This window comes from Crinia signifera, chromosome 2 (genome assembly GCF_055691185.1).
Source record: "Crinia signifera chromosome 2, ASM5569118v1, whole genome shotgun sequence".
Taxonomy (NCBI): domain Eukaryota; kingdom Metazoa; phylum Chordata; class Amphibia; order Anura; family Myobatrachidae; genus Crinia; species Crinia signifera.
The window spans coordinates 54,428,492-54,684,903 of record NC_139218.1 but is presented as its reverse complement, the minus strand read 5'-3'; the positions used below and the strand labels follow the sequence as shown (position 1 = coordinate 54,684,903).

Below are 256,412 nucleotides of genomic sequence, written 5' to 3'. Positions count from 1 at the left end.
TGGTCACGGGGGGTGCCGCGAATCGCGGGAGGGGGGGTTGCGGGGGGGTGTGACGCGAATCGCCACAAGAAAAAATCAACACAGAAAGGTCAACACATGTAAATGTTGACATAAGTGTGCCACTTCATTGGTGTCCATGTCGACACATGACAATGAATATGAAAAAAAAAAAAAATTAAAAATAAATCTTCAAAAACTCATGTCAACCTTTTTCATTGTCGACCATAGCCATGTCAGTGTTTTGCATGTGCCATTTAATCCTGGGGCTGCTGCGAATTGCGGGGGGGGGGTGCCGTGAATCGCGGGAGGGGGGTGGCAGGGGGGGTGCCGCCAATCGTGCAAGGGGGGGTCGCGGGGGGTTCTTTTTGCCGCGAATCGCGGGAGGGAGGTCGCGGGGGGGGGGGTTTCCGCAAATCGGGGGGGGGGTCACGGGGGAGGGTTTGCCGCGATTCGTGGGAGGGGGGGTCGCGGTTATGCCGCGAATTGCGGGAGGGGTCGTGGGGGGGTTCTTTTTGCAGCGAATCGCGGGAGGGGGGGTCGCGGGGGGTGTTTTTGCTGCGAATCGCGGTAGGGGGGGGTGTCACGGGGGAGCGGGTGTTTTTGCCGCGAATCGCAGGAGGGGGGGGCTCGCGGGGGGGGAGGTTTTGCCGCAAATTGCTGGAGGGGGCGCTCACCTGGTGGCTGTGGAGTAGCAGTGCTGGGCAACATGGGAAGGCAGTGGGTGTCTGGCACTGTCTGTGGGCTCACTGGGCTGGTTCTCTGTCACATACCTCCCAACATGACCCTCTCCAGGAGGGACACAATGCTCTGTTTCTAGACTTCCCCTTAATGTATGATTGCCATCACCTGTTTTAAACAGGTTAATTTCTCAGAAAGGTGTTCAGCACAGATGAAGGCAATCACACATTAAGAGGAAAGTCCAGGAACAGAGCGTTATAGACACAGACACCCACTTTGAGTGACAGATGTAGCCAAATATATAGGAGACTAGGTGATTCATCGCGCCCTACGGGCGCTCTTCACACCGTCGTAAGGGGCTGCGCCCCCTTAATTTGTGAACGTTTGTATATGAGAAATATGGTTAGAATTGTATGAAAGATGCCCTGTATTGCAACTTAGGTGTCCGCGAATCGCGGGAGGGGGGGTCAAGGAGGGTGCCGCGAATTGCAGGAGGGGGGGTCGCGGGGGGTGCCGCGAATTGCAGGAGGGGGGGTTGTGGGGGGGTGGATGCTGCGAATCGCGGGAGGGGAGGGATTGCAGAGAATCGCGGGAGGGGGGTCGCGGAGGGGGGTTACGGGGGCGGGGGTTGCGGCGAATCATGGTAGGGGGGGTCGCGGGGGGTGTGCCGTGAATCACGGGAGGGGGGGTCACGGGGTGGGGTGCCGAGAATCGCGGGGGGGTGTGTGTGTGCCGCGAATCGCGGGAGTGTGGGTTCCGGGGGGGTGTGACGCGAATCGCCACAAGAAAAAATCAACACAGAAAGGTCAACACATGTAAATGTTGACATAAGTGTGGCACTTCATTGGTGTCCATGTCGACACATGAGAATGAATATGAAAACATTCAAAAAATGAAAAAAAAAACTTCAAAAACTCATGTCAACCTTTTTCATTGTCGACCATAGCCATGTCAGTGTTTTCCATGTGCAATTTAATTCTGGAGCTGCCGCGAATCACGGGGGGGGGGGGGGTGCCGCGAATTGCGGGAGGGGGGGTCGCGGGGGTGGGTGCCGCGAATCGCGGGAGGGGGGGTTACGGGTCGGGGGTTGCGGCGAATCATGGGAGGGGGGTCGCGGGGGTGTGCCGTGAATCACGGGAGGGGGGGTCACGGGGTGGGGTGCCGGGAATCGCGGGGGAGTGTGTGTGTGTGTGTTGTGTGCCGTGAATCGCGGGAGTGGGGGTTGTGGGGGGGGGGGTGTGACGCAAATCACCACAAGAAAAAATCAACACAGAAAGGTCAACACATGTAAATGTTGACATAAGTGTGGCACTTCATTGGTGTCCATGTCGACACATGAGAATGAATATGAAAAATATTCAAAAAATGAAAAAAAAAAAACTTCAAAAACTCATGTCAACCTTTTTCATTGTCGACCATAGCCATGTCAGTGTTTTCCATGTGCAATTTAATTCTGGAGCTGCCGCGAATCACGGGGGGTGCCGCGAATTGCGGAAGGGGGGGTCGCGGGGGTGGGTGCCGCGAATCGCGGGAGGGCGGGGTTCACAGGGGTTCCGGTGGGGGGTTGCCGCGAATTGCGGGAGGTGGGGGGTCACGGGGGGTGCCGCGAATCGCGGGAGGGGGGGTTGCGGGGGGGTGTGACGCGAATCGCCACAAGAAAAAATCAACACAGAAAGGTCAACACATGTAAATGTTGACATAAGTGTGCCACTTCATTGGTGTCCATGTCGACACATGACAATGAATATGAAAAAAAAAAAAATTAAAAATAAATCTTCAAAAACTCATGTCAACCTTTTTCATTGTCGACCATAGCCATGTCAGTGTTTTGCATGTGCCATTTAATCCTGGGGCTGCTGCGAATTGCGGGGGGGGGGGTGCCGTGAATCGCGGGAGGGGGGTGGCAGGGGGGGTGCCGCCAATCGTGCAAGGGGGGGTCGCGGGGGGTTCTTTTTGCCGCGAATCGCGGGAGGGAGGTCGCGGGGGGGGGGGTTCCGCAAATCGGGGGGGGGGGGGTCACGGGGGAGGGTTTGCCGCGATTCGTGGGAGGGGGGGTCGCGGTTATGCCGCGAATTGCGGGAGGGGTCGTGGGGGGGTTCTTTTTGCAGCGAATCGCGGGAGGGGGGGTCGCGGGGGGTGTTTTGCTGCGAATCGCGGTAGGGGGGGGGTGTCACGGGGGAGCGGGTGTTTTTGCCGCGAATCGCAGGAGGGGGGGGCTCGCGGGGGGGGAGGTTTTGCCGCAAATTGCTGGAGGGGGCGCTCACCTGGTGGCTGTGGAGTAGCAGTGCTGGGCAACATGGGAAGGCAGTGGGTGTCTGGCACTGTCTGTGGGCTCACTGGGCTGGTTCTCTGTCACATACCTCCCAACATGACCCTCTCCAGGAGGGACACAATGCTCTGTTTCTAGACTTCCCCTTAATGTATGATTGCCATCACCTGTTTTAAACAGGTTAATTTCTCAGAAAGGTGTTCAGCACAGATGAAGGCAATCACACATTAAGAGGAAAGTCCAGGAACAGAGCGTTATAGACACAGACACCCACTTTGAGTGACAGATGTAGCCAAATATATAGGAGATAAGTTGAAGAGTCTGTGTGCGTGTGTGTGTGTGTGCGTGTCCGTCGCATTGCGGACACACCGTGGCACTCAGAGACACCAAATTCAGCAACAAGATACCTCTGGACCCGGTGGTGTGCACCTCGAAGCCCTTTTTGGGAAATTTCACTTAGAAATTTAAAAAACACCAAGTTTTAATTTTCCTTCATTGATGTTCTGGGAAAAGATCGACGATCTGGGAAACTGTTGCAAAGGAACAACTCCACACCTGATTTCATTGCTGTCATTGAGTATGAATGACACATTCTAACATTATGGTGAAGGCTTTAAACAATCTCCTATATATTTGGCTACATCTGTCACTCAAAGTGGGTGTCTGTGTCTATAACGCTCTGTTCCTGGACTTTCCTCTTAATGTGTGATTGCCTTCATCTGTGCTGAACACCTTTCTGAGAAATTAACCTGTTTAAAACAGGTGATGGCAATCATACATTAAGGGAAGTCTAGAAACAGAGCATTGTGTCCCTCCTGGAGAGGGTCATGTTGGGAGGTATGTGACAGAGAACCAGCCCAGTGAGCCCACAGACAGTGCCAGACACCCACTGCCTTCCCATGTTGCCCAGCACTGCTACTCCACAGCCACCAGGTGAGCGCCCCCTCCAGCAATTTGCGGCAAAACCTCCCCCCCCGCGAGCCCCCCCCTCCTGCGATTCGCGGCAAAAACACCCGCTCCCCCGTGACACCCCCCCCCTACCGCGATTCGCAGCAAAAACACCCCCCGCGACCCCCCCTCCCGCGATTCGCTGCAAAAAGAACCCCCCACGACCCCTCCCGCAATTCGCGGCATAACCGCGACCCCCCCTCCCACGAATCGCGGCAAACCCTCCCCCGTGACCCCCCCCCCCGATTTGCGGAACCCCCCCCCCCGCGACCTCCCTCCCGCGATTCGCGGCAAAAAGAACCCCCCGCGACCCCCCTTGCACGATTGGCGGCACCCCCCCCTGCCACCCCCTCCCGCGATTCACGGCACCCCCCCCCCGCAATTCGCAGCAGCCCCAGGATTAAATGGCACATGCAAAACACTGACATGGCTATGGTCGACAATGAAAAAGGTTGACATGAGTTTTTGAAGATTTATTTTTAATTTTTTTTTTTTTTCATATTCATTGTCATGTGTCGACATGGACACCAATGAAGTGGCACACTTATGTCAACATTTACATGTGTTGACCTTTCTGTGTTGATTTTTTCTTGTGGCGATTCGCGTCACACCCCCCCGCAACCCCCCTCCCGCGATTCGCGGCACCCCCCGTGACCCCCCACCTCCCGCAATTCGCGGCAACCCCCCACCGGAACCCCTGTGAACCCCGCCTCCCGCGATTCGCGGCAACCCACCCCCGCGACCCCCCCCTTCCGCAATTCGCGGCACCCCCCGTGATTCGCGGCAGCTCCAGAATTAAATTGCACATGGAAAACACTGACATGGCTATGGTCGACAATGAAAAAGGTTGACATGAGTTTTTGAAGTTTTTTTTTTTCATTTTTGAATATTTTCATATTCATTCTCATGTGTCGACATGGACACCAATGAAGTGCCACACTTATGTCAACATTTACATGTGTTGACCTTTCTGTGTTGATTTTTTCTTGTGGTGATTTGCGTCACACCCCCCCCCCCCCCACAACCCCCACTCCCGCGATTCACGGCACACACACACACACACACACCTCCCCCCGCGATTCCCGGCACCCCACCCCGTAACCCCCCCCTCCCGTGATTCACGGCACACCCCCGCGACCCCCCTCCCATGATTCGCCGCAACCCCCGACCCGTAACCCCCCCTCCCGCGATTCGCGGCACCCACCCCCGCGACCCCCCCTCCCGCAATTCGCGGCACCCCCCCCCCCCGTGATTCGCGGCAGCTCCAGAATTAAATTGCACATGGAAAACACTGACATGGCTATGGTCGACAATGAAAAAGGTTGACATGAGTTTTTGAAGTTTTTTTTTTCATTTTTTGAATGTTTTCATATTCATTCTCATGTGTCGACATGGACACCAATGAAGTGCCACACTTATGTCAACATTTACATGTGTTGACCTTTCTGTGTTGATTTTTTCTTGTGGCGATTCGCGTCACACCCCCCCGGAACCCACACTCCCGCGATTCGCGGCACACACACACCCCCCCGCGATTCTCGGCACCCCACCCCGTGACCCCCCCTCCCGTGATTCACGGCACACCCCCCGCGACCCCCCCTACCATGATTCGCCGCAACCCCCGCCCCCGTAACCCCCTCCCGCGACCCCCCTCCCGCGATTCTCTGCAATCCCTCCCCTCCCGCGATTCGCAGCATCCACCCCCCACAACCCCCCCTCCTGCAATTCGCGGCACCCCCCGCGACCCCCCCTCCTGCAATTCGCGGCACCCTCCTTGACCCCCCCTCCCGCGATTCGCGGACACCTAAGTTGCAATACAGGGCATCTTTCATACAATTCTAACCATATTTCTCATATACAAACGTTCACAATTAAGGGGGCGCAGCCCCTTACGACGGTGTGAAGAGCGCCCGTAGGGCGCGATGAATCACCTAGTTAGGAAATAATTGAGGATATACATAGACCACACATAACACACACAAACATTGTACATGCACACACACACACACACACAGTACACCACATACACACACATAGCACACAACACACACATTTATACGTAGAGCACCTCACACACCTACACATTGGACAGATACACACACACACAACACACCACATGCAGTACAATACAAATCCATACACACTACAACACACACACAAAAACAGTACAACAAACACACAGAACACACACACTTAAACATTGCAGGATACGCACAGCACACTACACACACATATATACATAGCACACCTCACAAACTTACACATTCGGCAGATACACACAACACTCACAGTACAACACACACCCACATTCACTACAACACACACCCAAAAACAGGACAATACACAGAACACACCCACTTAAACATTGCACAGATACACACAGCACACACACACACACACACACAGATTTATACATAGCACACCTTACGCACTTACACATAGGGCAGATACACACAACACACACACATAACATACCTCTAACAGCACAACACACACCCACATTCACCACATACACCCAAAAAACAGTACAACACACACTTAAACATTGCACAGATACACAAAGACACAACACACACATACTGTATATACGTAGCACACCTCACACACTTAAGCATTGGACAGATACATACAATACAACACACACAACCACATACACTACAACACACACACAAAAACAGTACAACACACACAAACACACAGAACACATAAAAAATAATTTTCAGTTTATTTAACAGTCTGTACCGGCAAACAAAAACTGTACCTAATGTACCGTTTCTACTTTGTTCCCCATATCCGTCTCTCCAGTCCTCCAGCCTGTCACTGCGCTCCCCGGCCAGTTGCACTGAGAAATCTTTGTCCTGGCCATTGCACCCATTGATCAATACAAAGTGGGTACACTGCACTCACCCTGTTAGTCAGTTGGATATCAGGCACTGCCCTGCCTTAAGGGTTTCCAGACTCTTTTGGTTCATAGATAATGTTTGGTCGATGGGCATGAGCGCTGCATGCATTTGTTTGAATGTTATGAGTGTAAGAAGTTGAAGAATAAGACTTTAGATGAAGATTTGTCACGTTATAGTGTACAATTTACTCAATAAATCGTAAAAAAATATGTGTACATAGAAGTACAATCAAGAAATGAAAGTAGGATTCAAAAATCAATTCTGATTCAAACTGATAAATGTTTGGATGGCGGTGGGTTGCGAAACAAATATATAGGTGGAGGGGGTATGGATATTGTGGGCATAATTGGTGTTTGGTACACCTACACGGGGTCCCCAAGTTGATGAGAAATTTTCACTACAGTGTCACCGTAGGGGGATTTCCAATTGGGGTTCAGGGGGTCTTTTAGGGACCCCTTTACAATACCGTTGGTCTCTTCTCCTGGAGCCAACGGTCTCCCTCAGTGATTGACTATCATTAAGGGAGACCGTAAGCTCAAGGAGAAGAGACCTACAGGATTGTAAAGGGTCCCTAAAAGACCACCTGGACCCCAATTGGAAATCCCCCTGTGGTGACACTGTGACACTGTAGTGATAATCCCATCAATTGAGGGCCCCCTGTAGGTGTAACAAACACCAATTATGCCCACAATATCCATACCCCCACCTATAGATTTGTTTCACACCCCACCCCATCCAAACAATTATCAGTTTGAATCAGAAATTAATATTTAATCCTACTTTCATTTCTTGATTATACTTCTATGTACACTTACATTTTTTTTTCACGATTTATTGAGTAAATTGTACACTTTGTAACATGGCAATTCAACTTCTTACACTCCAAACCTTATCAATGCACCCATTGATGATTGTGATGGCTGGATCAGTGGATTGGCCCGGCAGGTGTAGGGAAGAATTTGGCCCATTGCACCCATTCCCAGTGGTGCATTACAGTGGTGCGGGTAGCATGCGTCACGTCATGACATCATGTGGCCAGGCCCGCGGACCTGTTCCCACACTCAGGGGCTGCCCCACTGTTTGGTAGAGATGCCCGGTGCATGTGTTTTACAGATCCCCACACCTCTGAGACTGCTGCAGGCAGGTTCGGTGAGGGGAGTGGCAGGGAGCAGTGAATTTTTAATTATGGCGCGGTAAGTAACGCCCACCCCGGACCCCACGCACTCAGCGCCTGTAATTACACACCCTAGAAACTGTAGCATTGAAAGTATAGAAATGGAGGTGTGGCCACGTCCCTTTCTGATTTTGTACCGATTTCTGACCCTCAGATGTTGGAGGATATGTCATACAGTAGGTGCTAAATCTCAGGAGTGGATGTGGAATTCATCAACACATACAAGTTATCAACTCAGGAGCGTTGTGTTTCAAACAACAACACCACACCTGATTTCATTGCCGTCATTGAGTATCAATGCAAACACATTCTAACATTATGGTGGAATCTATAACAAATTACAATCTTAGGTTTTTGGCACAGCATACTGTAAGACACAGGTCTTCAACCTGTGGCCCTCCAGATGTTGTGGAACTACATGTCCCAGCATGCCCTGACAGTTTTGGCATGCTGTTATAGGAAAAAATGTGGCAATGCATGTTGGAACATGTAGTTTCACAACATCTGGAGGGCCATAGATTGAAGACCCATGCTGTAAGATGACATTTTTCAGCAATTTTGGAAATAAAGAAACCCCAAGGTTTTCCCGGGCAACGCCGAGCGGGTCAGCTAGTAGACAATATAGCGGAAGTTTACTGTGTTTTATTGCTTAAATATAGTGGCATAGTAATAGTCCGTAGACTCTGCAAAGACCAAGTGGTGGCTTGGGGACACTGGCAGCTTTGTTATGCAGATTCCATGAAACCCCTGGCAACTAGCATGAAACCAGGAGCATGAAACCCCTGACAGCGAGCATGTAACCCCTGGCAACGAGCATAATACTCTTGGCAACTAGCCTGTATGTAAAAACTAGAATTTCTGTATGGGGGGGACAGAATCATTTTTTTTTTAGCAGGGGGGTGCAACATTTCTATTCACAGCACTGCTCAAATAGTTAATATTATATATTTTTGATGTGCAATTAGGGGTCTATTTATCATCCCTTAATTAATTATAATTTCCACCTACCTTTGTAGAAGTTCAGCTTTAGGGCCATTCAGTGTTGATCCCATATAGTAGTATAATAGTTGATTACTTAGACTACTCTCTTCTCTGCAGTCAACTTTGGGGGGGGGGGGGGGGGGGAGCCTGTTTGTCATGTTATTAGGCCCCACTCCCATAGTGGCACAATGCCTCAATCTGTGGGACGAATAGGAAGGGGTGGGGTTGAATTACATGAGTTAGCTCCACCTCCTCAAAATGAAGCCACAATTACCTGTGTTTTCTCACGTATTCTGCCCGTTTCACTAGAAAGCGGGGTCGGATGTGAGCAATCAGGCCACTTTTCTCTGGGACTGTCCTAAAAATTGTGAGTCTCCTGCAGCTTCCAGGAGTATAAGGAAGTATGACTATTATGGGAATCTAAATGCATTAAGCTCTTGCTCCTGTATTCAGGGCCGTCTTAACAGCAGTGTGGGCCCCTGGGCAAAGCAATGCACTGGGGCCCTTACCCATTATATGCAGGGGAGGGTTGGATAATGGAGTGGGCTTAATATTGGTAATTTTCCGGTGGAAGGGCAGCTTGTTTGACTGCAGATATCGTCATTATCTGGAAATAGATTTCTTAGCCTTCAATAGTATAAAAATCTAGAGTCCCAACTTTCAGGAGGTGCTGGGGACTTGGGAATCAGAGATCAGGAGCCAGAGCAATCCATTGACAAAAATATAAAATTGTACACCAGACATTTGGAGCTGGAGCAGGGACCAGCTGCTGGAAGGCTGATATCTCTGGTTCTGGGTATGATAGAGACAAGCTGCTAGTTTTGACAGAAAGGGCCTTATTCTAGTTCACTCTTTCTGACAAAATCTTTCTTAGATGGACAAAACCATTTGCACTGCAGATGGGGCAGATGTAACATGTGCAGAGAGAATTAGATTTGGGTAGGGATTTACGTCAAAGTGAGATCTATATTGCAGTGTAAAAATAAAGCAGTCAGTATTTACCCTGCACAGAAACAAAATAACTCACCCACATCTAATTCTCTCTGCACATGTTACATCTGCCCCCCCTGCAGTGCACATGGTTTTGTCCATTTAAGAAGGATTTTTTCAGAAAGAGTGAACTAGAATAAGGCCCTAAGTCAGAGAGAACCTGAGAAATATCACTGGGAAGTGCAATTAACAGATCGGATGTGGACTGCTGCTTTGAAGATGGATATCTCCAGTTCCCCAGGGCGGATTTTCAAAATTCTGGTATCCCTGGAAAAAGGGGATCCTCAGCTATCAATATAAGGCCCTTATACACCTGGGGCCCCTGGGCAAGTGCCCATTAAGCCCATACGAAAAGACGGCCCTGCCTGTATTGGAAGGACACCCAGGGTTGCAAATGGGATCTGATCAGATATCTCCACACCTGTTCAGCTCTAAGGATGGCCATTGACCATTCAATACTATCGATGGTAAATGACTTATGCAGAATACGAGTATCATCAATGGTTTCAACTGAATATTCCCCCCCCCCCCCCCTTTAAGGAACGGGTCATGGAGATTGAATCCATTCTTGACGCTACCACAAAACCCCACCCCACCTCCTGATTGGCCCCCACCATGTGTATAGGAAAGCAGGGTTGGTCAATACTGGGTAAAACCATTGATGGGTTCATGAGGATTGTTGTACGCCATCAATGTTATTGGTTAATGCTCATGTTGATGATCATCAATGGTAAACCCACCAATTGCCTTCCCTATTCATCACCTTTCGCCAGAAGTCGCACGTGCATGATCCCAAGTTTCCCCATGCACAGAAGCACTTCCGAATCATACTCGGCAGCGCTAAGTTCCCCACTACTAAAATAGCGGTGCTGGGAATCACAGAGACTGTTGATCTTGCTGTCTCCGCAATGAAACAATGTTGAATTACTCTAATCAAGCTCTGTTACTTGCAGTAGGTTTGATACTTAGTTTTCAGTGCGCCCTGATAATTAAAGTGATGAATAGACCCTAGTATTAGATATTATTAATTTATATGTAATATGCATGTATTATTAGCTGAATGTAGCAAAAGAAAAGCTTTGTATTAGTGCGCAATGGAACCAATTAGATTTTGAACATAGTAAAAGAGGACTAGTTGCGTCATATATGTTGTTTATGCTTATGGCAAATTTATTTTACAGCTGGGAAATTAAATTATCTCTAATAAATATGGCCCAGAGAGGGAAACACTGAGCTGAGCAGATTGCTGAACTGATCCAACTGCTGGAATTCCTGTACACAATACACAAGTTGTCTACAGACTATTTTAAATATAAATTGTATCAAGAGTAAACTTGAGTTTTGATTTGATCTGTGTATTCATTCTTATTATTTATTCATGCTTATTTAGCATCAGATTATTCTGTTTTGATTTATGATGTCATATCTTCAGTGTATTCTTAGAAAATTTCTGTATTACAGGTTACATCTCCCATATTCAAAAAGCTGGGGACAAATGAAATAGGGTGCGAGAATCATAAAGTGGCAACACTGGAAAACAAAAATAGGTTGATTTTGCCATTTAACCCTTTGAGTGTCAACTAAATTTGTCAAAATAGGTGTAAAAATTGTCGAACAAACATTTGTCTTTATCATAATGCTCTGTAATGTTTACCTTATAAAGGAAGGATCTTTTTTGCACAACATTTTTTTATTTGAATTTATATAACAAATGTGAGCGATGCTAGCATTTTTAGCGGAAATGCTGAACATCTTACAGAGATGGTGGTATCAAAGGGTTAAATGATTGGCGCTTTAAAAATATTGGGAAAACTCTCCCAAAAGCTCTCACTTTCTCACACCCTGTTACATTTGGGACCTTATTCTGGTCCATTTGCAAGCTCCCCTTTGTTCGCACGGGGCCTATGTTGGGCACCGGCCACAGCACCCAACATTGCAGGGGGGGGGGGGAGTGGGCAGGACCGGGGTATTCTCGCACGAAGCGCCCAGCGTTTCGCGGGCATTTCCATGAAAATGCTGGGCGTTCCCATGGAAATTGGCAGGTGATGTGGGTGCCGGGGACGGGCAGATGACATCACCGGATGTCCCGAGTGAGTGAACCAGAATAACCACCTTGGCCCCAAAAATCAAACATACTGTATCCTGAAGTCCAAACTTTTTCAAGCAAGACTGAGATAGTGGCACCTTTGCTTTCTGATGGTTCAGTGGTAACCAAACTTTGTTTAATGCGAAAAATTGGTATTGCATAAAATGACCTTCAGGCTGTGTGTATGTGTATATGAAACGTAAATGCATTTCGTTTGCAGATTTGGTTCCCATTCCCAAGATAGCTCATATTTCTACGCAAATATAACAATGTACGGAAAACGCAATTCCAACTACGTCTGATCCCAAGCAATCCGGATATGGGTGACCCAACCTGTTTTAGGAAGAATGACACCCCTATTGTAAATTGCTACAGATATTAGAGGTAACCTTGGATTTCTGTGACCTGTATAAAAGCAGTTTGCAGACAGCCTTGTGGTTTTATAAGGTCACGGAACTCCTCTGTGACTTCTGGTATCCACGTAGGAAGTGTAACCCATATATATATATATTAAATGAGGGTTACAGATATCTACAAAAAAAAAAAAACTCTTAAAATCTGCAGTCTTGCCCTTGTTTTACTATAATATGAGACTCCATTAACGATTCTGTCTTTTCTTGAAGCTGGTATGTTCTTCAAAGCAGTGGGAAAAAATAATAAATGTATTTTTAACAAGCTGCCACATAACTGAATTCAGGCAAAATACATACTAGCGATAGATTTATGCAACACAAATAGCTAGACCTTGGGGGCCTTCCTGGCGCCTAAGTGGGTGACCAGGTTAAATGTGTAACTTCCCGCATCACATACAGAGGTGATAGGCACGAAGCAGTGAGGCGGATGAGTTGAGACATATAGAAACACCAGGGAAGATATAGAAGGTGGTGGGGTGGTACTGGCCTTTTATCATTTTCTATCCTATTAAAGAGCATCAGGGAGACTGCTTGCTGTTTTGATCTCTCAGATCAGGGCTGGAGAAGTTAGTGCTGCTTCTGTGTGTGTGTGTGCATGTGAGAATACAGCCTGGGGCATCATGCAGGGAGACACATGGGTGCTTGGCACAGGCTGTCATGGCATGGGAAGGGCAGGTACCTGCATTCAGTTTGGCATCTTCCTTTCTCCAATAGGAGCAGACACAGATTCGCTTGACTGAAACTCAGTAACAAAGCGGCAGGGGAAGAGAGAGAGGGAGTGATAGAGAGAGAGAGAGAGGGTGAGAGAGAGAGAAACACCTTAAGAGGCAACAGCAACATCACATGGCAGCTGAGAGCAGCCTGCTCTGGGAATAAGATGGTATTTTTGAACTCTGCAAGCAAAAAGCGCTTTCATAAATTTTATATGGGAGGCGTTTTATGAGAGAGAAGAGAGGAAGACAGGAGGAAGAGAGAGGGGGAGAGAGAAAGAGAGAGAGATAGAGAGGACAGAGAAGGGAAAGAGACAGCTGTAGAGTGAAATAGTGGTACAGCAAGAGACAGGGCAGGAACAGATAGGTATAGGAAGAAATAGTGATAAAGGTAAAGAGGGAGGATAGGGAGAAGGGAGGGAGGAGAGAGGGAGGGAGAGAGAGAAACAGGGGAGTGAGGAAGGCTGGAGCAAAGAGATACATACAGATACAAGCTGGAGAGCAGCAAGGGAGCAACTGTGGGTCTGTCTCTTGTCATCTCTGACTGTCTCTGACAGTCTCCCAGCGCTGGCACAGCTTCTGGTGACAAAGGGCTCAATGACTCTCCTTAGACTCTGTTCCCCCAACACTAAGGGGGTGGAGAGGTGTGAACAGTTCTCAGCCAAGAAAGGGGGCGTCTTCCCCCCCTAAATACCCTGAGGAGAGAGAGAAGTGGGAGACAGCGGGAGAGGGAATAGAGTGCTGCCCCTGGGAGCCGGCAGAGAGACTTTCTTGTCCTATATCCCAAACAAGGCAGCAGAGGAGAAGAAGGAGCCAGAGGACGTACAGAGACCCCGGCAGGGAGAAGACACTTTCCCAGGACTGTGCCGGATTGCGGGACACAGAGGAACACTTGGGAGGGGAAGGGTCCGTCTCCCGGATTAAGCTGCTGTCTCTCAGGAGTGGGGATGCGCACAGGTGTCACCATGCAGCGCACAGGTAGGAGCCCTGGGTGGCACAGGGGCACCATACTGCACATTACATGCCTGCTGTCACTGCACCCACCATGCACACAGTACAGTGTGCCCTGTGGGTACTGGGGGGGCAGAAGCAGACGTTCCGATGGTAGTTTCCCTTCATGGTCTCTGACCATCCGCACTTATTATACTGTATATGGCTTAGCGGCACTTTGTAGGGACTGCTCTGCTAACTACTGTCATTAACCCGTTACCTGCCAGGGCAGCCTAAGCACCGCGCCTGCCAGGTAGGATGCTGGGCACCCGGGGTCAGTAACCCCCTTCCTGCTGTGCCGGGTCCTTATCATCACTACAGCCCGGGCTCTGTGTGACTTCTCATCGCCCATGCCCAGCAGCGGGGGGTGGCATTACCAGGGGCTGCCGTGCTCTGTCTGGGCTGTCTGCAGAGGCAAAGATAGATAGATAGATAGATAGATAGATTATATATAGGATATGTATATACCATATATGGAACAAATTTGATTAGACATCAGCCATTCTGCAGATACATTTGCACATTCCATATTCATTATTCTGTTAGTGCCAGATGATGTGATTTTGAGAAACAATAACAATCACGTACAGTAGGATAGTTGTCAGAGCATCTTCACAGGCACCTGCCACCTGTACATCATATTTGTATATGTCACCTTTACGGGTCACCTGTACATCTCACCTGTACATCCCATTTGTACATGTCATGTCACCTGTACATCTCACATGCACATCCCTAGTGTACATCCCATTTGTACATGTTACCTGTACATCCCTCCTGTATATCTCACCTGCATGTGTCACCTACACCGTACATGTCATCTGTACATCCCTCCTGTACATCTCACCTGCATATGTCACCTACACCGTACATGTCATCTCTACATCCCTTCTATATATCTCACCTGCATATGTCACCTACACCGTACATGTCATCTGTACATCCCTCCTGTACATCTCACCTGCATATGTCACCTACACCGTACATGTTACCTGTACATCCCTCCTGTATATCTCACCTGCATGTCACCTACACCGTACATCATATTTGTATATGTCACCTGTATGGGTCACCTGTACATCTCACATGCACATCCCTAGTGTACATCTCACCTGTACATCCCATTTCTACATCCTCCTGTACATCTCACCTGCATATGTCACCTACACCGTACACATGTTACATGTACATCCCTCCTGTATATCTCACCTGCATGTCACCTACTGTGCACCGTACATCATATTTGTATATGTCACCTGTATGGGTCACCTGTACATCTCACATGCACATCCCTAGTGTACATCTCACCTGTACATCCCATTTCTACATCCTCCTGTACATCTCACCTGCATATGTCACCTACACCGTACACATGTTACATGTACATCCCTCCTGTACAAATCACCTGTACATGTAACCTGAACATGTGACCCACACATCTCACTAGAATGTGTCACCTGCACATCTCACCTGTGTATATACTGTATATATAACCTGTACATGTAACCTGAATGGGACCCACACATCTCACTTGCATGTCACCTGCACATCTCACCTGTGTATATATATATCACCTGTGCATGTAACCTGAACATGTGACCCACACATCTCACTAGAATGTGTCACCTGCACATCTCACCTGTGTATATACTGTATATATAACCTGTACATGTAACCTGAATGGGACCCACACATCTCACTTGCATGTCACCTGCACATCTCACCTGTGTATATATATCACCTGTGCATGTAACCTGAACGTGTAACCACACATCTTACGTGTATGTGTCACCTGCACATTTATCCTGTATATATACTGTGTATATATATATATATATATATATATATCTCACACCTGAACATGTAACCCACACATCTCAGGTGTACAGTATGTGTCACCTGCACATCTCACCTTTATATATATCACACCTGTATATGTAACCTGTACAACAAATATTTTCCATGTTCCTGTCTTTGTCCAGATGATGTAACCCTACATTCTGTTCTTGTACTACTGTAGGTGCCACTTTCCTTTTGCCTCCCTGGGAGTCATTTGTCTTTGTCATAAGGTAGCTCTGTCTTTGCCAGACTGATCTGTGCCCCATCCTAGCTGTCTCTCTTCACCTACTGTACATCCAGTGTCAGGAGATAGGTGGCTGGGATGTGCAATCCCAGGAGTACTGTATCTTACATGTGTGTTCATGTGCACAGTGGTTATTCAAATTATTGTGGTATTATTGTACATGATGCTACTTAGTCGCATGTGTTACTCTGGGTAAACCCAAACTTCAACTATTTTTATTTATTGATAATAACAGCGTTTATATCGACGAGCTTATAGAGTGCCAGAACTATCCCCAGTGCTGCAATAACCCCGTGCTCCAATTCTTATGCGGAAATATACTTTGTGTATTATGCCCCCCTTGTCCACACAATACATATGTTTTGTTCCTGGCTTGTTATTGATCTGTTTCTGTGTGGCATACGGTATATAAGTCACATTTAAGTCTATATATCGTAGCAGGACAATGAATAATAAAGCCAGATCTTAGGGTTATAACACTTTAAAATACAGTAACTCTCTCTCTATAATATATGGTTGCAGGGACTTCTACCAGTACCCCCTCACATAATTCCAGGAGGTATAATAGCTGGCACTGTGTTTGTTGTTGTGGTGTTGGGGTAGTTGGTGATAAATGGTTGGCACAGGATTTGGATGAACTCATTATCCTTGTAAAGAAAAGTGAAATAGGAGAAAACAGATGGTGAAATCCCTAAGGGAGCAGGGACATTACAGATTAGCATGGATCACATCAGCAGGTTATTAAAGGTGTGGGGGAAACGCTGCTTCTGTGAAGGAAAGGTCTGGGAAGTGGGAATGAAGCAAGTGTCTGAAGCGATTTTTCCAAACCATCTCCTGGGGACAACAAAGTCAGACTTGGTTTGTGCAAAAAAACTATTAACCCTTATCAGCCTGAAGAGCCAGCAACACTTTGCAATAAAATAAAGTGTGTGCCTACAGGTAGTGATGGCATTACCTAACCTACATTCACCCTTACAGTATGACTGCTGTTAATGTGGCTGTTTTGGAAGGTACAAACTGTCTGCACACTGTAGGACACACAAACAAATCTTCATTGTAACTCTCCTAATGGCAGCAACATGCTACTACCTGCACAATGTGTCCTACCCCCCGGGGAACCTCATCTATACTGTGTATCTGCTGCTTAGTACCCAGCAGGTCATCCCCCACTGCTGAGGACCTTTGGTGTCAAGGTGACAGGCTAGGCAAAGAAGACTTTTTTAATGGCAAAAATGATGAACTAGATATTATGGAGGGTTTACTACACACAAACTGATAAAACCATCACGTACTTAGCATTATTATTAAACTATTATTTTAATTTGCAGAAAAATCACCCATGCTGTCTAACACCTCTGTTTCCTGGCTGTATACTGAGCCTATGCCATATCTTTACACAAAGATGATAAACCTAATGTACTAATCAACAGGAATCTCCTTACTCAGGTTGATGCTTTCTCTCTGCTTGTCCTTGAAGAGTGTTCAAGGTCATATAGAGCAGAGAGTGAACTCTTGGAGGCTTCCATTAATGGCGACATTGATCTTTTAAAGCCTTTTAGTCTAACCAAATGTTTAATATATACTGCCATGTCCTTATGCACAATATTAGCTAATGATTTGTAAACTATCCACTTAGACACTTATATATTGCACCAAATTCTATTACAGGATCCCCCCGCCATGCCTATTAGTCGCCATTTGGTTAACTGATTTTGGAAGTAGTCTATTAACTTCATTAACAATTATTTCCGTACATTTCTGTTGACTTTCCTGTATGAGCTTTAAGCTTCTGACAATAACACAGTGCCATTTAACACATTCTTATTTATGTTTATTTATTGTTATTTTTGACTACAGTGTGGATTTATATGAGATTGATCAAAGCTTGGAGATAGAAAAAGTGGAGAGCGATAAAGTTCCAACGAATCCGCTTCTGTCATTTTACAAGCTGTGTTTATAAAAAATGACGGAAGCTGATTGGTTATTATCAAATCTTGGAGAGAAATAAAGTCGATAGAGAGATAAAAATGCCAACCAATCAGCTTCTGTTGAAAAATGACAGGAGCATTTTATCTCTCTTCACGTTATCTCTCTTAAAGTTTTGATAAATCTATCCTTTTGTATTTGTGGTAACAATAGTTTCCTTAATTAAGGGGGATATTCAATCACTGGCGAGCATCTCCCGTCGGGGGAGATAGCCGCTGGGCCCTATTCAATGCTGTCTTTCCCAACAGCATTGAGCAGGGGATCTCGCAGAACGAGCCCGACTTCACAAGCAATTGACGAGCTCCTGGACGCAGCTCACCTCTTGCCGGCCGCAGCTCTCGGCCACGCCCCCTCCTCGCTCCCTGGCAGGCGGGACATTGAATCCTACCTGCTTGTTCTCGGTTGAGCTGACCGAGAACAGGACTGGGTCACGGCTGTCGAGCCAGCTTGACAGCCGTGACCCCCAAAGTGAATACCCCCTTAAGTATCATTTAAATTGGATTCTATGGTGGGATAAATTAGCCCAGCCCTAAAGCCCACATGTACTAGACGAGAAATGAACAGATATCTTTTAAAAAACCTATAGTGTGTACACTCAATATCATTAACGAGGCATGCTCCCGCGCATCATTAATGACACCCTCCATCTGCTGAATGTGTAGGTCAATATTGGCTATATCGCCAACGACTCGCATGTTAGGCTGGTCCTGGTGAGCTCATTGAATGATATCATTTACACTTGATTCATCTACCTGTGACTGATATTGTATACTATATAGGCTGCGGGTCATCTAGTGTGCACGGGGCTTAACTAAAGTCTAAGTGTACAGTGTATCTGCTTCTTTCCTTAGCTGTTGTAAAATGTTTAGAAGTATCCTCAGAGGCGGGTCCAGTAAATTGAGTTCATATACCAAATAAATGAAGTGCTCGCTGCACTTACTGCCTGCCCATACTGTATGTATATGTGTGTATACTGTATATGTTTGTATGTACAGTATGTGTACAGTATATGTATATACAGTATATATATATATATATATATATATATATATATATATATATATACAATTGCAGAGGGGAGGCACTCCGATGTACGCCTTTCTGTCGACTGTGTTTGACAGCACTATACTGCTGATGATTCCGGTGCCCTCCAATCTGCAGGAAATGCTGCTGTATGTAGACGGCTTGGGGGGATGGCGGCACTCGGCAATGAAACAGACTCCACACGGGTTTAAACCAACGTTTCTGGGCTTTATTAGCCCCTTTGTCAAGGTGCAGGAGGAACCTTGACAAAGGGGCTAATAAAGCCCAGAAACGTTGGTTTAAACCCGTGTGGAGTCTGTTTCATTGCCGAGTGCCGCCATCCCCCCAAGCCGTCTATATATATATATATATATATATATATATATATATATATATATATATATAGATAGATAGATAGATAGATATAGAACAAATGGGATGAAGGCACTCCAATAGTAATGCTGATGTAAATTGCCGGGGTGCTGCACGCAGGGAGGTATGTAGAGAGGAAATATATATATATATATATATATATATTATATATATATATATATTGACAATCGTTGTGTACATCACCACCAGATAAGCCCAATTTGCTTTTATACATTGTACGGATTTTAATTGTTTTTTGCGGTGTGAATAAATTGTGTTGAACATACTACACTAGTCCGTTTTTCCCTGCACTCTCTCCCTACATGTGTGTGCCGCAAATTACATGGTGGAGTGGATTGAGGAGGGTTTTTCCTTGAGACCTGTTGTACAGTCACCGGGACTTTCTTGCCAAAGACGCTCATAGAACAGTGGTGGAAAACCACCCTACACGGTACACCTTTAAAATTGGGGGTGTGTCTGTCTTCATGTGGTGAAGGGAGACAAAATTGGTTTAAAAATTACTGCACTATAGGCGCCCATCTCACCCTTTTTCATATATATATATATATATATATATATATATATATATATATATATATATATAGTATCCTATTAGCCCAGATAAAACAACAGGAGCGAAAATCTTCCAGTTTTTTCAATTTTCCCCAATATTTTATATTTTATTAGGCTAATTTTGATCGCCTGATAAAAATGTTTTTGCCCACCGCAGACCCATTTTCGCTGCCTCAGTGCCAGCTTATTGGGCTGGCATGCCTTCATAGCCCTTGGCAAGCCTACATGTATATAGTATATTGTGGTCTATAAGATACAGCCCCGTACAGTATATGGGAAAGCTATTCTTTACTCTACATTAGTAATGTAACACTTAGCTACGGATACATTTTTACATACAATTTCTGTGAATCCGTTATCACAAAAGGAAAATCCAGAATGAATAATGAATCCATCATTTTGTTAGAAGCCCTATATTTTATCCTAAAAAAATTATTGTCAGAATTGTTCAGTGTCTTTGTATTCGTCCAAATATGTCATAGTGATATGGGATGACGAATATAGTCTAGCACTCCAAACTAGTATGTATAATTGATGCATTGTATGACATTTAGCATATCAGTACCAGTAAAATAGTCTGAGCACCATGCTCCTTCTAACCACATTTTCGCATTAGAGAACTCAGAAATGGGTAAGTGTTTGCTATTAACGACTAAATTGCCTAATTGTATAATACAACTTACATGCACAATATATATTTTTTTTCTTTGAAATCCCATGTGCATTTAGTAATTAAATGTAGAGTTAGACGTTGCTAGGAACAAGGCAGGATAAACAGGTTAACTCTTTACTAAAGCTTTTCGTTTTCAAATCTATCAGCACTGGAACATTAACTGACACCTGTGACTGTATGCAAAGCATGGAGTAGCCTTTGTTTTTCTTTGTCAACTGACTATATTATTTGGAAAGGTCATTGGCCTTAGAAGTATGTTATATTATAATAGTATTATGATTATTCCTTAGCTGAATCACTTGCATATGGCATAACATGTTTTACCATAGTGTGTGTGTATGTGTGTATGTAGATGTGATAAGGAATATAGCGGATGATTCGGGTTGGTTTGCAAAGCACATTTGGTTTGCGAATGGACTAAAACCATGTGCACTGCAGGTGGGGTAGATGTTATGCAGAGAATTAGATTTGGATGAGTTATTTTGTTTCTGTGCAGGGTAAATACTGGCTGCTTTATTTTTACACTGCTATAAAGATATCAGTTTGAAGTACAAACCCCACCCAAATCTAACTCTCTCTGCACATGTTATATCAGCCCCACCTGCAGTGCACATGGTTTTGTCCATTAGCAAACCAAAAGTGCTTTGTAAACCAACCTGAATCACCCACATAGAGTGTAAGCTCCACTGGGACGGGGGCCATTGTGAATAACTTAATTTTCTGTGTAAATGCTACAGCATATAAGGTACTATAGATGTTTTAAATCTTGGAGCGAGGTAAAGTGGAAAAAGTACCAATCAGTCATCTTCTAACTGTCATTCTATTGGCTGTGTTTGAAAAATGGCAGAAGTTGATTGGATAGCACTTTATTTTTCTCCAAGGTTCGATACATCTTCCCATATTTGTGCGATATCTACAGTAAGGGGGGTATTAAATCCAAGTTGATTTTTCCACCTGGCGGAAATATCAGGTGTCAGTATTCAATCCCAGCTAAAAACAGCCAAGACTCGCCTATGCAGATTCGACTTTGCTGAAAGTCGAATCCGATTGTCTAAAAACTGCCACTGGATTGTCGAATCTGCTGTGGGCGGCCATTTTTGCTGATGCACCAACTGTTGGAATCTACTCAGACAGTCGGAAAAACGGAGCTAAAGTTGACAAGGCCGAATGTAAATTCGAAATATTCTTGTAAAAAACAGCCGATATATCTGCCTGGCAGAAATATCAGCCAAGATGAAATAATAGCCCCCTAAATAATTAATTTTTTTTTTATAAATAAAAGAATAAATATATCTTTCTCTGTTTATAGATGTCACTAAAAAAGTAACATGTATAATACTTAATGTAACTAATGTTAAGAAAATAACTTTTTAATTTGCATTGGGTGAGGTAGTTTCAAAACTTCATGCCGACTCACTTATAAGCACACAAAAAAACAACTGGAAGCCGCTGGGCAAATTGTGAGTCTTAAAGTTGTGTGTTGTTAAGCAGCGAGTGCCAGCTGAGCTTTGTTAAGTGGCAGTGTAATTAATTATTTAAAATCTTGTAGCTGTCTTTCATTAGAATTTATCTGTACATCAACCACAAAATCAGTCAAACACACTCATTTATAAGTTAATGCAAGCTCTGAATAATTTAGTGAGAGTTAGATCAGGGCTAGGCTGCACTCTCTCTCGCCACACTGTCTCTCCTCTGGGTTTAATGGTTCCCAGTAAATGGTGTGGGCGGAAGGGAGGGCTGGTGAGTCTAAAGAGGATTATGGTTAAGGAGTGGCGAGGAGTCCCTATATTGTCAGACCAGTGGTCTAGTTACAAGAAATGCGTTGAAAAGAAATGAGAAGACTTGAAACAGAAATGCGTGTCAAGGATTATAAGAGTACACACAATTAAAAAGCCCAAAATATGATATTAACAGTATACAGAGAATAAGAATGTACTTATTATACAAATGTGATGATAGCATGTGTTATGCAACTGATATCTGTGTGACCAATGATGTCATCTTTGTGGTAGCTGAGTTATGATGTCATCACTACAGTTCTCATCAGAAGAATGCGTTCTTTATAAGGAATAACACACAAATTTCTCTAAATTATAATGGACATCAGATATCATTTTAGATTTTGGTGTCAAAGCGCTCTACCTGTAGCACTCTACACAAAGCGCTCTGTAGCACTCTACACACAGAGCACAAAGCGCTCTACCTGTTAAATCATGAAACTATGAAACTACTTTGTGATTTCAAATTCTTTCTTATTTACAGTAGAAGATTCATTACCCTATACATAAACTAAACAATGTGGGGGGGGGGGGGGGGGTAAAGGTATGTACAAATATAGATGGGAAATTGCAAATATCACAATGGAGAACTGAGGGATAGATGTATGTAGCAGTGATAAGGGAGGAGTAGTGATAAAGTGCCTGGTACTTTATCACCGGCCAATCAGATCCTAACTGTCCCTTTTTAAACCCAGTCTGTAACTTCACAGTCAGGAGCTGATTGGCCGGTGATAAAGTACCAGGCACTTTATAACTTCTCCTCCCTTATCACTGCTTCACACATCTACCTCTGAATGTCTTCAATCCCCTTGTTAGGTTATGTCGACTTAATACTGAAAGAACATTTACAACTAAGAATTGACTACATAGGTTGATATATAGATATAAACTATGAAGAGCTATATAGAAACCAACACTTCTTAGTGTTAGTAAATACTGTATGTATAGAAGAGTGAGAAATACAGACAAAAGAAGCCTTTGAGAATTATGAGGGATATGCAGTGTAGGCTGAACACTTAACGGAAGCGATTGGGCATTCATTGAAAACTTCCTACTTAAAAGACAATAGGGAACATTTATTAAAATCTAAATTCTGCCAGCAAATTGACCTGTGTTCCTGCACACTTATAAAATGTTCCACCACGTCAATAAATCATGTTGCACCTGTCTAATGCATAGGCCCGCCTGGTATTTATTCAACTAAACTGTTGCCCTTTTACAGTCAGTAACGATGAAAACAATGTGTTTCAGTTATAATCAGTGTATGTTGGACCTTATATGCTAAGCTGCGTATATGCTCGCAGCCTTGCAAACAGGTAAGCGCCGCCCTGCCAAACACCTGCCCCCTCACCATCCGAATCCCCTCACTAGCATGCGAGGGGATGTGTATGAGAACACATCCCCTTGCCCATAAAACACTGTTCCTTTGCTCCCGCCCCCTGCCTGCCCCGGACCTCCCTGCACAGAGCAAACGGCTAGGCGATGTGAAACTCCTGGGGTTTGTGTATGCGCAAACCCCAACCATCGGCCGGGGTAGCGAATTTGGACCTGAGCGATCAGGTCTGAATCAGGCCCATCATTTACTTTCACCAGTATTCATGAATTACAGTACTTACATTTCTAGGTCTTTCCATTCTTGCTAGTGTCTATATGTTACCCTCTTCAAAAATATTAGACTTGTTTATGGCACTACTTTGTCTACAAACTTTTTGATGTTGAAGCTATGTAGTTTATCGACAAAATCCTTGTTTCTTGGGGCCTAATATGTACACAATGGGGGGGATTCAATCCCAAGTCAGGTCTGTCGGGCCGGCCCGTCAGTCATGCCCCTCCCATCCTGTTCTCGGCCCGCTTGACTGCATCTCGGCAGACGGATTCAATTTCCTGCCTGTCGAATGCCGAAAAGGGGGTGCGGGCACGAGAAATGGCCGTGGATTGCCGAGATCCGTCTGTGAGCTCAACAATCCACGGCCATTCTCGGCAAAAGGAGCCTGACTGCTTTTAAAGTCGGGCTTGTTTTGCCGAGATGCCTGTTCAATGCTGTTGGGAAAGACAGCATTGAATAGGCTGCCACCTCTATTTCCCCCTGTTGGAAATAGCAGCAGGGGATTGAATACCCTCCAATGACTGATTTTCACACAATAGAGCGATTATTGGTAAACCACGCATGTGCTGCAATCACGCCGCGCATGTGCCAAGGTACCGCTGACATCCTGTTCGCAACCAAGATTTCATGGAAAAGTGATTGACAGGAAGTGAGTGTTTGGAAGTGTTAACAGGGAATGCAAAAAGAGTTGTAGAAAAATGCTGGTACGTCATTGTTGTTCTTGGAGTATCAGTCAGCTGCGATCATGTACTCAGAGAAACATAGTGCCTACTGCGGCGTCCAGTCTGTGTAGCCATAAGGCTAACCTAGTAGTCAATGATCTCCTTTTTTGCGTATAGACTGCGAATGTATACACAATTTCCAAATAATGCTTCAATAGCCATCTCTTTTATGCTTGATGGGCAGATTCACTTGCTAACATTAGCTGTTCCATAGCCTAAAAACATGGATGACGCCCTTGGAGCGGCACAGACTCCTTATTGATAGATTTTTTTTTTTAAATCCATTAGTTTGTATGGCTCATTGTTGTACACTGAGTCCCAGAGATAAGTAAGAAGATACAGATATATAAGATAAAGCACTGTATAGAGAACAAAATAACATAGATGAATGGAATAAGAACAGGCTAAGCAAGAAGTTTACAGGCACAATAGGTACAAAATGTAACACCAAATGGATATAGGAATATAATGGAAGGAAAACGCTGCAAAGCAAACAAGAAGAAAGGGCCTGATTCTGGTTAGCTCAATAAGCTGCAAAGATAGCAGTTTACCGAATGCCAGAGAGACCATCCCGCTGAATACCCCCCTGCCGTTTCCCCTAGCAACCATGCAAGGGGATGCGTTACAAAGACACTTCTTCTTTTCTCGTGCCTTTGCAAATAAAAGTCAACTGACTGGCCAAAGACCTGTGATGCCAGCCGCCCTCCCCCGGCAGGCATCGATCCGCCTGTATAGCCATGGAAACACCCAGCATTTTCATGGGAACGCCTATAAAACACCGGCCCTCCCTCCCCGCTGCGATCGGCCCGGCCGTTCGCTGTCAGGGTTGCACATGCGCAGAAACTCATGACTATCTGCGTGTGATCCAAAACCGCCTCCAAAATGTGTAATTGCAAACAGTCCTTTTTGGTGTTTCCGTCTGCTGATGTTGACAACCACAGCATACAGCGTGTGGCAGATAAGGTCTTTACTAGAGGTGGTGCAGGTTCCCGATGCCTCCTGAACGAGCCCATGCCTGGGTCACAGTAAATGACACAAACAAGAGATTGAGGACTCAATAATGAGAACAGTAGGGAATCGTGATAATAAACAGAATGCAGTAGAACAATAATGAACTGGTTTTGACAGAAAAACATTAAGCGTGTTAAATGAAAGAGACAGAGCAGGACCTTTCCAAATGAGGTGGCCGGATTTAAACAGTTGAGAAATAAAAGATTTGGAGAATTAGATAGCGGGAAGCAAAAAGAGTAAGTGGTTTAGTAGTAAACATGCAAAGGATTGTTTATAATTCTTGTGGTCTAATGAAAGATCACTTTATCTTGTCTAAATTGCTGCTCGTCTGATGATATCTTGAATTAAAATGTCCTTTCCAATTAGGAAAACAAGGTACTCGCACACCAGAGGTCGGATTCGCTTTGTAGTCTAGACGTTGTCAAGAGAAGTTCTGGTTCTAGACTAGAAAGACCACTTAGCGCCTTAATGCCATGAATAGTCTCAAACAGTCAATCTATTACCGGTTCAAGCTGATTTTCTGTGAGTACAATTCAGAGACATTGTTATTTGCTACTAAGGCTGATTGCACCATTGCCCAAAAATTGTCTTATTTACCAGCATCATTGGGATATCAGGGACTGCTGCTTATCATGTCCTGGACCAGAACAGGCATTACTATCACAGCTGCCAACACTACAGGCCAGGAATGACCCCTAGGAGGAATGGAGTCAGTTTCCTGCAGCTGATGCTTTTGGATGTGGTTGCCTGGCTTTCAGTTTGGATATTCAGCTACATACTTATTGATTTTAAATAAATATATATTTCAGGGACTCATCCGTTCTTTTATAGTAACCTTGAAATGAAAACTACTGTAACTTTCAATTCATCATTGTTTCACTTAAATTGTTTCCTGGGCTCTTCCAGGTTCACAAGATATTGTGTACATTGTTCTCTGTTTTTGTTTTGTGTGTTACACACTGGGTGTTTTATATACAGAGGTTTTGTATACCAGAATTTAAGAACGTAAATAAAACCGAAAAGCACATAATATATATAAAGGCTAACGACTCCACACCTCTGTGAGGTGACGTACTGCCACTGACCAAAAAAAGGCGCTCACCAGACCAAACTCTCCTTTGTCTGCTAAAAGATGTCATACCAGAAAGTGAAAGCAATTTTTGCAGGGACACTTCTCTTTTTTTTTCATACTTGCTGGATATGGAGACAGGGAGCTTTGAAGAGATTGGAGGTAGGTGCAGCTAAGGACTGGGGTGGGGGTGAAGAGTCTGTGGTCAAAAAACTGTCACAGCTCAAACTCAAAACTTTCACAGCTCAAAGTGAAAGTACAACGGAGAGGCCGTCATGGTAATGAGCTGTTAACTAGTTCTTTAATAAACATTTAGCAGCTGATTCTCGAACACAGAGCATTCTAAATATGATAACACCGTCATTTTAAAGATGACCATGATTGCAGCTTATCGGTTCCTTAGAAACCAGTGAGGCCACTGAGGCATGGGGTTTGCACTCATACAGATGAAGCCATCTGTAACGCTGGCACGCTGAGACAACCCGTCAGATGTGTATTATAGCTGTTACCGATATATCCTGCAGATATATTGGTGCATCTGTGGGTCGGCTCACCGACCAACCTATATGCCCGGCACAGGAACTGCTGACATTAAAGTCACTAGTGGCTCCTGTGGCTAGACATGCCGGGCAGAAGATTGGTAAGTGTGTGTATACACAGGATTGTTTGTGCACAAACCTTACAAATCGTTAGATTGGTTGGCGTATCGGCCTGGTGTGTACCCAGCTTTAGGCACTATGCAATTTGTAGTTCCTGTGTAAATTGTCTATAGATGTATGACCTTAGCCACATTCACCAAAAGGGCAATCTTCCCTAGTGGTCAGTACAATGTTGATTGTTGATCGTTGACTGGAGCCTAAAGGTGCATACACACGGATAGATTTGGCAAAAGATCTGGGCGTTCCCGACCGACTGAAATGACCAATCGCTCAAATCGTTCCGTGTGAACAATCTATCGGACGATGCGCGTACCCGACGGTCGTTGGTAGAGGTTACTGATCTTTCCTGCATGCAGAAAGATCAGCAACCAATCGTTAACGATTGCACGGTGAACGATTTGGTACGGCTAATTTACTGGCTCCCTCTCCCTCCACCATCATTAAAGAACAATCGTTCATGTGTAATCGTTTGCTCAATCGTTCATCATTTGTCACCAAATTGTTTGTGCAGGAGGTTCAGAGGAAATTGTTAACGAGATTGAATCATTGGCCAAATCTATCCGTGTGTACGCACCTATAGACAGTACTGTACAGAACTGCCCCCTTCTGTTAGCATGATGTCTTTCTGGAAAACTGTTACCTTACTGCAGCAGCCTGGCACACCTCTGCTTGGGCTAGCGAATCACAGTGCTGTGCTCACATATAGCTGGGGGTTCTGGGTCAGTGGCAGCCTTGTAGTGTTCTGCTTGAATGTAGAAATCTTGTTTTTTTGATGTGAAACTAAAGAGTCACAAATTGAAGCGAAGGACTGAGTCTGAGTCAGGAATTTTTCGGCAGAGTACAAAGGATTGGGAGAACACAGGCTGAAGCTGTTTTGGAGCTGTTTCAGTTCTCATTAATAAAAGTGATCTTGTTGTTCGACCAAATCCTTGTTGTTTGCCCGGACACCCACACCACATGCGTCCTGCAAGCATAACAAATGTGTGATAGAAAACTGGGAATGCAGCAGGAATGTGGAATGGTTGCTGTATGTTCTAGATCTTGGATTTGAATAGAAAATAAGTATAATTATTCAAAATCTATGCGTCTGTTAGAAGTATTGTTATTTTTGTTTCACTTGTTTTCAAAGATAAAAATGACTACTACCGGCATTTATCAAAAAAGTTGAGCGAGACATCGTAACCCCAGTGATACCGGGGAAGTAAGAATTATATTATCGCTTTGCCCACCAGTTTGCCCAGTCACGAGTGTGAGCGTCCGAGATCCAAAGCATTTGTCCTTTGAGTTCCACTTAGTAAAAAAAATCTTAAAATGGAAATTAGATTATAATTATTCAAAAACAATAAATCGCTGTGTAAAGCATTTCATGATTTTATTGTTCTATCATCATTCTGAGACGGTTTAATAGCCTTCCGTTAAACTTACTGGCGGCAAGGTTTTTGCCAGTGCTAAAAAGGGTTTTGAAGACATTAAGCCATTTTTTGTATTGGTGACGAGAAAACAAGCCCTACCGTTGATGACAATGCCTCTTTATTTTATTTTTTTAACAATAGAGCTCTTTGTCCTTTGATAAATGTACCTCTAAGTGGGTCTACTACTGGTTGCCAAGTTACTGCTATACCTGATGTTTCAATTTAAAAAATATGCAAATGTTGCAGCCACCAGTTTGTTTACTGAGACACCAACAACCGGCGACTCAGTTCTGCGTCTTGCATGCAAAGATGCAACATCAGTATCATTGGTTGCACATTAGACCTCAGTGGTGATAGCCACTGGCTGGCAGTACAATGCTCTGTATTACTTAACCCCTACCATGCTAGTGACGTACTGCTTGGGTAGAATTCAGTATCGCTTAGCTTCCTCAGATGTAATCAAATCATAATCAAATTAAAGAGTGTGTCCAGATTTAGAGTTGGAAGGGTTGGCACCAATGTTCCCTCTAATTTTACGAAGGCTGTGTGCGGCAAAAGATTTTGGCTGTGCAACTTTGGAAGGAAATTTAAATTTTTGTGTGTCACATATATAACTGGAAAATGACGTTCAGCATTTGTGTTAACTTTACTTCAAAATGATATTAAACATTTAAACATTCAAAACACAACACACAATGTAGTTAATGGGTGAAACACACATTAATTGAGTCCACAACTGCAAAAAGGACCACTGCTGCTTTGTGCGCTCTGTTGTAATGTCTGTGCGCACGCTCGTCGAGTTGTGCGCGTGCGCACATGCGCACATCTTAGAGGGAACACTAGTTGGCACTATATGCATCCCTTGCAACACAATATTCATTAGCCAGGAGCAAATGTGCCCTATTAGCTGCGGTGCAATGGTGAGTGTGGTTACATCTGTTCATTTGTAGCTGCAATCACACTTGCTACTGGAGTGGCCTGTGCCTCCCAGGAGATCAGCTCAGCCTGTGCATCTACAGAGGCACTCATATTCTACATGGCGACCATGCACTCATTATCTATATGGTGACCAGGCACTCATACATGGTGACCAGGCACTCATAATCTACATGGTGACCATGCACTCATACATGGTGACCAGGCACTCATAATCTACATGGTGACCATGCACTCATACATGGTGACCAGGCACTCATAATCTACATGGTGACCAGGCACTCATACATAGTGACCAGGCAGTCATAATCTACATGGTGACCAGGCAGTCATAATCTACATGGTGACCAGGCACTCTTAATCTACATGGCGACCAGGCACTCATAATCTACATGGCGACCAGGCACTCATATTCTACATGGTGACCAGGCCCCTCATAATCTACATGGTGACCAGGTACTCATAATCTACATGGTGACCAGGCAGTCATAATCTACTTGGTGACCAGGCACTCATAATCTACTTGGTGACCAGGCGCTCATAATCTACTTGGTGACCATGCACTCATAATGTACATGGTGACCAGGCACTCATAATCTACATGGTGACCAGGCACTCATAATCTACATGGTGACCAAGCACTCATAATCTACATGGTGACCAGGCATCCATAATCTACATGGTGACCAGGCACTCATAATCTACTTGGTGACCAGGCACTCATAATCTACATGGTGACCTGGCACTCATAATCTACATGGTGACCAGGCACTCATATTCTACATGGTGACCAGGCACTCATATTCTACATGGTGACCAGGCACTCAGAATCTACATGGTGACCAGGCACTCATAATCTACATGGTGACCAGGCACTCATAATCTACATGGTGACCAGGCACTCATATTCTACATGGTGACCAGGCACTCATATTCTACATGGTGACCAGGCACTCACAATCTACATGGTGACCAGGCACTCATAATCTACATGGTGACCAGGCACTCATATTCTACATGGTGACCAGGCACTCATAATCTACATGGTGACCAGGCACTCATAACCTACATGGTGACCAGGCACTCATAACCTACATGGTGACCAGGCACTCAGAATCTACATGGTGACCAGGCACTCATATTCTACATGGTGACCAGGCTCTCATAATCTACATGGTGACCAGGCACTCATAATCTACATGGTGACCAGGCACTCATAATCTACATGGTGACCAGGCACTCAGAATCCACATGGCGACCAGGTACTCATAATCTACATGGTGACCAGACACTCAGAATCTACATGGTGACCAGGCACTCAGAATATACATGGTGACCAGGCACATATAATCTACATGGTGACCAGGCACTCATAATCTACATGGTGACCAGGCACTCATAATCTACATGGCGACCAGGCACTCATAATCTACATGGCGACCAGGCACTCATAATCTACATGGTGACCAGGCACTCATAATCTACATGGTGACCAGGCACTCATAATCTACATGGTGACCAGGCACTCATATTCTACATGGTGATCAGGCACTCATAATCTACATGGTGACCAGGCACTCATAATCTACATGGTGACCTGGCACTCATAATCTACATGGTGACCAGGCCCTCATAATCTACATGGTGACCAGGCACTCATAATCTACATGGTGACCAGGCACTCATATTCTACATGGTGACCAGGCACTCACAATCTACATGGTGAACAGGCACTCACAATCTACATGGTGACCAGGCACTCATATTCTACATGGTGACCAGGCACTCATAATCTACATGGTGACCAGGCACTCATAACCTACATGGTGACCAGGCACTCATAACCTACATGGTGACCAGGCACTCAGAATCTACATGGTGACCAGGCCCTCATAATCTACATGGTGACCAGGCACTCATAGCCTACATGGTGACCAGGCACTCATAATCTACATGGTGACCAGGCACTCATAACCTACATGGTGACCAGGCACTCATAATCTACATGGTGACTAGGCACTCAGAATCTACATGGTGACCAGGCCCTCATAACCTACATGGTGACCAGGCACTCATAACCTACATGGTGACCAGGCACTCATATTCTACATGGTGACCAGGCACTCATATTCTACATGGTAACCAGGCACTCACAATCTACATGGTGACCAGGCACTCACAATCTACATGGTGACCAGGCCCTCATAATCTACATGGTGACCAGGCACTCATAACCTACATGGTGACCAGGCACTCATAATCTACATGGTGACCAGGCACTCATAACCTACATGGTGACCAGGCACTCATAATCTACATGGTGACCAGGCACTCATAATCTACATGGTGACCAGGCACTCAGAATCTACATGGTGACCAGGCCCTCATAACCTACATGGTGACCAGGCACTCATAACCTACATGGTGACCAGGCACTCATAACCTACATGGTGACCAGGCACTCATATTCTACATGGTGACCAGGCACTCACAATCTACATGGTGACCAGGCACTCATAATCTACATGGTGACCAGGCACTCATATTCTACATGGTGACCAGGCACTCATAATCTACATGGTGACCAGGCACTCATAACCTACATGGTGACCAGGCACTCATAACCTACATGGTGACCAGGCACTCATAATCTACATGGTGACCAGGCACTCAGAATCTACATGGTGACCAGTCCCTCATAACCTACATGGTGACCAGGCACTCATAACCTACATTGTGACCAGGCACTCATAATCTACATGGTGACCAGGCACTCAGAATCTACATGGTGACCAGGCCCTCATAACCTACATGGTGACCAGGCACTCACAATCTACATGGTGACCAGGCACTCATAATCTACATGGTGACCAGGCACTCATATTCTACATGGCGACCAGGCACTCATAATCTACATGGTGACCAGGCACTCATAATCTACATGGCGACCAGGCACTCATAATCTACATGGTGACCAGGCACTCATAATCTACATGGTGACCAGGCACTCGTAATCTACATGGTGACCAGGCACTCATAATCTACATGGTGACCAGGCACTCATAATCTACATGGCAACCAGGCACTCATAAACTACATGGCGACCAGGCACTCATAATCTCCATGGCGACTCGATGTGCAATGATGATAGCAACGTTTCTGCAATAATGCGCAAATGAAGCATTCACATCATTATATTAGCATATCATCGCAATTGCATTCGGTAAATCATTGTAACCCGAGCAGGAAGAACAACCGCACCTGAATGACCCTCAGTAAATCCTATGCGTGCCATTAAAATTTTGCATGTTTATGAAGAATAATAACCAACAAAACTCCTTTCCTTCTATAACGTTGATCATAAGTTTGTGTTATCTGTTTGCTGGGTATTAACTGAAAAAAAATAACGTAACAAAATGCCATTGATTTTAATTGTATCCTTTCTGCAGCATTATGAGGACATTCCAACTAGTTTTATTGACTTGTTATTTTGGGCCTCATATACAGTACACAAGAATAGTGTTGCCAGTTTTAACATTATTGCTCCTACTTACTGTATACTTTTCGCACCTTGATGACATTTATGAGCAACATTATTGGCCTTGTGTGCCTATATTTGGAAGTGTGTCGCCATTGGTTGTGTGCCATGTTTGTTTGTGTGTCTAAGGGGTAGATGTATAAAGCAGTGATAAGGGAGGAGAAGTGATAAAGTGCCTGGTACATTATCACCGGCCAATCATCTCCTAACTGTTCCTTTTTAAACCCAGCCTGTAACTTAACAGTCAGGAGCTGATTGGCCTGTGATAAAATACCAGGCACTTTATCACTTCTCCTCCCGTATCACTGCTTCATACATCTACCTCTTAATGAGCAGTTGTAGCTTAGGACTTTGCGATACATGAAATATTTATGCAGTACCCTTGGACCGTGAATTTGAGTTTGCAATGCCTTTCCCAACTATTGAGTACTCACTAATACTGCCAGGAAGGTACAGGTAAATGTACTGAATAGGGTAGAATGATGTACTGTATAATGCACAGAAAGCACCTAAATCAATGACTCTCATTGTTGATACTGAGAAATGCAAAGCAATGTGGTTGATCATATTTAATTTAGAATGATAAAATGATCCATATTCCAATACGAGCTCTTCACTTCCAAAGACTGGTAGGGCTTAGAGGCTGCACAAATGCATTGGGGGGGCTCCTCTCATACACAGATAATGATTTAACGTCAGAAATGTCAGAGAAACTAATGATAGGAAAAACGTTCCCAGACTCAGCACCCATCCAGCTCTGCGGTGTGAAAGCTGTCAATACCAGCACAAATATTCGCAGTGAAGTTATTTTTGTGGAGTTGACAGTGGACGTGATGATGCTGTGTCGGGAGACAAGAGACGCGCACTGACTGCGGACCTTTAATACGGCACATGGCCATCAAAGGCTTGAGTGAAACGTGCCTGGGTAGACGTCAGTTCCCTTGGTAAAGCAGAGCTGAGGGCTGCTGTACCAAAATACGTCTCGTCTGTGATGCACGCAGGAGATGCTATTTTAAACATTTCACATGAACAGAGTGTCAATTGGTTTTGGAGCATGGCTATTATGCTGGAACAACATGGTTAAGCCTAGAGAATTGCCATTACATGGTTGGAGCTAGAATTGGAATCTGTCGGGAATAGTCATTCACAAAGAACATGTTTAAAATGATGATGTATGTTCAGTAGGAACGCTGCTGGATGGGTGATTAAAGACCAGTAACATACAAGAGAACACTTGATTGGGAAAAAAATTTAAATTTGCGCTGTATAAAAATGACAGTGTCCTGTAAAGCCTTTATCCTCTGTACATGTTGCATTATATGGCAGCAATAAGCTATATATTCCCCTGTATAATGTGTCCCTTGCAACAAAGGAAAGGCATCGGTCTGCCACCTGCAATGAATGCGTGATGATCACACAGATGACAGCCTGTTAATGTTCTTTCTAGTAAACCTAGTTATAAAAAGACTCGGGGAAATAGTAAAATGAAGGATGCCTGGATCTTCCTGGAGCTCTTAAATATTTTTAGATGACCTGTGACAGGCAGCGCTAATGTAAAGAAATAGGAAGTATATTCAGAATACAAAGTGTTTTGTTTTATCCAGTTCAGCGATTGGCTGTATCCAAGGCATGAGAGCAGTGGTTCTCAAGCTCGGTCCCCAGGACCCCCACACAGTGCACCAGCAGCTGCCCTCTGTATCGCCAACTGTCACATTGTAAAAATGCACAGGTGACCTGGAAAACATGAACTGTGTGGGGGTCCTGAGGACCAGAGTTGAGAACCAGTGCATTAGAGCAGTGATGGCTAACCTTTACACGCCAGCTGTTGTTGAACTACACATCCCAGCATGCCCTGCTACAGTTTTACTATTTGGCCATGTGAAAACTGATGCAGGGCATGCTGGGATGTGTAGTTCAACAACAGCTGGAGTGTCAAGGTTAGTCACTGAATTAGAAGATGGTGGGAAACGTTGAAAAAAAGGACTTACTGTATATATAAACACATATAAATGTACACAATATACATAAAATACACATACAATGGAATTTTACCTCAGTGATTACAAATGATGGGAAATATACAGTTTTCAAATTTGTCTTCTGTTATCGCAGAGCACGTTTTTACTTTTAGCATTAAACCAGGGCTATAATCACTGACCTAAAGGGCTACATTTGTGATTCTGCACTTTGCAAAGCCGTCGTGTTTTCATCTGTTTTGGCAGCTTGATTAAAAGGGCCAAAACTTCTGAAGAGACGGCGGCTTTGAAAAGTTCTGCATAGTATATTTAGCCATACCGCTGCATTTTTTGAAAAATAATTATTACAGTTACACTCACTATGTAATTTATAAACATCCTTGTCAATTACTAAGATATTACATACTGTATGTCTGAACTATTTATTGAAAAATAAATATATACAATAAATACAATAGATGTAGTACCAGTGTTTACCAGCAAATTCCTGCTACTGAATTTTCATTGGAGCCCAGTCTACATTATATAGCCAAATCTAGTTTGAATATTTTTAATGTATATATTGAGCTACCGTTTGTTTTGCAAGTATTGTAAAACAAACGGTAGGCTATCGTTGTTGTGGCGTATTGTGTATACTTTCACATGGTGCATACTGGAAATGTGGATGCATAGAATTGCAGTTTGTCCTGGTCTAAATTTTCTTACCAATTCTAGCTCAACTCTGTGTTCATTGTATAAATAGTGTCGAATATGAAATAGAAATTGTGCACATACAGTACTGTATACAGGAATTTTGCATATACTGTACATTCAGTAACTGTTTTCAGGGGAAAACCTGAAAATATATACAACGATGTCTAGAATAAGAACCAGACAGGATTTAAAGGTCCATTCCCAATGGGCATTTTTGCCCAGCGTGTATGGATAACAATGATGGGAAAAGTCGACGGGCTGAAAAGCGCTCAGTGCATACACGCTTGTTTTAGCGTTTTACCCCGGGGTTAATGACTTTCAATAGCAGGATGCTATGGAAAGCCGTCCACTCCGCCACTCATCAGCTGGCAATACCAGCAGATGAGTGGCCGGGCCATCAATCATGCGGGAGTGCGCATCAGCGGTCACCACTGCCCTGTACTCACTGGGCGGTTCTCGAGCCGAAAGTAGCTCAGACGAATAAACTGAGTGGCTATCAGCTCAAGGTCGCCCAGGGTGTATGAAATGCATCCTATGGTTATTAGGCTGGATTAAGGTCTGTGGGGTCCCTGGACAACAAAAATTGTGGGGGCGCCCCCTCCAGCACTCACCGGAGTAGATATTCTCGCTGCCTACCGGAGTCAGAGCTGCTGCACGGGCACGGCCTCTTCATGGCACCTGAGACACGGGGTGATCAGTCAGGGAGAGCAGGGAACATCCACCTGGAGACAGTGTGACAAGAGAGCAGGGCAGCGGGGCAATGCGGGGCTGGCAGGTGAGTGGGAGAACACAGCATCTATCCCCCAGAAACTAGTTCCCATTCGCCGCAGGGAACCCGCCACTGACTGTCCAGCCACCACAGGGACAGCCTGCCCGCCCCACGCTGCCCGGACCCCAGGGATGCGCTGCTCGGACCCTGCTGCCTGCCACCCACCCACCTGGAGTGTGTGGGCCTCTGATGTGTGACCGCCCCTAGTCGCCCCTATGTTGATCAATTAATAGTATAATACAGTAACTCAACAGTATTTGGGTGGCCCAGCAGGCAGAACCCTTATAACTATACAGTAGCCCATTATATAACCGCAACAAAGCCCCATCATTTATCAGTCCGTGGTTTTGTCATTCCAGGACGAAAAATGGAATTGAGAGACAATGATTGTCCCTTTCTTCCCAGGTTATTGGTATTTGGTCACTTTAAATTGTTCATTCTATTCTACTTCATCCTTTTATTTGCCACACTCCAATGCCTTAATATATATTATAGTCACATCATGGTCAGCAAGCATGTGATGATCAAAGGATCGCTTGATCATGTTCACATAAGGCCAGGCATCACCTAACATCATGTGACAAGTAATTGAACCAGCTCTGTCACATGACCACGGCTGAATTCTTTTTCTTTTGTGCTTTTTAATCCTCACACTTTGAATGTCCTGCAATGAAGAATTCAGTTCACTTTGGCTTGCAAATGAATCGTCAGCTATGAATAATAGCAACAAGAGCCAGGGCTCATAATGTAGGAGCCGGACTTGAGGCAAAGCCTAGGGGTAGGCTCCCCTGACAGGGTTTGTAGGGAGCTGATTAGCAGGATAGTCATAGAAGGGGTGTCAAAGGAGAGGGTCATAGGGGGAGGGGCTTAACGGGGTGTTGGAAGGGTTTATAAGCAGGGTTCAGGCGGGAAATAGGGGTCACTGGGAGAATTTTTCAACAGCTAAGCAGCCCTGGCATCTCCCATGGCTTCCCCAGGCGATGCTGATGCTGAGGACGCTGGATCTGCGGCTGCTGGGTTCACAGCCCCCAGGCAGCCTGGTGAGTCTGTCTCTATGTCTGTTAATGCTTTAGCGCAGAGTCAGGGGGGGGGAGGGTTAGCCCTCCAAGGGGAGATGAGCAGGGGTTTTGCTGAATTGTTGAGTGGTTTTGCAGATTGGTTGGCTGGTTTGCGGCAGGGGGCGGGGCCGTCCCCGGCGGCGGCGTGGGTGCCGCAGAATGCGGGCACACCAGCTAGCAGTAGCGTGCCAGTCAGCAGTAGTGTGCCGGTTAGCAGTGGGGTGCCGTCTAGCAGCGGGGTGCCGGTGGCCGGCAGTGGGCAAAGCAGCAGTAGTGCAGGGGCACAAGGGAGCAGTGGGGAGACGCAGGAAGAGAGTGGGAGGCTCAGTGACACTGCAAAAGGGTTTGGATAGAGAGGAGGCATTGGTCCGCTGGCTGGGGAAGCGCGGTATGGTATGGAGTGGAGTGTTGCAGGAATTTCACCGTTTTGTTCGGCTCGATAGGGCTCCCGATATATTAGTGTTGCATGTGGGTGGGAACGACCTTGGGGGCAGACCATTCAGGGAGTTGATACAGGATGTCAAGTTTGATCTCCTGCGTTTATGGGCAATGTTTCCGGAAGTGATCACGGTTTGGTCGGACATTGTGCCACGCCAATATTGGAGGGATGCAAGGTCGGCTGACAAGCTCAATAAGGCACGGATTAAAGTTAACAGGGCGATTGGGCGTTTTATGGCCAGAAACGGGGCTGTGGTGGTGAGGCACAGGGAACTGGAGTCTGGTGCCGGGGCATTTTGGAGAGGGGACGGTGTGCACCTGAATGCTGTAGGGATAGATATTTGGTCTTTGGGACTACAAGAGGGAGTTGAAACAGCGTTCCGGATGTGGGGGGGGGGGCGCACGGGGTTAAGGGTTTAATCCCGTGCTTGGTGGCGGAGGGGGGTCCTCGAGGTTAGTGGCATTGAGGCTTAATTATGCGGCGGGGAGGGCCCCATGAGGGGGCTGGACTCCCCTGGGTGAGGTTAAGTAATGAGCACTGGGTGTTGACAATTGGTGCCCTCGAGCCAATCGCTATCGGCTGGGGGTAAGAACTCCTGGAAGTGCTTGAACGTGTGGATAGATTTATTGGGGGCCTCGGGGACCACCTCCGTGGGGAATGTTTTGGTTATTGTTAAACTTGTATTGTTTCAATAAAGATGGCCGCTGTGGCCAATTTTATCCAACAGGAGAGTTGTGTCATTTTTGGGTGGATATATGGGCACAGCGATTAGACAATACCCTGTCATGTAGGAGCCGGACTTGAGGCAAAGCCTAGGGGTAGGCTCCCCTGACAGGGTTTGTAGGGAGCTGATTAGCAGGATAGTCATAGAAGGGGTGTCAAAGGAGAGGGTCATAGGGGGAGGGGCTTAACGGGGTGTTGGAAGGGTTTATAAGCAGGGTTCAGGCGGGAAATAGGGGTCACTGGGAGAATTTTTCAACAGCTCCCACCCACCCTCCCTATTTTTAGAAGGTTTTAGGTAAAATAATTGATAGAATGTCTTTTTGTCACAGTGGCCTGTGCGGAGGGGGGTCCTCGAGGTTAGTGGCATTGAGGCTTAATTATGCGGCGGGGAGGGCCCCATGAGGGGGCTGGACTCCCCTGGGTGAGGTTAAGTAATGAGCACTGGGTGTTGACAATTGGTGCCCTCGAGCCAATCGCTATCGGCTGGGGGTAAGAACTCCTGGAAGTGCTTGAACGTGTGGATAGATTTATTGGGGGCCTCGGGGACCACCTCCGTGGGGAATGTTTTGGTTATTGTTAAACTTGTATTGTTTCAATAAAGATGGCCGCTGTGGCCAATTTTATCCAACAGGAGAGTTGTGTCATTTTTGGGTGGATATATGGGCACAGCGATTAGACAATACCCTGTCATGATGTTTTGTATTTAACACATACATTTCATTTTTTTTGCCTTGAAATATATTAATACAGCCACCTCTGGGGTTGAGTTTAACTTGTTTCCACTGCTTTCGGAGCGCATAGCAGTCTGTAAAAGACAAAGGAAAGAGTTGTGACCTTATTATAAACCAATTACAGGCAGATAACATGACATACAGGGAGATAAAGTGATTTCCCAATACCAATCACAGAGTGTAAATGAGGACTGTAATAGGGAAGTAGTGAGTGAACTGTAGCACATTTGTGTTAATGCAAGAGCTTAAAGAGTACACAAAAACATGGAGAAGTGGGCGAACTACTGTACATCTCCCATAGGTAGGGGTTGATGCTGAGTTGAACAATTAATAATAATAATAATAATATATTTTTTTTACATAGAGCTCTTTTTCCAATACTACTCAAGGAGCTTAACTGAATTAACATAATACTTTACAGAAACAATGAAGTACAGAAAAGCTTTTCAGAAAATAAATATATAAGGGAGATATAAAAGGGCCAATTGCTTTAATAAACAGTAAAGTCTCGAGTCTGTTTTTGAAGGATTCTAGAACGGGAGAATTTCAAACTGTACAAGGAGGCAAGGGCCCGATTCTGGGTCTCTCGCAAAAGCAAACTCTCTCTAATGGATAGAACCATGTGCACTGCAGGTGGGGCAGATGTAACATGTGCAGAGAGAATTAGATTTTGGTGGTATTTTGTTTCTGTGCAGAGTAAATACTGACTGCTTTATTTTTACACAGCAATATAGATGTCAGTTTGAAGTACAAACCCCACTCAAATCTAATTCTCTCTGCACATGTTACATCTGCCCCACCTGCAGTGTACATGGTTTTGTCCATTAGAGAGAGAATTTGCTTTTGCGAGTGAACCGGAATCAGGCCCAAAGTTCCACAAAGTTGGTGCTAATTGGCTAAAAACTTGACCACTAGATGAATTAAGAGAGGGGGTAATCAATGCTGTTGGAACTGCAGCATTGAATAGGCGAGTACCGATATTTCCCTCTGTGGGAAATATCAGCACAGATTGATTACCGCCCTAAGGGCCTGATTCAAACTTGTTTACTAGGCTGCGTATAGTCACTGCCTAGTGCGCAGATAAACACCACCTCGATGAACGTCCACCCCCCCCCGCGCGCTACCCGAATCCGCTCACTAGCATGCAAGGGGATGCGTTCGCTTACACTTCCGCTCACATGCGGATGCAAGGAGGAGAATCATTTGATATTCATTCACCATCAGTTTCCTGTGTTCGTAAAGAAAAGTCAGCCATTAAGCGCTCGCTTACCGAAGAATTCCGGGCACTGACGTCATGTGACACGCCTGCGTTCGCAGGGGTAGGCTCAGCATTTCTATGGATGCCCCATAAAATTCTGGATATCCCCCTGCTTCCGCCCTGTGCCCGCCCCCTTTCCTCCCACTATTGAGCAAATTTTTGCTACAGGGGTTTGCACATATGCATATTTGCGCATGCACAAACCTCAAACATCGGCTGGGGCAGCGAATTCTGACCTGACCAAGGGTTTGAATCACCCCCTAAGGCCCGTTTCACACACTCCGACTTCTGCCGGACGGTGAAATCCCGCACGGCCAGGGAGCCGTGCCGCACACAGTAGTTTATCATGGAGGGGATGGCCACAGCCCGGCAGCCGTCCCTTCCAGAGGCGGGATCCGGCTGCAGCCGTGCAGCCGTGCAGTGGCCGTCCCGTGTGAATGGACACAAAAGTGTGTATTCACAACTAATGTGTGCGGCACGGCTCCCTGGCCGTGCGGGATTTCACCGTCCGGCAGGAGCCGGAGTGTGTGAAACCGGCCTAAGGGCTATTTCACACGCTGCGGCTCCTGCCAGACGGCGAAATCCCGCACAGCCAGAAAGCCATACCACACACAGTAGTTTACGATGGAGGGGATGGCCACAGCCCGGCAGGCAGCCATCCCTTCCAATGGTGGGATCCGGCTGCAACCGGGCGGCCGGGCCGTGGCGGTCCTGTGTGAATGGACACAATTGTGTGCATGATTAACTACAGTGTGCGGCACGGCTTTTCGCCATGCGGGATTTCGCTGTCCGGCAGGAGCCGGAGCGTGTGAAATAGCCCTTAGTGTGCAATTAACAGTATTATACTTGTGCTGCTGTCCATGGTGCTGATTCTGTGTCGCATGGATAGCGGCTGTAGTTGCAGATTCACTAACTCATGCTAGTGTGAGGTTAATGGGTGGGGTTGTGTGCCTGCAAGTGGAAAGTTGTGCTGCCCATTGATTTTACACAAGCTGCCTGCAAGCATTATATTTAATAATGGCACTTGCACCAGTCCAATTCTAATAGCAAGATATCCATCAGAAACAGTTTCCCCATCATTATATGCACCAATCAGAATTGCACAAAGCTTTTACTTCATTACCGACACTCCCATGACACTTCTACAACCCAGGGAGGTTCTGTGTAATCACATTGTTGCTGGACAGTTCCTGCCCCAAAACACCCATATGCGCTCATTCACAATCAACCTGCTAGCACCTATGGAAGGTGTTATCAAGGAATAATGGGAAACTCAGTTGACTAGAATGCTTCTACAATAGGGACAGATTTGAGCATTTCTGTGTATCACAAGTTCCCATTTGTTTGCATACAAAAGAAACTTGAAACTGATGATAAGATGTGAATAACTGCACAAATGGATGAAGGAATCAGCAATTACTGTAGCTATAATGTGTTAGTGCAATCTTGCCAATGAAAGCAAACATATCATTGGCTGCTGTGATTTTAGTGTAGCTTTGCACCACTAAGCAATGTGAGTGAATAAATATTATGTCATGTTTATTAAGAGCCAAAATTTGGCATGGTGCTCTGTAACTTGCCCTGCCCCAAAAATACATTGCTGTAAAGTATTAATCTGGCTTCACCTTTTCCAGTGTGATGAGCGATATATGGTATTTGTGCAAATCACCGCGGGTGTGCTGGAAAAGTCACACACACACACACACACACACACATATGCACACACGCACCAGTTAGTGGTGTGAATAAACACCTTGGAGTGCTCTAACAGATCTTAAACAGAATATTGAACGCTCTAGTTATCATATACACTGTGACCTCTGCACTGTCGTACTCAGGGGACTGTAGCAATACGGATCTGTTCTCTCTCATTTGTTTCCTACAACAGTGGTTTTTTCCCCCCTAGCTGAGCAGCCAGCACATTAGAATTTCAAAGGCCCTTGCAAAAGCAGAGCTGGGACAGAAGCCGCGCAGCTGCCTCACATCTCCTGCGATCTGCTTTCAATAATTGAGGATAATATATATGTGTGTGTTTCTAGCTCTTATTTTTTTCTTGGCCTGTGCTGCTTGTCAACTCCTAGTGTCTAAACTCTGCTCAATCTGCACCCAGCCTCCTAAACACCTACCTACAGCCCACTGTAACCTACGACTGCTACAGCTTTGGAACTGGGGAATCTATGTATTAAGCCTAAAGTCAAATGGTTAGGTAATTTTTAACTATTGCTGCTCACTATAGTCCCCGTTACTCTCAGTGGTGACATTAGTCTAGGTCAGTGTTAGAAGAACTGGATTGCTATCACTTTTCCCGTAGATTCTTTTGGAGTAGGTTTATCAAATCTAAGGAGGACAAGTGGAAGTGGTACCATAGCAACCAATCAGATTCCAGCTCTCATTTGTCTTTTTCATTGTATAAGAAGGTAACTAGAATTGGATTTGCAGCTATGGTCAACACCTCCACTCAGAGGTGGAAGTACTATTGGTGCAGCAGGTGCATTGCACACCGGGGCCCCTGATGACTAAGGGGCCCATTGCTGCCCCTGTCACCCTCTTCCTATTACCCATGGTTTTTCCCTTTCACACTCTGCCGCCCCCTGTCACCCTCTGCCTCTCCCTGTCACTCACTGCCATGCTGTATATTGTGAATTTTGGTTGAGGTGGAGGAGGGGGCCTAACAACCAGTGCCGGATTAAGCACGGGGCGATGGCCCTAGGGCCCCCACACATCAGGGCCCCCCACATCGGCACTCCTGCGGCGGTGGCGGGTGGGTGGCAGGCAGTGCGGAGCGGGCGGGGGTTCCTGCGGTAGCTGGGCATGCAGTCAGCAGCCAGTGGGATCACTGCAGCAGATGGGAAGTCAGCGGCGGGTTCCCTGTGGCCGATGGGAAGTCAGCGGCGTGTTCCCTGCGGTGGATGGGAACTAGTAATGCTACTATTTCCCAACCACCGCAGGGACCCCACCGCTGACTGCCCATCCGCCGCAGGGACCACGCCGCTGACCTCCCATCTGCTCCTGGGACCCTGCTGCCCGCATCCCCGCTGCACAGATCCCTGAACCATGTGCCTCTGTAGGGGGTGCCCAGGTACCACTTGCCTCCATCGGGGGGGGGGGGGGGGGCTTCACTATTTTGTTGTCCAGGGCCCCCGCAGACCTTGATCCAGCCCTGTCCACAACCCACATGTTCTGCCGCTGCCTCCAATTATCCTATTTATAAGGTTTGATAAATCACCCATTTCATCAACTCATTCTCTTATCTAAACCACTGACATTGCAACAGGTTTTCTATTTTGTTAAATCAGTTCTTATTGCTGCAATGTGCAGCGATATGAAATTACAGTGCACAGAGCCCTGCTGCCACCACTGATAGCATCCTATTGTAGGTCTATTTCCCATACAGTTGCTCAGGTAATAAAAAAGATGTTATGCGAAAGTTAATACTATAAAAAAACATATACAGTATGTTCCCTGAAACTGTATCACTCACATAATTGTGGAACTACCCCTTGTTCCTTTTCATTTATGAGATCCCAATCTGATATTATGATGTGCTTGGCAAAATAAATATCTTCCTGGACGATTACGAATGGCCAAGGTTCTCCCTAAGCATAAATAGTGCATTTATGAGCTGGCTGGCGGAAGGATATGTTAAAACGTTAATCTCTGCATTCCTGAGGGGTTGAGGAGTGTTAATGGTGTTTGGGTGGCAGGGTGTCTTGTGCTTGTGTATGACTATTTGTCCAATGGCATTCTGCCTGTAGATAGGACACAGTGAACAGTATGTAATTAGAGGAGCTTTTGCCAGCTCTCCATGAATTGCAGAGAAACTACTGAGAAACCTGGCACTCTCCTGGCTTCTACAAACAAGGAGAAGTATGAATATTCACCGCTCCAGGCTAAGCAGTAATCACAGTTTCAAAACCGGTACACAATCGGTGTTGAGCCTGCCAGCTTTTCCTCTTTTAATTCTGTCTATGGCAGGAGAGAGACAGAAAGGTAGAAGCTTAACAAAAGGAAGGGACAGTCTCTGGGTTAATCAGAAGATGGGAGATAGTGTTAAGCAGTGGACCATGTTCTGATTTTAAATGTGGCAACCGAAGGGAAAGGTTTTTTTTTTGTACCCTCGGCTCTGTCATTGCAAGCTGTACTGGATTTATTCCTGCAAATTCAATTTCCACTGCTTCTGAATATTCCACAACTTGCACCAAGTGGAATGCTAGCTATTATTAAATTAGTCATGTCACAGCGGTAATTTATTTTTTCAGACTTTCAACATTTTTCGATCCCCACCTGTCAAATAAAAAGGGAACTGCCCAAATGACTGTGCCGCTAGGGAAAAATGGAATATTTTATAAGACGCATTATATCCTGGTTTTATACGTGCTATACTGCACAGTGTACACTAAATCGATAAGGATCAGCACTGGGAATGTATGGACCCACGTAGATTATCTACTGTAGCTGCTGCATACACAATTCCGGGAGTATGCTTATAGGGTTATAGAATCAAAAGAAATAACATGAATTAAATATACAGATCGAAAAATATATACGGATGTAGGCACTGTAGCCTATGGCCTATGTCAGTCATATTTCGCTGTAGCAGCTTACGGAGTTACTGTAACCAGCTCACACCAGCAGATGAGACGCACAGAAGTCTATTAATAGCACAGTTGAGGTTTATCTTATTTTCTGGTTTTCCTTGCTGCTGGAGTCCTGAGTAAAATGGAGACGCGTCCTTCCCCCATCAGAGCTGCTGCCCAATGTGACCTCTCTAACTTATTTGACTCTCTTGGGACCACTCGGACTTTCTTTTTATTAATATGGTAGTTTAAAAAAATTCAAAACATGGTTTATATTCATTGAGACTCATGAGTCATTTGACACATCGCTAGTATACTATTCTCCCCCTTGTATTGCCTGAGAGAATGATTAATGATTATTTCACAATTCGGAATGTGGCGCCATAATTGGAGGGTGTATAGAATATTACACCTACTGTATAGCAATAAATAATTGCTGTGAGATGTTTGTGTGTGTGTGTGTGTGTGTGTGTGAGGGGGGGGGGGTGTTTGTGTGAAAAGTGAGATATTGCATAAAAAACTATTGCAAAATAAATAATTAGTGTTACCCATAACAAAGCAATTAGATGTTTTATTAGGTGTCAAAAAAGATTGATATGAGCTGTCATATTCTTTTTATTTTAATCTTCATTATATGCTAAATATTTCATGGTCAGCAAAGCATTTACTGTATAGCTGAGTTTCCTCGTGTGTGCAAAATACTGGGCGGGATGCGCTAACTTCCCGCCGGTGCATCCCGCCACACCGCATTGTTAATAATTGCATTGTTAATAATTGCATATGTATAATTGTATAATTGCATATGTAATTATTAACGCAAAGGACATCTCTACCTATAAGAGCTTTCCATTGCAAATCGCCACAGTCGCTGGACTTCCTGGTCTGATGGTGGAGGTCGCGGGGCATGCTGGGAGGGATCTGTGACTGACCCCTTAAACAAGGCTGTGGAGTGAAGCCCATAAGCTTCTATACGGTAATGTCAGCTTTTCCCTCCACAGCAAATCCCCTACGTGTGGAGTTTAGTGCATCATGAAATTATATTTATAAACAAAACAGCATACAACAACAACAAAAACAACAAAATCCTAGCCCCCGTTTAGGTCACTAACTCACTTCTTGAACCGTAGCTATAGTAGGCCGCTAGTCTGCACAGTCCTCCCTGCCTCTTGCAGGTCTGCACACAGCTTTATGCAAATAAAGTCTCACATTCTTATCGTCCTCCCTGCCTGCTGCAAGCTCGCTGGCCCACAGTCTTACTGGGCCCTATGGCTGTCACAGTCCCCATTTGGACTTTCCCCACAGGATAGCTTGACTTGATTGGCAGAACCCCACATGGGCTGCATACACAGAGCACCATAAGGTGTGTCTTGGTGGATCAGTCTATGCCCATGCTGAAACCGTGGTTCAGTATCGCCACCTAGCATGACAATATGTGTAAATAAGTAAATACAGTGTTTAATACTGCAATCAGCCTTTCCCAGTGACAAAGCTGTCTGGAGCTTTGAGCACTGCAGTGAGTAGCTACTGACCCTGCACAGCCCATGAGCAGCGCACCCCCCCCCCCCATGTCCGCTCTTTGAAAAGTGGGAGTGGCCTTGCAACTTTATTACACATACTGCATGCCCCTTATGGTGCCAGTTGCAGATATGCCCCCACAGTAATGCCAATTACACATACTGTATGCCCCCACAGTAATGCCAGTTAAACATACTGTATGCAGGTGCTAGGGTGTTTAACGCCTCCCTGACAACTTTAAATTTGCACCCTGTCATACTCAATAAAGGGACAGTGTACACCAAAGGCATGCACCGCAAATAAAGGGTGTGATGTCAAAAGGAAGGGGCATGGCTGCACAATAATACCGCCAATTAAATTAAACCATATAGTAACATATTCATATTACAACACACATAGTAGTATCCCTTATTCACAAAGCCCAATTTAGTGCCCCTTATACACAAAGCTCACAGTAGTGTCCCAGTCATTATGTGTATAAGGGGCTCTACTTCTGTGGTCATTATATGTATAATATAATGACCACAGAAGTAGAGCCCCTTATACACATAATGACCAGAGAAGTAGTGCCCCTTAAACATAATATCCACTGTGGTGCCACTGTGGGGGGTTGGCAGCAAGACACTGGGCAGACAAAGGGTGGAACAGCCATATGCTGGGCAGTGAGAGGGGAAACATTCTGGGCAGACAGTGGATGGAAAATGATAAATACTGGGCAGAGAGGTTGGGACAGATGTGGGTAGAGAGGGGCAGATGCTGGGGAAGAGAAGGGGCAGATGTTGGGTACGAAGAAGGGGGCAGATGCTGGTAAGTATACTTACCGAACCCATCAGAATTCCCTCCTGTGAGATAGCCATCAGTCCTCTTCCTCTCACATATCAAGTAATTTAATTAATATAATTTAATAAATCACTTCCTCCCTCACTATAATAAAAACATTAACTCCCATAAAAGCAATTATCTCTTCCACATCATTCCCCCTCTATAACTTTCCCCCTTATACTTCTATTTAACCCCTCCTCTTTTAACTTGCCTGTTATTGTTGGCTCTGTTTTGTACCCCAGATGGATCCCTCCCACAGGCAGGCTTTGGGGTGGAGTCACTGGGGAAGAGGCGTTACCAGAGCAAGGAGGAGGTAGCACCATTGGAGGAGTAGGCCAAGAGTCCCAGGGACAGCCTTGTTTGGGGGGTGGTGGGGATGGGGGTCTGAGCTGCCCCTGTTCTGAAGCCTTTACATGTACTGTACTCCTCCACTGCCGGTGCTGTTGCCAATCAAACACTGTGACAGGTGCAGAGGCAGCCAGCACACCACTGTCATCAGCAGAGCCACAGAGCAGGGAGAGCACCTATCCAGCCCAGCACCTCCCTGATTTGCAGGCTCTGCTGAGCAGGTAGGGCCAGCCCCAGAGCCGGCCTTAGGCATAGACAAACTAGGCAATTGCCTAGGACACTTGGAATGCCCAGGGGCATCAGCAGCTTCTGCTGATTAAAATGATATGCAGCATGCCTATATTCTGTGTGTGAGTAAGGCTGTATCTGCATATGAAATAGTGTATTCATGGAAATCACTGTAACATAGCATTCCGTATGCAGGTACAGCCACAGTCGTACACAGAATATAGGCATGCTGCATATCATTTTAATCATCGGAAGCTCCTTGTGTGTGCTGGTCATAACAATGCAAATAAGACGAATTTTCAGCAACAAAGGCACCCAACGTTAGCAGAACTGGCCAGGAGCTGCATGGACTATTGAGGCAAGATGTATGAGGAAACATCTGTATCCAAGCAGAGGCAGAGGTCACAGTGTTAGCCGCTGTGCGAGTGCTGTCGGGTGGGTTTGTTGTGCAATAGTGTTCGGCATTTGTGTAAGGGGCATTATGTGTGTCATGTATAAATGCATTAATAATGTGCGACATATGTGTAACAGGCATTATGTGTGTTATGTGTATAAGGGCATTAATAACGTGCAACATATGTGTAATGGGCATTATGTGTGTCATGTGCATAAGGGCATTAATAATGTGCAACATATGTGTAAGGGGCATTATGTGTGTCATTATGTGTATGAAGGGCATTAATAAAGGTTGGCATGATGTGTAAGGGGCATTATGTTTATAAGGACATTAATAATGTGTGTCATGTGTAAGGGGCATTACTGTGTGGTATTATCAGCGGTGCCGAGAGAAAGGGGTAGGGGGTACAAATTACCCAGGCCAAAGTCTGATGGAAGGGCCCTGGGCCCCCTCCCCTTAAGTGACAGCAGCAGCTGCAGCTCTTCTCCTCTGCCCAGCACACACTGCTTTGTGCTGGCTTGCAGTGTGGCCATGGAGGTGCTTAAAATACAATATTTTCTCAGGATTTTTTTCTAGGGGTATAATGTGAATAATGTGAGGTGTAATGTAATAAGGGACACCATTGCATGATCTAATGTGAATAAAGTTGCACTACTGTATGGCATAATTTGAATTGGGGGTACTATTGTGTGGCCATGCCCCTTCCCAGCAAGAACACACCCCTGTTTGGGCTATTTAAAATATTGCGGGTATGAGCACCAAAATGATGACTGCTATGATGAGGGTGGATGGTGCTGGGAAAAGGGAGCAGGGTCAGAGGCGGAACTAGTGGCGGTGCTAAGGGACACCAGCCAAAATCTTGCCTAGGGCATCATTTAGGCTAGGAACGGCTCTGGCCAGCCCTGACTGTATGTCCCCACAGTTCTGCCAGTTACACATACTGTATACCCCCACAGTGCTGCCAGTTACACATACTGTATACCCGCACAGTGCTGCCAGTTACACATACTGTATACCCACAGTGCTGCCAGTTACAATGTCATTGTGCCTGACGTCGAGCATTTCTCGTGGAGCGGAGTGGTTATCGATCAGTGTGAAGTGGTTTCTAGGTAAGAAAAGCGAGCTAATGTATTTGAATAAAATGCTTACTATCTGTATCCAGAGCTATACTATATTTCTCCTACTCTTAGATGCCATTTTATCAGAGCCCCAACCAGATGGAAGCTCTTGATGATGAATACCAGGCTCATGCTGGGTACTGTTCGCAACTTCCCGCTGTAGCTCAGCTCTAGGGAGATTTCTGAGACTTTCCCATGAGCTTCAGGGATCAATGACTGTTTTGCAAACACCTGTATGTTTAATAGTCTGGTATAAGCTTCTGGGTTTGCACGCCAGGGACACATAATAGCCATCATGTACCCAAAACTTAATGGCTAATGGGTTTCGTTGCTGGAGGTTACGGCAAGAGACCTGGTTAAAGTAGACGGCTTGGGGATGGGATCTAAGAGGAGACTTTTAAATCTTCTACTGGGCTGTGGGGCTTCCAATATCTATTGAAGTGTCAAGAGTTCAGCAGGAGGTATAATTCCACCTCAAGCAACATGCAGGAAATTAAAAAAGATTTAGTGGTTGTGGTAGATTAAATGTGTTTCTAGCAATTAATTATGAACCAAGACGTTCATTTTGGTTGGTAGGAGAGCTTTTATTTACAAAAAGAAAGATAAAGAAACTCGGATGGGGTGCACTCTAGATCCCAAAAATTGAAACTATCCTGTTAGTTCATTTATGGTTTTTTTTTTTTTTTTATAATTTTTAATTTTTTTTTATCTGCTGTGCTCGAATAATCATAGTTTTTTGTGTAAATTTGTATTTCATTTTTGTGTTTTTATATATGTTTTTTATTTTTATTATTGATATTTTAAATTAATTAATTTAAATTTAAGAAAAAATTTTTTTTGAAAAGATGTTTTCCCCAAAATTTTTTTGACAGTGAATTTGTATCTTGTTCCAGTAGATCTATGGATCTACATGACTGTGTGAAAAGAATTTTATACAAGAACCCTGCGATTTTATGGGTTGATTTAAACAGATACTGGTATATTGGATTGGAGAAACATCGTTTGATATTATTCGATGTTCTATCAATAATTAGTAATTCATATAGGATTGACCATCATATACCCCCCAAAAAATCACCATCGATGTTATGGGTGTTTTCACTCAATTTTAAGTGATCAGGGTCTAATCATTGGTCAAAAATAAAATTGCATAATATATCAAACAAAGTATTTACACCACTTCTATATACATATATACAATTGCGCGGCTCTCATCCACACTATTGTAATTCCCTCTTTTAAGATTGCTACGTCCAGCAATCAGATAATTTTGCCCTATGTAGTAAGAAATAGGATGGTAATGTCCCATATGTCATATACTGGTTCTTGGTAGGAGTCTACTGGGAAATTATCAACAAAACACACTACTGCGTAGACAAAAGATAACATTGTGATAGTGATGATGTCCGTTGTAGTGAAGTGATCATTTTATGGCCAACATTTTTAATAGGCACAATTGGTTCTAGGATAAGACAATGGGCGGTATTCAATGTGAATACCTGCGAGGTGCAGCGAATCCTTTTTTGGATTCGCTGCACATTCGCCACGTTCCGGAGCCGGCGGGCTCCGGTATTCAACGAGTCAGGGGCAGCGAGCCCCTGACTGGCGAATATGAGCTCCTGCGGCGATTGCCGCAGGGAGCCTCAGGACGGTGCCAGGCAGAGAGATGGTAGTCTCTCTGCCTAGCCCAGACCTTTGTGGGGGGTTAGGTGTGCTCCCCGGGTGCCAGGCAGCACAGGCTGCCCCCCCGGGGGTGCCAGCAGGCGGGCGTATATTCACTACACACGATCAAAATGATCGTGCAGTGAATATATGAATATGTAATGAGCGGCTCCGCTCTGGCGCCACCTGCTGGATGCTGTGTAAAAAATAAATAAAAAAAAATAATATTATTTTTGAAATTAAATATATATTCATGTGCTTACAGCACATGAATAAAAATAGCATGCCCCTCCTCAGAATAAAATTCCTGATTTTTTGACACCAAATGTAAAAAACAAAACACTTTATTTTAAAAGTTCACATTCCACTTCACCATAAAAAGATAGCGATTGCTACTCGGTGAATCATGGTGAAAAAAACCTAGAAATGTATTCGCCATGTGGTCATTGAATAGGGTGATTCACCGTTTTTGACAGAAATTCGCCAAACAGCACAAAATTCGCCATAAAAACCTGGCGAATCAGGCTCATTGAATACCGCCCAATGTATATAACTGCATTATAGTTTTATAGTCTTCTAGTTTTAACTACTGTAATAAGGCACTGGTCCAAAATTATGTTGGCTTTTAGCTTTTAAAATACCCTTTATTTTTCCTATAACAAAATTAATATCTGATATACAGATTTTGCAACCTACAGAGGGCTGGGGGAATACGGTTACCAGTGAATTGAAAATAAAAAAAATATTTGTCTAATGCAAATACAGTATATAGGAATGACAATGTTAAAAATAGTATTGTGACAGGTCTATACCACCCCTGTAAAGCAGATTACAATATTCACTGTGCTAATATTACCTTTGTCTTTCTTCCTGTGATGCACAATCCTGTTATTGTCTCCTAGAACTCGCCTTCCAATCTTATCGATGTGTGATGCTTAAGGTCCAGATGTATTAAGCTTCAAAAAGTGATAAACTGGAGAGTGATAAGCAACCAGCCAATCAGCTGCTACCTGTCATTTTTCAAACCGAGCCTGTGACATGGCAGGTAGGGGCTGATTGGCTGGCTAGTTATCACTCTCCATTTGATCACTTTGTAAAGCGTGATACATCTAGCCCTGAAGATCTTGTGGGTGTGGCTTAGTGAAGAGGATGTATGGGTGACATCATTGGGGGGGGGGGGGGGGTTATTTCATTGGGCCGTGGGCTGTAGTAAAATCTGGAATGGACCAAAAATAAGAGCATGGTCAATCAAACAGGTAGTAGGTAATTAAGATACAGCTACTCTAGGTACAGTTAAGAAAAGTATATTTGGAGGCTTCTTTTAATAAATGTATTTCCTAGCGATATTTGTATGCATGAATTAAGCCCTCTCTGCAATCACAGTAGCCTTCTCTTCCATTCCTGAAAGATGCTTTGGTATTTTTTTTAACATGTCACATTTAATTAACCTAACTTGTAAAAGCATGATCATTTCTCTCACAGCAAGGTTTCAATAGATTAAAGAGTAGAAAGCTGCAAGGTAAACAGACCTGAACAAAACTGCAGGAGTTGGTATAGCATAGAATATGATTGCACATTTTTATTTCAGTATTATTGATGCAGAAAATCAGATTTTTTTTTTCAAAAGTGCAAACATAATAAAAGTTCGGTGTTAAGAATTTTTGAGATGAAACGGAGTTAATGGTGTTATACAGTAGGCGGAGGAAAATTACATTGCCATGTACCACTGCAAAGTGTGGTCATGGGCCAGAAGGGTATACATTCGGTGACCATCGGTAAGGATGTCATTGGTCAAAATACCAACGCCGGCATCCTGAAGGAAGGAATCCTGACAGTGGGTATACTAACCCCCCCTCAACCCTCCTTTGTAGCAGCCTAACATTAACCATCCTTCAGGTTCGGACTGGCCAACGGGGTACAGGGGAAATCTACTGTGGGTCCCTCTGGGCCCCTTAAAATATGTCAATTTATTAAGGGGCCCAGACAGTGCACTTTCTAATGGTTAGCCAATTGGCAATTGGCCACACCCCCCTTTGGAGACTGGTCACAACCCTAAACAAGGGCCCTTAGCACAGCTTTGCCCAATGGGTCCTTCATGGTCCAGTCCAACACTGCAAGTTTAGGCGGCGTGGTATAGGGGTTAAATTCAGGCACTAGTGGGGAGGGTTAAGGACAGTCTGCAGGGGAGGGGGGTGGGGCAGGGTTAGGCTCCTGCTAGGAAGGGTTATTGGGGAAGGGGGAGAGGGTTGTTTTTTCCATACAGAGCCCCTGTTGGGATTCTCTTTTGACTGCCTGACCTGCTGAAGATCGGCTTTCCCCTAGTATGGGATAACACAACTTCTCTCTTATATCCTGCACAAGGAGAGGAAACATAGTTATGCGGCTTAAGCCATAGTGAACAGAATCCCCCATGTGTGCCAGCTTCAACCATATAAACCAATCAGATGCTGTATTGACCTTGGTCTGACTAGACAGTACAGAGCTGTCTAGTTGCTATAATACATCTGTGTCATCTGCATCTAAGCCTTTTAACTTGAAATCTATTAAAACAAATGTTATTTTTTTGTATTCCCTTCCCGTCTCTCCTTATTTTGGCCTCTCGGTGTCCTTCTCCTTGTGCTCTGTCCTGTTCCTGCGCTTTCATTCACTTTCCCATCCCAATCCCTTCTTAGCTATTCTCACTTACACTCGGAGAGTCACGGCTGTTATAGCCTTTGGCGTGTCACTAAGGCTCTGTAAGATTCAGCCTGTGGCAAGATAGCCCGCGACCCTCAGTCTGACAGGTGGGAGAAGGTTTCACCTGCAGAGATGAAACAGGAACACATATACGGCTCATATTTTTTGATGACTGTTCATTTTGCTTCAATTTTTTTTTCTCCCTTTTAATAAATCTGCCTTTGTTAACTTCAAAGAACTCCATTCTATACGCAGCTTTGTAAGCTTCTTCTCGTGGCATTGTATGTAATGAGCTGATGAGCAGTGGGGCTTTAAATGAATGTTGTGAGGACCTGCATTTGCAGAGCTATTTTTAGGAATACCCTAGTGAGTAAGAGTCCCAGGGAATTGCAATTTATCTCTGTAAACCCTGTCCAACTTAACTCAGATGTGCTGGCAATGCAGAAATTCTATAAATGCAAGCAGAGCTAGTATCCCTGTGGTTTAGGGCTGTTACCGCTGGCGCCTGATGCAAAAGACATGAGTGAATGATTTTTTATGTTGGAGCGGAGCATACTGATTTACTGTCATGCATCTAATAATAGTTTTATGTTAATGCTACAGAACATCATCATTAATTATATGTCAATGTTTGTATAGATTTGATCAGTCAGGGGTCTATTTATTAACAACAAAACTACGCAGAAATGATGGTTTCCGCATTGGTTAGTGTATCAATGCAATATATCAGAGATACCTCCTGCGCTAGGCTACATAATGCTGCAGGCCAGAGTTCCCCGTGGAGACTGGGGTATGTTCACATTTACAGGTTGGGTACAAAATCCTGGCGGTCACAATTGGGACGGTAGGTGTTTTAGGCCTGTCATTTAGCGCCAGCTCTCGCCAGGTCCCATCTGCTGACGAGAGCCGGCGGACAGGTACTCCATTTGACAGGGACGCGCTAGCATGATCATCTCAGACACATGGGCGTCCCCGTCTCTCAGCAGTGGGTGGCGGAGATGGGCAGGGTTAGGGGGGGGTGTGGGGAGTCCGCGTGGACCAGCAGGGTCTGTCAGGAAGCGACAGGGAGGTGGCGGAGAGCTCCGTCGTGTCTCGTGCGTGCGCGCTCCCTTCCGGCAGATAGCAGGGGCTGGCGGGGGCCTCCGGCTGAATGAGCTGCATGCCATCTGTACCTCTAACCCAAACCATAATTCTAGCTCTAACTCACCCAAAGCCTAACTCTAACCATTACCTCCCACATAACCTAATTCCCTTGTGTAAAGTGTTTTACAAGTAGAGCTATTGTATGTATCCTGGAAACTGTAGAGAGAGCACGCAGAAATGGTGAATTGCATTGGGAGTATGGCAGTAACAGATACTACATTGAATTGTAGTGCCAAATATAGAATAACAAGGCTCAAGAAATTAGATAGCAGACTACAGCAGAAGTTGTTCTGCTAGGAGCAATGGACATGGAGTGACTTATATTGTGTGCCTTATCTTCTGATAGGTCACTACAGTCGTGTACAAGAATCAGTTAATGGTTCTGCTGGGAAGTGATCAGCTGACTGTGGGCAAGATGTCTCGGTATTAGTGGGCTCCACATGTGAATACAAACAGTCTGATAGCCGGATAGCATGGGTCATGTTTAAGCAGCTTTGGAGAGAGATGTGATGTCATAAAGTGACATCATTGGGTACAATAGCTGGGTCATAGTTCAGCACGTGACAACTGCATAATACAGAACAGTGATCCATAAGCCAACCCCTTGCCCAGCTTTCTTAAGCTTCCGATGCACTAGGCACGACACACAATGTTGTGCCTTTCATAAGTAACCACCAGTCAGTTTCAAGGGAAGACTTCCTGGTAACATTGCATAAAGCTTCCATTTTTGCCTTTTATTTGGCCCACTCCTATTGGCTGAATACTTGGACAGTTTGCAGTACAACACACTTATATTGAAAGTACTTGCACTGCTGGATTTAAAGGGAATGCGGTTAGCATCCCGGTTCTGGCATCCCAACTTGAGGTCACAAGATCAGCTCCAGCATCCTGACATCGATAAGGATGTCGACACTGGAATCCCCACTGCCATGATCCTGAAAGTAAGCATGCAGGGAGGGTAAGCATTAGCCTGGGAGATGGTGATTTAGGATTAGACTGAGCGTGTGTGTGGGGGGGGGTTATGCGCGGGGGAGGGTAATGGTTAGGCTCGGGGGGGGGGGGTTAAATTGAAGGAAGGGAGGGTCAGGGGGACAGGGGGAAGGTAAGTATACTCAGGACCCTTGATGGGATACCCTTTATCAGGTTGCAGGTATTGGTATTCTTACTCACAGCATTCCGTCCACTGGTCATCCATTTGTATTGCAAATAAAGATGAGAATTAAAAGCTAATGTGGTACCTAATACAGCTTATATTATATTATTCCGTCTGAGATGGGAAGGGAGATGACACCATTGTCATCATTTACAGATGCTGACATGACCATTAGTATTTGTGTTGTATACACAATTAGTGACACATATTGTAATCGTAATCATTAGCTCTTGCATCCATATAACAATCACTGATTTATTATATGACAGTAAGAAAAATGATATGTTACAAACTGATTTTCAACCTTTTAGAGACCCCTAGTCCTGCTGAATGAGACAGTTATATAACTGCGCCTCATTATACACCAACTGCACCTCATTATGGGGCCAACCCACAGTTTTGTGTCTTCTATTAGACATCCCTGCCAGTATAGTTTGTCTGAGATGTAGATCATCCCCAGTGACAGGATTCTAATACACAGTAGACAGGAATAAAGCAGGGCTGACTTTAAGACAAATCATTTTTTAAATATGTATCTTAATTATTAATTGTGTTGTGTTTTTTTTTATTGCTTTGTTTGAAAACTGATATAAACAAATTCCTTTTAGCTATTAATATTAATGTTGATAATGTCTGGAATTCACGGATGGATGATTCTTACTCTAGGGCTTTGAGGTTGCTCAAAGGTCATTGTGTAAATGGATAATGTATTTAATTGATGCTACTATGCTTTTTTAAGAATGTATATAATATATTTTTAATAGTTTGAGTAAGGCTTACATGTACATTATGCTAGTCCTTATTTGCTACTTTCTAGGCACATATCATTGAAGTGTGATCGCTAATTTGTGTTTTTTTTCACACAAATTACTTGTCTATACACAGCTTTGAAGTGTACAAACCATAGTTACCTACCCTCCTGCATTCTGAAGGAGACTCCCTGAAATAGCAGCAATCTCCCTCTCTCCCTCATTAGTCTACCAATCTCCCTCATTTCACAGTTACATTTTTGGGAAAAAAAGAATTGAAAGACAGATACATTTACATTGAATCATCAGCACCATTTCCCAGCACTTTACCAAGTATAGTAGCTCTTACTAACTGCTTTGGGGCTCATCTACATTTGGATAGAAGTAATTTTAAAAGATTCCTCTCAGATGTAGCAGTACACACCCACGCTTCTAGGTGCCACATTCACAATCTCTCCATATATGGATCTAGACACACCCTTTGGGTGGAGCATGACACGCCCCCTCAATGGAGCACTTTGCAAAATTCTACTCCCAACTATAATCTCCCTGGAAATAGTTTTCAAAAGTAGGCAAGTATGGTACAAACAAGATATAAACTGTAAACATAGGGATCATTTATAAAGTGCAAAAGACGTGGGAGCTTTCCAGGTGCACTAATATACCTGTTAGCACTGAGCATATCTTGGAACTAGGGATGCCAATCCAGGGGCATTTATTCAATCCTGGGATTTGCGATTGAAAAGTGCTCCATCCCAAGATTCCCTAGATCCCGGGATTGGCCTCCCTAATTAAAAATACCTCATCCCCCCCCAAACCGGCCACCCCGCGCATTTACTTACATGGGAGCGGGGCAGATAGTAGTGGTGCAGGGGTGCCGCCGGGAGTGGGCGGCAGCGGTGTGGGGGAGCGGGAGTGCTGGCTGCGCAGCATGACCTAAGACTACATCACACCAAGAAGAGCTGTGCGCCAGGGTTAGGAACAGCTGGTCAGCATCTGAGTTGGTGCTCAGATGCTGAAAGACATCCCAAAATCCTGGCAATTTATTTCTTTACAGTTTCTTATTTATTTACAGTTTCTTATATAGCGCAGCAGATTCCGTTGCACTTTACAATAGTAAATAGTTATATCCCGGGATCCCGTGGTTCCTGAACCTGGGATTGGCCACCCTACTTGATGCTCATCCACAATCTTGAAATATAGAGCTCCAATGGCACAATCGGTTAGCACGCGGTACTTATACACAATCCCGATATGTGAATAACCCAATACAGAAAAGGAATCAATACCCCTGGCGCTCTCCAATCATATAGCACTTACAATATATATAATAAATCACGAAATAAATGTCCTCAATGTTGGACGAAGGAAGTCCTTAGGTATTTTTCCACACAGACAACCAGATATACAACGAGGTAACAAGTCCTCCAATGCACAGTATGGTGTAACCTTTCTCCCTTCTAGGTTTTCTAGGGAAGAAAAAAGTGATAGTGCAAAACCTTTTGCTTAAGGATAACACAATTTATTGATGCACTCACAATTTTCCAGAATAAACAAGCATATAGTCACCAGCCGGTGACACACGTTGTGGGAGGTTACACCCAGTAGGACCCAAAGGTCCGAAATGCATTAAGCTGGTGTTCCCGTGGCTGGTAGAATCACCCGACTTTGTCTTCAAGTACGACCTGTATTTTATGGATCACCCTGTTACCTTCAGCGACGGAGAGTTTCCGGAGCCTAATCTTCGTGGAAGCTACTGGGTGTAACCTCCCACAACGTGTGTCACCGGCTGGTGACTATATGCTTGTTTATTCTGGAAAATTGTGAGTGCATCAATAAATTGTGTTATCCTTAAGCAAAAGGTTTTGCACTATCACTTTTTTCTTCCCTAGAAAACCTAGAAGGGAGAAAGGTTACCGCATACTGTGCATTGGAGGACTTGTTACCTCGTTGTATATCTGGTTGTCTGTGTGGAAAAATACCCAAGGACTTCCTTCTTCCAACATTGAGGACATTTATTTCGTGATTTATTATATATATTGTAAGTGCTATATGATTGGAGAGCGCCAGGGGTATTGATTCCTTTTCTGTATTGCCATTTGTACCGAAGGTTGGTGAACCTTCACAATCATATACCTAGGCAGCCTTCCATACATCAGCGCAGATTTAGTACCAACATCTCCAATGTGTTATGTGAATAACCCAGGAAATATCAATCTACTTCTGGGCCATACTGTCATAGTGCTAAGTTCCCACTCTAGGCTCATTTATACCCCTTTCACAGCACTATGCTGGGTTGCACCTGGGAGTTTATACACAGGTACATCCTGGGTGTGATCTGGCTTAGACTCCTTTCAGACTGGCTTATTGCAGGGTTGATGACATCACCACCAATGCTAACCAAGCATGCAATTGGAGATGAGATTGTCTCTAAACGCCGGTTCTTCCTATGGCATTAAAGGGTAAAACTTGCCCAATACCCAGGTTGAAATGCCAGGTTGCTCGACCCAGCTTACTTCATCTGGTATTATTCGCCACTATATAGACCAAAATCTGGTTTCCATCAGATCTTTCAGGACATTCAGGTAATTAACAAAGAACATTCCAAACATAACAGGAAATGTCCCGTTCCCCTGCCTATCCTACAGGTGTGGCTGCTTACCTAGATACATGCATGCCTTCTGCCAATACTTTAAATGGAATATCCCAATCCATCCATAAATTTAAGCGGCAGTTCTTTACTGTCATTAGACACTCATTTATTACGCCTGAACAACGTACCTTGTGTCTAGACAGGAATGTTTGATTTTATAAACCTTGTATTGTATGTAATAAAGCTTAGCCTCCTACACACAAAAGCTACCCATTTGTTAGTGTTTTGCTAAATGTTTCATACAGTAGATATGGTAAAGCTAAAAAGGAAATCTAATTCATTCTAATCATGAAAACCCCCCAAAAATGTTAAATTGTAGATTTTGAGCCTGGGTCAGAGTTGTACGCAGTCCCAATATAGTGCGCAGTGGAGCCATTTGCTGTCACTACACGTGTATCTAACTCACATTTCCATGATGGTCTTACGACAGTGGTCAAGGACAGCGGTGGCAGAAACGCAGGGGGCCATTGTAGGAGACAGTGGTGGCAGAAATGATGGGGGCGTGTTTGAGGTACTGGGGGCGTGTTTGAGGCTGCATCTACGGTACAGTACACAGTGGCAGTGTCTCCAGCACCTTACTTCCTGCGCCCATGCTGTGCCTTGATAGGGCTACTCATAACTTCAAATCCACTGATCTGTGACCGATGCTCCTTCTTTTATGAAGCTTCTGGGATTAGCAAAGCCACCAGTCAGCATCTTAATGTAAAAACAACTGCTGCAGCATTAGCATGTATTTTGCACAGCTGCTGCATACACACTTGCACATAACCCTGAATCAGGACAGTTACTATAGTTAGTGCAATATGCATACAAATACAGTATGGTAGAAATCATCAGCTCACCTTGTGTTGGACACATCAAGAGCACCTGTCAGAGAGATGATCCAAAGAGTAGGTCACAACCTCTCAGTATAGCGAAATTCTCTCTACCCCTTCCTGCAGCCTATCTCTAATCACCCCCTGCTGTAGCCTTACCCCTTAGTGCCTAACCATCATCCCACCAGCAGCCTAACCCTACCATGCCCCCTCTGTGCCTAACCCTCCCTTCTTAATGCCAAACGCTAAACCCCACCAAACCTTAAACCCCCCCCCCCCATGCAGCTTATCCCTAACCCTCCCCTTAGTGCCTAATCCTCACCCTAATACTCACGTTGGGCATCTGTCAGTATTGTGAATGTCAGGATACTGGGATTGAGAACTGCTGCCATCCTGACTTGATCCAGACTAAATGACCAGATCCTGGGATTGTTCTGCATAGAAGGGACAGAGATCAGGTAGCAATGCGGCAAGGAAGACCGAGCTGCAAGTCCAGTCCTATGTGCTTTTGCCAGGTGGATTGCATTACTATGTTAAACAGGATGCCACCTGCCTGGCGTTGCAGTGTGGCTGTACCATTCAGCATGGCATAAAACTAAATGCATTAATATATACGTAAAGTGCCTCAATATGTTGTGGCTGTCTGTACATCAGATCTGCTCACCCATTCTTTCCATGCAAAGTTTAGAGAGCAGACAACTGATTTAAGATTAACAGATCATTTTGGTTTGAAGGGGATCTTAAAGTTTCTGGTGCAATTAGTTCTGGATTTAATAATAAATATGTTGAAAAAAGTTTAGCTTTATACGAATATACAGCAACTGGTGAGTCACAGAGTAATACCAAAAAATAAATGTAAAAAAATAAAAGACAAAAATAAAAAAACAAGTTGCAGCTGAAATGATTTAGAACAAGTACAGAAAGCAAAGGACCAAAAAGGACAGTGCAGTTGTGGCGTCTATTTATCATGTAGACTGTATTAAATCCATACAGCATGTGAGTGATTAACTATCACCTCCACTAGTGCAAGAGTCCAATATTAGAAAATATAAAACACCATATTGAGTTAGACTTGGTGCAGACTGACGTCAGCAGAGATCACAAGGTTTAATAGATGCAAAGTAGGGAAGAGTAAAATAACAACAGCTGTGACAGCTGAAAGTATTCCTTACAGCCCCCATATAACCACTCCCCGCAAGGCTTGCAGACAATAGAGATAACATCATGTATAATGCAATTCCATTATTACACCGACATTATGTCATGCACAGCACTATCTATAGAGGAAAGTCATGGAGCTTGATACATAATAGTAATATAAATGCCATGCAGAGTTCAGTAATAGTTGGCTTGTTTCCTGGAATATATTTAATTTAAATAATCAGATACCATTATCATTTCTTACTGTATCTGTATGTATATTTCGGTACTTGTATATTATCAGGGCGCCCAATTTGCCTACGTACGCCGGCGTAGAGATCGCATCGCATGCAATCACATGCGTTGCGATGCGATGGCACTTGTTAAGTTTCACGGCCCCCTTGGCCGTGGAGCGCATTGGAAGCAAATCGCATGCGATTTTATCACGTGCGATGTCATGCAATGCGATTTAGCACACCCCCACTATCCACGTCACCCCAAAGCGTGGCGAGCGGACGTGGAACGTGTCCTCCCGACCTTTTCATACCCCCACTATCCACATTGGCGAGCCACCGAGCCCAAAGCCTGGCGAGCGCAGCGAGTCCCGCAAGGGTACGTGGAATACATGTAAAGTAATCTGCGTGCACTCGCCACGCTTCGGGCTCGCCACACTTTATAAAATCAACTCCATGCCGACGTGGATAGTGGGGTATGAAAAGGTCAGGAGGATGCGTTCCGCTTCCGCTCGCCATGCTTCAGGGTAATGTGGATAGTGGGGGTGTGTTAAATCACATTGCATGGCATCGACGTGGATAGTGGGGGTGTTCTAAATCGCATTGCACGCAATAAAATCGCATGCGTTTTGCATGCGATGCGATCCATGGCCAGGAGTGCAGTGAAAATTAACTAGTACCATCGCATTGCACGTGAAATTGCATGCAATGTGATGCGATCTCACTACGCAGAATAGGACACTAAGGGTTTTTTTTTTGTTCACTCTTTCTTACAAATTCCTTCTTAGAGGGACAAAACCATGTGCACTGCAGGTGGGGCAGATGTTACTTGTGCAGAGAGAGTTAGATTTGGGTGGGGTTTTACTTCAAAGTGAGATCTATATTGCAGTGCAGAAATAAAGCAGCCAGTATTTACACTGCACAGAAACAAAATAAATCACCCAAATCTAATTCTCTCTGCACATTTTACATCTGCCCCCCCTGCAGTGCACATGGTTTTGTCCATCTAAGAAGGATTTTGTCAGAAAGAGTGAACTTTACTATACTGATAATATACAAGTACCTATATTTCTGTAAAGGTTTTAGAGATTCAATTAATAATTGTCTATTTTGATTATTGTTAAGTTAAAAAATCTGTTTAGAGCAGTGGTTCTAATTCATGTTTTCCCAGTCACCCGACAGGTACACTCATTATTCACTGACACATTTTGAAAGATCCACAGTTGGAGTTAATTATTTCTCTTGCAATTCTATGTGGAGACCTGGAAAACGTGAACTGTTGGGGGTCCTTTTCCATTTTGACCATCTTGACATTTTGACCATGTTGATGTTAGTGGATGTTGATATTTTATACATTGACCTAATGTCCATGTCAATATTTTTGCCGGAACCCTCAGTATCACCTGAAAATAATTTAGGGTACTCTTTACCTAGCACGGCGCCCACGATTTTGATCGTGGGCATCACAGGTAAAAAAAATCGCGGGCATCGCGGGCATTGAATGCACTAAAAATCGGGTGCGACGCGACCGACGCGATGCCCGGGATTTCCCATAGGGAACAATGTTAAATGTCTCAATTGACCCGATTTTCATGTTCAATGCCTCAATTGACCCGATTTTTCCAGGGAAACAATGTTAAATGGTCCACAGAGGCCAAATAGCCACCCTGAAGTGTGAAATGGCCCCCACAATTGTTAACGCCACCCCACGATCAACGTAAACCCGAAGTGTGGCGAGCGCAGCGAGCCCGCGAGGGGCGGCGGTACGCGTCCTATGACCTTTTCATACCCCCACTATCCACGTCGGCGTGGAGTTGAGAATAGAATAGTGTGGCGAGCGCAGCGAGCCACCGAGCCCGAAGCGTGGCGAGCGCAGCGAGCCCCGCGAGGGGACGCGGATACCTTCACAGGTAAACGCGTCCCTTCGCGGGCTTCACAGGTATCCGCTGCACTCGCCACACTATTCTATTCTCAACTCCACGCCGACGTGGATAGTGGGGGTATGAAAAGGTCGTAGGACGCGTACCGCCGCCCCTCGCGGGCTCGCTGTGCTCGCCACGCTTCGGGTTGACGTTGATCGTGGGGTGGCGTTAACAATTGTGGGGGCCATTTCACACTTCAGGGTGCCTATTTGGCCTCTGTGGGCCATTTAACATTGTTTCCTATGGAAAAATCGGGTCAATTGAGGCATTGAACAGGAAAATCGGGTCAATTGAGACATTTAACATTGTTCCCTATGGGAAATCGCGGGCATCGCGTTGGTCGCGTCGCAGCAGATTTTTTAGTGCATTCAATGCTCGCGATGGCCGCGATGGGCACCGTGATAAGTAAAGAGTACCTAATTTAGTACTAATTAAGGTGGAATGTAGTAGGGTATTGGTATGAAATACTCTTTTCCCACCTGGTTGAGGCTGCAGTGTAAAGTGTCATCATCACCACCTGTGATGAAACACCTTTCTTATCAATTACCTAACTCCCCACAGGTGATGGCAATCATACATTACCAGGGAAGTCCAGGAACAGAGCATTTTCTCCCTGAAGGAGACGGTCAGGTAGGCAACCATGGTGTAAATGGGCACCCTGAAGTATTCAATCCGGTTCCCGTTAAAAAAAACATATGGAGAGCCAGTTTACCGATGCTTGGAGATGATGTCATCTCCAAACACTGGCAGAGGGAAGATCCGCCACAAACCTTTGTTCAGCCTATGGTGTGAATTTGATTTCAAGCTATTGAGACACCTGTTAAACCTGTGTTCAGGTTTCAGTGGAAAAGGGCCTATAAGACTACAGATTTGTGAGCTATATTTTTTGCTGGATTTAAATCTAGCAATATTTCTCAGCAATACCAGTTTGGTTTTTCATAAATAAATAAAATAATAATAATCGTAAAATGTTGTCACTTTTACAAATTGATACCCTATTATAATCCCCCTTTACTTGAAATTAAATTTAAGCCACAGTGATCAAAAGATGTGTCTTTCATGGCCTGATGTGCAGTCTTATCTGGTTTCTCTTAATGAAACGATATTAGGGCAGACAAATATAGATGACTCAAACAGTGTTTGTACACTAATAAAGCACAGTTTTGAAGACTTTCCCGATGCCTGCTACATTTACCCATTGCTATAGCTTTGTTTAAATAAACAATAACACACACCGGCAAAAGCAAGAACAATACAGTGACAGCTACCAAGCTGGTTTAAAGCAAGTGACACAAGAAGATAGATGGAAACAGTAGGAGAGCGGAGAGCTCGCTCGGGGACTGGCAATGCAGAGATGCTCGGGGAAGGAACACCCAGCTAGTTAGGGCTGGTACAGAGCTGGCACTTTGAGTGAATCAGACTGTGTTTGTATTTCAGTGTTGTGATGAGATGCAGCCTTTAATGAAGCAGAGAATGTAAGAGTCTTTAAATAACCCAGTTATGTCATAGACAGCAACTTTTGCTGGAGTGAGATAAATAATTACAAAGGTCTTCTGGGGTTGGGAAGAGAGGGGGTAGGTCCAGGAACACACATTTGTACGGTAATTTATCTGCTGCACACAAAACATTGCAGCACCCTCACACATCACTGTGAAGCCTATTCTTTATGTCGATGTCACATCCTTAGATAGCTCTGTCAGCAAATAGAGAAGCAGTTGAATGTTATTTTAATCAGATGTAGACCTACAGTATACAAATCAGGTCATTCTCCGTTGTTTGCAAGCATCTGCAGTCAGTCAATGATAAAGGCTTGCCGTCTTATTAGTGACTCCAGTGTTCTCTTCTCTACAGCACAGTAGTCCCCAAATGATGGGGCAATGCTTGTTCTTCGTCTGCCTAACAGGGAACATTGTCACCCATCTCGCTGGTATAACACTATCTGCAATCATTTTAACACTTGTTCTAAAATGTAAAAGATGCTTTTGCATAAAATGTCAACTTTGGGGCTCATTTACACTGACACATTGGGGTTTATTCTAGTTCATTCTCTCTGACAAAATCCTTCTTAGATGGACTAAACCATGTGCACTGCAGGGGGGGGGGCAGATGTAACATGTGCAGATAGAATTAGATTTGGGTGAGTTATTTTGTTTCTGTGCAGGGAAAATACTGACTGCATGATTTTACACTTCAATATAGATCTCACTTTGAAGAAAAACCCCACCCAAATCTAATTCTCTCTGCACAAGTTACATCTGCCCCACCCGCAGTGCACAAGGTTTTGTCCATCTAAGAAGGATTTTGTCAGAAAGAGTGAACTAGAATAACCCCCATTGTGTGCTCCGAACATTCTGTAACAAGACGGTGGGCCTGATTCAGACCAGCTCATTAGAATACATATAGTCGCTGCTTGTCCCCCCCCCCCGTGCCGGCCGAATCCCCGCAGCGTGATGCTTACACATCCGCTCACATGCGGACGCACGGGAAAATCATAAGTTGGACGCTCACCAAAATCTATACTTACTTTTATCCTGGACGAAAATGGGCGCTGCAGTCTTGTGATTTCAGCTGTCCGCCCACCTACCTGCCTGTCATTTGGCAAATGCCCAGGCGAGTGTTAAACTTGTGCAAGGCATTCGCTCGGGGGGCATGCGTATTCCCCCACCATTGAAGATAGTGTGTGTGTGTTCATTTGCACAACTGCATTATTTCTGTGCCATACTGCAGATGTGTACAATGGTGTGTGTGTGTGTATACATAACACTGTCTAACCAAGTCTAAGGCAGGGTTGCCGACCCTCCCGGAATTCCCGGCCCCCCGGAAGGGTGGGCAACCCTCCCGGAATCTGGGGAACCCCCCTGAGCCCCCCAAATCGCGGCATATACATGCCGCAATCCGTGGGTCTCAGAGGAGGGGGCGGAGCTAAAATGGCACAATCATGTCATTTTAGCCCAGCCCCCTCCATGGAGATCAGTCATTTCGCCTATTTCCCGTAATGCGGGCGGGGCTTAATGACGTCACAGTCAAGCCCCGCCCCCCGATCGGGTAAGGAAAGTCTCCTCTCCGGGCTTCTCCCAGAGAGGGGCATTTAAAAGTCGGCAACCCTGGTCTAAGGTGTCTAGTTATTGACATTATTTCACAAAAATAATGTGAAAAAGGATGTTTTAACATCCTTTTTGCATTATTTTAGTAGTGAAAAACTGCTCCAAACTTTGATTTGCCGGCCCGCAAGCTCTGATTGATTGGCGGACGGGCGGACAGTCACAGGGAAGCACACTGAGGGGTAGGAGAGATGTGCAATGCACTCTCCTCCCCTCCAGCAACCTGTCTGACTGCCGCGGCCGCCATTACAGGCCGGGCCGCTGCGTACCTCCGAGCGGGTGGACGCGTACCCCCAGGGGTACGCGTACCACAGGTTGGGAACCACTGTGATAAATGATCGCATTGCGAGTTGGGTCTATATTAACACAGCACATCAGATGTGGATAGTGATAAATCTGCCCCTAAATGTGCAAGTTACAATACCCTATTTGTACACAATATAATGATGTCAAAATATGTAACATTCACAAGTTAGCGTCTTCCTAGTGCTATTATTAGATAGGAAATCTGCATTTTTCATAGAAAATGCCATTGAATACAAATATATCCACATCCGATGTTTACAGCTTTTACAACTACAGTGCATAGGAGTCCCTTCTCTCGGGTCCAAATGGAAAGGGCAAACTAGTAATCAGAATAGACTGCTGTGAATTGCTGTCATTCACCTGCCATGCCAATAAATTAAGTACCACCAGCCTGTGGCAGGGCAGTTGCTAGAAATGTATGAACCCCATAGCAAAATTTTGAAGGGGGTCCCCAAAGTTTCTAGAGACATATCTCTGCAGCGTGCCCCAGATTGGGCTTATGTAACGATGCCCAGGGAACGTGCTAACTGATGCCAGTCATTTTAAACACAAATATGTCACATGTCACATTGTGCAGGGGAGCAAAGCGGCAGTATAGTTAGAGCGGCTGGAGAGCAGGCACAGCCCCCACATGTCACTGCACAGGGGGGACGTGCGGTGAGGTAAATGACTCATGAGTCCCTGTCAAGTACCATAGCCAGATTTGCACACAATATATGAGCCCTGGGGTACATGCCGGCATTATACACATGTGCAACAGTATAAACTGCTGGAGATTCGCTGAGTTTTGATAAGAGATGTGCAGAAAAGGTAGCCAGGTGAGGCACTGCCTCACCTGCCATAGACTTTTTACTCCAGCGTTTTGACTATAAAAATAATTAGAATAATAAAACTAAGATTTTTTTTTATTAATTATTTGTATTTTTGACATAATTTATCAATTCAAAACGCCGGTATATATGCTAGTATGACAGGAAAGGCTGTGCCTCACCTGCCTCACCCCACCGCACGCCAGACCTGCTTGAAACCACAACATTAGTTGATGCATAAAGCTTATTACAACCAAAGGGACCAGCTAACTCATTGATTCCCTTCTAGCATCTACTGCCCCCCTCCAATCACTAACTGTCCCCTCCCAGCATACACTGCCCCTCCCCCACCTACACTTGACCCCCTTCAAGTTTGCACTGTCCTCCTCCCAGTAAAAACACCTGCAAAATCAGTAACGTTGTGAGCTGAAAATACTCCCCCCCCCGCATCACCCCTCCTGCTATGTGTCCCCTCCACAGTCCCAGCAGGCAGCTGTGTTCTATTTGGCTGTGTGCCTGGGTACAGGGGTAGCGGGAGGCCAATCAGAAGCAGATACTGTAGGTAGTGATATCAATGATCAGCAGCAATGCATAGCATCCAGTTCTCTCAAGAGATACATGCCAACTAATATGTGTGAGTAATCATATCATAAGGCTCATCCTCCATTCCCTCCTCTCCAGGTATAATGGGCTACAAATCTAACAGTAATATGGATGCATGTTGGTCATAGTTGCCTACCCTCCTGCCTTCTGCAGGAGACTCCCTGAAATATCAGCAATCTCCCTCTCTCCCTCATTAGTCTAGCAATCTCCCTCATGTCACCTAGCCCACATTACACTGTTACATTTTGGGGAAAAGGAATGAGAGACAGATACATTTACATTGAATCATCAGCGCCATTTCCCAGCACTTTACCAAGTATAGTAGCTCTTACTAACTGCTTTGGGGCTCATCTACATTTGGAAATAAGTCATTTTAAAAGATTCCTCTCAGATGTAGCAGTACACAGCCACGCTTCTAGGTGCCACGTGCACAATCTCTTCATATATGGAACTAGACACGCCCTTTGGGTGGAGCATGATACGCCCCCTCAGTGGGGCGCTGTGTAAAATTCTACTACCAACAATAATCTCCCTGAGACTAGTTTTCAAAAGTAGGCAAGTATAATGTTGGTATGCATGGGCACCATGAGAAAGCGTATATTCATGCCAGCACAATGAATATGCCGCAAGATCTGAATAAGAACTACAAAAGGTGATAAAAATATGGCCACACGTAAGTCTGCTCAGCAGCACTAGCATGACTAATGATGGCTGGGTTTCATAAGACACAAACGCATCTCAGTCTACCTCAGATTTTACCCATTACAATGTGCGTGACTGGGCTGATGTCCGTTTGTTTTTCTTCTGAAAGTGTATGCATATTTGGAAGCCTGCATGCATAAGTAAATTGTAGGAGTATATTTGTAAGCACACATATGCAGGGACATGCAAGCACTTATTCATTTATGAATGCTGGTCTCTTTATATGCATGAGCTGAAAGTAGGCCCTTAGAAAAAGCTGCGTTCCATAAACCATTCTGGCTGTGAATAGTAAAGAGAAGCTAATTTGATGGATTATCTATATCTATATCTATCTATCTATCTATCTATCTATCTATCTATCTATCTGTCTGTCTGTCTGTCTGTCTGTCTGTCTGTCTGTCTGTCTGTCTGTCTGTCTGTCCTTGTGTTAATACCTTTAGTAAATGTACCCCTTGGACTGCAGTATACACTAGTAAGATGGACTGATCAGTGTACAGCAGAGAAGAATCCTGCTACATACCAGAGTGCTAGGTACTGTATGTGGAACATGAGACCAATACTCATCACGTTTTCTGAGTCAAAAACACGTGTTGATTACCAGTGGTTACCGTGTATTGTGATCGCTGGGAATCGCTGCGGCCCCAGGGAATCACACCTTGTGCTTTCTTTTTCTTATTTATCAACACAGGTCATCTATGGAAAATGCTGTAGTTATGGGCAAGCTGAAGATTAATAAGAGCCGCGTGGATCACATATTTCTTTAAATGTGGCTTCTACAGATTCTGAATCCTCCTTAATGTATTTGTATGCCTGTATCTAACATTCAGTGCATTATTAAGAAAGAAAAAAACAAGATAACGAATATTGTGACATACTGTAATATATATATATATATATATATATATATATATATATATATACATATACATATATAACTGTTCACCTCTTATTAATGTGACACCTTTTCACATTTCTGCAATTTGTCACTAATGTGATGCCTTGGCACGGATGGGTTGTGCTAGCTTGGTGGATCCTGTGCTTTGGACCCATCTGATAAAGTTACTTGGCTCTGCTAAGTGCCTCAATTTTGCTCCATGATAAATGACAGAATTTATTATATATGTTCTGCTTACCAGTGATTAGAGCGTGTACCTACATTTTCTTTTGTTTGTTTCTCTGTGTGGCACTACAAGTCTCAGCTTGTTAGCACCTCTTAATTACGGTGTACAGTCCAGCCCTGCCCTCCCTGCCTCCACCATAAATCTGGCTAAACAACTGTACAGTTATATTTCAGGTGACACAATATCGGTAATCGGAACAATTAACACATAGGGGTTTATTCTAGTTCATTCTTTCTGACAAAATCCTTCTTAGATGGACAAAACCATGTGCACTGCAGGGGGGCAGATGTAACATGTGCAGAGAGAATTAGATTTGGGTGAGTTATTTTGTTTCTGTGCAGGGAAAATACTGACTGCATGATTTTACACTTCAATATAGATCTCACTTTGAAGAAAAACCCCACCCAAATCTAATTCTCTCTGCACAAGTTACATTTGCCCCACCCGCAGTGCACATGGTTTTGTCCATCTAAGAAGGATTTTGTCAGAAAGAATGGACTAGAATAACCCCCATAGTTATGTATGCAAGAGCTATAGACGATAAACAGATTTAAAACACAGAAGTGTACTCCTACATCTAGCCTGAATACACTAAGCACCGCAAGATGCGTGGAGGGAGTGGTTGTCTTATTTTCCAGAAAATGCATCTAATTCGCATCGCTTTGTGACTATTACGCACACAGACTCTGCTGATTAAAATGATGTGTGGCATGCTTACAGTATATTATATTATATGTAGGCATGCTGCATAGCATTTCAATCAGCGCAGTCTATTTGTGCATCTTATTTGCATAGTGAGACAACTTAGAAACATTTTTAGTGAAAATGCAAAGAAAGACACCTCAGCACCTGACATAACTAAACGTGCTCACGACGAGGTGTAACTTGAAGGGCTGTTTAACATGACTGCAGCAAGGATGTAGGCGGAACATATGTGCATCCTGCTTAAAAAATTCTTACCTCACATACCCTGCACAAATTGCATGCCTCTCTGTAGTCAAGCGTCTGCAGATCTGCACTAATCATCAGGAAAATGTCACAGTGGCCATTTCACAGTGTTTTGTGCATGTGCAGTAGAAAAATCACCAAGAAAATGGCTGCTGAACCATTTCCCTGGAGAAGTGCACATGTGAAGTAGACTCTTGAACAGGACTCACAAATGGTTAGAGATGAGGGCCCCCAAAGGGAGAGAGCACATGGGCCCAATCCTTTGTTGATACACCCTTGAAATTGGGCTTGTAAATGTGGCCGATCTGCTCGGTGATCATTTTTATTTCCAATCCCTCTTGCATGATGGCGTAATACTGTCAGCATTACAATTCTCTTACCACCTCCTAGAAAGAACCTGTGAGCGAGGAACCAGACCGTAGACAGATCCCTACAACATAACCAACCACAACTGCTGTCTGGCTTGTGAGTCAGCATATTAATGCTATTACTGCCAGAGGGGCATTTTGTACAATTCCTCTCAGAGCTTCTGTTAGGCTGAGGAGAGTAGACAGAACTGCACTCCTGTGTTTGCATTTTTACTTTCGTCATCCAGAATTTGCCAAGCAGGTGCGATAACTTTAATCAGAAACATATGTTTGTTAACGTGAAGCTGGACTGATAAATGTTTGACATTGATGTGAAAAGCTCAGTGAAAATTTTCTGAACATGCCCCTAAGGCAAAATTAAAAATAAAATACACTGGAAAACTTCCAAAACACAGACCTCTAATCTGCAAAACCGTGTACCTTGAAACACCCTTTATCACCTTGCCAATTTCCTGCTAGCGCCATTCCAATCCTTTTTTTCTCAGTTCAAACAATATAACACATAGAAAGCATGAAAGCGCTTCTGCCAATACAGTGATATAAATGGATGGGGAACTTATGGTATACGCAAACTCGCACACATCAATTTAAGCGCTCAGATTTTTTTCCAAACTTGCCCAACCCAACCGTAACTGGGCTCTGACGTACATCATGTAAAAACTGAAATGTAAAGCTTCACAATGTTAGATAAGATGATACATAGAAATGGATTCTGGGGATGAGATGTACTGAGCTTTGAAAAGTGATACAATGGAGAGTGATAAACCACCAACCAATCAGCTCCTACCTGTCGTTTTTCAAACACAGCCTGTATCATGACAGGTTGGAGCTGATTGGCTGGCTGTTTATCACTCTCCATTTTATCACTTTTAAAGCTTAGTACACCTATATCCTGCATCATATTTCCAACTTCCTGGCTGGCTGCCTCTCGATAGGTTCAGCAGGAGTGGGGTGGTGTTGTGGTAATTGTGCCCTGCCCCCACTACATAATGCTGAACTTATCATCGTGTCACCAGGCAGCTCAGAGAGATTTGAACACACTTCTGGGCGGCTGTAATCGCCACTTAAGGTTTGGAAGCCGGGCCACCATAACTTTCCTCATTGACACATTTTAAAAGATCCACAGGTGGAGCTAATTACTTCACTTGTGATTCTGTGAGGAATCCTGAGGACCGAGTTTGAAAACCTATGAATTAGAGGGCACATGTTCCAATGTTTAATGCATATGTGCAGGTCTCCGGGAAAATGGCGCCAACGATATGTTCCCAGAGCCATTTCTACTGCACATGCACAAGTTTCTGGTGAAACGGGCTTCACTCCATTTTCCTAGTGATTTCTGTCTGCAGCCAGATGCATGACTTCAAATGAAGACACACTATAGATACGCATGTGGGTTGCGAGGTGATTTCTATGCTTGGTTACAGAAAGTCTGTTTTGATGGACGTTTTTCTAACCTGTGCTAAGTGGGTGTAATGTACTAATGATAACATTTGTGCCTGTGGACAGAAAAACATGGGTCTTCTACTTGGAGTCAGATGGATACTTTCATTAGCATACGTTTCTAACTCTAGCTACTGTGGCCCCTTTATGTCCGTCTCAGAATTAGCATATTAAAGAAAACAGCTAGAAGTCATGATCTATGGGACTACAAATATCACTGACGTCTCCTACAGCCACTTGTAGATGCTATTTGTTGTCTCCTCGCGCCTTTTCTATCTGCTCTTTGTTTTTCTGCTGCCAGGGTTACGCTAGATTTGAGTTCCTCTTGCTGTTGTTCATGCCTCTTGGGAAATATCTAGTGCATACGTAAACACGGATCATGATGCCGGAGCAACGTTTCAGAGGATACAACGTATAATTCCAGAGAAGTGGAGTCCTTCTGACTGTATGCCATGGCAGGGTTACATGTTAAGCAAAATGACTGCCTCCTGCTGTTTCATTTCAGTACATTTGCTATTAAATATCAGACAATTGCAGCTGTACACTTCAAACCAAATGAAAGCGAGAGAAATCATGTTATTTAAAGTCAATTAAGCTTCATTTACTGGTTTGAGTGTCTTTCCAGTCAAATGGGTGCTACCTAAGTTATCTTGTTAATATAGGTTTCTTTTAAGTATAGTTCACAGATCAGGTCACTCAAGCTTTTATATTATCAGACAGTTTTGTTTATGGGTAATTGCAGTCATTAAACTCAATCCAAGCACTGGCGCTTCTTTATTTGCTCTGGAAAATGTGTTTTTTTGCCCCTGCACGTTGGATCCATTGAGACTAAGGTTAACTGTTTGTTTGATTAATTCTACCATCGTAGTGTCTTTACAGAGGGTAAAGTAACAATAGGTCTGATAAAAAGTAAAAACAATAATAAACAAAAGACAATATTTTAAAATGACGTGTTTTTTTTTTATTAACCCTTTGAGTGCCGGCATCTCTGTGAGAGATGCACAAAATATCCGTTAAAAATGCCAGCGTCGCTCACATTTGTTATATAAATTCAAATAAAAAAATATTGTGTAAAAAAGATTATATTTCCTATATAAGGTAAACATTACAGGTCATTATGACGGATAAAAATGTTTGATTGGTGATTTTTACACCTATTTTGACAAATTCACATGGCACCCAAAGGATTAAACTCACAACACTCTCAAGTGTTACTGCAGTCTGGATCGTTTTGGTCTATATGAATCTATCATTGTGGGGTAAATCTTATGGGTGTACACACGGTGCAATTTTGGCAGGTGATTTTGATTAGATAGTCAAAATCGTCTAGAAGGTTAACCAAAATTAATATCGCCTAGCATAGATAGACTGATTAGGCAAGGCAATTTTGACTAGAACACAGACTAAAATCGCTTAGTCAAAATCTCCAGTGCATCTAGTCAAAATCTCCAGTGCATCTAGTCGAAATCTCCAGTGCATCTATTCAAAATCTCCAGTGCATCTGGTCAAAATCTCCAGTGCATCTAGTCAAATTCTTCAGTGCATCTAGCCAAAATCTCCAGTGCATCTAGCCAAAATCTCCAGTGCATCAATCTAAAATCTCCAGTGCATCTAGTCAAAATCTCCAGTGCATCTAGCCAAAATCTCCAGTGCATCTAGTCAAAATTTCCAGTGCATCTAGCCAAAATCTCCAGTGCATCTAGTCAAAATTGATCAAAAATTTTGCCAAAATCAGCCATTAGCCAAAACCACGCCTTAATAGTGTGTATCTATCTTTAGAATGACTGTTTAGATTGTTCTGTTAAGTTTGAGGCTTTCTCCTGCAAGTGGCCGGATGCCAGGCGATGTGGTGTTAGCGAAGGGTATGGCAGGGAGCGGTTGGAGCAGCTGTTCGGCAGGGCAGTGATAAGGTGTTCACTAAGGCTCATCTTTTTCTTGGGGCCTATTTACAAAGCCTCCGCATCCCAATAATCAAATCAAAACAGCAGTTTCCAAATGACTACCTCAAAATATTAACTACTGATGGTATTTGTTAAGCAATGCAGGAGATATCGCAGATATCGTGTAGTTGTGGTTGTGCTATATATATCATAATCTGAATACTAAAAGTTTTCTAATTGGATCCATCTCAGGGGGCTATGTGATTAAAAGGTCATAGGCTCCAAGCTTGGCACATACAAGATTATTACCTATAGGCTCCATGGCACATAAACGATAAGCTGCCAAACCTACAAAAACTGGAGATTTTACCACAAAATATGTTTTTATGAATCCCACTCAATGTATGATGACCTTCTACCTGTAAAACAATGTGTAAATGAATACTGCCACTACCGTACCATCACAGTTCATACTTCATATACTGAGCTCTTGATCCCCCGCTTGTGTCTGTAGGTATTCTTCAGCACTAATATAGCATCTGGAAGATAAATCCGGTGCCTGGCAGGTGTTAGGAGGTTTACGCAGAATCGGTGGCTTAGCGCACCCTAACCCCTGCTTTACTGCACATGGGAAAAGCCAGTTTTAATCTTTTTTTTTTTGTATTTTAACTATGTACATTATAGCAAATTTCCAGCTGACACAAATAGTTAAGGAATCTCTTTATTCAGTGGTGGATTTCACCTAGGAACTGCAGGACCCTGTTTATGTGACTCTTGGGGACATGTCCATCATCCACCGGAAATGCAGTCTGCCCCCCTCCAGAGATGGGACTGTCTGCACTCTGCAGTGCCAACTCTTTATATGTGATGGGTTCTGAGTGCTGCAGGAAAGCATCAAACTGCAGCACGGCAGCAATTGGCTCCTGTTACTGCAGAAGAGCCGGCACTTTGATGTCATTGAGGATGATATTGGGGTGTAGGGCGGACCCCACGCACCCATCTATACTCGTTATTTTGTACGTGGCCCTGAAATAACTGCTTTATGCCATTTATAAACGTGGATGAGCGTTTTATGCTTCCCTTACCCCCAGCAGTAGAAATAATTCAAGTAGAGAAGTAAACAAGTATAAAAGTTTCCCATAGCATCCAATTAGCTTCTGCAGTACCTCTCATTCTTTAGAAGAGTATAGTTTGCTATGGGAAACCTCTCTGTGGATTCACAAATGCACAAATATCAAACTGTAACATTGTCCATCCATATTAAAGAATGAGACCTCAGCCAACATCTTTATGGAAACCTTTACACAAAGCGAAGGAAGACAGCAGAGCGAAGGCGAGCTATCTAGATAGGAGAATTAACTTATAAATAAAAACTGCATACCGTGTGGATTAAAGAATTCCTGCAATTCAGCAACGCATTGAAGCTTAGCCTGATAGACATTATTAGACTGGCATACACCATTAAACAAAAAAATAAAATATCATTGCATTCTTTTATAGCGTAAGTCGCGTCTAAGAATACCTCTGCTATCTGCTGTATTTAAGACCCTGTTTTCCAGCATTTAAGCTCATCCGCTGCAATTTTCATTGCACAGTAGCCATTGCTGTCCGCACCAGCTACATTTTATTACACACTATTTCCAGCTCTTAGTATTTCATTGAATGTCCACCTGGGACAGTTCCTGGGGTGGGCGTATGTCTTCATTGCCAGCTCGTGGCAGATTAATGGCTCCCAAGACAGCAATGCCATTAAAGGAACAGTGTCTCTATCCCCATGGACCCACTGACTGTTTAACTTGACATCATTACTGCTAAATCCATTGTCAGAAACCTCCCACGGGCTGGCCTGAACAATGCCTTATGATAACGCACATATAGCTGGCCATCTATGTAGATAGTAATCTTTACAAGCAGTGCTACATGGGTACAGGGACTGCAGTGTGTGAACCACGGCATTCATAAATTGTCACTTTCACAAGGTCAGATGCATATAAGAATCTTATCTATCTCGATAACCCTGTTCATAAAGGCTTCCACTCAGTATCCGGCATTTGATTACAGGTATGAGTATAGCACCTGTCCTTTACCAAGCCCTTTCCCTTACGTTCTTTATCTATATATAACACAAGGGCACTCTGTCTTCCCTGCAGGATCTCCAGCTCACAATGGGGCTCCCCCTGAAGCTGGTTATGTCCCCTATGCAAGGACAATCATATATACAAAGAAGATGGCATTATCTTCTTTATACAAAGCTGCCTGCTTGCTTCTCATTTACAGATGGACTCAAGTGGATAAATATAACTTGCTAAAGGAAACATTTCCCTGTTATCAGTCTGCTTCGCACATGTACAGTTGGTACTGTGGCCTAGTTTGTGATTGTTTATTAGGCAGCTGCCTTTCAGCTGCTGAGGTCACCTACCACAAGAATGAACAACTACATGATGGTGGCTGTGGCCTATCGAGGTAAATTTACTGAGAATGGAGGTCTGTTGAAGATGGGATGTTACCCACAGCAACCAAGTAGATTCCACTTCTTATTTAATTAGCACCTTTTAGAAGATAATAGTGTGGCAGGGACAGAATACTTCCACCTTGAGGTGAATGTGGAAGATACAGTCCAGAATTTAGAGCAGCAGCAACAGCAGGGATAGTGAGATCCAGTCCGGGTTTTCCTAAGATGTACTGTGTTGTGAATCACTGTCGGCTAATTAGTAACATCTCTTACTTCCTGTTATATGTTTGTCCAGAGCAGAGGGACAGTATTCCCAACAACTGGGCCATAGGCTGGGGGGGAATGTGGGGATTACGTTAGGATTCTCTGGCGTGTACCCTTATTGATAAGCCTGTGTTGCCTGATGGGAAACCTGCCATTGCTGTAACCTGAGAACTGCCATGCTGTAAACTACGAATTGCCAAGCTGTTATCCTGGTATGCTGTCTACCTGCTAAAATAAAGTTCCAGACTTTATTCCAATCCAGTCTATGTGATTCCTTGTCACAATAGATAGAATCTGATTGGTTGCTATGGGCAACAACTTATCTTCAATAGAACTCTCCTCTTAGTAAATTTACCCCAATAGGCGAGTTTATATTAAGCACTGCACAAATCACTAGAATTTGTGCAGACTTTAAGATATTAAAAAGTTTTACAAGTAGTGACGTTAAAAAAATGGCATCGTGTCCTGATCTCGACTGATCAACTCATGACTGGAATCTCTAGGCAGGTGGGGGAGTTCCCAAAAAAGGGTTCTGCTTTTCCAAGGACAATCTTCTCTTCACCCACGGGGTTCTGTACCAGTGTATAAAGTGGTTAAGTAATATTGGGGCAGATGTATTAAGCCTGGAGTAGAGATAAACTGGAGATAACATGGAAGAGATAACGCACCAGCCAATCAGCTGTGTTTGAAATATGACAGTTGGGATCTGATTGGCTGGTGCGTTATCTCCTTCCACTTTATCTCCAGTTTATCTCTTCACCAGGCGTAATACATCTGCCCCATTGTTCTTTATAGGTAGACTACAGGTACCAGTAAGACTGCATGGGTATGATGGCATGCCTGGGCATTGTATATGTACTACTCATGTAAAAAAAAAAATTAAACAAAAGATAGGAGACATACACCGGATATAGTATTATTTAAAAAAATAAAACACCCTAACAAAGCCCTCAATGACCCATTTCTTACTTACTAAATGTAGTGGTGCCTGTCCTCTTCTGTCCATGTAGCATCCCATGAATCTGGCAAAACACAAAACTAGGTACTTTTGTATTATCACGGCGCCCACGATGTTCATCGTACTGCATCTCATCGCATCGCATGCAATATAGCTGCATGCAATGCGATTTTTAATTGCACAAGCACCCTAATGTGTGCTTACAATGTGAAATGCACCCCCATTGTCAACGCCACCGCCAATATCAACGCCAACCCGAAGCATGGCGAGCGCAGCGAACTTGCGAGGGGCGGCGGTATGCATCCTCCGATCTTTTTATAACCCCACTATCCACGTCAGTGTGGAGTTGATTTTAGATTGTGTGGCAAGCGCAGCGAGTCACCGAGCCCGAAGCGTGGCGAGCGTGGCGAGGGGACGCGGAAGCCCCTTGCCACGCTTCGGGCTCGGTGGCTCGCTGCGCTTGCCACACTATCTAAAACCAGCTCCACGCCGACGTGGATAGTGGGGGTATGAAAATGCTTGACATTTTTAAAAGTGATTCTTTATCCGTTTCTAAAGTTCATAAACTCTGAATAAATGTTCAAACCTTCGATATTGTAGACTAAAAGATTTCAGCTAAGTTTGAGATTGTTTGTGTCGATAGGAATGAGTTTGGGTTTATTTGAGCTTGGATGGTTACTCGGGGGTAAATGTTAGAGTTTCCAGACATGCGGTACTTCAGGTGAGAATGCCTTTATTTTTAAAGCGGCGATCAGTTACTAGACAAAACAACATAGTTGTGTACAGTGGCGTAGCTAGAAATTTTTCTCCCCCCTGCCCCCAAAAATTCTGACGCCTTCCCCCCCCCCCCCAAGAAGGGGCGAGGCGATGGACTACGGGCGCCGATAGCTGAGCTGACAGGCTACCCAGGCAGCAGTGAGCGCTGAGCTAGTCCTGGTCCATGCATATCTAATGAGCAGGGACCCAGCGCAGTTCATATTTAATGAGTGGGACCCGCTCATTACAGATGCATGGGGCGGGGACCCGCTCATTCAATATGCACTGCACTGGGTCCCCGCTCATTAGATATGTACAGGGAAGGGCCAACTCAGCTCTCACTGCTGCCTGGTTCACCTGTCAGTTCAGCCAGCGGCGCCCATCACAGACCCTGTTGGCGCCACTCCCCCAAGTTACAATGTCTTGTAATTTTCAATTTCAGTTAAAAGCTCAACAATTGTAAAAATCAACATGTTAACTGAGGCAGAAACTAATATTGATATTTTTGAGATTGGTTCTAACAGATATTTAAGTTCATCAAGTTGCCTGGATTGCTTGGATTTAGAATTTCCTTGAATAGTTGTCTCAATCAAATGTACCAATAATAACCCAAAGAAAAGCAATGATATACTGTATACACCATGGACTATTGAGAGATAATGATATATATACCATAATACAATTAAAATCATTGCTCTGTATGTTGGTTTATTGCCATATTGCTCTGCATACTCTGCATTAATATAGCTGAACTCAAGGATGGAATGGGGCTCTAAAAGAATAATGGCATTCAAGTGGTTGTGGTTATGGCTCCCTGGGGGTGTGGTCTTGTGGCACGCCTTCTTGTCAGTGTATTTTGGGTGGCTGAGCAGAGTGTCAGGAGTCAGAGTTGACCGGCCAACCAAAGGCTGTCTGTGCTGGGCAGCTAGGCAGAGATACTCAACTAGGATTTTAGGCAGGACCGGCCTATATGGCCATTGGCCCTTCTGGCATTTGACAGATGACCAATCCAGCAGTGCAAAAAGGCTCTGCGCTTACACTGCACTGCAATTTACAACGCTCTGCACAGCCTAAACGGAGAAGCACAACCGCTCTGCACCGTTTGTGTACTGCATAATTCCCCTATTCTAGTATCAGCAAGAAAAAAACGAATAGCGCTATTAAATGGAGAGAAGGTTAATTGGAAAAGTGAACCATAGCCAACACCCTTCACGCTACTTAGACAGGACTCCATAGCCACTGTGCATGTGCTGGAATACTTATGGATAGTTACGCCACCATGCTGATATTTTACCTGCAGGCTGATAAGAAACACTTGGAAATAATATCAACTCTATACATGAACCATTAATGTAAAGGCACATATTTTGTTTCAGTAATGGGAAAAGAACATTTTCATTAAGTTTTTGTTTGAAAGATAGGAACCAGAAAATGATCTAGTGGTTATGCTGTCATAAACTACATTTATAGTGATCATTTATCCTAATAGTAAACACATTTTCTTAATGTGCAGGAGAACCAGCGCACAGCCTTGCGAGCACATGAAAAAGTGGTAGTATGTACTGAGGACATGATTAATATTGAGACCAGTAATACATATGTGCCAACTTCTCTCTCTGGGAGAACTCCAGAGAGGAGATGCTGCAAACACTTCAGGGGGCTGGGCCAGGCTTTCATGACATTAGATCCGGCCCCCACCTTGGGAAAAATGCTGCTTGACTAAGATTCTGGTGGAATGCAGGAGATCTGTCTTCACTTCCAGGGGTGCGGGAGACTATCTGAAAAATGTAAAGCTTCGAGGTGTGTAGGCAAGTATGCAGTAATCCCTATCATTATTATAATTTATGCATAAGAGTGACAGAAGTAGCAGATGGGGGTAACGTGCCTAGTGCCCCCATGCCCTTGCATTGGAACTGCTCAGGCTTTATCCATTTAGCAGTAGCTGTAGATGGTAGTATCGTAGCATATATGTTTAAATACCATGTGGCTGATAGATAGTCACCATAAACCGTATCAATTTAATCTATCAGAAGCCTAGAAACAAAGGGCATAACTACCATAAAAGCAGGGGGTGCAGCTGCTGTGGGGCCCAGAGCTGAGTGGGGTCCATCATCCCTGTGTAAGGGCCACCTATGTTTGGTACATAGGGGGCCCTTACAAATTTTTGCTATGGGGCCTATTGATGTAAAGTTACGCCCCTGCTAGAAACCTTACTGATTCTAATACACCACAAGCACAATGCAATGACAGGGGCCTATGTCTGTGGCTCCTATGTACTATGTTAATTAAGCAGCTGAGTCCAAAGTCCAACATCATGTCATGCAGACATCTGTATTATAAAGGGCTCTGTTTAACAAAGAACATGGGGGATCTAACTTTTTATTTTCATATTACCACAGAACCCCATGTTCAGTTTAGAATGAGCTGTCCCAACTCATACTTCATTTAATTAGGGGAGAGATGTATCAAACTTCCAAAATACATAAAGTAGGAAAGTTGTCCAGTGCTATGTATTAGCACAACTTCTGTGCTAGATAAATAATAGAAAGTACAGAGGTTGCTATGGGTAAATTCCCTACTTTATCTCACTTCTATATCAGGGTTGCCTACCCTGCTGGAATGGCCAGGAGGCTCCCGAAAATCTGGGAAGGTGGGCAACCCTCCCGGATACTGGCGGCACCCCCTGAATCTCCCTGGCAGCAGCTGTAAATTACAGCATTTCACAGATTTTCGGGGAGGGAGTGGGGCTAAAGATGCAAATTGCATCATTTGGCCCCGCCTCCTCCTCGAAAACCCACCAATTGCTGGATTTGCCATACTGGGGGCAGGGCTTGATGACGTCTACACCAGACCCGGCCCCCCAGAGTGCTACTGACAGTCTCCTCTCCAGGCTTCTCCCAGACAGAACACTTTAAAAATAGGCAGCCCAGTTGTCTATGTAAGAACCTTTCGGTAATTGTCAGATTCTGTTCTTATGCTGTCCCTACACACGATGGTTCCATCATAGTTATGTTGTTACAAAAATGCAGCTGCCCTGACCTAATACAGGATGCAGTTTATAAGAGATTACAAGCTGCGAAAACAACAAGCCAAGGATGGAAAGCATCACTCATAATAAGCAGGTAGTGAGTAGAGGCTACTGACAGCCAGACACAGGTCGGGGTCCCCAGGTGAATCCCCTCTGAGTTTATAAGGAAAATGTCTGGTTTGTCACGTTGTCAGAGGTTGGTGTTTGTCAAGTAAGAGCTCTCTGAGGGCAGCTGAGCCCTGTGCTCTGCATTTATCTGATCACAGTGTAATGTTTCATAGCCAACAATTCTATTACCATTGATTGTCTGTGAGAGAAGCATTAGACTAGCGTGAGGTCATCTAAAGCGCAGAGACATTGTTGTGCTGGGACCAGAGCTGAGGAACAGGCAGCTATGGCTTATTGTGTAGAGTTTCCCTTGACCTACCGTGCAGTCTACTGTTTATAGCTCTGCTCTGTTTATAGCTTGTTTATTGCATTATGTGTCTTCTCAGTCGGTGCCTTTTTTGCCACATCAATTGCATTTTGCCTTCTGTACTATTTCTCGGCCAGATGCACTAAGCTTGAAAAGTGATAAAATGGAGAGTGATAAACAACCAACCAATCAGCTCCTGCCTGACATTTTTCAAACACAGTCTGTGACATGGCAGGTAGGAGCTGATTGGCTGGCTGTTTATCAATCTCCATTTTATCACTTTTCAAGCTTAGTGCATCTGGTCCTCTGTAACAACCAGAGAGTATTCCAATACTATAGAACTACAAGTTGCTTACATTCCCTTCCTGTCCTGCCTTTCCACTACAGGTGAGCAGCCAGAGGTTCCCTGCATCCACCTCATATTATTGCGCGAGTTCAAAAAGATGCATCTTTATTTAGATCTTGACACCTCTTGCAATAACAAGTTACTTGGTTTGTAGGTAACCCACCTTTCTCACTGTGACTGCTCCATCCCTCTCTCTCTCGCTGTGGGGATGCGGTCATTTGGTCTACTGCATTATGGTCGACAGTCATTAGGTCGAATCCATTAGGTCGACATGCTAAAAGGTCGACATGACTCTAGGTCGACATGGGAAAAGGTCGACATGATTCTAGTTCGAAAGGTCATTAGTTCGACAGGTCATAAACGTACCATCGGCAATCTTTATGCCATAACACTTTAATAACTTATCTAAACTTATCTAACTTAACACTACAAATAAAGAGACAGACACAAGTGCTGGCGTTTCAAATAATGAATGTCAAATTTATTAATTGACAACTATATATATTAATCTATAGAAGAGGGTGGCGGCCCTAAAGAACGGTCATAGAGAAAAGGAGGGGTAAGATGACATCACACCATTCATACATCATTGGTGTTCAACTCTCCCACGCTACCCACTCGGGCAAGTGGTGCATCCCACCCCTGTCCAAGGGGCATGGGCTACAAGCGTATCATTGACGGGAGAGCGCACCCCACTATCCTCATAACACTTCATTTGAACAAGGACCGTTCTTTACCGCCACAAGCCAAGCCTTAGGCTGCAGCACCGCCACCCTAAACGCTCAGCACTTACTAAACAACAACACATCAACTAAAACCTCTAAACAAATCGTCCAGGAATATGGCCATTCCCTCAGGACTCAGATGGACACCGTCCGGCCTATACAGGGAACCCCGCTTCTAGGTGATGGAGTCATGCCTGATGACTCCACCCCTATTAGCCAACAGGTATCGCTGCACCGCAGCATTAACCTTCCTCCGTGCGCTATCCAAGCGGGGCCCTGACCTAGCATTCCTCCAGACTCGCCTAGGAATCATTGAGGACCAAATCAGTTGGCAGCAAGGGAGCGCTTGAGCCACAATATGCAGGTCCCTGATAATAATCGACCTAAGTTCTAAGGCGGTGCATTGGCCTAGATCGTTTCCGCCCAGGTGCAAAATTAGCACCTCAGGGACTCCGAAGTCCCGCACCGACCTCAGCAAAAGGCCCCTTAGCGCTCCCCAACGCATGCCTCGCACACCCAACCATCGCACTTTCTGAGCTTTCACTCGCATACTCTCATTCAAACTGCCACACGCCATCGATGCCCAGTGGACAAAAGAGTGTCCCATCACCCACACCGTCTTGGAGTCCCTGCGACCTGAAAGATGTAAACAGGTTAGGACACATGCCATCCAAATCACACCTCACTTAACAAACCAACCACACCGGAGAAGGCAAAGATAAAGAAACCGTAACCGACCAGACCTTGAGGCACACTGCACAGAAAACCCCCGGAGTAAACTAACCAGGACGCCATGTCAGATTGGAATTAAGCCGAATTGTGCCCCCGGGGGAAAGTGGACCACCTCAAGACTCCCGCTAAAGTGAGACGAGTACTTATGCGTCCAGTCGGTTACAGTCTTGCAGATGGAGAGACAGGCCAGGCCGAATGTATCTGCGGAACGCTGCCGAGCGCCATCGACCCAGAGACTGTATCTCTGCGTCGGATTGACCCCCAGCAGCAGCAGATGTGGCCGCCCCGATCCGGAAGGAGTGTGTACCAAACTCCCGCGGATCCAGGCCAAGAGATCCCAGGGCACGCTGCAAAACATGGCAGAACTGGTATTTTGTCAATGAAGAGCCGTCTTCATGCATTAACCATGCCCCAGGACGGTCAGGACGCAGCAGGGCGTAGGCGCTTGCCATCACCACTGGGCAAATCCCTTCCACCAGGCACGGTTGCAGTGACAGCCATTGGCCTCTCCCAGTCTGATCCGTCTTGGAACGTCTTACCCGGCACCAAACCAAATCGCCCTGTATCAATACATCCTCTAACAACAGAGGAGAAGGTCGATGCCTCGACGGGGCTACCAGCTCGCCGACCCTGAAAGCTCCATGGAATGCCATGGCATATGCCAAGCGAAACAGTCGGACCTCATATTCAGAGTGACATACATCCCAAACCGCCCCCAATAAGGGAGGCAGCAGGGACACGTCAATGGGCCTTCTGCTATCTGGAGCCACAGGGGAAGCGCGCCGCCAGCCCCTCAGGGCCCGAGACACAAGAAAAGACCGGCCGGGGTCCGATCTCCCATACAGCGATGAGAAGAACGACACGCCGGCCAACAGCCGTCTCACGGCTGACACAGTCCGCCCTCCGGAGTACAAACTCCACACAAACGCAAGCATGGCTTCGCCCGGGGCCTTACCTTGCTGTGACGCGGACATTCTGAATTGTTCCCATTCCAGCCAGCCAGCTTGGTAACAACGCAGCGTCCTGGGAGCAATAGCCCGCATGGCTAGTTCCTCCATGCCGGCCTGATGACCTGCCAAACATAAGGAGGACACGGCTCACCAACCAAATCCGCTCCCGGAGCTAGGGACCGGAACCTAGCCCAGTCACGCCTGGACAGGGCGTCGGCCACCGAGTTGTCCACCCCGGGAACGTGCCTGGCCACAAAATGCAGGTTAAGCCGCAGACATACCAATACAAGGCGAGAGAGCAGGCGCACCACAGGGAGAGAAGAAGAGCTCTGTCTGTTGATGGCCTGCACCACCCCCAGGTTATCACACCAGAAGGTGATGCAGGCATCACGTAGGCGGTCGCCCCACAGTTCCAGGGCCACCACAATAGGGAACAGCTCCAGGAGAAGCATGTTCCTGGTGAGCCCCTCTTGTGCCCATTCCTCCGGCCAGGTCTCCGCGCACCAAGAGCCGTGCAGGAAGGCTCCAAAGCCTATTCCCCCGGCCGCATCGGTGTATAGCTGCAATTCCTCGCTGTACCGCGGAGGGCTAGGCCACAGCAACACACCGTTGAAGTCGCGGAGGAAAACATCCCAAACTCTAAGATCCCTTTTGAGCTCAGCATTCAGGCGGACAAAGAATTGGGGCCTATTTGGACCCGCCATGGCCAGTTCCAGTTTTCGGCAGAAAACCCTCCCCATGGGGATAACCCGGCAGGCGAAGTGAAACAGGCCCAGTAGGGACTGTAGCTGGCGTACCCGGAGTTTGCCGAAGGCCAGGGACTGGGAGATCGCCCCTTGTAGCCGTGCAAGCTTATCAAGGGGCAACCTGCAGCACCCGGCCTGCGTGTCAATCTCAATGCCCAAGAATGAAAGGCATTCAGTAGGCCCCTCCGTCTTGTCCTCCGCGACAGGGACTCCGAAATGTAAGAACAGCTGCTGCATTGCGCTCAGGAGAGCCCCGCAACGCGGGGAATCAGCCGGGCCTACGCACAGGAAGTCGTCCAAATAATGGGCGACCCCCGGCTCGCCCGTATACTCCGTGACACACCAATGCAGGAAGCTGCTAAAACACTCGAAGTAGGCGCAGGACACCGAGCAGCCCATAGGCAGGCAACGGTCTACATAATAACCTGAAGGCAGCTTAAAACCCATGAACCTAAAGGAGTCCGGGTGCAGGGGCAGCAGTCGGAATGCCAACTCGATGTCAACCTTGCCTAGCAGGGCCCGCCCCCCGAAGCCGCGCACAATAGCTAAAGCCTCCTCGAAGGATTGGTACCGTACATGACACAACTCCATAGGAATTGCATCATTCACAGACAATCCCGGTGGGTGGGACAGATGCTGTATCAGGCGAAACTTGCCTGTCTCTTTCTTGGGGACTACTCCAATAGGTGACAGTACCAAACCCTGAACCGGAGGTTCAGGAAATGGGCCCACCATCCTACCCAATTTTACCTCCTTCTCGACCTTCTCCAGGACGACTTGGGGCATGTCGATTGCTGACTTCAGGTTTCTCGGGGACCCGGACGCCACCTCCCCTTGAATGGGGAGGAGGAATCCTTGCGAGAAACCCGCGGCCAGAAACTGCGCTTCATCCCGGAGGGGGTAACGCCCCAGCCAACTGGCTAGGCGGTCGCCCCTCACGGGGGACGGGGCCTTACTGTGGAGGAGCAGGGGCTGGGTTGGCCCCGGCATTTTGCCTGGGAGCCCCCCCAGCCTGCTTGCCACGCGTGCACTCCTTAACCGGGTGTCCACCCCAGCACTTTGAGCATTGGTGGCGAAACTTACAGCGGGAACCCGCTGCGCATCCTGCCCCGTTGTAAGCAAAGCATCTGCCCGCTGACTGCCCCCCTCCAGAGCCCCCGCGAAAGGACGAGGGGGCCCTGCGTGGGGCAGACGCGGGTGTTGAAACCACCGGAGCCGGGGCGGCGGAGGTCGAAACCGACGGTTTCTTACCCATCCACACCTCGACATCCTTAGCGCCAAGAGCCATGATCTCACAACCCGACTGCTTCCGCCGGAATTGCTCGTCATAAGCCCGCCAGACGTTCTCACCGTCGTCCATATACATGGCGTGCATCATATGGATGTATCTAATAACATTCATATGCTCCTGGGGTCTGGTCTCCAAGTAGCATGCAGCAAACATAAACAGCCCCACTTGCCACCTCTGATACGTGCAGTAGGCTGCCTCGCCAATCCCCCCTTTACGCTTTGCCTCGCGGTAATCTTTTTCATCCTGCGCAGTCATAGTAAAGAAGCTGACGTATCTGCCCTCCCTTATCCTATCCCTTACGCTGCGCCTGAGGCCTCTTAGTACTGCCGTATTCTCGCAGTGGACCACCTGCCCCCTAGGAAACAACGGGGAGCCCGAGTCGCCACTGGAGGACTGCGAGCGCCTCCGGTGTCTCCTAGAGCGTCTGTGCCTGTGCCTGGATCTGCGTCCCCCCTCCTCGCCGGAGGTCACGGACTCTGACCCCGAGGAGGAGGATGTACGGGAATACCTGCGCCTGCGCTTCTTGCGTGCTCTGGCTGACCCACCTGACACAGCTCCCGCTGTAGCCGCACCTGCTGTCCCGGAGGGACCAGCCACCTCTGACGGCCCGGCAATGGCCTCCTCTGCCTGGTGCTGCGATGGTGTCGGCACGACTGCGTCCCTTGGCGGTGTGGAAGCCATATTCGCGAAAGGCGTGCCCAGAGCTGCCAGCACGTGTGTCGCAGGGTCCCGGATAGAAGGAACAGAAGGGAGGACAGTAGTAGCTAGATACCCAGGCCCTGTCTGTACCGGTTGCTGACCCGCCCGCGGCGTCAGCATCGCTACCAGCTGCCGCACCACCGCCATATCCACCTCTGTGGAGGGTGCCTGCGCAACTCCAGGGGACACTGTCTCCGCAGCCGTGGCTGAAATAGCCTGCGCTGCCTGGGAGAGCCTGACGCGCTGGGATAGCAAGCGCGCCCTAGAGAGCCACCCGCTCCTTGCCCTCCTTAAGGGAGTCATGGGGGACCCCGTGGAGGGGTGGCCCTGCGTGGGCAAAGTAGGCTGGGCAGGCTGGGCAGCAGAATCCCTGGGCTGTGTCCCAGAACCCGCAGCTCGCGTCCGGCGGCCATCTTGGACAGGCGCGGATGCACCTGTGCCTGCTGCTGCGGGACCCTGGGACCGCGTGCGCCTGCCCCGCTGACTACCTCCGCCGGGGGTGCCTCCGCTACCCCGGGCGGGAGCGCTACTCGCTCTGTTAGCTTGCGGCCTGGCGCCGCGCGCCACCGCGTCATCAGCCGATGACGCGGACCTCGCGCCCCGCCGCAGTGTACCCGCTCTCGCCGCCGCTCTGTCTCCCCGCCCGGCCTGCGTGACGCTGGCCGTTGGGGGAGCAGAGGGGGAGCCGGGCTGTGCAAAACGGGAGGGAGGGTGGATGGTTCTCCGCGGGCGCGGCATGGCTAGGCCGGGCAGCAGCAGCGCTACACTATCTGGCCCAAATCCCCCAAGGAGCAGCTGGAATGAAAGAGAGAGAGCGGTAGGTGTAAAAGGAAATGGTAGAGAAGTATGCTTGACAGCAGAGGAATAAGTAGCGAAGAAAGAAGAATATGTACAGGAGAGAGTCTGAAACCAACCTGCTCCTTGGAAAACCGGACCAGAGTGCAGATCACCTGACCTCTGGCTATTCCTACAACAGGAAACTCCTCCCTACTCCCTAATTGGCTATAGCTGCAGCATCATAGCCTAAACATAAACCACAAACAAAGTGCAGGCATCTCAGACTCCTTCGGTAGTTTATGTCACCTCCAGCTTATTCAGCCATCGGTTTTCTTTAGTTCGACAAGGTCATTAGTTCGACATTGTCTATGTCGACATTCACAAGGTCGACATGGAGTTTTTCACTGTTTTTTGAGCCAACATGTGCCGACAGGCGGTATTTCATGCCCTACCATCCACTAGGGCGTGGTGGGAGAATAAAATAGTGTGCCGAGCCTAGCGAGGCACCGTGCCCGACGCATTGCGAGCGCAGCGAGCGATGCGAGGGGATGCAGTGCACTTTAAACTGTGTCCATGTCGACTGTGTTGACATTCAGGTAAAAAAACAGTGAAAACCCCCATGTCGACCTTGTGAATGTCGACATAGACAATGTCGAACTAATGACCTTGTCGAACTAATGACCTGTCGAACTAATGACCTTTCGACCTAGAATCATGTCGACCTTTTCCCATGTCGACCTAGAGTCATGTCGACCTTTTAGCATGTCGACCTAATGGATTCGACCTAATGACTTTCGACCATAATGCAATAGACCAAATGATCCCAACCCCCGCTGTGTTATGCCATCGAGTAGTAATGAGGAGATGTGAGACAGAAGGCCTGCATTCGTGCATACGTTCCTTAATACAGACCGAACTGATAAGACAGAATTGCTGATCGGAATTGCTGGAAGACAAAACACAACTAATAATGTTACAGAGAAGGAACATGATGCTCCCAATTGTAATTGTCAGTGACATTAGCGATAGCATCTACTGTAAGCTCTAAAGAGAAATGGCAAACAAATTAGTTTATTAGGAAGGATACTGTTTGCTGCTTAAAAATAACGAACAGTTATTATTTGATGGCCTAGATCTGGAGTAAGGCCAAGCAAGCTCCTTCACAGGACAGTGGGAATAAGGCATCGCACTAGTAACACAGCCAAGTAAATAAAGCCTGCTACTGTAATTAGCAAACCACAGCTTAGGGGGCTCATTCACAGAACTCTCTAATGGTAGCAAATATTGTGTTCTTTGCATATTCCTGCTCTATTCTAGTCTTACTCAACTTGGCAGGATTTGTGAAATTCTGAATTTTGGGTGGAAACTTGGCATTGGCAAATCAAACCTTCCTGACTTGTAGGATGGTTGTGGGAATGATAAGATCTGTGCGGTCATGTCTAGGGGAGGGGAAGTTTGTTTTGTTCATATTTCCTGAACCTAGCAGGTACAAGCAGGGGCACAGTGAGGACATAGCACAATGGATTCCAAACAATGCGCCATGGCACCATGGGGTGCTTTGGAACCCTTGCAGGGGTGTCTGAGGTCCGGGTCCAAATTAATTATGGTCGGTGTTATAGACAAAACCAGTGTTGGTGACTGCCAATCATAAAATATGTGGACAAACAGAAGTAAATCCTGTCCCTTGCCACGTAAATAGAATTAAAGTTTACATATAAACACAATCTGGGACTTGTGTAGTTTCACGGCGACAGGCTACTCTACATTTTCAGTGTAGGTTAAGCTACGTTGTCAGCGCAGCCCAACGGCTGCCTAGCGTAGTCAGTGTAGTGTCCCCGTCAGGCAGCCCTGCGTAGTCAGCGTATTGTCCCCGTCAGGCAGTGAGTCACAGTACTGTCCCCGGGAGCTGCAGCTCTGTCCCCGGTGTCCCTGGCAAGCCTAGTGAGCACCTCACCGCACAGTGCCGGTAACCACCAGATCCCCTGCGCTGGCGGAGAGGGGATCATGCGGGCGCCGGCAGAGAGGCGCTCCATCTGTCTGAGATGCAGGAGCGTCTCAGACGCTTATGCGTCTCAGTGATGATTGCCTGCGGACAGGGTTAGGGGTTCAGTAGGGGGGGGGGGTGCGTTGCGCAAGTGCGTGTCATGCACAATAAAGGACGCATTTGCCAGTTACATACTGGCAAATGCCTCCATTTCAAACCCCCCAATATCCAAGCCAGCCCGAAGCATGGCGAGCGTAGCGTGCCCCGCGCGGAGACGCGGTACGCATCCTCCAGACTTGTTCATACCCCCACTCTCCATGTCAGCGTGGAGTTGATTTTATAAAATGAACCCAGAGGCCCAGGTCACCTGCTGGGCGATCTGACGTCACGTCACTGTGCCCTGTCCCATGCAGTGACAATAATTTATGATAATAAAGAGTGGACACATAGTCCTACAGATACAACCGGCCCTTTGAGGGTGACCAAACTGCTGATGCGGCCCCCGATGAATTTGAGTTTGACACCCCTGCTATAGGGTGTCATGATATAAAAAAGTTTGTGAACCACTGGCATAAGGAATAGAACAGGAAGGTGCCACAAAGTAATAGTAGTAGTTTGTTTATTTATAAGGCGCCACAAAGTGTCCGCAGCACCGTATATAGCAAACATAAAAATAAATGACAAGGTAACGTACAGGGTGTGTTGATAAAATACAGCATAAATAGGGGTATAGCTGGTAGAACTAAAATCAGCATCAGTTCTGAAGTAGGTGTCGAAATTGTTGAGGAGACTGAAGATGAAGTAGAGGAAGGGAAGAACAGGACAGAAGCACAGGTGAGGTAAAGAGGTAGGGTGAGTACGTGAGGAAAGAGGGCCCTACTCATGAGAGTCTAAGACTAAAAGGAGGTGGGTGGATGAAGGAAAAATGATAGGATAAGTAGGAACGGATGAAGGGGTAGGGTAGGCAGGATAGGAGGAGCACAAAGGGGTAGCTTCTGCAAAGGGTCAGCCCCACTGGATATGCTGGGTACGATACTTGAACATGCAAGCAATGGGATGGCTACCCTTTTCCTAACCTCATGTCCTCTTCCCCTGCGCCCGTTATCCGTGTACGTGGATGTTAGAAGCCTACGATTGCATCAAAAGGGTTTGATGTATAAAAAACATGTGCAAAAAGTTCTAGGTACCCATGGCAGTTTCCAATATTAAACTGTTAAACTTATCTGTATCTTCATATCAGGTGGCCATCGGTTCCGCACAGTGGCGGTTTTTACCTACAGATAGGGCCGGGCTCATCTTTTCAGGGGATGGCGATGGCGACGCCATTCGCCATTCCCTGCTCCGGCGCCATCTGTGTGTCGGAAGGGGACGCGCGCGCACGAGGTGCGCGCGCGTCCCCTTCCGACGGTGCTGCCGTCCCCTTCCGACGGGCGCCCGGTGCCCACACCGGGCGCCCGCACCCCCCCACAGCCTCCTCGGGTCCCCCCAGCCCCCCTCGAGCGGGAGGCGGACAGTATTGCGTCCGCCTCGCCCGCCGGCCGCCCGGATACTGAGACGCACGTGCGTGGGGGACGCACGCGCGTCTCAGTCAGATGGCGCGCCGTGTTGCTGGCGGATCGCCAGCGGCATGCTGCTGGCGATTCGCCAGCAAGCATAAGGCCTGCCCCATCTGTAGGGGCTGCAGGGCTGCAAAGGCAGCCCATGTAGGCTGGGGCCAGCGGATGCACAGTATGTAAGAAGTTACTGCCATGCGCTGGCAGCTTGGTCCGGCAGTCATTTGTGATGGCAGTGGTAGCAGCGGGGAGCACAGCAGGGGCGGCAGCGGAGGGAGGTGGGTCGCTTCGTGGCAGCCCTCCTCCACAAAGGTAAGAGCCGCTACTGGTTCCACACCACAGGTAAATGCATTGGGAACAATTATCTCTACAGGGCTAAACTTGACAGCTCTTCTCCACTTGCACACATTTGAGACCTGTCTGGTGGGGAAAAGTTGATTACGATGATTTGTGTGTTAGCTGTGAAAGGAAGGTATTTTACACCTAAGGATAAAGAAAGGAGAAAACACTGATCTTTTTAAACTCAGAGAAGGCACAGAAAATATGAACCTGACAAAGCGACGGTTTCCGTATGATGAGAAACAATAGAATAAAGTCTATCAGACATGAGTTATTATCAGCAGAGATAATTAGGCTGATATAGAGTTAAGGCATAAGTGTATTCATTTAGTGCACATAAAATTCTTACGCATCCATAAATATGTAAATTCTCACCCTTTTGATCTTGCTTCTCCCAAGGCTTAAAGAGAGGCAAAGCAGGAGGAGGGTGACACAGGCACTGGAATGTACAGTAATTGTGTGCACGCAATAAAGGCCCATATTCACATACAGTATTGTGTGTTGTGGGTTCTCAGCATCTGGACATCATTTGATTGGCTGAGGGTCTGGTATACTGTTATTAGTGACTCCTATGAGCTATTTGAATTATTTGATGTTTGAATTTCAATCCTTGGCCTGATAGCAAATTCCAATTTAATTTTTGAAAGAGAAATCAACAGATGTTTGTATTTCATTTAATTTTTTACCTTCATTTTGCTTTTGCATCTGTATTTAATGATTCTGTAAAATGCTGGGCGTTCCCATGCAAATGGCGACGTGACACGGGTGCCGAAGGGAGGCAACTGATGTCACCGCATATCAGCTGCCTTGCCTTCTTCCCGCACAAGGAACACGCAAAGCTAAGAAACCAGAGCCTTAGTTTTGCGTGCACCTTCGAAATCATCAAATGATTTGGTCCCCGCACCCAAGGCTGCAAATGGATGTTTATGCAAAGCATCCATTCGTAGCCGTACGCGGAACGCGGCGAGTGAGGGGGGGCAGGCAGCCATGTGGGCGGCTTAACATCCACACGCAACGCTGCAAATTTCACAGAACCAGACCTTCAGACAGCCGAACTGTCCCATAAGGCCATCAGGCTGTTGTGCCATTCACCAGATGGCCAGTCCAGCTGTGGCCCCACTGCAGTCATACATACTAACGTGGCATATTCGTGTTCCTAATTATTATATTATTTTGATTTTTTAAAATCTTGTTTTATGATAGGAGAAACACAAAGCAAAATAATGCTTCCTATATCTGCATTATCTCAGCCCTGGTATTATATGCTGCAATTTATTACAGTATTTGTTTTATATATTTTGTTTGATTTCAGATTCATAGTGCATCAATATTAATAGAATTCATGAGAATTGTTTCTCTTACCTTTTTTACATTCTTTGGCAATCAGTGGGAAGCTCACAGTGGCTTTTATTGACTTACAAAACATTAGTTCGCTTGGTTTATTGTTCCAAAATTACAGGATTCCTATAGTCATATAATAGAAAAATATACCTTATAAAATCAGTGTTATTCATCATTCACATTTACCATTTGCCAAGTTTGGAGTTTGAACTTCGCTATTTATGACTCACAATTTGTTTTAAGAGTTTTGAAGTGTCTATTAAATGTTGCTTGTTTAGGCTTAAGGGCATTTATCTTTTTTTTAAATTTAAACAGTAAAAGCAAGAGTTTGGTGGTAGATCTTTATGTTTAATTCTTACAGTTCACATTAGAAATATCATAAATGTAGTTATTTCATTTAAAATATGTTCGGCCCAGGTTTCTCTTGTGTGAACTGGCGAATTTAGAACTGGTCAACCTTGTTTGGCTTTCACCATTCACCTGAACTTTATGTCTGGTGATGTTGCCCATAGCAACCAATCAAATAATGTCTATCATTTTTGAAGAAATGATAGACAGAACCTTACTGGTTGCTATGGCAACATCACCTCTTTTCATTTTTAGAAGCTTTAGTAAATGTACAACACTGTGTCCAGTGTTCAGTGGTACTGGTGAGTCTTTTCCACTTTGAATGCAGGCCGTGCACTACAGAAGGGGGTGTTTGGCACCAAAATAGTTTTAATTTGCCATTGACCAGCTGATTTATTGTTGCTTTGAGCATAAATCTGTATCATAGTACTGTACTAGGTGCAAGTTGCAAGTGCTCCAGCATTCCTGGTTTCATGTATCCTCATCTAAATATTGGACCAGGCCTGTTCATATATCACAATTCTGTTTTGACGTATTAACAGTCTGCTAGTGTAATGCTGCGTACACAGATTTAGCAATATATTGGCCATCGGCGAGCGTATGCAAATGGTACTATATGTCTGTGCCAGTGCCAAACCAGGTTGACATAAATTCCAAAATCAGCATTTTATAATTGACCTATAGTTCTAGAATTTACAAGCTTTATGAATTTTACAAACCAATTTTAACACAAAAACATAAGCATCTCTACTGGCCAGGTATGGTTCTAGTCTTGTTGAGCTGCAAGATTAGAGCGAGTGAACAATAGTGACATGAAAGGAAGGTTCAGCTTGTCATATAAAACCATGGTTGTTTCTGAAATGTCAAGAGTTCTCTAACTGTGCTAGATGTGAAGGCGCTGTAGTGATAGAAGATTGGATTAACGCTGGAAATGAAAGATGTTTACTAGCAAAGTAGTCTATGTAGCTGTGTAGGTCGATGACAAAGCTACATCAGGATTTTTTTTTTGATAAGATAGACCTAGTCACGGTGCAGGCGTAGGAGAAATGTGAGGGCTGAAATAGGAGAAGGTTTCAAAGTATCATGTTGGATAATATTTGTTCTAAAACATCAAGCTATTTAATGGATTATCTTTTGTGTACAGTTACGGATGCATTGTAGACAACACTATTATTGTCAATACAAAGAATGACATTTCCGTGTCTGGTATTGCATAATGCTTGTTGCGGGTTATAACATTTTTGCTGCCACTTTGGAACAAATACACTTTACAGTCCTGGAAAAAAAGGGTCTACTAAAACAAATAAGGCCTGTTGCCTTAAGATGGCCATGCAATACTGCGATATATTGCAGTAGTGTATGGCCAGTGGATCCCCTGCAAGTAGTGTGATAAATCACATGGGATCCCTGTTCCCTGCCGCTGTGAGGGGGGGACCGAGGTTGGAGCTGCATGCACCAGACCGTGCATCGGAACCGAGGGGACATCAAAGGCATCCGAGTTGAGCTGATTTCTAGGCCCGAACCGTCGGGATGGGGCGAAATCGGACAAGTGTATGGGGCCTTAACTCTAATGCATAGTAATTATGTAATCCATTAGATTATATTTATTGCAATGATTGAGGACCAGATGCACTAAGCTTGAAAAGTGATAAAATGGAGATTGATAAACAGCCAGCCAATCAGCTCCTACCTGCCATGTCACAGACTGTGTTTGAAAAATGTCAGGCAGGAGCTGATTGGTTGGTTGTTTATCACTCTCCATTTTATCACTTTTCAAGCTTAGTGCATCTGGCCGTGAGTGATTCACCTAATAAGGTGCCCACTCAACACAGAACAAATTATATCTGCAGCGATCCTTCAACAGATGTGTTAGGGCCATATGCTTGCCATGTTATATTTTGAAGGGTTCAGTATGATAAACTTACAGTCAAAATACAAACGGTCAAAATTCCCAACCACCACTGACTGACAGTCAAAATACTGACACGTTCAAAATGCCTATATGGTCAAAACAGCAACAAGGTCAAAATGCTGACATTTAAATTGTTGACAGCACAAAACAGTCAAACACTGTATTGAGCAGTTTATTTTATATTCACATAAAATGTCATGTCATAATTTTCTGATGGAAATCTCTTTTTTGTGAGCCATCTAGTTTATTTGAACAAACCAGAGAACATTCTATTACATCCCCAGTTAAGTTTGCTCTGCAGCTCACATTATTTACATATTAGACGTGTAGCCGGGTCAGTAATTGACAGTTGACCTGAAAGAAACAGTGCACACGGCAGGGAGACATCAACTTTAATTCAGAGTGGATGCTTAGGAAAAATGTGTACTGCCCAAATACACATGAGTTGGTGCTCATTATAGGACCCATGCATGGAAATTCTCCAGCAAGGAACCAAAGCTGTCAAATAAAGATCTTTGATGGATCGTGCCACACATGGGCATGCTTCAAACTTTCAACCCTCTCAGCTGGAAACAGAGTCTGGCCATGAAAAATCAACTGTGAAATAAAAGGTACCAAATTTAGAAAAAGGTTGTTGTTATTATTATGTATTTTCTAATCAAGCAAAAAACAAAAAAAAAAACACATTTATTATAATTAACATTACTTTTCGGAGAGGATTATGCATTTTCTTCATGACTACAAATTGTGACTGTACGTACTGTATGTACCTAGGACCTTATTAATGACTGTAAGGAATTGCACAGCTGCAAGGGCCCGTGCAATTCTATGTCATTAAAATTCCTATATACAGTACAGTAGCAGGAGGCGTCTGTAGAAGATTGATGCCTCCTGCATGCATTTGTGAGCTCCAAGTGCTGCGACTTGGGATGAGGCTTCGGACCACCATCAAGACCATTGGTAGCAAGTCACAATATTTCAGTCACCAGTCAGAGGTCGGGATGTACTAATGTAAAAATGCGGTTAAACTCTGCATTTTCAAATGTACTAACCACCCTTGGGTTGCGATACCCTATAAAAGTCTATGGTCTTCTTATTGCCGCCAGCAGCAACCCGCCGCAGGCGCTGACCCAATTCGGCGAGTCCCCGGCATACAGCACCTCCGTTCAAACTCCTCTTCCCTCCTTCCGGCTGTAGGGGGAAGGAGGAGGCGGCCAGGACACCATGACCTGATGGTCATGATGGGGACGGAGACCCCCCGCACACCACATCACAGGGGGCCTTCGTCACTGCATTGCGATGCTAGTTGCATATGTTAGTACATATGCGCTAGCATCGCTGCGAGGGGCGGCAATGTTTTTTAATACATCCCACCCAGACTTCAGATACCCGAGTCCAGGACCTGTCATGCCTTTAAAAATGCTGCAATTTACAAGGGAATGGGCATCATAAAATTAATTCTGGACATGCAGAAAACAGGATTTGAACCTTTGCTGATCCAGAAATATTGTATTTGTACGTTGACCATCAGATTTAAATACAAATATGAATTAGTCACATATAGCCCCTTTTAAACCAAACCAACCCCAATAAGCACAATAACTTCAAAAACTAAATGTGACCATCAGCTAAAAGGTTTTAATCCTTTGAGTGCCAATGTCTCTGTGAGAGATGTGCAAATGCCAACGTCGCTCACATTTGTTATATAAATTCAAATAAAAAATGTTGTGTAAAAAAATATAAAATTTCCTGTATAAGGTAACCATTACCGGTCATTATGATGAATACTGATGTTTGCTTGGCAATTTTTACACCTATTTTGTGTCAAAGGGTTAATCAATGTGTTGTGAAATAATTTTTCTCTGCGAAAGTTTACTTTCCGAAAGTTTTCACTCAGTGTTGAGAGTCTTATGCAGACGTATAGATTCCCTCATAGATTCCATTCTAGAAGCACCCTACCATCAAGGAAAGATCACCAAACTAACAGACTTAGGGCCCCTGGGGACCTTCTGCAAGTCTCCCTAAGCATTTGCTTTACAGCTGATTCCCAGCTGACAAGCGGGCCACCGGGAATCTTCTTGAAATAACTCCCAGAACCAGCATCTCCTCCTCCAGAAGTATCGATTTTTGTATTTTTACATTATGACACTGAAAATGTATGCGAGCGCAGGAAATTACAGCTTTCAACAAAGAATCCTCGTGCCGGCTCTCAGACACAGATGTGGATACTCTGAGAGATTGCAAAAGTGGGAGGGAAAATTGTCAGGTGAAATATTCCCTTTGTTGGCCTATGATGTATGGAAATGATGGTTTTCATGGCTATTGAGACTCGTACTTCGACAATGTCCGTCACCTCCTAAAAGCATTGTGTGTTTTGTTGTTGTTGGGATTTTTTTTCTTTACTTTTTGGCCAAAAACATTAAGATAGCAACAAAAATATAATTTGACTTAACAATCCATTTAGTATTATTTTAAAACAAAAAAAAACAAACAAAAATATGTTTGTACCTGATTTCTGCAGTTATACAGTTCACACATTTCAGATGCTCGGATCATTAATCAATGTAATATTTATTGATGGTCAATTGGTTAATATATATATCAATTGATCATCAATGGGCTTTTATTAGATTCATTGCAGTTATCCAGCCTGGATGACTTGTGACTAATCATGTGACTAATCATGTGACTAATCATGTGACTAATCAACTAGAGCAACTGTGGAGAACCATCTTTTCAAGGCAAGGTGGTAGTTAATTTGCTGGCAGTCTGGGAATCTAAGATATAAAATGACTGTTTGGGGGAATTTATGTTGATAGCCAATGGCAGGAACTTGGGAGTAGATGTCTGTTAGATAGTGACATATTAACACAGTAACATAGTAGCTAAGGTTGAATGAAGACGTTCGTCCATCAAGATTAACCTGTTTGAACTAACTAGTGACAGAGCCATGAACATTTGACTGTGCAATTGTTGCTGGTGTGTGGTGTCCCCACAAAATACAACCATAGAAGGGAAGACCAGAGACAGTGCATGTGTCTACATAGCTTCTTTATCACAATATGTACAGTATACTGGGGTTGCGGTCATTTGGTCTACAACATGATGGTCGACAGTCGTTAAGTCGACATCATTAGGTCGACTGGGAAAAGGTTGACATGGGTCTAGGTCGACATAGGAAAAGGTCAACATGGTTCTAGGTCGAAAGGTCATTAGTTCAACAGGTCATAAGTTCGACAGGTCATTCGTTCGACAGTGTCTAGGTCGACAGTCAAAAGGTCGACATGGGGTTTTTCACTGTTTTTTTGAGCCGACATGTGCCAACAGGTGGTATTTCATGACCTACCATCCACTAGGGCGTGGTGGGAGAAGCATTGCGAGTGAAGCGAGCGATGCAAGGGTATGCGGTGCATTTTAAACTGTGTCCATGTCGACTGTGTTGACATTTGGGTAAAAAAAGTGAAAAACCCCATGTCGACCTTTTGACTGTCGAACTAATGACCTGTCGAATTAATGACCTTTTGACCCAGAACCATGTCAACCTTTTCCCATGCCGACCTAATGGTGTCGACCTAATGACTGTCGACCATCATGCTGTAGACCAAATGATCCCCACCCGTATACTGTATAAGCAGGAAAGACTGACAGCACTCACAGGACGTATACAGCATTGGTAGTCAAGAGTCCCAAGTAGCAATTAACATTTTAGTTTTTCAACTTTTGTCAGAAATGGAATCAAACATATATAAACACAATGCTTACCTATATATAAAACAGGCATGTGCACTGGATGCTTCACCAGGCGATAAGTCGGGGTCCAATGACGTCACTGCTACCAGCATCCCCTGATTGCCCAGCTGATAACCTAGCAACATAACCGTGAACCCAGCACCAAAACAAATAAGCAGCTTATTGAACATTGATGGGGCTATCAGTATTGAACACGATGAATACACAAGTGGGAAGGGAATCAGAGCAATCAGTGTCAGGAGGACGACCCCAAACATACAGCCAATGTCATAAGAACTATCTTCAGTGTACAGAAGAACAAGAGTCCTGGAAGTAATGATATGGCCTCCACAGAGCCCTGATCTCAACATCATCGAGTCTGGGATTACATGAAGAGACGGGAAGATTTGAGCAAGTCTAGAGCCATAGAAGATTTGTGATTTGTTCTCCCAGATCATTTGACCAATCTCTCTGCAGAGTTCCTTCAAAAACTGTGACCAAGTGTACCTAGAGGAATGATGCTGGTTTGAAGGCAAAGGGAGGTCACACCAAACACTGGTTTGATTTAGATTTCTCTTCTGTTTTTTCACATTGCATTTTGTTAATTGATAAATAGAAACAAACTACAGTATTAACACTTCTATTTATGGAAGCATAGATGGGCCAAGTGGTTCTTATCTGCAGTCAAATTCTATGTTTCTAGGTTACACTAGAACAACATTGGACCCAACCGTCCAATCTGCCCTGGTTGCGTGACGGATTGTGTGCGCATCATGTACACGATCGTTTGATGCGCACTCCCGCGGGATCTCAGCTCGGCCCTCAGAGGAGACGTGCTGCACGTGTCATCCACCGGCTCTCATTAAAGTCAAACGAGCAATTGTATGTGCATTTAAGCACATACAATCGCTAGTTCGACTGCTCCACGGCCTGCATACAACCTTGTCGTATGCAGATAGTCCCATGTATGGCCAGCTTTACTTTGCAGCATTTTATCCATACCTGCTTAATACTTTTACGCAGTACTATATTTAATATAAATTCGGTATAGAATGTTCAACACACATCTATACAATCCGACACCAACAGTTGGGGTTTCTCCCACTGTCACCTCTTTCAAGATACAGATTTATAAATAAAATTAAGGGACCGGAATTCATCTAAGACAGCAAAAATGTATTCTTTTGATATCATCGATGTTTCTATCTGCATGTGACCTTTTATCAAGAAGCTCAAAGTTTCAAATAGCAGCATGCGCTCTTTTTTTAAGTCATGCTTGTTCAGAAATTGTCACTAAACCTACTGTTGCTATAAAGTCACAGTTAACTTGTTTGGAACAATGGCATCAGAATCTGAAAGTCACAGATGGCTTGGCTACCAATGTCTAAATGTGCAAAGAGCGTTACTGCTTTGAGCCTACAGTTGAACAATATTTTCAAAACTGTTCCATATAACATTCGCCTCAATACGAGGGTGGATCAATAAGTACCTGTGTTTGAGGACAGGTGGTGTTGCTGAGGACAGTTGGTATTACTATCGTGTACTACCACACCATACCAAATTTCAGATTGATTCATAGGTTAGTTTTATTTTCCACAACGACAATGCACCAGCTCCCTCATCCGGAATTGATGTGGCCAAATTGCATGAATTGCGCTATGAACTGTGTTTTTCCCCCCCCCCGCAAGCCACGTTAGGGAAGAAGTTGCAAGGAGCCAAGTCGGGCAAGTACGGTGGATGCGGCACCAATTCATAGCGCAATTCATGCAATTTGGCCGCAACAATTCTGGATGAGGGAGCTGGTGCATTGTCATGGTGGGGAAAAAACGAACCTATTAATCAATCTGAAATTTGGTATGGTGCCACCTGTCTTCAAACACAGGTACTTATTAATCCACCCTCGTACATGTTTAGTTGAAGTATTTTGCAGGCACATCGAATTTTCTTGCCCTTTTATAGGATTAAGTGAGTAATAGGATTACTCTGCTAATCCCCTACTGTATTGTTCTATGTATTGTATTGCTGCCAGTGGCGTAGCTACGTTTTGGGCGCCCCCCCGCCGTTAGGGGGGGCGCCCCCCCCCCCGTCGCCGCCCCGCCGAGCACCCCTACCCCGCCGCCCCGCCGCCCATGCAAACCCCCCCTCAATCCCCCGCAGATTTACCAATAGCGCTGGTCCCGGCGGCTCCGTTTTTCTGCTGAGGACCACCAGAAAATGGCCGCCCCCATACAGCAGACAGTTTCAGAGAACTGTGTGCTATATGGGGGCGGCCATTTTCTGGTGGTCCTCAGCAGAAGAACGGAGCCGCCGGGACCAGCGCTATAGGTAAGTCTGCGGGGGATTGAGGGGGGGTTTAACTATAGCACCGCAGCCCCCGGCGCCACCACATGCACAGCCCCCCCCCCCCGCGGTGGCGGGGGCTGCGGTGCTATAGTTACGCCGCTGATTGCTGCTGAGAACAATAGGATAGCCATGGTGAGCCACGACATAAGGAAGATAGTTGAGAGGGGCTCCATCTGAATGTATTAGTGCTGGCAATCCCACTGTGCTGGCAGCTCTGGCCTCTGCGGAATAGCAGGTGACACAAGAAGAACATGGGGGAATGCTCTCTACTCTCTTCACCATTTCATATAGATATTTATACTAAGTAGAAATGGGCTTTTAGAGTATAATATCTGTGTATATAATGCATATTTCTCCCAATTCTACTAATGATTTATATATGGAATTGTATGTAGACCTTTATGCTGACATAAGTACTAAACTAACCAAATATATATCACACAAGTAAATTACTGAAAATTCAATAAAACTGGATGCAAACTTCAATTAAACTGTACAATTTGTTATAGAGATCTTTGAACTATATTCAATAAATAAAATATGCAAATAATTGTTATTCTTGTTATTCTGATAAATACTCTGATGAGTGACAATAGGCAATATAGACAATTGGACTACAGTATTTGGGAGGCTACTTAATAAATAAACTCCTTGGTCCATTGCCTGGATCTGAGACATTTACAACATATTATAATTCTCTGAGAGAACAGAGCTTTATTTATTTATTTATTTACAGTGTCTTATATAGGGCAGCAGATTCCATTGCGTTTTACAATAGTAGACAGTGATAAAACAAACTGGGTAACGACAGACAGACTTGGAGGTAGGAGGGCCCTGCTGCAAGCTTACACTCTATAGGGATATAGGGAAACACAAGGACAGGCACCAGTAATAGCATAGCAGTCCCACTAAGTTACAAGTCCAGAAGGGAAGCTATATGATACATAAGTGCCTCAGAGGGTTATGCGTGTAGAACTTAAATATGATAGGCTTGCCTGAAGAGGTGAGTTTTCAGGGAACGCTTGAAAGTTTGGAGGCTAGTGGAGAGTGTTATTGTGCGTGGAAGGGCGTTCCATAGGATGGGAGCAGCCCGATGAAAGCCCTGTAATAGTGAATGGGAGCTAGTGATCCATGCAGAAGAGAGACGCAGATCTTGTGCAGAGCAGTGTGGTCGAGATGGGAGATATTTTGTGATAAGTAAAGAGATATAAGCTGGTGCAGTATGGTTAATAGCTTTATATGCAAGCTTTCACATAAGGCTGCAAGCATCGACCTTTTGCATTTCATGTTTGCAATGATGAATAGACTATATGGATAATAATATAAGGCTACACAAGGAAATATTTGTTCTGTAATATTGTCTGATGTTGCTTTGTGTGAGCTCTTTATCAACAAAAGGACTGTAGTGCCGTGGTTGGAACACGTGCAATTATCTAGGACAATAAGCAGCCTGCTTTACACACAAATATGAACGACAGACATTCACGTCCATTCTAGCAAATCATACAGCTATTTGCTGGAGTGCCATTAAAACGTAGTGCCCCAGCTCTCCGTAGCGGATGAGGCCACCTGTGTTAACCAAAGCAACAATATTCTCAAGGCTTCATCTTCAAAGGTTTACGGTTTCACATTGACGACGATATGTGGACAGTGCAAACAAAAAAATAAATGAATAAATAGAAATAACACAGAGACGGTTGATTGTTATCTCTGCTGTGGAGTATATAGCATTGGTTCTGAAATGGGGCTGCATGTAAATATATTACTGAATCCTTTTATGTGCAGTACAAAGAGTGCCGCAGACACACGTATAAACTGTGATGCCTGCTTCTGTTACAAAATAAATCACACCAAACCTGCATACCCTTCAACTGGCAGGTGCTCCTTATATCACACCCTCCATACAGATCAAAGCACAACCTGCAGTTCCATCTCAGGCTTTCTAGTGCTCATGACAAAAGCTGGCTGTAATATATCTCAAAGCCCATCACTAGAGAGGTGCAAAAGGTTCCACTAAATATGTCCTGCCGCCCCCTGATTGTGATCAGTGATGGTTTTGACCTATGGGCTGCAGGGCTGCAGCCCCCCCAGGTAAAATCCGCCACTGTCTCTGCCTAAAGTGAAGCCAGATGTAGTCCGTGAGTTCATTGAAGCCGACCTGCTAGTCACTCATTGCAGTTCCATTGGGAGGTGTTCCCTTCTACAGGGATGCCGCTCCGCAAATGCGCGGCAGCCCCCAAAACGGGTTCTGCACATGCGCAGTACCGCGGACCATACTGCGCATGAACCGGACCCGGGAACCGGATTAAGCCTCCGGGGGCTGCTGCAAAGGCAGCCCATTGAGGCTTAAGCCAGCACCTGTGCCTTATGCTGGCCCCATGCAGGGGACCGTCAGCTGGAACCTGAAGGCCCCGGCTGCAGCAGCGGAGGGGGCCACATTGTGGCAGTCCCCCTCCAAAACAGTAAGAGCTACCAATGGTCCCAATATGAAGCAAGTTGGGAGCTATGCTGTGCTCCACTTGGAGGCTAATTTGTCTACAGCTTTCAGAATAAAAAAACAACAATATTTATAAATAGAAAGTTGACAGGAGATATGACTACATACCCCAGATTGCCACAGCCAAAACCTGACGTGACTTCCCAATCATGGGCAAATCACATAATGAGTGCATTGCACCCGGGCCGCTTGGTCCACCCCGCACACCCTGAACCTATTCATAACTCTCTTTTGGCACATGATATATCATTGGGCACATGACACGCTACACCATAGGTGACATGTCATAGGGTGAGAGAATCAGAAAGTTTCTTAAAGCCGCAATCATTTACACTGCAAAACCAGTTTGATTTTGCAGTGTAAATGATTACCGCTTTAAGAAAAACTGGAGATTTCTTACCAAACCTCTCACTTTCTGATTCTCTTACCCTATAACATGTCACCCCCTGTTTCTGAGGATCTGCACATGCACACTACAGAAATCACTGGAAAAATGGTGCCTGTCAGCGGCATCTGGTACCTGGGTGTAGCAGGGGTCTCTTCCCGCCTTGGCCCCACTCTGTGCTGACAGGTCCCAGCACCTGTATAATGTAATTTAAATAAGTCAGGCTGGATGTTGGACCCACCCGCTCTTGTCCATTTATATGCGCTTGATTGATTTGTCATTTTGACCAACATTTTATTTTTGAATGTTGGGCGAAATGTACGTTCAATGCCCCTTTCAGGGCCGAAACTAGGGTTTCCGGCGCCCGGGGCAAGGCAGTCATTTGGTGCCCCCCCACCCAGTGATGCTGCTGCGTGCCGGAGGCGCGGCGAAATTTGGGGCGTGGCCTATAATCGCTGCTCTCCCGCGAGGCCACGCCCCCATTTTGCCGCTATGGGGGCATGACCCAGAGGCTCTGTGAGCCTCTAGCCATGCCCCCAGCCCCCTGGCTGCGGGAATAGACGCTGTGCGCATGCGCACAGCGTTTATTCCCCGCTGCTTAGTTAGCAGCTGACAGGGGGGACCGGACCAAATGACGCCTTGTCCCTGGCGCCGGAGACCCCCCCCTCCCCGCACAGTCCTCTCACCGCCACGGCTGCTGCCCTTCTCCTCCTCATCCCATGCTGCTGATGGTGTAGCCGCATCTTACTTTGACTTCGTCCGTCTCCTACTAGCGCTGCGGCGGGAAGCGCTGATGACTTCAAAAAGACTTGCCGGACGCTGATTGGCTGAATTCAGCCAATCAGCGTCCGGCAAGTCTTTTCGAAGTCATCAGCGCTTCCTGCAGCCGCGCTAGTAGGAGATGGACGGAGTCAAAGTAACATGCCGCTACAGCGTCCACACACCTGTCACCGGACCTCACAGCGCCCCTCACCTCCAGCGCCCGGTGCGCGTGACCCCCCAGCCCCCCCCTAGTTACGGCCCTGCCCCTTTACTTCACTTCAACAAGATAAGCAGCATAAAAAACCCTCAAACATCCTGATTAATCTGCGTCAGTCCAGATTTCAACGTTTGCCCCGGAAAGCTGGACTGTGCCACGCCACTGCCTGTTTCTTTCTCCTCCAGCACTCCTGGCCCCAACTACGGCCATTTTCCATAATCTTTGTATATTATAGAAATAGATGCTTTTTGCCAGTTATCAACTGGAACTAATGTGGGCATTCCAAAATCCAGGCTTGTCCAATTCAGTTTGAAAAATGCAGAAAGCTTGGATTTATTAGGATTGTTTTCTGCTATTTGTTTTGTATTGAGATAGGTACAGAAACAGCTGCCACTCTGTCGCAGCAGCTGGTCATGTCAGCTGATGTCGCTCAGAGCAATAGAGGAGCTGCTGGCATCATGCCATGTAATAGGTGATGTGATGCCACCCTCCAGGAACATTCATTTTATTTTACACCTTCCAAAGAAAGCCTGTTATTAGAATTTACACTCCCAGGTTATGTGCAGTAGGTTCTTCTCTATCTTCAGGAATCTGTTATTGTTTTCTGCATTAGGAGAATAATATACAGTATATTATTGTTTTTCTCGGGTGCTGAAACATTGCTACGGCTTATAGATACATTAAAGGAAACATTTGCACTTTCCTTGGGTGACATTAAAATGATCAGCGTCATTGCTATTTACAGCATTTTGTATCGTACCCACACCCACATTTCAGCATCATCTGTGATATATAAATATATTGGTGAGTATGTTTAGTGTAAATGATTGCACAAATATAGCAATAAGCACACTGTGATTATTCTTTTCCTTCACCTACGCCGTATAGTTCACCAACAGCTAATAGTCGTGATTATTTAAGCACATAAAGCTATATATATATAGAGAGAGAGAGAGAGAGAGAGAGAGAGAGAATAGATAGATAGATCTATATACAGTTGTTCTCATAAGTTTACATACCCTAGCAGAATTAGTGATTTTCTGGCCATTTGTCAGAGAATATGAATGAGAACTCACAAAATTTTCTTTCACTCACGGTTAATGGTTGGGTGAAGCCATTTATTGTCAAACAACTGTGTTTACTCTTTTTAAATCATAATGACAACATAAACTACTCAAATGAGCCTGATCAAAAGTTTACATACCCTGGAGATTTTGGCCTGATATCATGAACACAAGTTGACACAAATGGGTTTGAATGACAACTAAAGGTAACCATCCTCACCTCTGATCCGTTTGATTGTAATCAGTGTGTGTGTGTGTGGGGGGGGGGGTAAAAGGTCAGTGAGTTTCTGGACTCCTGAAAGACCCTTGCATCTTTCATCCAGTGCTTCACTGACCACTGAAATTATCGGTACTTGTGTATTTTGGCGGCGCCCATCGCATCGCATACCATAACACATACGATGGTATGCGATGCGACGCGATATCGTACGATAGTGCACGATGGCATACAATTTTGAAATTGTATGCCATTGTACATGGCATACGATGCCATACGATGCGATGCGATTAAACATTGTATAAGCACCCTAATGGGTGCTTATACAATGTTAAGCACCCAAATGGGTGCTTACAATGTTAAATGCACCCCCACGCCACCCCCCACTATAAACGTGAACCCGAAGCGTGGCGAGCGCAGCGAGCCCGCGAGGGGCGGCGGTACGCGTCCTACGACCTTTTCATACCCCCACTATCCACGTCGGCGTGGAGTTGAGAATAGAATAGTGTGGCGAGCGCAGCGAGCCACCGAGCCCGAAGCGTGGCGAGCGCAGCGAGCCCCGCGAGGGGACGCGGATACCTTCACAGGTAAACGCGTCCCCTCGCGGGCTTCACAGGTGTCCGCGTCGCCACGGACACCTGTGAAGCCCGCGAGGGGACGCGTATAACTGTGAAGGTATCCGCGTCCCCTCGCGGGGCTCGCTGCGCTCTCCACGCTTCGGGCTCGGTGGCTCGCTGCGCTCGCCACACTATTCTATTCTCAACTCCACGCCGACGTGGATAGTGGGGGTATGAAAAGGTCGTAGGACGCGTACCGCCGCCCCTCGCGGGCTCGCTGCGCTCGCCACGCTTCGGGTTCACGTTTATAGTGGGGGGTGGCGTGGGGGTGCATTTAACATTGTAAGCACCCATTTGGGTGCTCAAAAGCACCCTTTAGGGTGCTTATACGATTTTTGGTCGTATAGGGGGTCAAAATCGCGTCGCATCGCATCGCATGCCATCGGGTGCATGGCATGCGATGCGATGCGATCTGTTCGTCGTACGACGGACATCGGGGGCGCCGCCAAAATACACAAGTACCAAATTATCACTTAAAGTAATTTATTAAAAAGTCCATAAATGAATGTTTAATTCCAAAAGTTGTTGACATTCAGTGGAACGAATTTACGGTTGTACAGGTACCCGATGCGTTTCATCTCACAGAGACTTCATCAGGGGTAGAACTTAACAGAGAACATGATGAAATATAACTCATTTGTATAAAAAGGAACTCTGTGTCACATACAAGGTAAATTAAATGGTCCAGGGACAATGACTTAAATTTATATGTTGAAAATTAGTTTTTCGGGGGGTATTCAATACTTGATATAAAGGTGACTTTATTGCACTTTATGATAATTAAAAATCAGACAAATCCTATCCTAATGCTCACATACATAAAAAGGTATAAAAACCTCCAATAGTAATGTCTGCTTTGCAGTCTCCACAATTTTGAATACCCCAAAAACCCTAATATGTGTTATATATATCTGTTAAGCACCCTGAAGAAAAAGCAAGTAAAGTGCTTTGAAACGTTGGTTTAAAAGACCTTTGTGGGACTGATTATTCCTGGTTGAGTGCCGCCGTCCGAATCGTACATACAGCTTGGGAATCCCCCTTTGCTTTGGAAGGCACCGCCGCATGTTTATACCACTAGTTGGTTGTGGAGTGGAGTCGAGTGCCGCACAACACTGTTCCTATATACAGATGGGTCAGGTCCCATCCTTGCTGGCGGGTCGCCATGGCGTCTGCGCTGGCGACCCGCCAGCAGCCACGCCAGCGAATGCACTGAGACGCGCGTGCGTCTCACGCGCACGCGCGTCTCAGTCTCCGTCGCCAGCGCGACGGAAACCCTGTCCGTCTCCGCCTCAGGGAGACGGACAGGGTTAGGGGGGGTTAGGGGGGGATGCGGGCAGGCGGCGGGGACCCCGGGTTACCGCCGGCAAGCCGGCGGGGACCCGGGGGAACGGATGGAAGCACCGTCGGAAGGGGACGCGCGTGCCTCTCGTGCGCGCGTGTCCCCTTCTCACCATCGCCATGGCGCTGGCGGGGGATGGCGGCTGGCGACGCCAGCGCCATCCCCTGCCAAGATGGGACAAGACCCATCTGTATATATATGTATATATATATATATATATATATATATATAGAGAGAGAGAGAGAGACCAGAGGACCGGCACTCTGCAGTACTGATGAAGGCTTCAGCCGGGGTGCAGACACGTACATAAATAGGATAGAGGGGGTAGAATCGCGGCACTCACACGGGCTTCCAAATAAACACACGACACAGCCGGTTCGGATGTTAATCCTTTTTCAAATCACAGAACCAAATGCATACAATACATTGCTTACCTATATACCGTGCATGATCTGGCTCCTCCTCCAAACACCTTGCTCACCTGGTGTGCTCTGGTCTCCCGTCGCTTCCGGGTATAGCACGTTGTTCATCTAGTGACCTCACATCACTGCGTCAGCGTGCGTCCTGGATAGTGTCCGGTTGCCAAGCACCCAAGACGTGAGAGGACGCTGGAGAGTTGCACAGACCTAATACAAATACAAACACAAGACATTACAATGAATACAAAATTTGACACAAGAACCCCAAAACAGACAATCCCAGCTAGACTCCTGCCATTACAGAAACATATTATACGAAATATATTTGTTCAGCCCTTTAGGTCTGACTGTCTCCAATTTGTGGATCCCATATGTCTCAAGCTGCAGCAGTCTCTTGGCCCGATTCCCACCCCTTTTATCTGCTGGGACATGATCAATTATGGTGTATTTTAAATTTGCCAGGCTATGCTTTGCCTCAGCAAAATGCCTGGCAACAGGCTGGTCATTATCTTTTTTATTAAGGGCAGATTTAATGGCATGCCTATGTATGGCTATGCGTTCTCTGAACGTGCGTATAGTTTTACCCACGTAGCATAAACCACAAGGACAGTGGATCATATATACTATGAGGGTCGTAGTACAGGTAACAGCGTGCTTGATCAAAATTTTGTAACCCAAGTGTGGGTGACAGAAGAATTTCGTACTGGACATCCCATTGCAGGTAGTGCAGCCCACACAACTGTAGCAACCCCCAGATTTTAACCGTGTATTGGGGGGTAATCTCTTGGAAATGTCAGTGTTGACAACCCAATCTCTCACATTGCGTCCTCGTTTATAACAAGGCATCAACGTGACATTTCTCAATTTCTTCAGATCCTTATCTTGCTGGGCCACCGGCCATAGTTGTTTGGAATGCCTCGCAATCTGACTGTCGGCCTGGTTCTGTGATTTGAAAAAGGATTAACATCCGAAACGCTATACGCACCGGCTGTGTCGTGTGTTTAGTTGGAAGCCCGTGTGAGTGCCGCGATTCTACCCCCTCTATATGTATATATATATATATATATATATATATATATCTACACAATATACACTAAACATCGGCACTAACCTTTCCTAGTGTTGGGGTGCCCTATGGCTTGTGACCACATTGTTTAAACAGACATTGTAGGGGCTCTGCACACACTAAATTAACTGATAATAAGCAGTGGAGATTTAGTTCATGAATTGATCAATGCATTTAAGCCTGCAGCCCCCTTCACGGGACCCCACTTTTCTGCAGGTCCTAACACTATCGCTGAAAATGGCTACAATACACATAGCTTTCACATCAATGTATGATTCCAGGCATGCTATCTGGTCTAAAGCTCACAGCAGACTATGCTTTTAAAGGTGATTGTCCCTCACTAGCAGGAGGGATATATTGGAGGTGTCACTCATGTTCTACTAGCGTAAATACTGAGACTTTTCCTGTGTTTACTGCATATTGTTCTTTAATTATTGTGTTTTAGCTACGGTTATATTTCTATATATAAGTAGTTCAGAACAATTACATTTGTAATGGGTGTAGAAGTGGAAACACATTCCTCAGCAGAATGGGGGGGCCTTCAGAGGGGCCTTCAGCGCTATTGTTCTTATTGTTAAAGCGTGAGTGACAAACAATAGTTTTCCATTGTGCATTCATTCTCTTTTTTATATGTCCAAGGATTTTATTTACACATGAAGACATTGCCTGCACTGCGTGCCGCTGCTACACGGCTTCCTGTGAACTAGTATCCTAAATCCTTTTCCATTGCCGTTTTCCACAATAGCATTGTTATTATTACCACAACCTACATACTGTATGGTTATTTCTCTTTGTTACAGTATTGCATCTCAGTTCCGGGATAAGGCTCTAAATACAGTAAATACATTTATTGTCCATAGAAAATTCAGGGGTCTATTTCAAATTGCCCTTAATAACTAACATCACTTTATTCCAATTTGCCATATGCCCATATAATCTGAAAAACTACGTTTGTTAACTTGGACAAGACTGCAGTTCTCATGTAGGACTATGTAGGGTATTCAATCCGCGATTCCGACTGTTTGAACATCGCGACAGTCGGAATCCTGGCAGTTTTCACCTGTTTCAATTCTAACTCGACAATCAGAATTCAATGTTCCGACTGTCGAGTGTTGGAAAGTCAGTGGATCGTCAAAAGACGTCCAAGGATTGTCGGAAAACAGAGCCGAAACTGAAGAAACCTTTAATGCTTTTGGAAATGGCAGCATTGAATAGTGCCGGTATTTCCCTCTGCGGAAAATACCGGCACAGACTGAATACCACCCTACGGCTGGTGACAGCAGTATTCAGCATTACATTGGTTTAATCTGCAAAGTCTCCCATGTTACATTTCTACGATAATTAAAATGTAAGATATTCCTGCAGTAACATATTCTTCCTGCTGGCAAGGTCCGGTAGTGATGATCACATAAATGGGGAGATGGGAGGGGGGGCTCCCCTCCGTCTGAATGAAATACATTGGTAGATAAACATGGCTATAAAGATAAATTAAGCAAACTTTCATGTCTGTTTAAGTAATTCCACTCATCCATCTCTTGACCTTGTAAGCGCACATATCATCTGACTGAAAATCAAGAAAGTTCTATTTGTTACTTATTAATAATATTGGAGTCTGGGGGCTATCCATCACAGGCGACAGAGCAGGGCTACAGCTCCTACACATTCCTGAATAACTCACATTCCACTGTTCGGGGACACTGCAAATATGGCTGCCATCAAGGACCATTTCAGAGGCAGAAAGTACACAGAGAAAAATGAGGACCAGAGACACGTAGAGGACAGCTTAACCTTACACCATAGATCTTTCACTAATTTATCAGAACTACAGATATTTTAAAATAAAATGTGGTGGCAGACATTATGCTACATTAGCCCAGATTTTCATTGTAATCCCACTGAAGCAATCTGATTAGTGTCTCCTCATCCTGACGCGCATGACCATCACATAGAATGATGTCTTGTAATAAACTGCTTAGCAATTACCAGTTCTAGTAATAAACTTCTTAGTATTGCAGTAGTCCCCAAACTTTCTTGAATCATGGCGCCCTAGAGGATCAGCACTTTATCCACTGCACCCCTAGGCCAAAAGTTTCTCATTGAGATATTCAGCAAAGATTATTAAATTAAGTAAATTGTGGTTCATCGTATCACACAGTTCTATAGTGGCAGACAGGGATAAGCTTCGGTTATTTTTGTTTAATGATAGGAAAACTGGGTTGAAACTGAGATTTTTGGCACCTGGGGCAAGGTAGTAATTTAGCACAATCCTTTGTCTCACCTATATTTCTGCAACCGCATTCTATGTTTGTGTTGCACCTTTCCCAATACCACTTACAGTACCTGAATATTCTCCTTACCAGTTACGGTTTTTACCTATGGGCTACAGGGCTGCAGCCCCCCAGGTAAAATCCGCCACTGTCTCTGCCTAAAGTGAAGCCAGATGCAGTCTGTGAGACTGCACTGGCTTCACTGTGACTGGCAGTGACTTCCTATTGGAAGTCTGACCTGCCAATCACTCAAGGCATCCCATCGGGAGGTGTTCCCTCCCTCCGGGATGCCTCTCTCTGTGCAAATGCGTGGCAGCCCCCAAAACAGGTTCTGCGCATGCGCAGTACAGCGGACCATACTGCGCATGCGCCGGACCTGGGAACCCGATCAGGCTTGGGCCAGCGTATGCGCAGTATGTATGAAGTTACTACGCATGCGCTGGCCCCATACAGGGGACAGGGGTGCGTGGAGTCAGGGGATGGCGGCAGTGGAGGGGGGCCCACATTGCGGCAGCCCCCTCCTCCATAATGGTAAGAGCCGCCACGGCTCCTTACTCCTCTTAAAGCAGAGGCAGGCTTCTCGCACATTGTTCATCAGCGTGAGCAGTGCCGGATTAAGCCTTTGAGGGGCCCGGGTCACTTTATACAGGGGGGCCCCCTCCCACTTGTCACTACTGACCGCAATCTGCATGGGCGACTATTACACTGTCAAAACACAGAGTAAAGGCAGTATAAACCTGGTCAATGGTAACTGCGGGGGAGGGGGTTATATATATACCACATGAAAAGCCTGTGTTTGTTCATCTGTGCCTTACTCTGTAGGAGACCTCACAGGTTCAGCGCCGATTCTGATTAAAAACCCTCCCATGGTGACGCCGCCGCTGCTGTCCTCCATGGGCTTCTCAGCCTCTGACCTCTTGTGCAAAGTCTCATGGTAATGTACTGCACGCTTGTGCAGTCAGTGTGCCTTGGCTCCCAATGCTCAGCACCATTAACCATTGTCACATTGGCAGATAGGTGAAGCTGCAGCACCACCCCACTCCGTTGCACAAAACCTTTAGCTAAAAAAAAAAAATAATACATGCTGACCACAGGGGGACCATAGATAGTGGGGAGCCCTGGGGTACTGACCCCCTTAATTCAGCCCTGAGCGTAAGTAATATCATGATGTAACAGGCGCATCAAAGATAGGGGAAATTGAAGTTTATTTTGCTGTATGATTCCATTCCTCCAGGCCGGTACATTGCAGCTTGCTCAAATACAAATGAAAATCACAGTAGAAGACATGTACTGTATGAATCAATACACCGTTGGCCAAACTTGGCAGGAATTCCATAGGCACCACTAGAACACAAACGTTTTGAGGTGCTTCTTTGTGTAAAGTGTAAAGGCCCATACATACTTGACCCTGCTCCCACCCTTGGAATTCAAACCCCACCCATTATGTAAATAGCCTTTTGTATGATAGATTTTCTGCAAAGTCTTTCGCCTCCTGAAAATCTCTCGTTCTTTGGGGAAGATAGCTCAGTGTGTACGCACTACTTTGGTGACAGATATATCTATCAAAGATTTTTGCAAAGTCTTTTGAAATGAAAATCTTCTAGTGTGTATGGGCCTTAAGAAAGGGTTACAAAATGTAAAAAAAAAAAAATCTCAGCAATATATTGACAAGAGCTGCCACGGGCCAAGGTACTTGAGGGGCGTGGCCAAATTTTGTGAGCCATGGCCATGTCTCCTCTCAAATAAAAATTTGGAGAAAAAAAAGTAAGTGCGTGCTGTGCAGAGGGTGCAACAGCTGCACAGGGGACAATGTGGCAAAGGGGAACAATGTCCCACTTAGCAGCTGACCCAGGCATCTGCCAGGCCAGCCCATGTAGCTAGTACCTTCTCTTCTTTCACTTCTGAAGGAGTCCACTGCATCCTGTTGCTAAGCAACCAAATTTAATTTACTGAGGAATACCTATTATGCAGCCTTATGCCAGGAAATCATTATATAGTTATGAGCCTGATGTGCTTATTGAGCCGATAATCGCAACATGCTTCACTGTGTTCCTTTGTTTCTTCACAGCGGAGAAATGGGTTGGCTGGTAGTTTATCACTCTCTACTTTATCACTTTTTGAAGCTTAGTACATCTGGCTCTTGGAGATAAAGTCTGGGGGGTGAGCTTATTGATACACTGCGCATGCATATTGCCTGTGGTACGCATGCCCGAGGTCATTCTGCGACAAAGTCCTGCAATTTTTTCTATTGCACGCCGTGACAGGAAATAGGCATCTGGGGGTGGCAACTGGCCACTTAGTGGGAGTGCAAAGAAAAACGCAGGTGTGTCTAGAAAAACTCTGGGAGGGTCCGGGAAAACGTTAGGTGTTTCTGAGTGTTTTCAGGGAGGCTGTGTGATGTCATCTTCAGGCCGGATATGCCTTTTTCCATTGCACCACCGAGTAAGTATGAGTTGTGTCCAGTGTAAAAAACATTCAATGGGCCTGTTACAATGGGTTTTGGACATATTTGTACGGCTTTGAATGGATGTTTAGCTGTACACATCCATTCGCAAATCAATCACATTCATTTGCAAGGCTGGTTTTCACCGCAGCTCAACGGTGGCTTAACTGCATGCTGGCCGCTGAAAATTCGCTGCTGTATGATCAGGTCTGAATTGCGCCCACCATGTATAGTCATTAGTGAATAGGGATATCTCAGATGATCAGAAATAGGAACCAAAAAATTATAAAAACAAAACAAAAACAACAACTCCTGGTTCTCAAAGCTGCAGACCTGGAACAGATCACTGGCAATCTCAGCAGGAAGTCATGGGAAAAACATCATTTCCATTATAAATTGGCTCTTTGTACATCTCATAACTAGCTTTGTAAGCAGGCAGTATGACAAGCCGTACCATAGAACTTAGCTCACACAACAGCCACTGTCTGTGCCTCTGCAGAAATTGTACAGATATACAAATGGGCACTTAGACCGCTTTGGTATCCATTAACCCCCATAGTCTAACACCGTGGCCTGTCAGTTTGCCTCCTTACAAAAGGGGTTAACCTGCAGAGAAAATTGCCTCTTGGACTGGCGACCACAGGGTACACTCACTGCAATTATCATTCATTATATTCTGACATTTTTAAACTCTTGCTGGTTATGCCGTAAAGAGTATTTCATTGTGTTTTATTTGAGTGGGGAGTATTGTAAAACATAAATGAGGCTTGTCATGCCATAGACTTCACACTGGGAGAAAAAGAGAGCGAGAGAGAGAGCGAGAGAGAGAGAGAGAGACAAGAGAGAGTGTTTAGAGAAGGAGAACAATACCAGACCATAGAGGAACTTCATTCTGACAAACATTAGGCAATGAGGCAGATCTTACTGTAGCGCTTAGCTACAGCTACTGTTAGGTGTTGTGTTCCCAGCCAGATCCACTTGGTAACATGGCACATCTAACTGAACGAGGTTCAGGAGTATAAGGAGGCTGCTGCTTTTGCATCATCTTATCTGATTTGCTCTGTTGCTCCACAGAGAGACAAAAAAAAAACTGGTAGCAGCCGATGAATACCAAAGCAGTATTAGTTATCCTGTTTCCTTATCTGAATAATTGACCAATGTACAGCATTTAAGGAGTGATCTGTATCAAGTGCTTGTCATTAAAACGAATGTAGTCCCTTGTTGGCTATTAAAATCAGTTCATTAACTCTTTTATAGCCATTAAACTTGGACAGGTTTTCACTGGCAGAGGAAGGGTCCAATGTGAGCAGCGCACTTTCACGCTTACGTTACCGCCAACCGGTTTCTTATAGGCACTTATGCAATACCTGCAAGGTCACGACTCCTGTTTACAAACACAAAGGTGGGGAGCGAGACAAGACGCTCTGGACACCAGTCCTCTGTAGATTATTGCTCGCAGCAGTGTCCTGCTTACATAGTGTGTCATGTTTTGAATGTTAATGGCATCATCTGATTGCCTGCATATTGCCACAGAGCTGTGCCGCAGCATATATTGTCAACTTACACAAAAATGATGACTGCTTCTGGCATATTTTTACAAATATTCCTATCACCACACCCTGCGTTGCTGGCAGAAGCAGCCTAAAGGCATAGATATATTTCCTGTTAGCAGTCGTTACATATAAGTAAGGTTATAAATGCATTTATGGTTGTTAAAAGCGCACAGCTCTGTGACAATGACTATGAAAAAATCACTTGAGAAACTACTGTAGTTGCAATTATTGGAGTGGGTTTAGACATCCAGGCGATGAAATTATTTTTCTAGTGTTCTAGAGTCTTAAAACAACATCTTATGTTTTTTTGGGAGCTTTTTTTTATGGCTGGATGGTTGCCTGGGGAGGAAACATAAAGTAAAATTGCACCAGGCACTCAGGGGAGCACTTATGGAACCGGCAGTACAGGTGCTATCATCCGTCAGAACAAAATTCATTCTGACATTTTTCTTGTACAGTTGTCAAAATGAAAGTGTATTTGTGTTCAGTTGCTACGGGTTACAGCAATATTTTTTTGTACCTGTGCTCAGGCTTTCAGAATGTCTTTAATGAATACAAATGTGTAACACTGGCAATGGCGTATTCATGTACTTTTCAGACAGAGTAAAGGTGGAAAGGGAATTTGCAATGGCTGTGCTATTAAATTGTGTTTATCTGTAGAAGATGGGGTACCGCATACGATTAGAAGGTAATTCATGTGGGTTTATTATGGAGGATTGGCTAGCTGGCTCCAGATACTGTACTGACAGGACTGGCCAACTGTGGATAATAAAATGCTGGTGTTCGGCTCAAAGTTGGACCGGTTCACAGGTATAAAGTGGAAATTCCCGGTGGGCCACATTGCCTGAGAACCCCACCCCTTCTCTAGGGGACAGATTCCAGACATTGCACTCAATGCACAAATTGTTACTCTTATTACAGTGCTTCCCAAACTGTGTGCCTAGGCACCCTGGGGTACCTCGAGGTGTTTGCAAGGGTACCTCAGGTTGGGGGTCCACGACCAAAACAAATGATATACTGTATGCTCAAAGTGATAGGCAAATCCAGTGCTGGTGGCTGCCAATCATAAAATGTATGGACAATTAGAACCACAGCTATGTTCCCCACCACATAACTGAACCTGAGGGTGACAGTTAAGCACAATTTACAGTACTTTATCTTTTTTATTTATCCAAGAAACTTTTTGACTCTCGGTGCCTTGAACTAATGCTGATATTCTAGGGCACCCTGGTCAAGAAAGTTTGGGAACCACTGCTCTATTAGATGATCAGGTACCTGAAGGAGCAGGCACACTGAAAAACATGGGTGCTATCTTCGCTTCTATAGAAACTACACTAACATTTGCCTAATTGGCCGGGTCCAAATTAAGCCTTCTGGGGCCCGGTTCACTTTAGACAGGGGGGCCCCCTCCCACTTGTCATTACTGGCCACAAACTGCACAGGAGAATATATATATAATACTACATGAAAAGCCTGTGTTTGTCCCTCTGTACCTTATTCTGTAGGAGCCCTGACAGGCTCAGCGCTGCCTCTGATTAAAAACCTTCCCATGACGAGGTCGCTGCTGCTGCCAACTACAGGTGAATCCCTATATAGAGTGGGGCCCAGGGGTACTGGTGCTTATTATATTATAAGTACCTCTATACATTCAGTTTCTCCCCTATGGTGTTGAAGGTGAATACCCTTTGCCTGTTCCCTATAGGGACTTTTTTTTATAAAATTGAGCTTTTGAGGAACCATCAAATTCTTTATCTGAATGAAAATAAAGACATTTCACTGCTAAGTGCATATGCTAGTTGTGCCTATATAGGACATAACATATTTGGCCAAATGTAATCACCTCTGAGTTCAGTGGCCGTGCGCGATGACGGCTGAACTCAGAGTTTTGTTTTTTTTAAAGGAGCAATCATTTACAAGCACGGTTTTGCTTTCTAAATTATTGCCCCTTTAAAGCATCCTGCACAGCCACCAAACTCGGAGGCTATTACATTTGTCCATATGTCTGAGTTCTGCTTTCTCCAAACTTAACAGTTTACGCAGGTTCACAAATGTAATGCTATCACCTCCTCCCAGTAGGGAAAACTGAAGATTGGATGAAACACTGTTCTTTATTATTTGATATTTTCCCAAAGTGGTTGTGCATTAATATTAATGCTGCATTTTTCTAATTTGTGAATGCTACTTTTTCTCCTTATAATTAAGTTATAATACTTGAGGGGAAAAGGACATTTTCTTGACGATTACTACCCATGGTAATGTAACGCTGAGGTTGTGCACTAGAGATGATATTATTTTGCAGGTTCACTTTTCTGCAGTACAGAACTCATATACATTCCCGTAGGTTCCATTACGAAACGATGTCAACATGTCGAGTGCTATGTAAACAAATATTCACTTTCTGCAACAATTTGTATTACTGAATAGCTTGTTACACAGTTATTCCTTAATTTTAAAACAAATGCCATCACACAAGCAGTTTTATTACCAAAGAGTGGAGATAATGTTTGTTAGAACCCTCAAAGGCTTTCGGTTGTCATGGAAACTATAACAGTTTCCAAAATTAAAAACATCAACTTATCTGATATGTTTTACTTAGTGCCACTCATATGACTGTAACAAATACTGTGTATCTGTGGCAGAAAACCACTTTAAAGAATGGATTTCTTGTACACCATACTGTATTAGGTGCTATATCTACCCTATTATTACTGGAACAAATACTCTTAATCGCCAACTGAAGCAATTGAGTATTAATCTGTCAAGCTAAAACTTCATTGCTTTATCCTTGTTTGGAGTTTATGTTATTGCTTACAGTGGAAATCGTTAGTGTACACAGGAGTGTTCATAGACATTGGGGTGTCATCAGTTTTTCATGATACAATCAGCTCTGGATGAGGGGGTCAATGACAACATCTACATGGACGGGACACAGGTTGCAGAAGATTGCATTATCCAAGATCTTTAAATTTAAGCTTTTTGCTAAATATGATGACACCAGTCTCCATATAAGTGCCCCATAAGTTGGCAAATTGTAAAACTTAGTTGAAGAACCAGTAATAGCATTCTTTTATATTTGTGTGTATATATATATATATATATATATATATATATACTAGGTGATTCATCGCGCCCTACGGGCACTCTTCACACCGTCGTAAGGGGCTGCGCCTCCTTAATTTGTGAACGTTTGTATTGTGAGAAATATGGTTAGAATTGTATGAAAGATGCCTGTATTGCAACTTGAGTTATAGGTGAAATGTGTTAAATAGAGAGCATATGATTTGGAAGGGGGTGTGTATTGTTTTGTTTAATTAAAAAGCAGTTACAGAGTAAGATGTACATTGATAGTGTGGATGGTACAGTGACATTTGTGGGTGTGTGTGTGTGCAATAGTATAGTAGGGTGTTTTTGAGTCAGCGGCTCCCCACTGGCGGAGGTCACAACACAGGAAAACAGGAGGCTGGGTAGTGATAGGGGTGTGTGGGCATAAGGGGGACTAAAGAGGAGGGTGGGAGACACAGTGCAGCTTCTGCCAGTGGGTGAGGGTCCAGCGTGGCAGCACAGGAGTACAGGACAGTGGCTCTGAGTCAGTGTCTCCTCCTACTGGGTGGGAGTTAGGGTGCATGAGAGCAGGAGGCTGGGCTATGAGGCATGATAGGGGTATGTGGGCAACACAGCGTCAGCGACTCCCCAATGGTGGAAGTTATGGTTTAGGAGAGCAGGAAGCTGGGTAGTGATAGGGGTGTGTGGGCATACGGGGGACTAAAGAGGGGAGCAGGGGTGCCGTGAATTGTGGGAGGGGTGCGGGGGGTGCCGTGAATCGAGGGAGGGGGCAGAATTGCGGGAGGGGGGGGGCGCAGGTGTCGGTGAATCGAGTGAGGGGGCGGGGGTCTGCAAAGCGCAGGAGTGGGGCGTGAATCACGGGAGGGGGGGTTGCGAATTGCGGGAGGGGGGGTCGTGGGGGTGCCATGAATTGCGGGAGGGGGGGTCGAGGGGGTTGGGGGTGGGTGCCGCGAATCGCGGGAGGGGGGGCGCGGGGGGTTGCAGCAAATTGCAGGAGAGGGGGTCGCGGGGGCAGGGGGGTTGCCGCGAATCGCAGGAGGGAGGGCGCGGGGGGTTGCCGCGAATCGCGGGAGGGATGGGTCGCGGGGGTTGCCGCGAATCGTGGGAGGGGGGGTTGGCGGCGAATCGCAGGAGGGAGGGTCACAGGGTGGGGTGGTGCCGCAAATTACGAGAGGGGGTGGTCGCAGGGGGGGGTGCCGTGAATCGCGGGAGGGGTCGCGGGGGGGGGGGGGGTGCCGCGAATCGCCACAAGAAAAAATCAACACAGAAAGGTCAACACATGTAAATGTTGACATAAGTGTGGCATTTCATTGGTGTCCATGTCGACACATGAGAATGAATAACATTCAAAAAATAACAAATAAATCTCAAAATCTCATGTCAACCTTTTTCATTGTCGACCATAGCCATGGGGAGGGGGGGGGTTGCCGCGAATTGCGGGAGGGGGGGGTCGCGGGGGTGCTGGGAATTGTGGGGGGTTTTTTTGCCGCGAATCGCGCGGGGAGGGTTTTTTGCCGCGAATCGCGCGGGGGGGGGGTGCCGCGAATCGCGGGAGTGGGGGGGGGTGTCGCGGGTGGTGTGTGTTTTGCCGCAAATTGCGGGAGGGGGGGTCGCTGGGGGGGTGCCGTGAATCGCGGGAGGGGCGGCGGGGGGCGCTCACCTGGTGCAGTGTCTTTGCTGGGCAACATGGGGAGGCAGAGGATGTCTGGCACTGTGGGCTCACTGGGCTGGTTCTCTGTCATGTGAGTCAGTCACATACCTCCCAACATGACCCTCTCCAGGAGGGACACATTGCTCTGTTTCTGGACTTCCCTCATAATGTATGATTGCCATCACCTGTTTCACACATGTTATCAATTGATTAGAAAGGTGCTTCAACACAGGTGCTGGCAATCATTAACAGAAACAGAGCAATGTGTCCCTCCTGGAGAGGGTCATGTTGGGAGGTATCCCGACGTGGATATTGGGGGTATGAAAAGGTCGGAGGACGCGTACCCCCGCCCCGCGCGGGATCGCTGCGCTCACCACGCTTTGGGTTGGCGTTGATAGTGCTGGTGGCGTTAACAATGGTTATTGGGGGCTCACGATTTTTTATCTCATGCATCTCATGGATCTCATGGATCTCATGGATCTCATGCATCTTATGCATCTTATGTATGCATAAGATCCATGAGATTAAAAAATTGGGTCCATCGTGTTGATTGTATGCCTTAAGTACCTTAAACTTACAATCAATGAGACGGGCACCGTGCTAGGAAAGCAGTACCATATATATATATATATATATATATATATACATACATACAAAATATGGTGGTCCCCTCTCTGCGCTCAGAAATTCACCTCTGAGGGATCCTCTGTTAGACAGGATCCAAGGAATAGAGATACAAAACAATCGGGTTTCAGAGGGCGCTCATATAATAGATCAATTTGAATTATCAATTGATATTTAATGTATGAAACAAGTAAAAAATGTACAATCACATAAAAAACCCTTACTAGGGTATTACAAGTATACAGATTCTGATAGATCACAAATGCATCTACAACTCTGGTGGGTTGATCAGTTCGGTCAGTAGAGAAGGCCCAACGCGTTTCATCATGGTTATGACTTCATCAGGTGCAATCAAGTACCGATACAACTATGTGTGTCCAAACAAAGGGAATCCAGAGTAGTATTCTCACAGTAATTTGGTAAAATCCAAAAACATGCAACAGCTCAGATTTTCTTCAAATAGGATTAGCAGAATGGAACCCACAAATATAGAGTGTTCAGGGTAATAGGTGCATACAGCTTGAATCCACCACAGTTCACTCATGGACCCCAGAGGGGTACAGTAAATATTTTAAAAAAAATCAGTGCATGCTGTATGGCATCTGCCCAGTGTGCCATTATTTTATGATGGCTCTGGCTGCATCTTTATGTTGCATCACTCTGGGGCAGTCCCCATTTTGGTGGCTGGTTATTACTTAGTTAGGTTTATGCTTTGTTCAGGCTTTAGGTTGACACAAAGGCCTGTCAAACAAACGTCACAACAAATATTCATCACTTCTTATGCTTCAGCATTCAAACTTTTTGTCCTATACAAGCCAGATCTTTAGACACTGTCCAAAAGCCGTTGGTGCAATGAAGGAGGTGCTTATTCGGAATAACAGTAGAGCAACAATTGAAAGTCAAACTCAACAATTATTTTTTTGTGTACAGTATTTGCAAAATTACATTGTTTGAGCTTTACAGAGAATTGACACTGGAGAAAGGGTATAGCTGTTATTATCTTGATCCTGAGGAAGATCTATATACCAAGACAACTATTTCATATAATGATGATGCTCCTGTTGTGACTCTTATAATAAACATAGCTGTCATCTTCCCCCCAATGCAGTTAGGATCTGGGCTGCTGTTGTCTCACAGAGGTGCAGGGGTAAGGGGGGCACAGCCAAGGGTACATTGCTGAAGAGAGGACAAGAGTCAGAAGAGTAAGGGTGGACCCTCCTGTACTAAGGCCCCCTTTAAAGTCCGCTACTCAGTATATATTAGTTATATTGCACCAGGGGACAAACAAAAACAACAAAAACAACCAAATTGTGGAATGGGAATGGGGGATGTCTGCCTATCCCAAAAATTAGTCCAAATGTTATTTCTAATACCCCTGTTATTGGATGTATTGTTATTGTATATAAAATCTGTAACTAAATATAAAATAAATAATTTTATTCAAAAGTAAACCAGTAAATAATAATGTACAAGTATACCATATATTTCCCCCTAAGAGGCTACAGTAGTGATGGTTCAGAGACATTTAGAATAACAGAACAGCAGAAGAAATATGTGTTCGTGATAGCATATCATTAGCAGTACCACGTAATCTATAAACATTCTAATAATATTAAAATTCATGATAACCATGCAATAAAAATCAATAAAAACCTAGTTTCATACAAATGAACATTCTTTAAATATAGAGTCTCTATTGAAGAAAAAGTCACTTTAAGCCTTCAATATTGATCATGAGTTGAAAGTTTCCAAATTGTATCTGCAAGCAGTAGTATATCGATTGTAATCTTTAAAAGAGTTACAAAGTAGCAGCCATGGTCTTTGAAATGATATTGTTATGGCTGTGCACAGCATAGTTAAGCACTTAGCTCCCTCTGAAGCAGCCCTATCTCGCTGGCTTCTGTCAGAGGTGATACGCCTGTAGAGATCTCACAGGTAAGGGAACTTACCCACCAGCATTTTTTTATGCTTTTTTTTATTTTATTGCTAGTAAGAGCTCATATGAAGCACATACGGGTTCATTGGATAGACACCAGCTTTTACGTCGACACCACTAGGTTGATATGCAGGAAGGTCGACATGACCGAAGGTCGACATGGGTTAGGTCAACAGGGTCATTAGGTCGACATAAGCATTAGGTAGGGGGAAGGTTGACAATCAAAAGGTCGACATGGAGTTTTTCACTTTTTTGTCCCGAATGTCGACACAGTCGACATGGACAGTGAAACATAGAACCGCGTCAGATCGCATGGCTCGCCATGCTTCAGGTGTGGTGTCTCGCTATGCTCTGCACACTATGTTATTCTCTCACCACTCCCTAGTGGCACACCGCCTGTCGGCACATGTCAGTTTAAAAAAAAAAGAAGTGAAAAACCCCATGTCAACCTTTTGATTGTCAACCTTCCCCATGTTGACCTAATGCCTTTTGTCGACCGAATGACCCCATCAACCTAACCCATGTCGACATTCCTGCATGTTGACCTAGTGGTGTCGACCTAATACTTGTCAGCCTAAAGCTTGTCGACCTAGTGACCATATCCCCAAATAGCTATTTTAGGAAAGCTACATGGCAAACACAACACAAGTAAAAAGAAACACCAATGTGTATCAGCTATGGTATGCGGTCAACTGTGTCTAGGTAGACAGTCATTACGTCGACACCAAATGGTCAAAATGTACAAGGTTGACATAGAGAAAATGCTGACACAAACAAAAGGTCAACATGGCAATGTTTGATGCATGAAAGAGTTGGCATGGGTTTTTTTAGAATTATTTTCTTTTTTTGGACTTTTTCATACATGTATGGGCAGCCGATATATCGCCTAGTGTGTACCCAGCTTAAATCATTGGAAGCGATTATGTAAACAGCCCAATAAAAGTGCAAATGTTGGACTGAAGAAAAAGGGATCCACTGGGAGAATGCTGTGGAGAGGGCCCATGTTTACAGGGGGTGTGGTATGGCATGACAATCGGGATCCCGACAGTAAGTATACCGACATCGGAATCTCGACTGCCGATGCTTCAACAGGGGGGCGAGCGCAACGAAGCCCCTTGCAGGCTCACTTCGCTCACCACGCTGCGGGCTCGGTGGCTTGCTTCGTTCGCCACAGGTTCTATTCTACCTCTATGGGGGTCGTGGACCCCCACAAGGGAGAATTGCCCCTGTCAGTCAGGATCCCCCCTCTCAGAGCACCGGCAGTTGAGATTCCGATGTCGGTATACTGACTGTCGGGATCCCCCATGTCAGTTATTTGGCACTCGTTTACAGGTTGTGGCCAGCTACCAAAGGGAGTGTGACTGGCCACCACAATGCTTTGCTAGCCATTAAGCAAATCTTAGTGTAGCTTCTATAGAATGATCCAAGCACCCATGTTTATCAGTGGTCCTGCTCCTCCCTCCAGGTATCTACTCTCAGATAGAGAAACAATGTGTGCAAAGCCTTGAGCCTGCCACTAGAGAAGGGGGTGGGGCTCTCAAGCAATAGAACACAGTGGGGTTTCCCCTGTACCCTTGTGGGCCAGTCCAAACCTGAAGAACGTTGGCTGCTAGTAGCTGTAGTGTAGGGCATGGGAACTAATACAAGAAGATTGTTCTAGAACATTTTTAGACATTGTATTGTGCTTGGAACTCAGTGGTGTGCTAGGAAGACTGGATGTTCGTCCACTGTTCATTAAAACATTTCCACTGCTCTTTTCTCTATATTAAATATACATTGAAATGGGAATGTTGACATGACCATAGTGTCAACATGCAGTATGTTTACATGGTTAGAATATGGACAAAACATCCCTGGTGGGCTTATGTCTTTTGGCTCTGGCAGTCAACGTACCAATGAGACATTGTGAATGTGGCTTCTCATTGCCCCTCCAACTTACACCCCCCTCCAAAATGTCACATGCCCATTGTTTTCAGTCAGCTCTGCTAAAGGCATAGAATAATGGCTGCTCGGAACACCCTTGTTGGCTCCACGAGGAGGGGAAGCTAAAATGCACATAGCTGACATCCATAGGTGCTTATAAAAAATAACTTCAGCTAATGTATTGTTGATTACTTCGTATATTTATGGATGCCATGCCTTCATGGTTGCATTAGTACCAAGAGTTTGATGGAACAGCAGTCTTTAAAAAGGGAACAAAATCAGAATTACAGTATAAACCTTTGCTATATGTCTTCTGTGGTGGGAAAACAGATCTTGTGATACTGAAATATAATACAAAAGATAAAATAATAATTAGGTGTCAGCATTGTTTTATGAAGGAATGTCCATACCTAAGTTGTAATGAATCATTTCAGAGCCTGATTCTCCTCACCAGCCAAGGCTGTTGCTCTCTGTTAGTTGTAGCTTCCATGGAGATACACAAGTGGGTATTAGACTGAAGTTGAGAGCCACGGTTCTAGGAGAAAACAGTACTGCTATAGTTGAAGCACTCATGAAGGCTAGTTGTTGATGGTTACAGGATGGTTGATGGACATTACAGTACTTTGTATGAGCAACATTTACAGATAGTGGCAATAGGAGTAGTGCGCTGCAGAGGAACCAAGGATGTTTAGAAACTAACCACAGGGAAAATGTATGACTTACCTGCTTGTTGATTTCAGTGTATTTCTCCCCTGCAGCCTGACACAGCTGAAGGCATGTGACTGTTCAAAACAGAGCAACTGTTAGGCACTTCCTTATTAACCCTTTGAGTGGTGGGTTTTGCTGGGGCAGGACAAACCTACCTGGGCATGTTTGTCCTGCACCAGCAAAACCCACCACAGATCATAGGAAGCCCCCACCCCCCCCTCATCTCCACTCCAGCGTTAGTACGCCGGAGCTCCCCTGCCGCCGCTGCCCCAGCCGCCGCTGCCCCAGCCGCCTGTCAGTCACCACACAGGAGGCAGGCTCGGGGATGTTTCACGGCGGCTTGGGAGGACTTGGGCACATGAACTCTCCTGAGTCCCCCCGAGCCGCCTGAACATCCCCGAGCCTGCTGTAAACTACATGGTGGCTGGGAAAGAGGGGGTCAGGGGAGCTCCAGCGAGCTCCGGCGTACGATCGACGGAGCAAAGGTGATGTGGGGTTGGGGGAGTGACAGGGGGCTCTAGAGGTGGTGCGCCAGTGTTTCACACCTGGACACCACTGGCGCGCACCTATTCCACATTAGTGATATACCCGGAAATTTTCCTGGAAAATTTCCGGCCATACCACCCAAGGGGTTAAGGAAGGGTGGGTGTGTCGTTAATTTGTCAATCTGGGAGGGGGAGATGGAGTCTAAGGTATACAATTATAGCCAGAAGATGATTTGTTGGCAACTTCACCAATTGTCCTGTTTGGAAGTTTTTATATACCCTCCCCACGGGTAGAGACATGGTGAAGAACAGAAGACAAATGAAAGTTAGAATTGAGACTATGATACGTTTATTAGTGCTATTCTATTGGGACCATGTTGAGTCCTGTCCTCCTCAAGCTTTTTTATTAAACTTCAATTAATGTTAACATTTGATGATATAAGCTGTGTAGGGTTATTAGTACAGAGCAGGATATTAACTTGCTGCAGAAAGATTTAGACCAAGTGACAGACTGTCACAGATAGTATCTTATGTAGGAAAATGTAGGATTATGCACTTAGGCTGTGGCAATAATTATGCTACTTAGCATTTCCCGAATTGCTGGAGTGCCTGAAGCCATTCGACACAGAAAAATGGCTGCTCAGCCTCTTACAGACTCCCAAACATGCTTTTTAGGTACAATAGCAGTCACATACGCAAACTGTACTGGTGTACAGTGGCGTCACTATGGGGTGCGGGATGCAGCTGAGTTTCAAGGGCACCATTTTGCACCCATTGCAGCCCAATTTCAGCCAAAATTTGCTCAAAATTGTGCAGAAGCAGGTTCAGGCTGCACTCACTTGTGCACTTGATCCTCACCTTCGGGATATCCTGGAAGGGAGGTACAGAAGATACTGTAGGTAAATGTGACAATATCGGCCAGATCCTAAAGCTATTAGAAGGCTGCTTTTCAGGGCCAGCACTTCTCTGCAATAAATTACTTGTTTCCTTTTTTTTTTTTTTAAAGACAGTTTGTGTTAATATTGGATATAGCTCACTAAGGGCTGTATCAAGCTTCAAAAAGTGATAAAATGGAGAGTGACAAACAGCCAGCCAATCAGCTCCTACCTGCCATGTTACAGGTTAGAGCTGATCTGCTGATTGGCTGGTTATTTATCACCAGGGCCGGCGTCACCACTAGGCAGCCTTAGGCATTTGCCTAGGGCGCCGGCCACTGGAAGGCGGAAGAAAGGAGCAGGAGGTGCCCTCCCCCCCATGGAGGTGAGCAACTCTCCCCCCCCCCCCTCACTCGACACCCCCCTCCCGAGCGATGCGGTGGGGCCCGGAACCATCCCCCCATTTAGCGATGCAGCAGCGGCCGCATCAAACCCCCCCTGGTGGAGCCGGGCCTAGATGGAGGTGAGCGCTGATCCCCCCTGTGGAGCAATGCCCGGGCTGCACATCACCCCACCCGGCACCGTCTCCCCCCCCCCCCCCCCGCACGGAGCGACGGCCGCATTCTCCCTCACACCCTGCACGGAGCGACGGCGAGCGTCGGGGCGGGTGCCATGTTTATCACTTTACACTTTATCACTTTTTGAAGCTTGATACATCTGGCCCTAAACCTCAGAACTATTTCCCAGCACCCAGAAACTACAGCAGCCTCCGGAGTCTGGGCTGCTGTTGGTAAATCTACTGCCGCACTACTTGCTTCACGGTGCTGCTTCCATACACCCTGCAAACAAGAAGCAGGGGTAATGGGGTGGGTAACAGTGGGTCTGTATTCGAGGTGGCACATTGCTTGCTCACACCTAGTTATGCCCTGCTAAACCTTTTTACATACTATATGACATCTCTCATTGGACAGTTTGAAGACCACCCCCTCCACACACACACACACCTCCTTCACTTTCCCCAGCTGCTACATCAGATGATCCCCAGATCCTGCCCTTTCCACATCTTGCCCCATTATTCCCCATTGTCCCTGCAGTCTGTCTCCCACATTACGCATACCCCCAGCTACTACTGCGCATGACGGAGATGGGACAGACCATGCAGGATTATTATAGTAATCTCTCAAAGGTAAGGAAATATATTATGGGAGACATTTACACGTTAAATTCATGGAAGAGAGGAGAACATTTGTTCACACTCCAGTAAAAAGCTCCTAATACAACATATACAAGGTATAGTTGTACTACTCACATAAGAGTCTCTGACCTTCAGCTGCTGTAGCTACTGAGGCTTACTGGAAATAATTACAGTGAAAAATGAGTGGTTATCTTTTTGTTCGCCTGCCCAGAAGTGTGCCATCGCATTACCCTTTTATGTGGGAATTAGTGTCCCATGTATGTGTCAGGTAAACATCAGACACAACGGCAACCACTTTCTCCCCGCAATATGGTAATTGGATCAAACAATAAGCAAAAAGAGAATGTGATTTATTCAGTTCACGTTTGCCCATCCAGCCGATTAGGAATGTAAGCCCGTGATTGAATCACAGATTTCAAACAGCAGTAGCCCATGGTCCTCATAGTGAGATCTTTCCCGGTGGTGAGTGTCATCATGTGTTATAAAGGGAGCACTGACGGCATGGGTAACAGCAGAACTATTTATGATCACACTACTGTCTTTTAGCTCCAGACACTGAGCATTGGAATCTCCCAGGGCCCTGCATCTCTCCTGGGGGTGATGCGAGCCCTGATGTTTACCTAAGTGGAGAGGCTGCTGTAGGGAGGAGACACGTGAAACACCTGTATGTGACAGCTTATGTAACAGTAGAGGGTGGGGGCACAGCAGGGAAGACACAGTATCTGAGAGCTGCAGACATGAGAGGAAAAACACTGTCTAGTAATCCAGGTATGGCAAACTATATAACAAGGACAAAACTAGAGGCAGGGGTGGTTTGAAGGAGACCGAGCAGGATGTTGGCATGGTAGGCCGGCTTATGTAATTAACATTGCTAACTGATGACACGGAAGGTGAGGGAAGAGAGAATGGCCATTTATTATTCTGTACGAACTACACGTCCTGACTAATTAAGGTTATAGTCTCATTTAGGTGCCTTGGAAAACAGGGTTTGAAATGACATCTCCTGGCTACAAGGAACCAGCTATGGGATTCAGACCTGGGTCACCTGAAAATTTGTCAGCATGACAGTGTATCAGTAAACACTGAACCAGCTTCCTTGGAACAGCTGGGAAGCATTTGCCCAAGTAATTTTCAATGAGACTGATGTTGTTCCTGAGTTTCCCTGGTACAAGCACTCTGACTGAGATTCCTTGATGCTCAGTTCAGTTGTACAGTACAGTAGGTCTCTGGGCCAGATGCACTAAGCTTCAAAAGTAATAAAATGGAGAGTGATAAACAGGCAGCCAATCAGCTCCTACCGGTCATATCACAGAATGTGTTTGAAAAATGTCAGGCAGGAGCTGATTGGTTGGTTGTTTATCACTCTCCATGTTATCACTTTTGAAGCTTAGTGCATCTGGCCCTCTGTGTGGGTTTGGGTGAAGCTAGTGAGTAACAGTATTATGAGGACGTCCGAGGCAGCTGTAGTATAGCCAGTAAGTTATGAAAGATAATTGTAATCACAATTTCCTTAATGTACTATGAGCAGTTTTTCTTTTTATAAGCTTAAATTATAATACAGGTTGAGTATATTTTATCCGAAATGCTCGGGACTAGGAGCATTTCGGATAAGGGATTTTTCCTGTGTTTCGAATATTTTTTTTTACATACTTACCTGGTCCCCTGGTGGTGCCCTCATGGTCCCCCGGTGTCCCCCCGGCGTCCACGGCGGCATTCAGGATCCTCTTCAGCGGTCCCAGGGGTGAGGTCACCGGCGCACCTGCGCACCTGTGCAGTGCACCCCTGGGACCTGAGACGATGCTAAAGAGGATCCTGAAGCCCGCCATGGACACCGGGGGACATGGTAAGTATGGAAAAAGGAGCGGAGGGGGCAAACAAAAAAAACACGAAAAATTATTTTTGGAATATTTCAGTTTCGGATATAAGGATATCGGATACTCAACCTTTATTTGGCTTAATTTGTACCCAAATGTTTATTATGTAATTAAGGAGGTAAAAATACATACATAATCCGATTTTTACCTGGGCTTGTAAGGAAATGCTAGTGAGTGAGGCCAGAGGCGGATGGAGATCTCATGGGGCCCTATGCTAGATACTGATTTGGGGCCCTCCAACAATTCATAGCACTATAATTTTGCTGCTGATTGTAGGCGGCATCGAAAGAGTACCTTGGTGCATGTGCAGTCTACTGATAAATGCGAGAATATTGGCACTGCGTACAAATCTGAATCAGGCCCTAGGTCGTAGGTCCAGGTGATTTTGTGACATCATGCGGTAGTCTAACAATGCTCCTCTGGGAATGTTTTGGATGGCCAGGATATCTTTATTGGGCCCCTTGGGATCTGCTGGCCCTAGACAGGTGCCTAGGTTGCCTTGTGGAACATCCGCCTCTGGGTAAGGCCCAGGTGATATGTGTATATTGTATATAGTATATGGCACCTTCCCTGCCCTCTCCAATGTGCAATGTTGTATGTTACAGCATTAGGTGTTGAGTAGGAGGGGGCAAGAAGGGTGTGATTTCAGATTGACTAGTCCCAATCCTGCTCCAATGGATCACAGAAGCATTCTCTTCTAAAGCTGTTCACATATGATTAAGCCAGTTGTTCTCCTCTGGACCCACACATCGTATCCTGCACCCAATCAGGGCAGTAGAGAACCTGGCTGGGGCCAGATATTTCTCTGGGGCCATGGTTTTACTATATAACAAGAAGCATAGCCATGGACCCTTCCCTTAAAATAAAATACAGAAGAAATAATACAGCACTTTAATCACCTCCCTTGCCCAATGGACCCTGGCTACACTGCAGTGCATGTACTGGGTTGAAGAGAACAGCTGCTGCAGCTCCTACTTACAGGCAATGGTGGGAGGACCTGGGCCCTTTATCAGACCTGGGCCCAGGTATTTAGTACCCCCCTCTTGGCACCCCTGCACCCATTCTCAATACTTGCCTCTCAGTCAGTGCCACAAATATCACTGAAAAATGGATATTGGCTTGTGTGCAGTAGACTCTAACAAGTGCCAGGTGTATATTTAATAAAGCTTCTAAAAAGTGGCCATGGTGCCCAGAACAACCAATCAGATTACACTTGTATAAGGTAAAAAAGTTCCCTGACCCCTGCTCTATTGACATGGCACCAGAGCAAAATGTAGGCAGTGATCTGATTTTAGCTCCTCCTCTTTATTACACATGATTATCTAGAAATCCTATATGTACGAAGCGGATGGGTAGATTATAAAACATTGGACCGACTGCACTGTGTTTTACATGTAAATCAGAATTTTTCGCTGTTGCCGGCATGTCTGAAACCAGAATTGTTGTCTGGATGTCCTTCCTTTGTAGTAGATATAATAAGAACAAATGCATGTGATGCAATGTATTTCTTTAGACAAATTAATTAAAATCATACATCGAGATTTAAAAAAAAAAAAACTAATGAGACAATATATACACTATGAGCCGTGCCTTAATTGTATTTGATATACATATTATGTAGAATGTATGAACTTTGCAGAACCTTCTGCACATAACTTATTATGATTGTATTTGTAATGTTCCTTAATTAATGGACTTAATTAAATGTAATATAGGGAATGTTTTCCATAACACCCTGCTTGTATGATTACTTGCTGATTGCCTCATTGAATATTTACAAAACAATGTTCTTTGTTGGAGAACATTGCGCACTCCCGGTAAGCTTTTCCTGAACATTCCATATATCATAACTAGATAATCCCAAGGCACGGAATGACGAATTACAATGTACACAACTGCTTTGATATATTTGAGCAAATCTATAATTGTTTGTTTTAATTGGTGAAGATGAGTAGCGCGTTCTAGCTCAAGAACCGCTCAGTCTCTTAGCCATACTATAATTATCCAGCCTCACCCCCATTGGATGGCTAATAGTGCGCATCCAGCTGTCATGGGATTGTCTTTACGTCATGGTTCATTTTTTTGCACATATTAATGGTTTAGTTCCGTTGGTCCTATTTAGAGGCATACATGCTAATATTTAATTTCTCACCATGTGGGAGCCCATGGAGTTGCGAAATGCGGCATAGCAAGGCCACATTGACGCAATTCGCCACAATTGCTTCATCAAACATAGTCTGACCACTTCAGTGGTAAAGCGGATACGATCCGATTTACTCTGCTTGGAGTTCAGGACAGCTGAAATATAGGACTCTCCTAAGGTCCTCGCATCAAGGTCCTGATTCTGGTCCTGACTTTGCTGATGCAAAGAACTTTGTGCATGTGCTTGATTCGTAAAGCAATGGGGCCTTATTCTCACTTTCGAAGTAGAACCTCACCCAAATCTACCGTATATACTCGAGTATAAGTCAACCCGAATATAAGCCGAGGCCCCTAATTTTACAACAAAAAACTGGGAAAACTTATTGACTCAAGTGGGACCCTCACTCGAGTATGAGCCGAGGGGGGCTTTTTCAGCATAAATTTTTTTCTGAAAAAGTAGGCTTATACTCGAGCATATGGTAACTCTCTCTGCACAAGTAAGTTAAGTAACATCTGCCCCACCTGCAGTGCACATGGTTGTGTCCATCCAATAAGGAATTTGCCAGAAGGAGTGAACCAGAATAAGGCCCATAGATCAGCAGCAGAGAGGGGGTAGAAATATCCTACATTTCGCGGAGCATTGTAAGGGAGCAACGAGGGTAGGATCTCCGTCAGAGGGTGGAGATATCCTGGCCCCTTTTTTTTTTTTCATATGCGGCAGCCAGCTGGTACAACCCCATGGATCAAGCAGCTGGCCAATGCTCTAGTACTGGGAATTAGGATGAAGCTCTGATCAGTAATGGAAGCAGAAGGTGGGCTGCCTCCTGCTACATTACCATATTAGCACTATTGCTGCCGCTTCTAGGTTAGCAGGAGCAATAGCACTTCCAATCTCATCTGAATAAAGCCCTAAATGCATTGAATGTTGACAGTCACACTGGTATTGTATGTGTCTCTTCTGAGAAAAGATGTCAGCTTTAGACACGTGTTTTAAGGTTGAGCTTCAATAGTTACCAAACGTGGCACTTCTGCGACCTGGGCCAGCCCTCACCTCCAACATATGATGCCACAATGATGCCACAATAGAGGGGGCAGCTCGCTGGGCACCGAGATGGTAGCACCCCTTTGCCCTTGTTACCTAGATTGGGGCATGAGTATCACACTCCTCGTTACAGCCCTGTCACCACTTCCAGGCTCCACAGCAGTTGCTACCTCTGCTATCTCTGGCAGTTATGGTAATGTCTGAGGTCTGATGAAAGCGATGCGAGAACCGCTGCACTCGAGCATCTTTTAAATGTAATAGCATTCCTATCTTAGGCCATATACATGTCAGGATTAAATATTTCCAGCCCAATCTTACAGTCTTGTGAACATGGAGAATTGGGAACCCGCAGTGTAATGTACAATAAAAATATCATTGCCTGAAATACAGTGGGGATAAGTCTTTTGAAACAGAGGTAATGGCTTTGGCATTTTCAGCATTATGATTTTTCATGATCCTTTAAATGCTAAGGAATCAGTGTACACAGATTGTGAGTGAAGGCAAATGCTGGGATAAAAGTCAGACACTAATGTCTAGAGATCTCCGATGGGCTTTTATGTGACTTGAGGAGCAGAAGGCTTTCCTGGGAGACCAGCAGCAGGAGGGCTACACCAACATATTAAGTTAGGGTCACATAAGGCATTGCTGCGAGGTCTGGCTGGCAAAATTGCTCATGGATTAATACAGCGCAGCCTATAAAAAGGCACAGCTTATTAATAATTAACCAGGAAAATATTCCACTCTTCATATGAGAACAAGAGGCAGAAAATAGAAAGCAGAACAACATCAATAACATGATAATTCCTACTGCGAGAACATAGCTGCAGACACATAATAATATCTTATTTTAAGCATCCATTAACTAATGCTTGATTAATACACAATTACAAATGAAGTGCTGGGAATAACAGTCAACGGTCTATGAGCTCTCTACAGCCGCCACTAACTCCCAGACACTGCTGACCTCGATGTGTTGCACAGGAATGTCTAAAAATAGACTTATATGTACAAGTACTACAGTATAAAAGCAAAAAAATAGCACCTTCAGCAGCAACACTAAAAGTGACGGGATTTAAAGTTCTTCCTATAATGCGGCCTAATAGAGTTATTTTAAAGGAATATATGACCTACTTATACATTGCAGGCATTTTCCTTAAATATAGAGAGGAACAGTTATATATTAAAAAAAATATATGCACTGTTAATCCTTGACAGGAAAAATATTTCATTTATAGACATGTCGGTGACGGTTGCTTTGGGCCTTCACAAAATACACCTACACACACCACCTTTTCATACCTATGCCAATACTCCTGATTACCCCTGGGTAGTCCTACTTATTTTGATGGTCAAAGTCAGTGCTGTCCCACAAAAGAATCTGGGGCACATTTATCAAGGAACGCATTTACAATATTACCTATCAGCGGGATGTATCATCCCACACGCGCAGGGTGTGGGATGATCCGCTCATGATCTGACATGAGCGGGCGCCGGTAGGTCTGCGCATGTGCAGTCAGCGCTACCCCCCCCCCCCCTCCAACACCCGATGACCCCACTGCCCCAGCGGCAGTGCAGTCTGCAGCCCATAGGCTACAATGGGCTACCGCCATCTCAGAATGGCGGTAGCTCTGAGACCCACTGCGATGCTGCCCAATGTTCATACATCGGGCAGCGTTGCATCCTCCCATAGTACCCTATGGAGATGCAGCTGCGAGTGGGGCAGAAATGAACGTAGCAGGTATGGGAGATTCCTTCCATGGTCCCTCCTACATACAGTACATTCTGGGGATACTTAATATTTGCGGCATCCCCCATAGTAACCTATGCAGTACAGGATGCTGCGGTACATGAGGGATCGCAGCAGGAATTGGATATTCTTGCTACGGTCCCTCCATGATACTTCATAATTGCAGCTAACCGAAAACAGGTGATTTGGGGGATTTTGCTAACCTGCGACTGACCTAAAATTATTTCAGGAAGCTTGTGTAAGTAGTACTTAAGCACACTTACAGCAGGGATGTGCTCTGCTCCTCCTAAGGGCCATGCCTAGCCCAACTCATGAGTGTATCTGTTTCCACCCAGGAGGAAACTACAGTAGTGTGCTCATCATATCATCTGCAGAGCTGCTGAGCCATAAGACCAATCTGGGAGACAGAGGAGGCGTGTCCATACATAAGAGGTGTGGCCATGCCCACTCTAGGGAAAAAATACTATTTACAGTACATTCTGTCCTGCTACTCGGCAGGCACAGGCTCCCACTGAGCCCCTATGAAACATTCATGCCTGGGTACCCCATTCCCCTCCTCTCAGCATGCCTGGTTCACCAGAGGGTGTTTGTGTATGAGCAGCACACCACCAGAGGCAGTATAGCAGGGTTATAGAAATGTTAACTTTAGAGAGTACTTAATCTATGGCAGGGCTTGCCATTGGAGGGTTGTATGTTCTGTATTATAGTATTGTGTGCTAAATGGAGAATTATAGTATTTTGGCACTGGATGGAGGAGCCATTTTACCAACGCCAATGGTAAACAATCACAGTAATTACTGCTTGATAAGTAATAGGATAAATAATAAGGTTTCCAGCTCATACTTTATATAGACATTCTGAATACATGTTAAAGTCCAAAGGAACTGAGCTGCATCCTGTTCTCCCAAACATTATTTTGCTTTGCACCTCTGCGTTCCCTCAACTGAGTTACAGTTGCACCATAGTTTGTGCCTGTTTTTTTAGATCTCTTTTTCTTCTAATAGGTTTATTTATTTATATATTGTGCTTAACCAAAAATATTTGTCAGTTTTCTTTCTTTTTTTTTGTCTTCATCTTTCCCTAGCTGTCAGCAGTCTTCATTCAGTAGCTGTAGCAGGGAGATGGGGTGCTAGTACAAAGTTGAGGTCCTTGTCCCTTCTGCGCTCAATGCTCCACTTACTCCTGCAGCTTCTCTATCCCCACTTACTCCTGCTGCTTCTCTATCCCCACTTACTCCTGCAGCTTCTCTATCCCCACTTACTCCTGCAGCTTCTCTATCCCCACTTACTCCTGCAGCTTCTCTATCCCCACTTACTCCTGCAGCTATTTCATTCTCATTTCCTCCTGCAGCTGCCCCGTGCCCACTTCCTCCAGCTACTCCATCCCCACTTCCTCCTGCAGTTGCTCATATCCACTTCCTCCTGCAGTTACTCCATCCTCATTTCCTCCTGCAGCTGCTCCGTGCCCACTTTCTCCTGCAGCTACTTCATCCCCACTTCCTTCTGCAGCTACTCCATCCCCACTTCCTCTGCAGCTACCCCATCCTCACTTCCTCCTGCAGCTGCTCCTTGCCCACTCCCTCCTGCAGCTACTTCTTCCCCACTTCCTCTGCAGCTACCCTATCCCCACTTCCTCCTGCAGCTGCTCCTTGCTCATTTCCTCCTGCAGCTACCCTATCCCCAATTCTTCCTGCAGCTACTCCATCCCCATTTCCTCCTGCATCTACTCCATCCTTACTTCTTACTGCAGCTACTCCATCCCCACTTCCTCCTGTACTGCTCCATGTCCACTTCGTCTTGCAGCTGCCCTGTGCCCACTTCCTCCTGGTATTTACTGTAGGAAATATTTAATAAATATTTAATACATTTAAATAACCATGGACTAAACATTGAACTTTAGGCAGAACTGGTAACTCTGTTAATACTGTAGCAAAGATTTAAGGAAAGGGTATAACGTGATCACATCAAGAATGTATTGCATTACAATGGGCATCAGTGTCTGTTTATTATAGTGGACATTTTAGGTGAATAAAATAGGCAGATTATACAGAATCCCACATAACAGAACGTTCTTAATACAGTTACTCAGGGTGAAGGTAGAACGTCTATAGATTAACCTTTAAGTCTTTCATTTCCAGAGTTTACAGTTGGGGGGGGGGGGGGTACAGATATTTAAAATGTATATGCATATATGCAGTCCTAGAGGTACGATGCTGTGGCAGCAGGGGACTGGGTCGCCGCTCAGTAGAAAGCTTTAGCAATAAAACATTAAATCATTACTAATTCATTTTCTCCTCGTTTCAATAACATACCGATCAGGATGAGCAGACTGCTATCAGCGGATGCAATCTCGTATTGCACAGACATTTCATTGAAAAGGGTTTTTGTGTCTCCTCCATCAATCTCTCTGCTCTCTCTCAAACCCTTCTCTCGCCAGCTGAATCACACAAGCAAAAGGGAAGGTTTTGATCTCGATGTTCGAATCTAAGGTGGTGATTTACCGTAAAGATGTAAAGTGTGTTTCCCAGGAGTAGTGCAGCGGTTCTGTGAAGCTTTTCTTAAATTCTTTTCATCACATTTAATTTGTGTGAGTCAGTCTGAGTTTGCCTCTCTACCACAGAACATGGAGGGGAGGCATAGCCCTGAAGAATGGGATGTTGGTGTCTAAAGTGGGAGGAGGTGAAATTTGTACATTGTGAATTTTAGGTGTTAACTCTGGTGATAGCAGTGCTATCCTTTAGATAGAGAGGGCAAAGTATTATCGTTTAACAAAAATACCCTTTTAATAAAGAGAGTTATTTCTTAAGGCATCATGTGTTATCTCTGGGAAAGGGATTGTGCTGGGCATCACAGGGATGATGTGTGCATTTAGTACAAAAAAAATAAAATCCTGGCATTCTTCAGGGACTTATTTGATAACTGCAATATCTGCCGCAATGTTCCTCCATTGGACTGATATTGCAACATGTGCATTCCTTAACAAAGCAATACCGGATACTGCTTATACAAAAACCAATCACATCCTCACTGGACATGTTAGCAAAAGCAGTCCCAGCAGAACAACTACTGGCCTGTATTTTCAGTCAACTGTACAAACAGGGACCATTAATGCTGGAAACGGTCCATCTCCGTGGATCAAACTAGCACCAAAAGGCTGGAACCTGTCCAGTTCACCACTTACAGTCTGAGCATGTCACCATAGTTGATGACCTTTTAGAATCATTTCCAGGGACATTTTGCTGCTGAGCCGGGGGATCCACAATAGTGCAGCCATCTTGTCACCTTTTAAATACTACATTTCAATGAATATAATCTTTTTAGAGAATAAGTGGTTGAAAAAATGCACGTTACAAGCAGAATTCATAGAGTTTAATTATTTATATGGCCAATATTGAAAAGAAGTTGCATTTTTCTACCTATTCAAAGTTTTGTGCTGGCATAAATGCCACCAATGGTAAAGGTAATATTCTGTGATTTAAACACATTAGCGACTTCCTGGCGAATCTACTTTAAGGGTCACGCGTTTAAAAGGCAAAACCAGTATGGCCTTGCCTTTAAACTGCATGGTTCTTCCAAAACATTTGGCAGACCTGGTGAAAACTTATCAATTCCTACAAGGCTATTACATTTGCCTCCACATCTGCATGGGTTCTAGGGTGCACAGAGTGCAGGGATGTGGGAAACACTCCAAGCAGGCACTCTGCAGTCTGTGCAGATGCTTGGAGCGGTCTCACGGCGATCTGAGTAGTGCTGCACTTTCTGGTTCCCTGCCCACTCTTAGTGGCATCATAATGTCAAGGACTTAGGGGCAGGGCATAAAGTGGTCATGCAGAGGTGGGGGAACTCATTTCTCTAAGCCACCTATTTACACCCCCTCCCCCCTTTAAGCAGTAATGGGGCCAGTGGTAGAGTTTTTGGCATCCCCATGCAAACTAGAATGCTTTCCTGTGAGAATAACTGTGCAGTGCCAATGTGGAGATTGAAATGCTCCACCTCACCATTCGAGGTGGTGGAACTCAGTTCCACCCGTTCCCCCTCACTTTAACGCCTACTTAGGGGGCACATGCTATTTGCATCACCAAGAAATGGTGGCACACACTGCAAAATGAAAGCATTTGACCCTCTGCCACTCAGCAGCTGGGTCTGGCCCCAACTGGATCCTTCATACAAGTCCAGGGTCAGGTAATTAGTACTTGTCAGTGCAATAACAGATCTCCAGTGGTGCCTTGTTATTGCATTGGCTGGTACTAATTACCTGGGCCTGGGCTTGAACGTATGGTCCAGGGCCAGCTGCTGAGGGGTTAGGGGTCAAGTGCTTCCTTTTTCAGTGTGTGCCTCCAATTTTGATTTACCTCTGGTATGCATGCTCTCAATACCCATGGTATGCAATATATATAAAAAATTGTTAACATTTTTTGAGGCCAAAACCTGTGCTGGATGGGGAATACAAAATCTATCTCCATATGGAGATTTTGCTTGCAGTAACCTGGTTGACACCTTCCCCAGTCCTGAAACACCCGGTGGTTCTCTTCTACTGCAGCCTTCCTCCTCTAACCTGAAACATCCTGCGGTCAAGCTCACCAACAGCGATCCTCCCCAGCATGACACACCTGACGGGCACCATCTCCACAACCGTCCTCCACTGCATGAAACATCCAATGGTCCTGCTCTCAAGCTGCCATCCTCCCCAGCATGAAACACCCAATAGTCCCTATCTCCAGCATCCATCTATCCTAGCATGAAACACCTGATGTTTCCTCTCTCCAGCAGCGGCCTCTTCCCCATCATGAAACATCTGGCAGCCATCTACTCATATAGTGCATTGTAGCCTGGACATCCTCACACTCTGGTTAAAGCTAGTCTGCTACCTGCAAGGATGAATAAGAGAAGATATGACTTCAGCATGTCAGGGATGTGCTTACAGAAGTTATTTTATTATATGGGCTAGTTAAACTTACATGGTAACGTCTAATTGCTTAATTAGTCATTTGGGGGCATGTGGGGTGTTTTGGAGCAAGTCCTGACAATTTTCGCTAATAAAATTGCTTTAGGAAAAATTGGACTTGCTCTGGGGCTGCGAAAAAAAAGGGTGTAACAATTTCTTTAGACATCCCTGTAGCTCTTTTTTTTTTTTTACCCTTCAAATGAATAGGAAAACCCTGCAACTGCTGGGGGAAAAACACACACAAATGGGATTTTCCAAAAACACACCTGCAATTGAATATGCCCCTAACAATGCATTCTTTCTGTATCTCCGTGCTAGAGCACAGGTGTATTAATTACTGACTGACACATTTTAAAATCTACAGTATACAGGTGGTTCAGATTCAGTTGAGATGTCGCCATTAGGAATTAATCAGATTCTACTTAAGGTGCCCATACACGTTGCCATTTTAACATGCGTTTTGAACTTTTAAAGTTCAAAATGCATGGCATCGATTAAAACGCACCGTGTACCTGCGGGGATGCGATTCGCGTCCCCGCGGGTACAATATTGTATAGCACAAAAAGTATCTGCAGGCAGTACTTTTTGTGCTACAACGCATCGTGTCAGTTTTGTAGTACATGCGATGCGATGAGATGTCCATTAGGTAACTATAAACTCAACAAAAAAAAAGAAGGCTAAAATCGCATTGCATTGAACCCACACAGTACAGTAGATCGCATCGCATCGCATCCCCCTACAAGTGCCAAAATCGCACGGCACAAATTAAGTACAAAACGCACAGCACACATATCGACACCTGTATAGGCACCTTTATTGTTTTCCTAGCTCCTTCTAAAAGATAATATCTAGAATTTGATTGTTATGGGAAACATTTATCTTTAATATGCCCGTTAGTGTCCCGAGGACAGGATATGAGAAGCACGGCTTCAACGTGCCCAAGGCCCTTATTCCGGTTCACTCTCAAAGGCAAATTCCTTCTCAAATGGACAAAACCATGTGCACTGCAGGTGGGGCAGATGTTACTTGTGCAGAGATAATTAGATTTGGGTGGGGTTACTTCAAAGAGATATCTATAGTGCAGTGTAAAAATAAAGCAGTCAGTATTTTCCCTGCACAGAAACAAAATAACTCACCCAAATGTAACTGTCTCTGTACATGTTACATCTGCCCCACCTGCAGTGCACATGGTTTTGTCCATTTGAGAAGGAATTTGCCTTTGCAAGTGAACTACTGTAGAATAAGAGCCCATATGTTTGTATTATATTTGTTAAATTCTTTCTTAGTTTTTTACTGTGATCTACCACCAGTAACTGTGGACAAAGGCATAACACAAAAGACACACAGGGGGAAATGTAACAGGATGAGAGATTTAGAAAGTTAGAGATTTGGTAAGAAATTTCCAGATTTGTTAAAGTGGCAATCATTTACACTGCAAAAAAAGTGTAGATGATTGCCGCTTTACAAAAACTGGAGATGTCTTACCAAATCTCTCACTTTCTGAATCTCTCATCCTGTTACATTTCACCCACGGTATCCAAAATTCAATCAACTAATCCTGCTCTTTGAATAAAATACATTCAAATCAAGGTTATCATTTGTGCTGTGAACGTCGAACCCTGTAAGACTAAATCTCCCATACACATAATTACAGACATTTTCTAACACAAGAAATAAGGATGTATTGACTTTCAATGTTCGCGATGTTACCGCTCCATCTGCTTTGGTAAAAACGTCTGGAAGTGTAGTAATTTAGTGGGTTGAACCAATATTCCTCTGAAAGCAGTCTGTAATTTCACTGTGAACTAAGGGACATTATTAAGGCACATAAATATTAGTTTCTCCCACAAAATGGCTGACTCCACTATGTGTCGGAAAGAGCAGGCAGTTTTGGTTGCATTGAAATAAAGTAGGGCGAAGAAGTGTAGGGAATTCTGATCGATAACTGATATTATACATTTGTATTATGATCATATTGGGGAAAATCCCCATTTAATGCTGAATTCAGAAATTAAATTTAAAAATGTAAATTGGCGACAAATTGCAAAACAAAATAAAATAATACAAATTGACAGGGATGTCAGTATTTTATAATTTTACCTGAAAAGTTACTGTATCTTAAAAAAATAAGCAATAAGCAAATATAAAGTAGTTAAAAGCAACTTATAAAAAAAATGCAAATGTGTGAAAGTATTTAGCAGTATAATTAAGGTTTTATTAAATGCTATTTTGACCTTACAATTGTTGATATTCTGTAAAGATTTTTCATTTGATGACATTGCTGACTGACTTTTTCCACACCAAAAGGTCATATTACATCTGATTTTTGTATGTCTGAAAATTTTGTTTTATTTTGTTTTATTTTAATAGAGATATATATATATATATATATATATATATATATATATATATATATATATATATATATATATATATATATATATATATATTCACCACTGCTCACCAGCTGCCGGGAGGGACTTCTAATGGTTCCCGCTGTTATCAGGACTGTTGGGAGGTTAACCCTTACGGATCCCTCCCAGCATGCCATGCGGCCGCATCACAAAGGACAGCTCTTGCAGCAAGAGCTGTCCTTTGCATTTTTAATCACATATGTTAGTGCATACGAGATTAGTATAAATGCGGTAGCTGGTGGAGAGAGCCAGCGGATGTTTGAACATATTATGTAAAGACTACCATACACTACTGTGAGGTATCGCATGCATAGTATAAGGTAAGTCACATTCGATATGGCACTATTCACATGATTTATCGTCCCGATGCGTCAAAATCGTGTGAAAAATCGTGCAAGGGTATGGGCACCTTTACACCCTCTTTAGTCAAAAATGTCTGCTGCTCCTGATAGTGATAAATGATTCTGCTCTCCAAACCCATTATAAATACAGCTCTAAAATGCACATTATTAGTGCATTTGAAACACCTCTCTAACAATAGCACATAATGACCTATAATACTACTTGCTAGAACCTTCATGACATTTGGCAACTGCTTGAGCGATATTCCTCATAGAATAATGGACAACTATGTGTCCTGGGGCATGGACCCAGGCAACAAGTGTTTCATAGACTGGAGTGGCCAGAATGAGAGAAATATACATTTTGCAGCAACTCTGGCATGCCTGATTATCCCCGTCCTCATAAATACATTCAAAATGCGTAACTTTATTGATCCAAATGTGCAGGAGCGTTTATACAAGATCTCTGGCTTCAGACATATCATAAGTGTTGAAGTGGCGCGTGATTGGCATGGCAATAAGGTACTTCAGCACCAGTTTCATCAGATCACTGAATTGTAAAGAGACAAGCAAAAGCCACACTTTCCCTTCTCAGGAACTCCATTGCTAATTAGGATGTGGAAGAAGGGCTGAGAGGGTTAGGGATGTATTGATTTATATCAGGATCCCCGCAAGAAGGGGAGGGATGTGTTGTTTCATTGTACAAACATAACCCTCGTGAGACACCTTTGAATTTGTTGGAAAATCTCTGCAAAGATTACATTGTGCTGCATAGGTGTAGGCACTGACTACGTGGGATGAGTATCTACAACCTTCCCAGACTTTGGGATTCAAACTTTTTTCTGTGCAGTCAAGCTAAGGTATTCCCAACTAAAGGTCAGCTGTGCTTGTATGGAAGCTGGGAAATTAGGGGCTTTATGTGACACAGAACAGGTGTACAATTATGACGTTCCTAGTATATCAGTTCATTAACCCCTTAATGTACTCGGTTGCTCTAACTTCAGTTTTCTCTTTTGGTACATGGGAGTTGTGACCCAGATACATCTAGGGATGCGGCCATACACTAGTATGAGGTGTCATATGCTAGCCCCGCATTCGGTACCCCAGCAATTCACCTGGTAACGTGATCGCATGTGATACATTGTACCTACACTATTAGAACATCTGCCTCACAAGATATATAAAAATATTGCCCTGCACCCTCCTGAAAAAGGGTCGTGGCCTTAAAGAAGGGGTGTGTGTGGATCGGTGGGAATGCCCTGATCGCGAACCAGTGCTCTGTGAGCTGCTGGCATGACCCCAGTTCTTCTGTGTCCAATGAATAGATGCTGTGCGCAGGGGTGTGCCCCCCCACTGCTGCCTGTGGTTGGGACAGCTTCCGCAAAAATCAGTTGCAAAGTATACAGGTGTTAAGTAGACTGTGTACAAATCGCCACAGGACTCTGGAGAGCTGCAGAAGTGTGTCTCTACTACCTGCAAGTCATACTGAACATTGGCTGCAGCATCCAACTATGTTAATTGAAGTGATAGCATTTTAGTAAGAATGAGTAGGGAGGGATTTGATATCTTTATAAACACTGTTTATATATTCACTGTCCATATAATTAGAAGGATCATTGAATGTCTGGACATAAGTAGTGTGTACTGTACATGGATGTTTTGTGCTAGCAGTTTTCAGAGCTTCTTGTTACCTTCCTTGGGTGATTAGAAGGATTACGCTAAGACAGTTGCATTGTCTCAGAGTATTAACAAATAATTCTGTACTTGAGTTATTTACCTGCTCTCATGGGAGTAATCGGTTTAGAAATGATCACATTAGCCCTTCTGTGCATGTATTTTTATAAGCCCGAGAGGTAATTATAGGTATTATTATTTTTGTGATGTTATTCCCTAATATTTCCCTTCTGTATATAAATGTGCTATTTTGTTTAGATTTTCAGCTCATTATTGCTTTGCAGTAATGTTCAGTATTTTAATAATGTTCCTTTTTTTTTTAAACAGAACTGATATGAACAATGTAAAAACAATTCCTAATGCCGCAGAGTTACCTTCTATTGTATTCTATGGAGCCTCCACTCTGGCAGTGTAATCACTCTCAGTAGCATATATAAGCCTTAATAAGACTATACAACACATTTTGAATAAAGAGATACATTTTATTGCATCCCAGAGAATCCTGGTATGATAAATGAAGCATAAATGTCTGTAAAATATTGTGATTTTTGTTCCATTTAATTTTTGTTCGATGTACAGTATATGCGTATTAACATTTTCTATAGACTAACATATACTGGCCCTTATTCAGATCTGATCGCAGTACAAATTTGTTCTCAAAATGGGCAAAACCATGTGCACTGCAGGTGGGGCAGATGTAACATGTGCAGAGAGAGTTAAATTTGGGTGGGGTGTGTTGAAACTGATATCTAAATTGCAGTGTAAAAACAGAAACTAAATACAATGTAACTCACACAAATCTAACTCTCTCTGCACATGTTACATCTGCCCTACCTGGAGTGCACGTGGTTTTGCCCATTTTGAGAATAAATTTGTACTGCGATCAGATCTGAGTAAGATCCACTGTAATCATGAGTGGGGTTGACTAAAACTTATAAAAAGAAGTGTGGGGTGTTGCCCATAGCAACCAATTAGATTCTAGTTATACTGTAATTTGTCTAAAACATTTTAGAAATAAAATCTCATTGGTTGCTAAGGGCAACAGTTTTTAGAAGTTATAGTATATCTTCCCCAGGATTATGTTAGTTAGCTTTGAAGACTGAATATAAACATTAAGGGCCAACTTCAGAGGCGGAGGCAATGTTGGGCAGGTGAGCTACTACGCGAAAAGTCCTGAAAGCCCCTATGGCGCAGGTTTCCATGACTGTACACAGAGACCGCTCTTGTGTACAGAGTCGTTCTCATAAGAGCTTGCGGCAGAACACCATGGCTGCCTCTGGGCAGTGACTGGGAGGTGGCCTGAAGCAGTGGCGTCCCTTGGGGGTGATGCCTATGAGGGGTGGCACCAAAATGTCAGCTCTTCCTCAGTGTGAGGAGCTGGTGTTGCACTATAACATGGGGCCTTATTCTGGTTGGAGCGGCCGGGCCGTACGCGTACGTCCCGGGATTTTTTATGATCTGCGCATGCGTACATTCGCTAATGCGCAGGCGCGACCACTCACCAACGCTTACGGACGGGTCTCTACGTGTGAAAAAACCTGTACGCGAGTGTACGGGTATTGGGGGCGGCACAGGGGCGTGAAGAGGGGTGCGGCCGAAATAATGAGGGAAAATGGGCGTAAATATGGGCGTACACGGGGGTGTGCACCAAAAATGAGCGGTGCTACTACCGCACGATCGACTTAAGCACCGTTCATTTCGGACACAAAACAGGCGGCCGCCAACCGCCATCTCAAACCACCCCTACAGATACCGCATGCCAGCGTGCGCCTGGGTTAGCTAATTTACGCGGATTACTACTCAAACACATACACCTGAATGTAATAAGCAATGCTGCAGTCTATTAAGTCAAAACCATGAATTCACTACCTGCAAGCCACACACAGCACTCTAACACATTGGAAGGTTATCTTTCTATACTTCTCTACATTTAAAGGTTTGTTTAATTTAAGGTAAGAATCTTTGTAAGACCTGCTTATATATGCTAAGGTTGGTATTTGTTAAACAGGTCGACACATTCACTACGTGCTTTCATAGACTTTACACAGTAGCACACTCAATCTACACAAGTCGACATGTGTCAACGTGTTCACTCTAATACAAACATAGGTTTTGTATTTATGATACAATAACATAAACCACATCTAACACCTACAAAGGATGTTTCAGCAATGTTTTAAGCCCATGGCCACTATTTTGCACATTAATTAATTCAATCAATTAATTAATTTTCATAATTATAGTTGAAAGGCAACATTTGCAGGTCCATATATATGAAGGGTATGTCAGCGTACACGGACGTACGCTCACTCTCACGAGCGGTGACATAAGCTGAGTTTTCTATTGAAAACAATAGGGACCCGTCCGTGCAAGCTGGCGTACGCTCAGATCTCCGCAAGAAGGCGGTGGGAAGACGGACGAGAGACGTCCGTAAACGGCGGCGTACGCTCAGTTGTACGCCAGTTGTCGGAGTGTAAGGGCTGGCCCGTCCGTGTACGTTGGCGTACGCTCATTTGTACGCCACTCCCCTTCTACGTTGTTTCTGGCCGTACGTATGCGGCAGTGTTGTGGGTGGACTTAACCCCAACGGCCGCGTGCGGCTAGCGTACGTTAATAGCGAACGTACGCACGTTTGGCCGCACCGATCAGAATAACCTCCATGGTGTGCAGCACACTGCTCCAATATCTGTATAGGAACTGGCACTGCAGCCAAAGCAATGTCCAGGGGCAGCCCAACATCTCCTGGACCTCCAGAGTAATGAAAAAAGGTGTTGCACAATGAGGTCATGTCCTAATCCCACAGGACCACGCCCATTTTCTGCACCAGGGCATAGGTACTGTTACAGGGCATAGGTACTGTATGCCCCTGCCTGAAGTGAGCACAAAAATAGGCTGATCTTATATGCACATTATGGAAGTGTCAGAGATGTGTCAGTGAACATGGCTGCATTCCCAAATGCAGATGTGCAGCCACAGAGGGCATGATTTACAGGAATTTAAGAAGGAGACGCTGTTTCTGCAATAGGCTGATGTAAGTGTCAATGTTACACATGATGGTGTGCCATTGGTGGTGTGTTCAGAACCACTGGCAAAGTTGCACTGTCCACGGGCAGTGAAAGTGCAACTTTGCCAACTACTTTTGTTTGTAGTTAGGTTTCTGTGATTTTCGTTTGTTGCAATAGTGGTTGACCATTTGAATGTTGAATGTTTGGTTTCCGTTCATTCTCTAAATTGTATATTGCAGTTACATGTACTCTGTTGATGAATATATAAAATAAACAATTAATAAAGTCTGACAGATATCTGCTATAGTAAAGTAAGTGATGTTCTGTAGCTCCTCCACTGGTGATGTAGAAATTAGTGTGGCAGTCCTGAACAATCCCTCTGATTGCCCTGTTGTTATTTCAGCACTGGCCGGTACATAATACATAAAATAATTAGCAATGGTTAATAGTGGAAAGGCAAAACATCAGATAAAGACTGGGAAGGGTGAATAGGAATTTGAAAGTAGCGGCGTTGGGTACCAACCATCAGCTGCCCCTGAGATCCCTACCACAATTACTTTTGACCAGTAAAACTTGTCACCGCAAGTCTAACCCGGTAAGGTGCAAGGGTAAAAGAAACAGCATTAATAAGCGGAGGGAGTTGAACAAAGGCACCGAAATCCCTTTTTGCAACACAGTCCTCCTTCCTATACAAGGGAGCTGGGGTCCGGGAATCAACGGAAGATAATATAAGTTCCCACTATCAGGCACTGATAGTGTAGTCATCTGGTCCCCTTACAATAGAATGTGGATATCGGGACTGAACAGTACAGTAAGCAGGAGTTATCTTTATAATGAAGGGCCCCGATACCTAATTTCTACAGAAGTAGATGAAAATGCAAAATTTCACCTACTTTTGTAGAAATAAAGGGATAATGATTAGAACCCTTATACAAATGTGAACATACATTACACTCAGGTCTATTTTTATTTAGCTGTATCCCGTGTGATTATTACTTGCAGCCTTGCAGATCCGGTCCTAGTCTCATAAATTCTGGCAGCTCTGGTCACAGCCCCATAAATCCCTGCAGTTCTGGTTGTAGTCTCATAAAACCTTGCAGCTCTGGTCACAGTCTCATATATCTTTGCAGCACTGTTTACTGTCTCATAAATTCAGGCAGGTTTGGTTGCAGTCTCATATATCCTTGTAGCACTGGTCGCAGTCTTATTATTCCTTACATCACTGCTTGCAGTCTTATTATTCCTTACATCACTGCTTGCAGTCTTATTATTCCTTACATCACTGCTTGCAGTCTTATTATTCCTTACATCACTGCTTGCAGTCTTATTATTCCTTACATCACTGCTCGCAGTCTTATTATTCCTTACATCACTGCTCGCAGTCTTATTATTCTTTACATCACTGCTCGTAGTCTTATTATTCCTTACATCACTGCTCGCAGTCTTATTATTCCTTACATCACTGCTTGCAGTCTTATTATTCCTTACATCACTGCTTGCAGTCTTATTATTCCTTACATCACTGCTTGCAGTCTTATTATTCCTTATGTCACTACTCACAGTCTTATTATTCCTTACATCACTGCTCCCAGTCTTATTATACCTTACATCACTGCTTGCAGTCTTATTATTCCTTACATCACTGCTCGCAGTCTTATTATTCCTTACATCACTGCTTGCAGTCTTATTATTCCTTACATCACTGCTTGCAGTCTTATTATTCCTTACATCACTGCTTGCAGTCTTATTATTCCTTATGTCACTACTCACAGTCTTATTATTCCTTACATCACTGCTCCCAGTCTTATTATACCTTACATCACTGCTCGTAGTCTTATTATTCCTTACATCACTGCTCGCAGTCTTATTATTCCTTACATCACTGCTTGCAGTCTTATTATTCCTTACATCACTGCTTGCAGTCTTATTATTCCTTACATCACTGCTCGCAGTCTTATTGTACCTTACATCACTGCTTGCAGTCTTATTATTCCTTACATCACTGCTCACAGTCTTATTATTCCTTACATCACTGCTTGCAGTTTTATTATTCCTTACATCACTGTTTGCAGTCTTATTATTCCTTACATCACTGCTAGCAGTCTTATTATTCCTTACATCACTGCTTGCAGTTTTATTATTCCTTACATCACGGTTTGCAGTCTTATTATTCCTTACATCACTGCTTGCAGTCTTATTATTCCTTACATCACTGCTCGCAGTCTTATTATTCCTTACATCACTGCTTGCAGTTTTATTATTCCTTACATCACGGTTTGCAGTTTTATTATTCCGTACATCACTGCTTGCAGTTTTATTAATCTTTACATCACTGGTTGCAATGTTATTAATCCTTACATCACTGGGCACTGTTTTTTTTTAATCCTTGCATCACTGCTTGCAAATTTATTAATCCTTACATCACTGCTTGCAGTGTTATTAATCATTACATCACTGGCCGCTGTTTTTATTAATCCTTACATCACTGCAACTTTATTAAATCATTTCATCACTGCTTGCAGTTTTATTAATCATTGCATCACTGCTTGCCGTGTTATCAATCCTTACATCACTGCTTGCAGTTTTATTAATTTTTACATCACTGCTTGCAGTGTTATTAGTCTTTACATCACTGTTTGCAGTGTTATTAATTCTTACATCACTGGGCACTGTTTTTTTAATCCTTGCATCACTGCTTGCAGTGTTATTAAACCTTAAATTGCCTTCAATGCTTGCAGTTTTGTTAATCCTTACATTATATCACTATATAATCTTGTTAATCCTTGCAGTCTCAAAAATCTGCACTAGCAGAACATAGGAAACTCTTGCAGTAGATGTAGTTTATCCTGATCTCTTCTATGACCTGTTAGGTTTGCCATGTGGCACATTTGCAACAAATGGAGTCTGGACACTAGTGATGCTCCCAGGTGCACACACATGGTGCAAAAATAGCTGCCAAATTTGACTATTGTCAAGATCAATTTAAAACATAGCTCATATAGCATCATGTTTATACAGCCTACAATGCCAATGTACAAATCTCCCAACTTCCCACTCCATGGTGGCGGGACATGTGCACATGCTGAAACCCCCCCCCCATGGCCTTTCATCCAGGGACATGACCTCTCATCCAGGGGCCATATACCAGTGGCAGAACTTGTGAGTAGTGGTCCCAGGTGCAAAAGTTTAACTTGGACTCCACACCAATTGGTGACAGGGGTGCAAGCTGCTGGTCTGGGCATTAGTGGGCCCCTTAGTCCTCAAGGGCCCCAGTGCAATGTACTTTCTACACCAATGGTACTACTGCTTCTGGTGTGGACTATGATCGCGTTACTTCGGTGAGGCCACACCCCTCTTTTGCCACTGTGGGGAACTTTGACGACACTCTGAGAGCTGCTGGACAGATTCTAAATAGATGCACATATCGTCTATTCCCCACTGCTCTGCTAAACAGAGCAGGGGCGACTCCTAACTGCACCCCCTCCCAGCATGGGTCACTGGCGGCCCCGGGTGGGACAAGGGACAGTCACAAAAAATTTTGAACATTTTTACTGGAACACTGGATCAAATCACAGCTGCCCCATGGTTTATGTAATGCACATATGCGAGAACAGCTGTGTTTAAGTGCCGCAATCCTTCTGTGGCTCCGGTGTGGAGGGAGTTCTCATCCTGCATCCATTTGGGGTGGGGAACAGGAAGGAACGAATAAAATGCTGGGTGTTGCTGGTGATTTGGTGGCATGTGGTTTGTTGCTTACACACTGGCCGTTATTGTGAACGATATCACTCCGAAGGCACAAAATGGGCATTATCCTTCATTACAACATATCGCCCAGTGTGTGTAGAGAATCACATACCTAACTGACAATCTGCAGCAGAGGAGAAGATATCGCTGTCTCTGGTCAGCAGCATTCTACGGCACGCATTTTCAAACCAAATACAGAATTTTTGCTGTTTCTCCTAGGAAGAAACAGAGAATGATTAATTATAACATCATCTCATTATCAACACAGAGATGTCAGTTTGCATTAAAAGCGAGCTGCACATATTTTTTTTAATCACCTGAAAGGCTTATTGTTAACAGTACAGTTTTGCATGTTTATTCCATTATTTGTCACTTGATGAAGTTCCTTTCCTGTGAGCCATGCCATGTTTGGTATAAAGTATCATTAGTGCAATTGGATTCAAGCAGAGACAACCATGCTGCCATGTTGGGGTACGAGAGGGAGAGAGGGAGAGAGAGAGAGAGAGAGAGAGAGAGAGAGAGAGAGAGAGAGAGAGAGAGAGAGTAGTAGAGCAAGTTAGCAGATTACCATCATATCTTTTATTGGCTCAACATGAAAATTCTGTCCTGCTGCTTCTTTGAATGCTATGATTATTCTATGGTGATCTGTGTACTATGGTTATTGATTCCACATTGTACTGAACGCCACAGAGCCTGACAATTATTCAATAACGTCTCTTTTACTGCGCAGATCACATCTAATAAATGTTCTTACGCTTTGGGTTTCTTTCTTTGATACATTACACAGCGCAATTGTAAATGACAGCAGCCTTACAAGGAGTGATTGATACCAGTTCACATGATACAGTGTTGACTTCGTACAGAGACTGCTGTAAATCCTCATCAGCTCCCTGTATGCTGTCTCTCGCAGAGCACATTAACGTCTGTCTTTTTACTATTCAAATGCTTCATTTTAAATGAAATATTACTTGACAACATATAGGACAGATTGGCTCCAGAAAGTTTTATGACAACATGATAATGGAATTGTGCTAGTTTGACACAACGGATTTCTAAAACAAGAGAGTGCACTTGTTCCTGCGGTGACACGGACACATACTGTACATACATATCGTGCTGCTGATGTAGCTTTAATGAGCTAACCGTGGTCCCAGCCGGGTGACACTGAAAATGTTTGAGGCTGCTTAACACAATTCATCAATGCATGCTTAGTAAGGAGAGTAGTCTACTGCGGCTAAAGTCAGATCAGTTAGCGAATGCAGGCAGATGCAAAGTAATGATATATGAATAGGCCATTGCATATATAGCACCAGTGGCGGTTTTTATATATGGGCTGCAGGAACGCAGCACCCCAGGTAAAATCCACCACCGTGCTCTGCCTAAATGAAGCCAGGAGATGCAGTGTGTGAGACTGCACTGGCTTCACTGTGACTGGCAGTGACTTCCTATTGGAAGCCCGACCTGCCAGTCACCCAAAGCAGTCCCACGTGGAGGTATGCCCTCCCTCCGGGATACCTGTATGGGCTTCTTCTGCGAAATTATACCACCACCAATATCAATTTAAAAGAGCACTTCTAGGTTTACATTTACTACCTGTTAAGGTTAATTGGGCAATTGCAATATCTCATCTTCCATAGTGGGATGCTGCTAACACAGGGCCAGATGCACTGAGCTTCAAAAGTGATAAAATGGAGAGTGATAAATAGCCAGCCAATCAGCTCCTACCTGCCATGTCACAGACTTTGTTTGAAAAATGTCAGGCAGGAGCTGATTGGTTGGTTGTTTATCACTCTCCATTTTAGCACTTTTGATGCTTAGTGCATCTGCCCCATAGAATGGACCTAGCTAGGCAGTATTACTGACCAATAGGATTCTTGTCCAACTGTCATTGGGGCAGATGTATTAAGCCTGGTGAAGAGATAAACTGGAGATAAAGTGGAAGGAGATAACGCACCAGCCAATCAGATCCCAAATGTCATATTTCAAACACAGTTCATTGGCTGGTGCGTTATCTCTTCCATGTTATCTCCACTTTATCTCCAGTTTACCTCTTCTCCAGGCTTAATACATCTGCCCCATTATGTGCAAAAAAAAAGACTACCTGCAGTAAGGCCAGTTAAGAACCTTGCCTCTCATGACACTTATGGACCACTTTATGCTAAACAGGGCATTGTGGCCCCTCACAGATGCACCAGTGCTAGGTGATGGCTTATTAGACAGCTCTGTTGATCTATCTTCATCCACTGCCATAAGCCCAATTAAGAACCTTGACTCTGATGACACATATGGACAGCTTTATGCTAAATAGTGCATTGTAACTTCTCAAAGATGCACCAGTGCTAGGTGATGGCTTGTTAGCCAGCTCTATTGATTTAACAGTCTTTCGGCATCTAATAGTCTGCCACTGAGCACCTTAATGAACACTTGTAATGTGAATGGTGGCAAGTTGTCTGCAAGACTGCGGAAAGGACAGCGGTTATTGCTGAGGTCGCAACCCATCTCCCTAGGCTTCCTGATCAGCCTGACATCCAGGATGTTGGCTGATCACTAGGAGTCAACTGTAAATTAGCAGCCATGACAACCTGCATGGTGTAAAATCTGTGCTCAATAAATTTGATTTTAATGAAATCCAATTTCAAACTCCAAACAACACAATCCGGCACTATTAATGACACATATACAGGCAGTTTTGGGAAGAGTGGAGATGGATGAATTAGTGTAGACAGTATCTACTTGTAAATAGATGTCAAAATGATACACAAATGGTAATGCGCTACCTTGTATTTCATATCACAATTTGCTTTCACATAGGAGTGATCCAAGAATAGCTTTGTGTTGCGTCCTCCTGGGCTGTTTTATCTTGATTGCAGTCTGACTCCAGAGTGTCATTTTATTCAACATCCTCTGTACTCTATGATTGGAAAATCTACAGCGCTGCCAAGTTTTAATCAGGTTATGACCGAGGAGCATAAAATCTATGTATCTTATGCTAAATTACAGAAATCATTACATTGCACAACATCCTATGAGGAGGTAGCAATGTGTTCTCACACGACAGCACTTCATCCAGCCTAACCTATAGAGAAACCTGGCTAGCGCAGAGAGGAAAGAGGTCTGTGATTCCTTAATGCTGCTTTAGTGCTTGAGTTCAGCTACCAACATCTACAGAGTTCAAGCAGACAGGAAAATAATGCTTCAATCAAATACTTTTAAGTAGTAATATTCAATATGTAACTTGGAGGACACATAGAGCCGTAGAAGACATATAAGGGGGCTCATTGAATGCACACAGTGCCCTGAACAGCATAAAATAGATTAGCGAATGCACTTAAATTGCATACTTAAAACTAAAGAACATGAAGATGTAGATTTTGGAGAGTCAGATCATTGCTAAAGTGGTTCTCTTTCAGTTACAGGGATTGAATGAAATTGCTTTAGAGAACATATCAGCTAATTTACTGTGTTCTCTAGGGCAATGGTGTCATGATCCAGAAGTAGGGTAACTAAAACAGGACAGATCTTGCGGGGAACAAGTGGCTTGCGAATTATAGTTCATTAATTGACCTGAAAGTTTCTACAGCAGTTTGATCTGTAATTATCTTCTGCCGCAATGACACACAGAGGTGCAAAGGTAAATTTGTTTTATTGCAGTCCGTAAAGCGTTTGGATTAGCTTGTGCCATTCTGGAGAGAATTATCATTCTTAGCTTAATAATCACTAGTGACCTGCAGGGACCATATCTCTGTGATGATAAATGTTTGCTCATTACTGCCGCAGATTACTGGTCATCCTGAAGGTATCCTTAAGTGCGAGCCTGGAACATCCACAAGTAGCCAATGAGTGGCTGTGGACATTGAGTGATTGACAGTCTGTATCCAGTAGGGAATATGGTACCTTTTTAGAAAACAGGGGCATGTCGACCAATGCCCCTGTTTTCTAAAAGTTCTATTTCTTGGTTTTTAAAGCTGATCGCTAGTGAATATTAAAGGACATTACTCATTCATGACATGGGACATTCCAACATGTTCTATGGGACTTATTATCCTACTATCTTGGGATCCCTGAAAAAAGCATTATTCGCATCTTTTTTTCTGAACCATTATCTTATTTTGTGTAAAAAATCCCCTGATGAAGTCTGTTTAAAAGACAAAACGTATTGGGTTGTTACATCTTCTTGAATGAAATGAATGGATGCAAACATGACATTTTAAAGTGAAGACTTTTTAATAAAATAACAATTTGTATTACCGGAAGCTGTACATATTGTATTTTACACCGAAATATTGATGGAATTTTATCAGGTGGTGGAGTTCATCAGCGCTCTCTATAATCTCTTTATATATATATACAGGTTGAGTATCCCTTATCCAAAATGCTCGGGACCAGGAGAATTTTGGATAACGGATTATTCCGTATTTCGGAATATTTTAATATTTCAATGATGTATTTTGAAGTATCTTGCATTTATGCTGTATAAACACATAATATACACACAAATATATTTTATTACCACATAAAATACACACAAATATATTTTAATTGTTCAAAAAACAAGGTTTCAAAACGTGAAACAAAATGTGTGTACTATCTCAGCACTGAATTTGAATGCCAAGCAATCATTGTCTTGCACATATATAGTGCCAGTTACATATCATGTCCCCAGTGATGCTGTTACAAATGTCCCCAGTGAGTTTTTAGCAAAAAAAAAAAAATTTTTCACTTTCTGGAATGTCCGTATTTCGGAATAATTCGGATAACGGATATTCGGATACGGGATACTCGACCTGTATATATATATATATATATATATATATATATATATATATATATATATATATATATATATATATAGATAGATAGATAGACTCTATTTGAAACTGAGTTGACACTGAAGAAATCTACTGTACGTTTCTGTTATATATTTCCATAGTGCAGAATATAATAGTAGAATAACACCTTATCTGTGCAAGTAATATGTGTCCAAATAATATAACTTCAGTGGTCGGGAAATTGAAGGTAGAAAGATGGGGGTGCAGGGGCCCTCTCCTCTTTTGAACCACCATTCATAGAAACATAGAATTTGACGGCAGATAAGAACCACTTGGCCCATCTAGTCTGCCCCCTTTTAAACATGTTACCTCAAACCATATTTGATCCTTATTTTTTTGTAAGGACATCAATATGCCTATCCCAAGCATGCTTAAATTGTTATTCTGTATTTGCCTCTACCACCTCTGATGGGAGGCTATTCCACTTCATATTAAACCTATCCGTTTAGCACAATTTCGAAAATGACAGCTAATATGGGATTGGTTGGAAATTTGTGCATGGCGCAGTCCTGCTTTTAAGGTAACAGTCATGATATCTGCTAGCATATAAATGAAACACATGTAATAGCATGCACGGCTGGTCGGGATATTCTGGGAGTCTGTGTTTTTTAAAGTGGCAATCATTTACAAGGCAAAACCATGATATATACAGGGTGAATCATCTAGGCCAGTGATTTTCAAAATGTTTACCTTGTGGCACGCTAAATAAGATTTTAAAATTGCCAAGGCACACCATGAGATCCCCACAGGGCAAAACACATTGACCCCACAGGAAAAAAAGCCAAACCTATTGGCCCCTGATCTGGTGATATACTTGAGAACTGCTCAAGGCACAATAGTGTGCTACGGCACATTGGTTGAAAAACACTGATCTAGGCCATGCAGTGCCAATGATAAATGAGCTCTAGTGATTGCAAATTTTACTTTTATCATCCTACATTGACAACTTGTGATAACTTGTTTCATTTGTGATCCCTGGCAATACATGAATAATCTTCTATGTATGCATATCATAATCTTTCTCTTTTTTTTTTTTTTTATAAATACTGCTGGATAATGAGTGAAAAAATGGCAATAAATGACCTTTGGAATCTAAGCCCATGATCTTTCAAACACATAATCTATTTTTAATGGGCGCTTCATTATTTAAAATGTCCTTAACCACATTTCTGCAATAACACAAGCATACACTGAACTGGCATTTTTACAAGTGTTAAAGATACAGATGGCTTTGAAAGAAGACTGTTTTATATAACAAAAACAATGTGCATTCTTGAAATGTGTCTGTAATTGCATAAAAGATCTACATTTCTTAATTTCTTCTAATTACACTCTTAAAATTAACATTGTACTGTATGAGTGGCTTATGTGTAGCTTGTTAGATATTTTAATGTGGTTCCATATATTTTAATCTAAAAAAGAATTCTTAGTAACTGAAAACTCTTAACAAGGGAAGAATTGGAAAAAAATTGGAAGGCTTAAAAAGCTGTAGAATCTGGCACTTATAAGCACTTTTAATAAGTTTGGGAAAAATAAAATATGTACCTGTCAGAGCATTAGTTCTACTTTTTTACACCCTACTTTTGAATTTGAACATGGGCCCCATAATGAGAAAAATGGTAAAAAAGCTTCTTGGAGGAGCCATACCTGCACCCATTGTAGTACCACTTACTAGTAATAATAGCTATGGCGTAATATTTGCATTCCTGTAGATCTACATTATTCCAAAGTATTTTTTCCCCTAAACATTTTATAAATGATTAATATTTCTTTCTTTCTGTCTTTACAGGATGTCACTTGGATTTATTTCTGGTTCTTTTTGGACTGCAGTTGCCTTTCATTTCACTATGCCCCATAAACTGTGTATGTTATCCTTCACCAATGACTGTCAGCTGCCAGGCTCACAACTTTGGGGCCGTGCCTGAGGGGATCCCAGAAATCAGTGAGAGAATATTTTTACAGAACAATCAAATAACCATGCTTTTAAGAGGACATTTCAGCCCTTCCTTAGTCACCCTGTGGCTTTATGGCAACAATATAACCTTCATAGATCCAAACACATTTGAAGGGTTTGACAGCCTTGAAGAACTGGATCTCGGGGATAATCGCTATTTAAGGGCTTTGGCAGCAGAAACATTTGAAGGTTTGTCTAGACTTCATACCTTGAACCTTTACAAATGTGGCCTCAGTTCTTTGCCTACTGGGATATTTAGTGGACTCCACAGTTTACAATTCCTCTACCTTCAAAATAACCACATTGAGTTTCTACAAGATGACATCTTCATCGATCTAGTCAATCTGAGTCATCTTTTTTTGCATGGAAATAAGCTTTGGAGCCTCCATCAGAATACATTCAGGGGCCTAGTCAACCTGGATCGACTTCTTATTCACCAGAACCAACTACAATTTATTCATAAAAATGCATTCCATGACCTCAAGAGGTTGACCACACTCTTCCTCTTTAACAACAGCATATCAGAACTGCAAGGGGAATGTTTGGCTCATCTGTCTGCTCTGGAGTTTCTTAGGCTTAATGATAATCCTTGGGACTGTGGTTGCAAAGCTAGATCTCTGTGGGAATGGTTACGGAAATTTAGAGGGACAAGTTCAAATGTTATATGCGAGTCCCCTGAAATAATGCAAGGTAAGGACCTTAAAACTTTGAGAGCTGAAGATTACATACACTGTTTAGGCTCGGAATCGCTTCACCAAATTAAGACACATACTTACAGCACCACACACCAGATATCACATAAGGGACACCATTCGCACCATTCCTCCAAGGAAAAAGGAAAAGATTCACACCAAAACGAGCCAGCCGCCCATCCAGACCCACGTCCAGGAACTAGAAAGCCTGGGAAGAACTGTACGAGTCACAAGAACAAAAATCGTTTTTCAAAGCCCTTATCTGGGAAGGGCACACACGATGTACAGGATTACGTGCCGGATTACCAGCTCAAATTCAATTTTGACAATATGCCCACTGCATCAACAAAACGAAAGACTAAATGCACACGTAGGACGCCCGTGAGGATACCAAGTGGAGTGCAGCAAGCAGCAGGCAACGGGTGTATTGGGGTTAGGGTGTCACTGTTGCTCTTCCTTCTGGTGCTAGCTGTCGTTGTGCGCTGATTTCCTGTGGAAGAAACTGTAGCCACTGCCACCACTTTCTAAAGGACCAGCAATTCTTTCTGTTATTCTTCTTTATTTGTGTATGGAGGATTTGACATGGAGGATGAATGAAAGTGGCTTTGAGTGATCTCTTGGCTTGTGTTGTTGGATTATAAATGTGAACTGGATGCAACAAGCATCAGGGAAAAGCATTATCACAAGCCTACCACATGCAGCTCCAACTTTGCATGTTAAAAGGGCAACATCATTGAAATTGCAGAGAATTCATAACTCATGTTACCAACTAGACTTGCAAAACGGGGCATTCTTACTGACAGTTCCTGATGTTGTTTTTTTTGTTTTTGCTTTTTTTCCTTTTTTTTTTTTAAATCTAAATATATTGTTTGATCTTTAAGTGGGAACAGATTTGTTTTTTTTTAAAAAAACAAAACAAAACAAAAAAAATTTACCCACAGTCAGACCTCCAACACATGCAAAAGACACTGTGTGAGTAATGTCTCCACCCGGTTCTGTTGTTATTGGTCATTGGGCCAATACTGCTCGGAAGACAATCTACAATTCCTGAACAAACTCAGGCATATTATCTCTATATAGCAGGGCTCAGCTGCCATGCTACCAAAGGAAGGTTGCAAGCATACAATAGGACTTGTTAAAAAAAAAAAAAATAGAAACGAGATTCCTGCAGGCAGCCTGTTTATTTTGTATCTGTATCCACATAGTTATTTAATGACACAGCCCTTTCCCTGCCCTTCTTTCGTCCAAATATTCATAAGTGTGTCTATAAATGTTTCTATGGCTATATCTGAAAGAAAAAAATAACGAAAAAGAAAACCATGCTGTTTGTTTTATAGCAAATAGACATTATTGGCTTTGAGCTTTGAAAACATTGGCAACTTTGCTTAGTTATTGGGGAGGGGGGGTATATTTATGAATCCACAGCTGTCAGTGGTAGTGAGTACAACATGGTGGTCATATTGAAAGTGCTGCAGATAATGTCCAGTTTGGGCCTATTATTAAGGATAGAACTACTCTATAACTTAACACATTAACATGCTGTATGCAGAGGTATCAGAGTGGAGTAGCAAGAAGTGGAATATAAAAGTACATGCTACGTTGGTTCATGGTTCCCCAGCCATAGAAGTCAGTGTCCTGTGAGGAACCGAAGGTGAAAGTGGAATATCTCCATAGAGAGATAGTAACTGGGGGAAGGGAAATGGGTCACTCCCATCAGTGTTAGTTGACCGTGAGCCTTATAGCTGGTCTAGGGGTATTCACAGCATAGGTGTAAAAGTCCCAGCCAATGTCCATTCCCTTGTCATCATTATCTAAAAACTTAATTGGACATGGGCCATCTCCTGAATTAGCTTATTTCTATGACACAGAAACTCTATAAGTGGTCTTCAGAGACCCGTGAAAAGGACTATAAGATTGGAGGGAAGAAAATAGGTCAATTAAGTATAGGATTGAAGTTTATCAGAAGACTATTGATATGTTTTTAGGGAAATCTACCTGTGCCTATTTCTACTTGTAGAGTACGCTGTGTTCTAACACATAATCCTCAAAGGCTAGCATGGAAACATCATGGGAGAAGATGTCTTGGGATTAGCTATACAGTATGTGCAGAACTATGGGGGACTATCAAGTGATGTCACTCAAGTTTTACCAAGAGCAAAAAAAAATAATATATGTGTATATATATAATAAAGATAAAGATATTTTAAAAATAACTATATAACTAACCTGCAAATGCCCAGTCTACAGACCAGAGTTGACTTTTTTTTTTTGCCCTGGAAAGCTGGAGTACACATGGTGATAGATGACCCCACTGCCGGTAACAGTAGCAGTGTTAATCAGATATAGATAACAGATCTAGTGACTATTGCACACAAAATAAGAAAACTAATGTTATTTCCTTGTAAGAGAACTTGTGTGACCAGAAGAGAACACTGAAATGAACTAAAATAAAAAATAGCCTTGGGTATAAAAAAAACCTCTCTGCTCGCTTTTTTTCCCCCACACAGTTTGATGTGACGAGAATACATTGGTTTCAGGCTGTTTCTATTCATTCCCTTGGCTCATTGTTTTTGAAGGCAAAGCATATTTGTATGCGCTGGTTATGCTATCTTATTACCATATTTTAATGTGCTGACCACTGTTTATTACAGTAGTAATGGCCCCTAACATTGTATTCTTAATGTGATATACTACATCCACTGGAGCCTCAGTGTGTCTTATTATCTAATCAAAGAGGCAAGCAAGTGACAGGCAAATTGGCAAATTGGGTTCCGATCATTCTTAGCGAAGCCCTGAGATGGAAGAGATCAGGGCTTAGCGGAAGGTGCAGCACATGCCACGGCAGCCATACCAATAGATGTAAGACTAGTAACTCCTCTTATCTTTATAATCAGGTTCCATAATGCATTCGAGTTACAAAAAAGTGTTTTTAAATAAAGTTGCATCTCAGACTTGCTTCTGCTAGAAATAGAACAAGAAAAATAGTCATAAATGCAATTTCCATCAATATAATAAACCTGGCATTTTGGTACATTTATAAAGCATTGCTTTGTAAGCAACTGTTGGACTGCCATCAGATATTCTGGGTCCCAGGACTTTCCTTTCTCGAACACCTGGAATGCCTGATAGGACCAGAGGAGTCCGCAGCACTGGCTGCACTACTCTACCTCTACATTGATTCAAGGGAAATGTGAACTTTTTATTATGACAAATTATACTTTATAAACTCATCCAGTCCTGGGCCCGCTTTCTGTCTAGACCTGGGACTGTAGTCTCCGCAGTCCCCTCCTGATGGCTGCCTTGAGCATCTGTAATAGTTTCCATACAGTTCTACTGGCTTGCCCAAACCAAGACAACATTTTAAGCTACTGTATGACAATTTCATAAGCCACACCCAACTATGTTGTAGGGCTAAGACCATCTTTTGTTTTGTCATTACCCTGCGGTGGATCTAAAATACAGGCAGGCATAGTGTTTCCATGGATATCGGCCTGCAATTGATTTGAATGGTGCAAAAAAACATTTCTTACATACTGTACACATGGTAATCCTGCTGATATCTATGTCACATGATCCCCTCACCCCTGGCGATATACTACATCTACACACGCAACTGCTGGTACAGCAGCATTACCTAAATTGGTTACATTTCAAAAACAGCCGAGTGGGAACTTAAGGTTACAGTATATAAATGTAAACATGTATGTGTATGACTAACTGAATTGGCATGTGCAGAAGACAGGGGGCGTGGCAATGTGACCTCCCCCTCTGCCTGGTCATGAACTACCCCACCCCTCCCCAGTCTATGTCCTGGAATGGAAGGGTGTAGTCGTGACCCAGAGGAAGGTCCCATTGTGGAACCCCATATCTCCAAGGTATAAAGTCGATAGGTCAACAGTGTAGAGGTCAGTGATGGATAACCTTGACACTCCAGTCCACATGATGAAATCTTCAAATGGATACCAAAAAAAAACATTAAAAACTCATGTGAAGCTTTTCATGTCGACCAGTGGTTAAACTGTATATTACATGGTGTGGGTTCTCTCCTGGCGTGGCTTACCATATGGAAATGTTGCAACTGTGAAACCACGCCATGAGGTGCTGGGACTAGCAGGCTTGAATACCGCACTATAACAACGCTAGATGTAAGAGGACACATCTGTCATTTTGCTTGTGTCAACTGTCGACCTAGACACTGTTAACCCTTTATGCCATCATCTCAGCGCTTGAATACGCCTATGACTACTGGTGTTGGCCATTAAAACCAGTGAAAACCAGTCACATCAATAGAACTCCCACTTTCTCTCAAATAGAATGAACCAATGGTACCAGCATGTGCCTGCGGCAATGGTAATGCCTTGGAATAACCGTAGATTAATCATGTGGTGAAATGTACTAATGAGTAACTGCGGATTGGAGAAGTGATGGTTCTCTCAGGTCCCACATTTAACTGGACCAAATTATGTAGATGCCGCTTGTATGGATTGGCCTAAGTTTAGATACCAAAAGGTTGGATTTATGATATGCACATACGGGCTGATGCATAGTAATATGCAAATTGGTCATAATTAATCCGACATTGCTTGCATGTAAATAAATGTGCATATTTGCCCATATGTGAATTGTTGTGCCATCGTTATCACTGTACACTTCTACCTGCCCTATTCTTGGTACCAAAGATATATCTGAAAATAGGCATACAGTGATTCTAAGGGGGGTATTCAATCTGGGGGTCATGGCTGTCGAACTTGCTCGACAGCCGTGACCCTGTCCCGTTCTTGGTCTGCTTGACCAAGAACACGCAGGCGGGATTCAATGTCCCGTCTGCAGCGGGATGAGAATGGGGTGTGGCCGTGAGCTGCGGCCGGGAAGAGGCGAGCTGCAGCCGGCAAGTCGTCACTTCCTGGCCATTCTCGGCAGAACGAGCCTGACTGCTTGTGAAGTTGGGCTTCTTCTCCTGTCGGGGAAGACAGCATTGAATAGAGCCACAAGAGATGGTCGCCGGTGATTGAATACCCCCCTAAGTATGCACAACTCTGCTTAGTCCATGGCTCAATATGTCAACAGTGAATTTAGCCTATGTGCAAATGCTACTGGCCCGATTTGGCGCTATAGCTACAAGTGGAAACACAACTGATTTGCTTATGACTCCCCATCACACTGAGCTACAAACAGTATGCTTGGCTCCAGAACATGCTCCATGTACAAAAACACTCAGGATGGGCAAGCGAAAACAATTTAGGTTCAACTCTGAATTATCCTCTTATTCTTTACAGGAGCAAGTAGAGAAAGATAAGTATCGCTAAATCAGCTTCTAACTGTCATTTTACAGGCTGTGTTTAAAAAATGTCAGAAGCTGATTCTTACTTTAGCTCTCTCTGAAGCTTGATACTTCTTCTATATAACTGGTGGTCAAAGCAGATAGGTAAATTCAAATGCACTGTCTTATTCTACCACAGGATAAAAATAGTAAAGGTCCTTCGGATCTGTATTGGTTTCACCCAGAGGTCCGTTCTCATAAAACTATATGTGGGGAGACACAGAATACTTCTTAAATTCGCATTGTTTCAAATGCAGTATCCCAACCAATATGACTGACCTTTTGCAAAGGCCCTATAGGCACATAAAGGTATCTTTATCCCTCCTTGATTCTTATGCACTCCCCATATGGTAAGGATCTCACCTGCAGAAGATGCTCTATATACATCATAAGGTTTCTTTCAGGGTATTTTCAGTCCGCCCTCAGATGAAAAGAAGTCCAGATGACTCCCAGAAGATTATTCAGAAAAAAACACAATAATAAAAAAACACAATAAAAATGATAAAAACAAACAAGGACTAAGTCCTGCATCTGAGTCCAGAACAACCAACACCACGGCTCACCCGGGATAAGAGGTGGTGGGCATCCTGAGATGGCAACACAGGACCTGGACAACAGAAAGCAGAATAGCAGACGTCCAACACACCAAGACGTTTCGGTCACTAGTGACCCTTTTTCAAGGTGTGGAGGTATAGCTGGCTGTTCCGGTATTTATACCTGAAGTAGTCTTGGGTACTAGTAAAACCTGTATTGGAATTTCCAAAATAACAATATAAATTTTTTTAAAAACATCAATTCACATGGGTACAATAATAAACAGGCTATACTAACAACACAATCCTAACTATACTTGCAATAAATGATAAAAAAAAGGCATTGCAGCTCATAATAATAGTATGAGTCCACAGAAGTCCTGTATCCTTTTCTTGTACTGGCCCGTTTAGAGATCGGCGCCAAACAGTCAGACACGTGGACCAGGGGTTAGTGCAGGAAGCGGAAGTGACGAATCCCGCAGCATCCGGTCCAATGGACCGCATCCCCTCTTACAGATGAAACACATGCCAGCAGATGAATCGTACAGGTCCGGAAACTCTTACTCCGGACTTCCTTTAGCGGCCATCTTTTTTATAGAGCATGTGGATGGAATGCAAATACGGAAGTGTTCTCATTTATTTGCTTGGTATCGTTATATGGCAGCTTTCCATAATTCAATGAAATAGATCCTCCAATGGATATTAGTATATCATTAAAAAAGAAGAAATAACAGTAATCGTATATATTTTAATAATACACCAAACAATTACAATATAATATAAGAAACATCTAAACTAAATAAAATTATCAATAAAAGACTAAATATTCATAAAAAGCATTTGATCTCAAAATCCGCATTGAGACCACGAGCCAGTGTTTTCAGTTCTATTACAGTACGTGTTCCAAAATTGAGCTAATTTCCAAACAATGATGTCACAACAGGATGTGAGCCAATTCCTAAATGAATTTAAAATAAAACAAAGTATTATTATTATTTAACATTTATTTACAGAAACATTATAGGTCATATAACTTATAATTGTGTACAAAAATATTAATTAAACAAGAATGTGTGACAGACAGACAAAGAGGATCCTGTTTACAAAACTACAAACTAAAGGATTCATCAACAAAGTGTAGCAAGTCATGAAAACAATTATTAAAAAATAAGGTACTTATGTAATATCTGGGCTCCCGTTTTTCTTATGAGACCGCGTGCGCTCGCCACGCTTCAGGCACGGTGGCTCGCTGCGCTCGCCACACTATATAAAATCAACTCCATGAGTAGTTGGATAGTAGGGGTATGAAAAAAATGGGGTGCATTTAACATGGGAGCCCAGATAATACATAAGTACCAAAAATAAGTGTTTTTGAATAAAATATAATTTTATTTCTACTTCACCTTTCCTAGAATTTTCAGCTACTGTACATAAATCTAAAAAAATAATTACCCAGATTTTTAATTCCAATCTTAATTTTAAGGCATGATTCTATTTTTATTAGATAAGGAACTGCATCTCATCTATGTAAATGAGCCAATGGAAGACAGAACAGATGCTTCATTAGCCTGGGGTCATAACTGTAAGGGGCCCAAAATAGCTTCACACTAATAGTACAAGTAAGTACAGTGCTCCTCTTTGTGCTGCCAGCTTAAAACACAGGGCAAAACTAGCATTATTAGGTGACTGGCATTGCATAGAGGGCGATATACTAGATAATATACCTAATAAACTAAGTGTTCTTTTACTGCAGATACATCTAGCTGTGGGGCAGATGTATAAACCATTGGAGAGTGATAATATGGAAAGAGATAAAGTACCAAGTATTTCACACCTAACTGTCATTTGTCAAATTCAAACTGTAACATGACAGTTAGGGGCTGATTGGCCGGTACTCTACCTCAATTCCTTCATCACTCTCCAAGGATTATTACATCTCCCCCTGTATTTGAAAGTGACAATATAATGGGGGCGCATTATAATAAATTGAGCACTGTACTCACAGAAACCATTGATAAGTGAATACCCATAGCCCAGGTTTTTGTTGTCCCCCTGACTAGCTGAATGCTATGGGGTCTTTGCCTAGTGCGTCAACTAAAAATGTGAAATACTGAATTTACCAGACATGAATTAATTAATCATCTTATTGGTCTAATCTATCTATCTATCTATCTATCTATCTATCTATCTATCTATCTATCTATCTGTATTACAATGCTAATAATGGTTAACCTGCATGACATGACCAAGCAGGGGGAATTATAATCATAATTTAAAAAAAAAAAAACATTTTGAAAATAAATTCTATATGTATTATATTTCTACATAAGAATAATATGAACAGTGACGTTTTTAAAGAGATTGGAAGTCTCTGTTAATTTTTCAATGCTAGTCCACTTTAAGTCCTTATAAGAAAAAACATAAAACAATAAAGTCTAGTATATAATTACTATCATTTATCAAAAAGGACTTGAAAAAAAAAGTAAATTAAAAAGCAAGAAAAGTATTTTCCTGGCATTCATTATAATGTCCCAGTATCGGGAATGACAGAAAATCCAGGTCCTGATTTAAAATCTTAGCTTCACAACGAGGAAGTGCAATTAATTAACATAAATATGAGTAGAGAAGTGAATCTCAGAATCCTCATAAAGCTCTATTCACATGGTGCGATTCTATATAGTGAAAATCGAATAGAAAGTTATTTAGAATTGCAGTAGTCAGCCACATTTCATGCAGATTCAATACTGATGAGTGCCCTCGTTTAGTCAGTATCAAATAGAAAAATAGACTGTGTTGACTATCTCTCCTGTAGAATGTATTTGACCTAAGACCAAATTGCAAGATAGTCTAAATCTAAAGAACATCTAAAGTGCAGTTATTAAATATCGAATAGTCAAAATTGGATAGTCAAAATCTGCCGTGAGACAGAATCGAACCATGTGTACACACCTTAAAGAGAATACAGTACTTAAAATTAACGTTCTATGCGTTTCGTTAAGAAAAATAGACTTCCTCAGTACTTCCAGACTTGACGCAAGGATTGATCCTATGGTAATATTATCTACAGGCTATTCATACAGTACATATACTGTTCATGTCTATACAATTACATAACTCAGAACATCACAACCCTATATATAAACATCATATATACATTTGTGCCAAGCATGTAGCAGAGTTTACAATATAATGTATTCCCCAGGTGTTAGAAAACAAATAGTAAATATACTAGTCCGCTAAACTAAACCACTATACAGTAGGTGACTGTGAACTAATTTAGGTCACTATTTTATTGACCTCATATTGCACATGTCACCTTTTCTATTTATAAATGTAACTGTTGGGAATATATATTGCAGGTGGGCAGCCTGACCTTGTGGTTGGGATGATCCTTCTGAAAGATGAACTGTCACCCAAGCTTCAGTTTTTTAGCAAAATGAAAAAAGGTTATCTTGTAGCAATTCCCTGTATTTTGCACCATAATTTCTTCCTTCTATTTATAAATACAGTAAAGCTGGTCCGTGTAGTCCTACAGCATGCTATCACTTCACTGTAGAGGGGTTTTGTGAAGTTTGAGTAGTGTTAAGTGGGGTAACCATTATAAGTTGTACAAATCATATGCTATTGTCAACGATTTCCCATGAACTCCCGGGAAAACTATATATATATATATATATATATATATATATAGTGCCCACACACTGTGCAATCTTCAATTTGACCGAAGATATATTGGCAATGGCCACGTCTAGGAGTATGCTGTCGCTAACATTATCCTCAGATCTGTGGTCGAAAGAGCTGCATGTATGGACGACAGATGATGTCATCTATGACCCACATATAGTGCGTATACACTATACGATGTGAACGATTTATCTCCATTTATTGTAACAATAAATTATCCATAATATCAAATAGTATCTACCCAACTTTAGACTTGCACGTTACTTGTTACTTTCAACCTTTTCTTATATTACAATTGGGTGACTTGAATATATTTTGTTGTTGCAAACTCCATCTTATACAGGGTTCATTCTAACTTATTTTGGTCCACTCTCCTAATTTATGTTCTCCAGTATAATGCTCTTGATATGACAGGTACACATTCTCCATTCTCAGCTACTCTAATTCTTTAGCTCATACAATGGACCTTTTGGCCTCTATATGGCTCCTGTCATGAGTCACTCTGTGAGTTTTGAAGCCTTCTAGAGAAGGTAGCATCAGGTGGGTTTAATGTAGCTTCTACCTCAATCTAACTAACAGTGCCCACTGGAATATCTAAACACTTGAGTATTATTTGGGGCCTTTTTCTCAATTTCTGCATTTGTGTTATTTTATCTCTAACTTCCTTGTGATGTTTTTTAGTTTTCATTTTCCCAGCTGTCCTTCACATTCTCTGACTGAATAATGATCCCTTAACGGTCGGATTTTTATTGAGGAAACAAGATATTTTTATTAATTGTGGAGACCAACTGTAAGGTAACTGTGCCCTTGCTTTTAAAAAGGTTTTCACCAACGTGAATGTAGAGCTTCCACAACAGGATATTATTGGAGGAATAGACAATTTCACATTCAATTGATTTGAAATCAAAATTTCATTGTAGGACATGTTATTCGGGAAAAGTAGAAAATTGGCGAGGGTCTAACATGACACAGATATTGGAGAAGCACCAGATATTTCTTAGAACCCTGATAGTTATTTACATATACACTATACTGTATTTATATATTATCTGGTGCGTGGGGACCCATCATATCATTTAGGACTTAATGTAGTAATAATGACTTGCTCCGGTGCCCTCATATAGGGGGTTATTCTAATCCACTCTTTCTGACAAAATCCTTCTTAGATGGACAAAACCATGTGCACTGCAGGGGGGCAGATGTAACATGTGCAGAGAGATTTGGGTGAGTTATTTTGTTTCTGTGCAGGGTAAATACTGACTGCTTTATTTTTACACTGCAATATAGATCTCACTTTGAAGTAAAACCCCACCCAAATCTATTTCTCTCTGCACATGTTACATCTGCCCCACCTGCAGTGCACATGGTTTTGCCCATCTAAGAAGGATTTTGTCAGAAAGAGTGGATTAGAATAAGGCCCATAGAGGGGTAAGTGAATAGCAGCAGAAATAAAGCGGCACTCGGGCCCTTATTCTAATTCGGACGGTACGGCCCGCGTGCGGCCGTACCGCCGATGTTTTTATTCTGCACATGCGCAGAGGTCAATCTGCGCATGTGCAGCCCCCTTCGCCGCAGACGTATTTCGTCCGCCGCAAAGGGGGCGTATAGGGGCGTGAGGGGCTTCATACCCTCATTTCCCTATGTGTACGCCCAGCGTTTCATGGGTGTTCCCATGCAAACGCGGGGCGTATGCATGGTAATGAGGGTATGACGCAACTCATGGGGGCGGAAAGCTGACGTCGCCGGATGTCAGCTCTCAGCCCCCATACAAGCTAGCACACGGACGATTGTCCGTGTGGTCTCAGCTTGCGGGAGCTGCTGGGGCGTGCGGACCTGCCTTCGATGGTCGACGACCATCGAATGCAGGGGGCAGCTCCCACCATGGTGGAGGCGTACGCCTCCACCATTTTTATGCGGATCGCCAGCCGTCCGTGTACGGACGGCCGTGGCGATCCGTCTCGTGGGCGGGGATTGGTTTGTGCGGCCAGAGCACCGTGTGCGGCTCTGGCCGCACCAACCAGAATAAGGGCCTCGGAGTCTTGATGAGTGTAGAGATAAGTTGGACTAGTTTAAACTATGTGCTGAATCAACGTTTTGGGGCTCGGCGGCCCTCTCTTCAGGATACAATGCCGTCTCTCGACAATCCATGGTAATTTCCACTGACACGCCCCCTTTTCACATTGAATCCTGCCTGCCGATAAACAGGCGACCAAAATGAAAATGGGTCAGATCACGACTGTCGGGACGTACGGACAGTAGTGACCCTGGATTGAATATCCCCCTATGATGGGAGTTCTATTGAAGATGAGATGTTGCCCATAGCAACCATTCACATTTGTTCTATTCTCTTCTAGCAAGTAGAATCTCCCAGCTTACTAAATTTCCCCCTGTGAATGGACTTTCTGAACTCCCTGTACATTCTGTACATACCGACATGCATAGAATTGGAAATATCACTGCACTGTATTTACTTAGAACATTGACAACCCAATTTGAAGGCTGATTTATAGACGGGTAATCATTGCTTTGACACCCACACTTTGTCCTTGACAAAGCTACTCTATCTGTGTACCACAGCTATTATTGAAAGCAGCTATTCATGGACTGAGTATTGTCCTAGATAAATGGATTAAACAACCCACTTGTTTTAGCAGTCCATGTAATATAAAGTCCACTGGTCTACCAGACATTTTTTGTACATTTACAGACAAAGAAAATATTGAGACAGCAAAATAAAACCAAATTAAGGGGGGTTATTCTGGTTCATTTGCTCGGATGTGAATTTGCATCACTGCGAGTGAACCACATCCTGCCTTGCGAATGGTGGTACGCTGGCCCACCATTCGCAAGGCGCGTATGTCCGCACAGCATGCAAATGGATGTTTCACATAAACATCCATTCGCATGACTATCGAAAGATGTGGAAGTTGCACGCACATGTAAGGTTGCTCTGAGCAACCTTTCATATTCATGCACGTTCAGTAGTAAATGGGCGGGCAGCTGACATCCGGTGATTTAGCGGCCCACCCCCCGCATGTCGATCATGGGTATATTAGCATGTGAATGCTCAGTGTTCTTATGGGAACACCCATTAAGCGTTCCCATATGCCAATGGGCCAGCCCTCCACCACAGCCCCCACTCCGCATGCAAGGACAGGTGCGTGCACCCTTGGAACAGTCTGTTCGCCATGGGCGCACACACCTAGCGCATACACATGCGCAGAAATGTGCAAAGCACAAACATCGGACCCGTGCACGCGGACCAACGAATGGACCAGAACAAGGTCCATAAAGTACTGGGAAAGTCAGACAATGGTAGAACGCTCTCAAGAAAATAAGCGTGCAGGATCACATCCATAGATTGCCTTTCACCCTTATGGCAGAGCATTGAGTTTGCCAGTAATATATTCCTATAATGGACAGTAGTGCTACTTCTCCAGGGCTCACTGTATGAATTTAAATGAATATATTTCTGAATCCAAGTATGATGATGAAGCTGATGGGACAGATTTTTGGTCTATGTATAGCCCAAGGGACACATACTGTATGTAAATAGGAACTCTGTGATTCTAGAAGTTGAGAAATTTGTGTTGATCTGTTTAAAAAAATAAACACAAAAGGGAAAGTAACTCCAGTATTTTCTGAGTAATAAAGTCAAATAGGTATCATTGGCCATGGGCGGATTTAGGGGAGGGCACCACCTGGGCACGTGCCCCCCCTGTCATTTAGGTACCCAAAAAACTTTTTTACATTTTTTTTCAGGGAGGCCCTAGACACTTTATATACGAATAGGGCTGGGCTGGCTGATAGTCAGCCTGTATGCCCGCCCTTGTCTGTGAGGATTGGCTCCCCTGTGCACATGACGAATGTGTGGCAGAGGAGTCAATACGCGGCTGCCGCCACCCGTCTTCCTGCCTTCCTGCCAACAGGATGCCGATAGGTCACAGCAGGACAGTGGCCTGGGTCTGGGAGCCACCTGTAACACAGGAGGTTGGAGGAGATTAGCCTGCCCTGCGGCGCAGCGCTGCCCTGGTGTGGACCTTGTGGTGATTGGTGAGTCAAGCTGGCTGAGGCTCTGACTGCTGCGCTGCTGCTTGTAGCCGGCCACCCCCGCTGCCACCATGTCCTGACTGCCGCTTCTTTCTCCAGCCTTCCCCGCTGTGACCGCCGCCACTGTGTCCCCACTCTGGTCTCCCATTTACTGCTGCACCAGCTGCCCTCCTCCAGCTCAACACACACACACACACACTGCATGAGGGTGACATTTTGGGGGAATTTATGGAGTTTGAAAGGGGCAGGGGGACAGAATCAAGAAAGGGGAAGATCAGGTCCGATGGGGACAAGGACAAGTGAGGGCCAGTTGCAATGGGGACAGTGTGGGGCTGGTGCAGTGGGGACACTACAGTGTGGGGCTGGTGCAATGGGGACACTACAGTGTGGGGCTGGTGTGATGGGGACAGCATGGGGCTGGTGTGATGGGGACACTACAGCATGGGGCTGGTGTGATGGGGACACTACATTGTGGGGATGGTTTGATGGGGACACTACAGTGTGGAGCTGGTGTGATAGGACACTACAGTGAGGGGCTGGTGTGATGGGGACACTACAGTATGGGGCTGGTGTGATGGGGACACTACAGTGTGGGGCTGGTGGGATGGGTATACTACAGTGTGGGCTGGTGCGATGGGGATATTACAGTGTGGTGCTGGTGTGATGGGGACACTACAGTGTGGGGCTGGTGTGATGGGGACACTACAGTGTGGGGATGGTGTGATATGGAGACTACAGTGTGGGGCTGGTGTGATATGGACACTACAGTGTGGGGCTGGTGTGATGGGGACACTACAGTGCGGGGCTGGTGTGATATGGACACTACAGTGTGGGACTGGTGTGATGGGGACACTACATTGTGGGGATGCTATGATGGGGACACTACAGTGTGGGGCTGGTGTGATATGGACACTACAGTGCAGAGCTGGTGTGATGGGGACACTACAGTGTGGAGCTGGTGTGATGGGGATACTACAGTATGGGACTGGTGTGATGGGGACAGTGTGGGGCAAGTGCAGTGGAGTTAGGGTTAGGGCTTTTTATTCCCTTGAGCTTCTGCCCGCCACCGCTGGTAAGAAAGAATAATCCGTGTGGCATTATGTGAGTTTTGGCTCAATCCATGTGGCATTATGTGAGTTTTGGCTCAATCCGTGTGACATTATGTGAATGTTGGTTCAATTCGTGTGGCATTATGTGAACTTTGACTCAATCTGTTTGGTGTCATGTGCAAGGGGTGGTACACTACACTGAAGGCCACGCCCCATTTTGAGTGACCACACCCCCTTTTCCAGAGCGCACGTGCGACTTCGGCGTGCACATAATTAAATTCTCCATTATTCACGCAGAGGTGGGCCTGTGTACTTTAAATGCCAGGACCCATTTTTAATCCCATTCCTGCCCTTTCATTTTTAATCCCATTCCTGGTGCCCCCCCCCTGTCATTTTCTCCTGGATCCGCCCTTGTTAAACTTTACTTTCTTTTATGATAATAATGAGCAGCAGACTTGCAGCATGCAGGTCACACTAGAGCTGATTATGTCTGTTTTCAGTAGGGATGCCAATCCCGGGGCATTTTTTCAATCCCGGATTTCGGGATTGAAAAATGCTCAATCCCGGGATTCTCGGGATCCCGGGATTGGCATCCCTAAAAGAAAAACATGCCCTGTCCACCCGTTTAATCGACATGGCAGGGGGGGGGGGGTGGACATGGGCGGGCATCGACAAGGGGTGGGCGAGCGGGCGGGCATCGACATGGGGTGGGCGAGCGGGCGGGCATCGACATGGGGTGGGCGAGCGGGCGGGCATCGACATGGGCGGGCATCGACATGGGCGGACATCGACATGGGCGGGCATCGACATGGGCGGGCGGGCGGACAGAGCAGCGCTGCAGCCCCGCAGATTACAGTACCTTACATAGGCGGGCTGGAGAACATAGCGCTGCGGACGGTGAGGGGAGGAGGTCAGTGCGGCCGGAAGCAGTCACCTCCTGTGATAGGCTGCTGTGGCCTGCGCAGCGTGACAGTCAGAGGTCACGCTGCGCAGGCCGCACGCCGGGGTCGGGAACAGCCGGGCAGCTTCTGAGCGGGTGCTCAGAAGCTGCTCGGCATTAGACTGCGCGTGCGCAGTCTAATCCCGAAATCCCGGGATTGGATACTCCAATCCCGGGATTGAAATCCCGGACATTTTGGGGCCAAATCCCGGGATCCCGCCGATCCCGATCCCGGGATTGGCCACCCTAGTTTTCAGGTCAGACAAAGATTAGCTTGTTCTGTTTCTGACCCCATGCGGCACCTATCTGCAATAAGATAGAATGTTTTTCATCTGTGGACCTTAAATTGTTAATGATAGCTGCATGATCAATTACATTTTCATGGTATTATTATTTACGTAAACTATTAACTACCAAATATACTGTATGGGAGGTATTCAATCCCGGGTAAAGACTGACGATCCGTCCCGACAGCCGCGACCCTGGCCCGTTTTAATTTTGCTCGACAGCATATTGCCAGGCCGGATTCAATGTCCCGCTTGTCGATTGGTGAAAAGGGGGCGTGTCCACGTAAACAGCCGTGGAATGTCGAGATTCGCCCATTTGGAATGCAGATGGTGGCAGTTGCTGTGCCTTCAATATTTGAATTTTGGACTGTGCTGCAGATCCTCCTCTGGAGCCACCACTGGTTGACACCTGAAAATGTCAACATGGGTCTTTTGGGGGATTTTTTAAATTTTTTTTAAACTTCTTCATACTGTACCATGCTCGCAGACTCCAATTGGGAAGAGTAACGTGAGTAGAGTGCAGAGGTAGCGAAGCGAGGCACCTGGCCCGTAGTAATGCAAGTACTGGAGAAGCAGCCAGCACCCTGGAAGGACCAAACCGGCTTTTGGATTTACCTGTGTATAAAATCCCCGGTAAGAGCTACTTCCACTGCTCTGTTAGCAGTTTTTTTTTACCCGGTAAAAACTCTGCTCGTTTCCTAGGAAAAAAAATCCTGTTTCACTAGACCCGGAATATTTTCCTTGTAGCAGTTTCCATTGGTCTGATTTCTGGATATACCTGGCAGCTACAGTACCTGAATGTTTTTGGCAGTATTAAAGGGGTACAAGGCACCCAAAGTGGGCTTCTCAGCCCTTGCACGATCAGACACACAGCTGTACTCCAGGACAGATTTCAGCAGTATTTGCATAGACCATATTATCTTTGCTGCATTGTACAGTTTTACATTTATTTTTTTAAATGGTCCCCAGAAGTGAATAACATTAATTAAGTTGATTTCTCACCAGTTCCTCGTAAAAGGATAAGATGTACTTTTCACTCAAGTACGTATATGCCCTTTTTAATACCAGACAACATCCTGCTGGCTTTAGATGGTGCAGACAGGCTTTGCAAGCTGTTGCTAAGTCTTTGTTCTACAAGTAATTGCTCATAAAATGGAGAAAGATTGGATGCTTTGCATTAGACTTTTTAATAGTCAATTAAAGAAATGGTACAAGGCAGCATGGTTTGGATTTGTCAGTCATGACACTGACAGTGGAGTTGGAGAGGAGAAGAGGTTGTTCAAAAGTGACAGTTTGCCTCTTGGGGAACAGAGTCATTTTGTGAGCAGTTTAGGTATGGCCATCATTGCCATTGCCATCAATGGTTGCCATTGATGTCAATAGTGTAACTGGCCATCGATAGTGCTAAACTATGCAATGGATGAAACCAATATTTTTACATATCGATGGTCATCCATTGTGTTTGTCTAATTGACCTGTGGGCCATTTAAAACATGGGGGTGGGGCTATGTGGGTGTCAGGGGCGGGATTATGCTCCGTGTCCCGGTACTTTGAAAGAAAAAAAAAGCTTGTCACATTCACCTGCGAGAGAGGGGGAGACTGCACATCTTCTCATAGAGACTGTACACTGAGACTGCATGAGGGCCACAAGTTATCTTACTGTAAATCACCCCTGTACATGATGGTTGCAAAAAAAGTGGACACATACCTCTACCAATCCGAAGATGATTAAAGGGGAAATTAGGAATAACAGCTGGTTATAAAAAAAAGAATCTGTGTATCTTTAAATGTTATGTGCACAAATGGCATCAGTTTAAATATATATACTCTATGAATGGATTAATTAATGTGAAGAGCCTGTCCCACCCTCCTATCCATATCACCAGGAGTATTTCATATATCTCTGACAGCCCTGTATCTAAAAAGACATTAATACAATTAAGTGATTACTATAGTATCCTGATGGGTGGGGATGTGTTATTATTTAAACAAAACAATGGACTTGGGAATAATTTTTGGGGGGAACCTAGAATCTTTTTATAACACACTGTACTTACCACACCTTGCAAAATGTTTAAATATTTTTCTGGAGAAAACTGATATCCCTGACTCAATGCTTTCCACACACATCACTGTAATCCACTAGGCTGGTAAGGACCCAAATTCACGCGTTAGTTAGCATCCTCTCTGATTAATTCATTCAGACTTTAAGATTTTTAGGAAAATTCTAACAAACAGATTAAACACTCTATTACCATCGTCTCAGACAGACCCTGATCAAGATTCATTTGTTCCCCATGGCAAGCTTTCGACAATACTAGACAAATTCTCAGGCTAATCTATATAGCCAAGATCCAGAAAATCCGTCTTGTATTATTATTCTTAGATGCGGGGAAGGCATTTGATAGAATGCCCCAGCTGTTCTTGTGCTGTTCTTTACAAACACTCTGTATATGAGGCCTGTATTTGAGGAATATCAGCCTTATACAATTCATAAAGAACTCTAAATCTTCTGAGAACTCTGACCTTATGATCTAAACCTTTTGGGAGCTGTAACCTATCCAAACTTTCTGGGAACGCTATAACCCTGAGCTCTAAACTTTTTGAGAACTTTAACTCTATGACCGAAACTTTATGAGACCTTCTGAAAACTCTAACCCTATAATTCAAACTTTTGAGAACTCTAACCCATTCAAACCTTCTGAAAACTCCAACCCTATGATCCAAACCTTCTGAGAACTCTTAACCTACAATCCAAACATTTGATAATGCTAATCCATCTAAACCATTTGGTAACACTAACCCAATGAAACCCACTGAGAACTGATGCCTCTGAGGAGTCTATATACAGCAGTAAGGCTTGGGACAAAAAGTGCATGAGTACCGCAATTCTAGAACTTACAGGGTATTACAATTAGCTCTTGGAGAGAGACAAATAGCCAACCAACCAGCACCTGTCATTTTCAATAGCAGTAAAGAGCTCGTTGGCTGGCACTAAGGTTGGTGCTAGGCTGCTGGCTAATGTAGTTCAATGGGGTCTATTCAATGCCATTGGGCACCTTCCCACAAACTAGATGGACGCAAGTCTTTATTCAGCCTTATCTACTATGTAAACTATATATGACATTGGCCATAAATCATCGATGAGTTTGGATCATTGATGATCGATGGCCATCCCTAGAGCAGTTCAGATATTTCAGTTATGGTTATTTGTGTGAACAAAGGAATATGGGCATATCTAAAATGGGTGCAGCTTTACATTTACCCCAGGGTGTGAGCTTTAGTATTCAGGACTACAAACAAGTACTGTATCTGTCCAACCCATGCCGCTGGCTCATTCACAAGCATAAGCTGTAGTTGTCCATAAAATTAATAGAAAATTCAGGTTCAATAATAATTGTAAACCACGTTGACCTTCCCATTGTTTAATGGAAATTACTACTTATTACTGTTATTGCTCAAAATATTGTTTATTATTGCTCTATGGCTTTCCCATAGACAGGAGGGAGGGGGGTGAGGGACGGACAGAATAACTGGTAAATTATATTACAATCAATATATAAAGCTTTAAAATAACATATACTGTAGAAACAAATCATAAAAGCAAAAGAGACATAATGTACCTGTACATGGTACAGATGTAGCCATGCTCATTGTGGCTGCAATGCGGAAGCTACTGCACGCTTGGAGCAGGAAGTCACACCCACGACTGAGAACACCATGCTGGCCTAGGCTGCTGGCTAATGTATGTTCAATGGGGTCTATTCAATGCCGTGGGCGAGCGGTGACAGTGAGCAGGGTTTCCTGCTCGCTATCACCGCTCGCCCTGTCAGTATTCAACTCACCCCCCTGCATACGCCAATTCCCCTTCGCTCCGTTTTTTTTTTGAGCGAGGGGGAATTGGCGTATGCGGCTCCAGAAGCAGCGAGACTCGTGGCTAAATACAGCGGGTTTGCTACATTAGCCGCGGGCCTCACTGTTAGGGGTAATCCTCGCCGTCCTGTGACGGCGCGGATTCCCCCGGAACGCTGAATAGGGCGAGCAGCTGGCGAGGGGGTTAAATAGCGAGAATCACTGATTTTCTGCGATCCTCACTGTTTAACCCCCTCGCCGGCAACGGAGAGCGGCATTGAATACTACCCAATGAGTTGAAAGTGCAACTTCACCATGCACGTCGCACCTATGACAAGGCTGACTGCATCTGTAAGTGTTGCAGACAAAATGATTCATTATATTGAACTTCAACCTTGGATCTCATATTTGTATTATTTTGTCTAAATTGTGGGCAAACAGAGCAGTCAATGTTTCCCTCTGGTGGAACTTGGGAAGCAAAGGAAACTACTGGCTGATATTATGGAGCATGTTGGTGAATCATTTAGGCATGTCCAAACTATGGCCCTCCATCTGTTGTGAAACTACACATCCCAGCATACCTTGCCATAGTTTTAGCATTCCCTAATAGCAAAACTGTGGCAAGGCATGAATGGACTTGTAGTTTCACAACAGCGGGAGGGCCATAGTTTGGACATGCCTAATTTTGGCAATACCACTTATCATACATGCTGACTCTCAGGGCAGCATAAACAGAGGCGTAGGGTTGGCATAAGTGGCCATTGCACAGTATGGAGGCACAATCACCTCATTATTGCCCTGTACCCTGCTATACAATGTGTGTACAGCATTGTATAGGGGACATGGTTATAATAATGCTATTATGTTCAATAAGCATCATAGGCCTGCATACATTCACTGAGTAAGCCGCCGATAGATGCAGATTTAGTGGAAGGATACAACGGAATACGGAGGGGTACGTGTGGAAGGATTCCAGCTCCGGGGGACTGGCCAACTTTTGAATTGCCACATTATTTTCATAAGCCACTCGTCATAGTTGCCTACTCTCATGCATTCTGCAGGAGACTCCCTGAAATAGCAGCAATCTCCCTCTCTCCCTCATTAGTCTAGCAAGCTCCCTCATTTCACCTAGCCCACGTTACACTGTTACATTTTTTGGGAAAAAGGGAATGAAAGATATATACATTGAGTCATCAGCGCCATTTCCCAGCACTTTACCAAGTATAGTAGCGCTTACTAACTGCTCTGGGGCTCATCTACATTTGTCATTTTAAAAGATTTCTCTCAGATGTAGCAGTACACACCCACACTTCCAGGTGCCACATTCACAATCTCTTTTTTACAATCTCTCCATACAGTATATGGAAGTAGACACGCCCTTTGGGGAGGAGCATGGCACGCCCCCTCAATGGGACGCTGTGCAAAATTCTACTACCAACTATAATCTCCCTGAAATGAGTTTTCAAAAGTAGGCAAGTATGCCTCCCGCTCTTTCTGTGAAATTTGAAAGTAATGTTACTAACGTGACTACATGGAATATGGGGTAAATCTACTAAGATGTGGGTTTACAAATGTGGAGGTGTTGTCCTTACCAACCAATCACATGCTGGCTCCTCATCTGTACAATCTAGAAGACTGCTAGAATTTGGTTGATTACTATATGCAACACCTCCACTTTTGCAATTCTGCAGTGCTGTGTGGAAGAACCACTATTTGTGTTTCATTCATAGGGCGGGATATATTAATATACCTTGTCGCCCTTCGCCACACTCCGCCGCGATGCCAGCGCATATGTACTAGCATATGCAACTGGCATTGCGGTGCGGTGACGGAGGACCCCTTTGTGATACCTGTACAGTGGTCTGCCGGGGGTCTCCGTCACCTCCCAGCTGCCTCCTACTTCCCTGCAGCCGGGACAGCTCAGCTTGGCTGTCCCCGGCGCCTCCTCCCCCCCCCCCCCCGTGCTGCCGGAAGGAATTCCGGCTGTGTTGCTAGGGGTAGGAAGGGCTTACCTTCCGGGGTCCAGGAGGACCTGCAAGAAGGTAAGCTGAAGGGAGGGGGATCGGCGAGGCACCGGGGTAGCGGCGGTGGCGATACCCTGCCCGGCGATATCAGTGTGGCTGGGTTTTAGTACATATGAAAATGCGGTAAAACGGGGGGTTTTACCGCATTTACATTTTAATATAGTCTTGCAGAATGAATTTGTCTCCTCTGCCCTTGAAATGTCTGACTTCTCCATGTTTATCTTTTCACATAAAGGTGCCCATTTATTATTTATCAGGTTTTTGACAAAATTTTAGCATTTCTTATCGAGGCTAATCACAGCAATAAGAAATTACATTCTGTCAGCATCACTGAACACCTGCAGGATCTGGAGCCCATCCCTGCAATGTGTATAGGTAAAGTGATGCATTCTTCCAGTTTTCCTTGGGCCACTGCACTATTGCTCCTGTGTGGTCTGCTACACAAGAATGTGTGACAGGAGAGTGCTGGGAAAACTTGAAAAATCTGAGCCTATGACTCAGACTTCAGATGGTGACTAGGACCAAGCTCCAAGATGCTTCACATTTGTGGGGGGCTCCTACCTCATTGGAGGATGGGGGCTACCTCTGGTCCCCCCGCAGGCGTAGTAGCTTCTTCAGTACTATTCATGTGCTGGCCCACAGCTTGGCAGCAGCCCATAGAAGCTAAAATACAGTCCCGGCGCCTGTACACTTCAGATGACAGGCACCGGGAACGGCGCATGCGCAGTATCGGCCTTGGTACTGCACATGCACAGACCCTAGATTCTATGGGCTGCAGCCGTAGCAGTCCAAAGAGGAATCCTGGAAGGTGGGATAACCTCCCAATGGTAATGCCTTCTGTGACTGGCAGGTCAGTATTCCAATAGGAAGTCACTGCCCGTCACAGTGAAGTCAGTACAGTAAAGAAACCACCACTGGTTATGATGTTAACAGTGTTAATGACTACATGTGACATGTTGGCATTCTGCAGGGACTGATAAACACCCCTCAAAACTAGACAAATGCCAATAGCTATCGCACCCTCCCGCAGATGAAGTGGGGCCAGTCTGTCAGTTACTATACTCACTGCTGCTCCTGGTACTCGAGAGCCCCCACAATTCGCATCCACCATCAGCTTTTACACCGAGCAGCTGTGCTGCTGCCGGACTTCCCTCCAGCTACTGCAGCACTGGATGAGTAAAAGTAATTAAGTTATATATGTGACATCGTTCTAAAATACTAAAGGAACTGTAGTGTCACCTGGATTACTATTATACTATATACTTTAATCATCGTCCAATTTCCTCCGACATCAACCATCACACATGTCCCTGTCTATGTACAGTGCGTATGTATGTATGTACGTACGTACGTACGAGTATGTATGTCTATGTCAGTGATCTATATTGTGTGTAATCCCTGCTACATTTAGGATAATGAGCCATTGTTGGTAGGCAAGCACTACATATCACTGGATTATTGTGTTATTATACACCTTATATATTGTCTTTATTGTTATTTGTATCTACAATACAATAAACAGTTTCAAACTGTCAGTATTTCTATATGTTTCATGATAAGATGGTCTACAGTACATACACACTCAGTATATATATATATATATATATTTGTTTGTTTGTTTTGGTACTGTTTACCTAGAACGGCACCCACGATTTTGATCTTAGGCATCGCAAGGTAAAAAATCGCGTCGGTCGCATCGCATGCGGCCAAAAAATCGCATGCGATGCGACCGACGCGATTACAGCAATTTTACATAGGGAACAATGTTAAATGGCCCACAGACCCCAAATAGCCACCCTGAAGTGTGAAATGGCCCCCCAATTGTTAACGCCACCCCACGATCAATGTCAACCCGAAGCGTGGCGAGCGCAGCGAGCCCGCGAGGGGCGGCGGTACACGTCCTCCGACCTTTTCATACCCCCACTATCCACGTCGGCGTGGAGTTGAGAATAGGAAGTGTGGCGAGCGCAGGTATCCGCGTCCCCTCGCCACGCTTCAGAGGTTCTTAGCACAATGATGACCATTATTACGGGCTTGTCCACCGCGCCCAGCTGACCGCTATTGAAAAAGTCCCTAACAATACAATGGGACAAATCCAGGGCATGAGACCCCCAAATCCAACCCAGCATAATCACCCCACTGCACCACATTGGTGTAAAATGAAAGTGATAGTAAAGGGATATAGGGAAAATGATATGTGATACGTCTTACATAAGTAATAGGTTAGAGGTAATGATGAAATATGAAGGGTGTTACATACAGTATATACAAAAGAAACTAAAGAGGTGATGGAAGGTGTACGATATGATGCCATGAAGCAGCACCAGTGAATGACCTGTCGAGCATGATTTGGCCACAGCCTTCCATGTGTAGGCATGATGAACGATGTGGCAATGATGTGTTATATGATTTGCTGTCGTTGAACGACCCATCTAATAGGGCATACACACGGTTCCATTTCATCTATTTTTCTATTTGATTTTGCTAATATAAGCAAAATCAAGTCGAAATCGAATCAAAATGCAACGCCTTCAATTTGAATATGATCCTGATGCGCAGCCCGGCAGTATCAAAATCAAATAGAAAAATAGACTGTGCAAGACCATATAGTACAGATCTGTACTATATAATCTAATTCGAAAGTGCTGTGTGATTCAATTCTGATTCGATCCCAAATAGAAAGTAAAACGCACCGCTAAATGTATGGGGGCGCACTGCAGGGGGACGCAGACAATTTAGATTTCAGTTTCAACAAACCCCACCCAAATTTAACTCTCTCTGCACATGTTACATCTGCCCCACCTGCAGTCCATATGGTTTTGCCCATTTTGAGAGCAAATTTGTACTGCGATCAGATCTGAATAAGGACCCGTGTGTACTCCCCTTAACGCTCTAATCATTTACTCAATTGTTCTGTGTGTGTGTGTGTGTGTGTGTGTGTGTGCGTAATATTGTTTGGCCAGAAGTATTCTGGATTTCAAAGGAAATTGTATAAGAGATTGAAATGGTCATACAATCAATCCATGTGTGGGCACCTTTACACATTCACTTGAAATATAGAAGCTTTAGTTCCTTTTCCCCATAATCTTATAACACGTGTATCTCTAAATATAACCACAATTGTGTGGTACCTTTCGAAATGAGTCCCTTCAGTTGTTTTGGTTGACAGTTATACTGGATAGAAGACATTAAACATGGAACAAAGATGAGCAAGAATAGAATGCATCCAGGGCAATGGGGCTGAAGAAAGTGCTCAGCAAGTGATCGGTTTACGTTGGTTAAAAAAAGCACAAGGCAAAAGCTGAGTGGTTGTGCAAATAAATTATTGACAGACATCGCTGTTCTCACAAGGCTTGAAGCGTGTATGTGTGTGGCGTAAGAAGGCTGATGTGGGTCAGAATTAAGAATAATTTATGACGTCTTCTTGTACTTGTATATTTTTTTTTGTTTTTGTTTCTTATATGTTTTATTTCTTACAAATACAGTAAATCAGAGCCCAGGTTTGGTTTCAAGGGTTGAGGTGTCACTTGTGAAGGATAAAGTCTTCCATGCTTCATCATTTCACTTGCAAATTTAATAAAACCTGAAAACAGCCAGAGGCGTCAGAGAGAATGCGACTGCACTGAGAGACCCCGATGGCGGAAGGGAGGGGTTGTGAGGGGGAGGCCTCTCTACCTGTCATGGAAAGGAGGGCTCAGGCTGTGAAATAAATGAAATGCTTTTAGCTGTTTTCAGGTTACCATTCTCTTCCCAGGGAGACATATCTTAGTGCTGCAGGTCCCTGAAGGTATCCAGCCCTGTTTATTACAGTCCCAGCAAAAAGGTTCCAACATATGTGGATAAATCTCTAATGAATCTTTCTCAGCATGTTGTTCTACAGCGTAGAGATGAAGAATCACTTCCATGCAGTATGCATGAGCTGTACGTGTTCATAGAGCTTTTCTAGGGGCAAGTGTGAGAGAGTGAGGGATCAAGGACAGCACTTTAATGATAATCATTTTGTACTTTATATACCTGTATACTTTACATCAGCCGCAGTATATATTCCCCTGCCATGCATAGAGGAACCAGCGCAAAGGCTACTGCAGTGCTAGTAAGGGCAGGATAGCAGCTGTAAGTCCCCACATTGCTCAGTTAATAACAACAGTTGTTTTAGGGGTATTGCACTAACCGCAGCATTATCATAACGTGTCATATAATGGGGCATTTATTGTGGGGGTACAGCCACATATATTAACTATTTTTATTCCGAACAGCAAATAGTGCAATGACTTAATACTGAATAGTTAACAATAGAAATCAAGGTAATATAATATCAGTGATACATTAATAACTGTTAATAATAAATAAATAAATGTATCGCACATATATTCTGCAGCGCTTTACAGAGAATATTTGGACATTCATATTAGTGTGATTTTCCCACATTTCACCCAATTTCGATAAATCGGGCTGAAAGATCAGGCGAGAAGTGGCCAAATCACATGTGTCTGACATTAGATCCGATCTGATGAGGACCCTCTGTGCATCAGATCTGAGTTGGAGATTGGACGTGCTGCATGTCCAAACTCCAATCCGGACAGCCTTCCCGGCATACCATATATTCTATGCAAAAAGACTGCATACGATATATCGTACGTGATCCTGCCGGCCAGGACGATTGAAGGGGCATAGCATGTGGCTCCTCCCCTTGCAGAAGTTGTATAGTGTATGGGAGGGGGGGGGGGGGTTAAGATAGTCACTGGGAATTTCCTGGGGAAGTGCACAGGAACAGGGTATTTACAGGTAAGTGTACACATTTGCTGGTTGGTAGCCCTGATTCACTATATACAGGAGCATCCATAGTGACTAGAGCCAGGGTTGTAACTCTCAGAGGTAATGGAGATGCCTGCCTCCAGGCTCCAAGTCCTGAAGGGGCACCTGCATGTACAGCAATAACTGGGTAGTTCAAAAGTGACTGCTGCCAATGGAACTCGGCAGCGCACCCACTACTGCTGAGTTAATCAGCTTGGTCCAAGGAGCCATGTTAATACCTGCAATAGGAGAAAGAATGGCTCCCAAGTGGTTCCGCTCAGTCTGCAATGCAGTAAGCAACTGCTGCTGGTCTGTGAAATGGGAGCAGCCTCTAAAAGCTGAATGTGCATGCTGAAGACAGAGTATGACCCTGACCCATCAGCCATTGTCACACAGCTTTGATGTAGCCATGCCCGTTCACTGCAGGGTCCTGTCCCTGTATACTGCCTGAGTGCCCTATTTATATAATTCTGTAAATTGTGTGTTTGTTTTATAGAAATACACATTCACACTCACCATATTTGTTTACCCTTATGTTTTGTTTTATGGGGGGGGGGGGATTAAACTCTAACTTGCCTCTGGTTGGCTGGGATGAACGTACACTCCTGGCTAGAGCTGCCCTATGGCAGAGAGATGTGAAGGTACAGTATGTGCCTCTGCGTGGCTGATAGCTCCACCTGTAAAATATGCGTGTGTGTGTGTGTTAGTGTGCCCCTGGTCCCTGTGCAATGGGTGTGTATGTGTCAGTGTACTCATATACAATCTGTTTGTATATCAGTGCAGTCCTGGTACCTGTGTGTGTGCTGGAACCTACACAATCTTTATGTGTAAGTAAATTCCCCAATACTTTTTATGAATATGTGTCGGTGTTTTTGTCAGAAGGTACGCCATGGCAATGTGTAATGTGTATAAGGAGCTCTACTATGCCATAATAAGGGGCTCTACTGTGTCCTAACATGCATAAGTGGCTCAACTGTCATGTAAGATGTATAACGGGTACTACTGTGTTATGTAATGTTCATAAGGGGCTCTTTTGTGGTCTAACGTGTATAATGAGCTCTACTGTGTACTGTAATATGTATATGGGGCTCTACTGTGGTGAAGCATGTATAAGGGGCTCTACTGTTGTGTAACATGTATAAGGGGTTAAGTGCTACTTCTGTTTGGTGTAATGTGTATAAGCAGCTCTACAGTGGTGTAATGTGTATAAGCGGCTTTACAATGGTGCAATGTGTATAAGCAGCTCTAGTGTGGTGTAATGTGTATAGGCAGCACTACTGTGTGGTGTAACACCAGCTTGTTACCAGCAGATAGCCATGGAGGTGATATTTCAAATTTGGCATTGGCCAGGAGACAATTGTCAGCTCTTGACTGGTTTCCGGTCTGCAAGCTCCGATTGGAATGTGAGTGGCTCTAAATTAAAAAAAACTGCAAGCTCTTCCCTCCATGGCAGCCATTCCTCCTTAGTATTTGACCCATCCCTTCTTGTATAGCATCCTTATCTGTCTTACATGCTAATAATTATCAAGCAACTAGGCTCTATCAGAATTAACGTAAGTCCTGTACATCGCAGCCACTGGTTGTGGCAACCCCCTATATAAGGTAATAGCTCCTCTGTTGCTCATTAAAGCAAATGGTGTGTCCCCTTTTGAGATCCTAGGCTGTTTCGAAGAATAGAATCAGATTATTCCAATGGTCAACATTATCATCAATGAATTTAATTCATTTTCCAGTCATAAAATGTCAAATCGACCTCGGCGATTAGAGACCTCAATATAAATCAGGTGCCGGCAAGAGTTGAGGAAATCATCTGGATATAATATTTGGCTCCTGTCTGTACCACCACTATGGATGCTATGTAGGGTAATCAGGGCTACCATCCACCAGGCTTTGATGTCATAGAAGTGTAACAATGATAACAGTTTAATTGGCACACCTTATAATGCCATGGAGGAGAGGACAAGCAGCGAGGCAAGCAAAAACTCCAGGCTGTTCAAGCAGGTACTCCCAAAAACTCAATAATAAACTGCTACATCTCCACCCTTGTGAGCACTGAGGCACAGGCAGATAACAACACAGTCTATAAGCTTGGGGATAGGGGAAAATATGTGTATCATGTACAATATCCTCAAAACTTCTCCTCAAAGGGTCATGTTCAATTAAGCGTGGAATCTGTCAGAACCTTTCTAGCGGACTTCCATGCGATAACTCAGATTAATTCAAAAGGACCCTCTGTGCATCAGATCTGAGTTGGAGATTGGACGTGCTGCATGTCCAAACTCCAATCCGGACAGCCTTCCCGGCATACCATATATTCTATGCAAAAAGACTGCATACGATATATCGTACGTGATCCTGCCGGCCAGGACGATTGAAGGGGCATAGCATGTGACTCCTCCCCTTGCAGAAGTTGTATAGTGTATGGGAGGGGGGGGGGGTTAAGATAGTCACTGGGAATTTCCTGGGGAAGTGCACAGGGACAGGGTATTTACAGGTAAGTGTACACATTTGCTGGTTAGTAGCCCTGATTCACTATATACAGTAGCATCCATAGTGACTAGAGCCAGGGTTGTAACTCTCAGAGGTAATGGAGATGCCTGCCTCCAGGCTCCAAGTCCTGAAGGGGCACCTGCATGTACAGCAATAACTGGGTAGTTCAAAAGTGACTGCTGCCAATGGAACTCGGCAGCGCACCCACTACTGCTGAGTTAATCAGCTTGGTCCAAGGAGCCATGTTAATACCTGCAATAGGAGAAAGAATGGCTCCCAAGTGGTTCCGCTCAGTCTGCAATGCAGTAAGCAACTGCTGCTGGTCTGTGAAATGGGAGCAGCCTCTAAAAGCTGAATGTGCATGCTGAAGACAGAGTATGACCCTGACCCATCAGCCATTGTCACACAGCTTTGATGTAGCCATGCCCGTTCACTGCAGGGTCCTGTCCCTGTATACTGCCTGAGTGCCCTATTTATATAATTCTGTAAATTGTGTGTTTGTTTTATAGAAATACACATTCACACTCACCATATTTGTTTATCCTTATGTTTTGTTTTATGGGGGGGGGGGATTAAACTCTAACTTGTGAGCACTGAGGCACAGGCAGATAACAACACAGTCTATAAGCTTGGGGATAGGGGAAAATATGTGTATCATGTACAATATCCTCAAAACTTCTCCTCAAAGGGTCATGTTCAATTAAGCGTGGAATCTGTCAGAACCTTTCTAGCGGACTTCCATGCGATAACTCAGATTAATTCAAAATGCATGTCACAATTGGCTGTACATTGAATGTGCCCCTAAGTTTGTACTGCAGGGAAATTGGTGCTGCTGGAGAAATGGGAGGGGGTCCTATGCACTAAACATGCACAAAGGCCAATTTACATCTTAAAACCCAACTGACTGCAAAATGAAATTCCTTTCTGCACTGCTGACGAAATACCAGAGACACCAGTACGCTTACTACCTATTACTAGGAGCGGCCCAGAAACATGGCTGCCATCAAGGGGTGCTGTGGGCACAGCTGCCCCGGGCCCAGCCACTCCGACAGAGAGAGAAGGGCCCGGACCACTCTTTCCACCCACCGTCTGCCTTCGCTGAACTGCACCCTCTGAAGCTCCAGGAGTGCAGACATCTCCATCACCTCCGGACGCTGATGGCCATTTAAAATGTGGCACCATCTGGTGAGCCAGTCAGAGCTTGCGTACCACCAGACGCTCTGATTGGCTTCTGGGCCATGAGTCCCAATTGGCTTACAAGTCGGCGCCATATTTTAAATGGCCGCTAGCATCCAGTGATGGAGGAGAAGACTGCGTCCTGGGAGCAGCAGGATTAATCTGGGGCAGTGCAGCGGAAGGGGGGGGGGTGCTCTTCGCTCTGCTCCCCCCTAAGTGACCAGCAGTGCCAGGCAATAAGTGGGGGAGCCTGGACTATGCCCCACAATTTCTAGTGCCAGCCCTGCCCAGAAAGGTGCACTTGTGCAAATGAAGGCATATAAAGGATGTATAATTGTTTTTGAGATTAATAAATGATCCTTTGTATGTGTGCAGTACACCTTTCTTTGTGTTTGTTCTTTGTAATTAAAGAAAATTGGAATATTGTGTTACTCACTACTATGTTTCCCATGGTTCTGCTCGTGTAATAATGAATGTTATTGTCCGACAAAATTGTGAAGGGTAAGGAATGGACCTTGCATTGATATTGTACCTACAACAGTATGTGGAAATCATTTCCGACATACTGAGAAACCAGTGCTCTAATTAGGCTTTTAAGTCTACTTTGGTGTAGTACACTTCATTCTGGACCAAAGTGTTTTGATATGTATGAGCAGTTTGATTTAATTTGCTGCTTTCATAATTATTTCATTTATATTTACAAAGGAAACTCTTCACAGGTCCTAAGTCAGAGTCAGTATTAAGATGGGAAATAGTTTTTTCTACTTTCATATTCTGATGTATTACTGAAATATGTAATCTTCGTGTGAGCTCTAACTTCTAAGACATATATTTGCACAATTAGATTGTCCCCAGCAACAGGAAGTGCGGACCCGTTCTAGATGTTCATGCAGATACTGCTTTAACTACTTTTTTGATATAACCCAAAATATTGCTTTTATCGCGTTCCAACGGCTCTTTCAAAGCTGACTCCCAGTTACAGAAATTGCTTTAACTGATTTTTTTTTAATGAATTGTAGAGGATTATCTACTAGCGATTCCCCCAAGAAGTAATCTTTACTGAAATGGCGTGAATTGCTGATAAAGTGTAAAAAAATATTTGAAATTAATATAAATAAGCCCAATCTTGAAAGAGGATTCTTGTGTTTGTGTAAGAAAATGAAAGGGGAATAGAAAAGGCTGGTCAAAATACACAGTGTATATAAAACATGGCCACAGCGACATACAGTAGTAGAAAGTCTTATTTTAATTGAAATGAGTTTATTATAATTGTGTATAGGGTATTTAGCATGGGTGTTTATAGTTTTATGGTCACAAAAAAGAAGCTAATGCGGAACTATCAAGAAATGAAGAAACATATATTAACATTATTATGGCAAAAGAATCGCAAATACCTACAGTGCTGAACTGTAAATTCCCACTGAGGGAACATTGTAAAATGTATATGCCAATGTAACTGCTTAAGGAATTGCAAATAATATACAGACCATGCTATATATATAAAAAAAGAATGTTTTATGGGGTGCAGTATGATTTGCTGGCAGTCGGGATACCGGCGGTTACAATCCTGACAGCGGTATCCCAGCTTCCAGAATGCTGATGGGGGAAGCGCAAAGAGGCCCCTTTCAGGCTCACTGCGCTCGACATGCTGTGCTCAACGTGATCCCCCTACAAGGGAGCACAGACTCAGTGAGCCAGGATTCCAGCTAACAAGAATGTCAGCAGTCAGGATTTCGGTGTCAGGATTGTGACCGCCAGGATCCGGACTGTCAGCATATTAACTACATACCATTTTTTGCAACAAGCTTGGCTTCCATATAAAATAGCTTCTTATAATATGCAATACCCTAGCACAGGGTTTTATTTTGCAGTGGTGGATGCAGAGGTGGGGCTGCAGTCGCCACTGCGGAATAGAACCTATTTAGAAAATTCCACATCAACTGCTATCCCAAACATCGCCGATCGTGGCTTACTGGTTGGTGCGGCTACCATATTTGAATTTTGGACTGTGTTGCAGGCCCTCCTGTGGTATTGCCACTGCTTGTCAGCATTAGATCTGGTTTCTCTAACCTAGAGTTAACCGAGGTTCTACGCTCAAAATTAAGAATCAATAAAATTGCTCACTCTTTGAAAATAACAATTTTTTTAATATAAAATATATGTGTTGTATAAAAAAAGGTCCCATAAATAAAAAAAAAATGTTTTTAAAGTAATTCCCTTGTTAAATAGCAAAAACAAGAATAGTCTCACTTGCGCTACGAGTAAAGTTCCAAAAGAATTTTCATCCACGTAATAGAACACCTTCCTCTCCAATCCAGATGAAATGACATGTGGAGAAAATCAAAAAACCAACAAATGTAATGATGCAAGAATTACGGAGAAAAGTCTTTAATTTTCTTCTCAGTGTTGGGATGATATGGAAATAGTGCTCCCAAGATGTATCAGACGTCCAGGGTATATTAGGGGTCACCCAAACCGTGCACACGTGACAATCAGGCTTACATGTATGCTTACATGCCAATGCTGCGGAACCTCATATAAAGGTATCTTTTTTGGAAGGAGAGTCTCACCATCCGATCCAAAGGTTTATGAATTTTATTATAATATAATAAAATGACAGAATATATACCAGATACAACCAACAGTGTATGGTTGTATCTGGTATATATTCTGTCATTTTATTATATTATAATAAAATTCATAAACCTTTGGATCGGATGGTGAGACTCTCCTTCCAAAAAAGATACCTTTATATGAGGTTCCGCAGCATTGGCATGTAAGCATACATGTAAGCCTGATTGTCACGTGTGCACGGTTTGGGTGACCCCTAATATACCCTGGACGTCTGATACATCTTGGGAGCACTATTTCCATATCATCCCAACACTGAGAAGAAAATTAAAGACTTTTCTCCGTAATTCTTGCATCATTACATTTGTTGGTTTTTTTATTTTCTCCACATGTCATTTCATCTGGATTGGAGAGGAAGGTGTTCTATTACGTGGATGAAAATTCTTTTGGAACTTTACTCGTAGCGCAAGTGAGACTATTCTTGTTTTTTCTATTTGTCCATTGGGTGGTTCGGTGACCACATATATAGTCTCTTTGCTGCTTGAGCCATTTTGCAGCGCCTAAGGTGAAAAACATTTTTCTTTGCTAATTCCCTTGTTAACATAGAAAATAAGTATTTCCTTTGAAAAAATTAATATCGATTTGCCCCTTATAATGGGTGTGGTATAGGGATCCCGACTTCCCGGACTCAGCGGTGGGAGCGAAATGAACCCCCTTGCGGGCTCGCTGCTCTTGCCACGCTGCGGGCACAGTGGCTCGCTACACTCGCCACCTATTCTATTCTCCCTCTAAGGGGGTAGCGGACCCCCATGAGGGAGAATAGCCGGTGGCCATCGGGATCCCGAGTGCCAGGATTATACCAGTCGGGATTCCGACGTCGGTGTAATGACTGTCGGAATCCCGACAGTCTGTCAGTCATCTGGCACCCCTTAGAATATATATAAAAACATTAAAAAGTGTCATCATGGTGGGAAAAAAAGGAATTCCTCCATTTTGATTTAAGAAAAATACAAAAGATAAATTGGCAGCAAAAAAACTGTATTTCTTATCCTCAACCAATCCAATCTTAATCCGATGTTGCCAATCCAATCTTAATCCGATGTTGGCCATTGAGAAAAGATTGATCAGAAGCAATGAATTGTGGGTAGTCCTGCTATATTGTGCATTGCCATTTCAGAATAGTATCTGTATAGATTGAAGGAGCATAGGTTGTGTCCCCACTGGTTCCATAGGTGAAATACAATGATAATAACAGCATAGACTAACGTAAAAGTCAGTTTTATGACATAAAAACTAAATCTCTGTGGTTCACTTCTCCATAAATCTGAATTCACCTGAATTTTGTGGATCCAAAACAATCCGAGACCCCTGTCCAGGAAATCCAATTCAAATGTAGTCCCGGTTCAAATCTTCCCATGGTTCATAATTTGGAATTGAAATTTGAAATTTGGGGTTTAGATTTGGGGATCATTTTAGCTGTTTTGATTATTGATTATCAATGTTTTAAATAGATTTTAAAGTGAACTGAATTCTGAATCTGAACCAAAATACTTGAGGGTGGTTTTGCCAAAAACAAACATGATGACGCATTAGAATCAAAACACCGGAGTCTGCAGACATTTCTAGAAAAATATGCCTACAAAAAGCACGAAACTCATGGCAGTATGTTCATGTTAAATAGACTTTGAAATGCTGTTTTCTGTCAAGGCCTAGGCCGGCTGTATCATAAACATGAATGTATGAGGATGCGTCTATTCTCATGGTCACTCTGTCCTTGACTAATTCCCCTCCTCAGCATTGTCGTTCTCATTTTCTCACACACTCCATCTCTTTGGAAGTCTTCAGAGGAATGGAGAGAACAGTAAACAATGGATGGGGGTATCTCAGTTAATGGATGTGATCTGTGCGTATTTCACAGATTAGCACATGTGGCCTGCATGTGGGAATATTGTAAGGTGCTGGATATAGCGGAAGAGTCATTGTAAAAGGAAGAGGACTGGACGTCTTCATTTATTTTATGCCCAGTGCAGCTGCTCCAAATACTTACGTCCAATTGTCTTAAACCAGAAGCAGGGGGAGAATGGGAAATGGGGGGGGGGGGGGGGGCGGAATTATAAAAGCTCTGTTGTGGGTGAAAAAGTATGTATGTAACAGAAATAGGGATTTTTACTCTAACTGACTTATTAGAAACGTCTATTACTGTCTGGAAAGAGTCTAAGGTGGGCCGATTAATCTGTCTGGAACTGAGCAGGTGCATTGCCTCTGAGGAATAAGGGGCCAACTGCTACCCACTGCTGTGTGGCATATGTGAACATGTGCACCTGAGCCAACCACTCACAAGTTCCTCTACTGTGTGCGTACACATGGTTACCTCCCAGTTTCTGTCTAGTATGCTTCTTTTGCGGAAGGACTACTATAAGTCCACTCGTGATCCGACTTGCACAAGGTACTTGTCACTGCAGACGTTTGGAGAGATGCATGTGCAGACAATGGACCAGATGCACTAAGCTTTAAAAGTGATAAAATGGAAAGTGATAAACTGCCAGCCAATCAGCTCCTTACTGCCATGTCATAGGCTGAGATTGAAAAATGACAGGTAGGAGCTGATTGGTTGGTGGTTTATCACTCTCCATTTGATCACTTTTCAAGGTTTAGTACAGTATATCCCGCCCCCTGTGAGCAGATTTTGACACATGAGCAGTCTGTGAAGAATCACAAGATGCTTCCGTGACTGCACTTGTGTCCCACTGAGAATCAGGCCCTGTTTGTTTTATCATTTGTCTTTATGCTACAACAGTCAGTTTGTAATTTAACATTAGTAAGTAAATAAGTTTAATTTATATAGTGCACTTTCTCCAACAGGACTCAAGGCGCATAAGTTTGACCTTTTTTAGTGGGGAAAAACAAGCATTCCGGTATCCATACACCCTCCGCTTTGTCCTACCCTCTGTGTCTGCACAGGAGTATTATTACATCTTTTTTTTGCCATGTGGGTCATACTTTTTGGCATGTGTGTCATTAGTCTCCACCCCTTCATTGGGAATATAATGCAATATTCGCTTATATGAAGAAAGAAATGCCTCATTTTGGCCCACCCTTCACGGACCTTGATTTTTGCCGCTATTCTACCCATACTGCCTACTTCACTAGTAAACACCCACTTTTCCTATGATCCTGTGGGACTACCTGAAAATGTATGAGTCCACTGAAGGTTCTGGTAGATTAGGCAATTATGATGCAGGGTAAATACTGTCATATCAAATTTTGCATGTAGCCCTCAAATGCTGGACAGCGTTAACCGTACGCTATACTTTAGTTTTCAGTTTAGGTACACCCCTATAAATGTAAAACTCTCTGCTCATTCTACATCTGCCCCTCTGCAGTGCAACTTGGTTTAACCAAGTTGCGAATTAACTTGTTACTTTTTGCTTCACACCCAACTCAAAATATGGGTGGGATGTACTAAGGGCAAAATACGGTAAAAACACAGTTTTTGTTGTACTAAGCCCGTATCGGCTCTGGTGCAGAGGCTAATGTCAGCGATTGCTGGCATACCCTTTAGAAGCCTACGGGCTTCTCTTTGGATCCTTACTGAGAGGGATCCGATAGGTCAAAAACCCAGAAGTGCATTGACCGTCGCCCAATGCAAAGGGCAGCTCTTAAGGTGGCCATACATCAGAAAGATATTGTACCCAATCATACAATCTCAATCGATTGTAAGATGGATTGTATGCAGATTGTGTGCACATCTTGTGTGCACAATCATGCAGCAGATGGATTGTATGACTGATTGTATGATGGATTGTATGCAGATTGTGTGCACATCTTGTGTGCACAATCATGCAGCAGATGGATTGTATGACTGATTGTAAGATGGATTGTGAGTAGATTGTGTGTCCAAAAACCACCAAGGACTGCTGGGGATTTCAAGGGAAATTGTACACAATCGTGAGCGCAATCGATCTTAAGATCAATCTTTCTGATGTATGGCCAGCTTTATCCGGAGACCTGCCACTAGTACATATGCGATTAGTAATAATTCGGTAAGTGACACGATGTACCGCAAATGGTAAGGGGGAAATTTACTAAGATCGAATGGATACAAATTCACCCATTCATAACCATTCAATGTTAATTACGTCCGGGAACCAGCATCCGTCAAATTTACAATTTTGACGGGGCGGCTGAGGGCGCTGACCTGTTCGCTTGGCTGCAAATATACGCAGCTAAGCAAAAAACGGTCTGAATCAGGCCCAATATGTGTTTGTTAGTTGCTGTTAAACTGAAAGGCAAAAAAGTGGAAATACATGTCAGGAGAAAAGAATTAGGAGGTAACATTATGGGGGAAATTTACTAAAGGAAATTTGTAAAAAATAGATGTATTTGTATCCAGAAATACACTTATTTTTGACATTTACTATCCCAAAAATACGGCAATTCGTATTCATAGCACATCAATACGAATATGAATTGGCGTATTTTCGGGATAGTAAATGTCAAAAATGAGTGTATTTCTGGATACAAATACACCTATTTTTTTTTACAAATTTCCTTTAGTCAATTTCCCCCTATATGTTGACCTTTGAATGTCGACCTATCAACTGTCTGTCTTTCTACTGTAGATCTATTGAACCACACCCTATATGCCCCCCCCCCCCCCGGCACGCCCACAACCTGTCCCCCACCACAAGGTTGCTATGGGGCCCACTATTATCTGCTGCTGTCACATCCCTGGTTGGCTAGGTAACCTGCGCTCTACATTTCTGCATGACAACTGCATATGTCAGTGCTGCATTAGCTGAAGTTGTAGCCCTGCAAATTAAATGTTCATAAGTCTTACATTAAATATGTAAGACTGTCATTAACCTTGTTCTTTCCTGTGCATTGGAAGCACTCACAATATACATTTTACATATGGCTTTCAGTGTTTGTCGGTGTTCACTGAATGTAGGACTGGGTGTCACAGATTATTGGGATGCCCTCGGACTGACCTTGTTGTCACCATTAGACCTCAGGATTCTCCCATAATATTGTACTAGAGGTGACCCCTGCGTCTGCACCAGCTGTCTGCGCCATAACAACTCTACAGAAAAATAAAAACACATTTCCTGCTGGCTTCATGAAGAGCTGTTTTCTTCCCCGGTCCTGCTGTATGGTGGTTCTAATTTGAAATGTCTTTTTAATCATAGCAGGAGTCCTAATTAGTGTATATGGTAATCTTTCAAGTGAGGCTGGAGCTGAATAGTGTTTTTCTACAAGAGGAACGCGCAGCAATCCTGGAGAAGGCTCATGCAGCATAGGATTGTGGAAGGATAACAGCATGCACAGCCCTCAATGTGTCAAAAGCTCCTATACAATCAACTCCGCTTTATAGAACACAATACCGACTTTACATATATAAAAGGAGGTTCTCAAAGTGATAAGCAATAGTCATTTTCTTTTTATTAGGATATTAAGCACATTTAACCTCTTACAGAGAAAGTGAATTCGATGTTTGCATATTATTATGGAGTGCTATAAGGGAGGACGTGTATCATCTCTGGGATCTATTGCATAGTAATGCAATAATGGTGGCATGCACTCTAGCAATCTGGGGCCCTGCTTGGATCCCCAGGAAAAGTCCCTCTCCCAGGCAGAATGTTCCCCTACCACAAAATGCGCACAGGCTTTTGACTAGAAGGGAATCAAGTGAATGTGTTCCATCTTTGTGACTCAACCATTGAGTATAGGTATCAAGATGGTGTTACCAGTGGCAACATTGCATGATAAATTGTTCATACATTTATGAAGGAAGGAAGGGAGGGAAGAAGGAAGGGTGGAAGGAAGGAAGGAAGGAAGGGGGGGAGGGAGGAAGGAAGGAAGGAAGGGGGGGAGGGAGGAAGGGAGGGAGGGAGGAAGGAAGGAAGGGAGGAAGGAAAGAAGGAAGGAAGGAAGGGTGCAAAATCATTTTGAATTTAAAGTAGTCCTGTTGAAATTTAAACAGTACTCAGGGTCAGATTTTGGCAGCCGCCAAGTGCATCCGTCCCTGGGGAGGCCACCACTAAACATGCATTGGTGATGGCTGTGGGTCTAAACAGCAGCAGCCAATACTCAGAGCCCAAACCCACTGTGACCCATCACAAGCACCCCAGGTGCCATCCTCACGGTGCTAGGATAATAGCAGGAGATCTTAACATTATGTATTGGCACTTTTCACAGTGATATATGATATTGTACTGCTAATATTTATTATACTGGACGTTATTGGGAGCCAAGGTGAAAAGTTTCCTGCTTTGCCATTACCTTTTCTTTTCATCGACAGCTGCTTTATTTAGGCTGTGGTCAGAAACTGGAGCACCTTGGGGAACCCCACGCATTGAGAAAACATACAAACTCCACCGAAAATCTGTTTTGTAGAAGGGTTCCGGTTACCATCCCCAAGCACAGCAGCATGTCAATCATGGAATACCGTACGCCCCTTATAGGGTGAAAGGGTTCCTCTTCTCCAAATCTAGAAAGCTCAAAAGCAGGTCCCAAGGGTAGCTGTCGCACTGGTGGAGGTAGTTGTGGATACCTGCGTCCCTTAAGGCCTCAGTAGGTGATCGTGGTGACCCAAAATAAAAAATGATTGGGGGTATAGTGTAAAACCATTTATTGAACATACAAATATATACAAATAAAAAGGCAAATGGAGCCACTTGGCATAGTACCGTTTATGGTGGAGAACTGAGATGGTATCAAAGTTCTCAAAACAGGCTTGAAGCTGAGCGGGATTGATCCCGGGAAAACCAACAGTCCACGCTCCGTCCAGGTACCGGTTTACAATGCCAAAGGGTCCAAAGTCCTCTCAGGAATGGTCCAAAAAAACACACTCCAAACGCGTTTTCGATTGCTGCCTGCAAAAGATAAAGATTGCAGGCAGCAATCGAAAACGCGTTTGGAGTGTGTTTTTTTGGACCATTCCTGAGAGGACTTTGGACCCTTTGGCATTGTAAATCGGTACCTGGACGGAGTGTGGACTGTTGGTTTTCCCGGGATCAATCCCGCTCAGCTTCAAGCCTGTTTTGAGAACTTTGATACCATCTCAGTTCTCCACCATAAACGGTACTATGCCAAGTGGCTCCATTTGCCTTTTTATTTGTATATATTTGTATGTTCAATAAATGGTTTTACACTATACCCCCAAATCATTTTTCATTTTGGGTCACCACGATCACCTACTGAGGCCTTAAGGGACGCAGGTATCCACAACTACCTCCACCAGTGCGACAGCTACCCTTGGGACCTGCTTTTGAGCTTTCTAGATTTGGAGAAGAGGAACCCTTTCACTATAAGGGGCGTACGGTATTCCATAAATAGTCTTCCCTAGTTTTGGAGAAGAGGACCGCCCCTTGACCTATAGGGACGTATTGTTCGGCGCCAGTGGAGGAGATTTTGATACTACTTCTTTCTGTGTATTCCTTTTGTGGTTTCTAGGGTTACCACTCCATCATTGTCACCCCACAAGGCAGCCGACCTAGCGCACATTCAACTCAAACTTATCTCTGTTTTGATAGCATGTCAATCATACTGATGCTAATGGGACCGCAAGCGATCATGCACATGGGACATATTGCTCAGGCTAGTCTCCTGACCATTCTCCTGCTCGATCCTTCTGTGCCTTACCTGTGATATCCAGTGCATGACCTTGGCTTGCCTTTTGATCATTCTTTTGCCTGCTCCCAGTGTACCGTATTCCGTGACTCCCTGTGTATGACCCGGCTAGTATTTGGACTCTTGCTCACGTCTGCTCTTTCGTTACCTGTATCTTTCCGGCTAGTTAGACCACGAGTACTCCATAACTTACTCTGCATTATTTATTTATTAATAGTTTATTATATAGCGCATACATATTCCACAGCGCTTTACAGAGTATAATTCAACATTCACATCAGTCCCTGCTCCAACGGCGATAACAATCTATATTCCCTATCACATGTACATGCACACATTCTAGGGTTAATTTTGTTTGTTTTGAAGCCAATTGACCTAACAGGAGTACCCGGCGGAAACCCACGCAAACACGTGGAGAATATACAAACTCTGCACCGTTAGGGCCATGGTGGGTATTGAACCCATGACCTCAGAGATTTGAGACAGTAATGCTAACCATTACACCATCCACACCTCATACCCTGTACCCATTTCATTTATTGTTTTCCTCTCAGGAGTTTCACACCAGTGGCAACAGGTTGTGAGCTGTGGGTAACCTTGGACATTCTCAGAGTGACATTTAACGAGACGGTGAATCTGGCGCGGATGTGTCTCACACAAACGCGCGCCCCATTCTCAGCACACTAAGACGGAAAGCTATGGAGCGCCTTTGGGATGAACAAAGGTGGCTCCATCTCTACACAAACCATTTGCAGACGCGCCACCATCAGAAATGTAACCAGAACTAGGAGAACCACAGCAGTTTGAATGTGACTGTTGGGAATCCGTGGTTTTTATTTAATTTCTTGTGACAGCGGGAGACTCAACAGTGAGCACCGAGTCATCCGCAGAATGGGGACGGAAGGCAACCATGCATTGATTATGTCTTCCCAATGTAGGCACAATGCACAGCCTTAAAAAAAAGGCTATAACAATATATATGGCTCATTACTCTCTAGAACAGGTAGAACTTTAAGTTGACTTCTCTGTTATGCCGGATAAAAAATGTTTTACGATCAGAACAAAGTCCTTATTTTTGAGGGCTTTATGCGTTTGCCAACTTGCTTACAAGACAGGAAATGCTGAAGTGTCAGACCTCTAGGAATAAGCTTTGATTTCTCAGTAGAACAGCCATATTTCAGTGTTGTATAGTGTGTGTCTGCATTTGTGCAAAAATGATAAGGCACATAGTGTGTGTGTAAAACTATCTTAATGTTCAGCTAGATGGTTTAAATAGGCATTAGGTGTCTAATGCGCATCCCTGAGTATATTACTTTGCTTATGAAGTGGCTCATCACGGTCTTATTGGGTACATAAATCTTTTCTTTTTGCACATTGTTTTATTACCTACTTTACGTTTTCATATTTTCTCCTACAATATGGAAAATATTCAGCTGGGAACCAATGAGATGGCAGGATTCTTTATTATGCGTCCCAGAATGCACACTGTAAGGCCAACCAAACATGGCTATGACTCAACCAGTGACAGAAATAAAGCATAAAGTAAGTAGGCAATGTGCATCAATATATGAAAATAAAAAAAATACTGGACACATTAGAAATATGTACACATCAATGGGAATAACTTGCAGAGAAGTCAATATACTGTAGAGCATGCATGAAGAACTGCATATATATATATACACACACACACACACACACACATACAGAGCAGCTATCAGCCTACCTAATTGCCTGATCTTATGTGCTGGTGCAGGCTGGCGGATGCTCCATCTGCTCCATCTGATAGGGACGCTGGGCAGGGAACGAGGGCAGGCTGGGGTAGAGTGCGTGGAGAGGCAGTGCCAGGCAGAGGGTTGCTACAGCCTCCGACAGAACGTGGCGTGCGAGTGTCTCGGAGTATGGGGGCTGGCGTGGCGCGGCTGTCTCATGCACCAGCTTTTGTCGGAGTATGGGGGCTGGCGTGGAGCAGCTCAAATGAGAAATGCATCTGTATACAGTATATATATAGGGGAGAATATGTATATTTGTTATTCATACTCTCATATGGCTTGATGGACCTGAACCAAATATTCAACTAAAAAAAAAAATCCAGTGTGTGCACTACTAGATTCCAAAAACTGGAGTTTTTTTAATCCAGCAGTGCACACATTCTCCTCTGAGTCTATATAATTGACAGAGATTTTGGTCACAGAATTACCTGAGCTCATTTTTGAGCCTTTGAGAAACCAGCATTGCTAGTTTCCTTCATATAAAAAGATTGTTCTCATTGGACCATCTTATCTTTTTTGATGATCTGTTTTGATGATCTACACCTCTGACAGCAAATTGGAGTAAATCTCTCAATCAAACTGATTTACAGTATTTCTGCTCCTGATGAAGTCATGCTATTGATAAAACGCCTTGGGCTGCCTAACCCAACTTGATGATCACCACTGTCAATATCCTGAAAGGATTCCTTAGATTAGGATTACTGTAATTTTTGATTTTATTGAAAACTGTAAAGTGGTATACACAATTTGATATTAAAATACTTTTCATTACAGTTGTTTTTCCATTAACTACTTCATAGCGCCCTCTGAACCTTTCATTCTGTTTTATATATATATATATATATATATATACACACACACACACACACACACACACACACACACACACACACACACACACACAATACAATAGTGTTGTGTTAGCGTCCAAGTAATCAAAAAGGAGTCATTCCATATGCATAGACAATGAGATTCAATATTGAATATAAAGCATTAATTAATTTTTTTTAAAAATACAATAAAAATATATCACGGCTCCTTGTAGCTGGAGTGTTTTTTTCCATATTAACAGTTGTTTGCAATAACAGACGTAGCATACCCCACGCGTTTGTCTCTACAAGAGGATTCATCAGGGGTAAATAGATCTACGATTGTAGAATATAACAATAAATGCCAACATAATACAAAAAAAGGACATGAACATATTACACAACTGATTTCACTGACATAATATAGAAAATGGATGATAAGAACAGATGAAAACCTAGTGAGATATGAAGAATGAAAATTGGAGGAGCAAACAAAGAGTGGAAGAACTGGACATATGATATCTTCATAGAAAAACATAGAGAATTGTACAGTATATGTAATTAAAAATTGAAAATTTGGAAAGGTGTGGACTACCACCAGATGGAGAAAATTTTGCGTACGGTGAATATATGGTACACACCTATTAAAGGCTTTATTATAGAGGTCACGATTAATGTTCTCCTTAAATTATAACTGGTGTATTGGAATTTTATTTTGATAACTTCCTAATGGAAGGAGGGAATAGTTGACCAATAGCATACTTGAAAATATTTATTCTATTATATTTTAATATGGGGGAAAAAAATCACCAACCCACAGAAAATATATATAACTAATGTAGAGTATTCTTCCTTCTTATTGGATAAATATGTTCTTAATTTTTAGGTAATTACCTATAGTATCATATAGATATATTAATATGTTATAAAAAAATCTTTACCCAAAAACAGCAAGGAATTATTTACACAAAAAGGAAACATATACTGTATATACACATACCTTCATATAATTATATGGAGAATTTTTTTTGAAAGGCCTCATGTTCCATATGGAAAAGTAAAAAGTAAAGGAGACAATGAAGAGGGGGGAATAACCAATTGAAATAAGTTGTTATTATTATTGAAGGTAAATTCACCCATCCATCAAATCATAGATGAGCTCATGATAGGTTTAATGGCCACCTTTGGGTTTACATACCGTCCTGGTGAAAAAAAATCACCCCCCCTTAAGATGTATATGGGATTAGGTTAGATCCGATTCCTAATGGGACTATACCATAAGTATTCATTTAATTCTTATGTATAATATATAAAACATAATAATATACAAACTAAACCTTTAGTTTACAACTGAGACCACTCTCAAAAAACCAAAGAACTACAACACCATAACAAATATTGATTAATTGGGCCTATATATATATATCTTTATCCAGTGGCGTAACTAGATACATGTGGACCCCATAGCAAAAGTTTGTAGGGGCCCCTAATGCTGAAAAATGTATACAGCATGTGATACTTTGACAGGCAAAGTGGGCCTCTCTCAGCTCTGGGCCCCATAGCAGCTGCACCCCCTGCACCTATGTTAGTTACGCCCTTGTCTTTATCATATTATTGATAGTTTCAATCTAAACAACACATCATAAACAATACATCTCGGCTCATTAGGGAGAACCTTCCACTATGGTACGCATCCAGTCACTGACTGCATGCACTGGCGTAACTATAGCACCGCAGCCCCCGCGGTCGCGGGGGGGGGGGGGGGGGGGCGCTGTGCATGTGGGGGCGCCGGGGGGCTGAATTGCTATAGTTAGCACCCTCCTGTCCACCCATCCACCGCTTGCTGCCCGCCCATCGCCCGACAATCCGCCGCCCGCAGCCTTACCTGTCTTCAGTTCTTCTGCTAGTGAGACGGACCACAATAAAATGTCCGCCCCATATAGCAGATAGTTCTCTGAAACTGTCTGCTGTATGGGGGCGGACATTTTGTGTTGGTCCGTCTCCATAGCAGAAGAATGAAGCCAGCAAGGGAGCCGGGACCAGCGGCAGCAAGACCGGTAAGGCTGCGGGTAGGGGATGGGGGGTGCTGCGGAGGGGGGCGCCCCCCCATTAATGGCGGGGGGGGCGCCCAATTCATATTTACGCCCCTGACTGCATGACTGATGATTATTGTGTTCTTCAATTGTCCACAGGACAGCGAGGATTCCCCCAAATAGCGAGGCTCGTGGCTAATGCAAGGAGCTCATTGCATTTAGCCGTGAGTCTCGCTGCTTTTGTGGCCCCATATGCCACAGGGGGGGGGGAAATCGGCATATGCAGGGGGATGAACAGTTGAATACAGACAGGGCGAGCTCGTTTCGAGTCCTGCTCACTGTCACAGCTCGCCCCCTGCATTGAATATACTCCATTATATTTGGAATAAAGTGAGTGTGACTTCCAAGGTCCTGCTAGGAGGGAGCCACAGAAACCATATCACGGCTTTCAATTAAATGATTCAAACTTACAGGGGAGGAGAGCTGCCCCCTTGGGAGCAGGAACCACATGACAGATGGCTCCATTGCCTCCCACAGTTATGCCTCTGGGAGGCAATGGAGTTATCACGTGTGTGCCCATTCTGCACACACGTGATCCCAGGTCCATATTACATACACTCTCTGTTTTATGACCTGAGACTAGCATACTGTAGATGCTAATAGACTATAACACATCAAACAGAAGTAGGACAGGGCAGTGATAAGGACTATTAAACTTATTTTAAAAAGAACACTTTCCGCCACTCTGATAAGCAGGAAACTGTCCTTTATCTTCAGGCTAGATTGCTACACTCAATTTATTATAGAGCGTACAGATGAATGCTACACCAGAAAAGGAAACAAAACTAACTTTTACAATACAGCTGTAAAGCAAGCCTGACCCCATGTATGGATCCTGTACATTATTTTACAAAAAATAGACGTGTATCAAGGAATGAAACAAAAATCGATATATCAGCGATGTAGCTTTGTTTGGGGCGCCCCCCTGCGTTAATGGGGGGGCGCCCCCCACCCTTCAGTCCGTCCGGCCGCCCCCCCGTGCCCCCCATGCCTGCCCCCCATGCCCCCTCCCCCATTGCCGCATGCTTACCTATCCGCGTGTCCCGGCTCCCCTCCTGGATTCAATAAATTCTATGCAGACGGACCACGATAAAATGGCCGCCCCCATACCGCAGACAGTTTCAGAGAACAGTCTGCTTTATGGGGCGGCCATTTTATCGTGGTCCGTCTCCATAGCATTGATTGAAGGCAGGAGGGGAGCCGGGATGCGCAGACAGTTAAGCATGCGGGGGATGGGGGGCGGGGGGATTACTATAGCACCGCAGCCCCCCCGGCGCCCCCATATGCACAGCGCCCCCCCCCCCACGGCCACGGGCGCTGCGGTGCTATAGTTTTGCCACTGCAATATATATCAATGAAGTCATTTAAAATACCTGAAATAAAGCAGAGAAGATGGTAAGAAGTTGCTTTATTTGTGCATTATTATTAGAGGTTTAAGGGTGTGGTGTCCTACTGCCAGTGATGGTACTCTTAAAGGCCCCTTAAAGGCGCATCTGACCAGGGGTTGCATGAGATACAGATGGAGCACCTGTGGTCTAGCCGGGTGCTAGCCAGGTACTGCCAGCCCTGGCCAGTCACCGGAAGGGGTCATGCATGCACAAAATGCTCACGCGTCCCCTTCCGAAGGAAGCCCATCGCCGCCTCCACGCCACTCCCCCTTCGGTGCCCGCAACGACTCCCAACCCTTCCGTCCCCTGCAATTGAAATACTGGGTCAAGCGTGCATGCGCATCACAGTCAGATGGAGCACCTCTCTGGCGATTCCCGGCGATGAATGAAAGGCGCTCCATCTGTACATTACATGTGAAAGGACCACATGCAATGTATCAAAGTGAAAAGGAGTTGCATGCTATACATCACATGTAATAGGACCTTTCCGGGGGTTTGCTCGGGATTGGATGGCCAAACACTTCTGCAAGAGATCACAACCTTACATTGGCTTAGATGAAGCATTTTGTGATTCTAATGGTGTCATTACCAAACACAACTTCAGGATCCTGGAATAACATTGCTATATCTGCTGCTGTCACAGCACACCCTGTAATACAAGAGACGGTGCATGAACTAACAATGTACACAGCGGTGACTGAACGAATAAAGAGGAATTTGCACTTAGAATAAGGAGTTGCCCAGAAACACTTCCCTATGGCCATAATTTCATTCATTCATTTTTGCATACATAAACTAATCTGGCCGCAGCATATGATGTCTCAAATCTGAAAGGGGTTTACAGTAGTTTATAGGGTCAACAGTAATTAGGTTGACCCCAAAAGGTTGACATGCACAATGATGACATAAAAAAAGGTTGACGTAGGGAAAAGGCAGACACATAAAAAGATCAACATGTGTTTTATAGGTTTTTGGGGTGTCAATTTTATCTTGTAGCACCTGGACCCACAATTTAAGAGTAACTTGGCATGCCATGCTCCGCTACCGAAGTGCTCGGCACAATTTACCACTCCTAATGGTTTTTATATGTAATCTTTGCTTTATATCAGTCATACCTAAAATTCTTAAACATCCTTTTCTATATTGACTGGCACACATTTGTTGCTTACGAAATCTTGGGGTAATAGTTGCATGGGAGAGACTGCAGCCTAGGCTTTTGCTGCTATGGCCACTGTCCTTCCCCCTGCTTTGAATGAGGAAGCTGGTTCTGCACATATGCAGAATGGATTTCCTCCTGCTCCTGCCCCCAAGAGGCGGATCTACCATTGGTGCAGCAGGTGTAGTACTCTGGGACCCCTGAGGACCAAGGGGCCCACTGCTGCTCTTCACACCCTTCCTGTCACCCACTGTTTTCCCTATCACTCTCTGCCTCCCCTTGCCTCTCACTTTCAACCTCTGCCTCTCCCTGTCACCCACTGCTGTTTTGCATATTGGGAACTTGGGTCGGTGTGAAAGAGGGGGTCCCAAATTATATTCCTTCACCTGGGCTCGTCACTAACAAAGTCTGCCACTGTCCCTAAGAGTGCTGTCGTGGACTGACAAAATTGCACCTGAGGAACTGCACTTTGGGACAAATGTGCCAGAAGCTAAAGTACAATGAGACAAGCACTGTTTGCCTGTCATATTTTTTTACGTATGTGGTGACTTTGTGTATGGCACTGAAGTGAAGGGGGGTGGATAACATGGGTGGATAACAGTGGCGTAACTACTGTAAGGCAGCCCCAGCAGCCGCTTGGGGGAGCAAGCAGCAGCAGGGTCTATGTGGGCGCCTGCACCTACTCAACGCAATGACATGCTGCTGCCTGCCGCTGCCCACTGACTGAGCACTGGACGCAAGTCAGCTGCAGCGCATGGCAGAGATGACAAATTCCCCACTGATTCAATTGACTGTACACAGAGCCGGCTATTGGCTACTTTGTACAGGATGGGCGGGATGATGGGCATGCTGGGGCGGCCTGGGATGCGTCAGAGCCAAGGGAATCAGCAGTGTCTGCTGGTCTCTCTTCCTCTCTCCTGCTTCAGTTTCTCCGTTATGCGTGTGACATCATCACGTCACACGCTGGGGAAACATGCTGGAGAGGAGCCTGGAGGGGGGGGGCTCCACACACTTTTTGGCAGGGGGGAGCAAAATTTATAGATACGCCACTGGTGGATAACATTTATATAATGACACATGGTAATGGAAAGATAGGTGGGGGTGTCACACTGGGGGTTTATGGACACTGATTGAGGGATATTATCACTGGGGATATATTACAACCAAGGGAATATAGGTTAATACCACTGGAGATGTACTATTACAATAGGAGCCTATGTCAGATTGCAAAATACCCAATAGGAGTTTTTTTTTATATAAAATATATATATATATATATATATATATATATTTAAATCCACTTAAAAAAATATATTCTAAAGTTACTATAATTAAATTGAGCCAAAGTACAGTAATGATGGGTTTGCACAAAATATGCCCCATGCCGACAAGTAAAAATGCACATTGGACACAATGATTCCCCGGGGGTTCAGGATTCGTAACGTCCCGACCATCGGGCGTTACAATCCTGAATTCTGCAGTAAGTGGGTGGGGATACTTAACCGCTGCAGCTTGGACCTGGTTCTTCTCGTCATAGAGGAGGCAGGACGCGAACTAGCGCTGACCAGGGACAAGATCAGCCAGGTTGAACCCGCCTTTAAAACAGCAGCACAAGAGGACCCTAGCCAACAATGGCTCAACAAACTGCAACTACAGGTCGACAAATATCATCGCGACCTAGTTAAGTTTAAGCGGTCCAAACATGCCACTGTAACAGAGGACTACGACACCAACAAAGTGTATCGTTGGGCCATGGGGGGCGAACAAACCACACAACGCCCATACAATGCCAGGGCCAAGCACCAGTGGCGCAGGAGGCGTGAGGGCCAAGGGCGTGAAGCCGCTACCTCCAACAGCGACAGCGAGTTCGCCTACAACGATATTGATGTAATACCAGAGTCCACAGCATCTGTCCCTTTAGGGGACGAACAGCATATTCCAACTCCCACCCCAAGAGGAAGAGGCAGGCCACCCGCCGGGGCGGGCAAAATAAAAGGCACGCCGACAAGATCAACGCCGAGGAATCGGTAATTTACAATTTATCATCACACATTTTGTCTCCAGCTGAAAAATCTGCCCTAGAAAGAGGGTTATCATTCATACCCACAAACAAACACAATGATTTACAGTGGGGCATAGATTCGTATAAGCTGGGGCGTAAGCTTAGATTGGGTGAATTTTTCCAGCATTCTGAAACTCCAACCGTGGCTGATGATCACCAAAACTTCATCAACTTAAGAAAGCATTCCAAGTTTGACCCTCCCTCCACAAACCCTTCTATTAAAACTTTCATGAGACTGCTCAATGATTCAGTGACCAAGTACACAGAAGCGAATCAAGTTACCCACTCCAACATGTCCAATGACGAACGTGCAGCCATTCGTGGGCTGGGCACTAACAAAAGTGTCGTCATACGTCCAGCTGACAAGGGTGGAGGAATTGTCATTTTAAATACCAATGACTATCGCAATGAGGCACTCCTCCAACTGAATGATACCAAGACCTATCAAAAGCTCTCTAAGGATCCCACCAAAGAGTATAAGGGTGAATTGGATGGCATTTTGGATGAAGCCTGTAGAAATAATAAAATATCATGCAAATTGGCAACAGCCCTTAAACAGGACTTTCCCATCTGTCCGGTGTTTTTTACAGTGCCTAAGATGCACAAGAACAGCGAGCACCCACCCGGTAGGCCCATTATATCGGCCAGGAATGGCCTATATCACCCCATCTCAGCCTTCCTAGACAGGATTCTACAGCCATTGATACTTAAACAGCCTAACCACATCAAGGACACTACAAGTTTCCTGAAGAAAATACAAAATTGCTCAACTGTCAGTGACAACACCTGGTTATGCACCATGGACCTTTGTAGTCTTTATACGGCCATCCCCCATGACCAGGGGCTGTTAGCCATGAGGAGGTTCTTGTCTAATGAACCCAGTCTGTCTGTGGACATTGAATTATTCGTGAGTCTATTGGAATTAATTCTTAAAAGGAATTATTTCCTTTTTGACGGCCTCTATTACTTACAGGTCAGTGGGTGCGCGATGGGGAGCAATGTCTCCCCATCGTATGCGAATGTGTTCATGCAACAAGAAGAGCAACTAATGTTCTTCTCTGAGACCACATGGGCATCTAACATTGGCTTGTACTGTCGCTACATAGACGATGTCTTCCTACTGTGGCAGGGTAGGAAGGCTGGTCTAGAAGAGCTGATTCGATTCATCAATTCAAGGGACTCTCCCATCAGGGTCACCTCACAAATCGAGGATACAGCCATCAACTACTTAGATGTCCTGATAACTAAAAGAAATGGCATGCTGGACACTTCGGTATACTGCAAACCTACGAGTAAGAACACACTGCTTAAAGCCTCAAGTCACCATCCCAAGGCCCTAAAGATTGGCCTTTCTAAATCGCAATTAATTCGCAGCGCCAGGATTACCAGCAATCCTGAGAAGACTGAGGAGGCCTTAAACCAGGTGGTTCAAAAATTCATCTGTAAGGGTTACAAAGCCAAAACACTGGAGAAGCAAAAGAAGGAGATATTGAGCATCCCCAGACAAACTCTACTAGATGGGCATACCAAGCCAGAAACAAAGGTTATTCCATGGACCAGCAGATACTCCACCGCCAGCCCAGTGATACCAAGAGCAACACGGGCTCTTTGGCCTATCGTTAGTTCTGACAAGGGGCTTCCCTGTTTCAGAAACAAAAGGCCAATGACATGTTTCACTAGAAACAAGAGTATCAAAGATCTAGTTGTCCACACGGACATTACCGGGTTCACAGCTGAAATTGAACAGAAACAGAAGAGTAACACATTCCTCAAAAAGGCTCCAGGGTGTTATAAATGTATCCAGTGCACCACTTGCCAGTTTATGAGGACGGGAGCCTCGTTCTCATTACCTTCTGCTTCAGGAACTTTCAGAATTCACCAGGTTGTCACATGCACCACGGCATATGTAGTGTACCTTTTGACGTGCCCTTGTCATAAGGGCTATGTGGGTAAAACCATAAGGCCTTTTAAGGAACGGGCAGCAATGCATCGATCTACAATCAAAGCTGCCTTGACTAATAGAACTAAAGGCAAGGTATCCGAACATCCAGTGGCAAGACATTTTGCCGAGGCAGAACATTCCCTCAATGATCTTAGGCACTTAATCATCGAACATATACCAGCTCAACTCAGAGGAGGTGATAGGGATACTAGACTACTTCAGTCCGAAGCAGGCTGGATCTTCAAATTGAAAACCACCCATCCTCACGGACTTAACGAAAGAATGCCTTGGAATGTATTTTTAAAATAATCCAATAGTTGGACTGCCAAGCCCATACACCTAGATATTTCCAACTAGGCGAAATCCCCTCGTCAGTGATTATGCTAAATCACAACTTATTATAGTGTTACAGTTGCTTGCTACAGCGTGGCACATAGATCGGGATTTATCTAAATTGAGCCCCTTTATAGCATACTGATTAACAGGGTCCATAATGAGCCAGTCGCGAGACGTTTGAGATATGAAGGCACCACTATGCCGCATCTAAACATATAGTGCGCACGTAGCTGTAAGCCCCTCAGACCATCCAGTATGTTCCACTAACTGCTTTTTAATGTTTTTCAATGTTTTTTATCATGTATTTCATTGTCACGTATTTGCACTTTGTATACAGGTTGCCTAGGTAACCCAAGTCTCGTGTGTCCGGCGGAAGAACCGGAAGCGTAGCACCAGCGTCTTCCTGTGAGACGCCGACCGCGGACGTGGGGGACGGGCTCCCGCCTCAGCTTTCTCGAAGCCTACTTAGGTAAGAGATCTTACCCACATCATTGTTGTTTTTCTGCACCTTGAAAACGGGGCACATCCCCTGAAACGTCGGTTATTTGCACCCATGTTGATTGGATAAATTGATTGATTTTTTCACCAAGACTACGAGTGCCGCCATTATTTCTTCTATATTCATTTCATGTGTCGGAAGGCACCGCAGCATCTACATAGCAAGGAATCGAGTGCCGGTCCGCCCCCAACCTATATATATATATATATATATATATATTTAAATCCACTTAAAAAAATATATTCTAAAGTTACTATAATTAAATTGAGCCAAAGTACAGTAATGATGGGTTTGCACAAAATATGCCCCATGCCGACAAGTAAAAATGCACATTTTTGTTGGCAGATCACTCCTGGTGCAAATGTGAATTGATGATGATGACAGTCGGCAGACATTTTTGATTTGCTGAAAAGTATTGAATCTGTCCCACTGTACTTATGCTTAACCTATAGTAATGCTGCTTCTGAAGTCTTTATGCATTACAGTAATTTTAGCAATCTGTCAAATGCAATAAAGAATATACCCTTTCAATCTTTTAATGAGGAAAGCAGCAGATGCAAGTAATGAAAACTATTTTCTATAGCATTTAAGCGTGCAAACTTCCTACTCTATCTCTACTGTATGTACAGATGTAGCAGGAGACATCTTTGCAGGGGATGGCGGAAGAGTCGCCATCCGCCATCCCCCGCCAGCTGCCGTAAGGGGACGCGCGCGCACGAGATGCGTGCGCATCCCTTTACAACGGGGGCTCCCCCCGGGTCCCTGCCGCCTCGTCGACGGTCGCCCCGGGTCCCCGCCGCCTTGCCGCACCCCCCCTAACCGTGTCCGTCTCCCTGAAGCAGAGACGGACAGGGTTCCCGTCCCTCCACCAACGGGAAACTGGGACGCACATGCGTGTGAGACGCACGCGCGTCCCAGTCTCTATCACCGGCGCTCGCCAGTGCAAGGGATCTGGCGAGCGCCGGCCAAAGATGTCTCCCGCTTTATCTGTATACCTGTAAATACCCAGTTTTGTTCTACTGTGGTTGTTTCCAATTCTAAGCATGGCGGGGAGGTGGGGTGAATTGTTTATTCGGCAGGGTAAGCTGCGTTCTTTGCAGCTTAACTAGTCAACCAGAATTAGGCCCTTTGTCTTTACATCTTGGTCTAATTTGCACTGACATTGTAAACGCAATTTCTAAGTATTAATAACACTGCCCGATCATTTATCATAATGAGTACTTTAATTTCAGCATTGGCTGCTTGCACTGTGAACCAACAACTTCTGGTTGAGTCAGGACATGTACAGGTATAGCCATGCTAATCATGGCTGCGTTGCGCCCACTAGTTCCTGTTTGGTGCAGGAAGTTGCACTCGTGATTCGCACTGCCACCCTTCTTTGGACTGCCGGTTAATGTATTTTCAATCAGTCACGGGTGCCACTTCAACTCCCGTGCACAGGGCCTGACTGGCCATCTGGCACTTCTGGCAAATGCCAGAAAGACCGATGGCCTTCTGGCCCGATTTTCTGCATTGCACCAGGCATTTGCATGTTGCTTGAAAAAGTTTCCCCCAGGAGACGAAACATTGCACTTCTGCCAGACCTGAAGCCGTTTTTGTGTGCCTGACTTCCGCCCGCCTGTGTCAATCTTTTCTGTACCCATAGGCGTCCCCTAATGACCGGCACTCCCATGCCGCTGCTGCCTCCTCCAGCTTGTAACCTACAGGCTTCCCATTTTGTACATGTCGATGTGCACCCTGCCCGGTGTGTGCGAGTGCTGGTTTGCGCCCTGCACCTGCACTCTTCCCCGCCTGGATTAAGCTGCCAGACATCGAGGGGCCAGTTGTCTGATGGAGTCTGCATGGTGCAGATGCAGTATAGGCGCTCTTTCCCGCTGACAGGCACAGACACCAGCAACAGGAACCCTGGTGCCACTGTTTGAGCTGTAGTGTGAGCAGCGTTACTCACATCCTCCCTGCAGGTGCTCCTCATCTCTGCCCTACCACGGCAGTGAGCAGTGAGGGGGAGGAGGTGCAGTAATTTTTGTGTTATTCAGCCCAAGCAGGAAAAACCCACAATAAAGCTAAAGGTGCATGGATCTTACATTGAATGTGGTGGTGGGTGGGGAGGAAATGGGGGGGGGGGGGGGGTGGGGTTCAAGATATAAAGATTGAGGAGAAGGTGATAGGCACAAAGCTACAAAAGGGGGGGAGCTGATAGAAATATTGATCTATGGATGGCAGGGGGTTATAATGTGTGATGGGCATTACTGTGTTGGGCATTATATGTACAGGGCATTACGTGTGTGGTATAATGTGTAATAGACATTACGGTATGTGGTATAATGTGTAATGCATTAGGTTGTGTGGTATAATGTGTAATAGGCATTACTGTGTGTGTGGCATTATGTGTAATGTGCATTACAATGTTTGCCATTATGTTTAAAGGGCATTATGGTGTGTGGCATTATGTTTAAGGAAATTACATTGTGTGGCATAATAATTATGTTTAATGGGCATTACAGTGTGTGGCATTATGTGTAATGGGCATTACGGTGTGTTCCATAATGTGTAATAGGTAACGCCTTCTTTTTCTGATGCCACGCATCCTTTCCATGAGGCCACACCCCCTTTCCACTGCGGGGCCTCATAGAAAGGAGGCGTGGCATCAGGTGGGGCTGTGTGCTCAAAATGCCAGGGCCGATTTCTGGTCCTAGTCCGGCCCTGCCTGCGCACGATGGCAAGTGATCACATTTTGCCACGCATGCCACACCTGCGACATAACAGAAGCTACAGTAGATGCAGCTGGCTACATCTGTACTACTGTGCACTCCAGGAATAAAGCACCATTGCCACGCTGGATATATCCTGCATATAATGTACGTCAACACTGCAAGCTAACCAAAGTGCACTTTTGGATTTAGAAACAAATTCCTATGTGTCCAGACAGACAATATTGAGAGTAATTGGGATCAGAATGCAATTTCAAGTCAGCTGAAGCTAAAGTGAGAACCAGAAGAGATAATGAGGTATCAAATCACTCAGCACAATTCTGTCCAAAGACAAAGGTCAGGTGTATTGGACATTTTTCACAAGAAAGCAAAGGTCAGATTCCAGTAGCACAAACAGCATAATCAGATCCCAGGATACAGTGGCGTAATCTATCCCCCGTGGTCAGCAGGGTTTGTTAGGGCTGAATCCTTATAGTGAATGACAGCACTGCAGCAGAATGGTGAGATTATGTACCTAGCTACAGCAAACAGCATATTACCTACACACACACACACACACACACACACACCTTGTTATAAAGACTGAGTAGTCATGGTCAATGCTATTGCATCCTCGTGGCCACGCCCCACCCCCACCATGCAATGCCAGTATTTCCGGCATTGCACAGCAAGGGCTTGGCTACAAAAGACACAAATCATGTTATTTGCTCCCCGAGACCCCAGATTCCGGGAGGGTTTCCTACCTTTCTGGGGGGCCGGGAGGTTGACCTGATTTCTGGGACCCTCCCAGCCATTCTGGGAGGGTAGGCAACACTGCTGATATTGTTTGACCTATTGTCTGTTGACATTTAGTATGTCGACCCTATGACCCCAGGTCCATATTACATACACTCTCTGTTTTATGACCCGTGACTAGCATACTATAGATGTTAATAGACTATAACACATCAAACAGAAGTAGGACAGGGCAGTGATAAGGACTATTAAACTTATTTTAAAAAAAACACTTTCCGCCACTCTGATAAGCAGGAAACTGTCCTTTATCTTCAGGCTAGATTGCTACACTCAATTTATTATAGAGCGTACAGATGAATGCTACACCAGAAAAGGAAACAAAACTCAATTTTACTATACAGCTGTGAAGCAAGCCTGACCCCACGTATGGATCCTGTACATTATTTTATAAAAAATCCAAAAAGTATCAAGGAACGTAAAATAAAATGTAACGTTTAACTATGTAAAACCAATATACCAATGAATTCATTTCAAATACCTGAAATAAAACCGAGAAGATGGTAAGCAGTTGTTTTATGTGTTTATTATTAGTAGTAGTAGTATTACAGGCAGGGCTATTTTTCTGCAGACTCCAGCAGGAACTGTGGCCCTTATTCTAGTTCACTCTTTCTGACAAAATATTTCTTAGATGGACAAAACCATGTGCACTGCAGGTGAGGCAGGTGTAAAACCCCACCCAAATCTAATTATCTCTGCACAAGTAACACCTGCCTCACCTGCAGTGCACATGGTTTTGTCCATCTAAGAAATATTTTGTCAGAAAGAGTGAACTAGAATAAGGGCCACAGTTCCTGCTGGAGCCTGTAGAAAAATAGCCCTGATTACAGGTATTATTAGTATTATTATCGTCATCATCATTATTATTAGGATTTTAGGAGGGGGGGGGGAGCATTAGGTGTAAAATGTTGATAATGGTGTCATTGCCAAGGGTTGGGATCGTTTGGTCGAATGCATTATGGTCGAATGTCATTACATCGAATCCATTAGGTCGAATTGCTAAAAGGTCGACATGATTCTAGGTCGACATGGGAAAAGGTCGAAATGATTCTAGGTCGAAAGGTCATTAGTTCGACAGGTCATTAGGTCGACAAGGTCATTAGTTCGACATTGTCTAGGTCGACATTCACAAAGTCGACATGGGGTTTTTCACTGTTTTTTTACCTGAATGTCAACACAGTCAACATGGACACAGTTTAAAGTGCACTGCATCCCCTCGCATCGCTCGCTGCGCTCGGCACACTATTTTATTCTCCCACCACACCCTAGTGGATGGTAGGGCATGAAATACCGCCTGTCAGCACATGTCGGCTCAAAAAACAGTGAAAAACCCCATGTTGACTTTGTGAATGTCGACCTAGACAATGTCGAACTAATGACCTTGTCGACCTAATGACCTGTCGAACTAATGACCTTTCGACCTAGAATCATTTCGACCTTTTCCCATGTCGACCTAGAATCATGTCGACCTTTTAGCAATTCGACCTAATGGATTCGATGTAATGACATTCGACCATAATGCATTCGACCAAATGACCGCATCCCCATTGCCAAATACAACTTCAGAATGCTGGAATAACTTTGCTATATCTGGTGCTGTCTGTAATACAGTAGATGGTATGTGGACTTACACTGTACTTAAAAAGGAAAATACATTTGCACAAAGAAGGAGATGCCCAGAAAGCATTTCCTATGCCATCATTTCACTCAGTGTGAGACCCATTAATTATTACATGCGTAAAATAATCTCGCTGCAGCACATGGTACTGTCTCAAGTCTGAAATGGTTTTAGTTTATAGGGTCACCAGTAATTAGGTAGAAAATGTCTAGGTCAACCCCAGCAGGTCGACATACACAAGGTGGATATGAAATAAAGGTTGGCAGAAGGAAAAGGTTGACATGAAAATGGTTGATACATGAAAAGGTCAATATGACTTTTTTTTAGGTTTTTGGGGAATCAATTGAACCCCTAATTAGTGTACCACATCCCCTTGCATGAACCACTTGCTCACCATGCATTGGGCAAGATGCCTCGCTCCCCTATCGTTGTGCTCAGCATACTTTACTATTCCCATTCGTCAGGGCCGGACTGGGACCAGAAATCGGCCCTGGCATTTTGAGCCCATAAGCCCACCGGCAGTAGGCGGGACCCTTGCGCGGTGAAAAGGGGTTGTAGTCTCGTGGAAAGGAGGCATTACACATTATGGAACACACCGTAATGCTCATTACAGAATATGACACAACCTGGACCCCTGGCAAACAGGCTGTTCCCCCTGTATAATAGCAGGACACAACAGGCTGCTCCCCTTGTATTCTAATAATAACAGGACCCCACAGGCTTCTCCCCCTGTATAATAATAACAGGACCCCACAGGCTTCTCCCCCTGTATAATAATAACTGGAACCCACAGACTGCTCCCCTGTATAACAGGACCCCACAGGATGCTTCCCCTGTATAATAATAACTGGCACCCACAGGCTGCTCCCCCTGTATAATTATTGGATCCCCAGAGGGCAGGCTGCTCCACCTGTATATTGCAGTGCAGATAACCTGGATGCAGTGCAGATAACAGTGCCCCTTTCCATTGACACTGAGGGTACTTGCGAGCAGGGTGGGGTGCAGTGCAAGTAACAGCCCTCCTACCAATTAACAATAGGGGTAGCTGTGAGCAGGTTGGGGGTTGCAGTAGGGGGGGAGGTTGATAGAGTCAGGCTGTGAGGGGCGTGTAGTGGCTGTAGTACTAAACTGGCACTCTTATGCTTGATCAGAGGGCAGAGGCACTCTGACTGGAGACACCTCCTGCACGGTCCTCCGGTTCCCGAGATCCCTTTCATGATGACAAGCTGCACAAACATGTTATTTCTACACAGAGTTCCCGCCGTAGTGCTGCCCGGCCTGCAGAGATCTGAGGCATACTGGAGCTGTGAGCTGTCACTCACATGCTCCCCAAAGGTCCACGGTAGGCCCACAACACTACTCTCTCTGTAGCGGCCTCCTGCACTAGAAATGTCCTCAGTGCAGGAGGCCGGAAGCCATGTTTTTGCAGACCAGTCGGAGACTGGTGGCCGGCGCCGCTGGCACAGAACAAATTCGGCCCACCTGGCCATCAGCCCTTCTGGTATTTGCCAGAAGTGCCAGATGGCCAGTCCGGACCTGCCATTCATGGATGGTAAAGTATGACATACTGTAGTTCAAAATTGTGAATTGTTTAAAAAATTGTGAAATACTCATGTCGACCATATGCTGCATTGAACACTATCATGATGTCTTTTTGCCCATGTTGACCTATTGATCATGTTGACCAAATGTGGTTGACCTATTGACTGTTGACCTTAGAACTCTCAACCTTAAGTCTAGATACCATCTGTAAGGACACAGCTCTCATGAAATATGATTAGCAGTAAGAACCTGCTTAAGATTGCGTCACTTAAATCAGATTGAAGCTTGCCTTGTATAAATCAAGTACCTCCTCCATTCCTTCTCCCCAGTAATATGTTGTCACATTGTACACCTGTTCAACTTTTCCCTCTCTGGCACCTTCAAACATTTAATTTAGATGTTTAAGAAACCCTCTGTTGAGTCCTCCTCCATCACTAAATAGGTAATATCTCTCTTGTCTTTTCCTCCAAGCTCCTCCACTGGGTGCTGTACAAGACCATAATTATCTTCATCTCCTCAACCTTCTTCCTAGAATCTCTCCAACATAGTTTTTAATCTCTGCATTCTACCAACACTGCCTTTGCCATTTCTCCATTTCTATTGTTAACCTTCTACTCATCTAACTGCACTTTATCTGAATATGTACTCACTTCACTTTCCATTTTCTTTAAGGATGCCCAAGGCCCTAACCCTGACCCCCTGCTTTTAATCTTCTACATCCTAAGTGAGCATATCAGTTCCTACCACCTCTATGCTGATCATTTTGGTATAAGGATGTGCTACTGTGCATCTTCTACATTCGTTCCACAAGGGCAGATATTCCATTTCAACTCATCTGCAAATATAAGTGTAAATTGACTAAAAAGCTGTCCGTCATCTGATCCTGGAGGCAATAAACTTAACTAATCATATTTCCAGAAGACAAGGCCTCCTCTTCTCCCATAATCTCGCTCTTCTGAGCTCCCCCCTGAATCACAGTCCCTTTCCTAATCCTGCCAGTTACACCTCTGCAATCTCTGTAGAATCTGTCCAATCCTCTCCCTGGCCATCACAATTTTCCACATGGATTACTGTAATCTACTCATGTTTTCCAACACACATCTCCTACCTCATTTCCTCTCATGTGTACTTGATCCTACCCTCTTCCCTTTGCTATTAATTGCTGCTTTACCTTCTCCCAGATCCCCACTTCTCACTCTTTTACTTTCAGGATTTCTCCCAGGCTGTTTCCAACCTCTAGAATACCCTCCCTCACTCAGACATGCCCTTAATACTAAATTATTCATTCTAGTTTGTCACCCCTTCTCTCTGTGAGAATACTCAGACTAGGGTTGGCCGGCGCGTGCAGAACTAGGCTTCGCCAATAATAGCCACGTTCGAAGGAGCCAGTTAGTCTAGCTCCAACCCCCGATGCCACCTGGTCTTCAGAGTGACAACGCGCCCACCAAGGCCAGGAGAGAGCAAGGGTACCAGCTACCTAATGCCCACACGAGGCAAGGGGCCCCCGGACCCCCAAGGGGGTGACTACACAGGGAGATCAGGAATGCTCCCACAGGTGATGAGACAAGGTAATCTATGGCTGTACACAACAATGCGTGACGGTGGTATATATACACAATGGCAACAATGCTCAGAAGATGGTATGAATAAACAATAATAAACAATGCTCAGAAGATGGTATGCAATAATAATAAACCTCAACTGTACTATCCTGCACTGCGAGGGACAAGCCCCACAATGCAGACACCCAGGCTGGTATTAGGGAAACCAGGAGACAGGAGGAATACAAGGCAAAAGTCCAATGGACACTTAGCTTCAGCAGGGTAGGATGCAGGAACCAACACTGCGAGACTCTGGAGGACTCAGGAACGCCAAGGGATTGCTAAGCAGGGTCCACAAAGCTGGGACAGCAAAAGTAGCACACAGGACTCAGGCTGGGGGTTCTGAACTACAGGCTTGCACACGGCTGACTAAGGGCTGACAAGACAGTATAACTGGCAGGGCTACACAGGTCCAGATCCTTTATCAAGGCTTCTGGTAATTAGCGCAGCTGTGCATTCCAAGCTAGCAGCCTGATAATGACACACCTGTGCCCAACTGACACATTATTGAGAGAGCTGCAATGGTACAGGCTGACCAGTGGAGACCACCAGAGAGTAAACACAACATAAGCTGAGAAATCCAGGGAGCAGAATCCAGGGCAAACAAACAAACTCCACACAGAAAATGTGAACAGCACATTCCACCGATCCACTGGAGGCAGATCGTAACACTCTCCCCATTAACCAATATTATTATTATTATTATTATTATTATTATTATTATTATAATTTTATTTATAAGGTGTCACAAGTGTTTTGCAGCGCCGTACAAAGGAACAATACAGGGAGACAAAGCTTGGCATAACATTGAATAAATAACAAAAATACAGTACAAATAAAGAGCGCCACAGTTCAATACACATTACAGCTTGGATATAAGTAGTGAGGACTCAATCAACATACAACTAGAGGCTTGAGGCCAATGATGGAGATGAGTATGCGGACAAAGATGGTCACTGAGTGTTGGAGTATAGGAGAGCTGTGAGTGACATGTGAAGAGAAGAGGGCTTTGACAACAGGAGAAAAGAGGGCCCTACTCGGAGGAGTTTACAATCTAGTAGGAAGGGGAGACAGACAGATTACAAGAGGTGCAAGCAAGTGGGTGGTATAGAGTGTAAGCTAACCTAGACAGGTCTGATTGACTTTTCTATATACTTATGTATCAGGCGGTGCATTATCTGGTCAGATGCAGAGGGTGGGCAGTTGCAGGAAGATAGTTTTTGAGTGGTTTTTAGGAAAGAAATTGGCAGCTAAGCTGTTAATGCATCACATTAATATTAATATATTAGGATGGCAATGAAGCACAAGAGGGGCAGTGGGGTGGCCATGAGAGTTATGACTCGAGATACAGTAAGTATAAGTGGGTGATAATGAGGTGGGACAATATAGGTAGAAATGACAAGAGTTAGAAGTGGTAATGAGGTGGGACAATAAAAGTAGAAATGCCAAGAGTTAGAAGTGGCAGTGATGTTCACAATGGAAGGTAGGAGGATAGCAATGAGATGGGGCATATAGTGTGTCAGTTAGAAGGCACAATGAGGCTAGAATTGATAAACAAGATAAGGCAACAAATATCTGTGAAATGGTCTTAGATAATGTATTAAATGTGATTCAACTGCTAACTTTCAATCCGCAAAATACTTGTAAACCTGGTGTGGTATAGACAATCTACAGTGTCAGAAAGGTAGGCATTAGATTGATCCTATATAATTGGCATGTATTAGGTCAACAGGGATAAAAGGTCAACATGTAAAAGGTATACAGTGGGTAAGATTGACAAGAGTCCGACAAAGTCAAAAGGACAGCATGACAATGTTCATTGGATTTTTTTTTTTTTTTTAATTGAGTCTTTATTTAAATTTTTCACCATAAAAAAAGGAACAATACATTTACAATACAAGACAAACATAGAACACTTCAGCAAGTACAATATGTACAATGATTACATCTGCGTCAGAATATACACTTATCCATTAATGACAATATTCAGGTCTAGGAAATCATGTTGGTTATTCTTATGAACTTATCCCCCATTTCCTGTTTCGATTACTGAAAGGGAAAAACCTACCTAGCTTGCTACATCGCCACCACTCCCTATACAACCCCTCATAACATATGGGAAATATGAAACCCCCCCCCCTTGGCAAATTCTCTATATATAACAATATTAATAAGTGCATAAATGAGAAAGAATACTTTCCTATGTGTTTTTCCTCTATCAAAACTTAGTATTATATATCCAATGTAAACATATACTCTCCAATCAACAAACAATAAAATTAGTGCAAAGTGTTTATATTATATATCAACCACTACCTACCCAACCTTGTCCACTTCTGAATGGTAATATATACCATATACTAATATTAATTTTAATTTAATTTAGTAACCCTTCACCTCGTTACAAACTCTGTGATAAATTGAACGGTTCCAATAATCCCATATACCATGATACTTTAAAGATGATCCCCGAGATGCGTATACGAATTTCTCATGCTCGGTGGTGGAGTTTACCAAATTGATCCAGTCGGCCACTTTCGGACCCATAAAGGACAACCACTGACGGGCTATAATAACCTTAGCTAAGGCTGACAGATTTTTTAGCAGCTGTTTAACATCTCTCAATAGTCCCCCTTCTTCCCACACCCCCAATATCAAATTACTTTTACTCAAAGTGGTTTTTGGAATACCTATATGTTCAAGAATTTTGCTCATCCCTGCCCAGAAGAGGCTAACTCTCTTACAACTCCATAGCAGATGAATAAAGGTCGCACCTTCTATACCACACTTAGGACATTTATCCGATCCAGAATTTGAATATTTCTTTGTTCGCACTGGAGTCAGGTACGTTTGGTGCAGTATATTAAACTGTACCTGTTGTACCCGTATGGAATTTGTCGCATCTTTCGGAGTAGCGATAGCTACTCCGAAAATAGATAGATAGCTATCTCCACCTAGACACCTCAAGAGGGGGAATATCCTCCTCCCATTTTAACCGAAGGGCCACCAGTTCCTCGTCTTGTGAGTAGGAATGAAGGTATTTATATATCTTAGAAAGACGTTTTCCCGTCCCCAATGATTTAATATATTTCTTACACGGGGCATCGGCCAATATCCGCCTATCCTCATTTCTAAATTGAACCAGGGCACTCCTGACTTGCAAATATTTATAAAATGCTTCCTTCGGAAGGCTGAATTCCACCTGCATCTGGCCAAAGGACTTCAGCCCTCCTCCGAAATACCATTGTCCAACTGACCTAATCCCCAACTCATTCCACCACCTCAGGCCCTGTTGCTCTCTTAGTTGACTCAACGTGTGTAAATACATAAAGGAGGTATCGGGATCAAGATCGACAAATTTAGTAACTCTACAAGACCACCACCAGACTTTTACTGCTTGACTGATTAAGGGGGGAAGATCTCTAGATAACCCCCTCATCATCAATCTCTGTAGGGGAGTGATAGCTGGATTAACATGATTTATTAAATTTCGCAGCTCTTCTGTGACTTCTTCTGGTCTAATCCATTCTACATAAATGAACCAACTGGGCCGCAATGTAATAGATTTTAAAGTCCGGCAGGGCCAGCCCACCCTTATCTCTGTCTCGACTCAAAATATCCAGCTTTACTCTGGGTCTCTTTTCCCTCCAGACAAAGGAAGAAATAATACTTTTTATCTTCCTAAAATACAGATCTTTAATAAACACGGGAGACTGTTGCGCTATATACAAAAATTTTGGCAAGACTACCATCTTGACCATATTTACTCGTCCTATTTGAGACAGCGGTAATTTAGACCAGCTTCGGCATTTAGACCTTAATTCAATCATAAATGGGTCAATGTTATCTGTAATAAAATCTGCTGAGTTACTGGCGAGAACAATACCCAAATAACGGAACTTTTCCACCCTTTTTAAAGGAGTGTTGCTGCCCACACTTAACTCATCCCGCTTACCAATTTGTATATAGTTAGATTTATTCCAGTTCATAAGCAGCCCAGAGTAGATCCCGAAGTCCTGAATATTTTCTATTACCGTATGGAGGTCGCATGGTGTGCCCAGCCCAACCAATAGGTCATCCGCATATAGTGATATTAAATTTCTCCCGTGGTGCCCTGCCCCCCTCTCTCTCCAACACTGATCTTAACTGGCAGGCTAGGGGTTCCACTGCCATAGCGAATAAAAAAGGGGAAAGAGGACACCCCTGCCGAGTACCTCTATAGAGGGAGAAGGGGGGAGAGGTAAACCCATTAATAGTCACTCTAGCTTTAGGCTTACTATATAGCAGCGACACCCGATTAATAAACCGCTCCCCAAAACCAAGTACCCGAAGTACCTGCCACAAAAAATTCCATTCGACCGAGTCGAACGCCTTGCTCGCATCAAAAGACGCAAGCAATGCGTCCGACCCGCCGCATTCAGCACACTGGAGGTAAGTGTAGGCCCTTCGTATATTAATCATTGTCGATTTCCCTACCATGAAACCGGTCTGGTCGGGATGGACTACTTGTTCAATTACCTTCCTCAATCTATTTGCAAGTACTTTTGCGTAGATCTTTGCATCAGAGGATATCAATGATATGGGCCTATAAGAGTCAACTCGAGTGGGATCCTTTCCACTCTTTGGTATTACAATTATTGTAGCCTCAGTCATGGAGATGGGAACACTCGTCTCCTCCTCCATACTCAGAAACACATTCAAGAGCCTCGGGCCCAATTCGTTAATATAACTCCGATACACCTCCACTGGTAGGCCATCCAACCCGGGCGCTTTACCCCCAGGGAAAGAGTTGATTGCTAATGTAACCTCCTCCAATGTCAGAGGCAGTTCCAGGGAGTCTCTATCTGCATTCGAAATTTTGGGCATGCTAATCCTCCCCAAGTACCTCCCGATCTCTTCCATATTGCAGTTGGAGCTAGAGCTATACACCCCTTCAAAATGTGAAGAAAACACTTCCGCTATTTTGGCAGTTTCTAATACAACTTCACCTGAGTCTTGCCTAATCATTGGGATGGTGTTAGATGGCTGTTCCTGTTTCATTAAAAAAGAGAGAAATTTTCCAGCGCGATCAGAGTTAAGGTACCATGAATGGGACCTCGCAGTCAGCCTGCGACAGGTCACGTCCTGGAGGTACTCTACCCATTCCTTATGAGCCGACTGCCACGCAGCTCTATCTGATTCCAACTTACTCGCTAGGAAATTATTCTCTAATTCAACCGCCCTTATTTCCAGCTCTTTTACCCTCTTACGGTTAGCAATTTTCACTGCAGCAATTCTCTTTATAAAGATGCCCCTTAGGTAAGCTTTAAAAGCATCCCAGACATACGCATTCTCGGCTGACCCCTTATTCTTATGAAAAAACTCTGCTATCATACCTTCTATTTCCTCTTGGTCCCCCAATTGAGACAGCCAATATGGTTGCAACTTCCAATAACGGAAGCCCATCTGGTTCTCTAAATTGATCTGCATAAAAACTGGCGAATGATCGGAAATCCCACGCGTCTTGTATTCCACCTGGGTGATCTTATCAAGAACTTGACTCGACACCAGTATCATATCTATTCTGGAAAAAACTTTATAAGAGGACGAGTAGCAAGAGTATTGATGGAGATCAGGATTCCTCATCCTCCATGGATCCTGCCACCCTATCTCCCTTATAAAGTTAGCAAACCTATTATCTTCCTTAGCTGTATTCCTTCCAGCCCCATTCCATCGATCTATCTTAGGAGAGAGTACGTTATTAAAATCACCCAAACAGATTACCCAATTTTCGGGATAGGATGCCACAAACTCCACTGCTTGTTTAATTACATCATATGCAAATGGGGGAGGAATGTACACACTCAGTATACAGAAATTTATATGTTCAATTTTACATTGCAGAAATATACCCCCACTATCTATCTTCATAGAACCTAATTCAAAAACCAGGGATTTCCTAATCAGTATTGAAACTCCTCTAGATGACGATGAAAAGGGTGAGTGATACATATGACCTATCCATGGCCTTTTTAGAGAAGCCAAACGGCCCCCACATAAATGGGTCTCCTGTAGGCACATTATATCAGCATTCATATTTTTACACTCTTTAAGAACCAAGGCTCTTTTAATCCTACAGTTTAACCCTCTAACATTCCAGGTTAATAGTTTAACTATATTGTAGCTATATGCAAAAAAGGAGAACGGATAGTTGCAATTGTCCTTGTCAGTGTTTGATATCGGGCGTATAGGTTGTGCATATTTTTAATTCCCACCCGACCGACACCAGACCTGTAAACAATATTAAGCATCCTTATCCTGTACTTGCTGAACAAACAAACGGACAAACACAAACACCCCATCCCCGCCCCCCCTCCCCCCCACCCTGTATTACCTACAAAGCTAGGCATACCTTCTATCCGAATCCACCCCCCCCCCAAATTACCCTAAACCACCAATTACACTTGTGGAGCAATAAACTAATGACCACCAAAGAGGCCCACCCCCGCCCTCCCCCATGGCCCGCCGTATACTTATACAAATTTATATATCAGTATTTTTAATTACAACAATCCACACCCCAACCCTCCACTATATATGATTAAGCCCCAGTTGAGGAAGAAAAAATGCTGCAGGTAAAATAACATTGCTTTAAACAAAACCCGACCTTCTCTTTTTTTTTTTTTTTTAACCCTTAGATCGACTAGCCGGGTGCCAGCTGTTTTTTGCCTGGATAGTTGTTATCCACCCAGCCAGCCGCCTCTTCAGGGGTAAAGAAAAACTTGGTGCTTCCTTCCGCCACTATACGGAGTTTGGATGGATACAGCATTGAATACTGCATTCCCAGCTCTCTTAGGCAACTTTTAATAGTTTTAAATTTTGCACGGTCTCTTTGCACATCCAACGGGAAATCAGGGAAGGCTGAGATCCTACTGCCATTGTGGCAGAAATCTGCCTTCTCCCGCGCCAGTTTCAGAACACAGTCCCGGTCTCTAAAATTAAGAAATTTAGCTATCAATGTCCGCGGCGGTCCCCCAGGTGGGGGTGCACGCCCAGGGATTTGATGGGCTCGCTCTATAGCAAATTGCGCTGAAAAAACACTCCTGCCAAACATCTGGATAAGCCAGTCCTCAAGAAATTTCTCAGGGGTATTGCTCTCAATACGCTCCTCAAAGCCGATGAAGCGGATATTATTCCGTCTTAGCCTTCCTTCGAGGTCTGACATTTTTTGACGCATATCCACCAACTGCCCGCACACCGATTTGACCTGCTTCTGTAATGGAGCCACAATATCTTCCACTGCTGCAACACGGTTTTCTACCTCAGCGACTCTTTCACGAGTCTTTTGCGCATCATCTCTTAACAGGGTAATGTCCGACTGGACCTTATTTATTTGCTCAAGAAGGCGGGACTCGCATGTGTTAATTGCCTCTAACACTTGTTGCAGTGTAACCTCGGATTGTTGAGGGGTTTTGTTCTCTTTAGTTGGGGTTGATTGAGGGGTGCTCATCTGTGAGCTACCGCCCGCCTGCGACCGGGCAAATTTCTCCAAACGGGCAGCTGCGGTATTTTGGCCCGTTTTACCCATTTTAGCTTTATCAATTTAGACTTGCGCGGACAAAAGATAGTTTGTAGCAAAGTCTTTAGTGCCTGAAAGACAGTTATTGATATATGAGACCGTGAATCACGACAGGGTTCAATATCACCAGCCAAAGGCTAGAATTCATAGGTCCAGGCCCCAGTGTTGTGCAGGATACCAAAGTCCAAATTGTTACAGCCTTATTGCTCGAACTATTTTGTCATCAGTTATTAAGAGAGACAGTCAGAGTTCACAGCTATATCCTAAGGTCGCAGACTGGCAATCTTTTTTTTTTTTTTTCTTCATAATTCAGGGCCAGTAATATGTACAAAACACAGATTCAGGCACTTTAGCTCACCACTCAGAGGTCAGATCTGGCTTACTTGGTACTGGCTGCTTCCTTCTATGCGCTCGTCCGAGGATGCTTACGAGCCCTGTACAACCCTCTTGTCGCCCAGATAGCCTTTCCCTCCACTGCTGCAGTTGGTAGTCGCATAAGCTGCTGGCGTCCTTGTACTCAGGGGAACTCAGGCACCGATCCTCACTGTTGATTCCAGCTAGGAGGGGGGGGGGGCTTTTCGCACCTCCACACCCGCGGTCATGCAATCCGTCGCCTGGGGATATTTCCACCCGGAGCCGCGTCTCACACACGCGTCAGGGTTTCAAGTCGCAGCACGCCGTGTGACCTGTCTGTCACCCTCCGGCGTCTTCCTTATTCAGACGGACAGGCACTTGCGCGGGCAGCCTCAGGGGACCAGTAGTTGTCCTAGCGCCTCTGACACCGACGCTCTGCAATGGACCCCCACTCCAGCTTCCCCCGGGTTCACGTCTCTCACTCGCGCCCGGGTCGCCACAGCAGACGCGTGAGGACGCTGCACTCACACGGTGCCACTTGCCGGTGTCCTTCTTCCCGGATCCAACAGGCACCAGCGAGGCAGCTCTAGGAAAGACCGCCAGCGCCCACAGTCAGTCAGACAAAGCAGAAGAGCTGGGCAGATTCAGCTGGGGAAAACTGGGTACTGTATATTCACCGGAGCATGTGGAAAAGGCTCAGGTATGGACGACAGCCACGGGGGAGGCCGAACGCCAACCCTTACTCACGTCCTGCCGTGGTCACGCCCCACCACGTCCCCAGGATGTTCATTGGATTTTTAGTAGTATTTTTGTGTGTCAGTGTGTAATCATATATGACCACTATAGTAGAAATGTGTACTGTCACTGGCTTCAATTTGCACTCTTCGGACAAGGTGGTTCGCTGTGCTACCAGTGAGCTCACCACAGGTAAGTATTCTAAATCGTAGTCAAGCAAAAGTTGGGAATACTTTTAACCCCCTCCCGAAAATCCACCCAAAACTGTGAAGACCATTATCATGTTGGCATTATTAACCTCTTGATCTTTTTTACCTTTCAACCTTAACGCATGTTGACCTTTCATCTTTTTTGACCATTTGGTGTTGACCTACTGATTGTTGACCAAGACAATATTGGCATATCATCCAGACACCCTGAAAACCTTATACCTATCACTGAAATTCAATCGGTATGCAAATCCCTCCTTATTACCCATATACTCACCAGTTTAGCTTACCTTCACTTCTGGGAGATCCCACTGACAAAGACCCTGTGATGAAACAGAGCATGACATGCAATAGGAGTGGATTTTCAACTACATTTGTACAACCTCATTAGAGTTCTGGAGCTTTTGTAATTATTGTTATCATTCTTTAAGTTCAAGCATTCCCATAGGGAATTAAAGGTGACCTGTGATATTAAAAGTTGCATGCAGTTTCAAACATGTGTTTGTTCTCAAGTAGATATGAGCTTCAACATTTTTTCATTTAATAAGGATTGCAGTAAATAAAAAACGTAAAAAATTATCCTAATATAAAATCTACTGTATATATAAGAAATGTTTCTTATAAATAATGGTGTTCAGCAATAAACACTACAGAGAAAGCAATAGGTTTTTTGTCTGAAAGTAAAAAGGACAATTATTGCCTGTCTCTAAGTCTTTTTATTACCATTAAACACTAAACCAGTGGTGGAACAGTAAGCCCACTCAAAGCACATGCTTCGAAAGCTAGTAAGGCAGCTAATTGTCTCTGTGAATAAGAGAAAGAGATGTAGTGTCACTTGCTGCCAACAGATGGTAGTGTTTCGGTGACACACAGACACTATACATCTCTTATATATTTGGCTACATCTGTCACTCAAAGTGTGTCTGGAGCTGTAACGCTGGGTTGTGGACTTCCATCTTAATTTATGATTGTCATCACCTGTTTTAAACAGGGTAATTGATAAGAAAGGTGTTTAAGCACAGGTGATGGTAATCCATAAATTAAGAAGAAAGTCCAGAAACAGAGCAATGTGTCCCTCCTGGAGAGGGTCATGTTGGGAGGTATGCACCTCCCTCCCCCCATTCACGGCATCCCCACGATTAAATGACACATGCAAAACACTGACATGGCTATGGTCGACAATGAAAAAGGTTGACAAGATTTATTTTTCACTTTTTCAATGTTTTCATATTCATTCTCATGTGTCGACATGGACACCAATGAAGTGCCACACTTATGTCAACATTTACATGTGTTGACCTTTCTGTGTTGATTTTTTCTTGTGGCGATTCGCGGCACCCCCCGCGACCCCCCTCCCGCGATTTGCAGCACACCCCCCGCAATTCGCGGCACCCCCGGTGACTCCCTCAATTCGCGGCACCCACACACCCCCCCTGCGACCCCACCTCCCGCAATTCACGGCATCCACCCACAACCCCTCCTCCCGTGATTCACGGACACCCCTCACCTCCTCCCCCCCCCCACCCCCGCACGCGATTCACGGCAACCCCAGGATTAAATGGCACATGCAAAACACTGGCACGGCTATGGTCGACAATGAAAAAGGTTGACATGAGTTTTTGAAGATTTATTTTTCTTTTTTTGAATGTTTTCATATTCATTCTCATGTGTTGACATGGACACCGATGAAGTGCCACACTTAGGTCAACATTTACATGTGTTGAACTTTCTGTGTTGATTTTTTCTTGTGGCGATTCGCGGCACCCCCCGCGACCCCCCTCCCGCGATTTGCAGCACACCCCCCGCAATTCGCGGCACCCCCGGTGACTCCCGCAATTCGCGGCCCCACCACGTGACCCCCCCCCCTCCTGCGATTCACGGCACCCCGCGACCCCCCCTCCCATGATTCGCGCCAACCCCCCGGGCCCCCCCTCCCGTGGTTCACGGTGCCCCCCACGACCCCCCCTACCGCGATTCCCCACCCCTGACCCCCCCCCTGTCATTGCGGCAACCCCCCGCCCCCGCGACCCACCCTCTTGCGATTCACTGCAACCCCCCGCGCCTCCCCCTCCCACAATTCGCGGCACCCACCCCCCCCGCGACCCCCCCTCCCGCAATTCACGGCATCCACCCACGACCCCTCCTCCCATGATTCGCAGACACCCCTCACCTCCTCCCTCCCCCCCCACCCCCGCGCTCGATTCACGGCAACCCCAGGATTAAATGGCACATGCAAAACACTGGCACGGCTATGGTCGACAATGAAATAGGTTGACATGAGTTTTTGAAGATTTATTTTTCTTTTTTGGAATGTTTTCATATTCATTCTCATGTGTCGACATGGACACCAATGAAGTGCCACACTTATGTCAACATTTACATGTGTTGAACTTTCTGTGTTGATTTTTTCGTGTAGCAATTTTTTTCTATTGAAACTATGTGCACGTCAACCTACACATCATCAACCAATTCTTTGTATAATATATAACACCTGTTCTGTTTTACTGTAGGTGTTTTAAGTCAGACCTTTTACTGCTACTATTACTGTTTATGTAAATGCATTCTGAATGACAGCAACATCCTACCGTCCTTCTACAAGAATATATAACCAACTAGGTGATTCATCGCGCCCCGTGCCCCCCCCCCTCCCGCAATTCACGGACCCCCCGCGCACCCCCCTCCCGCGATTCGCAACCCCCCCTCGCGCAATTCACGCCCCCTCCCACGCTTTGCGGACCCCCGCCCTCTCCCGCGATTCGCCGACACCTGCGCCCCCCCCTCCCTTGATTCACGGCACCCCCGCGCCCCTCCCGCAATTCACGGCACCCCTAAGCCCCTCTTTAGTCCCCCGTATACTCACACACCCCTATCACTACCCAGCTTCCAGCTCTCCTGAACCGTAACTTCCACCACTGGGGAGTCGCTGACGCTGTTTTGCCCACATGCCCCTATCATGCCTCATAGCCCAGCCTCCTGCTCTCATGCACCCGAACTCCCACCCAGTAGGAGGAGACACTGACTAAGGGCCACCATCCTGTACTCCTGTACTGCCACCCTGGACCATCACCCACTGACAGAAGCTGCACAGTATCTCCCACCCTCCTCTTTAGTCCCCCTTATGCCCACACACCCCTATCACTACCCAGCCTCCTGTTTTCCTGTGTCGTGACCTCCGCCAGTGGGGAGCCGCTGACTCAGAAACACCCTACTATACTATTGCACACCCACATAAACAACACGCACACACCCCCCCACACCCACAAATGTCACTGTACCCTCCACACTATCAATGTACATCTTACTCTGTAACCGCTTTTTAATTAAACAAAACAATACACACCCCCTTCCACATCATATGCTCTCTATTTAACACATTTCACCTATAACTCAAGTTGCAATACAGGCATCTTTCATACAATTCTAACCATCTTTCTCATATACAAATGTTCACAAATTAAGGGGGCGCAGCCCCTTACGACGGTGTGAAGAGCGCCCGTAGGGCGCGATGAATCACCTAGTATATATATATATATATATACACGTATATACTGTAGATAATTTATATATTTATTTACAGGGCAGTTGTGACCAGAGAAGTACTTCACTCTCACACTCTAGTGAAACTAACTTGTTTTCATCACAATCTACATTAGTATAATTGAATGATGTTCAATGTGTGTGTGTGTATGTTCCACAATAACTCTTGAATGCTTTAACTAATCGTCTTCAAACAATTGGTACTTGTTTCCTAGCACGGCGCCCACGATATTCAGTCGCATGGCATTTTTTTTATCGCATCGCATGCCACATGCCCGTATGCGATGCACTTTTAAATTGTATAAGCACCCTAATGGGTGCTTACAATGTTAAATGCACCCCCACGCCACCCCCACTATGAACGTCAACCCGAAGCGTGGTGAGCGGAGCGAGCCCGCGAGGGGCGGCGGTACGCGTCCTCCGACCTTTTCATACCCCCCCTATCCACGTCGGTGTGGGGTTGATATTAGATAGTGTGGTGAGTGCAGCGAGTCCCGCGAGGGGACGTGGAATACATGTGAAGTAATGCGCATCCCCTCACGGGGCTCGCTGCGCTCGCCACGCTTCGGGCTCAGTGGCTCGCTGCGCTCGCCACACTATATAAATTCAACTCAACGCCGACGTGGATGGTGGGGGTATGAAAAGGTCGAAGGACGCGTACCGCCACCCCTCGCGGGCTCGCTGCGCTCGCCACGCTTCGGGTTGGCGTTAATAGTGGGGGTGTCGTGGGGGTGCTTTTAACATTGTAAGCAGAGGCGTAACTAGAACTTTTGGGGCCCCATAGCTAAATTTTCAAAGGGCCCCCCCCTTGTACCGCTGTCGCTACAATGCCCCTTAGGGGGCAGAATAAGGGGAATGAGAGATGAAGAGTCAGGTAGTCAGGGAAAGAGGGAATGTGAAAAAAAGAGAGAGGGTGTCAGATAGAGAGGGTGAGGAGCAAGAGTGAAAGGAAGGTTAAGAGCAGGAGTCAGATAGAATGTCAGGGAGGTGAGGGGGAGGCGGAACAGAGGGCAAATGAGATAATAGGGGGGGCTGTTGGAATGTGAGTCAGACACAGAACAAAAATGGAGGGAAAGGGAGAGCAGGAGTTTAACCCCCCATTACAGATTGCACCTCCCCCTCCTTCAGTATATACTGCTTGGTACCTCCAGGCTAGCAGCAGTGGAACGGCATCAGATCTCCGCATCATCGTGGGTCCCCACTGCGGCGCCTGCTCCTTACATCATCTTCGGGACTCCTCAGCTGTGCGGGTCCCCTCTCTGGCGCCATTGCTGGGTCTCCTCAGCAGCGCCGATCTCTATTCAGTGTGCGCACCGACATCCACATCAGCGCCTCTGTGTAATCAGCGCTGCCAGGCCCGGGTCCCCACGCACAGAACCAGCGGCAGCACACCATTTCCACGCCGGGGCTGGTCACCAGTTAGTGACGTTGAGCCCCGGCAGTGTCAAAGAGAGAGGGGAGAGCAGAGGCTGGATTAGCCAGACTGGCTCCTCCCCCTTCATAGACCACAACATAGCGCCGCGGGCGGGCCGGGCAGAGGAGGTACGGGACTTGGAGCAGGAAAGGGATGGGGCACGGGACGGCTGCACTGCCAGGCTAGGCACTAAATAAAACAAAACATTCTTAAGGGTGCAGGGGATGCCTGCTGAGCCCTCGGGCCCCCCAAAGGTCCGGGCCCATAGCAGTTGCATCCCCTGCACCCTCCATAGTTACGCCACTGATTGTAAGCACCCATTACGGTGATTATACAATTAATAATCTTACAGGGGGGCCATTTAACATTGTAAGCACCCATTAGGGTGCTTATACAATTTAAAATTGCATTGCTTCGCATTGTATGGCATTGTATGCCATATACAATGGTATACAATTTTAAATTGTATACCATCGGGTGCCCATCGCGTCGCATCGCATACCATTGTATGGCTTACGATGGGCGCCGTGGTAAGTTCAAATATGGGTTTAATCGGACAGCCCCTTATGGGTGTTGTCATAAGGGTCCAGGTTATTACTGTTGTATTCATGCATTATGATATGTTGTTGGAAAGTATTCTAAATAAAACCAGGGCTGAAAGCGCTGCCGGGGCCAAGTAAAAAAGGGATGGGGTCAACAGGAGTGGCATAACCAATGTGGGGCATGTCAAAGGCCCAGTAAAAAAAATTGCAGGGGGTGCGGGCTCTGTGCCTGCGCACAGGCTGCTGCTGCAGCTGCCTCTCTCCCCCGCTCAGCACATGGCACTGAGCAGCATGTGCTGAGTTGTGAGAGAGGCCGTGCTGCTGCGGAAGCCTGTGCACTCTACTCCCAGTATCCATACTCTGCAGCGGGGGAGGGGGGCGCTGGCCCAGGGCCCCTAAAACAGTCCCGGGCCAGGGTAACAGGTACCCAATTCCCCCCCTCTTGATGGCACTGAATACAGCACCATAAACAGACTCCCTTAAGTGGACCCTTAACCTCTTGAGTAGTGAGTTTTCCTGGGGCAGGACAAACCTTCCAGGGCAGGTTTGTCCTGCTCCAGAAATACTCACCACAAAAGGGGCAGCTGCATCATATCGGCTCAGATTGATAAGAGCTGTCCACTCATCTTTAGTGAGATTGGGGAATTGTGTCTTTTTAGACCCTTTTGTGATGGTCTCTACTTGTGATTCTAGGGCTTTGGTAAAGCTAAGTATCGATGTATTGTGAGTCGACGGATCAAAGCAGGATTTTTGTTTAAACTTGTCATACACAGACGGAGTATATACGGTGGTGGTGCGATCCTCTCTGCTAAAGAATTCTCTTAGCTTGAGATTGCGATTCAATCTGGTGGTTTCAATCTTCCAATTGAGATCGTTGAATTTGTTTGTCGGCACATACGAGAGTCCATAATTCAAAACAGATAATTCTGCAGGAGACAGAGTTCTGTTAGAGATGTTGAATACTAGGTCCTTTTGCCTCGTCCTCGACCTCTCGGTTTTGAGATTTTGTCCCCCTCGTCTGGGGGGGCGGAATCTTTTCTTAGGAGCGCTCTTGTTTTGACCCCTGCTGGGGGGCGCTTGGAGTTTTTTGCCGGTGGTCTATCGTTTGCCTCGTTTGCTGAAGACATTGAGTCGCTGTTGGTCTCAGCCTCAGTGTTGGAGCGGGTGCCACGGCGTCGGGAACGGTTGCGTCTTGAATCAAATGATTTTTGAGGACCAGCAAGCCATCGGTAAACGTTTTGTTCTTGATAATCCCGGTTGACAGTTTCAAATTTACTTTTTTTGAAGGTAATTAAGTCCTTTTTAAATGTGGCTAATTGGGATGCCAATTTATTGGTCCAATCGCCAGCGGGGTCGTTACCCATCTGATCCAGATGGAGGGCTTCGTATTCAGAAATTTTGATTTTGATACTGTCCAGATCACGGGCAGCTTCGCTAATGACAAGGGTCATTAAATCAAATGAGCAATTGTTTAGTTTCGCACACCATTTCCTACAAAAGTCATTATTGTAGCGGCCAATTGTAGGAGTGTTTCTCACCCTGAAGCCCCTCGGAATCTTATTTTCACAGAAGTATTCCGAGAGGGTCACTCCATGTAGTAGTAATTCAGTTTATTTTTTCTTAAGCTTGAAGAGATTATTGTAAATATCCTCGGGAGTAGAATCTCCTTCAAACTCAGTTAGTCGTTCAGAAAAGAGGTCTGATGCAGATTCGTCTTCAGAAAATCTCAGGCGTTCACCTAGAGGGAGGGTAGGTCGTTGGAAGCTGTCGCTGGCCATCATGGGGTAGTAGAGACTTGCTCAGTAGTGTTTGCTGAAGTATCAGTGTGATGGTATCCACCAAGGATTTCCAACAGAGGTTAAAAGTCTACCGGGGTGCTGACAGAGTACGGCAGTCCACGGTGATACATTTGCTTGGTTGGTTCACTTCTTGTAGAACGGGTTATCGCTTTTGGAAAAAAGCTTGAAAGTAGACGGGGTGCTCAGATAGACGGATTGGGCGGTGAGACCTGATCCGTGTATGTAGAATTTGTAGATACTGGCACTCCACGATACAGGGAGAACGGCTGCCCGGGTCCTGCACACAGAAAGGGTAATAGATTGTGGATGGTGTGGCACTCCACTGGACTTGAAATAATGACAATAAGCGTGGTTGTAGACCGACGTTTCGGATTTTACTCCGTTTTCAAGGTATTAGAACAACTTACAGTACATGGAACACTCACCTAAATAGATAACCAACAGACAATCCCAGTCAGCGTACTGCGCTGCCTGCTCCACGCCCCCATTCACTTCCTGCCGGGCCAGTCACATGGTGGGGACAGAGATACCACTCACACCAGGATTCCCGTGCAAGCGTCTTGGTTGCTGGGCAACCTGACAGCGCAGATCGCTGTAGCTGGGGAAACACAAGAGCACACACCAATGTGAAAAAATAGCAAAGTTACGTGCAATAATATAAAAAACATGATGCAATCAACTGAGTTTCAGCAAAGACTGGAGGACAAAGGGGGGGGGGGGAGAGAAAAACACAAAGCAACAGCAGTGAAAGCATATTAAAGAAAGATGTTGAATGAAATTTGTTCGTTTAGTCCTTTGGGTGATACAGTCTGTAGCTTGAAGATCCAGCGAGATTTCAACTGTAGGAGTTTTTTGTTCCTGTCGCCTCCTCGGATATTTTCCGGAACATGATCAATAATAATGTAGCGTAGGCTAGCTAGATTATGTTTCAAGAGGGCGAAATGCTTCGCTACTGGCTGATCGTTAGCTTTATTGTTCAGGGCAGCTCTGATGGCTGAGCGATGTTGGGCGATTCTTTCACGGAACGTCCGGATCGTTTTACCGATATAGCATAGTCCACATGGACATTTGAGAAGATAAACAACGTAGGAGCTGGTACAAGTCAGAGCGTGTTTAATTTTAAACTTAACACCTGAATGTGGATGGCAGAATGTTTTAGTAGTGATCATCGCATTGCAAGTAATGCAGCCTGTACATTTGTAACAGCCGCCGGGTTTGATTCTTGTATTCGGCGGAATTCGGGAGGATAGGTCGGTCCTGATGACCCAGTCACGTATATTGCGGCCTCTGGTGTAGCATGTCATCAGGTGAGTTTTTTTCAATGTGGGTAAATCTTTATCATTCTGGACCAGTGGCCAAAGTACTTTGGAGGTTGCTTTGATGATCTCATCTGCAGTATTAAAAGAACGGACCCAGCATAGTTTGTCCGATTTTGTGATGTCTTCAGTGCGTCTAACAAGTGTGTCGACACGGGGCAGGTTGTCAATCTTGTCTCTTGCATTCTGTAAGATCCTATTAGGATAGCCGCGTTGTTTGAATCTGGCAATCATATTATCGAGTGCTGGTTCCAGAGACTCTGGTGCACTCGTTATCCTCTTAACACGAAGGAGTTGGTAGAAAGGGAGAGCGCGTTTGAGGGCCGGTGGATGGTGACTTTGGGCTTCCAGCAAAGTGTTGCGATCAGTGCTTTTTGAGTAGATGCATGTGCTAATATTGCCTTCAAGGATGTTGATACACACGTCTAGGTAGTTCACCGTTGTTTGGCTCATACAGAAGGTAAATTTAATTGGACACTCCATAGAATTAATGTCGGACATGATAGTCGAGAATTGTACCTCTGAGCCAGTCCAGAGCATCAGGACATCGTCAATGTAACGTGTGTAAAAGAATATATTGGATGAGAATTCAGCATCAAAAAACAAACACTGTTCTAGGTCAGCCATATATGCATTCACATAAGACGGTGCTACCGGCGATCCCATGGCACACCCGAAGCGTTGTTGGTAGAACTTTTTGTTAAAGGTGAAGAAATTGCGATGCAGAGTGAGCGATGATAGTTGAATGAAGAGATCAATGGAAAGATCTGCATAGTTTTCATTATTGGTCAGGAGTTTGCGTACAGCACTGAGTCCTCCTTGATGCGGGATACTGGTATACAGACTACAGATATCCATAGTGATGAGCCATACACCACTGGGGATGCTGTCCAACTATTATCGCTCACGCTGCATCGCAATTTCTTCACCTTTAACAAAAAGTTCTACCAACAACGCTCCGGGTGTGCCGTGGGATCGCCGGTAGCTCCGTCTTATGCAAATGCATATATGGCTGACCTAGAACAGTGTTTGTTTTTTGATGCTGAATTCTCATCCAATATATTCTTTTACACACGTTACATTGACGATGTCCTGATGCTCTGGACTGGCTCAGAGGTACAATTCTCGACTATCATGTCCGACATTAATTCTATGGAGTGTCCAATTAAATTATAGACGTGTGTATCAACATCCTTGAAGGCAATATTAGCACATGCATCTACTCAAAAAGCACTGATCGCAACACTTTGCTGGAAGCCCAAAGTCACCATCCACCGGCCCTCAAACGCGGTCTTCCTTTCTCCCAACTCCTTCGCGTTAAGAGGATAACGAGTGCACCAGAGTCTCTGGAACCAGCACTCGATAATATGATTGCCAGATTCAAACAACACGGCTATCCTAATAGGATCTTACAGAATGCAAGAGACAAGATTGACAACCTGCCCCGTGTCGACACACTTGTTAGACGCACTGAAGACATCACAAAATTGAACAAACTATGCTGGGTCCGTTCTTTTAATACTGCAGATGAGATCATCAAAGCAACCTCCAAAGTACTTTGGCCACTGGTCCAGAATGATAAAGATTTACCCACATTGAAAAAAACTCACCTGATGACATGCTACACCAGAGGCCGCAATATACGTGACTGGGTCGTCAGGATCGACCTATCCTCCTGAATTCCGTCGAATACAAGAATCAAACCCGGCGGCTGTTACAAATGTACAGGCTGCATTACTTGCAATGCGATGATCACTACTAAAACAGTTGGAATCTCGCTGGATCTTCAAGCTACAGACTGTATCACCCAAAGGACTAAACGAACAAATTTCATTCAACATCTTTCTTTAATATGCTTTCACTGCTGTTGCTTTGTGTTTTTCTCTCCCCCCCCCCCTTTGTCCTCCAGTCTTTGCTGAAACTTAGTTGATTGCATCATGTTTTTTATATTATTGCACGTAACTTTGCTATTTTTTCACATTGGTGTGTGCTCTTGTGTTTCCCCAGCTACAGCGATCTGTGCTGTCAGGTTGCCCAGCAACCAAGACGCTTGCACGGGAATCCTGGTGTGAGTGGTATCTCTGTCCCCACCATGTGACTGGCCCGGCAGGAAGTGAATGGGGGCGTGGAGCAGGCAGCGCAGTACGCTGACTGGGATTGTCTGTTGGTTATCTATTTAGGTGAGTGTTCCATGTACTGTAAGTTGTTCTAATACCTTGAAAACGGAGTAAAATCCGAAACGTCGGTCTACAACCACGCTTATTGTCATTATTTCAAGTCCAGCGGAGTGCCACACCATCCACAATCTATATATCTATATATATATATATATCTATATATAGATATATATATATATATATATATAGATAGATAGATAGATAGATAGATAGATAGATAGATAGATAGATAGATACTGTAGATATAGAATATATCTATATAGGAGCTTCCGGTGTGACCGGGGATAGTCATGTGCTCACAGATGTCACATCCCAGCTCCAAAACACTCAGCTTTGATCCCGTCATACTAAAAACAATTATGCATACTGTAATGCTCCAGAATTAAACATTTACTTTCCTCACCTACCTTTATCAGTTACTTTTAAGAAAAAAAAGTTAAATATTCCCTATTTGTCAGGAACCATGTTAATGTCCCAAAGTGAAATGTAGGGGAAAGCGCAAGAAAGCCATTTTTTTAGGTCAAAGTTGTAAATCCACCTTTGCTGTGTGTTTTAGCACATGTTCCCCACAGTGATGATGAAATACAGTACAGCTAATTGATCATTTCTGACCTCCTTTCAACACCGCAAAGCTCCTGTGTGGTAATGAAAACCAAGTTCAATTACTCTATTAACAAGCTTAGTAATTTGTTCTTTCTCTTTTGTTTGGTGCCTACCCACAGAAATGTTTACAGGAAAACGGAAAATGTTATTGCTATAAATTAGTCAGCTTATTTGCATATCCATCTATCTATCTATCTATCTATCTATCTATCTATCTATCTATCTATCTATCTACAGATGGAGGACCTCCCGTTCAGCTCCAGGGCTCGCCAGATTGCCCCGCTGGCGAGATGGCACTCCACCTGACTGGGACACACGAGTGTCCCACAGGCAAACACGTCCCAGTTTCAAGGCGGTAGGGGACGGAGACGGGCAAGGCTAGGGGGTAGCAGGTGAGGTGGGGGTGAACGGCAGGGAGCTCCGTTGTAAGGGGACGCGCGTGTGTCCCCTACCGACAGCTGGTGGTTGCCAATCCGACCCCCGCTAGATGGAGTGCGCTCCATCTGTTGCTCTCTTTTGTTTCTATCTATGGGATGCATCTACAAGGCATCCCGATTACCACCAGGAGACCAAAGCTGGAATCCCAACATCTAAGAGGATGTTGTCTCCAGAATCCCAACTGCAGGGATGCTGAACGTAATATGCAGTTAGAGTTAGACACTTAGAAGAAAGGAGAGGGTTTGGGTTAAGCTGTGGGGTGGGGGGGTTAGGTTTAGTTGGCGGGATACAGGAGTTAAAGTTAACCACTAGTAGGGGGGCACTTAGTATTAGGCTACAAGAAGGGTTAGGGGGGGTGCAGGGGGAAAGTGAGTATACTTAAATGACCCCTGTCGGGATTCCCTCCCCATCAGGATACCTGTGTCGGTATTCTATCTGTATGTCTATCTCTCTATCTATTTATCTATCTATCTTAGGATGTTCTATTATATTTTCTATGTATTTTAGTATAGGGTGTCTTACAACATTGTTAATAATCTCTTTGTCAGGTCCACTGTGTCTTTAAACTTGATGATGTATTCTTCACTCGGTGAGTCTTCTGCAGACTCCCAGTTGTAGATGAAATAATCAGCTAATCAGTGATAGCACAGAAACGCAGCACAGTGAGAAGTGACAAATCATTGAGCCAGAGGGACAAAAGTTACTGAGATAACACCTGCATTTCCACTAGGCAGGAACATTTATATCAGCGAAATGACTGCAAAAAATGGTCAGCTTTTGTTCAAAATGTACCTTCCCGTAATATATCATCACATCCTGCTTACTTCTATTTCCAATAAAACACTACACGTTTGTAGTGGCATGTTGACTTCACTGTAAACAATTACACAGAGAAAATAGACAATATTACAGATGTGTGCTCATGCCTATCCTATTTGCACCATGGGATGCATGGCGTGACTGCCACAGGTAGCCTCATCCACAGCAGCTTATAGTGTCCTAGGTGTTAGGATTAGTGTTTTAGCACAGGAATTATTACAAAGTCACAGCGATGCAAGTTGGGTAGGATGGCACAGATGCATACCTCCCTACTTTGATGGTCCCTGAAGAGGGACACAGGCATGCCCCTGAAAATTAGGGGGCATGGCTATCCAGGAAGGGGGCACGGCCTATACTTGCATGTTCTCATGAGCCCACGCCCCCATTTTGACGCTGTGAGGGCATAGCCCAGAGGCTCTGTGAGCCTCTAGCCATGCCCCCCTGGCTGTGGGAATACATGCTGTGTGCACAGCATTTATTCACCGTTGCTCAGCAGATGACAGGGGGGACTCCCAACAGCCCCACCAGCCGCGGGACACTGCAGCCGTGGAAGGGATGTGGGAATGTCCCCGAAAACCAGGACATTCCCACATTAATCGGGACTGTTGGGAGGTATGCAGATGACAGGTATCAGATTCCCTTTATTTGCCCATGGTTAGGAGTTGATTGGTTAATACTTTATCTCTCTCCACTTAACCTTCCTCAATCATTAATAAACCTTCCTGATAATGTCTCTATTCAGGGAGTGTTTTATTGTTTTGTGGTGATTTAGCTGTTTATGTTAGTAATGTAATTTATGCATCTTTGTATCTGAACATAGATGGCCTCTGTGCAGATCCGAAAACCCAGTGAAGGGATTAATTATTTGACCCCCTTAGGAAGCATTTGCAGCCCTCCACTTCAATTCTTACAGTATATTTTATATTATTTATTAGAAAATGTCCTATTTTTTTTTACCTTTGGGTAGACATATAAGTAAACAATAAAGATAGTGTGAAGTTCGTCTTTCTACCTCGGTAAGATAGAGTTAACAGAGACACAGGTCTAGGATGACCATCCCTAATGATTCCCTTTAATTTAATCTTTCTGAAGATTCTAGAGTATCGCTGATCCCTCATTACTTCTACAGTATATATAAAATTCCACTTTATTCCACTTTGCTTGATCTTCTTTAACAATCTCATGGCAGTCTCCTCCTGAGTTCCAGGTGAAATACAGCTTTCCCAACAAGCACTACTACTGTGAAAACAGACATAAATTTCTGCAATTACATCTCAAACAATTGTACTCAATGGGATTTAGCTTTGTTTTATAAATCAGGTGATAATTACCAGATTCATCTGGCAGCCAGGAGACTTTGATAAATAGGACCTCCATGTCTTAATTAAAACAATGCTTTGAATCATTTGCAGCAAATTACATAGATCAGTAAGTGACAGCAAATGCTCGAGTTCTGCCAAATGAACCAGATAACCATCAACCACAGCTAAAGCGAAGAATAATGCAAGATTCTACCTGCCAACAAACTCCAGATCAGCAGAATTGATAATATAACCTGACAATTCTGTTTCATGTCTCTCTTATTCATATCAGAACAGCTTATGTGCATGAAAAGTTAGGTTCCATTGACGTAGTATTGGACCCATATGTAATGTTAAGACTGAACATATCTACAAAAAATATCTAGGGCTTTCTTATCAGTTTTACATTATCCTAGAGATTGCCATGATGTCTTTAAAGGAAGAAAATAAGGGATAAGGTCTAAGGATAGCCATTATATTTGCATGTTAGGTTGACCAACTGTTGATGAGACAACATACCGAATTACAATGACCTCCCTTCTGGCCCATAACCTTTCCAGTGGATGAGGAAATATAATTGATTACGGATCATTTGAAATTCTAAGCTCTTGTCAATGATAAATTCTTTATGGCCTTGTACCATGACCAGTGCTGGTCTCCGAAACGTAGGTTGGGATGCTGGTTTAAGCAATGAACAATGAAGCGTGTTGTTAATCTCTAATGTTCTCGGAAGTTGAAGTCAAAATGCAACTGGATTAATTTGTTTAAAAATTCTGAACAGACCAATAAACCGGGGACTCAATTTCTGAGAGGGTTGTCCAAGTTTATTACTTTTGGTGGACAACCACACACAGTCCCCCGTTTTAAGAGTACATACAGATGGAGCCCTTTTCATCTATTCTCCTCTGGATAGCCATGGTGAGCCATGGCTAGCCAAGGCCTATTGTTCTTAGCTGCAATACAATACATAGAACAATACAGTAGGGGATTAGCAGAGTAATCCCATTTCTCAATTAATCCTATTAAAGGGCTAGATGAGGAGGGCTCCATCTGTATTCTCCTATGACGGCCCGAGAAGCATCTTGCGCCCATGGTCGCAGAGAGAAGAACGACTTTTGCCCAAATTCTTCTCTTCCCTGTCATCCATCTGGAAGTGCCTGTCTCAGTGGGAAGTGCTCTGGGATGGTAACCAAAATGACAGAAGAAAGGAGACATTTTCGTGGCAGCGTGCCAGGTATTATTGTAAGAAAACTCAGTTAATGGCCCAATCATTCTGGCACTTTGATACATAACAACGTAAAACTTGTTTAAGGGTTTGATTGAACCGTTCTGTCTGTCCGTTGGATTGCAGATGATAACATGACGAGGGACTCAACTTAATATCCAATGCAGTACAGACTGATCTCCAAAATATAGCCAAAAACTGGATGCCTCTATCTGAGACAACATCCTGCGGTAACAGATGTATATGAAAAATGTGAGAAATAAATAGAGCTGCCAATCGCTGGGCTGAAAAGAAGTCCTACAAGAGCAATGAAATGTGCCATCTTAATGAATCTATCTACCACAACCCAGAGCAAGGCAGGTTAATGATAAAATCAATTAAAAGGTGTGACCACAGTTTTGAAGAAATTGCCAATGGCAACAGCTGACCCAAAGGGGAACTTCGAGGATCATTGTTTTTAGCATAAACCTCGCAAGAAAAAATAAAACTTTCCACATCCTTTCTCATAGTGGGCCACCACACTGCACAATTTCCTCAGGAACTTTGGAGGTACAAAAAGTTTCCCTGAAGGAGTAGCTTTAGACGCAAAAGACTGGGTGCGAAGAATCAAACAAACCCTGCATCAACCCCACTACAATTTCTGATGATGGAATAATAAGCTCCTTTTAAGAGTTAGACTCCTGAATGGAAGAGAGAAACATCTTGACAGAGCATCGGCTTTGGTATTCTTAGAGCCCAGCCTAAATGTAATAATAAACTTAAAGCAAGCAAAAACAAGGTCCACCTGGCCTGTCTGGCATTAATTCTCTTTGCCGATTGCAAATAGGAAAGATTCTTATGATCTGTAAAAATGGTTATCTGGAACTTACGGCCTTATTCTAGTTCACTCTTTCTGACAAAATCCTTCTTAGATGGACAAAACCATGTGCACTGCAGGTGGGGCAGATGTTACTTGTGAAGACAGAATTAGATTTGGGTGGGGTTTTACTTCAAAGTGAGATCTATATTGCAGTGTAAAAATAAAGCAGCCAGTATTTACCCTGCACAGAAACAAAATAACTCACCCAAATCTAATTCTCTCTGCACATTTTACATCTGCCCCCCTGCAGTGTACATGGTTTTGTCAATCTAAGAAGGATTTTGTCAGAAAGAGTGAACTAGAATAAGGCCCTTAATCCCTTCTAACCAGTGTCTACATTCTTCTAGAGCACACTTAATGGCTAGAAGCACTCTGTTCCCCACATCATAGTTTCTCTCAGCAGTGGAAAAGTTCTGTGAAAAAAAGCTGGAAGGAGAAGACCATCCAATCTATCCACCTGAGACAGAACAGCACCAATACCCATTTCAGACGCATATACCTCTACAATATGGGTTAGGATGACATAGTATTTTGGCAGAAATAAATGTCTCTAATTTTTTTTAAAGCCTCTTGAGCTCACATTAAGAACCCCCTTCTTAATGTGAGCTACTATGGGTGCATCAATGGATGAAAATGAGGGAATAGTTCACGAACACCAAGAACCAATGTATTGCTTTAAGACTCGTGGGTTGGAGCCAGTCCACAATTGCTTGTACCTTAGCCGGATCCATTTGAAAACCCTCAGGAGAATTGATATAACCTAAAAAGAAAAAACTTTTAACTTCGAATTCACATTTTTCAAGTTTAGCCACTGCTCGGACATGCCCCCTATGTTGTTCCAAGATCCTAGAGAAAATAAATATATCATCCAAATACACAGCAACAAAGACTCCCAGGAAGTCCCTTAACACATCATTGATTAAGTCCTGGAAGACAGGAGGAGCATTTGCCAAACCAAATTGCATACTGTAACTAGGTACTCATAATGCCCTGTGTGTATATTAAAGGCTGTCTTCCATTCATCCCCCGCTTTTATTCTTACCAAATTATATGTGCCACGCAAGTTAGTTTAGAAAAAATGGAGGCCATACGAAGTTGCACAAATAAAACTAAAATTAACGGCAGAGGATAAGAATTTTTGACTGTGATAAGGTTTATCTGCGCATAATCTATACATGGACGAAAGGATCCTTATTTTTTTCAACAAAAAAAATCCCGCCCCAACCGGGGACTTTGAGGGCCTAATAAACCTCTTACTACATGGCCCTCCATCAAACCCGGCAAAAAAGTAACCCCCCCCCCCCACCACCCTCTCGGTGCCACTGTAAGGAACACTCTGCATGTAACCCACTGAATTCTAGGGCAAAAGTAAGGTCCTTTAACAGAAGGAATACAGGGAATGTCCTTGTTTTAAGTATACTCTCTCCACTCACCATCTTGTTCTCCAAACCATGCACTGTCTAATTATAACCGGCATAGGTGCTCAACATCAAATGCCATTTGTTCAGAGAAAGTGTTTTTTCAGATTGTTAATGGAGTTTTAATGTTCTTGCACAAATGTTTTCTCCACATACTGTATTACACACTGGAAATGATTACATTTCTATTATAGTGCTAGTAGCCCTTGAGTTATGGCTTACGTTGTTATGTCTTCTTTCATCCTTGATGGGATTTTTCTGTCTCTTATATTTTCTCCTTTCTTTATTCATCATTGTGCCATCTATCATCTCCACCATTTCTTTTATCTACTGTTTATATTGTGTGATCGCTTCCAATTCTCTGTAGCTTGCACACTCTCCACTTTTCTCACATACTGTATATGTTTTGTGCTAATGTGTACCGTATTTCTGTTGCTTTTTCTGGTTTAACGTTATATTGTTGAACGTTTGTTCTGATCCTGAGTCCTATAACCCAAGTGCATTATCGCATATGGTACATAGCAAATAATTGGGCATTTATTTCAATACTACTAAAATGTACTAAATAAATTGGTCCAGGAGGAATCATTTACAACTAGCAAAATATCCAGATGTAAAAAAAAGGTGTCAGGTGTAGTTATAAGACAGTCTGCCCTTCATACATGGTCATAGTTTTCTGTTCAATTTATCTCTCTCCCCAAGGTTTGCTACATCTCCTCCAAAGTGTATGATAGTGCGTTAGTGTAAGATAGTGTGATAGTGTGTAAGGAGGTCCATGTGTGGGATGTGATAGCTTGTAATTAGTTGTGTATATTAGTTGGTGTAGTATATATAGTATGAACTACAGTTGCAAGAAAAAGTATGTGAACCCTTTGAAATGTATTTATTTATTTACAGTTTCTTATATAGTGCAGCATATTCCGTTGCGCTTTACAATTTTAATTACCTGGATTTCTTCATAAATTGGTCAGAAAATGTGTTCTGATCTTCATCTAAGTCACAGCAACAGACAAACACAGTCTGCTTAAACTAATACCAGAAATATATGTTCTCATGTTTTTATTGAACACACCATGTAAACATTCACAGTGCAGGGTGGACAAAGTATGTGAACCCCTAGGCTTATAACTTCTCCAAGAGCTAGGGGTCAGCCAACCTGGGACGAGATAGGAGGTGTTGGTTAAAGCTACCCTGCCCTATAAGGTATTTTTGTGCGTACATCAGATTCAACCCTTTTATATAATTATATGGTACTTGTTTCCTAGCACGGCCACAATCGCGGGCATCGGGTGGCATTTTTAGTGGTCTGCGACGCGACCGACGCGATGCCCCCGATTTTCACATTGAAATGCATTGTAAAAAGTCAATATCGAGGTGTTTTTTGGGTTTTCTGGACCATTTACCATTGTTCCCTATGATGATTTGGGTAAATTGAGCCATTTAACATTGATTCCTATGGGAAATCAGGGGCATCGCGGGTAAATTGAGGCATTTAACATTGTTCCCTATGGGGAAATCGCGGGCATCGCGTCGGTACCATCGCACCCGATTTTTTAGTGCATGCGATGGCCGCGATGCCACCGATTTTTCCTCACGATGCCCACGATCATGATCGTTGTGGCCGTGCTAGGAAACAAGTACCAACTATATAATTAGTTATCATCATAAATATCAATCCAATTTGTTTAATGCCAGTGTTATAAATGTAGATGGTGTTTTTAATAATATAATAATAATATAAAACTGCTTATGATTTAGGAAATGCACACTTTTCAGTACTCACTCATTACTATACTAGTAAGCACACTTGAAGAAAATGCTTCGAAAGGTAGAGGCTACCTTGTGATTGCCTCAGTGTGATAGAAAGATATGTAGTTTCACTGGCTGCCAACAGATGGCAGAGTTTAGGATGCACACAGACACTAGATATATATATGCAGTTGTTGTCTCGTTTATCAGCCTCCGGGTGCCGCCATACTTGACAGTATATATATATATATATATATATATATATATATATACTAGGTGATTCATCGCGCCCTACGGGCGCTCTTCACACCGTCGTAAGGGGCTGCGCCCCCTTAATTTGTGAACGTTTGTATATGAGAAATATGGTTAGAATTGTATGAAAGATGCCCTGTATTGCAACTTAGGTGTCCGCGAATCGCGGGAGGGGGGGGTCGCGGAGGGTGCCGCGAATTGCAGGAGGGGGGGTCGCGGGGGGTGCCGCGAATTGCAGGAGGGGGGGTTGTGGGGGGGTGGATGCTGCGAATCGCGGGAGGGGAGGGATTGCAGAGAATCGCGGGAGGGGGGTTGCGGGGGTTGCGGCGAATCATGTTAGGGGGGGTCGCGGGGGGTGTGCCGTGAATCACGGGAGGGGGGGTCACGGGGTGGGGTGCCGAGAATCGCGGGGGGGTGTGTGTGCCGTGAATCGCGGGAGTGGGGGTTCAGGGGGGGTGTGACGCGAATCGCCACAAGAAAAAATCAACACAGAAAGGTCAACACATGTAAATGTTGACAAAGTGTGGCACTTCATTGGTGTCCATGTCGACACATGAGAATGAATATGAAAACATTCAAAAAATGAAAAAAAAAACTTCAAAAACTCATGTCAACCTTTTTCATTGTCGACCATAGCCATGTCAGTGTTTTCCATGTGCAATTTAATTCTGGAGCTGCCGCGAATCACGGGGGTGTGCCGCGAATTGCGGGAGGGGGGGTTGCGGGGGTGGGTGCCGCGAATCGCGGGAGGGCGGGGTTCACAGGGGTTCCGGTGGGGGGTTGCCGCGAATTGCGGGAGGTGTGGGGTCACGGGGGTTGCCGCGAATCGCGGGAGGGGGGGTTGCGGGGGGGGTGTGACGTGAATCGCCACAAGAAAAAATCAACACAGAAAGGTCAACACATGTAAATGTTGACATAAGTGTGCCACTTCATTGGTGTCCATGTCGACACATGACAATGAATATGAAAAAATTAAAAAAATTAAAAATAAATCTTCAAAAACTCATGTCAACCTTTTTCATTGTCGACCATAGCCATGTCAGTGTTTTGCATGTGCCATTTAATCCTGGGGCTGCTGCGAATTGCGGGGGGGGTGCCGCGAATCGCGGGAGGGGGGTCGCAGGGGGGGTGCCGCCCCGAATTGCGGGAGGGGTCGTGGGGGGGTTCTTTTTGCAGCGAATCGCGGGAGGGGGGGTCGCGGGGGGTGTTTTTGCTGCGAACCGCGGTAGGGGGGGTCGCGAGGGAGCGGGTGTTTTTGCCGTGAATCGCGGGAGGGGGGGGGCGCGCGGGGGGGGGGGGAGGTTTTGCCGCAAATTGCGGGAGGGGGGCGCTCACCTGGTGGCTGTGGAGTAGCAGTGCTGGGCAACATGGGAAGGCAGTGGGTGTCTGGCACTGTCTGTGGGCTCACTGGGCTGGTTCTCTGTCACATACAGTACCTCCCAACATGACCCTCTCCAGGAAGGACACAATGCTCTGTTTCTAGACTTCCCCTTAATGTATGATTGCCATCACCTGTTTTAAACAGGTTAATTTCTCAGAAAGGTGTTCAGCACAGATGAAGGCAATCACACATTAAGAGGAAAGTCCAGGAACAGAGCGTTATAGACACAGACACCCACTTTGAGTGACAGATGTAGCCAAATATATAAGAGATATAACACCCAGTTGTGGAATGGCGCCTTAAATTAATAAAAGTCCATAAATATGGTGGCTTTTAAATTTTAATGTAAAGTAAATATGATTTTAAAGTAATGTTTGTATTTGTAGACACAAAACTGTTCGCCTGATGAAGTCTTTTTAAGACGAAACGCGTTGGAACGTTTCTGTACATCGTTATTTGTGTCTGGAACAACTTTCTGAAAATAAAGATATCGAAAGAACTGCTTTGAGTGCTTCACTGGAGATTGGACCACCATATTTATGGACTTTTATTAATTTAAGGCGCCATTCCACAACTGGGTGTTTTATATATATATATATATATATATATATATATATATATATATACTGTCAAGTATGGCGGCACCCGGAGGCTGATAAACGAGACAACAACTGCATATATATATCTAGTGTCTGTGTGCATCCTAAACTCTGCCATCTGTTGGCAGCCAGTGACACTACATATCTTTCTATCACACTGAGGCAATCACAAGGTAGCCTCTACCTTTCGAAGCATTTTCTTCAAGTGTGCTTACTAGTATAGTAATGAGTGAGTACTGAAAAGTGTGCATTTCCTAAATCATAAGCAGTTTTATATTATTATATTATTAAAAACACCATCTACATTTATAACACTGGCATTAAACAAATTGGATTGATATTTATGATGATAACTAATTATATAGTTGGTACTTGTTTCCTAGCACGGCCACAACGATCATGATCGTGGGCATCGTGAGGAAAAATCGGTGGCATCGCGGCCATCGCATGCACTAAAAAATCGGGTGCGATGGTACCGACGCGATGCCCGCGATTTCCCCATAGGGAACAATGTTAAATGCCTCAATTTACCCGCAATGCCCCCGATTTCCCATAGGAATCATTGTTAAATGGCTCAATTTACCCAAATCATCATAGGGAACAATGGTAAATGGTCCAGAAAAGCAGTTCTTTCGATATCTTTATTTTCAGAAAGTTGTTCCAGACACAAATAACGATGTACAGAAACGTTCCAACGCGTTTCGTCTTAAAAAGACTTCATCAGGCGAACAGTTTTGTGTCTACAAATACAAACATTACTTTAAAATCATATTTACTTTACATTAAAATTTAAAAGCCACCATATTTATGGACTTTTATTAATTTAAGGCGCCATTCCACAACTGGGTGTTATATGGTTGTTGGGGTCCCTTATCCCTCTGGGGACATTGTGGTAAAGGCTGCCAAAACTTTTTGACAAATAAGGTTAATCTAATTGTCCATAGAGCGTGAGTTGGAATATTGGGTTCATATATATATATATATATATATATATACTAGGAGATTCATCGCGCCCTACGGGCGCTCTTCACACCGTCGTAAGGGGCTGCGCCCCCTTAATTTGTGAACGTTTGTATATGAGAAATATGGTTAGAATTGTATGAAAGATGCCCTGTATTGCAACTTAGGTGTCCGCGAATCGCGGGAGGGGGGGTCGCGGAGGGTGCCGCGAATTGCAGGAGGGGGGGTTGTGGGGGGGTGGATGCTGCGAATCGCGGGAGGGGAGGGATTGCAGAGAATCGCGGGAGGGGGGGTTGCGGCGAATCATGGTAGGGGGGGTCGCGGGGGGTGTGCCGTGAATCACGGGAGGGGGGGTCACGGGGTGGGGTGCCGAGAATCGCGGGGGGGTATGTGTGTGCCGTGAATCGCGGGAGTGTGGGTTCCGGCTGGGGTGTGACTCGAATCGCCACAAGAAAAAATCAACACAGAAAGGTCAACACATGTAAATGTTGACATAAGTGTGGCACTTCATTGGTGTCCATGTCGACACATGAGAATGAATATGAAAACATTCAAAAAATGAAAAAAAAAACTTCAAAAACTCATGTCAACCTTTTTCATTGTCGACCATAGCCATGTCAGTGTTTTCCATGTGCAATTTAATTCTGGAGCTGCCGCGAATCGCGGGGGGGGGGGTGCCGCGAATTGCGGGAGGGGGGGTCGTGGGGGTGGGTGCCGCGAATCGCGGGAGGGGGGGTTACGGGGCGGGGGTTGCGGCCAATCATGGGAGGGGGGGTCGCGGGGGTGTGCCGTGAATCACGGGAGGGGGGGTCACGGGGTGGGGTGCCGAGAATCGCGGGGGAGGTGTGTGTGTGTGTGTGCCGTGAATCGCAGGAGTGGGGGTTGTGGGGGGGGGGGTGTGACGCAAATCGCCACAAGAAAAAATCAACACAGAAAGGTCAACACATGTAAATGTTGACATAAGTGTGGCACTTCATTGGTGTCCATGTCGACACATGAGAATGAATATGAAAATATTCAAAAAATGAAAAAAAAAACTTCAAAAACTCATGTCAACCTTTTTCATTGTCGACCATAGCCATGTCAGTGTTTTCCATGTGCAATTTAATTCTGGAGCTGCCGCGAATCACGGGGGGGGGGGTGCCGCGAATTGCGGGAGGGGGGGTCGCGGGGGTGGGTGCCGCGAATCACGGGAGGGCGGGGTTCACAGGGGTTCCGGTGGGGGGTTGCCGCGAATTGCGGGAGGTGGGGGGTCACGGGGGGTGCCGCGAATCGCGGGAGGGGGGGTTGCGGGGGGTGTGACGCGAATCGCCACAAGAAAAAATCAACACAGAAAGGTCAACACATGTAAATGTTGACATAAGTGTGCCACTTCATTGGTGTCCATGTCGACACATGACAATGAATATGAAAAAAAAAAAAATTAAAAATAAATCTTCAAAAACTCATGTCAACCTTTTTCATTGTCGACCATAGCCATGTCAGTGTTTTGCATGTGCCATTTAATCCTGGGGCTGCTGCGAATTGCGGGGGGGGGGTGCCGTGAATCGCGGGAGGGGGGTGGCAGGGGGGGTGCCGCCAATCGTGCAAGGGGGGTCGCGGGGGGGTTCTTTTTGCCGCGAGTCGCGGGGGGGGTGTTTTTTCCGCAAATCGGGGGGGGGTGTCACGGGGGAGGGTTTGCCGCGATTCGTGGGAGGGGGGGTCGCGGGGTGGTGGTTATGCCGCGAATTGCGGGAGGGGTCGTGGGGGGGTTCTTTTTGCAGCGAATCGCGGGAGGGGGGGTCGCGGGGGGTGTTTTTGCTGCGAATCGCGGTAGGGGGGGGTCACGGGGGAGCGGGTGTTTTTGTCGCGAATCGCGGGAGGGGGGGGCGCGCGGGGGGGGGAGGTTTTGCCGCAAATCGCGGGAGGGGGGCGCTCACCTGGTGGCTGTGGAGTAGCAGTGCTGGGCAACATGGGAAGGCAGTGGGTGTCTGGCACTGTCTGTGGGCTCACTGGGCTGGTTCTCTGTCACATACCTCCCAACATGACCCTCTCCAGGAGGGACACAATGCTCTGTTTCTAGACTTCCCCTTAATGTATGATTGCCATCACCTGTTTTAAACAGGTTAATTTCTCAGAAAGGTGTTCAGCACAGATGAAGGCAATCACACATTAAGAGGAAAGTCCAGGAACAGAGCGTTATAGACACAGACACCCACTTTGAGTGACAGATGTAGCCAAATATATAGGAGATATATATATATATATATATATATACTGTATATATATACATATAAGATTAACATAATATCTAAGAATTGTTTTTCCAAGGATTTTTTTCATAACACACATTCTAACGAAGGTGTCATTTCTAATTCCTAACAATGAGGTGTTACCACAGTCATACAGGGTGCAGGGTTTTTAGTGTTTTTTAATTAGATTTAACAATTTTACGGAGGGAGGTAAAACTGAAATATACAGTCGGCAAAGTCATATTTTTATCTATGTTTACATTACAAGCCAAGAAACTGAAAAAGAAAGAAATTAAGACAAGCAATAGCAGTCACGCCCAGTTCCGCAGCACAGACATGTGTGCCCATTAAAGTATTATACTGAGGTGCGAGCGCAGACTTTGCTAATTCATTTGAAATCACATAACCAGCAGTGATACATAAAACTGTACTAGGAACAAATGCTAAAGCAAAACGGCAATAAAAAATAATACGGCCTGTTGCAAGTAGTTTTACGTGGGGAAATATATTTTTGTCATTATGTGTACTTTATGCTTGAATTGGTCTATTTTTCATGACCAATTTTAATTAGATTGAGCAAAGAAGAAATCCCCAATTCTGCTACTTCAAATCTCATAACCTAACTTAGAACAAGATGATAATTATGTCTATATAGCAATAACATATCTCCCAAGTTTCTACCTAGTGACGTTCACTTGCTATATATATATTTGGCCCTCCAGCTGTTGTTGAACCACACATCCCAGCATGCCCTGCAACAGTTCATAGCAAAACTGTAGCAGAGCATGCTGAGATGTGTAATTCAACAACAACTGGAGGGCCGAAGGTTCCCCATCCTTGTTGTAAGAGAAGGAAAGTCCACTAGAATAAGGACGATTGACCTGAACTAGGTTTTATATTGATCTGTTGATGGGTGGGACAATTGGGAGGTATTGAAATACATATATATTATATATTAATGGACTTAGGACTTGATTCAGAGTCAGCTGTCCTTTTAGAGACTTCGCAAAAGAACAACTGCCGCTGAGAAGCCAGACATAGGGCCCGATTCAGATTGGGAGGCAGGGCTGTGAAATTGCAGCCCTGGCAATTATCGATGATCAAATTATCGCATGTGTGAGCCATTCATACATCTGGAGCCTGCGATGGCTAGCAATT

The 256,412-nt window shown here is 44.4% G+C and overlaps 1 protein-coding gene across 1 annotated transcript; it reads left to right on the top strand.

The window, feature by feature from the left end:
• Positions 1-13,091: 13,091 nt before the first annotated feature.
• RTN4RL1 (reticulon 4 receptor like 1) lies at positions 13,092-163,546 on the top strand. The gene is made up of 2 exons (XM_083172138.1): positions 13,092-14,130; positions 160,199-163,546. The coding sequence occupies exons 1-2, from the start codon at positions 14,100-14,102 to the stop codon at positions 161,539-161,541; spliced, it is 1,374 nt and encodes a 457-aa protein (XP_083028264.1). The 5' UTR covers positions 13,092-14,099; the 3' UTR covers positions 161,542-163,546.
• Positions 163,547-256,412: the final 92,866 nt, after the last annotated feature.

Excerpts from the sequence above, each read along its gene's own strand:
- RTN4RL1 (XM_083172138.1), top strand. The coding sequence starts at position 14,100 with ATGCGCACAGGTGTCACCATGCAGCGCACAG. Across the intron at positions 14,131-160,198 it reads TGTCACCATGCAGCGCACAG|GATGTCACTTGGATTTATTT; the intron begins GTAGGAGCCCTG and ends CTGTCTTTACAG.